The 288,358-nt window shown below is 36.5% G+C and overlaps 1 protein-coding gene across 1 annotated transcript; it reads right to left on the bottom strand.

Moving 5' to 3' along the window:
• Positions 1-130,158: 130,158 nt before the first annotated feature.
• LOC118586239 (zinc finger protein 99-like) lies at positions 130,159-258,156 on the bottom strand. Its single transcript, XM_036191378.1, has 4 exons — positions 257,834-258,156; positions 131,290-131,620; positions 130,580-130,962; positions 130,159-130,504 (listed from the first exon to the last, which is right to left on the bottom strand). Exons 1-4 carry the CDS (start codon positions 258,154-258,156, stop codon positions 130,159-130,161), a joined length of 1,383 nt encoding a protein of 460 aa, XP_036047271.1.
• Positions 258,157-288,358: the final 30,202 nt, after the last annotated feature.

Here is a 288,358-nt window from a genome sequence, read left to right as displayed (position 1 = left end):
ACTTTGCCTTGCAATGTTCCTGATCACCGATAGCCCCTGTCATTCAGCGCCACAGACATTTTCTAACAGAAGTCAGGATCCACTTCGCACCCCACAAACATGTATCTGGATCATGTTTGGTGTGGCTTAAGGATATTTATTCAATGAATCTTCTGGTTCGGGGTGCTTGATAGTGAAGATTGCTTCTTGTATTACAGATGTTTCTTTCAGAGCAATAAGCAATAGTGATGAGGCTCCCCTGAACAGTAAAGAATGTGTTTAAAATGTGCCCATAATTATTCTTTTTTAAAAAAATCTTATATATAAAACATTCAAGTGGGGTGGCTCACTTACAATTTCAGACTAAAGTTCATTATTGTCATGATGGAGAGCATGGCTATGTGCAGGCAGACATGGTGCCAGATACCACCAAGTGTCTGAGTCAACAACTTGCTCTTGCCTATAAGGTGTAGGACTCTCAGATCCATATTTATTCTTAAGAAGCAGTTTTAGATAAAATTATTAAGTAAGTAATTTAACTGTCTTTAAATTAATTTCTTTTTAGTGATTATGTTCATTAGTTTTGTGACAACTTGACACAAACTGGAATCATTTGGAAGGGGGGAAAATTAACTGAGGAAATGTCCCCACAAGACTGGCCTATAAGTAAATCTTGGAAGCAATTTCTTGATTAATGATTGACCTTAGAGGACCCAAGACAATGGGCAGTGCCACCTTTCAGGGGCTGGTCCTCAGTGATATAAGGAAACAGACTGAATAAGCTATGAGAAATCAACACCAGAAAGATGCACTCCTCCATGGCTTCTGCATCAGTTCCCGCTTCCTGGTACCTACCTTAAGTCCTTGTCCTGACTTCCCTTCAAGATGGTCTAGCCCTTTTCTCCCCAAGTTGTTATGGATTTTGATGTTGTACCACTGCATTAGAAACCCTAAGACATTGTTCCAATTTCCAAAATCATAGTGGCCTCAAATTAACCCTTAACCCATAGAATATAATTCCAAGGTGGCAGAGTAACTAGTTATGATCAACCAATTTATTGCTGCATTATAAACCAATCAAATGTAAATACCCTATAATTTTCTCGATCATCTGAGATTTTCTGTAGACTTACTATATCCATATTTGAGTTATCTCCACACCATGGTTAGATCAAAGCTCCTTAGTTCTAGTACTCCTTTAGCCAGTAGGCTGACAGATATAGCTTGATTAATGACAATTTGTTGTAGCTTCAGGAGTATATGGACTGCTACATGTATGCAGGGGAAGAGAAAAGGGAAACAATGCCAGTGAGGGAAACCATTTGCAAAAGAGGTGGCATTGACAATTGAAGGAGCAGAGAGGAAAATGAACCAATCAGAGACTAAGGGGACAACACTATAGTTAGTAACCTAAGATATAATACATTTTCTATCAGCCTAAAATACTATGCTAGCTAAGAGTGCAAACTGGAGTTTTAATAGAAAAAGCACAGAAACTGCAATCTCAACTTACTGAAGTGATTTCTAGAGAACTTTTCAAAAAGAAAGTAAGCCCTGCTAGCACTGAGATGGATTCTGTTAGATGTGTAAAGCACATTAAATTAAAGGACATTCAATGGCAGACTAGCTGCCAGGGGCCTGAATAAATTTAGCCTACGTGTTTGGTTTTCCCTGATTTTTAGCAATGTGAACTAATATACTTTGGTGTAGGCCAATTTCACATGAAAATCCAAGTTTTTAGTAATGCTATACCCTACTTCTATGCACAGAGAGTCTTCTTGTCTGAGTGGCTGTTCTGTTAAAGGAGCTTCAGACTTTTCAGGTGAGTCCAGATCTCACAGTGCCATGTTGCGTTTTTACTCAAAGAAGTCTGTTAGTTCCTATTTCCCATTGAGTTTTTGTGTCCTATGAGAGAAGAAGATCCTGTTTCTTTGCTATGCATATGTAGTTCTAATCTCACCAACATCATTTATTAAAGAATACCTTGTGTACAATGCATATATGTTCTTAAAAAATGGAGAAATGAAAGATACACAAAAGAAAATATGCTTCATGAAAGAAAAGAGAAAAACTATTTGTGAGGACTATTTTTTTGTGCAATATACAAGTGAGAAACGATGGTGCTCTAGAAGACACATAGTAAGAAGGTATCCTCAGGACTTTCAAAAAGCTTTGCAACTTGAGATGCTTTCCTTTGCTGCTGCTTATCTGCATAGTTCTTAGTCTGTAACATTAAAATGTTCCAAAAGTTTGGTCACCCCAAACTGTCACTCTCAATTCCTAGCTGAAAAAAAAATATTATTTTCTTTTTTTTTTTTTTAAAAATTAGTTTAATTTTACATATCAGCCATGGATTCCCCTGTCCTCCCTCCTTCCTACCTTCCCCCCAGCCTACTCCCCTCATTCCCATGTCCTCCAGGACAAAGACTCCCCTGCGGATTCAGCTCAACCTGGTAGATTCAGTACAGGCAGGTCCAGTCCCCCTCTCCCAGGCTGAGCAAAGTGTCCCTGCATAGGCCCCAGATTCCAAACAGCCAGCTCACGCACTAAGGACAGGTCCTGGTCCCACTGCCTGGGTGCCTCCCAAACAGTTCAAGCTAATCAACTGTCTTACTTATCCAGAGGGCTTGGTCCAGTTGGGGGCTCCTCAGCTATTGGTTCATAGTTCATGTGTAGCAGGAATCTTAAAAGGTCTTATTAATTAACTCACACCTGAGGCCAGTTATTGGGGTGAATGCTGGAAGATCAGAGAGACAGAACAAGCCACAGCTTCCTCACCTCGCCAGTTCCTCAGCTGGTCTTGTTTCCTCAGACTGCAAGCTTCTGAGTCTTCATCCAAATCGAGATATCAGCTGAACTGTGCTGCTCCAAAGCCTAAAAGCTTAACCAGCCAAATTCTTAACTAGCTCTGGTACCTAGTTCTCACACCTTACATGTCTTTCTGTTCTCTGCTATCACTCCCTGGGATTAAAGGCTCACTTTCTGGGATTAAATGTGTGAGTCACCAGGCCTGGCTGTTTCCAATGTGGCCTTGAACTCTCAGAGATCTGCCTGGCTCTGCCTCCCCAGTGCTGGGATTAAAAGCGTGTGGTACCACTGCCTATCCTCATGTTTAATATTGTGGCCATCCTGTTCTCTGTACCCAGATAAGTAAGTTTATTTCAGGGAACACACAATATTTCGGCAACATAATACCACCACATTCATGTGTTTCCATTAGTTTGGCTATTTGTCCCTGTGCTTTTTCCAAACTTGGTCTCAACAATTCTCACTCATATAATCCCTCCTCTTTGTTGCCAATTGGAGTCCTGGAGCTCCACCTGGGGCCTGGCCAAGGATCTCTGTATCCTCTTCGCTCAGTCATTGGATGAGATTTCTAGCATGACAGGGTGTTTGGCCATCCGATCACAAGAGTAGGTCAGTTTGGGCTTTCTCTTGACCATTGCCAGTAGTCTACAGTGGAGGTATCATTGTGGATTTCTGGGGGCCTCTCTAGCACTTTGCTTCTTCCTATTCCCATGTGGTCTTCATTTATCATGGTCTCTTTTTCCTGGTTCTCCCTCTCTGTTCTTGGTCCAGCTGAGATTTCTGCTCCCCTAAGCTCTCTTTCCCTCCACCCTTGCCCTTCATTGCCCCCACTCATGTTATGAGTGTCTTCACTATTAGAAATAATCCATGTTAAAACTAGTGTATTCAAACAAGAGAGAAAGTCAGTTGACAGCCATTTTGGTTATGACTCTCCTACAGCATCAACATCAGTCATAGAAAATGTGGGTTTGTAAGGGAGTGTATTACAACTATCAGTGTACCAAGAAATACCTCACATTGGACTAAGTTATTTAAATATATATGAGTCAAACAATGCTAGGAAACAAGAAAGAATATGGTGTCCATTATAATTAAAAAATTATTTAGTCTGTGATAGTCAGTGTATTCATTCATCCATAGATATGATGAATTGTAAAATCAGGATGAACCTATGGGAGATTATGTATATAAACCAGGGTATGTATTTAGGCTTTTAGCGTGTGTGTGTGTGTGTGTGTGTGTGTGTGTGTGTGTGTGTATGGCTAAATATGTATGTGTGTATATGTATGTATATATGTATACATATGTACATATATACAAAGATTATGCATTTATAAAGTAAACCCTAAAACTTTGAGCACTAATATATACTAATTTCCTAGTGGGAAGAAGAGAGAAAGGAAATTCTCAATCCCAGAAATGTCCCCGAACTAAACATGAAATACTGTAAGATGCTCAGTCTCACAGGATTAGTGTTCATCAGTCAGTAAAAAGTAACTAAGCTTGTATGTGAGACCAAGTCACTGAAAATAAATCCGTATGGGGCCAGACATATACTTAGAATAAAGCTTGAACTTAAAAATAGTTATGGACTGTTTTATAATTATAAATTTAATTTGTTGATAATTTTAAAGGATCAAGTAAGTCACTGATTATCCTTTCTGTAAACAAAGCCAACCTTCAGGGGAAAAACCAAGATCAAACACTAAAAATCCCAGAAAATCCCCCTCTATATTAAGAACATAGCTCCTTGCCATTTGTAATAACGCACAGTTTGGGTATCACTATTAAGATGCAGAGGCTTTGGGCGTGTGTTCAGACCTCATAGTTGTGTCTACCAGAGCATTTTAGAATCCAGATATTATAGGAAATATTACTAGCATATGAAAATATGATAAATATTATAATAAACTATTAAGATTATGATTAAAGTTTTCAAAATAGTTTATTGTATAACTGATTGCTTATTTAAAAATGTTTTCTTAAATATTTTTATATACACTATCTTTTATTTACACTATCTTTTCTCTCTCTAACTTCTCCCTCTTTGCCCCCGTTTTCTACCTACCAAACTTGATGTTTTCTCTCTTAGTTTCAAAAATTAAACACAAAAAAAAAAACACCAAAAGAAAAGAACAAAACAAACAAACAAAAATATAATAAGGCAAAAATACCATAACAAACAATGTGTAAAATAGTCATAGAGTCCATTTTCTGTTGGCCAACTATTCTTGGGCATGGGGCCTTCCCTGAAATGTGGGTAATATACCCAGAGGCATCGGAGAAAACCAATTTTCTCTTTGCCAATAGGTATCAGTTGCAGATAGGTTTTTGGATAGAAGTGGGATTACTTCCCCTTCACTAAGCTGATATTTTACCTGATTTGAATTTATACAGATCTTGTGCATGCTATCACAATCTTTGAGTTTATATTGGCTATCAGCCATGTTGTTTAACTGTTTGTTTTCCATGAAATCTCTTAGAATAATTCATAATCTGTGATACAGATGTGATTTATGTATGAATCAGCTATTTTGCTTTTTATGTGTTTATATTATATTAAATAAACAAATCAGTCTGGATTAAATCTGAGAAAAAGATAACATTTATTGGGAAAATTAGTCAAAACCATTATTAACTTTCAATAGTAACTGAAAATTTTTGACATTTCAAGATGGCAGATTTGAATTTCATGGTAATCTAGTACATTAGCAACAAGGTATTGTTGTACTCAGTGTAATGTGTAATGGTGTTCACCATATTTCTATGCATCTTCCAAATTCACTCTGTATCTCTGTCTCTGTCTCTGCTTCTCTCTCTTTCTTTCTCTCTCTCTCTGCAATGAACATAGTAGAATAAAAGCTCATTAAAATATGGTCTTAAGTAGAATGCAGATTTTCCCCCTGGAAACTTCTTCCTATACAAAGTAAAACTGTGACTATATGGTAGATGAAACATTTCATAGGACTTTAATGTTATAGTGAGTAAAATGTATGGAATCATTGAATGAAGAAAGTAGCTTTGCCAAACATACTTTGTCATCTTATATAATTCCACCTAGAAGACTGTAGACTATTTAGATACATCACATATGTCTCCCTATGGTTTCATTTACTTTATATTCATTTTTTTTTAATTCAAAACTTGCTAAACACATTCTTTTGCAGCTTAACTTTTTCTTTGGAAGGAATTGTTTTTAATTAGATGTTTTAAAAGATGAACAAAACTCACCTAACATCAAGTCATAAAAATGTTCAGTGGGTGGTGAGAACCACATGGTGGTCAACTTAATGCAAGGTGACTTGTTCCCAGGACTCTGAGTGCAATCCTACTGAACTCAACTGCAATTCGTGTGTCTGCTCTGTCCTGTAGTGCAAATCAATCAAGTACTCTTTGAGCTCTTGTGCACATTAGCGATTCCAATGCTTCAATCCCACATGCATTTACAGAAGAGGCCGGGAGAGCAGCCACTCTCCAGTCCTGCACTCAGTCCCAGCATGATATGCAATAATGACCTGTCAGGAGAGAAGGCTGTCTACCCTCACACTGTGAAATATCCTGAGATGCTTTCTTTATAAACTAGAAAAAAAAAAAAACAAAAAAAAAAAAACCAGATTCAGCAGGGCTCAAGGCAAGAAATCATGCCTGCCCCCAACTTCAAAAGTGCCTCACAATCTTAAAAAAAAAATTCTTTTTCAGGTGATATCTTCACCTTGGTGTGTTTTCCTGTGTCCTTTTAAAAATGATAAAAATGGAAAAGATGGCCAGAAGCAATCTCCAGGCCACAAAGCTTAGTCATCTCTTTTTCAAGGCTCATGGATTAGCCATTTATCTTTTTACCTTAGAAGGGTGGTTTTCTTGATTCCAAACATTCATTGATTTAGTTTTATTTTTGCACATTCATAATGTAATAGCCTTTGAATGGTTAATACGTGTACATTAATTGTAGTGCTGAACTTGTCAGAATTAATTCAAAGGGTAAAGTTAATATTAATTCATCTTTTACAGTTAACTAGTTGATCTTCACCATGCTGAAGAATGATGTTTAAAATTTTTTTTATGTAAAATCTGACTATGAAAAGAATCTGTCACAGGAAAATTCACATCCACTTTTAAAATAAAACTTGTACATAAATTGGGAGGATCCTGGTATTCTCTGAAACACAGTGTTCCTGGTTGGATTGCAGTGGAGAAAACTGATCCTAAGAGAGATTTACAAGTATTTGTTAGGGAGCTGCACTCATGGAAAGAAGGGCAGGGATAAAATACTGAACAAGGGAAGCTGACATGTAGAATCCACAAAGCCTTCGGCAATTTCATGCACTTGGGACAGACAATCATTCTCAAGATTGGAGTGGTCCCTAGTGGGACTCTTCAGCGTTGATTTGCCATCAAATGTCTTTAGTTCACTGCAGTATACTGGGATTGGAACAGGCTGCTGACTAAAGTCTGTCTACTGATAACTGGACACCAAGCTCTCCTACAAGTAGAGCTGGATGAAACAATAATTTCTACCACACACCGGTCACTAGATCCCCATTCTTGTTCTTGTTAGCCTTTCCTTCTTTCCTTTTCTTTTTCCTTTCCTTTCCTTTCCTTTCCTTTTCCTTCCTTCCTTCCTTCCTTCCTTCCTTCCTTCCTTCCTTCCTTCCTTCCTTCCTCCCTCCCTCCCTCTCTCCTTCCCTCCTTCTCTCTTTTTTTCTTTCATTATTATTATTTTTTACATTTTATCTACAGAAGCAGCTTTCTGGTTTCATGTCTAAAATCTAATTCATATATCAGGTAAGAACATAATTTGATGGACATAGTTTGTGCCTCATTTACACATGAACATATGAATACATTTCAAGTATAGTTTACTAAATCTTTGTCAATTATTTTTTTTCTTGTTGGTGAGACGGGATTTCTTTTTGTAACAGGCCTGGCTGTCCTGGAACTCACTTTATAGACTAGACTGGCCTTGAACTCATAGAGATCCACCTGCCTCTGCCTCCTGAGTGTTGGGATAATTATTTTAAATAATTAATTTAATTTAATTTAAATAATTTAAAAAGTATTTTTAATTTTCTATTTTTTATTAGATAATAGAATTTAATAATTTTGTTTCCACTGAACAAATGGTTTCAAATAGGTATTAAAAAAAAGAAACATGTAAGGTTGGGAGAACTGACCACTATCAAATTCAGTGACTACAATAGGTAATGCCTTTGCCTCATTGGTTAAGTAAGTGACAGACAGGTGTGGGTCAAAAATACGAATGAATGGAAATTTGCTGATGGTATCATTACTTTCCTCATTATAAACAAAATAAACTGATACAAAAACAAGAGGAAGGATAATACCATGCTTTTCCCTTTTCAGAGTAACAGAAACAATAAAAAGCAATCTCATCGTTACTGATGTTCACCTTTTGTGACCTCACATTTTTTGAGACAGGGTTTCTTTGTGTAGCTTTGTGCCTTTCCTGAATCTCGCTCTGTAGACCAGGCTGGCCTTGAATTTACAAAGATCCACCTGGCTCTGCCTCCTGAGTGCTGTGATTAAAGGCATGAGCCACCACCGCCCGACTGAACTCACATTTTTACAGAAATACTTTTTTTTTTTTTTTTAGAAATACTCATATATAATTGCACAAAGTGGAGAGTATTATTTTGAGGATTGCTTATTTAATTCTCTAAAGTGTTTCTGTTCAGGAAGGACTTAAAGGGATGAATGATAGCTTGACAAATTTTCAGTAATAATGACAGTTCTTCAGCAAAGAGATTTTTCAAATGACGAAGAGCTAGAACAGCTTTAATTTCTGAATCTCAAAGACAAAAGAGCATTGATAGAATTTAGAGGGCAAACTAACCTGAGTGAGAGGCAGAAAGCAGTTTGAGTGGGAACAGATCAAAGTTGCATCCCATATTTACACATGATACTTTTAAAATGAGGCAGTGTTTTCAGGTAGAGCTGCAGGAAGCATTCAGACGGAAATATAGGAGCACTCAAGACAAAACAGGCTGCTTCTGATAGGAACACTCCAGACAGATGACCCCTTCATTGTTAGTAGTCCCTGTTGGCCTCGGAGGCAGAGTTTCAGAACGAGAATTTAAGATTGTCAGTCCTAGGTCCTCTACATGAGGGTGACAGTTGTATAGTTTGGCTTGTTTGTGGGGCCCCAGCAGTGTGACCAGGATCTGTCCCTTGCTCATGATCCCATTCCCTATGATGGGATGCCATGCTCAGTCTCCATGCAGCAGGGACGGGCTTGGTCCAGCCTCAGTTGGATATGCCAGACTATTGACTCCCCAGGGGAGGCCTTACCCTTTCTGAGAAGTAGATGGGGGCACAAAAAGGGGACTGAGAATGGCGATGGGAGGGTATGAGGGTGTGGTTGGTGGGTAAAATAAACTCTGAAGGCAGAGCCAGGAGGACCTCTGAGAGTTCGAGGCCAGCCTGATCTCCAAAGCGAGTTCCAGGAAAGGCGCAAAGCTACACAGAGAAACCCTATCTCAAAAAAAACCCAAAAAAACAAAAACAGAAAAACAAAACAAAACAAAAATATTAAAAAAATGAAGAAAAGAAAATCTAGGGTCAATCACTCTCTTAGTGAGCAGAAAATGAGGATTGGTAGGAAATGTATGTAATTTCAGGTCTAAGATTTGTCCGTGGCTCTTCTAGAAGCCAGATCTCTATATAAGGCATTCAGCTTGAGTTAATCTATCTGAACTTCAATTTGCTTGTTATTAAAAGTAGAAATATCAAACTTTAATAACTTTCCCTTCAAAGTGATTTGGATTAAACATGATAAATATGGGGGCATTTTGAGAATTTAAAGATGTTCATTATTGAGAAGGCATGATTATTAATAATATCAGGAGCAACGAGCATAATAATAGCACAGAGTAAAAGTTGTTTAACATATATTATGTATATTAAAGGAAGGAAATTATTTGCCCAATATGTTATGTAAGTCTAGTCCATTAAATTATTTACTAGAGGCCTTTTTTCTTCCTTTAATGGCTTATTTATGTTTTCATGTAAAGCAATAATTAAGTATATATCTGGTAGATGCAGTTAGAAGAAAGTTATTCTAAGTGAATGAATGAATTAGTGATTAACACAGTAGGTATTTATGTACCCAGCCTTGAATTTTCAAGAAAATTGTCTGGGAAGAATTTTTATAACATGAGTTATTCATCTCATAGCAAGGAGCTTACTGCTCTTGCAGAGGAGCCCAGCACCCTCCAGGCAGTTCATAACCATGTTTAACTACAGTTAACTCTGACTTCCATGAGATCCTTTGCAGACATTAGGCACACACTCAGGTCCACACATGGTACATGTACACACACCCATGTGAAATAGTCATATCTGTAATTCAAACATAAATAAATCTTAAAAACGAATTATTTGTGTGAAATTTGGACAGATGTTATTTATGAACAAAAGGAATTTCAAGCTCAGAGCTCCGAGTGTAGAATCTCTTCTGAGAGAACTTTAATGTAGATAGATAGAGCCAGGATCCATGAGCAGATAAGAAGATGACAAATACAGAGAGAGATGACTTAAATAATATTTTCTTAATTATAGCCACATTGTCTAGAGTAGTATCTGGTACTTAGACATATGCAATGAATATTGTTTTTCAATATATAAGAAAATAAAACATGAAAATAGATATGAATATTTAGAGAAAGACACTAAGAACAGAAGTTCCTTGACATAGAGGAATATTAATGTTTAAAGAATGAGCAAAGACTCATTAGAAGATAAAAATAGAAATTCTTTGAAATATATAGATACATGGAAACAAGATGATGCTAAGAAAATGGGAGAGATAAAATTAAGGGAATGAAATAGTCACCAATTTCACCTACTGTCCTTCATATGGCATTGGCTGAGGTGTCCTTTGAGTGATAGAACTAGTTAAACTACATGGGTGTTGTGCTTTCAATATTGTTTGTGAGTGTCTCTCAGAATCCTTTGTACTGAAAGCGTGGAACCTGCTGTGGCCATTCTGAAGAGCAGCAGAAACATTAGAAGCAAAGTAGTTATGCCATGGATACCAGTCTCTGAAGAGTTCATGATACAGATTGGATTATTTCTCAGGAGAACTGAGTGTTATAAAGAAGTTGTCTGACTCAGCCTTTTGCCCACTTCTTGTCAGGTCACAATTCTCTCTCCCTTTTTTTTTTTTTCACTCCCAGTGTGATGCTATCTGCCTACCAAATTGTGATGCTACCAGAAGATGGCACCTTATTCTTGAATCTGTGAGTTTCAACCCATTTATTGATGCCGACCTTTAAGAAGAATATGACTTTAAGAGCTCTATCACTTAATCATGACCAATTCATAGGATTGGCAAAACTCTAGTTAATTACTAACTGTAGGTGTATTTGCAAGTGAGTTTCTATTGGACTATGAGGTCACTAACTTAATCAAAGGTTAATCCATTCAGAGTTGAATCGACTACTGAGAAGTGATGTGACTGTGGAAGGGGAAAGAACTGGGTTGGTGGACCATACCTTTGTATGGTATATTTCAGTTCTGCCTCCTTCCTGTTAAGTCTTTTTGCTTCTTGGTTGACACGAGGCAGGTTTCTTCTACCATGCCCTTCTACCACAGTGATTGTGCCTTGATATGGGCATTAAAGTGATGCATCTTGATATCTTAGACTAATGAACTACAAATTAAAACATATATATATATTTTTTTTTCAATTGTTTCTTTTAGGCATCTACCTGTTGTCTGACTTTCTGGAGAAATGCAGACAAACTCCATTTGCTTAGATATAGTACTTATGACAAACTAAAGAAATGATTTAAATCCAGCTTACTAACTGGTGACCTTATTGTGGTTTCATATGAGAGTGGTAGTGAAGAATTACTTTGTGAAGCATGAATGACCCAAAGGCAAGAATATCACCCAAATGCCAAACCTATTGTGAATGAGAAATGGAAGCTACATCCCTGGAGAGCTATGCTGAATTTACAGGCAGATAAGGTGGTCAGAGAGTCTCGTTTTCTCAGCAATTATTACTGTTCATGTAACTTTATGGAGACTTGGGAATTTTCTTAAATATTAGGAGCATTTTGAGACTTCCAAGTTCTGTTTTTTTTTTCCTTCAAGACTGAAGTGGAAAGTTTTAATTTAGAGGAAATAACATATAGTATTGTCAGAGCAGCCAAAAGTTACAACACTGTCAATCCTGTAATTGTGACTTTATCAAGTTCTAGGAGTAATAAATAATAATTATTGCTTGTCTGATCTCCAAGGAAGTCACTTAAATTTTAGACATAGCTAGAAGATATATGACAAAAAAAAGAAAATCTGCTTTAAAATTTGAAATTTGGCTATGCAATCAAAATGTCTCATTCTTTCTTTTGAATATTTGAATAATTAAATTGTGGGACTGGAAAGGTGGCTCAGTAGTTAGAAGCATTTGTTCCTCTGGCATAGGACAAGATTTGGTTCCCAGCACCTACTTGGTGACTCAAACACATGTAATTCCAATTGCAGAATATCTAACATCCTCTTTTGGCTGCCACAGGCATCAGACATGCATGTGGCACACACACACACATAATAGAGAGCAAAACATTCATATTCAAAAATAAAAATAAGCAAATCTTTAAAAAACAAGAATTAGGTTGTGGGCTGTTTACAAGACTTCTTTTAGAGTTAATTCTATAGTGTATTTGAAGTTCTTTTGTGCTAATGCTAAGTAATTGTTGAAATAAGCTTTAATAATAGAACCAATGAATGTACTGTCTTTTGCAAATTTAAAATTTGTACTAAAAATTTGATTGCATGAAGTAAAATTTGAGAGAAGAAATAAAGCAAGAATAACAAATGCAAGATAAAACCCCAAATAAGGCTCTTTCCAAACAGTTCAAACTGAGATTTAAGTACAATATATACACCCCAGTAATTAATCTGAGTCTCATATTTGACAGCTTTCCATATGGTAAATACAATGCTTGTTAAAAATCAGGATAAAGCATGTATTTATTGATCTCAAGAGCCTAATTTACACAGAAATGTCACTGAGAATCCACAATATGGCATCTATAAACTTGAACGTCTGGAAAGCAAGTGATGGAAACAAGTTTGTTATCTGAAACTGTGAGAAACAGGGATCCTATGATGTAATCCAGTACAAAGCCCAGGAAAAGATGGGATGTCCTGGGTGTAGAAGTGAGGCAGAAGAAAGCAATGCATGTCTCCTTGCTGTGTCTTGCCATATGCTAGGCAGGCTTTAGCAAATAAGACAGTGCCCATCACCAGTGGGGAGGGCAAGCTGCTTTACTGAGCACTAGGCTTCAGACACTAGTCTTATATAGAAACATGTCCCTAGATTAACTCAGAAGAAATGCTTAGTTGGGGCACATGTTGACATACAAAACTCGCAATCACTCTATGCAAACAGAACCCCTCCACCACACTCTTTGAAGACATAAATCTGTTGGAAGCTATAACTTCACAACTTAATAGGTCTTCATTATTTTACATTGGCTTTTTCCTTTCAGCAAGACAACCTCAACCCACTATAATTTATCCTTCTTAATAATCATAGTGATTCTGATCCATTGCATCCTTAATGCACATCTCCTTGAAATGAGCATATGGCAATTGGTGTTGAGAACAGGAAGCAAACTAGAAGTATTGCTTATGTTTAAATAATTTAGCAACATGTTATTTATCAAATAATTTAAAGAAAGGTGAACTATTTAAACGGTCATTTGTATAACACAGGTTAATAGAAGGAAAGTAGGTTGCAGGCTGGACTTTCATATAGACTACTGAGACTGGATAAATCAGGAAACATGGAAGATGAGTGTCATTCTACGAGGAAAGAATATATTGAGGGCTGTAAAAGATATTACTCCTGGAACATAGATGCAGAGTGGGGCTGCTCGCCGTGACAGAGCAGAGATGTGCCTGGTAGCTCTCAAGCAAAATTAAAATAGTGTCCTTGCCTCGGGTTGGAAAACACCACTCTAATGAATAAATGGCGGTAGTCATAGATTTTCTGTTTGAAGAAACGATGGATGTATTACTCAATAAGCAGCCTGTCTATAGAAAAATTCTGGTTTCTTATCACATATCCTCCATATGGGGATGCAGGCATTTGCATAGAAATGAATTGATTTGAGAAAGGGCAGAAAAGGGGAAGCAACTGACGGAGTTGATGGAGCAGGCAAGAAAGTGCAGAGGGAAATATCCTCATGGATTTGTTTAATACGACTCAATTCTACAAATGGTATAGAGCACCCATTATGATTTAACTCATGTGAAGCCTCACATTCATGTGGTTTTCAGCAAGGATGAAGAAATATGACTTTTTGAAGAGGAATAATTACTGTTTTGTATTCATAAATCATTCATTTACACACATTCTAGGAAACAAAGCTTAAAATAAGAAAATTCTCCTATGCAGAATTTGAATGGGATTTTACTTGTATTTTGTTTCTTATTCTTTTAAATATATTTTTAATTTCCCATAAAATTATTTTAATGGTATGTAGCTTTTTATGGTTTTTATGTTAGCCTATTTAATTGGAAGCAAATCTATGTGGATTTACAGAATTATATTTTATTCAAGAAATTGTTCTAGCCCATTTCATTTATCCATTATAAATAACTAGATAGATGATAGATAAATAAGTAAATAAATGATTTTAAATAAAACAAACATACATATATGTATATATAAATATTTAATGTCTTGAAGAAAATAACTGTTTTAATAAGTATTTGAAAATAATAAACAACTACAGACTTATTGTTCTAAAATATGCTAATATGCACTATGTATTATCAGATGTTGAACATTTATCAAAATATTTTTCTCTTTTTTGTCCTCTAATACTTGATATTGAGTACCCAGAACTCTTAATATGTTAGGCAAGTGTTCTCCAACTGAACTATATTTCTTTTCAAACAGATTTAAGCATTAGTTTTGAGAAAAAACACTCTCAGATGCTAAAATTCTACATGATGTGACATTAGTTACACAGAAAAAGGGTGTTTATGCAATCAAATTCTAAATTCAACCTCGTTTCCTCTGTTAACATTTCCTGCACAGTGAGAGCCACTGTTTCAATGCCCACTTCATTTTTCTCCCTGGACTAACAAACATGTTGAGTAGTATTTTCCCCTAACATCATTTTATTCGTAGTCCCTCTTTTTATGATCCCTTATATACCTTTAAACTTTTAAATGGGGTTTATATATCAATGATTAAGAACCAAGCTTTGGAATCAGACACATTTGGACTCCACATTTATCTTATACTGAAGTATAGCATTAAACAGGTTGCTTTGCATCTGTACGTTGATTTCAATACCTCAACTAAGATCAATATCAACTTCTCAGCTATACTAAAATCAAATATCAAATGTTTTTTAGAATTGGACAATGTAACTAAGAAAAACAATATGGTGTTATAATAATATATTTAAGGATGCATATTTTAGTATATATAAACTTAATAATTATGGTGTAGAGACTGTCAGTTAAGACTCAGAACAGTTACCTCATGGAATAGTCTAGATTCGTATGGGCAGCTGAGCAGTATAACTTACCAGGTACTAATTGTGAAAGATTAACTGTGGAAGAAATCTGACATGAAAAACTGTACCTTCAATCTAAAAGAAAAAAACAAAACAAAACAAAAAACCTCTTTTCCTTAATTTCGTTTTGTCAGGCATTAGGCAAAGAAATGGAAAAGGAACTCATCCATAAGGAGATGAAGTCCTAATCTTCACCACACCTCACCACTCCCATAAATCAGCTTTTAAAAGGAGTTTTTCATATCATTAATAGTTCTGAACTCTTCTCCTTTGCTCCTCTATTTCACACTTTTTTTCTGGCTCTCCTTACAATGCTTTTTCTTTTACTTGACATTTGATAGCTTTTTTTATATTATTTTAAAGTGCTTTTATTTCAATCTAGAAAAGATAACAGAATAAGGAAGATTTTTCTCATAATTTTGCTAAATAAAATTCCTAATATTCAGTAATCAAATAAATTTGAGGATAAAAGTCCTGTAAATGTTCAAGTATAACTATAAATGTATTAGCGTATGCTAGCTTGTGTAGCACCAAGTAATTAATTGTCATCTCTCACCAATTCATCTTGTATAAGATGGGTGAGATGGCACCTTGAGCCTTTTCCCATTTTGCTCTTGTACATTCAGGAGTCCAAATGGCGAGAGAGAGGGGGGGATTATATGAGCAAGAAATATCGAGACCATGATTGGAAAAAAGCACAGGGACAAATAGTCATACTAGAGGAAACACATGAACTGGGAACCAATAATGGAGGATCCCCCATGGAACTGGATGAGGCCCTCTGGATAAGTGAGAAAGTTGATGAGCTTGAAGTGTTTAGGAGGCCTCCAGGTAGTGGGACTGGGACCTGTCCTAGGGGCATGAGCTGGCTTTCTGGAGCCTAGGGCTTATGCTGAGATACTTTGCTCAGCCTTGGTGCAGGGAGGAGCGGACTGGACCTGCCTCAACTGAATCTACCAGGATGGGCTAACTCCCCAGGGGAGACATTGCCTTGGAGGAGGTGGGAATGGGGGCTTGATTGTGGGGAAAGGCTGGAGGGTGGGAGGAGGGAGGACAGGGGAATCTGTGGCTGATATGTAAAATTAATTATAAAATAAAAGCTATTTATTAAAAATATACTTCTTACTGCAATATAAGACATTTGATAGCTTAATCCCAGTGCAACATAAATAGAAATTGAAGTTGGCGTATCTTATATCACAGTACTGAGAGATGTTCTGATCACAAGCACTCTACTCTCCTAATGCCTTGATTCCTTTTAAATGGCCTTCTGAAGACAAGTCACCTTCCAAGGTGCTTTTCATATGATGCCACTGTATTCACTTGCTCTGGAGAATGCAACAACAGGGTCTATCTCTGAATTGTTTGGCTAACTATTCACCTTGTGTTCTCTGCAAGTTTTTAGTCCAGGAGCCATTTTCTTTGGAGATACCTGTTTCGCAAATTGGTAGTCTGATAGCTGTTATTTCAAATGCATACTCTTTGCTAAAGCATTTGAGTGACCAGCTTATAATTTCACTATGGTGAGGAGCTAAGTCTTATTACAGCACCTAACACGTAGCTGCAGTATTTTCCTTATTACTTCATATCCAGCTTTTTGTCTTTGTAGCAACCTGGGTGATCTTTCTCTTACCGGCAAAGCTTTCATTTCAGAAGTTGTCCTAACCCACAATTTCATGTCTTGCAACAGTGTCCCATTTGTTCCTGGTGATGGAGTTGGGCAACACCAGAGTGGAAGACTTCCTCTTATCTGGTGGCAGTCTCACACAGAGCTTCACACCCTCATACTTACCTTCCTCAGTATTCCAGTCTCCCATGTTTAATTCTAACATCCCTTTTAGTCCCAATAGTTGCTCTTACTGAATCATAAGGAGGTAATAAAGGTTGAATAAAGTATTTAGTGTGGACTCTTTTATTCATTAAGCTAGTGTCTTTATTATGAACAGGGTCACCAAAAGTATATTATGTCACAAAGGACCCACTGAGAAGATAGTCTTCTGCAGAATTGGAAGAAACCCTTTACCAGAAATCAGCTCTTCTGGAACCTTGATCTGGGACCTGCTGCCTCCAGAATGCAAGATCATAAATTTCTGTTGCTTAAGCCATTCAGCCTCTGCTGCCCCAAGAAGAATAATATTTTGTTGGGTTGTCTGTAGATTTATATTATTTTTCACCATTAATGTGTTTACCTTATCAAAATAGCACATATTAGCCTGACAAGCCACAGAAACCTATCAACTTACTTTATTGACTTGAGGCTAAAACTTCAACATCAATGTATTTGGATGAAGTATTTTTATTTGCCTTTTTTTCTTTTCTTTCTTCCTTCCTTCCTTCCTTCCTTCCTTCCTTCCTTCCTTTCTTTCTTTCTTTCTTTCTTTCTTTTTTTCTTTCTTTCTTTCTTTCATTTTTTTCAGACAGCCACCTCCTCAGTATCCTCAGGAGGGCTTTCTCAGGTTATGGATGGTCTCTGTTGTATCTTGGTTCTAATCTAATTTTACAAAGAGTTCAGTTAGATTATATTAGATCCTACCCTAACAGTCTCATTTTAACTTAATCCCTTCTGTTAGAAAACTAGTTCTACAAAGTCACATTGAAGGTTAAGATTTTAGCATTTTTGTTTCTGTTATTATTTTAACTGATAGTACTATTCATTCTGAGATTCACAAGTGTCTCATATTGTTTCTTAACTAAAGATTCCTCTCTTTTTTTTTGGAATAGAGAGTGTTAAATATGTTTTTCTCCTTTTTTTATTTACTATATTTGTGTTTCAATTTGACATATCAGCCATGGGTTCCCTTGTCCTCTCCCTCCCTCCCCAACCCTACCTTCCCCCCAGCCCCTCTCCTCCATTCCTATCTCCTCCAGGGCCAAGACTCCCCTGGGGATTCAATTCAACTTGGTGGATTCAGTACAGGCAGGTCCAGTCCCCTCCTTCTAAGAAAGTAGTGCTTATTCTATTTCATACACTCAATGTTCCAGAACTAATTTTGGACAGAAATTTGGATTTCTGAGTCTACACATTACTTTGGTATTTTCACAGAATTCCTTGATTGATTTCTAGCCCTGTTCTTTATATTTCTTCTGGGCCCATACGTCTTTGTAGGGTGCTGGTTTCTATTTCAACTGTCAAACCTTTGAGAGAATATGTCTTTATTGGTGTAACTTTTTTACATAAACATTTTTAATGCATCAAATATTTTGTGTTTTAACTCACTGTTTTATCTTGCATCATTGACTTTGCTTCTGTCCCATTGAATCTTAGGTGCAATGTTTTCCAGTAGATTTTACTTATATATTCCTTCAATTCAGATCAGATTCATGTAGTATCCATCTTTCAGTTATTCTTCACACTCAGAAAAGAATTACATTTAAAATTTTCTTTTTGCCTACTATGCATTATTTTCCATTATATTTGGATAGGTAGGTCTAGAATATATAAATATATATATATTTATTTTTATATATAAAACCATACATAAAATATTTTATGTCATGAATTGTTAAATTAAGTGAGCATATTGCAACTTTTATGCACGCTGTGATTGTGATCCTATGTCTATGAGTTTGGAATATTGTTTATGTTTATCTCATGCTTTCTACTTAGTGTTTATTTGTGTTTCATGGTGAGTTATTTTTAGACATGTCTTCATTTATTAAACCTGTCTGTTTTTGTTCTTATTCTATTCTTTTTTGTTTGTTTTAGTTTGGTTTGTTTTTTTGGAGACAGGCTTTCTGTGTCACAGCCTTAGGTGTCCTACAGCTTGCTTTGGAGACCAACCTGGACCTGAACTCACAGAGATCTTCCTGCCTTTCCCTCCTGAATGCTGAGATTAAAGGCGTTCACCACTATACCCAGCTTTTTTTTTTAAGATTCATTTATTTTATGTGCATAAGTGTTTTATTCATATATGTCTGTGCACCGCATTCATGCCAGGTTCCCAGAGAGGTGAAAAGTGGGTGCTGGAGACCAAGTAACTGGAGTTATGGAAGGTTGTGATTTGCATATGGGTGCTGGGATTTGAACCCATATTCTCTGTAAGAGCAGCTGCTGTATGGAATACACACACACACACACACACACACACACACACACACCATCTTTAGGGTCTTTCTGTCATCTATCTTTATCTTTGCTTTACAGCATATATATGTATGTACACATATATATATATATATATATATGTACATATATATGTATATATATATCCATATATTAGCAAAATCTTTCAAGCAACGTAAAAATTACAATATGGTTACTTTCCATTTTTCCAGTGAATGATTATAATGAATTCAGGGGAAAAAGCAAAGTTTCTCATTTCCCTTACATGATTAAACATTTTACTTATTACAGGTGAAAAACAAATTATCCCCCAAGAACACACATGCATTCATGTCCAAGCAGCTTATTATAAAGTAACAAAGTGTAAGCAAGCAAGATATTTTATCTCAAAAGGAAATCTTACAAAAAAATCTTAAAAGAATCACAAATCTAAAGTTTTATATATGAAAAATAACCAGTCATTTCTGTTTAAGTCCTCAGGGTGCAACAGGTTTTTATTAAATCATATTAGGAAACTGAGGGCAGAAATGGGTACAAGGAATTAATCATCACCCTTGATCTCGAACTCATCCTAGCCTAAAATGTATGTCAGCCAGCAATAACCAGGCTGTTGTTGTTTTTGCTCCCTGACCTCAATGAGTACCCGGCTCAACTATTGAAAGTGAGTCTCTCTAAACTTTGAATTGTTCTCCATGGTTTTCTACCTCAAAGCCATTAAGAAAAACATGCTTAGCCTAACCTTAAGTCATTATTAAGGCTTTGTTCTAGCTAAGATGCACACTGAAACCTGTGAACACATCTCCCAAGATTAGAATTAAAAAAACATGAGCTTTCAGCTTTCCTTCAGCACCCTATGATATACCTATGCATGTGTATGTTTTTAATATAAACACTCTATATTTTATATGCATTTAACCCTTCAATAAATATTTAATGTCTGATGCTTTATCTGCTTAGAGACTACTACATCTTTTTCAAGGGTTCATATTGTATATTTAAACAGGAAAATATATTCCTTGAATTAGTAAGTAGAGATTAAAATCTAAAATGTTTATACACCTCTGTTTGTGATGACTCTATCCCCCTTTTTGATTGTTTTTTTTTGTTGTTGTTTTTATGCCTGAAGGACAGGTAACTTTTAAGTGGAATGTATTTAGAATTGATTTGACAACTAAGTTAATTGAAATGTTACAAGACTTGGCTTTCTAATGGAAAATAATTCTTTTGAGAGTTGCATCTTCCTTTTTAAAAGAGAGATCACAGCACAAGTTAGACACACGAGAGTAGCCATTAGAGAGAAGGATGAATGCCAGTTTGTGAAGGGCCGCTTCATCTGTCCCAGGAGACTCACTGCCAAACACGCTCCGGAAGGAAACACAAAATCAGACATCTGTATGTGTGTGGCATCCACCATGTTTGCTCTGAGCAGAGGGAACCATATGAAGCAAGACAGCAGAGGTGAAATCCAACAAGATAGCCTACTTTATTGCCATGGCAACCCAACCCTGATGAAAAGTAGAAAAACAATAAAATATCCATGGAAAAAAGTAAAGCCGTGCCATGAATACATATGATCGGAGGAAAGGTGCACTCATAGACAGAGTCTGGCATTGTCACTTGGAGGTGATTTCTTATAATAAAGTCATGGGTACTGCTTCTGGGAAATGCTGATTTAAAAGTAATGCATTTTCTGAATTATTCTATTCTCCCTGCTACTAAATTCAGATTTATATGTGGAAAAAAATGTAGCTTCAGATTAAAATCTTAAGTGTTACTAAAGAGGTCAAAGCATTAACCCGGCACTTTCTCAATGTCTTCTGACAATACCTTGTCATCATACATACAGTAGATAGTGTGTTCAATCAGTACGAGAAATTCTGTAATATTCTGCCACTTGATTCATTTAATGCTGCAGTTTATTTATCTAGATAGGCTTCTCAAATTCTTCCATTATTACTAAAACATTCTCCCTTCAAAGTATATGTTGACACACAGTTTAGAATAGAGAGGAAAATTTTCCTTTCCACTCGAGATTTGACTGTCATAGCTTCCTCCATCTGCATAGACATAGACAATACTGAGGTCTTCTGATGATTGTTTTTATTCAGATAAAACCTCTAGGTATCAGCAGAAGTCTGAGAAAGCATGTTTTTTTCCTATTCAAAAATCTTCTTCAGTGAAAAAAATCTACCAATAAGAATTGAGACTTGACAAATATATGCAGATATGTAACAGCTACCAAAATCAATTTCTTTGCATTATTATTATACTGTGTAATCTAATAAGTGTGTGAATTGCTTTATAGTGACTTTTGGTAATATATAGAATTGAACATGTTTGTGTGCATGTGTGTGTGTATTCACATGTGTATATATAGATAGTTATTACAAACTCAAAAATAAGATATTATATATCTATATGAACGTTTTTGGTACCGTTTGTTCCTTTGTATGAATTCGAAGTATTAATACAATTGTTTGGTCTTCATTTTAACTTGAATTCATTTCGTATTTGTTGTGATGAACTGTGCTAGGAATGAATTAATTTGATTTTTATTCATTGAAAACATTGTCATTTAAAATCCATTAAAAATTATAATTTCACTGGATATACATTCTTATTTTATAAGGCTTTTTTTAGTAATTAGAGTATGTTGTTTTATAATTTTACTTCCTTTATTCCTGATGAGAATTTAGCCATTAATTGCACCAATATGCAATATAATACAGATAACACTTTTAAAATTTTTCCATTTTTTTCACTTTTAATTGATTTCTCTATACAATTATAAATATCTTTGTGTAAATATTATTCAATTGTTCATTGAAGTCATTGAATCTGTACATTAATGTTTTCATCAAGTCTTGGGGGTTAGGGTCACCATTATACTTTAAATATTTTTTGACCTTTTAACTTCTCCCAGAACTATATATATATTTTTTTATTTAAGATGTTTGGTATTTTTTTAATATAATCTTTAAATGTCTGTTTAATTATCTATTTCTGAATGATTTCACTCTATTTTTTGATTAAATAAAACTATTGTTCTAGCTCTAAACTCACTAATTATTCCTTTTGATATCATAAACTTTTCAAATTATGTATTATAAGCAGAACTTTGATTTAAGCTATTATACTTTTTAATTTATTTATAGTATTTAAATTAAATCATTAAAAGCCAGTTTCTGTTTCTCCACAGACATTCTTATAGGCTTAATACTTTCCTTTGCTCATTTGGTAACAAATTCCTTGGATTCTTTTAATATATAGATTATGATTCTATAACATTTAAAATCAAGATGTAGGTGCACTTCAAATTAATTTTGAATAGCTATGTCCCACCCCAAGTTTTTGCTTAATGTTCTAATTTATTCTTCTACTTAATGAATAATAATTTGTTGATGATCCTGTATGATAGATAACATAGTATAGGTATTCTGGATTCTTTTTGCTCTCTCAAAGCCTTTCTTTGTTTGGGTGGTGAATTATGCTTCTGAACTCATGCTTAAATATTTCTTTGTTGTGTGTGATCACGTCTGTATCAGTTTAGTATTTTCTTATTTATTATTTTTACTCCTTAAAGATATCCCATTTACTTGAATGTTTCAGAGACAAATAATTATTTCTTTTAGAGAATATGCTGATAATTCAAGCTCATAAATTTCCCCATGTCTCCTCTATCTGTGTGGGAAAAAATGTTTATGCACAGAAATGCTGCAAGTTCATATTTTCCTTGGCTTCCATTTCACTGACATCTCTGTGGTTTCCTGGATGTTCTTACTGTAGCTGCCATCCACGGATGTGTGAAGAATTTATTATTGCATTTCTCCTGTATTTTTCTTGTTTCCAAAGTTTTCCTTTGAATTCCCACAAGCTCTTCTGACCATACTGATTTGTGTCTACCTTGTAAGGCTGTGATATTTTGTCAACTAAAATGATAACATGGGAGTGATGCCAGGCAAAGGGGCAATAACATTTTCCCACTGAGCTGACTGTCCTCAAGTTGTTGCCCAGATTTTTTTTCCAGTGTCCTGAAATATTTCATAAGAGGCTGACCCATATTACATTTCTTTTTCTGCTGACATTAATTGTTCATCTTCCTTTTCAGATCAGTTGCTAAAAGAAAAGCTCTCTTTGTCATACAAGAGAAGGACATTTGAGTAGTTAATATCTTCATATAACCCTAAAATAAAACTCTTGTATTTTGATATAATTCCCAGAGGATATACTTATTATAAGTAATCAGAATTGTTAGAATCTTGATTTTGACACCTAAGTGTTTCAAAATTTAAAGCAGGGACATTAAAACAATAACATTTTACATAGTCCATATGATACACTTAACATTCTAGAATATGTTTATACAATGTAAGTATTACAGTTCTAAATACCTGAAAAAGGTCATGCATGAGAATTTCAGTATTATTATTGAACGTATATAAGAGAAAATGTATAAGAGAAAATAAAACTCCAAAAATATTAATATTGGTTTTTGAAGAAAACAGAAATCATTTTTGCTGGAGGATGTCTTTCTGTATGCTGTGAATATGTTTTTCCCATTGGTTAGTAAATAACCTACTTCTCTCTCTGACTGGACTCCTGGAACTCTGCCTAGTGTTTGGCTGTGGATCTCTGGATCTGTGTCCATCAGTCATTGGAGAAAAGCTCTGTGATGACAGGGTATTTACTGATCTGATCACTGGGGCAAGCCAGTTCTCTTCAGGCACCCTCTCCACTATTTCTAGTAGTCTAAACTGGGATCATCCCTGGAAATTCCTGGTTACTTCCTTAGTACCAAATTTCTCTCTATCCCCATGATATCTCCCTCCATCTAGGGATTCTATGAGCAAGTGCATCAGGTTCATGATGGGGAAACCTGCAGAGAAGACCAAACCAAACTAGCGGGAGCTCATGAAATTTGAATCAGTGGCTGTGGAGCCTGCTTGGGACTGGACTAGGCCCTCTGCATGGCGAGACAATTGTGTAGCTTGGTTTGCTTGAGGGGCCCCCTGGTGGTAGAATCAAAATCCATCCCTGGAGCATGAGGGGGCTTTTTGGAGCCAATACCTATGGTGGGACACCTTGTGCAGCCTTGAGGCTTGGACTTGCCTCTATTAGATGTGCCTCACCCTGGGAGGCCTTGCCTTCTTGTGGGGGGGGTGGGGCATGGAAGGAGGGAAGAGGGGGATCTCTTATTGGTGTATAAAATGAAAAAAACATTTCTTAATAAGAAAATGAAAACAAAAATAACCTGCTTTGGCCTATGGCAAGGCAGTTTAGAAGCAGGCAGGAAATCCAAAGAGGGAGATAGGAAAGAGAAAGGCAGAGTCTGGAAAGATGCTAGCCTGCCACCCAAAGGGCAACATACCAGTTGACTGGTAATGCCAAGGCCACATGGCAATGTACAGATTAGTAGAAATGGATTAAGTTACAAGAGCTAGTTAGGAAGAGGCCTGCCATAAGCCATGCAATTCGTAAATAATGTTAAGCCTATGAGTGATTATTTTATAAGCATTTGCAGGACCATAGTGCCAAATGGGACCAGAGAAAACTTTTGACTACACATTTTGTTTTCAAGAAAACAATGCATCATGGTAGGGATAGTTTTAGTCTGCTTCTATGGGGCTTTAATACAAAAATTGCACAATACTTCACACATAGTACTAAGTGGTATGCTAACTCCATGGCATAATTCTTAGGGTCTAATCCTCACAGCAGCTCTGTGCTAAGTGCCTTTGGCAGATATTCTAATTTGGACCTTTAAACACCAGGTTTGCTTTCCTGTCACACATTGTCAAACTTTGAAACAGAAAAATCCTATATGCCTAGCTTTTCATTTTTGTGTACTGGAGATAATTTGAATTACTAACAATATTCTTGACGTCTGTATTAGTTACTAGTTTCACTGCTATAATTTAAGAGAGGAAGTATTTACTTGAGTTTATGGATTGAGGGGGCTTCTTCCATCATGACAGGAAAGATATGGCAGCTGGTCAGGGATCCAGGGTGACAGAAGCAGGGTGACAGGAGGATAGTTGGTCACATTCTATCCTCAGTCATGAAACATTATGAAAAGTAGTACTCAGCCAACTTCCTTGTTTTTATTCAGGTCATCAGTTATAACTCTTCTCAACTCAATTTATCTCATCTAGACTATCCTTCACAGACATGCCCAGAGATATTTCTCCAAAGTGGTTTTATTTTCTGTCAAGCTGGTCATTAACTATATAAAGCATTGCAATTCTATTCCTTGTCAACCTGACACTCAACATATCATTTTTTAAATCATAAATTGGTATGTCTTTTCTCTTATAGACATTTTGGCACAAAATGTGTTCATTTACCTTCCAAAGTTCTCTTAGTCATTAACAGTTCCAAGATCATTCAAGACTGTAAATGCATTTTTTTCCCTGAGATTTAGGCAGTCTTTTACTATGAGCTCCTTTACAATAAAAGTAATGTTCCATAATTTTTGTATGAAATGGTACACAGAATAAACTTCCTCATTTCAAAAGGGAGAAATGAGGGTATAACAAGGAAAGATCTGATGAAAACAAACTTACAACAACAACAAAAATAAAACCAGCAAGCCAATAGGATAAACTCTAAATCCTGAACCTCATGTGTAGCACTTGAGGCTACAAATAAAATCGCCTAGTCTCCAAAGGCCTTGGGTAGCCTCATTATCTATGTCAGCTGCCTGCAACATACATAGTATCTTGTACCATTTTATGACTGTAGCTTCCTCAGCAGTCCCTACATATACCTAATATTGCTAACATCCTGAGTAGCCTATTGCATAACTTGCTTCATCATCACAGGTTTATACAAGAACCCCTCAGAGCCTCCTTGCAGCTGTGATAACACTGTGACACATTGGCCAGGCTCAGTAGCTCTTTGATACTAGAAAGTATGTTTCTCTAACCTCATCAGTATTGTATGCTTCATCTATTCTAAACTAGTGCCATGTGAGCAATGCTGTCATGTTCTACTGTGAGTTCTGGATGCATCCTGCACACATTGGACCACAATTAACAAACTCTGTGTGCCTACCCTAGAGAAACACTCCCTTAGGAAGTTACTTTCCACAAGCAGAGAGCTTCTTTGGCATGGTGAGATTAGACAATCTCATTTCAAATGAATTTGCATTTTTACAAATTATTGTCTTTTGTGGGTAGAGTCACACCTTTAAGGAACTGTTCTTTTGCATTTTTACATGTTTTGTTTGTACATCTCTCTGTCTCTCTCTAACTCTCTCTCTCTCTCTCTCTCTCTCTCTCTCTCTCTCTCTCTCTCTCTGTGTGTGTGTGTGTGTGTATAACATGCATGTGTCATGATAAAAGTGTGGAAGATAAGGACAGCTTATAGGAATCAGTTCTCTCCTTTTACCACGCCAGTTTCTGGACCTCACTGAGATCATCAATTTGAGTGGCAAGTGCCTTTACCTGCAGAGCCTTCTTACCTACCCTAGGGAACTTGACTTATTTCCTCAGTGCAGAGTAGCTTTCTCACTAGCAATAACCTCATCTCTAGCATCTCCCTTAGCTACAAGTAGGCCTAAAAGGCCAAATTAAATAATACTCATAGCATTTGATAACTTTTCTATCTCAAAGTTCTCAGTGCTTCCATATTTCTCCTGCAAATGGGTTATAAATATCACTGACCCAATAGTCAAGATTACCTCATCAATGGCTCCAGTTGTCTGCCAGCTTTTTATATTCCTTCCTTATCTTGTCTGTGTAAAAACAACCTGGCAAAAGCAACTTAGAGAAGGAATGATTTATTTTGTCTTACAATTTTGGGGAATAGTGTATCATGGAGGAGAAGTCATGACAGCAAGAGTTAGAAGCACTTATTCATTTGGTATTTGTAGTCATGAAAGAGAGAGAGAGAGAGAGAGAGAGAGAGAGAGAGAGAGAGAGAGAGAGAGAGAGATATGCTGGTACTAGGCAAACTTTCTTTCTCTACCTGGCTGTTATTATCGGCATTTCTATATCCATTAACCTAATCACAGACATGCCCAGATGCTGTGGATGTCTTTCTGTATGCTGTGAATGTGATGCTTTGATTGGTTGATAAATAAAATGCTGATTGGCCAGTAGCCAGGCAAGAAGTACAGGTGGGATAAACAGACAAGAATTCTGGGAGGGGAAGGCTGAGTCAGGGAGACACCAGCCTGCCTTCCAGGGAGCAGCATGCAATGGCACACAGTTAGAGCCACAGAAAACATGGCAACATACAGATGAACAGAAATGGGCTGAGTTTAAGTATAAGACCTATTCAGTGGTAAGCCTGAGCTAATTGCCAAGCAGTTTTAATTAATATAAGCCTCTGTGTGTTTACTTGGGGGACACAGGTAGGAAAGATTTGTCCCTACTGCTGGCAGGCTGGGTCACAGGAACACTTCAGCTACACCCAGAGATGTGTCTCTAAGGTGATTCTAGATTCTGTTCATTGTCAAGTTAACAATGAACTATGGAAACATGTAATTTCAAAATGTCCTTGAGTTTAGTCCCCTGTCCCGCCCCCAAATTTGTGTGTCTAGAGTACTAATTATTGTGAAGAAGAATAAGAAAGTACAGAAACTTTATGACATAAGGAACAATTGACTTTGTGATGATTCAGATGGGATGCAGCCTAATATTGTGCCCAGTGAGGCTTGGTCCTGGAAACCAGACTGTACTGGTAAGGGAATGAAGAAAAGACAGACACATAGACATACATGCAGAAAAGCTGGGATCAGGAGAGCTGTACTTTCTTTCATCCCAACTGTTATATATATATATATATATATTACAGGAAAAAGGAGTTAGCCAACCTCAGTTTAATGTCTCTGTAGTGGATCAGTCTCAGGCTCTAAACCTTAATGGGGAGAAAGATGTGTTCTATGATTTCCACACATTTTTTTGACACTTGTACATGGATTAGAGAAAAACTGCCAGTTCATTGATTCTGTGCTGGGAAAGGCTTTGCCAATTCCTGTGGATCTGAGTATTGGACCCTTGCCTGGATTTGCCCAGGTCAACAATACACATTCACTCAGGAATTCATTTGTTCCATATACATGCACTCAGGGCTTCCTATGCTCCCCGTGGCCTAAAAGGACATGTACATATCTACTGTTCTCTATCTCTCCTGTATGTGGCTGAGTAGTCTGTCTTTTTCACAGTAACAAAGATTAAAAATACCCACAACTACCTAAATGGCTAGTTCTTTAGTTTATTCATCCCATACATTAAATATGGAAAGCCCTACCTGGGATCAATATGCATTTGCTTCTCTACTCTCTGACCAGGATCTTGAATTCCCCAGGCCCAACTTCTGAATCCTTTCCATATGACCACATATACACTTAAATTTATTTTATTTTTACATTTTTATACAAAATGTGTTTCTTAGTAATTAAATGATTGTCTATAGAAAATAATCTTACTCAAAGAATATAAATTAGGGAATTGAAATAAATATTTTATGATGAAAATCAGAAAATCTTTTGGCTTGTTTGATAGCTAATCTTCTTCCAAGTACTACCTGAGATTGTACCATTTCGGAGACACTCAAAGCAAGGGACCGGTTCTGCTGATCCAAGTCTCGTGCTACTTTTGCATTTCACTACTTGTGCCTATATATTTCTTTACTGTCAAATTATTTCCTTCATGATGTCTCCTATATTTGAATCATTGCCTTCATCTGTCTGCTAGCAGCCAGTCTCTAATGCAAGTCAAACTCCAGTTTCATTTCCTTTAAAATTATTTCTCCAACAGAGGAAGAGATCTGTCTCAGTTTTATGATACTCTTTACAAAATGTCATACAGTCTCTAAAATTTTTCACATGCAGGATCTTATTTAATTTGCTCAGCATTTTTTTGTATAGAGCAGGCACCATCAACTCTCTTTTATACATGGAGAATTCAAGTCATAATTGAGATTCTTTCCTTCATTTTTATGGTACTGGGGATTGAACTAGGGTCTCACATATACTAGGCAAGTGTTCACCATTAAGCTCTATGATTAGCTCTAGTTGAGTTTTCAAATCACGATTTTAGTAACTGACAGAGAAGATTCTTAAAGTTCTCTGTCTTTCACAACCAATACACTTTCCATTATCATATTTCATGCTTGCTTTGGGGTATTCTGAAAGGTGAGATAGATTAATACACCTTAGAAAATTCAGTTCATTTAGACAGAAGTAAGATTCTTCATTTGTAAAATAGACACTGCACTAACACAATTGCTCTGCTCTGGGAAGGAATTTGACTTCAATATTAGTACTTATCTTTCCTAGAGTAACTTCTGAAAATATGTGGGCATTGTTCTTAAAGGAGCTCATTAGTTCCCACAATATGGGAATTGTTCATGGACTTTACTAAAGCCTGGTGCTTTTTTTAAAGGTACAGAATTCCACTCCTTTGAGCACACTCAAGTGTTCTGTAGTTTTACTAGTCCATTCTTACCATCTGTTTTCTTTTGATCCCATCAGGCTCCATCCTGCCTCCAACAAATAGGTTCTTATTAAATTTAAGTGGGTTTAGCTTTCATCAAAGTTATCAGTGAACAGCATGTTGCTAAATTTAATGGTAAGTCTTCAGATTTCTCTTTGGCCCATCAGCAACATTTGACACCTAATTACTCACTTTTCCTTTAAATGCTTCCCAATCTGGACTTCAAACATCACTTGAAGAAGTTTCTGTCCTTCTTTCTGTATGGTTACTGCTTGTCTTTGTTGTACCAACTTTTCCATTGGAAACTTGTAAGGACTAGGGTTTGGTATTTGGAATTCTTTCTTCAATTACACTTTTAGTATAGTTAACTGCCCCCAGACTCACTAATTAACAGCCAAACAAATATGCAAACTTCATCCAAATGCATTTCTCTCACAGAAAACATTCTTTGCCATTGTGGAGTTATGTGGCCTACAATCTGTCATCTTCACATTGACATTATCAAAGTTCTATCAGTGTTGTCCATCTTCAAATCTTGACTTCTATACAAGTCAATAGACCTTATGTAAAAGTCTAAAAGTCATTTCTTCCCATGGTCACCCACATGCCTATTATTTCAGTTGTTTAAACCAAATATTAATTGGCAAATATTTTGGTCAGACAGAGCCAAATACCAATACCAGTAGCTTTAAGGGTTTACAGCTCATGAGCTTCCACTTAGGTAAAGTCAAACCCATGGAAAGAATTTCAGGGTGGGGGTGTCATAAAACAAAATTAGCAAGCTTAGTAGGTAGAGATAAAGGATATTCATGTTTCAGAATTAAGTGCAGAAATGACAGGAGGGCAGAGGGACAGGCAGAGTGTGGGGAAAGTCCTTAAGGAAAGTAAATTAGTGCAGATACCTCTGAATATAATTGTATCTAAGTACTTTTTAACAATAACTATGTAGATCAATATTGTGTGTTTTCACACTACATGTTCAAAGAATATAATTTACAAGCAGGTTCAGAGAAACATTTGAAGTGGTTTACCTGTTTCTCCCCAGTTGTTTTGAATATCTCAGTTTGAGATGTCTTTAGAAAAAGAACATTGTTTAGGTAGATAGGTAGAGTCATGTTGAACTTTTTGATTCCCACCCATACTACATAGTCACACAGATATTTCTCATTCCAAGACCCATAATTTTCCTTATCTTTTAATATTATCTCATAAATGCATTTCATTGTGCTCATGCATCAAATTATGGTTCATATTGTGGCTTAATATAATGTAAATCTTGGCCTTTAATGATATCTAGATCAGAATTCTGAAATTAATCTGGAATGCTGGTGTCAGCAGGACAGGGTTTATGGGAAGCTGTCAGCATAAACTATTTGCTTGTCATTTTCTACTTTTCAGGGTCTATTAACACCCTGGCTCCTCTGTCATATCTTCTACTACTGCTTCTATTAGTACATGCCTTCCTTCCTCTCTGGTTCAAAATTGAGCCTGCCTGATAGTCAAGAATAATTTGACCCTCTCTAGATTAATTTATTTTCATCTGGAAAGTTCAATTTGCCATGTCAGGTAATAATCACAGATTCCAATATTAGTTTGGGAGGGCATTATTTGAGACCATAAAATAGTAAAGCTTAAAGTCATTCTTGAGAGTGCACATTCTCCTACAACCTAGGTCCAAACTTAGCTGCAATTCTTGGTCATTCTAGATTTGAAATGTGTCTATTACTGAACCTTACATCAATACTGTGATACCAAACTTGTTGAATAATTGCCATACAAGAGAAACACTACCTTTAGATACTCCTCTGGATTCTAATCTTGCTACTGCTACAGTTTGTTCTCTCGCCATTGGACACAGAGTCCTTGTTAGAGCAATCTAATCAAATCACATTGTAATAGTTTCAAATCTTAGAAAAACACTGAAAATTCTCATCTTGGATTGTATTCATACCACACCTCTATTTATCCACCAATGCTTGACCCTTCACACATTTTACTGGATCCACTCCTGCCTTTTTGCTGGTAAGAATCTTCTGTACCCTTGTACGTGTAAAGTTTTTTCTCTAGATAGTTCTAGAAGGCTACATCTTTTATTACCCTTAAATGTCTCTCATTGTTAAAGGTGGATTTCCTAATATTTTCTTGGTAGTCCTATGCAGGAAATATAATGTTATCCTCATTTATTTACATTTGCACATTTTAAACCCCTTGGGACATTATATTTTATTTGTTTAATGTTTTCTGGAGGTGTTTCACAATGTTTGTGATACCATCCCTATATCACTATAGCTAGATGATGCTTGGCATACATTTGAGCAAATGGGTATCCTATGAATGAATTCACAACCAATTGAAGTTAGATATTAGGACATCCTTGCTTTTGTTGTGAGAAAATGAAAGCCATACTGAGTTATTTTCAAGGAGAAAAGATAGTATGGCTTGGAAATGAGCTCATTTTTTATTTTTTACTCCAAATCTTACTCACTCTTTATATTCTGACATCACTTTTGTAAATGTTTAAATCATTTGGGAAGAACACACAGATTTCAGTCTTCCTACTGTTACAGCATATAGTGTGAAATTTACCTATGAAGGTAAAATAGCTCAAATGTAAAGATTTGATTTACAGATTGCAAATGAAACCTTGATTGGTGTTTTTCTTCATGCAACTTGTGTTCTGGATTGTCTTCAGGCCACAAGAACAAAGCTTCATGATAGTGAATATAATGACCAACATTATATGATTGTAGCTGGACTTTTTCTCTCCAGGTCCCACCAAGCCCTGGAAGTCTGACAGCCCACTTATAAAATAATCACTCAGATGCTTATATTATTTAAACTGTTTTTGCCTAATGGCTCAGGTTTCTAGCTCTCTAGTTCTTATATCTTAAATTAACCCATGTTTATTCATCTATACCTTGCCACATGGCTTGTGGTCCACTGGCATCTTTACATATTGCTTGTCATGGCCACAGCTGGCAGCATCTCTCTGCCTCAGCCTTTCCCTTCCAGGAATTCTCCTCTCTCCTTGTCCCACCTATACTTCCTGCCTGGCTACTGGCCAATCAGTGTTTATTTTACCAATCAGAGCAACACATTTAACATACAGAACATTCCACAGTAATATGATACTCTGTTTTCATTTCTATGATATTGGATTGGAAAAATAGTGAGAGATTTCATTAAAAAAAGTGTTGTGTATGGAAGATGTGATTAAGTACATAAGCTAGTATGACTTTCAAGACACAGGGAAATAAACATTATTGAGTATATCCCATTAGAAAGTGTCCTTAATAGAATTATAGGCCATTTAAGAATAGTTTGTAATTCTTCTCCCAAGATAGGAACAGTAAACATTTGTTTAGGGCATTCATTTCTCACAATTTTTTTGGATGTTGTAGTGGTATTTGCTCCACCCATGACCTTGGGCTGTACTGCCTGAAGGAGGTGGTGCTTCCTGCCATTCATTGTACACGTCCTCTTAAAAAGAAAGGGGGAAGGGTCAGGAGGCCCCTTCTCCCAGTTTCCTGCTTCTTGGTGTGATTGAACTGTGAGGTGGTTTTACTCCCGGTCAGATCAGAGACTACTTGAGCTGTCTACTTGTCTATATTTGTGAGTGTATTTCCTCAATTTTTCCTAGTAAATTTCCCTAGTACTCTTTAGGCAGACTCCCGTGGTTCTCAATGTCTGGTGCCCAACCATGTGGCTCTGAGTCCCACATGTCCCTGCTGGGGCTACTTGCGTGACAAAACCCTCATGCTCATGGGTGGCTGCTGCTGATTTTCTCCACCTTGGAGAACCTGAGCACAGCCAACCGCCTCCCCCCCCCCCCCCCAGGAACTGCCTGACCCTGCTCAGAAGCCCAGGCATTCTGTGGTTGATAGAGCACCCTGTCAGAGAGAAAGGTGCCCAAGCTTGGTGCCTTTCTGGTTCTGTGCTTGTAGCAGCTGGTCATAGACCCCCTCTCGTCAACCTGGTTAGAGGCTACCAGCACACTGTTCCTTTACTTTAAAAATTGTTTAATGTAGGCGCTGTCAAATCCAGGACCGCCTGGGCCACTGCCCTTGGGAGCGTGCCTGCCTAGCAGCCCAGCATTCCCAGCATGGGCACCATCATTGTTTGGTGTATTGCCTCATCTGTTATCCCAGCAGCTCTGCCCAGTACTTATGGTAAGGGTTGCCTGAGTTAGTATTTGATTCACAGGAGCCCATTCAGGTATCTGAGGTAAATTATTATCTGAGGTAATTATTTATCTGAGGTAAATTATTTGATAACTTTACACCTTAAACTCATTAATTAATTAATTAATTAATTAAAACATAAAAAAATTTCCTTACAAATTTTCAGTCTCTCTCACACCATGGTAGACAATATAAGCATTCAGGACAATATAACCTTCCTGGGACAGATACGATTTTCACCATATTGGTGACTATCATAATAATTCATATCATATCACTGAAAAACTGGCTTACTAATAATACCAAAAATGAGACATTACTAGGACTGATAGAGACTTTACAAAGTAGCAATGAGAACTTAAACAAAAGGATTCTTACTTAGAATCTAATAATTTACCACAAGAACTTCAGGCCTCTAATAATAACTGGGCAACCAGATTTAATTCTACTGATAACAAATGGGAATACCTAACAGATAGAACAGTCAATCTTCAGAGCAATATTAATGCCATACAGATAATTTCTAGGGAAGAACAATCATCATTAATTGATAAAATAAAGTCTTCAGAATCAGCTCTTTCTAATGAACATAAAAAATTGTTTAATTCCATGAAGTCATTGGAATCACTCACAGTACAGGAGGTATATACGGATTGCCCAGAGTCCCAGAAGATGCTGTGTCTAGCATGGGCTATCTGAGGGGAAAAAATTTACATACACTATGCTCTCATGTCTTTTAACTTTATTTCTCTGGGATAAAATCCTGCTCTATAGCTTCAGTTCCGTCCTGACACTCAGTTCCTTTGTCCCCTCATTTACTGCCCTCTCATAGTCCTGCTGACCAACTAAGTTCTTATGCTTCCGGCCTCATCTTCATCCTCTGTTTCTTTGCCCTCCATCTCTACTTGCTCTCTACTCCTGGCTCTCTGATGAACTTACTGCCTTACTGTCTATGAAACCTCTGTGTTCTTCCATTCTTCCTGGTCATGCCATTCAGTCTGCCTCTACTGAAAATGCCCTTTTCTCCTTCCCTTGGCCATGTGGTTCTCTGCCTCCTCAGGAATGTTGCTCCACCCTACCTTCTGCCTTGATATGTAAAAAACCTCCTTTGTTCTCAGTCAATTGCTCTGGAGAGCCACTAGGCCTCAAGGCAAGGGGATGGTCTGAGATTCATTTGCTCAAGAAACAAAGCTATGTGTCCCCAGCCAGCTTGTCTTTGCCTATGTGACCTTAACCAAATACTGGCCTGAGCAGGAAGTTCACACACACGTTATACAGGAATTGTGAGCACAAGAAATTCATAACAAGTCACAGCTGAATATTAAGCTGTGTAACACCAAACAGTCCATGCTAGATGGCTTCCCACTTGACTGATGCTTGGCCTGGTCAAGATATGGCTTTAATACACAGCTGGACACTTATTACATATTCTTGTAGCTCCCCACAGGTAAAGACTCTGAAAAAAAAGCTGTGGTTAATTGATTTCAAGCTTTGGAGGAGTTTGTGAGAATTGATAGTAAGTAGAAGGTCAAAGCTATAGAAGTTACAACATCACTAGTACCTTACTGAGTTAGAGATGACTTACAAAAGGTAACAAGTGGCATTGTGTTTTACGCTATCACCATTTGTGAAAAACCAACAAATGATAAATATCATAAAGGATATGTAGATGATATTTGGGAGCCTATTCATATGAGAAATTTAAGGAAGGCCATACATTCAACATATGTAAAACAGATATTAAATATGTGGTCTTCCAGAAACCAACTGAGCTATATACAAATGTCTTCCAGGGGTGAAAAGAACTATTTTGTGATTTTTTTTTTTTTATGAAGACTGACCAAGACTATTAACAAGACATTATCAGACCAAGAATTAAGACAAGTATTAACTCAACCTTTAGCTTTTGATAATGCTAATATAGAATGCAAAAGGATACTTGCACCTTTAAAGATCAGATCAGCACCCATAGAATAAAGAATCCAATACATAGACAATATTGAGTCTCTTAACTATAGTGATAAGGCTTGGATAGAAGAGGTGATTTCTCAAGGTTGAAGGAGTCATCAAAGTATCAAATGTTTTAACTGTGGTAAATAAGGTCATATAAGAAGAAATTGTACACAGGATGCTCCTAGAAGCAATGCTTCTTCTAGAAATAACCCAAACAGGAGACCTCAACCTTCTGGATTATGCAGAAGATGTGGCAAGGGCTGACATTGGACCAATGAATGCAGATCAACAAGAGACATATGAGGCAACCCTTTACCATTTGAAATACCTCAAAAATCTGCAAATCAAATGTGGTCCAATCATTTTCAGTCACTCTGGAGGAAATTCTTCCCTAGGACAACTAAATAATCCAGTGCCTAATGTAAAGAACAATACTGCATTAGATAATAGAACAGCTTTGCTAGATGAATAAAAAATTCCAAAAAACACCATAAAATGAATATTTGGGCAGACATCCATAAATGAACAAAGACCAAACCTTAGAGTATGAATTAATAATATGATTCTAGAAGGCTTAGTAGACAGAGGCACAGATGTGACTATATTACATCAAAATCATCACATCCAAATTGGCCTCTTCAAGAGGTAGATGTCCAATTTCTAGGGATTGGAACCCTATATCAGGAAAAACAAAATACAAGATGGGTTGAATTCATAGGGACAGAAGGATAGAGAGGAAGTCTCAAGCCATATGTGGATAATGTAGCAGTCACTCTTTGTGGCTGAGATCTGTTAAAGCAATGAAATCCCAGATTAAAATTCCTCCAGTCTCAGAAGTGGAATATAGACCAATTCATGTATTGGGGAATAATATTATAAGACACTAGAATAAACAGCCACCAGGCTGTACATAAGCAGAGCACAATAACCATTGAACTCTCAGAGGTACCAATGTCCTATCTTTAGAATGGCTAACTGATAAACCTGTCTGGGTTGGACAATGGCCTATGACACAAAAGAAACTACATTCCTTAGAACAGCTGCTTCAGGGGCAGTTAAATGCTCAATATATAGAAGAATCTACCAGCCCTTTGAACTCTCCTGTATTTGTTATTAAAAAGAAACCTTGAAATTGGAGAATAATGACAGATCTGAGAGCCATTAACAAAGTAATTCAGTATATGGCCTCCTGACAGAATGGGAAGCCTCCACCCTCTCTTTTATGTAAAGAAGGACCTTTTATGGTTATTTACTTTAAAAACTGCTTTTTCAACCATACCTCTATAAGAAAAGGAAAGGGAAAAATTTGTCTTCACAGTACCTACCTATAATAATTCTCAGACAGTCAAAAGATATCAATGGAAAGGCCTCCCACAGGGAATATTAAAGTGTTCAATAGCCCCACTCTGTGCCAATATTTTGTGCAGAAATCATTGTAAATAATTTGTGCACAATTTCCACAATTCATTATTTACCATAGAAAGTTTCAATCAAACTTGATGTAGGGAGGAGGGGACTGGACCTGCCTCAACAGAATCTACCAGGCTGGGCTGACTCCCCAGGGGAGACCTTGCCTTGGAGGAGGTGGGAATGGGGAGTGGATTAGGGATTAAAGCTGGGGGTTGGGAGGAGGAAGGAGAGGGGAATCTGTGGCTGATATGTAAAATTAAATTAATTATAAAATAAAAATATTAAAAAAAACTTTAAAGAACATGCTAAATAAACAGAAGGAGATTAACAATTAACCATAGAAATATATTGCATAATGCTTTATTAACTTTGAATTTTCTCACTGTTGATAAGAAAGGGACAACAGTTCTGGAGAGAGATTGCACAACACCAAAAACTCCTGAGCTAAACCAACCAGTTTACTTCAAAGATGTGTTGTCCTCAGAATGGAAACCAGGATTCGTCCTAAGTTAGGGAAGGGGTTTTGCTTTTGTTTCTACAAGAAAAGCTATGAATACCAACAAAATTAATAAAAAAAAATTGATTTAAACAGGAGAAACCCCTTGAGGAGAAATAGTAGCTCATCCACTGATGTGACAATTATACAAGTTGTAAGGAAACCTCAAAAAAATAGGTTTGGGTCAGGGTTCTGTTTTTTGTCTTTACAGGATAATAGAAACACTCATCTTGAAGAAATTGAGAGGCCTTGGACACCAAGACATCTACAGAAGTAAGGAAGGACCTATTTATACTAATATACTCTACAGGGTAGTATTACTATATTTAACATCAATATTTCCTTAACTCTAGAATAGTTGTCCCAATTCAGTTATAAATCAAGCTGACTTTGAAGTTGGAATGTGGCTCTCTCCTTCTCTAAACCCAAGTGTACTGCTAAAATTTTGAAAAATTAGGAGGTTCTGTCTCATATCAGAAGATCTGACTGTGTGGGACAGAAGAAAACAATAATCTAGGAACCATTTTGTCAAGATTCTATTTCTTTCAATGCTTATCCTTGATTTCTGGGAATCCTTCCACAAGTCATCCTAAATCCAAGCAATCCATTTTGATATTAATAATGTTCTGACAGTATGCATGTTGTCCTTTCCGGATGAGCAAGACACAAGGAACAGCTACTACTGATCCTTGCCAAGACAGAGTATGATGGTCTCTCAAAATTCCTGCTTCTGAAAATGGCCTGTCAGATATTCTAGGCCTGTAGCCAAAAATGGATGCCCCAACGGTGCTGAGAAGCATTAGGTGCCTGTTCGGGATACTAGCTGTATTTGTCAATTCTTGCAATTTTCAGAAGTTGCTTGCTTGCACTTCTTGTTTATTCAGATAATATTATTTTCTTTCTCAGGTCTTTAATTGGGTTGAAGACTAGATAACTAAAGTTATAATCCTCTCATATCTTAGCCAAGAACACTTTCGATAGGATAGGACAGCTATTGGAGTAATCTAGGTAATTTGGCATTTACTTATGATCTGGATATTTCTGGACATTTAGCATGTGTTTCTTGTTTGATGTTGTTCTTGTTGGTTGTATTTCCATTTTTCTTTACATTATTATGCTTTGTTTTTCTTGGATAATACTTGATAATCATTCTTACTGTATATAGTTTGCATTAGGTTTAGAACCTTCTTATTTATATAAAAAGGGGAAAGTACAATGGGAAGAAGCACTGCCTCCTTCGGGCCATATAGCCCAAGGTCATAGGTAGAGCAAATACCACTTTAGGATGTCAAATATACTATGTGTGAAAACCTAAATAAGAGAATGCTTAGGAAACTGGACTCAAAACAGGAATCCTTATGAAGAACAGAGACTGCATTGAGTAAAGGTAATCTTTCTCTGAGTGATGGTATTGGAATAAACTGAAACTAGTAAAAATGAACAATGAGAGTAATGGAAATTCTTTATAGGCTAAGAGTCCATATTTCCCAATGGGCCATGCATGGTTAAGTCATATGGTATTATAGAATGTGTTTGTTTATAGTATTTTTGGAGAACTGTGACCACAACGTTTCAAACCAGTGCTTTTATCTATACTTTTCACTGAACATAGTAAATTACAAAAACAAAATAAAACAAAAAAAACCCAACCTACTGTAGAGGACCCCTTGTCATTGATTTATTATGTAAAATGTCCATGGGCTCATCTGCCACCAACTGTTGTGACTCAACAATCCTAGTAATCACATGGAAAATTACATCAGTGAAGAGGGTGAGAAAAAACAAAATAATTTATCAATGCACAGCTTTTTGTATGATGAAAGAAATAGATAAAAATGATAGTTTAAACTAATATGAAGAAAAAATTAAAACTGTCAAAACACAGAATTATATTTGCACATGTCAACATATGTGTGTATGTGTAAAAGAGAGAGACAGAGACAGAGAGAGACAGAGAGACAGAGACAGAGAAAAGAAGAGATAGAGTGAAATCAAACTTTTACTCAAATTATAACAACCCTTGTTATCAGATCAAGAAACAGGAGAATGATAAGAATAGTAAATAAGGGAAATCTACTTCTGGGGGAAAGATTCAGAATCTTGAAGAATTATATAATCTGTTTAGTTAATTTACTTGTTATTTTTCCTAAAGCTAGAAGACATTACAGTGACTTCTTGAGTTCAACTAGTGATTGGTATGATCATTCTTCTCCCATAACTGGCTTTATTGAGATGGAAAACAAAGTTTTATCTTTATAACTAGAAGTACTTTTGCAATGTAGGATAAAGTGTTTTCAGTTAAGAACATATTCTCTCAAGAAACTAGCAAATACAAAATACATTCTTTTAATATTTGTGTTTCAGAAGCTGACCTTCAGGGCTTTGGAAGGGTGATCCACAAAAGATGTAACTAGCTATCCAAGAGAGGCTAGCAGTAAATCAAAGGAGTTCCAAATGTTCTACATTCTTGTCAACACTTGTGATTTTCTGTTCTCTTGTCCTTTACATGGAAGCCATCCTAATGTATATAAAGTGGCATCTTATTTGGGATTTTCCTATGTATTTCTCTATCAGCCATGTTATATATCTTTTCAGAAAATGTATTTGTACATTTTTTTTCAGAGAAATGCATTTTCAAGTCTCTTATCCATTTAATTTACTTATTTTTTCTTTGGGGACATTTAAAATTATTAAAATTTTTCATAAAATATGTTTTGATCATAATCTTCTACTTTCCCCAACTCCCTCCAGACCATTCCTATATCCCCACCCATCCAACTTTATGTTTTCAATATTGAGTTTGTATTCTGTAATTTTGATGAATTTGTTAGATTTAATCATTTACATAGGATGTTTTACCCTTTCTTTCTCCATTCATCTTTCATTTTTATTGTTACATACAATATTGAACCAAGATCATCACACATGTGAGGCAAGCACTATACCACTGAGCTACATTCTTAAGCTTTTTATTTCTCATTCTTAGTTTTTGAAATATGCTCTTTTAAGTTTTCAAGGCTTTCTTGAACTCGGTGTGTTATCAAGGCAGTCCTTAGACTTGTAATACTCTAGCTCAGCTTCCTGATTATCTTGGATCATAGTTATACACAATATTGGCTTAGGCTTTTTTTTTTATATAAAAGATCAGGTTGTCTTTGGCAAAAGATGATTTAAATTCTTTGAAATTTAGTTCACATGTGTGGTTGGGAGTAGCTGTGGAGGCCAGCAGTTGATGTCAGAAGGCTTTTTCAATTGTTCTCCATTTTATTTTCAAACCTGGATTTTGTTATTGACTAGACTTTCTGGCCAGGTAAGCTTTGGGCATCTTCGTATCTCTACCTCCTCAGTACTGGGGTTATGGAAGAGCACCTTCACAAAACCTTTACACATGACTTTTTGGACTGTCACTGAAACCTCATGCTTGAGTAAGAAGTACTTTACAAATTGAATAGTCTCTCCAACTCTTCTCTTTTCAACTTTGATACTTATTTAATTTTCACACCTAACTGTTCTTGCTGGAGATTTCAATACTTCATTGAATAGAAATGGAAACAAAAAGTAGCCCTTCTTATTTTGTTATTGATCTTTGTAGAAAACAAATGAGTGATAATTTTTCATGGCTGAATGTTATATTAACAGGGTGTTTATACATGAATTTTACTATAATATAGTTATTTTATTCATACTTTATTTGTTGTTTTCATTATAAAAAGGTACTGATTTTTGTACTTTTGTGAATTGCTTTTTTGCACAGTAATTGAAATAATGTTTCTGAAGCTCATTTTGTTAATGTATGACACTAAAAAATTTTTGAATATTGAGTTAGTCTTGTATTCTACAGGCAAATTTTAATAACCACAAACTGATTTTTGCTCCACTTGTTTAGAAGGGCTTGAGGAGTGATGGTATTAATTTGTTTTTAAATATTTATAAAATATTGTCCCTGAATCCACATGATCCTGAACTTGTCAGTGTTGGTGTTTTTCTGATTACTGATTTGATCTTGTTAGTCACAGTCTGCTTCTAGAAGTCTTTCTCTTTTATCTAGTTTCTTTTAGAAGTGTTTTCCTTTTATCTTGTTCAATAAACTATTGTAGTATAGCTGTTCATTATATTCACCAACAATTCATTTCCCATCTATGGAAATGGTATCAGTACCAAACCTCTGTATCTGATCATAGTTGATTTCTCTGTTTTCACTAAATCCATGATTTCCTAAGTTTATTGAATCATTTAAATACAATATTTATTGATTATCTGTATTGTTTTTCTATCTTGTTTATCTCAGTTTCAGTCTTTACCATTTCTTTCTGATAATTTTCTGTTGTCCTAGAAAATACCTGATATATTTGTAAAGAGAACAGCCTGATAATTGACTCAAGGTTCATTAGTTGGAGGTCTAAGAGTAAGACATCTGAGGTCATCCACTGCTTCAACTCAGAGCAGAAAGAAGGCAGAGAGAAGTAGATATGTGGGAAGGAGAATCACTATTAGGGATTTGTTTCATAAAACATGCAATCAGGATAGTAACTAATGCAGGTTGGAGAAAATGGAAGACATAAAAGTGACCCATTCATCAGAGCACAATCTGTGATCCAAACACATCACTCTAGACCTTACTTCTCAATGCTACACAATAAGAAATTATGTTTGCACCTCCTCTCTGAAAGTACAGTGACATCACTCTCTTAGAAACAGTTTTGTTGCCTACATGTAATACATAAATAATTAGTGATACAGTACTTAACAAAACAAAAAATACATTCTAACTAGTCCTAACAATAAACACCCAGAGTCACATATAAGAGTGAAAGCTGAAAGATCAGAGAAGCAGAGCAGCAGCCACTAGAGAGTTCTTACCTCTATAAAATCTCAGACTGAATGGGGCTGAGATTCTGTCTCTATTGCTTTATATTCCTGTCTCCACTTCACTAGTGCTGAGATTAAAGGCATGCACCACCACCACCACCACCACCACCACCACCACCACCCAGCTCTGTTTCCCTTTTAGACTGGTTCAATCTCCTGTAGCCCAGGGTGACCTTGAACTCCTGGTCTTCCTGCTTCCCCCTCCTAAGTGCTGCGATTAAGGGTGTGTGCCTCCACTGCTTGGCCTCTATTGTTAACTAGTGGTTAGATTCACCCTCTGACCTCCAGGCAAGCTTTATTTGTCAGAACACAAACATAAAGGCATTATTTCATTTACTAATGTTTGAAGAAACAATTAGGAGTGTGAAAGTGGGACAAAGATGATAGCTATCTTTAGATTTTATAAAATAAATTAATGTTGAATTACTGGATGAAAAATTTCCTTCACATAAATAAACCATTCATAACCTTTGACATCAATGTTTCTACCAGACATGAATCCATAGTATAACATATAGCTTTAAAACATCTGAGTTCTACTAAATGGTAAAAGGAATAGTGAAACCCAGGCAAATTTTCTTAAATAAATAGATGATTATCTTATATATCATTAATAGTGTATACTTGATTTTCAAGTTTCACATGGCTTGTTAAAATATTATATATTGTACATTTATGGTATTATTTATTTGTAATTTATTAGGTTCATATGTTGTGGAAAATGGAAAAGAGATAGTTAATGGGTGCAGGGAAGCTACATTCTTCACTATCATGAAATCCACTGTAGTCTGTATTACTATTCACAATGTGTACTAGGTTTTAAGGGACATTCTTAAATATATGCAAACACTGTTATACTTAGAAAACAATAATTACATGATAAATTTTGTGCTTATATTTTCTATATTCTCTGTTTTTTACATTAATGATGGTCAGAAAATTGAGGTATATAGAAATATATGACATCTTGAGACTAACATACAGTATTTTATGCGTTTTTGCAGGTTTCAATAATTGTTCATGAATTCTGAGTGTGAAATAATATATAGTCTTGCTCTTGAAGAGCCGTTTTCAGATTAGAAAGCAGTTTCTTCTCACATCATATATTTAGGTCATTCATAAAAAACAGAAATAATAAATAGGAATATCATTTAAGACCAAAGAAGAATATTAGGTTTATGAATAGTCAACTTATTTTATTAACATAGGCAAAGATAACTAATATTCCTTATTCAGTTTCACAATTGAAGCAAATACACTATTATACTAAAAAAAAACATATCCCTGGTGAGTCTCTCTGAACTGAAATAATTTAACAAATCTGTGGCTAACTAATTATCTTTATCTCTGAGTACACTAGCAACAGCAGAAAGAGAGAGAGAGAGAGAGAGAGAGAGAGAGAGAGAGAGAGAGAGAGAGAAATGGCCCATGAACTGTGTAAGCCTTTCCCTTTACAAGTGGCCCAGTAGGAGTGCTGTTTAGCATACTTACAGCCAATTCTAGACTCTTGGAATCTCCTTGGCATTCTGTCCTTGCTGTCTGGGTTAATGGAGGGCTTACATGTTTAGAGCTGTCAAGTGAGCATCTTTCTACCAGCCTTGCATCAATTGTAGAAGAGGGTAAAAGAACAAAGCATGTAATCTTGTTTCCATGTAATTTCAGAGTACTCAATTATTTGGGCACTCTGAGATCGTTATTTTATCATTTTGAAGAGCATGCAGTTAATTGAAGGATAAAGTGATCTGAGTTAGGCAAACTGCACAATTGTTTTAATTGCTTCCCCATGGTGAATCATACTGTGCTTTCAAGTTTTCAAAGAGCTTGTTTTGTTAAATTCTGTTTCTCTGTCTCCTACTTTTAAATCTTGTTGATATAGTCATTTGCTAGTTTCCTCATTATAAACATATACTTCTTCTGATTTATCATTGCAGCTGCTTGGTTGAATATTTCTTTGAATATTTCAGAATTCCTTTATTATTGTCTCTGTTCCAGGAAGACTGCAGAAATTTCTTTTTCTCAAAGCAATATTGTGTTCGTTACTAATCTGTGACTCACATTTTATTTCCTACAAGTTTCATAAGCTTGTCTACGGTACAATGTTTTCTTCTAAGTGGCATTTTCAACAATGTCTAACACATTAGGAAATTAAACTCATAATAATAATTGGAAAACATTTATGGAATTTATATTTAACAACAATAATACAAAGAGTAAGTTACAATTAAATAGTTTTGGGTACAAGTAAAATGATCTAGACAGAAGGTCACCCTTTCTATAGTTTCTTGTAGTTTTTAGCAGGCACATGGAGGGATATTCCTTAGGGACTGTCTTGTACTATTTTTCTTATTCTGTGGTGCTAGAGATAAAGCCCAGAGCATCTCTGCCACAGAGATACAGAGATACAGCCCAGTTCTACCTGTAGCTCATTTTGTCTTTCTCTTTTGATACAGGATCTCATTTAGGTACTCACATTGGCCTTGGACTGACAATTCTCCTGCTTCAACCTCCAGAGCAGCTGAAGACTATACTATTCCATCTGTCTATATTCTCTCTTTTTCATAAACAAGAGTATCACAAATTCTGAACTCATCAGGCATCCAGCTGCTTCCCAAATGCAGCCATCTTACAGCCATGTCCTTCCACTGAGGTATTTTCTGTGAGTTCTTCATCACTGTGAGCAAGTACATTATTTGCTTTAAATACTCCTGCTATAAATATACATACATACTTATCCTATCCCATAGTATGCTCATTCAAGTCATTGGTCTTTGTATTTCTTTAATTCGGGGTTCATCATTAAATATGGCATGTAAAGCCTTTGAAAGTTGCTAAACCAACATGTTTTGACCAATATGGTGGGACAAGTATATGAAGATATTTCATAATTGGTGTATTTAGAAAAGCTGCAATTTTTTTTGTCATGTGATGAGTATAAATTTAAATTTTATCTAGACTATTCTTACTTAGTCAAAGGCTTGAAAGATGTGAGGGAGTAACTTCATAGATGCCAAGTAGAGCAGTGTTCTAGAAGGATGAGTCAGAAATGGCAACTTCCTTCAGGTGCCACTTTTTCTCTTGTAGCAGAGAGATGGTATAGAGTAAGAAAAGGTAAGCTTAGTGTAGAGTGTTGATGGGTACATATGCCCCATAGGCTTATAAGCTCTATTATATTTCTGTGCCTGTTGTAATGAATCACCTTTAACACAATTTCTTACAAAAGAATTCTGTTCTAATTCTAGGTGCAAGAAATTTTTGTTGGATGTAGCAATATGACTTCTAACAAGGATGTATTATAAAATGTTTCACTGCCTCTTCTTAGCTTCTGAGGTCTACTTGCAATTTTCTGTGTGCCTTAGTTTATAGTTTTCTTTCTTTCGTTTTATTGTTGTTTTTGGTTTTTTGAGCCAGGGTACCACTGTGCAATAATTCTGACTCTCCTGGAAACTCACTTTGGCCTTAAACTCACAGAAATCTATGTGTATTTGCCTCCTAAGTGATGAAATTCAACCACCTGACCTTATGATTGCATTTCTTATCTATGTTCCCGTTATTGTGTGAGACTCACCTGGTCCCGTCTTTGTGTACAAACATTGCTCTTCTATTAAAAATACCAGACATTCAAGGAGACTCAATTTAATTCACAGCTGTATGTCTTGACTTGACTGCATCTGTAGAGTCCTTGAATCAAAATAAGGCTGGATACTGATATAGGCACATATTTACAAAGGGCTACACAATTGAGTATATAAACCTCTGTTGGTCTTTCTGTTTGCTGTGAATATGTTTTGCTACTACTGGTTAGTAAAGAACCTGTTTTGGCCTATGGCAACACAGGATATAGCTAGAGAGGAAATCCAGGCAGAAGAAAGGTAGAGTCAGGGAGACACTATGAGCCTCCAGGGAGCAAGATGTAATAAAACACAGGTAATGCCATGGCCACAGGGCAAAATATAGATTAATGGAAATGAGTTAATTTAAAATTAAGATGTAAGAGCTAGCTAGCAATAAGCCTGAGCCATAGACCAAACAGTTTGTAATTAAAGCCTCTGAGTGATTACTTTAAAAGTAGTTGCAGGACTGTGGGACTGGGGTGGGACAGAAAAATGTGCCCAGTTACAATAAACTAAGGAGATGAATCTGGGTTTTTGGATGAAAGATTAAAGTGCTGGCTTTATTTACAACTTATATTTTTGCTTGTGCATGCCACAAGGCACAATTACCAGTCTAATGGGATACCACAGTAATTACCAGGAATGTTCACAAAGAGTTTAAATTTAAAAGAATAGTATTCCAGGAGGCAGTATAAACATGTCAAAGGAACTTGAATTGATGTAACTAAGAACAAGGTAAATAGGTCATTAAAGGTGCTGTTCTTGTAGAGATAAAGGCAGTTGTCATGGAATATTGGCTCAGTATTGGGAGAGTAAGTTGTTATAAAAGAGGGAGTCTGTTCCTAGGATGACTTTCTAGGAGGATTTGTCTTTCAAGGTCATCCCAAATCATTCATTCTTTCCAGCGTGTCCTCTGCCGTCAAGCTCTCACCATAGGACAAACTAATGGGGTCCATCGGTCTGGAAGTTTCTTTTTAAAAAACTGTTGGAGGAACATATGATAATATATACTTTGTATATGTATGACATTGACAAGATGAAACACAGTACTATGTCTAATTAATATATGCTAATAAAATATAGTATACATATTCATATACATGCCAAATTAGAGGATTTTACTTCAGATATATTCAAATGAGCCTTATGGATACGTTTCTAAATCTAATTTGGTGAAGAAAAGGCTTTTGATAATAGGTTTTTAAAGTAGATGAGCCTAAAATTTAAACATGATTATAATTTTGCAAATTCAGTAGTGCCACTCAAACTAAGGCAGTGATTTTCAAACTTTTGACCTCAGCTCAAAGCAAAAAAGTACATTCTACACTTCGTCTTTGTATCTTAGAATTTCAATCCACCAAAAACTAACCTCTGCCAGTATATATACTTACTAAAGTCAACACCATTTATTCAGCAATATATTTTGATATTTTCTCTTTTCAGTCATCTTTCCTCTTTAATCTCTTTGCTCTTATCTTCTCTGTGTGTCTTAGTTAGGATTTCTATTGCTGTGAAGAGATACCATGACACCAATTAAATGAAAACATTTAATCGGTGGCTTACATTTTTCAGAAGTTTAGTCCATTATTGTCATGATGGGACATGGTGGCACATATGCAGACATGATGCTGGAGAAGGAGCTGAGAATTCTACATTTTAATCGACAGGCAGCAGGAAGTAAACTGTGTCACTGGGTGTAGCTTGAGCATAGGAGATCTCAAAGACAACCTCCCACAGTGACACATTTCCTCCAAAAGACCATACCTACTCCAACACAGCCAGATCTCCTAACAGTGCCACTTACTATGGGGCCATTTTTTTAAACTGCCACACTGTGATTCTCCTCAATTTTATTCTTTCTATGTCACCCCTCCCCAACTTTCCTCCTATGTCTTTTTTCTTTCAGCAAACCAATACCAAAAAAAAAAAAAAAAAAAATGGAGTAAAACCAACACCTGGTATGTTTTGCTAAATGAACTCATTTTTAGGCCTAGAACTGGATCTGTATTTGTTCTTTGTCTCATATATTATGCCTAGAAAATTTGAATACTGTGAGGTGCACACTGTGACTCAAACAGGCTGTGATACTAATCAGCAGAACAACGAATTAAATACTGACAGAAGCTGAGATGATGATGAGCTAACTTTTGGTAGGATCTTGCTTTGAGCATGTTTCATTCATTATGCATACATTGTATCCTCTCTGTAAACCTACACCACATGTCAGTATCCTGAAGACAGACTTCAGGGATCACTGGGACTCCTTATGTCTTCTTCCAAATATGGTCTCACCAAATTAATCTATCTCTGTTTTTTGCTATTAGTTTTCTCTTTAAATGGCGTATTGGGTTGGGTGGTTAAGCCTAGAATGTTTGGGATTGGGTGGGGAGAACTACATTTATTTAATGTGTGTCAGGGTTGGGTGGATGTGAGTATACCTAGGGGAGACAACTTCATAGATTTAGTTCTTACTTTCTACATATGAGTCTGAAGATTGCATTTAGCTATCAGAAGGAAAGCCTTTTTTATTTGTCAACAGGTTCCTTTTGCATGCTAATTGTGTGAAGTTTTGTGTGAGGGCTCTGGACTTCACTCTGCCTTATGCTCCTGTCTCAGTCTTATTCTTGTTGCCCTTGGTTCGGATCCTTCTGCCTGTAGACCACAGGGCTCACTGATGCTTTCCAATTTTGCTCTTATCCTTTCCATATCAACTACAACTATTAGGATGGTCTTTCAACAACTTTTGATGGTGGTGAAATGTCAGAAATGTCCAAATTCTTTGCTTGCTATTACAATATGGGTCCAGACACTTAGACCAGATTGCCAAACCAGACGACTCCCCCCTGCAGCTCTTTGAGACAGAGTTAAGAAGCTGTCTGTATGTGCTCTTAACCAGGGTCTCAGTTTATGGTACCCAGCTCTTCCATGGTCTTTGTTCTCTGTGCTGTAGTACTAGTTCATATGATGCAAACCTTTCTTGCACCCCTAAACATTTATAAAAAATCATATTTTCCTTTGTTCTTGGAAGTGAGAGACTCCTCAAGGGGATTTTGTTCAGGGAAGTTCTTTGAAGACCACTTTTCTAAGAGGCTTCTCTGACCTCCACCAGGAAACTTCTCATGCCAGAGAACTCCCCCCGACCCTCTGCCTCTCATCCTTATTATTAATGAAACACTTCTGTAGCTTTTAATAGAAAGCCCCCCCACTTCTCTTTAAGATACCATCATGTTTAGATCTCCATATATTGTATTGTTTCTTTCCAATGTTCTTTCTACCCCATGGATTAAGCATGACCTTGAGTTACCTTCGTCTAATAAATTTAGTCTTCTGAATGGAATTATGTGTTGTTCCCACACAGACCAACCAAATGTTTTATCATTATTTCTTTTACTGTATTTAAGAGTTGTTCATGATCTACCAATTTTCCAATTCTGTTCTCAGTTGCTGTTGCTCCAAATTTGAACGCAGAATATCTGGTCTATTTGATCCTGGGTGTTCACTTCAACATCTCTCCCTTCTTTGATCAGCAAAAGATAAAACATATTATATCAAATGTCTCCTTCCTTAATGGTGTTTGTCCTTTTGTTATCCTGTTTGGTTTTGAAAGTTGCTTCTATTACATTTGTTTATTTTGTGTTGATTTGTGTGTGTAGGTGGAGGGGGCATGGAAATGCCAAGGCGAATGTGGAGGTCAGAAGACAACCTGAGAGAGTCACTGTGTAAGTTCTGGGTGACTGAATTTAGGTTATCAGACTTGGTGGAAAGCATCCACTTTTACCTGTTGAGTCTTCTTCTGGTCTTCAAGTTCCTCCTTTCTTATCTTGTTTCACCAAGAAACTTCCAACTCAACATATTTGCTCTCTAGTAATACAAATTCTTTGTACCTTTCTGTCTCTCTCTTAAATGCCCCTCTATTGTCCTTAGAACCTCACTTGAAAATTTGAATCTAACTAAATATTCCATAAATATGTATTATTTGACAACTTTGTCTTTAAAACTGAAATATAATAGTTTTTATTTCATCATACCATATTGATGGTTCAGAAGAACAGATTTATATAAAAACTTTAATGTAGCAGTAATTTTATAAGGTACTTATCATAGTAGTTGGTGGCACCTCTCTATAATCTCAGGGGTAGGATGAGTCATGATGGTCACAAATTCAAGTTCAAGGCCAGCCTAAACTATATAAGAAGTCATACCTCAAAAAGAAAAGCAACAACAATAAACAAATAAAGGTTTTTGCCAACTGTTTCTTAGTTTTGTCATGGGTATTTTTTTTTTTTAATATCAGTTGTTTTCCCCTAGGAGATGATAATGGTTCTGGTCACAGCTGTAGTATAAAAATGGGTGCTCTAGCTTTCCATTCTAAAAATCAACAAGCTTTGTATCCATGGATTTAGTCCTTAAACTCCTGCATCATGCTGACTTTGCATCTCCAAACCCCTCAGGCTTGACTTGTTGAATGCACTCCAGGGGTTGACTTCTCAATGTGGAAGTGCAAGTGCCTTTAAATAAAATAAAATGGTGTGTGTGTGAGTATGTGTGTGTGTGAGAGAGAGAGAGGGGGGGGGACTGGCTTTTTCATTTAAAATTATCCTTCACTAATGGCATATGTATATTTGTATTTGAAATAATGGTTTCTGTAGTGTCACATTGTGATTACCAAGACTTATGCTGTGTAGCTATCTAGCTCACAATTGATAATGAAGTGATAATGTAAATTGATAGGGCATAATATCATGTAAACAAGTAGACAGGCAGAGCACTTCTGCTTCAGGATACCTGTTGTTACTATATGGATGAAGACATCATAATCAGCAACACTGAAGCATCTCAGTGAAGAGTGCCATGCACTAAGAGCCATGATTTTACAAGAACATCCATATTTGTTACCAGCAGAGGATCTCAAGATGTTAGATGACTATTATGTAGTTTGTAATATTGACTTAGAGATGACAATAGTCAACATATATGTGTGGGTATATGTATTACTTCCAAGTTTACAGTAAAATATCGTGACTATATGACATAGTAATTAAATGCTGCACCATTTTCATTAAAGCTGGGTGATTTTAAAGTGATCTCTTACATTCTGCATAAGGCAGTAGAAGTCATTTTAGAGTAATGTGTATAGAAGTTTAGAGGCCAAGATATGCAGAATGCCATTAGAATTGATTTGACTGCTTACTTGAACATAAGGTTTGTATTTTACCTAAGAAACTAGCTAACACACCACCATATACAGTTGTTTTTTAAGTTTATTATAGATATTCTATTGGTGAAATTATTAAGGCCACTCCACATAGTTAAAAGGGAGGTTTATTTTGTGGGGTAACTTACAAGTGAAGAGATGGGTAACAGGGTCTGGAAAAGATGTGGCACAGTCCGGCAGTGTTCTCTGGAGAACTCTGCTCGGTCTACCTCCAGTGTCTAGGGTCCAGGCACCAAGAGAGAGCCTGTGCATCCAGATCTTGGGTCTTCAGCGTCCTCTCTCAGCCCCACCTTGTAGGTGTGACTGTTACTGAAGCCTCAATGGGGGTTGGAATTCCAGGTCAAAGCTGGAATAGCTACCCATTACAATATTCTATAAATTATTGCTTTTGCTTTCAATTTGGATTGACCACAACACAAATCCCCAGGGGCAATTTATTAATCCTCAATAAAGTTACAGATTTCTAAGTCCTTAACCCATGTAGGCTTTCAGTTTTCTTCCTTATAGTCCCTGGTGATCACCAGGTTCTAATGCTTAATGAGATATCTTCAGCTGATTTATAGTTTTATAGTACTTACTAGCATATAATGAAATATATAAATTATTTCTTACTCAATAATAGATAAAGGCTATGAGTGACTGATGTAATCATCCAGACAGAAAATTCATAGTAAATATTTGCCAAATTAACAGTTCTCTCTGTGAGAATTACCTGAAGCTTTTATGTGACAGTAGTTGGCTAAATTAAGCAGGGATTTTTGTTTTAGCCTGAGCCATGCCTATTCTCCTACCTGTCTGGTGGATCTACAATGTACATTCAAAAAAGGGCCACTTGAACAAGAAGTTACACCGAAACTTGAGAATTGATTCATTTTAAGAAGACAGCAAATTAATTTAGAATCACTAAAGGCTAGAGGCCAAGGGATATTTGAATGAAAGCCTTCTCCATCATTTTATCCAATGACTCTCTGTTCTAAATATCTAAAAGTGATATAACCAGATGAAGCAGGATCAGCAATGAAATGGAAAGAGCATATTTAAAGTTAAAGGTATAGATCAAATATAGAGACTCTTTGAATTTTCTTCTTGAAATAGCAGGAAAGATGTAGTAAAGATAATAAATTTTTAAACTGATACAGACAAAACTAGAAATAACAAACAGAATAAAAACAAATGAATTAAAAATAGTAGAAACTTGATTATGGGAGAGGCCAAATCTTAGGATGACAATGTAACACTGCAAGAAGTCAAAATCATCTTGATTTACACTGTGTAAATATCAGGAAGCTCAGAGAATGAGTCAGCGAAGGCTTGGGCCTGACAGTGAGGTGGGCATGGGATCTAGCACTTGGATAAAAAGCATTCAAGAACTCAGATCCTTATGTTTTCCCATTTCACACAACCTACAGGAATCTGAAGATGGAATAACTGAAGAAAGTTGAACACATGATCTCTGAATCTCAGGAGCTGGGACAGGATATGAGCTTGGGCACATATCCACAAATAGGTAAACTGTGAATGTAGAGAACTGATTTCTTTTTGAACAGTGTTCCTCATTATAGTCTGCCAGTTGTTGACTCTTAGATATAAGAGGTTGAAGCAGCTAAGGAATCTTTCAGTCTCCAAGAATCTATAAAAAAGATACAAGTGTATGAAAAAAAAAAAGCATGCTTAAGAGAAATCAGATAAGAAGAAAAAAAAAACTGCATCCCCCATTTTACAAACTCAAGCAGGAATCTCAGTGTTTCTGAAACAAACAAGGTATGACCAATGATCTTCCAAACTGATGGTAGAGATTAAAACTCCAAAAACAATTGAAAAGGTTGTTCATCTTAGGATCTAGATTCCTCAGTAAAAGGTGATGCATAACTTCTGTGTCCAGAGCATAACATCCTCATATAAACTGCCTGGGGAGGAAGGGTTTACTTACTCATATATATGTTCAGGGTTCAGCCCATAGCTTCTGAGAAGCCAAAGCAACAGGAACTTAAAGCAACAATGCATAGCATATCTGTATTTAAGGGGACAGAGAAATGAATCAAGTTAAGCATGCTTCATTCAATGCCAATTTTTTTTTTCTACACATCAGGATACCAATTCAGTGGTGGTACTTTTAGGCTGGGTCTTCTTCACATATTAATGAATACAAATAAGAAAACACAGAGAAAAATTCCCACAGACCAGCTGATCTAATGAATTCCTTATTGTGTCTCTCCTCCCAGTAGATTTTAAATTGTATTATGATGATATTTAAGATCATCACAGTCTATCTTATGTTTGTAAGTATCTCATTAAACATTTTTGAGTTTATGTTCATTGGGGATATTGGCCTGTACTTTTTGTTTCTTGACGCTATACCAGGCTTTTGTAATATAGCGATCTGCTGAAACTGGACCTGAGCACAGACAACAAGCACAGGCATGCAAAAGTGGATGGGTAAAGCTCCCAGGGCCTCAACCCTACAGGAAGAACTGCAGGCAGTTGAGAATGCTGAGGAAGAGGGAAATAGTTTTCTCCAGGGAAGAGCACACCAATTTGTTATCTAATAGAAAGTGGTCTCCACTGAAAACATACCCAGATGTAACATCACAAACACTTAGCAGGTTATATTCAGAAATATAATAACAATAGCATAATAACAATCAGTGATGGAAGAAATTATGTATTTGAAAAAGAGCAAGGAGTAGTATAAAGGGGAAGGGTTGGAGGGAAGCAAAAGAAGAAATTGTAACACAAATTGCTAAACAGCCTTATTATTAATAAAAATAAAACAACAACTCAGAGCCAGATACTGGGGTGAAAGCTGAAAGGTCAGAGGAATAGAACAAGCCAGTTACAAGTTATTATTGCTAAGAAATTCTGAGCCCAGGAGAGAGCTACTTCCTGTATGCTCATGCCTATATACCTTCCTGTGCCCTGCCATCTTGCTTCCTCTCTCTGCCCAGCTACATCACTTCCTTTTTCTGCCTAGCTATATCACTTCCTATTTGTCTGTACAGAACTCCAGACCTCTATGGTTAACTACTGCTGGGATTGAAGGAGAGTGCCACTTCACCTGGCTCTGTTCCTAGTGTGGCCTTGAACTCACAGAGACCCAGAAGAATCTCTGCCTCCTGAATGCTAGGGTTAAAGGCATGTGTTACCACTGCCTGACCTCTATGTTTAATATAGTAGCTAGCTTCTTCCTCTGATCCCCAGGCAAGCTTTATTTGTTACAGCACAAATAAAATATCACCACAAGAAATGATGTAGTTTATATTAGAATATCAAAAATAAAAAATATTGAAACATCTTAGAGTATTTAAGGAAGTTTGCATAGTGGAGTGCTTTGAGTTTCCATATTGAAATGTCTGTTCAATGACAGAATTATGGATGCAATTTGAAAAGCTTTCCTGTGAAATTTCAGATCACAGGTAGCATTTTCTTTTGGTCATAGAAATTTGCTTTTATTAGCAAAGCTCTCCACCTGACAACAATCAGAATATATATAGAAAAGTTCACATGCAAACCTAAAATACCTATGGCAGACTGACCATTATGGGATGCACAATTCCCAGATAAGTTGAACTTGTTCCTCTAGCTCTGAGAACTCAACTTGCTTGTAAAGAAAGAAGCCACCATCCAGAATCTGTAGAGCGAGAAAATAAAAACATGTCAAAGGACAGGGTAATGTACACTCACTCACACACACACACACACACACTCACACACATACATACATGTGCATTATTTTTATTTCAAATTGTTTGTGTTGTGAATAATTTTCTATGTATGAAATAATAAAATATACTATCATGATATAAAAATATTGAAAAATCTGTGTTTCAAAGTCCCCAAGACTGTGCAAGAAAGTAAAGTTTTTCAACCTGTAGAACTAGCTTCAGCCATGATCCAGAATTGAGGATGAGTCTCATTTTGTAAGATAACTATGGGACTCTGGTCTGCTGTAGGAATCACAGGATATGGCACCAACAACCTTCAAAGATCATAAGCAAAGTAGTTGCTTTATCCCCAAGGTAACCACAGGGGATGAGAAGAGATGACCTTGCAATCCAAAAATTTTGTTCTTGTTTCCTTGTCAGGAAGAGAGAAGAAAGGCAAGAGGAAGAGGTGTGATCACTCTGCTTGGCTTCTGCCTTGCTGGCATGCATGGAGCATAGACACTGTTCTAAGATGTAGATATGGTTACATATGTTTTATGCAATAGTAACTTTATGAATTTGAACCAGAATTGAGCTATGCAAAGTACATCTTGAAACTTTACAGTCAACCTTTATAGATCTCTGTGGAGTATGATAACATTTTTGTATTTTTTTTATTAAAAATGTAATAATGGGGACTGACATTGTTTTGCTGTGTGTGGCTATCTATATCTTTTTGTTTCTGAGAGGAGGGAGATTTTATTTCTGTTTTCAAATGAACAAAGTGAAGTTTAGGAATTTTAAACTAATACATGCCAGTCTTCAACTAAGACTCAAATTAAATACTTTGATAGCAAACGTAGAAAATGGTTAAAATCTATTTTGAAGGGTTGTTTAAGTTAAGCAATGTGTATGAAATTAAATTAGAAGCAGGTATACAGAACAGTGTCTCTGATTCACAAATGCTTGTAAAGGAGGAACTAGAATCAAGATGGGTTCCTGGTCCCACAGACAGGAGCCTATCTGTAACAAAGTTTGATTACCTCTGTGATGAATTTGGCTAGAAAATTTCAGTGAATTTAAGTGAAGATTAATTCATTTCTTTAATTTCACATAATATTTCTAATCCAAGATTTAGAACTTTCTAATTTTTTGGAATAAACTGGCATTTTTAAAAATAAAAATCACCATTAAAATAACATCTTACTTTAACAAAAAATGAATTTTAAATCACCAGATTCATAAACACACCAGAACAGTAATTTCTAATGTTCAAGTTATGCAATTACTATCCAAAAAGCAAATCTGATTTAATAGACATTGGACTTAAATTCCATTGATTTTATAATTTGCCATATGAACCAGGAGCACAATATCTTTCCTTGGTTTAAATTTTCAGAAGAAAGACGTGATCACACAGAAGGCAAGGCTGCATCAGGAAGAGACAGCCTTCATCCCAGTCCTCTTTGGATGTGATTCTTCAAGAGGAACACTGCTGACCTGTGCAGTTAGACTTTTTAGTGTTCAAAATTGAGTAGAAGCTTAATACACAATTAATTACATTCTAAATAGTACGCCTCGCTGATCTAATAGGAAAGATATGCACTATTATGGTCGAGATGGGTAATTTTCTCTTTTGCTCTGCCAAAATATGCAAAGCACAATTAAACACCTCAGTGTTTTGTTTTTCTTTCAAATTTCAACTTGAATAGCAATTACTTAATAACCTATTTTCTATATTTAATTTAAACTCTCACTTACCAATGGAAGTCCCTTAGAAACATTGCTATCTCAATTTGTTCTGGGAAAAATCCATTTCTAGTAATCATACACATGTTTCTTAAAAATATTGAAGCATGACTTTTTTAACTTTGAGAGCAGAGCAAATGGTGATAGAGAAAAGGTTTATTTTCATATAGATGATATTATCTCTTTATGTCATATATTTTTACTGCATTATATATAAGTATACATGTATATCACATACAACTACTTGGATGACTATATGTGCATATATGTATATATGGTATATCTATGCTGTTACAATACGGTAGTGGAAACTGTACTTCCTCTACTGAGAGAAGGAAGGATGACAGCATCCTGAACTTCGTGTATTTTACTGTGTTAGCAGAGTATTTGAAAAGAGAGAAATTATCAATCAACAACTCAGTACCTAAAACTTTTATTCTCTATAGCCTGAGTTAGGTGAGTGGCATCATAGTTTCCCCTAGGTTTGCTTCAGGCAGGAGAATCTGTTAGAAATATGCCGAAGAATATCAAAGAAAAAGCAAAACAAAACTATTAACATTAATTAGGCATTAGAGAGTAAGTCAGTTTAGTGAATATAATCTTCATTTTTTGCACAAATATCACTTATCATAATTGTTCTATGTTTTAACACTAGTTTCTACTTCTCTGGCTTTTGCTTAGCCTATAGAAGAAAAATTAAAAAACTATCTAAATTCCCTTATTTAAAATTATTCCTCCCAGTCAGTTATCACCTCTGTCCTGACTTCCCTCACTGTTCAGAGTAATTATCATTGGAACATTGAATTTATGCCTTGATTGCCACCTACCTTAGTATGAAAACTTTTAAAAACAAAACTTACAATCAGGTTATCTTTTCCAATACTGTCTCAGCAACAACTAACATTGAACAAGACAGCAACAATTCACAAATATTTCTTTAATAAATACTCTCCATGGACGACCATCTGGTGCATATAGTACTATTGATGCTCCCTTGGTATGCATTTTTGGATGAGGATGTACTTTAAAATCTGATGTTGAGATTCTTTAAAAATTCTAAGTAGTGTAAGTTGTATAAACATTGTAGATTGACTATTAGATATGGAACAAGACTTCTTAATCTTGCCTTTTACACTGGCACTTTAAAATCTGGCCTGAAGGTGGCAACATTGAACAAAGTTCTAAATTTTTTTTGTAGTCAAGGCTTTTACAGATAATTTTAATCAACGTCTTATATCTTAAACCTCATCTACACACTTTTATTTACTATAGTGTACAACAGAGAATTTTACTGACTTTTTATACAGTAACCTTGACTATAAATGTGGAAGGAAAACATTTACAACTTTGAAGAATGAGAGTTAATTTAGGCAATGTTCAATGTAGCTTTGCTCAAATTTTCCAAGTGTAAAAATCACTTTTAAATACAACATATGCTTCTTACTAAGAAAATTTGTGTCAATAGAAGTGTCTGCCATTGCCTATATTTTGAGATACAAAATTATTTTCAGCTAGATTTATTCAAATTGAAAACAAAAATTTAGTGTTAAATATAATTTTAAATAAAATGATATATTTATTGAAGCACCCCACAACAGGTACCATATAATACCATTACAGTAACAAACAGAACATTGCCAATCACTATAATGCACACATTTACTAATAAAGAAAATCTTTTTTGATTATCAAACCTGGATGTGTATTGTCATATTTTCTATTTTGTGAATTTTGGGGGTCTTAGCAACTCAGTAAAGCAAGTTCTACTAATCCATATACACCTGAATCTTCAAAGTCTCACTGAGAAATAGAAAGGTAGCAAGTAATGTGTCACAGAGGTTAATTGACTTCATATGAGACCTGTCAGTGCATAGCTAAACATGGACCCCTGAAATTCTTATAACTGCCCATGGTTATAATTCTATTATTACGTTTGCAGACACTGGGTACTCCAGCCACTCCCTAGTATCTGGGAGATAGACAAATTCATGGTTTGTCCTGTTTAGGATTTTGTCATATATATAATATGTGTTCTGGATGAGGCTTTGATGCTCTGATGCGTATTGTAAAAGAGTTCAAATGCATCACTTCTGCAAGCTAATAATTGGTCCTCTTCTATATCATATTACAATAAAGATATAAGATATTGCCTTATATTCTCTAAGGAGGCACTTTTGAATCAATTAGAATTATTAAAGTTCGACTTAAGATTGACAAATAAAGAAACTGCCTTGTCTGATAAAGATGATGTGAGGGAGGTCAAATTTATATGACTTCTGTGAGAGATTTAAGTGCTGTAAGACAGCAAAAGGAGGTTGGTGTATAGAAAACTAATCAGGAACTAGGCAGATCCAGAAGCAGCATGAAACAGATGGATTCTTGTAGCAGGTGCAGAGAAAATGTACCCAGAGGCTCTATTCACAGGTCTTCAAGACTCTGCACATACCTACACTATTAAGAAGAACTATGTACCTCTGTGATTTGTCAATGTACAGTTGCCAGATGAAGAAATCAGATAGGTGGAATGTTCTATGACAGAAACTGAATCTTCAGGAGGACTGCTGATTTTTGTTCTTGTTGTTTGTTTGTTTTGTTTTTTCCCCTTAGTCTCAGGCTAGGTTTACTGATGTTTGTTAGCATTTTCATTTTGCATAAGAACCACTTCCTCCTCTCTATGAGACTGGAAAAAAATCTCTGTAAGACTAGAACAATACACAGAAGTTCTACATGCTCCAACCTTGGATGCTTTTCTCTCATATCATTAATCAGAACTCTGAACCACATATCCACAAGGAGGAGCTGGATATTGTTCTTTTGTAGATATCAGAGTACTCAACCTGGCCCTTTGCATGTAACACAGCAATCCGCAGCATTGTGTTAATGGGACAATAAAGAGTATTTGATTAAGAAGTCATTCTTAAAATGATCCCTCTAACAAACTTCTACCAAACCCAACACTAATATATTGTTTTTATGAAAGTAAGTATAACTTCTATTTTCAAATAAATAATTATACAAATTAAATTCTATATTTAAATCTGAAATCTTTTTTAGGTTACTTGATGATTGTAAGAAGCTTATTAGGTTCAAGTCTATAAATTGAGCTTAAATAGACAAGGAGGACTCTAGTAAATAAACAGGTTTGTAAGCATATGTTCTTCATTATCTTTGGCCTTCTAGGTCCTTAGAGAATGGTCCATCATTTAGTAATAAAGAGTGAACAAAGTTTCTAGAAGTGTTTTGTATATAAGTACAAATCAACTTGTACAGTGTATGGGAAACTCTCATTATTGAAACATACACATTGACTTAGACAAGATATATATATATGTCTGCAGTTCTTGGAATGGTGAAAAGCTACTGCTTCATGAAAACCTCCAAAGAATATTTATCTCAACTTTTCTTGCTTTAGTTTTCTTTTCTTTTCTTGTGGTAAACGACTCTGACAAAAAACAACTTGGGGGAAGAAAGGATGTATTTCAGCTTACAAGTTGTAGTTCATCATTCATGGAAGTCAGAGTAGCAGTTCAAGTAGCAACAGGGAAACATGGATGAACACTGCTTACTGGCTTTGCTGTCTGGCTCACACTCACCTAACTTTCTTCTACAGTTTTAGGCTAACCTGCCTAGTGATGGTGCCACCCACAGTATGCATGCTACTACCATGTCAATCATTTATCAAGACAATCTTTCACAGGACATATTGAGGCTATTCTTCATTTGAGACTAGGTAACTCTAGGTTTTGTTAATTTAGACAATGAAAAGTATACTTATGTTATACTGAAAGTGTTTATTTGTTTACCTTTCTTATTTTATTGCAATTTCCAAGGGGAAGGGGATATATATTATTCCTATGTGTATCTTCAGAGTCTCAAACAGTATATGATTTAGAATAATACATATTGGGAAAATATTTGTTGACTGATGGGTTGAAGTGAATGAATCTTTATTGAACTTTGGCAAAAGAGTTTACTCTGATGTCTCCAGAATTTCCCTCAAACTATAGTTTTAAGATATGGTAAAGTGATTGATGTTAAATGAATGAAGTCAGCAACTTAAAGGAATTTCTTTGTTTATCTTTTTTTCCAGTTCCTCACACTATTTGCCTTATTCAAAATATGTCTCTTATTCAAGGAAACAATATTATGTTGGGCCTCAGATGGTGTCCTGTGGTTCTTTAGTAGTTTAGGTAGTACATTGATTCTACTTACTATATTTGAGTCATGGACCAGTTCTAAATCTCAGGACATCCTTAAAGTGAAAAGTACTCTCAAGAGAGAGGTGCAGTTTTTCCATTAACTTGACTTGGAGCAGGCCCTTTCACTATAGTAACCAATAGTGCAGGTGCAGTGCACACAATACCCACAACATATGGAGTGGACGATGCACATTTCATAAGATTAAGCAAGTGGGGAGTAGAAGTGGAATTCCTATTGTGATGAGATAAAAATCATGCTCTAGGAATTTCTACAGTGTAAACTAACTTGTCATTCATTTATGGTGTGATTCATTCATTCATTTAAAATGTCTTTCCAGTCTACTTGAGATAAAGTATTGGAATATGCAGGGGATTACCAAGGGAAGATGACAATGGCAGGCCTCTATAATTCATTGCAATTCCTTTATTCTTTTCTCTTCCCTTGTTTAACTAGTCTGTTTGAACTTTTTGGTCTAAAGGGAAGAGCTTAAAATTTAACACGGCTTGATTTTAATACAAAAGAAATGCCTTACTTTCTCAATTTCACAATTTAATGAACAGACTCATTGGCTCAGCACGACACACCAATTCTTGGAGCAATCATTAAGCTTTCCATCTTGACAATATTTTATAAAATGTTTAGTTTGCTACTGTTAACTAGAATTCCCTGAAAACAAGCTGGTGAAGTAAATAGAACACAGTCTTTTCATGAATTGGTAAGCTCATGTCTTTGTAGCATTGAGAAATATGCCACTGATTGAATATTCTAGAGTTTATGTATCCATTCACCTACTAAGGACACCTTGGTTTCACCTAACATACAGCACTTATGAATAAGTTCCCACAAGCATCTATGCTCTGTGCACAAATGTTTTCAATTTTTTGGTAAAGTGCTAAGGAACAAGATTGCTGAATTATTTGCCTAGAGTATGTTCTGCCTTATAGGAAACTGCAACACGAAAGTAGAAGTGTCTTCTTACCAGATATAAACAAAAAACCCTGCAGCTCCAATCTTCTCTAGCATGTGATACTGTTATTTTTCTGAATTATGCTCTTTCTAAAGGAATTTAAAGTATATATCTTCATTTTTATTGATATTTTTTTGATGGTAGAAATGTGCATAGTTTTTGTCTTTTTGCCATTGAAATAGCTTCTTTGGTGAGCTGTTGAAGTTTTTTTCTTTGTTTGCCCATTTTAGAATCAGGCTATTTATTTTCCTATAGAATTTTAAGGGTTCTTTGTAAATTTCAATGCCAGTCCTTTCTGCCTGGGTATTTCCTGCAGTCTATGGGTATTCTTTCTGTCTTTTTTTTTTTTTTTTTTTTTTTTTTTTCCGAGACAGGGTTTTTCTGTAGCTTTGAGCCTTTCCTAGAACTTACTCTGTAGCCCAGGCTTGCCTCGAACTCACTGAGATCCACCTGCCTCTGCCTCCTGGGTGCTGGGATTGAAGGCGTGCGCCCCCACTGCCCGGCAGTCTTTCTATTCACCTAATAACAAAGCATCAATTTTATTGAAATCTCATTCATCAACACCTGTTTTTATGTAGCTTACTGTATCAAGCATTGCTGTTTTTAAAAAGTTATTGCTAGACCTAAGGACTTTGGTTTGGGGATTTGCTAGTTTTTCTGTATGGTTATATCTATGCTTACATTAAGTTGTCTTCTGTGAAATGTGTAGACTGAATAAATGTTTTCATTATTTGAATAAATGGTTTTCACTGTAATGATTAAAGCAATTTATTTTATTGTTTTATTAATAAAAAAATGGTTGGGACTCAGACATTAGGGTAAAATGAGATAGATCCACAGAATGATGGAGAAAATGATCAGCAACATCTACTCTCCCTGCTTCCCCACTTGAAAGGGCCTCACATCTCCTTTAGCCTCTCCTTATTCATTGTCTGTGTGCATCTATCTCCTTTGAGTCCACCAGAAGATTTTATGGCCTACTCTGGCCAGCTGAATGTTGATCCTGCCCTCTGAACCAGTGCCTAACTCTGTTGTCAGTCTTGAAGCAACAACACCAATAAATCTGCAATATTTTCCTTTAAATAAAAAGGGATGATTTTAACTCTAACATCATAGAAATATATACAATAAGAACAATTATCAGGTATGAATTATATTCACAATGTCCAGTAAATTCATACTCAGAGAAAATACTCCATTATCTAACCTTTCTTGGTGAGCCCAAAGTTTTGTACCTGATTTACTTTCTATCATAACTAAAGAAAACAGTAACAATAATTATCTCATCTCCCTGTCCACATGGCACCTTTGAAAGCCACTGTGTGATCTCACCCCAAGTTGTGTATCAGATAAAGTGGCTTCTTTTATAATTTCTTCAATTCATTTTACATACCATCCCCAGTTCCTCTTCCTTCCCCTTCTCCTCCCCCCACTTCTCTCCAATCTCACCCTCATGCACAGAGGGTAAGGCCTCCTTTGGTTAGACAAAAAAATCTGGGATACCAAGTTGAGGCAGGGCTTAGCCCCTCCCCTGTGTATCAGGCTGAGCAATGTATCCTACCATATGGAATGGGCTCCAATAAGGCAGTTCATGCATCAGGGATAAATCCTACTCCCATTTACAGGGGCCCCACAAACAGATCAAGCTACACAACTGTCACCCACATTCAGAGAACCTAGTTGGGTCCCATGCAGGTTCCCCAGCTTTCAGTCTAGTGTCCCTGAGCTCCAATAGTTGGGGTCAGCTGTCCCTATGTTTTCTCTATCATGATCTTGACCTCACCCCCCTTTACATTGGAGTTGGGGGAGGGATGGAGAGGGAGCCACTATGGGCAAGGGAGAAACCTGGTGCAAGGAAAATTCCCAGGATACACAAGGATGGCCCCAGCTAAGACTTCTAGTAACATTGGAGAGGGTGCTTGAACTGGCCTTCCCTTGTAATCAGATTAGTGACTACCCTAATTGTCATCAAAGAACCTATATCCAGTAACTGATAGAATCAGATGCAGTGATCCACAGCCAATCACAGGGCTGAGCTCCTGGAAAACAGTTCTTTTATTGTTTTAACAATAAAATATGGTTGGGAGTCAGATATTAGGGTAAAACTCTAGCAATGGAGAAAATGTTTAGTGAACTCTACTCCCCACGCTTCCTTGCTCATAAGGGCTGTGCATGTCCTTTGGCCCCTCCTTATTTCTCTTGTTTGTCTGTCAGTCTCCTCCAAGTTTGCCAGAAAATTCTGGGGTCCTTCTAGCCAGCTGAATGTGGACTCCACCCTCTGAACCAATGTCCCATTCTATTGGATGTCTCGAAGCAACAACACAAACTAATCTCCCACAAGATTGATTTGTCTCTTTTGCAAAGATCACTGTTGATATTTATGTTGGTCTGTTTCTTGATTTCTATACTCAACTAATGACTGTTCCATTTATCCTTTGAAAACACTAACTTGTTTTGATTTTCCCATTTTGCATATTGGATATGAGTAGTATAAATCCACCTTTGCTCATTTCCATCATTTCTATGTTTGATGTTTATATTAAGTATTTTACCATTCTGTATTATCTCTAGAATCACCTGATAAATACCCACAAGGACAATGTTTTTTAAATTTTAATTTCTAAAACAACTTACAAGCTCATAGATTTCACTGTGACTTTTTAATACAAATATGTGATTTTTCTGTGTTCTTATTCATCACTCTCCCTCACTGCCCTTCTTTGTCCTATTTCTGTTCTCTCCCACTCATCTCCCTGAACATGCATCTATTCTGCAATTCTGGCTTTTTTTTTTTTTTTTACTCTAGTGATTGCCAATTTCATCAACTGTACCTGAAATGTCAGCTAGTTACATTTCCTAGCTGAATGTTATTAATAGTAAAACAATAAACATGTGTGTGCAAGTATTCTATAGTTTCTTGACTTGGGGTCTTTTGAGTATATGCTCAGGACTAGAAAGAGAAGCTGGATCAATGAAGGTTCTATTTTGAGAGGAACACCATCACTGACCTTCACAGTGACTGCACCTATTCATATTCTCAACAGCAAAAAGGTTTTGGCTCCTCTTCTCCACATCTACACTAGCATTTGTGAATGTTTGTCTTCTTTTGTACTCATTTATTTTCTATGTATGTGTGCATGTACATGTGCATATGTGTTCACTACCATGATATATGAAGATTCAGGTCAAGTAATGGAATCAGTTCTGAATTTTTACCATGTGGGTCTCAGGATTACACAGGTCTTCTGGCTTGGTAGCAGGTGCTTTCATCCACTGATCTTTCTTGCAAGCCCTCAGTCTTATTCTTGATGAGAGCCATTCTAACTTAGGTAAGATGGAATCTCAAAACAATTTTAATTAGCATTTTCCTGATGCCTTGTTACTGGAAATATTTCATGTGCTTTGGGATTTATTTTCAGAAAGCCCTTGTCTATGTGCATGCCTTAAAGCATTTTAGCTATGCTTTTCTTTACATTTCACAGTATCAAGTGCAGTTTTCAATTCATTTATGAATGATTTTTCAGCAAAGTGAGCAATATAGATCTAGTTACATTCTTTTAAATCAGGGCAACTCAGTTTCCTAACACGATTTCTTTAAGAGGCTTATTTCCACTGTATGTTTTTGTTTAACATTAAGCAGCTACAGGTGTATGGGCTTACTTTTGTTTCTTCTATTCTACTCCATTGCTCTGTATGTTTGTTTTTGTGTTAAAATATTTTCAGTTTTAGAACTGTTTTTGCTATTTGGGCTCCTGAGTATTTTCATATAAATTTTAGATTTTTTCATAGTTCTGGGAAGAATGTCTCTGATATATTAATGGGTATTTCTTTTAATCTATGTATCACTCTTGATAAATGTCCTCTAGTCTCCTCATCCATCCATCCATTTCCCAAGTACAGTACTGGGATTACAGGCCTGATCTTCATGCCTGATTCAAGTTGCTAACTTTCTGTTAATGACTTTTGATTCTATATTAATAAGAGATTATGGCTTCTTTTAATTTAATTTTCCTTGCCTTTAAGAATACTGTAATCTGTCATCATAGAATGAAAGAATTATTTCTCTTGTTTCATATTCTGAAGATTTCAATAGATGATATAATTTCTTTCTTAAATGTCCAGTGCAATTTGTTGGGTTTTCACATGCATAATATATGTCATTCTGATCAACATTATGTTATTTTCTTTTTTATTTAAGAATTTTTTTATTCATTTTATATAACAACCACAAATCCACTCTCATCTCTTCACCAGCTCCCCTAGACTTGCCCCCCCCCCCCCATCCCCTCCTCCAAAAGGGTAAGGGCTCCCATGGGGAGTCAATAATACCTAGAACATCCAGTTGAGGCAGGACCAAGCCCCTTCCACATGCATTGAGGCATCCCACCATAGGTAAGGGGCTCCAGGAAGCCAGCTCATGCATGGTTGCTGAGTCCTAATGGCTCCTCAGTGGGAGGGGATGAGAAGGCATGGCATCATCAACACAGACACAATAGACTTGCTTATAGGTAATGGGGAAGGTCTCATATACCCTTCTCCCAACACCCAGCTGTGTGATGATCTGGTGATATTGAGTGGTTGTCCCTCCTTGGCTGGGCATGGTCAGGAGATTTAACAATGCTTGTTGCTAGGCCCTCAGCTGACTCCAGGCTGGCCAATAAGGAAGTACGTTATGTGCATGCTTTGGTAACTAGTTTAAGCCAATTTCCTCTACTCTATGGGCCTGTCATACTGCAATGCATCAGGGATAGATTTTGATCTCACAGCCAGGGTCTCCTCAAACAGATCCAGATATACAACTGTCTCCTGTATGCAGAGGGTCTAGTCTGGTCCCATGTAGGTTCCACAGCTGTTGGTCTAAAGTTTGTGCATTCCTATAAGCTTGGTTCAGTTGCCTCTGTAGATTTACCCATCAAGGTCTTGACCCCTTTTACTCATATACTCACTCTTCCCTCTCTTCAAATGGACTCCCAGAGCTGGGCCTGGTGTTTGGCTGTGGATCTCTGCATCTGCTTCCATTAGTTTTTAGATAAAGGCTCTATGATGACAGTTAGGTTATTCGCCCATCTGATTATTAGGGTAGGCCAGGACAGGCACCCACTCCACTATTGCTAGTAGTCTAATCTGAGGTTGCCCTTTGGATTCCTGGGAATTTCCGTATTATGAGGTTTCTTGCTATTCCCATAATAGCTCCCTCTATCAAGATATCTCTTTCATTGCTCTCCCATTCTGTCCCACCCCCAGTTCAACTTTCCAATAACCTCATGTTCTCATCCCCCATCCTCTCCCCTTTACTGTCCCCTTCATCTCTTGTTTATTCATGGAGATCTTCTCTGTTTTCCTTTCCCAGGGTGATCCATGCATCCTTGTTAGGGTCCTCCTTGTTACCTTGCTTCTCTAGAGCTGTGGGTTATACTCTGGTTACCCTTTGCTTTACATCTAGTATCCACTTATAAGTGAGTGCATACCATTCTTGTCTTTCTGAGTCTGGGTTACCTCACTCAGGATGATATTTTCTAGTTCTATCCATTTGTCTGCAAATTTCATGATGCCATTGTTTCTTACAGCTGAGTAATACTCCATTGTGTATATGTACCACATTTTCTTTATCAGTTCTTCAGTTGAGGGGCATCTAGATTGTTTCCATATCTGGCTATTAAAAACAATGAAGCTCTGAACATAGTTGAGCAAGTGTCTTTGTGGAATGATTGAGCATCCTTTGGATATATACTCGAGTGGTATCATTGGGTCTTGAGGTAGATTGATTCCCAATTTTCTGAGAAGTCAACCATGCTGATTTCCAAAATAGCTGTATAAGTTTGTACACCCACCAACAGTAGAAGAGTGTTCCTCATGCTCCACATCCTCCAACATAAGGTGTCTTCAGTGTTTTTGAACTTTGCCATTCTGACAGGTGTAAAATGATATCTCAGTCATTTTGATTTGCATTTCCTTAATGACTAAGGATATAGAACAATTCCTTAAATATCTTTTGGCCATTTGAGATTCTTCTGTGAAGAACTCTCTGTTTATATATGTAGCCCAATTTTTAATTGGATTGTTTGGTATTTTGATGTCTAGTTTCTTGAGTTCTTTATATATTTTGAAGATTAGTTATCAGTCAGATGTGAGGTTGGTGAAGATCTTTTCCCATTCTGTAGGCTGTTGTTTTGTCTTATTTACTGTGTCCTTTGCCTTACAGAAGTTTCTCCTTTTCAGGAGGTCCCATTTGTTAATTGTTGTTCTCAGTGTCTGTGCCACTGGTGTTATATTTAGGAAGTAGTCTCCTGTGCCATTGCATTCAGGCTACATCCTACTTTCTCTTCTATCAAGTTCAGTGTAGCTGGAGCTATGCTGAGCTTTGATCTACTTGGACTTGAGTTTTGTGCATGGAAATGAATATGGATCTACTTCAATCTTATACATGTTGACATCCAGCGATGTTGACACCATTTCTTGAAGATACTTTCTTTTTTTCCATTGTACAGTTTTGACTATTTTGTCAAGAATCAAGTGTTCATAAGTGTGAAGATTAATGTCAGGATCTTCAGTTTGATTCCATTGGAACAAATGTTGGTTTTTTTATGCTAATACCAAGGTGCTTTTATTACTATTGCTCTATAGTGGAGCTTGAAGTCAAGAATGGTGCTGCCTCCAGAAGTTCCTTCATTGTAAAAGATTGTTTTAGCTATCCTGGGTCTTTTGTTTTTCCATATGAAGTTGAATATTGTGCTTTTGAGGTTTGTGAAGAATTGTTATTACTATTTTCTAATGAATATTTTTAATACAACTTGCAAGTGAAACATAATTGAAACTATACAATGTATTTTGTCTAAGAATATCTGTATATGTCTGTTTCATAGATAATATAGAGTAACAAATTCTATTTTTCTTTTTTATTTCTCATCATTTTACGTATCATATACTTTTCCTTATATCTTTCTCTGTAGAATATTTAAAATTTTTAGTCTTCTAAAGGTAAGATTAAAAAAAAAGTTAAAAAAATTAATTTTATTTTATGTATGTGAATATTTTTTACCTACGTGCATGTTTGTTCATCACATGCATACAGTATTGGTGAAATTATTAAGGTCACTCCACATAGTTAAAAGGGTGGTTTATTTTGTGACATAATTTACAAGTGAAGGGAAAGGTAGGTTGCAGGGTCTGGCAAAGGTATGGTGCAATTGGTATTCTCTGGAGAACTCTGCTCAGTCTACCTCCAGTGTCCAGGGTCCAGAAACCAAGAGAGGCCCTGCATTTGGATCCTGGGTCTTCATCATCCTCTCTCAGCCCTGCCTTGTAGGCATGACCATTACTGAAGCCTCAATGGAGGTTGGAACTTCCAAGTCAAAGCTGGAATGGCTACCCCCTACCTCTCCCTCTTTTGTCTAAATAAGAAGGTTATAACCTAATACAAAACTATATACAGGAATGGTTATGAAATATTGCCCAAGAGTAACGAGTGATAATGACCTAGATAAGATGGAACTACAATCAATCCAAACTATATAAAGCAAGAAACACATACTAAAATCTAGGGAAGTCAAGAGCGTGGGTAAATGGTATGTTAAAAAGATCATTCCAAAAGGTGTCCTATCCTAAAGAACCTGAATCTAATAGTTAATATGTTCTATTGGCCATATAGTTTAAAACACTGATTGGTGATAGCCAGAGAGGCAAGTGCCTCTGGGTCCCACTGCTGGATACAGCCCATCCTGGGAGGACCTGCCTAACTTGGCCCCAGTTTCCTGCCAATTGGCTGGCCCTACAGGAAGGCTCCCCTTTTCCAAGACTGCAGGCAGACACTGCAGTCTCCACACCCTTCCCCCACACCCACTTGCCTGAGACCACAGCCACTTCCTGAGACACAGAGACCAGCCCCGAGCTCCTGTCCACCCCAGAACTCCCATCTGGACCAGAGGTGAGTGCCTGGGGTTATAGCCAGAGAGGCAACTGCCCCTGGGTCCCACTGCTGGACACAGCCCATCCCAGGAGGACCTGACCAACTTGGCCCCAGTTTCTGGCCAATTGGCAGGCCCTGCGGGAAGGCTCCCCTTTTCCAAGACTGCAGGCAGACCCTGAAATCCCCAGACCCTGCCCCACAACCATCTGCCAGAGACACCAGCCACTTCCTGAGAAATGGATAATTTTCTGGATAGGTACCACATACCTAAGTTAAATCAAGACCAGATAAACCATTTAAATAGTCCAATAACCCCTAAGGAAATAGAATCAGTCATTAAAAGTCTCCCAACCAAAAAACAAACAAACAAACAAACAAAAACAAACAAACAAACAAAAAAACCCCTGGAGTAGATGGTTTCACTGCAGAATTCTACCAGATCTTCAAAGAAGACTTAACACCAATACTCTTTAAATTGTTCCACACAATAGAAGCAGAAAGTATATTACCAAACTCCCTCTATGAAGCTACAATTACCCTGAGTCCTAAACCAAACAAAGATGCAGCAAAGAAAGAGAACTACAGACCCATCTCCCTCATGAACATTGATGCAAAAATACTCAATAAAATTCTGGCAAACAGGCTCCAAGAACACATCAAAACAATTATCCACCATGATCAAGTAGGCTTCATCCCAGGGATGCAAGAGTGGTTCAACATATGAAAGTCCATCAATGTAATACACCATATAAACAAACTCAAAGAAAAAAAAAACACATGATCATTTCACTAGATGCAGAAAAGGCATTTGACAAAATCCAACACCCCTTCATGATAAAGGAGCGATCAGGAATACAGGGCACATACCTAAACATAATAATGGCAATCTACAGCAAGCAAACTGCCAACATCAAATTAAATGGAGAGAAACTCAAAGCAATACCACTAAAATCAGGAACAAGGCAAGGCTGTCCCCTCTTCCCCTACTTATTAAATATAGTACTTGTAGTTCTAGCCAGAGCTATAAGACAACATAAAGAGATTAAGGGGATAAAAATTAGAAAGGAAGAAGTCAAGCTCTCCCTATTTGCAGATGACATGATAGTATACATGAGTGACCCCAAAAATTCAACCAAGGAACTGATACAGCTAATGAAAACCTTCAGCAACATAGCAGGATACAAGATCAACTCAAAAAAAAAAAATCAGTAGCCCTCCTATATACAATAGACAAACAGGCTGAGAAGGAAATCAGAGATACATCACCCTTACAATAGCCACAAATGATGTAAAATACCTTGGGGTTAGTCTAACTAAGCATGTGAAGGACCTATCTGACAAGAACTTTAAGTCCCTGAAAAAAGAAATTGAAGAAGATGTCAGAAAATGGAAAGTTCTCCCATGCTCATGGATAGGTAGGATTAACATAGTAAAAATGGTGATCTTACCAAAAGCAATCCACAGATTCAACGCAATCCCCATCAAATTACCAACACAATTCTTCACAGACCTGGAAAGAACAATACTCAACTTCATATGGAAAAATAAAAAAACCCAGGATAGCGAAAAGAATCCTGTACAATAAAACAACCTCTGGAGGCATCCCGATCCCTGACCTCAAGCTCTACTATAGAGCTACCTTAATAAAAACAGCTTGGTACTGGCATAAAAACTGACATATGGACCAATGGAATCGAACTGAAGACCCTGACATTAACCCGCACACCTATGAACATATAATTTTTGACAAAGAAACCAAAAATGTACAATGGAAAAAAGAAAGCATCTTCAACAAATGGTGCTGGCATAACTGGATGTCAATGTGTAGAAGGCTGCAAATAGATCCATATCTGTCACCATGAACAAAACTTAAATCCAAGTGGATCAAAGACCTCAACATGAATCCAGTTACTCTGAACCTGATAGAAGAGAAAGTAGGAAGTACTCTTGAACGCATTGGCACTGGAGATCACTTCCTAAATATAACACCAGTAGCACAGACACTGAGAGAAACAATCAATCAATTGGACCTGCTGAAACTGAGAAGCTTTAGTAGAGCAAAGGACATGGTCAACAAGACAAAGCGACATCCTACAGAATGGGAAAAGGTCTTCACCAACCCCATATCTGACAGAGGGCTGATATCCAGAATATATAAAGAACTCAAGAAATGAGACATCAAAATGCCCAACAGTCCAATTAAGAAATGGGCTACAGTACTAAACAGAGAATTCTCCACAGAGGAAGTTCAAATGGCTGAAAGACATGTAAGGAATTACTCAACATCCCTAATTTATCTGGGAAATGCAAATCAAAATGACTCTGAGATACCACCTTACACCTGTCAGAATGGCTAAGATCAAAAACACAGAAGACAGCTTATGCTGGAGAGGATGTGGAGCAAGTGGAACTCTCCTCCACTGCTGGTGGGAAAGCAAGCTTGTACAGCCACTTGGGAAATCAATATGGCGCTTCCTTAGAAAATTGGGAATCCATCTCCCCTAAGACCCAGCTGTAGCACTCTTGGGCATATACCCAAGGAATGCTCAATCATACCACAAGGGCATTTGCTCAGCTATGTTCATATCAGCATTGTTTGTAATAGCCAGAACCTGGAAACAACCTAGATGCCCTTCAACTGAAGAATGGATAAAAAAAAAAAATATGGTACATATACACAATGGAGTACTACTCAGCAGAGAAAAACAATGGCATCATGAGGTTTGCAGGCAAATGGATGGATCTAGAAAAAATCATCCTGAGTGAAGTAACCCAGACTCACAAGGACAAACATGGTATGTACTCACTCATAGGAGGATACTAGATGTAAAACAAAGATGACTAGACTGCTACACAACTCCAGGGAGGCTATCTAGAAAACGAGACCCTAGGAAAGACCCAGGGATCACCCAATGACAGGGAAATGGATGAGATCTACATGAACAACCTGGACGACAGTGGGAGTAATGAAGGGCAATATTTGAGGGAAAGAAAGCTTAGGGGAGCAGGAGATCCCAGCTGGATCAAGAACAGAAAGGGAGAATGAGGAATAGCAGACCATGATAAATGAAGACCACATGAGAACAGGAATAGGCAGAGTGCTGGAGAGGTCCCCAGAAATCCACAATTATGTATCCTTTGTAGACTGCTGGCAATGGTCTAGAGAAAGCCTGATCTGACCTAGTCTGGTGATCAGATGACTAAACACCCTAACAGTCATCTTGGAACTCTCATCCAATAACTGATGGAAGTGGATGCAGAGATCCTCTGTCAGGCCCCAGGTGGAGGTCCACGTGTCCAACAGTCGAGAAGGAGAAGGGACTGTAGGAGCGTGAATTGTTGAATCCAAGATTGCAAAAAGCACAGGGACAAATGGCCAATTGAATGGAAGCACATGAATTATGAACCAATGGCTTTGGAGCCTCCAGCTAAATCAGGCCCTCTGGATAAGTGAGACCATTGAATAGCTTGATCTGTTTGGGAGGCACCCAGGCTGTGGGACCAGGACCTGTCCTTAGTGCATGAGCTGGCTGTTTGGAACCTTGGGCTTACACAGGGACACATGCTCAGCCTGGAAGGAAGGGACAGGACCTGCCTGTACTGAATCCACCAGGTTTAAATGAATCCCCAGGGGTGTCTTGGTCCTGGAGGACATGGGAATGGAAGGGAGGGGCTGGGGGGGGAGGTGGGGGGGGGGGCGGGAGTGGTGAGGACAGGGGAACCCATGGCTGATGTATAAGATTAAAACACATAATAATAATAATAATAATAATAATAATAATAAAGAAAAAAGAAAAAAATAAATAAAACACTGATTGGCCAGTAGCCAGGCAAGAAGCATAGGTGGGACAAAGAGAAGAGAATTGGGGGAAGTGGAAGGCTGAGGCAGAGAGATACTGCCAGCTGCTGCCATGACAAGGAAGATATAAGGTACTATTAAGCCACAAGCCACGTGGCAACTTATAGGTTAATTGAAATGGGTTAATGTAAGATAGAAGAAGTAGATAACAAGAAGCCTGAGCCATTAGGCCAAAGAGTTTCAATAATACAAGCATTGGTGTGTTTATTTTATAAGTGGCCTCTTAGACTGCCAGGGCTTGGTGAGACTCAGAGAAAACTCTCCAGCTACAATGCAGTACCCACTGAAGGTATAAAAGGCACCAGATCCTCTGTAACTGTAGTTAAGGGCAGTTTTCAGTTTCCATGTGTGTTCTGGGATCTGAATCCTGATCCCCTGCTAGAACAAGTACTCTTAACAACTGAACCATCTCTACAGTGTCAAAGGTAAGGTGTCTTATCCTCCACCATTTTTTGAAGACTTTACCCCTCATATTTTATTTCCAGTGCTGTACAATATATAAGACTTTGTGTTTAACTTTATAGTTACTGTTCACTCTATTTACCTGCCTATGTTGCTTGGGGGAGGTGGGAAATCCATGTTTCTTAGAGCACTAAGAAGTGTTGAATTTTCAGGTGTTTGTTTAATTGTTTTATACATGGCTGGTGATCTCCAAGCTCTTTACATCAGAAGTTTATTCTAAATTTTAATGTTTAACATCTGCAAACTCCAAATACCATTGTAGTTTAAGTGGAGCTATGGATAGCATTCACCATTGTTAGAGTTTACAACTAGTCATAGCCCTTAGCTGCCATTTCCAGGGTGCTATATGAATGTAGAGATCCTTTTATATATTGATCAAGTCAGAGGAGGGCTTATAAAAGGGCCATAATGCAGGTTATCTCTGAGAAGTGAACAAGATAAAGGCAAAGATTTTTACATAAACATGCAGAGGAAAAGGACTGTGATTTTCTGGTTATTATAACTTAATAGTAAAATCCTCAATGGCTCCTTTTGGATCCTACAGTAAACCTGTGCTCATTGTACACGTCTGATGAGCAAAGAGTGTCTCTTTGAAAAGCTACAGAATATAGATCCCAAGCTGTTTGCTGTTAAGTCATAGGGTTCAATGACTTCTCTAATTTAGACTTCTTTATTATTTGTCAAGACTAAATTTCACAGCATTGAGCCAATTATCTAGATTTTATCTGCTTGTACTGACTACTATAAATGTTAACCCTACTTCAATTGCAAATACTGTTATTTTTCTCTTGAACAGCAGAATGGCTGTAAAGTGCCATGAAGAATGTTTTAAAAAGAAAAAAATAAAGGAAACAACTTGGATTGCCTAACACTTAAGCTGGAAACATTTCAAAGAATGACAATAAATGCATTTTAAAGCACCTTCACAATTTAAAGTGATATTTCTATGTATGAAGTCAGCATTTTACTGAAGAATCACTTGATAACAATAGACTTTATGAGACTGTAAAGTCTACCGATATGCTACATAAAAACATTAATTTAGATAAAAATATTTTGTGATTTGTTCTAGAAATGCATTGTATTTATGTTAGTTTGTTATAGTTCTCCCAAAAAATTAATACAAAGTATTTAAAAATGATACTACCAAATAATAAAGTAAGATAAAGAAAATTAAATGAGATTGCTTATCTAAAATTGAGAAGTTAACTATATTTGCCTGAGTACTTAAAAGCAAACTTGTGAACAAATACCTGAAATTTCCTTTGTATACACTATAGTATGGCACAAAGTGCATACAATTATAAACCTAGAAGTTAGATAGACATGATCAGCGTAAACTGTTAATATTCAGCCATACTGAGGAAGTATCTTTAGATGATTCTGCCAACAGTTAAGTAAATAACAACAAAGATCATTCTTTCAGGGTTTCAGTGGGTTAAGGAATAAGCTCTAGCTGGGAGGAGATGTGATCTTTAATATTATTTTTGCTTTTGTTAGAAGTGAAATTGAAAGTACATATTGACATTTTGATTTTATTTGGTAATTTCTGTTGTGTCTTATCACTAATATTTTATAGGGGTGTGCTGGATAATTTTATGTCAACTCCACACAAGCTAGAGTCATCAGAGAGGAGGGAGCCTCATTTGAGAAAATGAATCCACAATATTGGGCTGTAGGGAAAGACTATAGGACATTTTCTAATTAGTGATTGATGGATGAGGCCCCAGCCTATCATGAGTGGTGCCATCCCTAGGCTGGTGGTCCTGGATTCTATAAAACAAGAGGCAGAGTAAGTAATGAGGAACCAGCAGCATCATTCCATGGTTTCTGCATCAGTTCCTGCTTCAAGTTCCTGCCCTGTTTGAGTTCCTGTCCTGATTTTCTTCAATGATGGACTATGATATGGAAATGTAAGGCAAACATACCTTTGCCTCATCGATTTGCTTTTTGTCATGATGTTTCATCACAGTAATAGGAACTCAACTAAGACAAGAGGAACGAAAACAGTCAAGCATTGTTTTTGTCAGTGTGGGGGCCTGGAAGATATTTAAGGTTTATCTTTGGCACAGCTATCCACTTTTCTCTGGCAAGAGTCATCTTTTGACTTTTGGATACATCATTATGAACTGATAATATCACTCCAATAATATTTCAGCTTTCCAGGACAAAGTATTATCTTAGAATGCTAGGAAAATTTCCCATTTCTCATTCCTTTGATGTTTATCACATGTTTATAAATGTTCAGGTGGGCATGTACAAATCAAATGCAAATCAAAACGACTCTGAGATACCACCTTATACCTGTCAGAATGGTTCAGATCATTATTTATTAAACATTTATACATGATAGTTCCTGTGCTTCAGCTTTGAAAAATCTTCTCTCTTATGTGTTCCCAAATCTCTGTAGAATGCCCCTGGGGCATACAATATTGTTTCTGACCTGCAGATGAAGAATAAGGAAGTTTCAAGTAAAGCTTGCTCCTGGCTTCACAGGTAATAAGGAGCAGATCTGCTCTCCTTCAATGGACATGCTAATAGCCTATGTAATTTAAGCCTTCTTCAGATCAGCAGTAACAGGGTATGAGTATGTGCCTCCAAAAGAAAAACACTTATATTCAGGTAGCTTCATTATTTTTTCATTTGATCAGTTACAAGCATCGAGTTTGAATCTTGTGCCAAATTATCTTTTATACTATACAATAAGTAACTCATACTTATCAATTTTAAAATAAAAATATTATCTGTATAAAATACATAAATGAAATTACCATTTTTTTGTGTGTTGGGTGCTGAGGATCAAATTTAGGGCCATGTACAAGGTAGGTTATGGCTACTACACTGAGCTTCCCACCAGTTCAAAACTAAAATTCCTTAAATATTAAAAAATCACTTTTCTTTTACTATATTATAAGAAGTATATTTTATAAATGCTATTTATAAGAGAGTATATATGATGTAAAAATATATAATTCACAAAATGTAAAAGATTACATATAGATCAAATGCAGCTGTTATAGTTTAACAATAATGATTGTGCACATTACATTTTAGCAGTGTTAGGATGAATATTTAAAAAAACTAAATTCTCCTCAAATTACATATTTCCATGCTACAGGAAGCGGTCATTTTCACTTCCATTTGAAGTTACTATACTTTTAGTTTCTCAAATGATTCACCTGGTACCGTACCCCAGAGTGGAGCAAAATATTATTTCTTTGAGAATTGCCAATACTTTAGAAAATATCAAGGTCTTATAACCAAAAATTAGATCACCAGCCTTTAAAGTTATTGGACAGAAGTGTCTTGTTGCTAATGTGGAGTCTGTCCCAGGGAAGTCTTTCAAATATCAGAAGTGAATGATAAATTGTAAGAGGAAGAATGGACATGGAAGCAGAAAAAAAATTTGAATAAAGAATGCAATGAACATTTTCCTGAGATAATATTTCATAGGCTCAAAATGTTTTTTAAAGATCCTGACTGCCATTTTATGATTTCACATTTATTCTCTGACAATCATTTTCACACTGTAAAAGCATTTGTCTGAAAAATTAAAACAACTTATTTCATTTGTTAATTTGGAGATTGTTCTTTTAATTTTATTCTAGTCCTTTGTGGCATAGAGGGTTGCTGAAGATTACACCCAGGGCCTTGAAAATTCTATTTAAATATCATGGAGCCAAATACCTGATTTGTCTCTCCTTGGAAGTTGGCTATCTGTGATACCAGGCATGAAGATTTTTATTTTTTATAATCTTCAGTCTATTAATCTTCTTACTTAGAAATGAATAAAACATGTTAATTGAATTACATTGTCTTACATCAGTGATGAAAAGTGAATAAATAAAACCTTCTCAGGATATTTGTGTCTAGATATTTAAAGTTTAACATAAACATTTAAAAGTATGTGTTCTATTTCATTGTTCTTTTATCTGAATTTCAGTTTTTTGTAGGACACTTTACCATTTCTTTGAAATAATTTCTGAACTTCATGTTAATTTAGCTCAAAATGGTTTATTTTTGTCTTTCACCCATGTATTATGGAGAAATGTCCTGCTATGTTTCAAACGCTCGTCTTTTCCTCCCTTGTTATGCCATTATTTTGACTTTCAGTTTTTATCCTTATGGTGTAAGGTATTTTTTTTCTTTATGATCTTGATATTCTGTGATTCAGTGAGATGTAATTCCCACTTTTATAACCCATCTTGCAATATATATACATAATATTAAGGAAGAAGAAACTTCACCTTACAATTTGCCTCCATCAGCTTATGTAGTAGACGAGTTTGTAGGGGCATTTTATGATTAATGATTGATGTGGGATGGCCCAGACAACTATGAGCCGTGCCACCACAGGGAAAAGATCCTGGGAGTTATAGGAAAGCAGCTGAATGTGAGTGAAGAAGCAAGCCAGTAAGCAGAAATTCTCCATGGATCCTGCTTCAGTTCTTGCCTCCAAGTTCCTGTCTTGAGCTCCTCACTGTCTTCCTTTTATGATGGAGTGTAAGGAATAAGTAAACTCTATCTTTCCCAAGTCACTCTTTATCATGGTCTTTACATAACTATACAAAGCAGACTAGGACAATGGGGCTGTAGAAGGTCTCAGCACTTACTCTCCTTCAGAGAACCCGAGCTCCCTTCCCTGTACTCAAGTCAGGTGGCTCACAACCATCTGTAATCCCCAGCCTTTTTTGACTACTGAGAGCTCCTATAAACCATGGAACACACACACAAGCACACACGCACACATGCACACTCACACACACTCACGCATGCACACAGGCAACAAATGCATGCATATGCACTTTCTGACATACATACGTGTAAGTAAAAATAGATATTCTAAAACAGAAAATTACACATTCTGTGTAGAAATTGTCTGAAACAGTCTTTCATAAATGTTATTCTGTACTATAAAGAAGTATTAGAGATTATTTTCAATTACATTTTGTTATTTACTACTCAATTGCAACAAGTAAGATTGTAGAACATGCTATGCTATTTGTGGATATCTTTCCTTCTGTCTTTAATTCTGTTGATTGTTTTATACAATATTATAATATTGAGGCTCTCTAGTTAGGTATAAACATACACAAATAGTATATTTTCCAAAATGAGTTTATGTCTTTATTTTGAAAAATTTTTTACTTTGAAAAGTCAGTTTTGTAAAATGTTAAGCTACGTTATGGAATGTGGTATATGAGTATGTGTGGTGTATGTCTTTGTGTGCATGTGATTGTGCACGATCGATGAAATTCATGTCAGAATGTCCTCCTCATATGGTTCTCCTTATTCTTATTTTAAGAAAAGCACTCACTCTGAGCTCCCAATTCCACAAGACTCACTTGTCAGTGAGCTCCAAGATCCTCCTGCCTCTATCCTCTCAAAACTGGGATTTTACAGATGCATGACATCATGCATGACCTTTATTGGAGCATAGAGGGCTCAACCTTGGGTTCCAATGCTTGCTCAGACAACATTTTACCTACTGAGCCCTTTCCCCACATCCCTGTGGCTGTTGTTCCTTAATTTATACTCATAAAAGTAAATTTTCTTAAAACAAGCAACCAATGCATTGTCTTCTTGAACCATTTCCTTTCTCTGACATAGCTGTGTTGCTTGTATTCAAGTGTCAAGGAGTTTCCTGTTACATCATGTGCACTGTTTTTCTCATATTTTCTGACTCCAGTTGCAGCCAAGCATACACATCGTGATCAACATTCATGCAGTGCATTCATGAAAGCTACATTGGAAGAGTTAAAAGAAATAAAACAACATCAAACAAGTCAATGGTAATAATAACATTACAGAAAGCATTGCCACTGATTCATATGCACATTTCTAGAGAAGCATTTACACTTTTTTTTTTTAGGCCGTTGTCCATTGTCCTGTTTGTCTTTGAGTAAATAGGGTTTCTGTTGTGATTTATTCATTCAAGAATAAGATATACTTTTTAAGAATTTGCATTATGAGAGAGAGAGAGAGAGAGAGAGAGAGAGAGAGAGAGAGAAGAAGAAGAAGAAGAAGGAGGAGGAGGAGGAGGAGGAGGAGGAGGAGTAAGAGGAGGAGGAGGACGAGTAGGAGGATGAGGATGAGGAGGAGGAGGACGAGGAGGACGAGGAGGACGAGGAGGAGGTGGAGGAGGTGGAGGAGGACGAGGAGGACGAGGAGGATGAGGAGGATGAGGAGGATGAGGATGAGGATGAGGAGGAGGAGAAGGAGGAGTAGGAGGTCGAGGAGAAGGAGGAGGAGGAGGACGAGGAGGACGAGGAGGAGGAGGAGGAGGAGGAGGAGGACGAGCAGGAGGAGGAGGAAGAGGAGGATGAGGACGTGTTGTTTGTGTGTATATTCATACCATGGCATGCTTGTGGAGGTCACAGAAAAAAATGGGACATGGTTTCCTTATTTCAGTATGTGGGTTCTGGGAATTAAACTCAGGATTCTGGGCTGGGTGCCGAGCACCATGGCTGCTGAGCTCTCTCATTTATTCAACCTATTATTATTATTTTTACTCTGATCTTCTTGCTTAGCAATGTTCTGTGTCTCCCCATTGCATTGCTAAAATTATTCACTCCAGTGTTCTTTTAACCAATTTAATACTTCTTTTTCGCTATCAGGTTTTTCAAACACAGAAACAAATGGCACCCTTGTTTAAAAATTGGGAGCTCTTTATAAAGCATGTGTAAGAACCCTGTGATGATGTTCTAATGAAACACTTAATTTTAAACATCATTTTAATGTCTATAACATGTTTTCAAAGTTTATAAACTGCTGAACTAAAAAGCATTGGTGTTAAAGTAGATTTTTCTTTTCTCAAATTAGTACCTCTTTATTACCCATTTTATTTTTGAGATTACAAAATTGTGTAATTTCTCTTTTCTTCCCTCTGATCCTTCCCATATGCCCTCTCTTGCTCTCTTTCAGATTCACAAGCTCTTTTTCATTAATCATTTTTACATACATATATTTTAAGTACATACATATAACTGTTAGTCTGTATAAAGCACCAAATGAAGACATCTGTTTTTACAACTCAGCTTCTCTCACAAACAATTGTGTGCTGTTTTTCAAGTCATTTAATTTCTAAAATACAAGTTTATGTATAAATACCTAAACAAGTTGACTTTTGAAATAAGAAGCCCAAAAGTAGGGAGAGAGATGTTGTTTGCATGTCCCTGGGACAGTGCCAGGGAGGTAGAAGGGGGTGGTTATGAAGATAACCAAAGTATATAGGATAGATGTATGAAATACCATTTTATTTAAAGAATCCTAGAAAATATGGTGCTTTTTCTAGCAATCAGTAATCTTCAGTACATACCCTTAGTATGAAGCACTCTACTACAAGTTTATTTAAATTTTGATGTAATTTCATTTTAAAACAAGTAGTATAAATGAACATTGATTTGTGCTTCTCAATAATGTTTCATGGAAACATTTTAGTTATAGTTAGACATGGTTTGGGTGTACTTTACTTTTCTTTGAGAAGTATTACTCATATTTTATTATAGTAATTCTTTAATAAAGTTTCATTATTTCTCTAAGTATATTGACTGCATACTTATTTAAAAAATTAATAGGAATGCTAAATTTGATTTAATTTACTGTTACTGTCATGGCCTACTGTACTCAGCTAGATGGTTTTCCAAAAACCTAAATTATATAGCAATACTTATATACTTAGAATTTACTAATAGCACACCATTACCTTTAGAATAAAGCCAATATTCTTTTCAGTGGTACAGAGCCCAGAGCCTGCCTTTGAAGATAGATGTCTTGGAGGCATTTTAGCCAGTTCCCACTAACTTTATCACAGGCTTCTACAGTTCCACTGGATTTTGCTATCTCAATAAGGAAACTTTTTCTCACATTACAGTTTTCCTTCTAGTTCAATTGTACTTTTCTATTTGATTGTTCCACCTGAATCTTTCACTGTTACTCTAATTGTGCTTATGTTGGCATTCTGTTCATTCTTATGTGTTTATATTCTATATTAGCTACTTTTATTGTGGAATATAAAAATGGAATTGGTTGCCAAAGACTTTGAAATATACTTAAAAATTCTGGCTGGTACTAAAAGAAAAAGAAGTATTATCCCCTTGAACACCAGAATCTCACCTGTAGAGGGACTTACATAATAGTTCTGTCACTTACACTATAGAAAAACTAAGTTTAAATTCCCTCGGTTAAATTATCTCCATTCATGTGTATGCATATACATATATGCATGTAAATGTGTGTATATATGAGAGATAGAAAATTACAACAAACCCACTTAAGAAAATATCATTGGATTTTAACCCAGTTTTCTATTGTATAATGCAATATAAAAATATTTTACTTAGTATATTTTATGTTGCTAGAAATTATCTTATGGCTGATGTTTGATGATCAGGAGCTAAAATGTGGAGTTCAAATATGCCCTCCTTTTTCTTTACAAACACACACACACACACACACACACACACACACACACACACACAGTCAAACTGAATTAATAAAACATAGATATCAGGGACTGAAAAGATGACTTAGCAGTCAAGAGTACTTGTAGCTCTTGCAATGGACCTGGGTTTGAATCCCACCATCTACATAGTGGCTCATAACTATCTGTAAGTTTCTGGGGATCATATTCCTCTTCTGAACTCTGTGAGCACTAGACAGCCATTTAATGCATATTCATATGAACAAATCTAGTCAAACACCCAAATAAAATAAATAAGTCATGAAAATATCAATTCACTATGACAATTTTAGAAATTAATTAAATACAGAATGCTCATGAAAAATATATTTTTAAAAAATCCGTAGATGCTACTATTTAATCAATCTATTTTAAGAGAAGAGATTATGTAAGAGCTTGACAATCTTCAGGTATGGGATAGTGATTCTGAAGACATTGGGATGATTCTTCATTGAAGAATCCTGAATGAAGGACCTATAACAAATGCAAATATTGACAAAAATAACAATGAGAATATATATTATTTTTGTTTGAAGAAGTAAAAATATTTATAGTAACTTACAAACAGTACTTCCAAGATACAAATGGAAAATCTATGTAGGGTGTAATATAAACCTCACATTGAATATACATTAGCCTTCGTTTTCATCCTTTAAAAATAATTTTAAATTGTTCTTTGAGGGTTTCATACATACAAGCAATGTGTTTTAAATCTACCTCCTATTTCCACTCCTTCAAATCCTCTCAATTTTAATAATATTTTGATAACTTTTTCTAAAGCAGAAATTAATGCTAAGTGATAGCATTGACAAAAATGTGATTTTCAGTCAGAAGAACTTATTTATGAACCAGATTATAAGTAGTTAGCAGCATTTATAAAGATATTCAATTAAATAAATTTGTTTGGTAAATACTTTTAGCCAAATGGTTATTTCACCTGTTTAATAATTTTTTCCAGCTTTCAAATACAGAATAAACTTTTTAAGAGTATCATTTCCTTCTCTACATGTATTGATTCTTATTTCATTTGGAATTATCTGAAAATAATTCTGGAGGGAATTAAACATATAATATGAATATGAATTCCAGCACAAAAGAAATCAATTATTGTCTAACAACATTCAGCTTTAGTATTCTTAAAAGCAGCCCTCCTAGTTTCAGAAGTAGCAACATTGTAGAAAAGTTTGTGGTAGTTTGCAAAAGCTAACTGCTTTTAACATCACTGAAACAGTAAGGCTAATGCACTGCATTTCTCAAGAATCATTTGAGTGGTAGCGAATATGACTCTAAGGACTATGTATTCTCAGTGGATGCACAGAGAGTTATGTTTCTTATTCTTTCTTCTGAGCCCTGTACATAAGCACTATTGTGGTGTGAGTGTAGAACCACTCTCAGCTCATGGATTTGAACATGTTGTCTTCAGTTGCTAGGCCTGTCTTGGAGGGCTGTAGAACATTTATGAACTGAAGCTTCACTGGAGGAAGTAAGACTCTGGGGACAGATCTTGAGATTTGAAACCCTGGCCCCACTTCCTGTCCATTTTGCTTCTTGTTTGCAGATCCAGTGTGCCCAGACTATTCTTTTTTTTTTGCCATTATGATTTCCCTGTCAGAAAAATATGTATTACTCCCAAATCATTGTCTTGAATAAGCCCTTCCTCTCTAAATTTACTTATTGTCAAGTACTTATTCATGGCAGGGAGGAAAGTAATGGGCATTGACTTTAAAAAATAGAAAAAAAAAGAAAACAAATGAAGGAAGATTGATAAAACTAAGCAAGGAATCATCAGTGATGATAACTACTATGTAGACAAAATAGGCAGGGTCAAGTGATGAGATATACCTTTAGGACAGTTGTCATTTTATGTATCTTAGTCAATGTTCTATTATTGTGAAGACACACCAAGACCATGGCAACTCTTATAAAGGAAACCATTTAATTGGGACTTGCTTAGAGTATAGAGGTCCAGTCCATTATCATCATGGCAGCATGCAGGCAGACATGATGCTTGAGACCTTGAGAATTCTATACCAGGATCTGGAGTTAGCAGGAAGAAAGAGTAAGACATTAGGTCTGGCTTGAGCTTTTGAAACCCCAAAGCCTACCTCCAGTGAGTCATTTTCTCCAACATGGCCATACCTGCTCCAACAAAGCTGAATCTTCTAATCCCCGTCAAGTGCCACCACTACCTAGTGACCAAGCATTAAAATACCTGAGCCTATGGGGGTCATTCCTATTCAAATGACTGTAATAACACAGATCACTGTCTTTATGATGTATAGCTTCTTTCTCCCTCCTGTGTGTGTGTGTGTGTGTGTGTGTGTGTGTGTGTGTGTGTGTGTGAGTGTTTTTATGACAGAGACTTACTTTGTAGCACAGGATAGCTTGGAACTCACTATATCAAAGTAGAGCTTCAATACACATTATTTTCTGAAATCTGGGCATTCTGGAGTATCAAGAATTTAGGGAGAAAGTAAAATAAGATTATGTAGGCTTTTCATAGTGTTGATGTAATTTTTGTTTACTCTGAATATGAAGGTTAAAGTGTGTATGTATTAATATATTTTATACGGAGAAAGCAATGAGAGGTGATGTGATGGATTTCATTTTATTCATATTTTGTTCTATAAACTTTTGTCCCTGAAAACACAACTTGATGCATACAGGAAACAGTTTCATTACATACTAATAAAATGTTGTATTGAGAAGAAAGGCATGAGATAGTGTTTTTCAAGTGTATAAAAGGAAACATATTAGTAACAAAAGTTTGAATTTTGCAGATGTGAATTGAGAGGAAATCACAGCGAATACTATGTATGTGCATGCCAAAGGCATATGTAGCAAAGTGTGCATAAGTATAGGGATGGGTTTAGGACCATTAGATAGTTTCTCATCTACAGTACTAATAAGACTGTAGACAAATAATATGGATTAAATACATTAGATTTTGAAAGGTTTGATACACGGTTCATGGTTTTCCATATTTTTCCTTATTTTTGCTTTTGTAAAATTAGAGCTTATTTTGAAAGATTACCAGGATGATTAAGACTGACAAACAGATGTTATGAGGACATAAATTGTTAGCTAGACGGGGGGACAGGGGAGTGGAGAGAGCTGGAACAGAAGGATCAAACATGAGGGTCGGGGGAGAGAAGAGCAATGAGGGAGGGAATACAGGGGAGAGCTAAAACACTGGGCTATTTGAGGGGTTGTATAGACACCTAATATAGGAGAAACTTCTTAAAATATATACAGTAGTGAGTGAGATTTAAACGGAATAACTAAATAACAGGGCAGGTTAAGCCAGAGCTAGACATCTCAATAGTAAATGAAATCTCCAGTTCCAGAAATGCCTAACATCTAATCCGTGGAAATCCCTAAGCAACCCAGGCCATTGTCAAGGCTATTTGCTGTTCTCCAGGAGATGATGGTAAGTTTCTTTCGCTGAAGACAACAACTAGAAAAGTCAAGTTTGTCCTAGCTAGAGCCTTTGCCCCTGTTGACTACTGTTCATGGGGCTGGATGGTATTTTGTATTCTACCAGAGGAGAAAAGTAAATACCAACCCAGCTATAAACCCTTTTCCTCACAATGGTGACATGCCTGCCAGATGCAATAGAACAATAGTGGCACAAACCTGTGGGAGTAACAAGAAATATGTGATTTAAGTTAAGACCTACTCTATGACATGGAAGCCATACACAATGCTGCTTGGTAACCAAGAACCTGAGACTAGGTAGGCCAGGGACTTTGGGGGAAAAGTCAAATACCACTTCTGCTAAACTTTAAGAACATGGCAATAAAATGACTCCTAATGATATTCTGCCATCTTCATAGATCACTGACTTTACCAGCCCAGCCGTCATCAGAGAAGTTACCTTCTGCAGTATATGGGAGCAAATACTGAGACCTATAGCCTGACAGACAACATTCAGAGAGTGAGAGACCTTGGAACACTGAGTTCTAAATGGGATGTTTCCATTAAATACTTCTCCTTAGAGCACAGGTAACTCTGCAGAAGAGAAGACAGAAAAATTGTAAGAGCCATAGGGAATGGAAGACACCAAGAAAACACGCTCTTCTAAATATAGGAGGGCAATCCGACACTTGACCTCACAGAGTGTGTGGTAGCAAGCATAGGGACTGCAAAGGTCTAAGGCAGATGGGATCCCCAGCTCTGAGAGGGAAAGCAGACCCAAACGCTCATCCCTAACCCATAAGCTGTCTCCAATTGATAACTACTTGCGCTTTTTTTCCTCCAAAGGAACCTTCCTGGGTATATAAATCTCTCTTAAGGAAAGACCACAAACCCAGAAAAGAACTCAATGACATCTTTAGAGGGTTTTTTTTTATCATAATGATTTTCCTGGACACTGTTTTTTCTCTTTTCCCATATTGATTGTTTGCATACATATTATGCTTTCCAATGTGCTTATGTAGGGTTTCTGTGTGTGCAAATGTGTTTGTCTCTGGGTCTATTTATCTGTGCTTTGTGTTTTATGGGCTCCTTTATTTCTGTTTGTTTTGTGCTATTCTGATTTGTTTTTTTATTTTATCTTATTTTAATATCATTGTTAGGATTCCTGTTTGTATTCTAGTGAGAGAAAAAATAAAAAGGTATGGATTTGGGAGGGTGAGGAGGTCAGAGGGATCTGGGGGCATTGGAGAAGGAGAAACCATTATCATAGCATATTTTATGAAAAAAAAATCTATTTTCATTAAAAAAAAAAGGTTGGTAAGATTTGGTAATGGTCCTAACAGAATACAAGCCAGAAAGGCAAAATTTGAAAGTGAAAGAAAGATTATTTTACTAGGCTAGAAGTAAGACTTAGATCAATAAATAACTTGAATGAAAGTATCATATTATATGATCATTCAAATAACAGAAGATGACCGAGAATAAGGGATTAAAAATTTAGAGATATTTCAGTCCTAAATGGATCAATAAGGGATGGACCAATATGCTACTTAGGGTAGAAAAAGAGGACAGATGTGGGATCAAGACTATGAATGGATTGGGTGAAGTACTCAATTGGATGCTGAAATTACTAAAGTGGGATCAGGAATCTAAGAAGGAAGAGAAATGCTATTATTAGTATATAAGAAAATATATCCAGAGAAATAAAAACAAAGCCAAGACATTTAGTGAATGTTAAGTAGCATTATAAAGTCAAATCTAGAGTTTGAAAATGGTCTACAAACATTTGGAAAATGCCACTGAAGAACAAGGAACACATATAGCAAGTGCCCAAGTGATTTGAACTGTTTTCCTTTGAATGTGCTTTGTCTTAATCACTATTCTATTGGTCATCATGACCAAGGCAGATTTATAAAAGACAGCATTTGACTGGGGCTTGCTTACAATTCTAGAGGTTTAGTCCAATATAATCATGGTGGAGAACATGGCACACAGGGATTGGAGCAGTAGCTGAGAGCTACACCATGATCTGGAGAGAGAGAGAGAGAGAGAGAGAGAGAGAGAGAGAGAGAGAGAGAGAGAGAGAGAGAGAGAGAGGAGAGAACTGGCCTTTTAAAACCTCAAAGCTCACCTCCAATGACATACTTCCTCTAACAAGCCACACCTTCAAACCTTGTAATCTAACTTAAAACAAACAAACAAACAAACAAACAAAAACAAAAACCAGTGCCACTTCCTGGTGACTAAGCATTCAAATACATGACTGGATGAAAGTCATTCTTATTCAAAACATCACATTCTACTCTCTGTGCCTCAGCCTCTGTAGGCTAGTAACAATATCATACTGCAAAAATGCATTCAGTTTAGCTTAACAAGTCCACATAGTCTATCAATACTTTTTAAAAATCCAAAGTTTAAAGTCTCTTCTGAGACTTAACGACTGTCTCTTAACTCTAACCCCTCCCAGAAAACCAAAATCAAAAGTAGACCACACACATCCAACATACAATGACACAAACAAGACCCAAAACCAGCAGGGAAAACTCTAAATTCTGCATCTCTATGTCTGATATCAAAGTGCTTTTCAGATCTCCAACTCCTTTCAATGTTGTTGACTGCAACATACATCTCTCTGCTGGGCTAGATCCACACTTAGTCTGCAGCTCTGCTTGGCAGGTATCCCACAACTCTGATATCTCTAACATCTTTATGTCTCCAACAAAATTCAAGCCTCACTTTCACATCTTCAACAGTGGCTCAATGCAGAGACACCATTGATACACACCTGGGCTCAGCAGTTTTCCTTAGTCCTACAGGGAGGTTTCAGAACCTCTCTCTTGAATTCTTTACTTCAAAAGTCACCAAGTTCTGTTGCTCACTAGGGTTGGAACATGGCCTTCTCATTCAATTTCAACTGTATCAACTTTCTATTATTGATGGTTTCCTCATTGGTTAAGCTTTTCTTTAATTTCTTTTCACAATTTGGAAGCTTAGTTGGGCAGCAGGAAGGTCTTGCCCTGAGGTCATCATTCCCTTTATGCCATTTAGCATCATGCTTTTCTGTGAGCCTTTTATATCCAGGAGCACTGGTCTTAGCTCCATTATACTTTCTGGTACTCCTTTTCTCTTCTAACTATACATTTTGTATTTTTACTTGCTTATCTTGCTCCTTTTCATTACAGATCTGCACAAGAGTGACCACTAGTAGCTGCAAAACAAAATCAGTACTAGACTAATGTGAAATTTCTGCCAATGCCATTAATCCAAAACTCTTCAGGTTAGCCTCAGGCAATGTTTTGTTTGTTTGTTTGTTTGTTTGTTTGTTTTTGTTTTGTTTTGTTTTGTTTTGACAAGGACAAAATGCAGTCACACAGTTCACCAAAACATCACAGGAAATGTCTCTAGGCCACTTATGAATATTCCTCTTCTCTGAAGATGCTTTTTCTGTGTGCTCATAATCTACATTGTTTTCAGCACCACTATCTTTTATGTTTCTACTAGTATGGCCCATTAAGCCCTGCTTAAAGTGTTCAATTTCTTTCCTAACACAAAGTCCACATTCCACCAAGAGCAGCATAGCCAGACCTGTCATAGCAATACCATACTCCCTAATACCAACATCTCTCCTCCCAGATCTTTCTAATAGCAATGGGGTCAGCCAGCCATGGACTGAAAACTGAGAACCCATGAGTTCAGTTATATCTTCTCTTCTTTTAGTTGCCTTTATCAGCTGTTTTGTCATAGATAGCAATACAATTCTGGCTAAAACACGTCAAAAAGCTTGTATCATGGACTATATTTATCACCATTTAGTGTAATTCCTGAATATTACCAGAGTGTTATAAAATTTCAGCTTGTATTTACAGACTATTAGGACAGACAATACCTTCTTTGTAACTGTGATGGATAATTTGAACATGGATTTAGAATGCACAGTTTTCTTCACTTATGAACAAAACATTGTTCATTGATACCTGTTGAATAACTAAAGACATTATTCCAAGGGGAAGCAAGGTGCCATTGTAATAAATACAAGGAATACAACAATGGGATTGTCTCATGTGGGAGACAGGTTGTGCTTAACTCTGAATGCAATATGGGTTTGGTACATTTTGCATATATGGGGTACCTTGAGTGTCTGTGAATAAAATATTATTGAAAGAACATCATGGGTGCTATGATTTGAATGGATAGGATTATAGGGAGAAGCCATAATACCCAACTCACTGCCCATTATTGATTGTCAAAATATGTACCAATCACTTTTAACATAACAACAAATGTTCTTCAAGTTGATGAAGAAATACCTACAGAGAATTTCTACAGGTTGGATCACACTTACCATAAGATACTGTGAACTTTCCAATTATTTGTAGAAAATCTGAAAAACACCAGCAACAAAGAATGTTCAAGTATCAAGGAACATTCATGCATTTTATCAACACGGAAAAATGGTAAATATGAGAAAAGATGAAACTACTAATTACCCTGACTTTAGTATTGCATACATACAATATAGCAATATGTACTATAATATTATATACTAATATATAATATAACAATGATGTTATTGCATATTATATATTACTAATTCATATAAATACATGGAATCATGGCAATTTAAAAAATAAGTAGCTGAAGAGATTTGTTAAATAATGAAATATATATATCATGCTTAAGTTACTGATACATAGTGTCTGATAGCAATAGCTGCAATTAATGCAACATATATTTTAGCAGATTTCTGCTATTATACCACTGTGCTTGTTATTATTGTATTATAGTCACTCAGTAAAATAAATCACAAATAATGAAAATTTCTTAGGTCACCAATGAGATACAGTTATATTTTCTTTACTAAGAATGAAGATACTTTAGTAGAAATCTCTGTCACTATAATTAACATGACAAGTAGCATTTTACAGTAATTTTTATATGTGTCTTGTCATATTGAAATGTTCACTCCTTAGACAGGAACTGAACAGGTGTTCATTTCATTTGTGGATATTTCCACTCATATAATAAGCATGTAATCTTTGTTAGTAATGAATAAATGGTAAAGGTTGCTTGAGACCACTACCCTGCCCGAATGGATATTAAAGTTTCATCAATTTTTTTTTGCATAAAAACTGAATTTTATTATCTGTAAACACAGCACCTGATAAAATCCTACTCTGGATAAGATTCATTTGCTGCAGTAATGTTGAAGGCCAGTCCCAGCCTCTACTAGGATTAGCTATTTGAAAATTAAGTATTTAAAACGCTTCATTTGAATTATTGTACTTCTTGCAGAACAAGAAAAGCAATCCTAAACACTTCTTGAAAATCATCACTTTTATTTAAATTTAAATTAATCTTACATTCTGTGGAACTGTTCAATATTATAATTAACAAGTGAAAGAAGATATAAATGTATGAAATTCAATTCTCTGACATTTGGAAGGTTAATATTGAATGTACATAGGAAAAAGGATCACAGTCATAGAAGGAAGACATAATTTCTTATTTACCAGTTGGAAAAACATAGTAAAAATGGGTATGGGTATTTTATCTAAGATAAAAGAATGATAAATATTTCTAGGTAAGATTAATTTAAATAAAAGTATTCTAAGTTTTCCTTGTTTTCATTTCCCAGTGTATCACTTGACTTTTCAAAGATCTACTGGTTAAAAGCAGTATTGAACTTTCTATTTCTAAAAGACGTCTTCTGTTAAATCATTTATTTCTCTGCTTGTGATACTACTGTCCTATGTCTGAAATGTTAACTATAGTGTTTCAAAATTCAAGTTAAATGTGACTTTCTTCATGGATATGCTTAAGCTCCTAAGGTCAGAATGCATCACACATTTCAGGCATGTGCATTCACATGCCATGCATCTCTAGGCCAGACCTTATTGGATCTGTGAGTATAATGTGGCAACGGCACAGCCTTTGCCTTTAGAATCTTGTATTAGCTAGGATTTTCTTCAGAACTGATAGCCTTCATATTAAGAAGGTTTCGGGTGACCTATTTCTCACTCATCTTGCCTTTTATCAGCCACCAGAAACAATTTCCCTGCCATTCTCTCACTTCATGTAACCAGATAACAAAAAACATACTTAATGTGTTCTCTACCAGTTTCCATTTAAAAGCTCCTTTAAGCCACACCCCAGAAAACTGAAGCCACTCTAGATATTATGTGCACAAAAGGAAGCCTAACATAGGGAATCCAGTGCATACAGAGTCATGGGAGAATAAGGAGGAGTAGATTCTGGTTTAACTGGCCATGATTCCTAGAAAAGTGCAGACCTGGGCTGACAGGAAACTAACCCTGCACAATCAGCAGAGTGGGGAACAGAAACCAGCCACAATGAGTTCAGACACCCTGGCTGCAACTGTGAGTCAGGGATCAAACATTGCAATCACAAAACCATGGCAATTCTGCTGTGACTGTACTTCAAAGGCATGAGGCTGACGCCGTCACACAGGGACATATGCTCTGGCTTCAGCCTCTCATCATACCTCAACACTTGCATAAATGAAAACTCGACACAAATACTGCAGTGTTAATACTCCATGCTGGCATGTAGTAAATACTGAAAGAGACATAAAGGTAATTTTCTATTACAATTGCCCTCACATTTCATAAAAGCTGAATTTTATGCCACAATCTAATCTGTATTTAGAAATGTACCAAAGAGGAATTCTGGCACTGAGTGGAAAAGCAATATAACAATTAATAAATGTATTTACCAGAAATATTTTGTAGTTTTGCCTTAAAATAATTAGTTATATTATGAGAGATGGCACCATGAGACTAATACAGTATGAAACAAAAATGCAAAGAATTGGGAAAGTGCTTAAAAAATAAATTCACTGAATCAAAAGAAATAATAAAATAAAATAAGCTGGAACAAATATTGGAAGACAGTCCAGAAAGAAGAAACAAGTGTGGAAAGCAGTATGTTGCCTATAATATGTCACTGGAAAATATAATAAAATTGAAGTCTGAGAAGATGGGATTTAAGTCAGTAAATCCTATTTCTACTCCTAAGCATATACAACAGCATGCTTGGTGTCATGGGATTCCAGTAACAAAATCAAATGACTTTATAGATCTCTGAGACAGTGGAGGAGAAGGGGACAAAATCTGGGGAGGGAAAGAATTACTGCAGGGGAGGGCAGTTATCATGTTCTAGTCATTTTCCATAAGACTCATAAGTGCATAAAATAGGTGCAAGGCTGGAAAGAAGGTTCAGAAGTTAAGAGCACTTGCTGCTCTTTCAAAGGACTCTAGTGCTCATGTAGTAGCTCACAAATATCTGTAATTCCAGTTCCAGAGGGCTTGATACACTCTTTTGGCATTTTTGGGCAATAGGCATGAACATGGTACACAAACATACATGCAGTAAAACATACACATAAAAACAAATAAATATAAACAAGATAAAACAAATAAGCATTTTTCATATACTCTGGTAATTAAAACATCTGATTATGATAATTTTCATTGTTTTCTCCACAATAAAGGGAAACTTCCCCATGGATTGAATGGAGGTCTATTAAACTCTGTCTTTACGATTTGTTGAAGTGATGTTGATCTCACCAGCATGTCAGCCAGACTTGATTTCTTCCTCAAAAAGGTCTGATACATTATGGACTATGGAATGTAGAGGACAAGAGTTTTGAGTCTCACACTATAGTTCTTTTACTTTGAGAAAATCCTAGTTAAAGAAAAGAAAAGGAAATTATTTAATGGCCTTGAATTTTTCTAATTTTGCTTCAAAGTAGATCATTAGCAAAAAGAATTATAGAAAATTAGAATAATTCAATATAATAATAAATTGTCTCGAGCTGTTCACATTTTCCTGTAGGAGTTAAAATATTTTGTAAGTATACTCACTTTTGTGCTAATTTTTAATGCCATGTTGTAGGTAATACTGTTTCTTTGCCGCCATTTAATCTGAAATTGAAAATAGTCATTTTCATCACAGAGAACCTCTAAAATGAATGAACCACTGATTACTTTCTTAGACTTTCTCTACTGAAATAATAACCTATGGATACATAAATATTCTTATTGTACTATAGTATTAATGCATGTATTCTTACTGATTTATAACATTAGTAAGTATGTGCCACCATGCCTGGCTGCAACTGGAAATTGATCCCCCTCTTTTTTTTTTTTTTTTCAAGAATGATCTAGTCATTTCTAAAAGCAAGTTGTTAGAAAGCAAGTTGTCACCTGTTTTCACATTGAACAAAATAAAATGAATAAGATTGTGCTGCTGGGTTTTAAGAAGCTTTTGTGAAAAGGGACAGATATGAACGAAGATGGATGATTGGAAGTTACGTAGTAATAGCTCCAGATGAAAAATTAAAGGAGCAGGGACATTTGTAGTCAGATGACTCAGTGGGCAAGGGTGCTTAACCACCCACCCCGACATCCTGGCTTCCACCCTTTGAACACTGACCACAGAAGATGCAGAGTCTCTGAGCATATTGTACACAAAACACATGTACTATCTTACTTCATCTTTTATTTATGAGATATAACTTATATAATATAATTACAGTACTTCTCACTTCTCTTTCCTCCATCCAAGCACTGCTATGTACCCACCATTGTTTTCTTTAAGATTCATCGCCTCTTTTTTCATTAATTATTATATATAATTCCCCATTAAGTGTTACCTGTTCAGACTGTATAATATGTTACAACTTTTATACTTCTTTTCTCAATTAAAAAAATGTCATTCTTGTACCTTGCTCTGGATTTAAGGATAATATCTCTGTCTTTTTAGATCATAAATGGTTAATATGTAAAAATTAGCCATCTAGATGTAAAATAAATAAATTAAATTAAAAAGAGAAAATTAGTTGGAGATGGAGTCAGTGTTAGGAATGAAACACATCATGCAGTATTCTGTAGCGTATTAAAATTCTGTTCCTAAAAAATGGCACATTTTGATCAATGGAATCATTGTTTAAAGCTGCAAGTAAAAGGGAAAATAAATACAATATGATCTAATCTCAGTGAAGAAGATATTTTGAGACAAAAACTGATCATGGTGCTTACAATGCATTTTTTTGACAAATACATTACATATCAAGAACTTACTAGAAAATATTTTGATAAAAGAGACTTTACATAGCATAGCTTTTTACATAGCATAGATTCTGAAGTGAAGAAAAGAAAAAAGAAGATGAGAAGACAGCAGTCTATAGAAATTTGGATGGATGAATCTCTCTAGGAAGGGAAAATAGAATAGATAATTATGGATGAATGGGCAGGGGCTCAAATAGGGGATCAAACAGAAAGTGAGAGAAGAGGGGGAAGCGGGAGGGAACATGGAGAGGGGCAGCTAAAACTGAGGATCATATGGAAGCCTAATAAAGTAGATGCTTCCATATATACATCATATACATGCATATATGTATATATACAGATGCTCTATATATGTTTACACACACATATATGATGATCTAAATGAAACTGCCAAACAACAGGGGAGACAGAGGCCCAACTGGACACCTCTTGCCACCAAATGAAGATTCCAAGGCTGAGAATGGGTTGTATCTAATGGAATATTTGGCTGAAAGAGTTCCCATGGGAACCCCAAAGCACCCAGGTGATTGCCAAGGCTATTGCTGGCTCTCTACAAACTGACAGTAGGCACCACTGCTGAAGGCAGCACTTATACAACTCACTCAAGACAGAGAAGCTGAACTTGTGCCTACCTGGAACCATCACCCCTACAAAATGATATCCATGGTCCCGAAAGATACTCTGCAAGTTATCAAAGGAGGACGATAAACACCAACTCATCTACAAACTCTTCAACCCGTGAGAATGACCTATCTGTAAGATCCAGTGATGCAATAGTGGTACACAATTTATGAGAGTAATAAACTCCTTTCTGATTTGAGCTAAGGCCCATTCCATGAGAAGAAGACCATACTTAGTTCTGCTTGCAAGGCCAGGAACCTGAGACTAGGTAGGCCAGGTACCAAGAAGAAAATCAAATACTACTGTTCTGCCGAAGGAAGGTAGCAATAAAATGGCTCCTAACAATACTCTGCTATACCCATAGATCAGGGTCTTACCTAGCTGTTACCAGGGAAGTTTCCTCCTGCAGCAAACAGCAACAAATACAGACACCCACAGCCAGACAAAGTGCAGAAAGTGAGAGTTCTTGGAACACTCAACCCTCAATGGGATGATATATCCATAAAATCCTTCCTTCAGATCTCAAGGAACCCTGCAGAAAAGGATTCTAAAAGAGTGTAATGTAGGGATGTGGCAGCATGCACAGGTCCTGCAGGGTCTGCACCAAATGAGGTACTAGAGCTGAAAGAAGTGGACACACATTCCCATCTCTAACCCAGAACTTGAGAGGCAGAGGCAGGTGGATTTCTGAATTGAACTTTTTTTGAGAAATAAAAAGCTATTGGATAGTTTTCTATATAGAGACTCGCAAATATAAAGATAGTTTTCTCCAAGGGATTTCACTGGGAAAAACACCACTCTTAAGGCTTGGACCCATGTCCATTCATAGGTGGTCAACACAAAACAAAATGAATGGTATCTTTGGGGTTGTTTTGCTTTTGTTAGTTTGTTTTAATTTTTTCTACTTTACATTTTTTTTTGCATGTATAGTATGGCTTTCAGTTTTCCAGTTTGGGTTTTAATGAGATTCATGAGTGTGTGAATGTTTGTGTCTCTGCAGCTATATGCACTTCTTGTGCTTTCTTCTTTAACTTTTTTTGCTTGGTTGTTTGAAATATTCCTATTGTTTTAAATTATCTAGTTATATTTTATTATTATTATTATTAGATGTTTGTTTATTTTCTAATGAGAGATAGAATGGGTGTGGATCTGGTTGGGGGAAATGGTGAGAAACTCGAAGGAGTAGGGGTAGGGGAAACTAATCAGAATATATTATGAGAAATAATTATAATATATGAGAAAAAACCCATTTTCAATTAAACAACTAAGAAGAAAAAGAAATTTGGGAGATGTCCTGGAGAAAGGAACTCTCAAGAAAATCTTTGGCTCAAGGTGACATTTAAGTATAAGTGTAAGTTTTCCCAAAGTTATCTAAACGCTGAGAGAAATAGAAGACCTCTGCATGACTGTGAGGAGGGTGCACACATTTGTTTCATGTAGCACTCAGCAACAGATGAAAATTAATGAGCAGAAACAGTAACAGTTAATGTTCATAAAAACTCTAATGCCCCTGTGTCCTGTTCTAAACCTGAAATAGTCTTCATTCTTATGTTAAACAGCTGAGTGATATTCTTCAATTTCAGTTGAAAGGTGTTCACAATTGTGTATGGCAAGAAGAATGAAAAACTGGGGCATGTTATAAATGTGTGCTTACTATCAACCAGATACTGAGATGAATGAGTCACCATGGAGACTTCATTAAATCCTCACAAGAATCCCTACATTTTTGTAGATGAGAATATAGAGGGCCATGTACAAATATTATATGCTCCAATTAAAAGTGAGTGTTTGGAGTCCCAACCAATTCTCTTACATCAAAGAAATTACTCTTTAAATTTTTGCCTCTATTCAAGCAAAATTTAAAGACTTAGCAATAAATGGAATAACCTAAAATTGTGACCCTGGTGATAACTGTAGGAACAACTGATTTGGAAAGTGAATGAAATATAAATCCAATTTGGAAATTTTCTTCATAAAGTGAATAGTATAAATATCATTTCTTTGAGCAAAAATAATAACTCTATTTTCTCAAATCTGTTAGAGAATAAAGTAGCATTACTTGAAAGTACTTTTATCTCAAAGATAACTTCAGAAAATCTCTAGGTTTAAAGAAAATGGAAAGCTTAAAGCTATAAATTGTAACAAAATAAAGAGAAAAAAATCTTGCTTATAAATAGGTCAGTCTGGAGAGAAATGTGCTTAATCGACTTGAAGTACAACTGTGAAAGGACATTAATAATGCCTAATAAAATGTTTGTGAGGCATTTTTCTGTATCACGAACAATAGAAGGTTAGTGATGATGAGTATATTGCAGTAAGAATTTTTATTTTTATTTATTTTTATTTTTTTATTTTTTGCCAGAGCTGAGGACTGAACCCAGGGCCTTGTGCTTGCTAAGCAAACTCTCTACCACTGAGCTAAAACCCCAACCCTGTGCAGTAAGAATTTTTAAATGCACAGTACTGCTGCTTATGTAGAAGTTGGGAGAATTATTTAGATGCTGTTTGCCACAGACAATAGTAAATATTCAATATTTAAAACAAATAATGTAACAACTGAAATTCATATAAGAAATCAGGAAATAAGAGTTTGCAATTCTGCAATTTTCTTTTCATTTGTTTATAAATATATGCCAAAATACAGTAGAAATTCTTCATAAAATGTTGGTATGAAAGAAATCAAGAGTAGTTTCCTTATCCTTAAGTTTAAACTTTTTTCTGTTTATTACACCAATATTTGAATATAAAAAACACATGGAAGCTTATTAATAAAAGGATATGTCCTGTAGTTCACTTACACACCTAGTTCACTTGCAGACACTTAGTTCACCTCCTACTTAGACAATTTTTAAAATTTTGGTTTGTTTAGATGTATCTATATGTTTAAACCATGTCTACATCACTTGCTAATATATTTTAAACTATTATAAACTTAAATCTTTATACTTTTAAAATTTCAGTAAACCTTTCCAAAAATAAAATTCTCTAACATAACTATACTTTCACAACCATATAACTTCAACAGAGTCTCATTCTGTAGCTCAAGCTGGCATTGAACATGAAGTCTCCCTCCTGCAGCTTCTGATGCCCTGGGTTTGCTCACCTGGATCATATGGTATGCCAATCTTTTAAATTATATCATCTTAAAAAGGAGTATAGCCTAATAGGGCTAGACTGCCCTACATTTTATAAATGGCTTAATATTTCCTTGTGTTATTGTTCAATAATGTTTCCCTTCAAAATCACATCTGAAACTTGCAGAGCCAATAACTTTGCTAAACATATTTCCTGGTTGGTATTATTCACTTCATTACTAAGCTAACCAACATGATCCATATTAAATGGGTTACGTGTATTAAAACACGTCTGAAAATTCTTCCACAAACATTGTTACAAAATGTGAAGTCTCTTACAATCCCTCCTCTTTCTCGAAAACTGGACTCCTGGAGTTCCACCTGGGGCTTGGCTGAGGATCTCTGCATCCACTTCCATCAGTTATTGGATGAGAGTTCCAGCATGACAGTTAGGGTGTTTGGCCATCTGATCACCAGACTAGGTCAGATCAGGCTTTCTTCGACCATTGCCAGTAGTCTACAGAAGATGTATCATTGCAGATTTCTGGGGGACTTCTCCAGGACTCTGCCTATTTCTGTTCTCATGTGGTCATCATTTATCATGGTCTGTTATTCTGTGATCTCCCTTTCTGTTCTTGATTCATCTGGGATCTCCTGCTCCCCTAAGCTTGCTTTACCTCAAACCTTGCCCTTCATTACTCCCATTCTCATCCAGGTTGTTCATGTAGATCTCATCCATTTCTCTGTCCTTGGGCAATCCCTGTGTCTTTCCTAGGGTCCCATTATCTAGGTAGCCTTCCTGGAGTTGCATCTGTAAGAGCGTGAATTGTTGAGAATAAGATTGGAGAGGCACAGGGATAAATAGCCAAACGAATGGAAGCACATGAATTATGAACCAAATGCTGTGGAGCCCCTAGCTGCATCAGGCCCTCTGGATAAGTGACACAATTGAATAGCTTGAACTGTTTGGGAGGCACCCAGGCTGTGGTACCGGGACCTGTCTATAGTGATATTTTATTTGTATTGAAATGTGATTTTATTTGTATGTCAATAAAGTTGCCTTGAGGTCAGAGCAAGCCAGAGCAGAAGCTGAGCAGTAGTGGGGCACGCCTTTAATCCCAGCACTTGGGAGGCAGAGCTAGGCGGATCTCTGTGTGTTCAAGGACACAGCCAGCATGACAGACACACGCCTTTAATCTCAATACCAACCATAGAAGACCTGGAGATCTGTACAAACAGGCAGTGACAAGGAGGTCATGTGGCTGGGTTTACAACCAATGAGAAAACAGGACACAAAGTTTTTAAATAGACAGGATGCACAGAAGTAGGTCTCTGGCGGAGAGGAAGAACGGCAGAAGCAGTGAAGGGTAAGGTTTTCCGCTCTTGCTCTGACCTCGTGGTTTTTAACTCTGCAATCGGTTCTGTGTTTCTTATTTAACTAGCCGGATACATCTACATCTGTCCTTAGTTCATGAGCTGGCTGTTTGGAACCTGGGGCTTACACAGGGACACTTTGCTCAGCCTGGAAGGAGGGGACTGGACCTGCCTGTACTGAATCCACCAGGTTTAAATGAATCCCCAGGGGAGTCTTGGCCCTGGAGGAGATGGGAACAGAGGGGAGGGGAGGGGGGAGGACAGGGGAACCCATAGCTGATGTGTAAAATTAAAACACAAATATAATAAAAAAAGGTGAAGTCTCATTATTGTCTTCTTGAATATGGGATAGGCTTTAAAAGTAGATTGAAAATTGTTGTATAAAGGATGTATATACTTATACATCATATGCTTGCACAATCATGCAATATCAATTAGTGAAAAAAGCAGCCATTAATTTGAAGGAGAATGGTGAGTGGTATATAGAAATATTTGGAATGAGGAAAGGCAAGGGAGAAATATAATTAATTATAATGTCAAGGATAAAATAACTAAAAAAATTACTAGAAAGGGAGAGGATAGAGCATATGATGTCACACATTTATTCTCTTTTCTGTCATGTTCACACAGAAAATTGTGGAATTATACTGAATTATATAAAACTTTGACCTATCCAAAAGTCAGCATCTGAGGCTTATACGTGGAAAAGAATGGGTAAGTTTATATTACTCTTCATGCTCATGGATATTCCATCAGTCTAAAATGTTTTACCCATTTTATGGGTAAATATGAAGATATAGATGCTTTATTCATTTTTCATACTTAGTTTTCAATGACTTTGCTATATTGAATGAAGCAGAGATAATTATGTTGGAAACAGAACCAACTAGAAACTAGGTGCCAGGCATCTCTTAGTGAAGTCTACAATCAACTTATACTCTTGCTTAAGTTCTCCATTCTGAGTGCCTCTATTTTATTTTTAACCATCATCCAGGAAGTAAAAATCCCATCACTGCTTCACAAAATAATAGTAGCACTCTGATTCCCTCTTATGATCAGAGGAATTGTGTAAAATAGCATTAAGAAATTTAAAGTACAGATGCACATAAGATCAGAGAGAGAGAGAGAGAGAGAGAGAGAGAGAGAGAGAGAGAGAGAGAGAGAGACAACATGTAAACAGAATAAAGAAATACTGAACACTGAGACAGAGGAAATACACTGAGATATTGAAGAGGCACATTTAGGACAAACCTCAGAAAGCTGGGTCATGAAGTCACTGGAGCAGTAAGAACTACATGTCCCCTTGACAAATGGAGTGGGTCACAAGATCTGCTGCTGAGCTAGGGAAATTACTGCTGAGGCTCTACAATTGTAGCTAAACCAAAATAGCAATGACCATTACTTTGGTTCCTTATGAGGACTCATTCTCTAGCCCTGGACATACTTTTCTTTCTTTCTTTATGTTTTCATCTTTCTCTGCACATAATCCTTACCACTGAAACTAGCCTGAGTGTATCCTTTTTCTGGTAACCTGAAAAATGATAACTAAAAGAGAATCCTCCATCCAGCATGGTTTACCACTGCTGTGCATACTTTACATTGCCTCTCTAAGAACCAAAGGATGCCATCAATCTACTAAACTCTGACAGCCTCATATATATCATACCATATATCTTAATCATATCCAACCAAAATCTCCCTATCACTCAAACACCTATCAACCCTTCCTTTCCCATCTATCTATTCTCTTTAAAATTTAATGGAGATATTATTGCATTATTATTATTACTATTATTTTGTTATTTTCTCTGTGTAGTCCTGGTTGTCCTGCAATTTGTTCTGTAGACCAGGCTGGCTTTGAACTCACAGAGATCCATCTGCCCCTGCCTCCTGAGATCTGAGATTAAAGATGTGTACCACCACTGCCTGGCACATTATTATTTTTTAACTTAATATTTAAAAAATTTGTACTTCTTTCATGTAGTAAATCCCAACTGCAGCCTCTCCTCACTCCTATCTCCCATCTTCCCTCAGATCCACTGCTATTTCTTTTCCTTCAGGGAAGAGTAAGCCTCCCAAGGATATCAATAAAACTTGGCATAACAAGATGCAATAACACTTGGCACAAACTGTCATATCAAGGCTGGATGAGGCTACCCAATAGGAGGAAAGGTGTCCTAAGAGCAGGCAAATGAGTCAGAGACGGCTTGCCTTCCACCTCCCACTGTATGGAGTCCCACAAAAACACCTTGCTACGCAACCATAACATAAATGTAAAAGTCGTAAGTCAGACCCATACAGACTTCCTGATTATTGCTTCAGTCTGTGTGAGGCCCAGTGAGCTCTGGTTAGTTGATTCTGTAGGCCTTGTTTTCCTGGCATCCTTGACCCTTCTGGGTCCTGCAAGCCTTCTTCCTCCTTTTATGCAGAGTTCCACAAACTCTGCTATGTTTGTCTGTGGGTCCCTCTATCTGCATTATTTGCTGGATGAAGCCTCTTTGATGACAACTGGACTAGGCTTTGGTCTATGAGTTTAGCAGAATATAGTTAGGAATCATTTCATTTTTCCCTTTCTTTTCTTTCTTTCTTTTTTTGTTAGTCATGTTAGGTTCTATCCTTGGTCTCTGAGCCATCCAGCTTCCAGATGCTGGCCATTTAGGGAGTGTTAAGCATAGACTCCTTCTCACTGTATGGGTCTCAGGTTAGATCAGTCATTGATTGGGCACTCCCACAAGCTCTGAACCACTATTGTCTCAGTGCACCTTGCAGGCAGGGCAGGAGTATGCCAGATATTATGGCTGGTTTCGTATCCCAGTCCCATTACTGGAAGCCTAGCCTGTTTACAGAAGATGGCTGGTTCAGGCTCCATAGCTTCCATTACTAGGGGTCCCTTCTAGGCTCAACCTCATATTATTTTATCCTCTCTCCTCTTCCTATCCATCTCATGTATGCCTGCACTCCCTCCCAAATTCACAAACTTACTCTTCAATCATTTTTTTACATATAAATAAAAATTCAGCAATAAATACAACCTGCTGAGACTATTCAGTGTTGCCTGCACATAAATGTTTCTATGGATAAATACTTAGAATTGAATAACCAGGGGCCTTATCCTGGGAGAAGACTAATTCTTCCATCTCTCAGCAGTCATTAATTACTTATCATCTAGGGATGGGGCTCTGTGAGATTTGCCCTATCTACCTTGGAATTTGATTTGTGTTAGAATTGTTTGAGTCTTCATTAGGCAATCATATTGTTGAAATTTCATGGGTATAGTCTTCCTATCAGATACAAGTTTCTCGGCAGACTTCCTGGTCCTCTGGCTCTTACTGTCTTTCCCAGCTTTCTTCCATGATGTTTTCTGAGCCTTAGTTGAAGCAGTTGTATTTTAGAAGTTTCCATTGGAACTGAGCACCCTACGGTCAGTTGTCCTCTGTATTTTGACTAGTTGTAGCTTTCTATAATGGTTCTACTTCTGCTCCAAACAGAAGCTTCCTTGATCAGAGGTGTGTGTGTTGTGTGATACGTGTTTAGTATGAGGTTAGGAAATGACACTGGCTTAGCAAAGTGGCAGTAGTGAGTTCTCCCGTTGAGTTTAGAGCTTCACCAGCTATTGGATGTTGACCAGCTCTCATTTTTGAGAAGAACTATGCAGTAACTGAAAAGAATAGAGGCGGTTGCATTTGAATTCCAAGGATGTTGCTAGGTCCCCCGAAACAGAATGTTCTGCTCCCAAAATAAGTGGTTTCTCTTGTAGAGGTCTCAAAGACCAAATAAACATTTGGTTTTCTAAAACAGGTTTCAGGGAACTGTTTTGTTCCTCTCAAAATTGTTTGCAGAGTTTTACATTGTACTATTTTTATTTTAGCTTTGAAATATCTTCATGCAATCTTGATACTTATTCCTTATCATACATATAAAATATCAAATTGGTATCTGTGTTATCTATGATTTATCTCTTTTGAAAGTCACTTTAGGAGACCTAGAATTCTGAAATTCAACTTATCACAATTTATTCTGTGTATCCTACTCTAGGTGTCATGCTTAAAAATGCTTTTGCCTACCCAAAAGTTACAGATATTTTCTTCAAGAAGTTTGGGTACCATGATTATATCCAATGATTTTTAAACATTATGTTAATCTTGTTTACTTGGAATACATTCCCCTCAAAGATAATGCATTATTATTTTGTATAATACTAAGCTTAATTGCTATGTTTGTGTTGGGAATATTTTGCTTCTGCTAATGGGAAGGACTGGCCTGTAATTTTATTTATGGGACAGGAAGCACTCTTCTTCCTCAATCTCACGGATAAATTAGGTAGATTTTTGTTTAGTAGAATTCTATCATGAAATGATATGGCCCTAGAGTTTCCTATGTGACAAAGTATAAAAACACATGCAACTGCTTTAACATTCACCCAGTCCTTTGGGTGCTTTCTTTTTAAGCAGGCTTTGGATAGTTATATATTTCAAGTAATATGCCATTTTTTTTCTATTTTTAAAAACTATTTCTAAAACCTACTTAAATGATTCTTTTATTATCCATTTTATTTCTGTAGCATCTTTGATGATAACCTATCATTTGTGGCATTGGTTGTCACCTTACATTGTCTGTGGATGGCTATGTTTATGTCATTTCAATTTTACCGATCTTTGTTTTGTTGTTTGTTTAGTGTGCATATGCATTGTGTGTGTGTGTGTGTGTGTGTGTGTGTGTGTGTGTGTGTGTGTATGTGTGTGTGTGTGCATGTGCACATGTTTTATAGTGTCTGTGTAGCAGCAAAAGGACAACTGGCAAAAAGTGATTCTCTCCTCCCATTATATGTGTTGTGTGGATCAAACTCAGGCTGTCTGGCTTTTCATCTGGTGAGTCACCTTGCTTATCCTTGCTGATATTCTTTTATTTTTTATTTCAATGCTTTAAAATGTTTAAAATTCAAATATAATTACATCATTTTCCATTCTATTTCCTCTCTTTAACCCTTCACCCCTTGCCTTGCACTCTTTCAAATTTATGGACTGTCTTTCTTTATTGCTATATATACATACAGGTAAATTCACTTCCCTTATAAGGCCGTTTGGGTTCATTGATTATGCTGTAGTTTTCTTTGATCTCTTCCATTCATTGCAGATGCAGTCTTACTAAGTAACTTAAACCAGCCCGGAATTCTTCCTAACTCAGCCTACTGCACCCAAGGATGTTAGACATGGATTGCTCTTTTAGCTCCATATTGTATACTAAATGTTTTGACTTCATTTGAATGAACTTACTACATTTATAAAAATCTATTTTTTATTCATACAAGCTAGTTTGGGATTCTTGTGTGTTTATGTGTATGTGGTTGATCTGAGTGTGCATAGATGTGCTGATCTGTGCAGAGGTGCATATATACACATGACCTGTATACCTGTGTATATGTGTAGGTGCATGTGCACATATGCTTAAATGAGACACAGACGCAGACGCAGGAAGACTTCTTAGGGAGCTTCTGCAGGAGTTTTCCAGAAGGTGTTTTCAAGGGTCTTTAGTGTTATTTCTTCCTCCCCGTACTGTGTCCTCAACTCTGCCCCCACCTGCTTCATTGTCCCCCTTACCTGCTTCATATCATTGTGTTCTGTTCCTCTTCCCTAAAAATCCTACCCCATGCTTCCTCACTAGTTTTCTGATTCCTAGGATATTTCAGTTCACACACACACACACACACACACACACACATAATCACACACACATACATGAACTCACACAAACACTCACACACCATCAGAAATTCTAAAATTTATATTTATTATATTACATGTGGCATTTCTCTTTCTGATCTCAGTTTGTATTTCCAGCTTCATTTTTTTCCTGTGAATTTTATTTTCTTTCCTGTGGATTTTATGACTTGATTTTTCTTACAGTTGAAAAATTCCCCCTTCTAGATATATTATATATTTTTATCCATTCATCAGTTGGTGGACATCTAGGCTGTTTCATATTTTAGAATAAAGCTGCAATGAACATGAAAAAGGAAGTATCTCTGTAGTAGAATATAGAATCCTTTGAATGACTTCTTGAGACAGGGTCCTACTACATATCCCTGGCTGAACTGGAACTCTCTATGTAGACCAGGCAGGCTTTGAAGTCACAAAGTTGTCTCTGATTCTGCCTCCTCAGTGTTGGGATTAAAAATATGCGCCCCCACACTCGATCCTTTGAGTAATTTTTTAAATTAGGAAAACATGTTTTGCATACAGAATATGGTCTGTCACAGCAAATAATTTATTGTACTTTATAAGAATGTGCATTTTTCTATTTTTAAGTAGCATATTCTACAAAAATCTATTAGTTCAAGCTGCTTGATTTTTTATTCATATTGTAGTTTCATCTAAGATAAGGGGATAAAAGCAGGATATTACAGCCACTTAAAATGTATAATTGTGCTTGACATCTTTCTTTTTCTTTTTTTTTGGGGGGGGAGGGGCTGAGGATCAAACCCAGGACCTTGTGCTTGCTAGGCAAGCACTCTACCACTGAGCTAAATCCCCGACCCCGACATCTTTCATTCATGATAATGTCTCTGTATGAAACCCTCTAGTATTCCTTGTACCATATGTTGATCTACATATCTATATCTTATCATTTATATTTTTACCTTCTTTTATTTTTGATACTCATGTGGATGGAACCCAGCACATACTAGGTAGGGCCTGTGTAACTGAGTCATGGTATCACCTCTTCATCTCCTATCATTTTCCAGCTGCCCAGACCTAAGTATCAATAATTGCTCTAGTAAAGTTGTGTTAATCTGTTGAGCACTTCCTGTGCTGTGAACATCTTTTTTTGGCATCAGGTCTTCTAAATATTGTACTGCATCTAGAATCTGCAGCCTTTTCTCCTGTCACTCCACAGATGTTGATGGATTTTATTCTGGAGGGTGTTCCTGTGAGAACAATTTGGTTTCCAGCCTCATTTTTATTCCTTCCTCATACTTCCAAAACTGTACATAATTATTTTCTTTGTTGACTTCTTTGGCTCTACGCATTCTCATTTTCTTTGAAAATTGTTGGGTCATTGTTCCTTCATTTAAAAAAAATATTAATTGACTAATCAGCCTGTTCATGTATTTATTTAAGACAGGATCTCAAATATCAAAGGCTGACCTCAAATTTGCTATGTAGCCAAGGATTGCCTTGAAGTTTTGTTCATTAGACCTCACTTCCCAAGTACAGGGATTTTGGCATGCAGCACAAGGCCTGGTTTAATGTGATGTTGCAGGCTGTATCTATGCTTTCTGTGTGGTTAAAAAAAGTGCTGTATCAAATGACCTACATCTCCTGCCCCTCAACTCCAAAATTATAGTCTTTGGCTACATATGTATTTGTACTTTGAAGTTTTAACAAACATTACTAAGTTTTATTTTCACACTGTTTTTCTAGATTACATTAGATTATGAACACACACACACACACACACACACACACACACACATGCACAAGCATACACACATTCTTGTATATTTTACACAGTAGATTTTCTAGACTTGTTCTGAGAACAGGAACTCTTGGCTCTTGGTCTGAACTTCATTGTTCATTCCTGCTAATTCCTTTAGGCAGTTCTTTCTTAGGACAGTTTACTAACAGACAGGGACTGAGCAAATCCCAGTTGACCACCTTGAGGAACACTACAATGCTTCACTTTTCTATTTTCACTTATTACTTTTCTGAGATTCTTTTCTGTGCTCTAGTCTTTAGGTCTTTCCTAATTATTATCTCTGTGTCTGGATGCTGTTGGTGTCTTTCCTGCTTCTTCTTCTTCTTCTTGGCATTGGCTGTATCCTAAAACACAAATGCAATATGCAGTTGATGATTATAATATTCACTGCATTGTCCCTGTTGGCACTTGTTTTGCCTTATATGATCTCCAAGATCTTGCCAATTATGACTTCATTCCCTTTTTTCAACACTTTAGGCAAAATTTATGTTCCTTTGATTATGTGTTGTCCCACAGCAGAATAGCAGCTTATTTTTACTAGCTCATAGATACGCATGGTATAATCATTCCGACAGAGGTGATATGTTTTAATGATACATTCATACCTCTCCATTGGGTTACAGGACTATTTAAACAATGTATTCCAAGAAAGTTGAATTTCCCTAGGAATCTCATGATTAGGAAAGGGAAAGTTTGAAACCTTAATGCCAGCCAGAAGAGGTAGTTGGCTCCCAGGCCAAGATTTCATACAGTTCTGGCAATGTGTAAGTCTGTATTTGCAGAGGCACAGGAACTAAGATGCTGTTGAGTCAATGGACATGTGACTACACCTTGATCAAGACTGTGTAGTTATATACATCTCTATCTCTCTATTTAAGTCAAAATGTCATGTTGTGACCCTGAAGATGGACTTGGGTTGAGTGTCACACTGAACTCTCTATTTTTCTTCCCAGTATGGCCACAATGAATAATTCTTCTTTCTCTACCTTTCACTTTTACTTGAATTTGTTTGCTGGAGATGGATGTCCATGCCTAGCTTACCAAGGCCACTCAAGGCCAGGATTTGTCCATATAAACAATTGATAGTTAGGTGACTAACACTTTGGAATTGCCTGCCTCTTTGGAAGCTGATGTATTTGAAATGAAAGTTTGCTTTTTTAATTAACTCAGGTGTTTAAGTATCAGGAATAGCTACTTTTGCCCTGTGAAGGGTCTTATACCAGCACTGTTCTATGAAATTGTCAATTGGGAGAAAAAACAGTCACCTCTAGTGTGGAAGGCTAGATTGCCTTTTATAGCTCAGATTCATCAAGCTCAGTGACTATGTCACTGTGGGTTAAACCCAGAACAGTGCTATTGTCTGTCACTTGTCTCACTGAAGCCTATGCTGTTAACTCCTGATAACAGAGGTTCCTACTTGGACTGACTTTCTTTTCCTTTTATTTGATCTTGACAAATATTCTTATTTGAGAATAAAGTCACGGTTTCACAAATGTAATGTAAAACATTAGCAATTTGTAGACTAATATGGACTTACTTTTATTCAATAAACTGGGCATTTCTACTGTCCCATTCTCTCATCCCTTTATCTCAGACATTAGAAAATAAGTGCAAGGCAACACATAGAAAACGTGCTCTTTTTATAGACTGGTAGTCTTAGGGAATATGGGTTTTGCTCACATAATTTTCCTTCAATTTTAATTGGTCTGTTCTATAAATGTTCATTTTTTTATACTGAAACATGAAAGTCAATTATTTTACAGCTTTTAGAACTAAATTTCTATTCAGTTTCTTTGGATCACCTGAAGATGATCAAAATTGAAAGTTAAGATATTTCAACATTTAAGCCAAACCAGTTGATTCTCTAGAAGTCAGACCACTAAAATGCACATTAATCTTTCAAGCAGAAGGTTCATTTTAAAAAAATAGATGGAGGATGTTTCGGCATAATTATTCATGGAAGTTTTATTTCTCAATTACTTACTTTTAATTTTCCACTTGGAAGATGACCATTCTGAATAAAAATTTATTTTCAAGACTTTGTCCTCTGAATGCTATACTGAAAAATCCAATTAACTTGCATAAATTATAATGTTTCAAGGGCATTCTTCATTTTCACAGGAGACTATAAAAAGAAATTAATACAAATTTAAAAAGGAGTTACATAAGTTGATTTTTTGAAATCACAGATTCACTTCTTGCTACCAGTAAAATCTCCCATAGTGCACTCAGATTTGTCTTCTAGAATTGGTCACTGTACATTAAAGTCTTCTCAGTTCTCTTTTTCAAAGCTCTCCCATCTCAAGGCTTGATAACAGAGTATATACCTAATGTGAAACCAGCCCTGAAGCACTTCAAACACCTTCGTCTCTCAAACTTCTTACCTAAGGTGTGATTTATGATCATTTTTTGTCCTTTTTTTAGAAAAGTCTTCTAAAATATGGATGCATTTTTATTCACTCTCAAAGGCTGTGGTGTTTCAATGGATTTATTTTTTAAATTAGAACAAAATTAATATCTATTATGGTGAATAAAATTTGCATATTTATATAATTTATTTCTTTTAAAACAAGTCTCTTGGAAACATGTTAGACTAAGAATCATCTTATTTTTATAAAAACATTTTATTCTCTGGAAATTTAAAACATGAATAAAATGTATTTTTATAATCTCAAACCCATTTTTCCCCCCACTAACTATCGAAGTTCCTCTGATGCCTGCCACGCTTCTTAATTTCATATTCTGCTTTAAGATTTCAATTACTTACTAAATCCAATTTATGCTACCTATATATTTATGAATATGGGCCATTTACCAGGACATGATTGACCTACCAGTGATCACTCCTATAGAAAAAAACTAATTCCCTCTCTCCTAGCAGCCATCATCTGTCAATAGCCCCTCAACAATGGTTGGGGCTGTATTATTAGTTTAGTTCTGAATAGGTGACCATAGCTGCTCTGAATTTGTGAGCATCTTGGTTCTGTCATAAATAGTAGACATTATTTTCCCAATATTTCCCAACCTTTGGCTCATATAATCTTTTGAAATTAGATGTTTTAGTTGGACTCTTAGTTAAGGGCTAAAGTTATTCTCAGGTATTTTAATAAGAACTAAACAATGAAGTGTGGGGAGAAAAATCAATCCTTAAAGGAACTGAAATCATGAAAGAGGAAGCTTGGAAGGAGGTGACAGGACTTGCCAGTTCTGAATCTACCAGGTTTAAATGAATCCCCAGGGGTGCCTTGATCCTGGAGGACATGAGAATGGAGGGGAGGGGCTGGGGGGAAGGTGGGGGTGGGAGGGGGGAGGACAGGGGAACCCATGGTTGATGTATAAAATTTAAAACACATAATAATAAAGAAAAATTATTTATTAAAAAAAGAAAACTAAGAAGATGACATGACTATAGATATACATATATATGTATATATTAGCAATTACAGTAACCTATATTATTACATTGGATATACAGATTAAGCTGCAAATATTCTCTGAGATTCAACTGATGAAACCATAAAAATACTAAGATACAGTTTGTGACATTGGCACATTGGGGGTAGAAGCTATGTTGAAGTAGGCTTTTATATGACGGAAATTGTCAATTCAGTAACAAGTCTGTGTTTTATCTTTATGAATTTCATAAAACTTTATTAGGTGTCAAGCATTTGCAATGATAACAAATACAATATTGATAGATACAAAAAAAGCTAGGCCTTCAAAGAAAATCACTGAAATGTAAAAGAAGAATGAGTTACACAGAGCTACAGAATATGCTTTCTTATGAGATAGCTTTTGGCAGTGATAGGAGGAGCATGAAACACCTTTCTCACATTTCTGCAAACCAGTAAACAGAGAAAAGAATGCTGTTGCTGGGCTTGATTTCTCTTTTTAAAGATTCAATGATGGGCTCCAGACCATGGGATGGTATTACCCACCTGAAGTGTGGGTCTTAACACTTCCTTTCCCCTTCACTTAGTTCTTCCAATAAAGACCTCCAGAACCACAACCAAGAGCATGTCTCACTGACATCCAAGGTGGCTCTTTTAAATACTTGTAATATATTTGTTTGTATGTGTCTATGTGTGTGTGAGAGTGTGTAATTGTTAGCCACAGTTGGCTTGTAGTGGTCAAGACAATTTGTAGGAGTCAATTTTCTCCTTCCACCTTTAGAGTCCCAAGGTTCTAACCCAAGTTGTCAGGCTGGGCAACAGGCACATTTATTGCTTCCCTAGGTCTTTCTTTTTTCTTTTATCATTCATGTATACACAATATGTATTTTTCATGCATCAGATTCTGATTTTCATTCCCCTCCCCAAAGTTCCACAATGTTCTCTCCACTTCCTGTTCCATTGCATCTGTACTCTTTGTGTCTCTCATTAAAAAAACAGACATATAAAGAATAACAATAAAATAAAATCAAACAAAAAAAAAAAAAACTAGAAGAAGACAAAGCAAGAAAGCAAACAAACTAACAGAAGAAAAGGAGCCAAAGAAAAAGCATGATATGCTAGTGAAGTCACAGAAACATATATATGTATCCCCCAGAAATCCCTTAAAAACACACAGCAATAAACCACAATATACATGCAAAGAATCTGTAAAGTTAAAAATAAGAATAATTCCTTGCTCAGCCATAATCACAGAAACTTCCTCTTGGACCCGATGGTAACAAAGGCAGAGACTCACAGATGAACAATGTGACAATATGAGGAAAGTTTACCAAACTCAGTCTTAAGTGGGATTTTCCCAACAATTCCCTCCCCTAATAGCTCAGGGAACCCTGTGGAAGAGGAGGCAGAAAGAATGTAAGAACCTGACCTGAAGGAATGGAAGACATCAAGGAAACAGGGCCACCTACTGACACACAGAGGAACTCAGGAAGACTGTGGCAGCATTGCACAAGGCTTACATAGGTCTAGGACAGATGGGGTCCTAATGCTGAGATGGGAAGTGGACTCAAGCCTTCATTCCAAACCCAGAATCTATCCCTAATTGATAAACACTCACAGATGAAAAATTAGTTTTCTTCAATTGAGTCTTACTTGGGATATATACTATTCTCAGGTCCAGGACACATGCCAACACAAAATGAATACAATGGCATCTTTAGAGTTTCTTTGTCTCAGATTTTTCTTATTACAATTGCATAATCAATCTTCATCAACCTTATTACATACACTTCTTGTCAACATACCCTAACACATCATTTTAGCCATAGCATCCAGTTTATCTACCCCGTAGCACAAGAATTCATTAAGTCTAATAGTTTCAACACTGTTTGAAAGCCTATTTTGGAATCTTTAAAGATACTCAAAGCAATCTCATATCTATAAATATTCACTTATAAAAACTACAGATTTTCAGTGCTCAGTGTCACAAACATTTCTATTTTAAAATGGAAGAGTGACACATAGCAAGGAATGACCATGTCAAATCAAGATGGAAAAAAGAGCAAAGCCAACACCAAATTCTCCAGGTCTGGGTTCCATATCTGGTAGCTTAGTGATGTTAACTATTTTGTACTTGGTAGGTAGCCCATTCCCTCAAACTCTGTTGCCTATATCACACCTTACCCAGTCTTGAACTGGCTCCACTTGGTGTTTGCAGCTCTTTTTCATTCACTACTCCACATTGTTGGAATTTCTAGCATCCTAGGATCTCCACTAAACCTCAGGGCTTACTTCCACAGCTCTAAGTACAGCCTAATTAATAGGTTCCATACAGGGAATCTGCCTCTTTTATAAGGTGCTGGACCCAAGCAGCTTCTGGAAACTTAGCCTAGGATGCTACTCATATGTTAATGAACTTGGAAACAGAGGGGAAATGGTGAGAGTCCTCCAAAAAGTTAAGAGTCTGTAATTATTCTAAGTGTCTTTCTGGTTAGTGGAAATCAAGATTATTGCAGTCAGTGAAAATCGGTAGGGAGGATTCTTGAAAAAGTAAAACTAAATCTACCATAAGACCAAGTTAAATGATTTTAAAATAACGACAAAATGAGCCATCTATTGGGCAAGCTGGAAGAAATAATTTTTGAAACAATAAAGCCTACACAACTGAATCATAAAGAATCAAACCAGTAGAAGAACCAATAGTTAGTAAAATGATTGATTCAGTAATTAAGAACCTCCTATCAGTGGATTTGGAATTCTAACATACCAAGATGACTAATATTAAAAAGCACACAAAATAACCACAACATAGCAATTTGGAAAAAAAAAATGGGACCTTTGCTTACTGTGATTGGAATTTAGCAAGATGTCATTATTGTCACGACAGTTCTTTGCAATTACTCCCAAATTAAAATAAAAAAATCACTGCCGGGTGGTGGTGGTGCATACCTTTAATCCCAGCACTTGGCAGAGCCAGGTTAATCTTTGTGAGTTTGAGGCCAGCCTGGTCTACACAGTGAGTTCCAGCACAGCCGGAAATGTTTCACAGAGAAACCCTGTGTCAAAAAAGAAAAAAAAGAAAAACAAAAAACAAAAAACAAAAAAAACCAACCAAACAAACAAACAAACAAAATAAACCACCAAAATAAAAAATCATCCTGTGAGCCAGTATTTGTACTTCTGCATCTACCCAGAATAACAGAAAATGAACATCTTAAAGGGTTATATTTATATCTGTGTTGATAGTAGCATGATTCTATAATAGATAATGTACCTAATAACATATGTCAATTATGAATAAATTAGTGTATATAAATAACATGATATATATGAAAATGGAGAATTTTTAGATTTTAATAGGGAGGAAATATTTTCATATGTGGAAATATAGATGAATCTTGAGGATAACAGACCCTGTCATAAAGGGCAAGGACTGTAGACTTCCACTTGTAAATATTAACAATTTTCAAATTCAAAAAAGTAGGGACTAAAGATAGCAATTAGCAGAGAGTGGGAAAAGTGGGGAAAATACTGGTTTGATTGTTTCAGTTTAGCAGTATTAACAGGTTCTAGAGATATATAGATCATGTGGGTACTAAAATATTCTTTACTGAATACATATAAGTGGGTGTAGAGGTCAATTGTATGTTGTATGCTATTGTACTTTGAAAATGTCCACTTCAACTTCAGGTGTTGAAGGCTTTACAACTGGTGGCAATATTTTGAGATGTTGTGGGAAGATGAGGAAGTTAGATCTCTGACTGAAGAAACTAAGTCACTGGATGGGGAGGAATCCTCCACAAAGAATTATGTACAACCTCTTTCTGTGTTTTCTCGACTTTCTGTTCTCTGTGGCATAGACAACTGTCTTCTCTCACACTTTCTGCTGCTAATGGCTTTCTGTCCAAACATTAAAGTCAGTTTTAGGGTTTCTATTGCTGAGAAGAGACACCATGACCACAGCAACTCTTATAAAGGGGAACATTTAACTGTGGTGGCTTACAGTTCAAAGGTTTAGTCCATTACCATGGAGACAAGTGCAGACAAACATAGTGCTAGAGAAGGAGCTGGTAGTTCTGTATCTTGATCTGCAGGCAACAGGAAGTGAACTGTGTTAATGATTCATGAACACAGGAGACCTCAAAGCCCATCCCCACAGAGACACACTTACTTCAAGGAGACCATGCCAAATCCAACAAAGCCACACCTCCAAATAGTGCCACTCCTGATGTGGACCATTTTCTTTCAAACCATCACAAAGTCCAACCAAACATAAAGTGAAAACTCTGACATTGTGAGCTAAAATAAATTATGCCTTAAATTATTTCTGATAGGCGTTTGGGAATGGGAAAAATAACTAACATAGACTGTAGCTAGAAGATTTCCTGTGTCCTACCCAGCTGTGTGGTCCCTCAGCTACTTATGAAATAACCATTCAGAGGCTTATTTAATTAAAACTGCTCAGCTATTAGCTCAGACTTATTACTGACTAACTCTTACACTTAAAGTAACCTATAATTCTTATTTATGTTTAGCCGTGTGGCTTGGTACCTTTTCTCAGTTCTGCCTTCATATCTTGCTTCCTCTGTGTCTGGCTGGCAACTCTTGACTCAGCCTTCCTCTTCCCAGAATTCTCCTTGTCTGCTTATCCCACCTCTGCTTTCTGTGTGGCTAGTTGTCAATCAGCATTTTATTAAACCAGTGCACAAGGGCATTATCCCACAGAATTTCCCCTTTTCTGTCTAATCAAAAAGGAAGGTTTTAACCTTAACATAGTAAAATTACATATAACGAAACAGTTATCCTCTCAGCTTGTGTGTGTTGAATCTTCTTTATTTCTAATAGATATGTTTAATGCTTTGCATTTTTTCTGTATGTTTTTATCTTCAGTTTATATGCCATGGTATTTAATATGTTAATTGTAATTCATAACAGATTTCTAAATTTTAATCTTATTCAAAATATTGCCTTGATATTCAGTAAAATATTAAAATTTATTTCTAACAGTTTGGTTACTGAAGATGATTTTCAATTATTATTTTAGCAACATCTTCAACCTTATTTTATGAAAATTGGTAATGACCTGTTTCTTTGTATTATTTTGCCAAAATTCTATGTATTCTAATTAAAGCAAGTTTTTTTTTTGTTTAAATTGTATACATCTGCATGGGATTATTTAGCATTTGTTTTACATATCAATTTGTGAAAAAGTAGTTTTCACGTCCCCTAAATTACCTTGAATTATTTATCTTATTTATTAGTGTACCCCTTATTAAAACTGACTTATAAAATCCACAAACATTGGCACTGTTGTGCAAAAATTAGAACTTTGCACGGAGGTGGGGAGATGCTACGAGGGTTATTTGAAAAAGCAGAAAATTGTGCATAATATTTTAACTGCCTTTGTTTTTATTCTGTCTTAGAACTAGTCATAAGAAAGGAGGAAGCTAAATATTCTGTGTCTGCCATCTTTATAAAAAGTTCCCCAAAATTGTTATTTTAAATACTTTAAGTGAGAATAATTTGAAAGGAAACAAATAATTTTACAGATTTTTTGACAATGGAGACTTTATTAAATTCAAAGCATTTATGTACCAAAGTGAACAACATCAAGTGAAGAGTACGCTACAGAACAGAAGACAGTCTGTGTTAGCTATATGCCTGATAGTGGATCAGTAGTTAGATCCTATGAAGAAGAAGAAGAAGAAGAAGAAGAAGGAGGAGGAGGAGGAGGAGGAGGAGAAGAAGAAGAAGAAGAAGAACAACAACAACAACAAAAACAATAGATCAGATGACCCAATTAATACATGAGCTAATGAAATGAATAAAGTCCTCAAACAGGGAACTACAAAAGGTTAGTACACATATGAAAAAAAAAAAATGACCAAGCCCCTAATCATCAGAGTATTGCAAATTAAAACAGTGTTGAAATTCCTTCTCATCCCATTCAGAATGATAGCCATCAAGAAAACAAGTAACAAATGCAAAAAAAAAATTTTTTTACAGATTTTATCTTGAGAAGAAGGATGTAAACTGGAGTTGGGAAAAAGCACTAACAAAAGATAGGAGGAAGGGATTGTATTACATTGATGAAAAAAACATGGTTGAGAAAAAAATCTTTCTATAGCACATTGTCATTTGTGGTACCAATAAAGGGGGAGTGCAATGGACGGAAGCTCTTGATGGTATTAAAATATTTTAGAATATTTGTGCAATAGCATTTGATCTCTTTCACAAAACCTTCAGCAATGCTATACTTTATAAGCAGTTTAAAATTCTGCACACACTCGGAAGGCAAAAGCATGTGTATCTCTGTGAGTCTGGGGACAGCCTGGTCTACAGAGTGAGTTCCATAGTGAGGGATCTTACACAGAGAAGCCCTGTCTTGAAAGACAAACAGCAACAAAAGTCTGTACACATGCAGGTATGTGTGTGTGTGTGTGTGTGTGTGTGTGTGTGTGTGTGTGTGTGTGTATGTATGTATTTTCAACAAAGCAGTAAGCTGACATTTGCTTTAATATCTGACTAGATATTGAGCCTACCAATTTATATAAATACATTTACTAAAATAATAAAATAAATTTGTTTATACACACATGCAAGCAAACACACACATACACATATACATTTTTAGATGAAGTGATTACTGTCAAGATATTAAATAGTTTCTCTTACATTGATAGAGAGAGACATCATGGGGAGAGGAAGAGCCTGGTGCTAGAAAAGCTCCCAAGAATCTACTAGGATGACACTAGCTTAGACTATATAGTGGAGGGGGTGCATGAACAGGCCTACACCAGTAATCAGATGGGTGAATACCCTAACTGTCATCATAGAGCCTTTCTCCAGTAACTGATGGAAGCAGATACAGAGATCCACAGACAAACACCAGGCCATCTACAGGAGTCCAGTAGAGAAGAGAGAACAGAGATACTATGAGCAAGGGGCACCAAGATCATGATGGGGAGACCTACAGAGACGAGTAAACCAAACTAGAGGGAAGTAATGAAATTTAGAACAATATCTGTGCATAAGTGAGACAATTGTGTAGCTTGATTTGCTTAAGGAGCCCCCTGGCAGTAGGATCAGCATCCATCCCTTGTGCATGAGCTGGCTTTTTGGAGCCCACTCCCTATGTTGGAACACCTTGCACAGCCTTGAGGCAGGAGGAGGAGCTTGGACCTGCCTCTACTGAATGTAACAGATTCTGCTCACTCCCCATGGGAGATCTTACTTTCTTGTAGGAGAAAATGGGGGGTGAGTTGGGGAGCAAAGGTTGGAGAGGCTGGAGGAGGAAAGAGGGGTATCTGTGATTGCTGTGCAAAATGAATTTAAAAATTCTTAATAAAAAAGTTATTGAGTAGTTCCTTTCATTAAAGCTACCATTCTCAGCCACTCTTTCTAAAAGCATTCAGAATTTTTTCTACAACATCATATTGCCATGGCTGACATTTCATGAAACATCAGGGGGTTTTAGCACTTGAAAAGCAAAAAGGCGCCAAGATAAAGTCTATGGGGAACCAACAATATCACATATAAATACAGTTATAGTACTGTAGATTAAAGAAGTTTTTTATTTCTTTGGTTCTAACATATGTAAATTTACTTATAGTAATGATGCTGGTTAGTAACTAAATGGATTTTCATGGCCATGAAATGACATTGGCTTTCATAATCTCATGGCTTTTTTTTTTTTTTTTTTTTTTTTTTTTTGTAGTATACTAGAAGAGGATGTTCCTAAAGCAAAGTCTCATCAGTCAGACATGTCTACAAAAGTGATAATGGCTATCACTAATTAGCTGATCATTGAACTATAATTACTGTGGGATAAATAAAGTTATGGGTATTAAAGATAAGCACGTATTAAAGGCAAGCAAATTATTGAAGTATTAGTGTCAGAGAGATTTGTATATAAGCATCTCATCCAACTTGGAAGTACAGCATAAGTCTGATATGATCTTCTGCTTCTATTAAGGAAGCTGACAATAATTTCCAAAACTAAACCTAGGAAATTTAGCTGAGAGTAAATGTTTTACCTCAAAGTAGATTTATTGATAATAACATGCTATGATCATTGTCAGTTTTGACCCAAACGGTTTTGGTCATGTTCATTTCAAAAAGAATTTCATGCCTAACCCTGAAAAAAAATACAGATCTATTATTAAAGAAGTAAACAAGAGGACATTTAAGATTTAACTTTTGGAAAATACCAAATAAAATTTATTAACAACATTGTTATATTTAAAAGATTGACAGCTTGTTGCTTGTAATTTATTCATGAATAATATTATGTGCAATTATATAGATTTGTCTAATAAAACTCTAAGAGCACCATCAAGATATGACATTAAAAATACTCTTGTACATTCCCTGCATTTGCATGCATAATTGGATAGAAAACTTGGATGACACTGTATTGTGACATCTGCTAGCTAATATAAAAGCTAATATAAAATGAATCAGTTTAAACACATGAAGATTAATTTAACTTTCAATGTCTTAAAATTAATTCAAAGAATGCATGTTAAACTGTAGTAGGCAACATAAATCATGTAATTTTATAATTTTTTTGACTTTGTACTAAAGATGAAGTCTTTTTGGTATGGGTTCTCTTGGATTTTATTATCTATTTATACATGTTCCTTGGCAACTTTAATTTAGAATTTAGTCTTGCTTAAGATTTTAACTCTCAAGTAATTATGCTTTATAACACATTTGGGTCTTTAAATTTGAATGGGTTTAGCATGGTAGATTAGTGTGTGCAAGTTTCATCTCACCAACATATTGGAATCCTTCCATTCTTGTATCAAGTGAAAAAAAAACAAATTATGATGAACTTAGAATTTTAATGGACTGAAATTAATCTTCTGTAGCTCTTTTGGTAACTGTGAACCTAATGTATCTGCTTTCTATCCTAATTACAATTAGTTACAACAGTGTAATTTGTCATGCAAAATAGCTTTTCTGTTACTTCAAAGTCCAAGCAGTACAACTGATAGAAATTTCTGGCTATGGATGCCTATACATAATGAATACTCTAGGAAGTTTTCATGAAGACTTCTGTTCTCAGAAATCTGAAAAGCTCCTTTGAAACTCAGCAAAAACCTCTAAATTCTTATCCCTTTGTAATCTCAAGTATCCCGGTTCCCAGTGATAGAAAGAGGATAAAATGGAGGGCAAAGGGATGTGACACCATTCCCTCTGGTTTCATTGTCCATGTCCATTCTGGACTAAGGGCACGCACATTCTATTTTGTCTTGAAGTAGAATGAAGTTAGCCTAAGGAAAATTCTGGTCACATTCTCACACTGGGAGTGATACTTTGTTTCCCACAAAGAGACAGACACCTCATTTAATGTTAGAACTCTTCTACAAATTCAAGAGCTAACGTGCTTTATTGAAGTCTGCCCTTACATCTCAATTTTGCTTTTAGCCTCTGCTCTAAAGCAGCAAGAAACTCCCTCTCCAGACATAGGATAGCTCTTTGGTGCATTTGTTTGTCCTACATATTTATTGTCCTTTTAGAATGTGTATTGACCTTGCTAGAATAGGAAGGAACTACAATGGACTTGAAGTTATTACTCTTCTAGGAGACTGGGACAATGACTCAGTGTTAACACTGGCTACTCTTGCAAAGGACCCATGGTTGACTCCCAGTACTCACATGGCTGCTCACAGCCATTTGTAACTCCAGTTCCAGGGAATCTGGAAACATCTACTGTTCTCAGTTGACAACAGCCAGCCACATGATATACAATCAGCATGTAGGTGAAATACTGATAAACATAACAATAATAAAAATAGAAACTAAAACATAAGTGATATTATGAATTAAAACAGATATTTCTAACAATATTAAGTACCTTAGAAGGGGCTCACAGGAAGGGTGAAGGTTTTCTGAGGAAGACACATTTAATTTTACCGTTAAATTATTAGCAAAATCAACAAGAAATATGGGTATCAGCTGACCCCAGGGAGCAGACCCAACTTGAATTTCACTTATTTTGTATCTCAGCCTCTGCTAGGGTGAACATTTGTCAGTGGGTCTCACATTTTGTCTTGAATGTGTGGCAATGCCATGCTTCCAGTATTTGATGATCTTAAACAGAAATCATGTCAGTGTTTTTGTCTATATAGGCTTTTGTACATTGAACAAATTACAGACAGGTGAAATATTTGACATTTCATACAAATCAAGAAAATTTTTAGTGGAAAAATGTTTTCTTTACTTGGAAGATCACTATCATAGTCCTTCTACAAGTGGCTTCTGATAAGTTTTAGCATACTGATTCACATTGGAAATGTATCCTGACATGTTTTTGGACAAAATGACATGGATACTGAAAATTTATTTTTGTTCTTTAAAGTAGAAGAGTAATGATGAGATCAAACACTTTGTCTCCTAAATTAAACTGGTCGTTGACAACTCAGTTGTGAGTAACTTTGAAAGAACATTGGTAGTAACTTAGTCCCTGGCTGTGCTAGAAAAATGCATGTAAATAAAAGGTATATGATGAAACAAGATATTAATGAAGCTAGAGAACCAGTGAAAAATAATTTCTATACTTATATAAGTTTAAATGTTTAAGATGATTTGTAGCTGCTTATTGTGTGTGTTGGCTCTGGTGGTGGTGGTGGTGGTGGTGGTGGTGGTGGGGTGTGTGTGTGTGTGTGTGTGTGTGTGTGTGTGTGTGTGTGTGTGTGTATTGGGGGAAGAGGTTGCAGTGATACATGTGTGTGTTGGCATTTGGAATATGGGTGTATGTGCTGAGGACAGAAATTTATGTTAGGAGTTTTTTTCACCTATTTATCTTTTTATTTATTTATTTTTTTTGAGACAAAGACTTGAGGTAGAACTTTCTTGTTGGACTTCTCTTGTGGACCACTAGCTCCCAAATAATAACACAACTTATTTTTAATTATGAAAGTTTGGCCTTGAGCTTAAAATTATTCCCAACTATAGCTTATAACTTAATTAACCTGTTTCTATTAATCTTCATTTTGCCACATAGTTTGTTGCCTCTTCTCCATTTTGTATGTTCAATTCCTTCTGTGTCTTGTTGGTGTCTTCCTGCACCTAGATACATCCTGAGTTCTTGTCTTTGCTGGGAATTACCCCCTAACCTCTCCTGCCTAACCATTTGCCATTTCTCTCTTTATTAAATCAATCAGGTGTCTTAGGCAGTCAAGGTAAAACATGATACATCTTTTACACAATTTGCTCAAATATCCTACAACAAAGACTCCTGTTGAACCTGGAGGTCATCAACTCAGGCTGCCAGGCCAGTGATCTCCAGGGCTCTGCCCATCTCTCTTTCTATTATGGGATTAGGATATACCATGACAAGCTTTTTAGGGGAAGGCTGTGGATAAGAACTCGGATCCCAAGCTTGTGATGCAAGCATTTTACTGACCTAGCTAACTCTAAAATCCTATAGCTATTGATTTCTAATGAAAAAAGATGTATTTAAGTATCATTATTAATGGTACAATGAGTAGCTTTTATTGCCAAGAAAACAAAAATGATGCTACAGAAATCCTACTGATTACCCCATGAACTGAATTGTAGGTGTTTGTGAGTCCTAGTGGAATTCCCTGCCATTCTGTTTGTGCCTCAATATTTTTGTATGTTCATACATATCATGGTGGAATAGCCAAAGCTTCTGGAATATGCCATAATCATCAGCCAGAAGTGAAATTACTGTTACTGGTTTTAAGACCACTAACAATAGTAAAGAGGGTGCCTTAATTGCCCTTCCCCTGTAATCAGATTGGTGAATACCCTGTCATCATAGAGCCTTCATCCAGTACCTGATGAAAGCAGGTGCAGAGAGCCACAACCAAGTTCCAGGCCGAGCTCAAGGGGTCCAGTGAAAGAGAGGGAGGAGGGATTATATGAGCAAGAGGGGTCAAAATCATGATGGGGAAATCTACAGAGACAACTGGACCAAGCTCATGGGAACTCATGAGCTGTAGAGTGGCAGCTGTGGAGCCTGCTTGGGATCGAACTAGGCTCTCTGAGTGTATTAGACAGTTGTGTAGTTTGGTCTATTTGAAGGGACCCTGGGAGTGGGATCAAGATCTATCCCTGGTGCATGAGCTGGGTTTTTGGAGCCAATTCTCTATGGTGGGATGCCTTGCTCAGCCTTGATGCATGGGAGAGGGGCTTAGTACTGCCTCAATTGAATGTACTAGGTTTTGTTGACTCCCTGTGGGAGGCCTTACCCTATTGGAGGTGTGGATGGGGGGGTGAGTCTGGGGGGAGGTGAAAAGTGGAAGCAGGAGGAAGTATAAGAGGGGGATCTGTATAAATAAATAAAAAAATCTTTTATTATATTATGCTGTTGTGGTCTGGATGGTTTCCACCCTGACCACTGATTGTGTACAAGAAGATAGATGAGCACATACTCTGTTACCTATCTACCCAATATCTGGCCTACTTCAATACTGATGGATGACATAATAGGGCACAGAGGACTATAAGATTCTTTGACTGCTCTAACCATATGACAGCTACAAACCTACCATGAAAGAATCAGCTGTGAGTTCCTGAGATCTTGTGATTTGCTTGTAACAATAAAGCATCACAACATGAGGTATTTTTTGGGAATTACCTCTTCTGGAAGCAACAGTAGGCTATTAGTTCATGTTGGCACCAGAGATTTCCAATACCAACTTCCTTTCTCTAGCCCAAGAATTTGCAGCATTTGGTAGCAAATTCTTTACTATCACAGAATAAAAGTAAATTGTGATAATTGAATTCCACTTATTTATTGCTTCATGTAATACTTTAGATTACTACCATAGAATTTTTACATAAATTGATGTGTTTCCAGATCAATATAAAATCAGAAATGTACATTTTTATTATATTACATAAGGTCTAACATTTAATGTTACAGTTTTAAGAATAAGTTATTCTATATGTTCCATCTACTGATTTTCTAGTCCATTTTGAAGCACATCTTCCTTTTTTTTCTAAATAACAGTGAAATAATAAGGAAAAAAATCAGTGTTTATTTGATGTTCCAAGATAATTTGCAAAGAATGTTTAATTCAGTAAATTTATGTTTTTTCTTATGTTCTAGTTAGAGTAAAATGAAGTGTTCAGTATTCTGTGGCAAGAAAACAGCTGATATAGTTCAGATTAAATATATTTAATCATAACATGAACTAATTCTTTTAAGATTATAAATTATTCAGAGTTAAATATTTCTTCACAAAGAACATCTGGTTGTTTCAAACAAACCCTCCAACCATTGCTGTGTAAATCTATAAAAACATTTTAAATTTCTTTTTTTGATTGTTTTGTTTTGTTTTTTGTTTTTGTTTGTTTGTTTGTTTTTTTGTTTTTTTGAGCTGAGGATCGAACCCAGGGCCTTGCGCTTGCTAGACAAGCACTCTACCACTGAGCTAAATCTATAACCCTTAGATTTCTAATTTTAAATATGTATTTCTATTTATCAAAAGATAGCATTACTTTTATGAGGCAAGTACTCATGCACTTAAAAGTATAACTCCAAAATCTCAACTTTATCTTGAAATTGAAATAATAAATTTCTTTTAAATAATAAGCAGATCGTGGGGCTGAGTAGACAGAAAAGTGAAGAAAGTACTTGCTGCAGAAGCCCGAGTGCCTTGAGGTGTGAGATTCTAACTCCACTGCTGGAGGATGAAGGAAAATGATGCCTGGAAATTACTGGCCAGTTAGTCTCCATGCAATACTAAGTTTTCAGGGAGAGGTTGTATCCTTCACTGAAGTGGACATGTGTTTGGAGAAAGACATCTGAAGATCAGCCTTTGCCCTCCATTTGGACCCAATGGGTGAGTGTACCAATACAGATAAAATAACAGATACATGTGCATGCATACACATACAGACACACACACACACACACACACACACACACACACACACACATACACTCATTCCACATGTTTACACACATGAAATTTGTCAGAAAGCGTCATCACACTGAAATTATCTCCTTCGTTCCACATTTATTACCCAATCTACAGAGACATTTTGTAGCCTGAAGATGTTCATCTAACTTGGTTGTCATGCCACTGTTTTTTTTTTAATTTACTTTAGACTTTTTTTGTGTAAGAAAACAGTAAAGCTGATTTATCAAGAGCATTAGTAACAACAGAGACTAAGTCTTAGGAGCTATGTCTTCATGCTTTAAAATGTGACAGTGTAGGTTTCCTCCTCAGATTTTTTTCTTGCCTCTGGAAGAACTGGGTCAGGAATCATAATCACGTTTTTTGCAGATGCCTGAATTTAACTCTAGGGAGGTTAGAGGTTTGCTTGTGACTCACACTTATTAAAGAACTAATTTGGGATTTGCAACCAAATTTTCCAGATAAAGCCTTTACTTTTCACTCCATGTAATACATACAAGCTAAAATTTGAGGTGTATGCAAATAATAATATTTTTATTGCTTTATAAAATTATGTCTTCTGTTCTATAACAAATTTTCATACATATAATTTTATTAGCAATCCTGCATTTACAGAGTAGTACTAGATTATTCAAACTCATGGATACCTGGACAAATGTTTAGTTTTAGGAAATAGAAGACTAAAATGTTATTCTAGACTGTACAAGTTTTTCCACCATGAGAATAAAAAAGCGTAAATTAAATCAATCACTAAAACTTCATAATATGGAAAGCAATTTATGCTTTAATTGGTCATGCTAGTTTCTGGCTAGTATTATGTTGGCAATATGATCATAAGTTTTAAATGTATTATGTTTAATTACTGAGCCAATGGATAATAGATTAAAACACAAAAACCTCCGTTGGGGTATATGGATGAGCAGAACAGTGAATGCAGAATGTTGTGAGAGGAAAAGCTTTATGTCCTTCAGAAAGTGAGAAGTCAGTTTGCACCCATCATGTGACAGGTAGTATACAACATAGCTCAAAGCTTTGAATATATTTAGGTTTTATGGTCAGACTTCAGTAGAGAAGGAAACTGGAAATTAATCTGAGAATTGATTACCAATGTTCTTCTACCCTAACTGATTCTTCTCTCCTCCTCTCTTTCTCTTCCTCCATCCCACTCTTCTTCCCTCCCTCCTTGCCTTCCTCTCTTGCCCTCTCTCTCTCTCTCTCTGAATTAAATAAAAGGTAATTATTACAGAAGCCTAATACTTGTGGCACTTAATAAAGCATTGAGAAACACACATGCTACACACACACACACACACACACACACACACACACACACACACACACACAATGGCTATTTTATTGGCCTTCTTATCTGGAGTAACATCCATTAGGTCTGTGGGTCAATATATCAATTGTAGAAGAGACTATATGTGAGCAGACTAACTCAAGAACACCAAAGGTAAGTGGTACATATGCCATTTGTCTCATCTTTATTTTGTCTAATTTTTATTTAGCCAAAACTACCAGGTTAGAGAGGCAATATTTTTCAAGTTGCTCTTGATTATCTTATTTCTTCATTTTTTTTTCTGTATGTTGAAAACTTTCTCATGATCCACATTCTACCCTATTTATTGTTAATGTGGCCATTATAATGAAATATTAATCATACCTTTCCACGGTAGCTTCAGGGATAAACTTGTGTTTGTGCTTAGTCTTAAATGAAAATAAGTCATTTTCCCTAAGTTTGGTTCAATACTGAAAACCTGAACATGAAAAAATAAATAGTAGCTGAACCACCATTATCATAAGCATTATACACATGCATACACATATGCATGTAAACATATACTTACATGCATGGAGACAGAGGAGAGGACAATGGAGACAGACAATATTATTATGGTTTAACATTGAAATAACCTTTACTTATACATTCGGTAATTCCAAATGATTTGGAAAGCAGCTATTTTAGCATTCATGTTTTTTCCCCATTTATAAAATTTTGACTGGCTGAACATTGTGGTATATGCCTTAAATCTAAGCTCTTGGGAGGAAGAGGCAGGCAGTTGTCTGTGAGTCTGAGGCTAGACAGATCTCTGTTGTGAGTTTCAAGATAGCCAGAGGTACACAAGAGTCCCTAGTCAAAGTCTGAAACAAAACCCATATAAAGAAAATTTTACCTGTAAAAATTCCTTCTTTTCCTCTTAAGCTATTTAAAATGTAAAAGCTAATTTATCAGTTGCCAAAGCTACTGAAAATAAGTACTCAGAAGTTCAAGTTACAGTTATTTTCCAAAAAAAAAATCTTGTATGTTACTACTTTACTGACCCAATGTGGTATTTTAAATCCTTAATATACCATATAAAATTAAATTCTGGAATTTGATAAAAGATTGAGGGTTGATACCATTATACCACTTTAAAATCTAAAATTTCTCTTTTGGGGCAGCAGCATGGAGGTTAGTTAGAACACTTTAAGTCTTTTTATTTTTTTAACTTGACCATAATTACTCTTCTTTGCTCTATTATGAGAGACATTTCTAAAATTATGCTCAACAAAGATTCTTTCTCTTTTTTTAAATAAATATTTTTATTTTATAATTAATTTAATTTTACATATCAGCCATGGATTTCCCTGTCCTCTCTCCTCCCACACCCCAGCCTTTCCCCACAATCAACCCCCTATTCCCACCTCCTCCAAGGCAAGGTCTCCCCTGGGGAGTCAGCCCAGCCTGGTAGGTTCACCTCCCTGCACCAATGCTGAGCAAAGTGCCTTCAGCATAGGCCCTAGGTTCCAAAAAGCCAGCTCATGCACCAAGTACAGGTCACAGTCCCACTGCCTGGGTGCTCCTAAACAGTTCAAGCTCATCAACTGTCCCACTTATCCAGAGGGCCTGGTCCAGTTCCATGGGGGATCCTCAGCGATTGGTTCACAGCTCATGTGTTTCTGCTAGTTTGGGAACAAGAGATATGGAGACTATGATTAGAAAAAGCACAGATTCTTTCTCTGTTAATTCAAGAGCACTGGATCTGTGGTTAGAAGACTGCAGAAAAGCTGAAGGAGCAGGTGAGATAGTCCTAGAATAGTGGGGTATTTTACTGAATCGACTGAAACCCTCGGACCAGTACAATGTGAACCTACCTTGTAGGAAACAGTTCAGTCACCTTCTTAGATCACCAAAGGAAAAAGCAACTGCTCTCAATGACTCTTGGTTTTGATTTTGTGGTAATGTAAAGGCCTGAACTCAGGATGGATGTTTCGGATAAGAGACAGCTAACTACATGTCTTACACAAATTTGCCTCCCCTTTATTTCCTGAATCTGAGCCTAGATAGCCAGTTGCATTCAGTATTACCCTTCTTCACTCTTCAGATCTGTGGTTGAGTAAAGCCTTGCTATTGGTTCCTCCTTATTCTCATAATCCAAAAGCACACCCATAACCTCTGTGGGTTTGCTTTTAAGTAGCAGCCACAGGCCGTTCTTGAAATGATTGACAAGTTTATTGTTGGTGTAAATTTTATTTATCATTAGGATGCATGTACATAATATGTGATGGTTGAGGGAAAGGAAACAAGCTTACCACAGTGCACCTATGGAAATCAGAACAACTTGGTGGATTCAGTTTTCTCCTTTCTTATTGACATGGGTTCCAGGGATTTCATCACCCAGAAAGAAGGTGATCTAAAGCCAGGTACAAATTCAGATCAGGCACACTAGAAAAGTTTCTTCTATATAAGAGTTCAAAGACAGGTAAGAACCCCAAATTTGGATTGAACTTGACTTAGGGAAAGTTCAGGTGTTAAAAAATGAAAATTGCTGGTTGGTGCCCTTTACATTGAGTCTTTAATGATTCATTTTACTGGAGGTAAAAACAAAGGAATCTCGGCAAAGATTTATGCTAAATCAAACATGCCCAACCTTGGTGGTGTGGATTGGACAAAATTGCAAAACCAACAGGTCAGGGCAACTGTTTTATAGGGATCATACCAAGACAGGTCCATTATTGTTGAAATACTCCTAGAAACATCTCTACCTTATTTTTCCTAGGATTCTTGATTTGTTAAGTCAGATGCATTATTATGTTGACAGCTAGACCTCTGTAATACCTGCAGCTTTTTTGCATGTTAATCAGAACAAGTCACATTGTCCTCTCATGTTCTCATTAGACAGTGTGGCTGACTTGGTACACACAATGGAGATCAATGAAGTGTCCTGTGAATAATAGAATTTCTGAGCAACTTCTAAAACTTTGGAGAAAGGTCATTGCAACTTCAATAACAAAGATGTCTATGCTAGTGAAATGATACTGTCTATTTAAAATTTAAGACAAACCAAATTAATTTTGTTTGTATAAGATTTCTAATTTATTTTATTTTTTTGGCTCCAGGTTTTTATTAAGACCAATTAGGATTTGTACTACAACACAGCTTCTTACACACTGAGGGGAGATATTAGAAAAGCTTGTATGACTTCACTGGAAAAAAACAATAACTATGCCGCAGCCCTTATCTCAAGATTCCAGGCACCAAATGGACAAAGTTATGGTGTGGTAAAGGTTTCATAGAATACTTATAGTTACAGAAGAAAGAGACTCAGTAATCAAGGCAAGTTTCAATCACATTGAACAAACTCTTGGTAATAAGAGCAAAGAGAAGTCTCTATGGTTATCTGATGACATTCTAAGCACTTGTGCCCTTGGAAGTTAGATGGTCATGTTGACATTCCAAAATAATTAACAACATTCTCCACTGCTGATTCACTTGAGTTGGATGAGATGCAAATTGTTTGCAAAGATTTTACCACCCTTCACACACTCATGGAGTTTATAGTCAGAATGAATCATTTGAAGTGTTCTAATGGTTAAAGAAGAAAATTTTTTAGGACATTTCTAGAATTTCTCTCCAGTATGGAGTATATCATATGTTGAGTAAGGATATAAAGCTTAAAAAGTATGTGCCACATTCCCCATGCTTTTAGGGATTGTCTTCAGAATGAATTTTCTTTTCTTTTCTTTCTTTCTTTTTTTTTATGTCGCTTAAGTGCTGAAGATGAGGAAAAACATCTGTCACACTCTTCACACTGGTAGTGTTTTTCTCCATTATGAACTCTCCTGTGTTTCCTAAGGGATGAGTGATAATGAAAGGCTTTGTGACATTTTTCACACTTGTAGGGTTTCTCTCCAGTATGAATTATTTGATGTTCCTGAAGACTCTTAGAATAGGAAAACTGTTTCCCACATTCTACACACCTATAGGGATTGACTTCAGAATGGATTGTCTGATGTCCTCTAAGGGATGAAGATGAGTCAAAACACTTTCTACACTTTTCACACCTGTAAGGATTGTCTTCAGAGTGAATTGATTGACATTGACTAAGGGATGAAGATGAGGAAAAACATTTGCCATACTCCTTATATTTGTATGGTTTCTTTCCAGTATGGACTGTCTGATGTACTTGAAGTTTAGCAAAGTAGGAAAACCTTTTGCCACACTCTGCACACTTGTAGGGATTGTCTTCAGAATGGATTGTTTGATGTTGTCTAAGGGTGGAAGATGAGGAAAAACATGTGTCACACTCATTACACTTGTAGGGATTGTCTTTGGTGTGAATTGCTTGATGTTCTCTAAGGTATGAAGATGAGGAAAAACATTTTTGACACTCTTCACACTGGTAGGGTTTCTGTAAAGTATGAACTTTCTTGTGTTTCTTAAGGGATAAGTGATGATGAAAGGCTTTGTGACATTCTTCACACTTGTAGGGTTTCTCTCCTGTATGAACTGTTTGATGATCCTGAAGATTCCTAGAAGAGGAAAACCATTTGCCACATTGTGCACTCGTATAAGGATTGTCTTTAGAATGGATTGTTTGATGTCCTCTAAAGGACAAAGATACGTAAAAACATCCGCCACGCTTTTCATAGTTGTAAGGATTATCTTCACAGTGAATTGTTTGGTGTCGCCAAAGGGATGATGATAAGTAAAAACATTTGCCACACTCTTCACACTTGAATGATTTCTCTCCAGTATGAATTGTCTGATGTTCTTGAAGGTTTGTAAAACAGGACAACATTTTGCCACACTCAGCACACTTGTAGGGATTGTCTTCAGAATGAATTACTTGATGTCTAATGAATAAAGCTGAGCCAAAACACTTGCCACACTCCTCACACTTGTGTGGTTTCTCTCCAGTATGAACTGTCTGGTGTTTTTGAAGGAATGAAAAGGAAGAAAACCTTTTGCCACCTTCTTCACACTTGTAGGGATTGTCTTCACAATGGATTGTTTGATGTTGTCTAAGGGATGATGATCTGGAAAAACACTTTCCATGCTCTTCACACTTGTAGGGATTGTCTTCAGAGTGAATTGTTTGATGTCGACTAAGAGATGAAGATGAGGAAAAATATTGACCACACTCTTCACACTTGTATGATTTCTCTCCAGTATGAATTCTTTGATGTTATGAAGGTTTGTAAAGCAGGACAATATTTTGCCATACTGCACACTGGTAGGGATTGTCTTCAGAATTGATTGTTTGATGTCTTCTAAGGGAATAAGCTGAGCAAAACATTTGCTACACTCCTCACACTTATGTGATTTCTCTCCAATATGGACTGTCTGATGTTGTTGAAGGAAGAAATCCTTTTGCCACATTGTGCACACTTGTAGGGATTGTCTTCACAATGGATTGTTTGATGTCATCTAAGGAATGAATATCCTTGGTGAACAGTGGCTGCTGCTTGTCCCGTCACATCTGAAGGTTCTTGTTTTTGCTCCAGAAATGTCACCAGGTGTGGCTTAGACACAGAAAGACCAAGGAGCACAAGGTTGCTGTAATTCTCCAACATCACATCCCTGTACAAATTCCACTGAGCAGGCTTCAGACATTCCCTCTCTTCTGCAGAGAACTCAATGGCCACATCCCCAAAGGACAGCATTTCCTGGAATGCATAATAGTACAGGACTATCACCCAGCGTTTGGGAAGCTGCACACGTGTCTTCCAAAAACCAGAATCAAGATTCCTATTTTAAAATGGTATTTACCCTTGTTGTACTCAGAATTTAATTAAAAATTGGATGTTTTGCAATTGGGGAGTTGGCTCATTGCATAAAAGTGTTTCTTTGCAAGCTTGAGGACCCGAGTTTGAATCCTTAGCATATATATATATAAACAGTTATGACTAGAAATGTCTATGAAAAGTGTTTCTTTTTACATTTGCACATTTATTATAGCAATAGCTAAAATTCTCCTTTGGTTGAATAGACATACTTAATTGGAATAATATGTAACTCTGTCTTGAACAATGTAATTTTGATTTCTTACCTGATTTTCCAGCAATTTAGTGGTGTGTGTGTGTGTGTGTGTGTGTGTGTGTGTGTGTGTGTTCACGTGCATGTGTATATGGATACCCTCACTCATGAATGCCCATGTGGAGACCAGAGGCCAGAGCTAAGCAATGTTTATCTATCATATTCCATCTTATTTTTTGAAATAGTCTTTTACTGAAACTAGAGGTAACTTTTTTCAGCTACATTGGCTGGCTATTTGAAGCCCCTGCACATGCTTAGGATCGCTCTACCCTATCCTAGCTCAATGGTTACTGGCCCATGCTGCCCAATTCTGATTCTCCTTGTCTTCTGGGCATCAGAACTTGGGGCCTCAGGCTTGGTAAGCAAGCACTTTACTCACTGAGCCATCTTGTTAGCCCTTGAGTAACTTTAATGTCAGTTTCAGAAACCTACTTTAAAATTTTTTATTTAGTAGCTTTACTCAGAAGAAATGCATTTTTAAGTTAGGCGACTTTTCTATTTATGGAATTAAAAAAAAAAAAGAAAAGACAGAGAATTTTAAAAGCATGTATTTTGTAGCATTAGACCTCTACCAGGGATAAAATCCCTAAAGAGCAGAACCTCGTTGAAGTTTTTTAGAACTTCTTCCTTACTTTTACTATTCAGGCTCTTGCTGTACCGTTGAGAGGCTGGGAAATTGGGTAGAAAATAGCTATTGAGGGCTCGGAACCTGATCAGAGCTATGTCAGCCTCATGAGGCTAATAAGAGAAAACTATAAATCAGACATTAATAAACTAGGGACTTGCAGGCCCCATATCCTGGATGGGAACACAGATCAGAGAGCCCCAGTTGAGGACTGTAGCTTCTTTTCACTTGGAGCTATCCACTGAGTCGTGAGTTTGAAATGACAGGACAGATAACTAAGCAGAACTCTAGGAACATGTAATCCACTAACAGTCTATTCATGCCAAGCAGATACACACAAGAGTCATGTCAGCCAAGTGGATGGGCCCTGGTAAAAATGTCAGAGTTTCACCTGTCACCCTATGTCACAAGACAATGGCTTGCTTTTCTGTCTTTTAAAAATTCACTCAGATTTCCTGAGCACTGAAGCCTTCCCTCTATCTCTCTCTACTCCCTGAACATGAGTAAGTTCATTAACTCTTAATTACCAACTAGATATTAAAGAAAAACTCTGAAAAAGCACTTGGAATGTGTTCATGAAAATAGGGACACTATATTGTTTCAATGTTAAAAATTAACATTGTGGAATTTTTAAATGTATTTATAAATAACTACAAAAATAATTGTTGTAAGATAATTAAAACATAAATACATTATTAGGAAACTTTAGAAAAGAAATAAAATAACCATGATTTCATATTCTATAGTTCATAAAATCAAATTCAAACCCAAACAGTGAAAATATGAGAAATCAGTATTATTTGGGACTATAACTGAGAAATCTTAAACTATGTATTTGTGAGCAAAAGCTAGTACTTACCTAAAAAATTATCACACACTAAAGCCAAATTATTCCTGGAATATGATATTAGCATATATAATTTAGCTAATGTAATACATAAGTTACCTAAGATTTATTTATACTTCTCTCATATATTACTGTATATATATTTATCATCTATTAGTGAAGTTTCCTCTTCCTCCACTCCACCTCTATGCTCCCCCAGATCCATTCCACCTCAGTTTCCCTTCAGAAAGAACAAGCCTCCAGGGATATCAACTGAGTATGACATGACAAAATGCAGTAAGAATAGGTACAAAACTTCACATCAAGACTCAAGTAGGGGAAAACAGGTTCCAAAAGCAGGGAAAAAGTCAGAGACAGACCTCACTCCTACTTTTTGGACTTCTACAAGAACACCCAGCTATACAACCATAACATATTTGCAGAAGACCTAGGTCAGACCCAAGCAGGCTCCCTAATTGTCAGTTTAATCTTTGTGAGCCCCTATGAACCGTGGTTAATTGTTTCTGTGAGCTGTGTTCTTGTGGTGACCTTGACCCCTCTTATTCCTACAATCCTTCCTCCCTATCTTCTGCAAGATTCCCTGAGCTCTGCATAATGTTTAGCTGTGAGTTTGCATCTGTTCCTATAAGTTGCTGATGAAGACTCTTTGATGAAAATTATGCTAGGTTCCAGTCTATGAATAGATAAATAAAATGTGGTACATTTACACAATGTAATATTACTCAGCTGTTAAAAAAAAAAGTGACACCATGAAATTGCAGATAAATGGATGGAAAGAGATAAAATCATCCTGAGCAAGGTAATCCAGATCTAGGAAGACAAACATGATATACCCTCACTTATAAGTAGATATTAGCTATAAAGTAAATGACAATAATGATACAATTCACAGAAACAGAGAGGCGAAATTAAAGGTGGGCTCAAGGGGAGAAAGCCTGGCTCCCCCTGGGAAGGGGATATAAAATAGATTTTGCAGGTAGATTGGGGTCAGATTGGGATGGGAAGAAGAGAGATCAGGTGAGAGTAGAGGGATGGAGGAAGAAAGTACTTGAAGAGAGGACTGGAATTGAGGGTGTGGAGGACATTCTGGGGATGAGTAGAAACACAGTAAAATGGAAACTCCTTGGAATCTGAGATGGTGACTCTAGAGAAGACTGCTAGTAAAGAGGGATATGGAACCTGAACCGGCCATCTTCTGTAACCAGGTAAGGACTTCAGTTGAGGGAAGCCAACACAGCCACAAAAAGTTTGATCTACAATTTGTCCTGCAAGATGAACAGGGACAAAGGTGGTGTAGAATTTGTAGGAATGGCCAACCAATAACTGATTCAACTTGAGATCAATGCCACAAGAGGGACCCAACTCCTAGCATGCCTAGAGATCTAGGAACCAGAGTATAGATAGACCAGAATTAAGATTTTTAAAATAGATTATTCCAATGGAAACAAAAGGCAGATATGACAAAAAATCAGACACCCTATAATAAGATTTAAAACGTTTAGCAGAATAGGAACAGGAAAACATTTCCTCAAACTCTGTTACTGGAAAACATTACAGCATTATAATTAATGGAGAAAAACTGAATCCTCATTACTAAAGTATCATGTAGGAGATAAGAAATCCACTCTCACTATAGGTAATGGACTCCAGAAAGACAGCTCATGTATCAGGGATAGATCCTGATCCCACATTCAGGACCCCTCAAACAGATCCAGCTACACAACTATCTCCCGTATGCAGAGGGACTAGTCCAGTCTCATGCAGGTTCTACAGCTGTCGGTCTAAAGTTTGAGAGTATGTACAAGCTTGGTTCAGTTGTCTCTGTAGGTTTCCCCATCATGATCTTGACCCCTTTGCTCATAAAATCACTCCTCCCTTCTTCAACCATTGCATTTCATATTGAAGATATGTGCTGTATCAGTTCATAGCATTTTATGAAATTCTAGAATGAAGACACTTAAGTTGAAAATAATTTCTTCACAGAAGTTGCACTTAAAACCTCATTTTTAAAAAATCCAAGCCAAATGTTGGCATTTTAACCCCATTGAGCCATTTTCAATTTCAAGGTTTCACTGCCTTGGGGACAAAATAAAAAAAAAAATCAAGCCACAAAGAAAACAGATGGAAAAGGAAGTAGATGTCTTCTAAATACATTCTTTGCAAACCTTGGCAACAGAAAAAAGAATATTTAAGGAAAAAATGAAAGACTTGGGAAACTTTGGGATTTAAATGCATGGTAAAGAATGTATCTATCTCCAGGGTATGGTTTTACATCATCTCTCTATAATTTCAGATGAACTGACCAAGGAAGCAGCATGGAAACCTAGATATGAATACTGAGAAAATATGAAAAGCAAAGTATAGAAGAACAATGTAAAAAAAAAAATAAGAGAAACTTTGTCTTGGCAAAGACAGAGTAAGGCCTGAATTGAATGTTTTTTGAGGATAATCAAGATGAGAACAGATTTAGGGACATTATAACTACAGAAATATACAGAATTAATGATGAAAACCTCAAAGAAATTGTGCGGGATCCATTCTTTCCTCTAGGCTTACTGTACATCAGTCCTTGAGGGCAAAGGGGCAGAAGTAGCTACAGAAAGCTTTGTAGGCATCCTGTGAGCATGGATGGAGATAGCTGTCTGGGAGACTGCCTTCAGTAAAACAGTTCAACTTCATTCCGGAGTATAAGGAATATGTAGGATTGAGAAACCTGGAGACAAAACCTAGTTTGTATTAAGTGGCACACTCCTATCATACAGCTGGATTAGTGGAAGCATAGCCCTATCAAAATGACTGGGGCATTTGTCTAATTACCATGTAGGTCATCAGGGGAAGAGCCTTTGTAGGGAACTGTGTCAAAGGTCAGCCTAAAGATAAATCTGGCATCTGGCTTAGAGACATCCTCCAGATAAGGCTAAGTAGAGAACAGGAAGCTTTTTCTGGGGGAGGGAGTCCTCCATGTTGCCTAGTTTAGAGACAGCTGCTAAGCTATAGTAGACTGCAACCTCTGATTAGCCAGCAATGCCTTCCAAGTAAAATGACCAAGGTGGAAGCTGAGCTGAGATCTGCAAGTGAATGGAGCAGGAAAGCAAAGACAGAAAGCTTTTTCTCTGGAAGAAGAAATGCAGTGGTAACTGGAAATACAGTGCCACAGTAGGACTACCAAAAAGAGTTCTTCAAAGCAGTTATCTACAGATAATAAGGCTGTGATGGAGAATATACATTGAGATGCAATAAAATTCTTGAAAATATAAAAGAATATAGGATACAGAAAGCAAAGGAAGATTGGCCCATGAGAGAATCGTCACTTTCAAGACTTTAATAACGAAATGAATGGTAAATGCATGCAAAGATAGATAATTTTTTATCTGAGTATCTGGAAAGTGAAAAAAATTACATAGATTTTATTATACTTTATAACAAAATCATAACTTAATAACTTAGAGTAAGGCATGGAGGTTTTGTTTGTGTTTTGAGACAGGGTCTCACCTTTCAGCTCTGACTAATTAAGAATTAGTAGTTAAGGTCCACTTAACTAGCAGAGAAAATATTTCTTGACATCCAATGTTCAACAACTAAAACAGAAAACCAAGAATATAAGGTATTGCAATCTGGTAAAAGTTATCTCGAAATCTACATCTATATAGCCTGAGAAACTTATTCTTGAACCACTGAAAAATTCAGACAATGGCATTTTAGGGGTAGGGTGTTCTCTGACTAATAATGCGTTGTTGGGGATTCTCTGTCTCTGTCTCTGTCTCTGTCTGTCTCTCTGTCTCTCTGTCTCTCTGTCTCTCTCTTTCTCTCTCTCTCGCTCTCTCTCTCTCTCTCCCTCAGGATCAGCACTAATATTTGGAGTGAAAACTGCTGGCGCTGCTGCATTGTTTAAAGGTGATGTTCTCAGAATACTCTGGTTCTAGCAGGCTCCACCTGGCACAGCAGCCGTTGGTGTCTGCAGCCCCTTTCCCTCTGGAGATGTGTTCTGGAGAGACTGAAAGTGACTGTCATGGTTCCTCCTACATTCTTGCACTCCTACTTGTCTCCAACATTTATTTGGGTTGTGAAAAGCAACCATGTTAAAATAGAGGTAGTTACTCTTTTTTTGTTTGTTTGTTTTTGTTTTTGTTTTTTTGAGACAGGGTTTCTCTGTGTAGCTTTGTGCCTTTCCTGGAGCTCACTTGGTAGGCCAGGCTGGCCTCGAACTCACAGAGATCCGCCTGGCTCTGCCTCCCGAGTGCTGGGTTTAAAGGCGTGTGCCACCACCGCCCAGCGAGGTAGTTACTCTTGATTGAAAACATATTACATGGCCATAATAATCAACACTGATTTACTGTCTTAACATTATCTAAATAGATTAAAAGAGAAGAATAAAATGTCTAAAAGCAGGCATATTTATATATAGAAAAGCATCTTTTTGAAACAGTCCAAAATCAGTTCAGCAAAGGGAAAATCTTTTCTATGAATAATGAGATGGGAAAACTGCATACATACATGCTATAATCTAAAAAAAAAAATCCACATCTAGAACGTACAAGGTTTAACTTATAATGGAGCATAAACCTAATTGTAATGTCTGAAACTAAACATAAAACATAGAGGCTCGTCTTTGAGAGAAAAATAGTACACTATACAAAAAATATATATATAAGGACAAGTAACAAAACCTACAAAAGATTTGAACAGAGTTCAATAGAGAAGACAGTTAGCAAATGCTTTCTTTTATCTGCTTTCACATGTCCTTTGGTGTCCTTGAGGTAAGTTGGTATTTAGGGGAAGTGGTCTTCCCCACGGAAGAGCTTGACAAGTGCTTGTGCAGTGGCAACTCTGAAAACATACATGAAAGCAATCTTATATGTACTGAACAGATTATATTTAGAAAGATATGTGAATACACATACATTAATGTATGCAGTAACAATTAATGAAGAAAGGGGCCATAAATTTGATGACAAGTGTAGAGGATTATATGAGAGAGTTTGGAGAGATGAAAAGGGAGAAATGTAACTATATTATAATCTCAAAAATATAATTATAAAATGAAAAAAAAAATATATATATATAATGTGATACTGCCAATTCACTCACACATTTTAGTTTGAGTGATCTGAGAATACTCCAAAGAAGATAGTATAATAATACAAAATCTCCACTTTCAGCAACCCCAAACTGCAAAAAGCCTAACTGACTTTCACTAGGTAAATGGATGAACTATGATATAGCCGAACAAAGTAATACAGCTCAGCAATAAACACAGTAAACTATTTATATCAACATGTATGTGGATAACACTTACAAAGATGTATAGACACACATAATCCATACAAAACATATGAGCATTCTTTTTTATTACATTCCTATACTGTTTTAAAAAACACAAGCTGCCCTAGTGTGATAACAAGCACAGTGGATGAGGCATAGAGCCAAGAGACGTGATGATGAAAGGTTAGAAAGAGAACTTTGAGGGTAATGTGCAGCTGGAGACCTTCTCTCCAGCCCCGCCAAGCCCTGGCAGTCCCACAGCCCACTTATAAAATAATCACTCAGACGTTTATATTAGTTAAACTGCTTGGCCATTAGCTCAGGCCTACCATCGTCTAGCTCTTACTCTTATATTAACCCATTTCTGTTAATCTATACTGGCTCGTGGCTTACCTGTACCTTACATCTCACTTGTCATGGTGGTGGCTGGCTGGTCTCTCTGCCTCCGCCTTCCTGTTCCCAGAATTCTCTTCTCTGCTTGCCCCACCTATACTTCCTGCCTGGCTACTGGCCAATCAGCATTTTATTTACACAGAGCAATATCCACAGCAGTAATGGATATGTAAACATGTGGGTGGTGACATGTGAATTAAGTAAGCCAAAATTAGTCAAATTACAAACTTTATTTGCAGTTAATTTTATGGCAGTTATACCTTAAACAAGTTAATAAAAATCGAACAATATAATCATAATCATAATCATAATCATAATAATCTGAGATCAAGTTTGTCAAAATAGACAGTTCTGGAAGCATGAACTTCTTTATGATATCATTAAAATTTCTCCATTACTCTGAACTCTTGAGTTCTTGTTCTCTTTTTAATTGCCTTAAAATGTTCCTTACAATCCCTATGCATATAAACTTGAAGCACACTTAAAAATAATGTGCAAACAAATTACAGCAAGAATTTTATCATTTTGTCAATATCACACTATAAAACACAATGTGCAAGCAGGTGGAAAGGTGTTAATGGTTCTTCAGAAAGTACATGTACAAAAATAAGCTCTGTCTTATTATTATACAATTTTAAAAGTACATGCATTTATACAGCTATATCATAATGCAATATGCTACTCATTTACATTGAACAGTGATAAAGCTTTTCTTTCCTTAGGTTAGCCAGCCTGAGAGAATTTTCTGGCTGTTTCTTTTTCTTTTTTTCCTTCACATTAAAGTAATGTATGGAAATGTAAATTTACAATTTTATGCTAAAAAAAATCTGTAAACATAGCACATAAAAACAACTACAGTAGCAATTTCTTCAACAAAGCATCAAGCATGTGAGTCATGTTCTTTTTTGAAATAGCTGATGGGAGAGCTAATAGCCACCAGAATGTTCAATATTCTTTCTGGCAATATGCCACAAATATACCTAAATTTTAATTAATTAATTAATTAATTAATTAATTAATTATAGTGGGTGGTATATTGTGTGTGTGTGTGTGTGTGTGTGTGTGTGTGTGTGTGTGTGTTGTATCTGTTCAGTGAACAGAGTATGTTTGGGTGAATGTGTACGTGATATGTGTGTGTGTGTTATATTCCTGTGTCCCTGCTTGTATGTGTGGTGTACAAGTGTGTGTATGGTGTGTGAGGTGTGTGTGTGTGTGTGTGTGTGTGTGTGTGTGTGTGTGTGTGTATGTATGTATGTTAGAGGACAACCTGAAGGAGTGGTCATCTTTCTACCACAATACTGTGGATATTGCTCTCTATAAATAAAAGGCTGATTGGCCAGTAGCCAGACAAAGTATAGATAAAACAAACAGAAAAGAAAATTCTGGGAACAGAAAGGCTGAGTCAAGAGACGCTGCCAGCCGCCACCATGAGTACCAATATGTAAGATACTTGTAAGCCATGAGCCATGTGACAAAATATAAATTTATAAAAAAAAGAGTTAATTTTTATAATTTTATAAAATTTTGTAATGAGTTAATTTTATAAATTTTTAATTTAAAATAAAAAAAAAAACCTATATAACAAAAAGCCTGCCACGACTATACAGTTTGTGAACAATATAAGTCTCTGTGTGTTTACTCAGTTGGGTCTGAATGGCTGAGGAATTGGTGGGTAAGAAAAATTTGTCTTAACTGTGAACAAGACAGGACTGTAAAAGACTTCAACTATACCACATTGGTCTTAGAGATTCAACTCAGATCAGTAGACTTATTAGCTCATACCTTTACCTACTAGGGCCTCTTGTCAGCTCTCTGAATCCATCTGTCTACTTGATTTTCTTTTCTTTTTTTAATTTTATAATTAATTTAATTTTACATATCAGCTATGAATTCCCCTCTCCTCCCTCCTCCCACCCTCTCCCCTTCCTCCAATCCATCCCCCATTCCCACCTTCTCCAGGGCAGGGACTCCCCTGGGGATTCAGCTCAGCCTGGTAGATTCAGTCGATGCAGGTCCAGTCCCCTCCTCCTTTCACCCAGGCTGAGCAAAGTGGCCCAGCATAGGCACTGGGCTCCAAAAAGCCAGCTCATACACTAAGGACAGGTCCCAGAAGTGACAGAGGACTGTCATATATCATCATAACAAGTACTAGCAAATGCCATGTAGGTTCCAGCAAATACCATGATCCCTCAATTACTTTACCTAAAAAGCAACAAAAAAAAGACACCCAAAATCTCATAGTTGAAAATAAACACAAAGGAATTTTGGCATATATATTTCAATTAAACAGTCACCTTGGATAGATTAATGCATTCATTAAAATGTATAACTATCCAAAGTTAGTTATTTGGTAAGAGTAGTGATAGTATTTCCAAGGCATCATCTAAGTTTTTCCTAGGTATCAATCTCCTGGCAGTAGGTACAGGATCCATCCCTGGTTTATAAACTGGTTTTTTGGAGCCCACTGTCTATGGTGGGACACCTCATACAGCCTTGAGTCAGGAGGAGGGGCTTGGAACTCTCTCAGCTGAATGTACCAGGCTAGGGAATGAGTGGTGGGTTACGGGAGGGAGGTTGGAGGGGTAGGAGGAGGGAAGAAGGATATCTGTGATTGGTATGTAAAATGAAAAAAAATTCTTACAAACAAACAAACAAAAAATACAACACTCCCCCCCCCAAAGTTTACTGGAATAAAAAACGATTTTTAGGAATAATTTAGCTATAGCAAAAGTAATGGCTGACATGAGGATATGCCTGTAGGAACCAAAGTAGAATAAAAATATGGTGGTCACTTTAATCCCAGCACTCGGGAGGCAGAGGCAGGCAGAGCTCTATGAGTTCGAGGCCAGCCTGGTCTACAGAGTGAGTTCCAGGAAAGGCACAAAGCTACATAGAGAAACCTGTCAAGAACAAAAAATATGAGCATCAACTCCAAAAATCATACTATAGTGAGTAGTAATGTTATTCCAATCTCAGCAGATGCAAAGTTTGTTCAGGAAATTCAGTGTAAGGGGATGTAAGAAGTAGAATCAAGTTCTCCCCCTAATCATTTCTAATACTAGTAGTAGTGAACTTATTTATTAATTGTCATTATTTGGGCCTCGTTATTGAGTAGGGAATGTGATCCAAAGATCAATATAAAAGTGCGGTTTCCAGACAGATGCACAAATGGGAAAAGATATGCAAAGAAGAGGCAGAGGCTATGGTAACAGAACAGAGGCCAAGCATCACCAAAGCCACAAGAAAAATGTCCCTCTCTGGGGCAGAGGCAAAAACAATTTACCTGTCTTGCTGACTCAGAGGTAATTCTTCCTGCCAATGCCTTGACTTACACTTCTGACCCAACAACTACATCAATAGATTTCTGTTGCTAAACATCCTCGTTTACAAATTTGCTCTGACCCCTGGTACAGTGAAGTACCGGAATGCTGTCCAGACATGCAGCCCTGCAATGTAATTTACCATGTATTTCCTTTACATATGCATTCCAGTTATGTGTCACAAGGGCAAACATCTATGGTCTAAAACAAAGACATAGAAGTAAACCAGCAGGAAGAAATTCTGGAAACAGGCATACAGATGGATACTCAATATAAGAGGTACCTCAAATGAAGAAATAGCTCAGTAGACCCCAAGGCAGAGAAAAAAAAGAAAGGGAAAAATAAAGCTTGATACAAAAAAAATAAAGTTAAATTACTTAAAATAACTTCATTTACTTTTAAAAAGCACATAATATTTTAGCTCTGTATAAATCCTGAAATAATAGGAAGTCAAATAAACAAATGAGAAAGGAATGTTATTTAAAAAATAAAAAGAACAGGGCTAAATTGTTACAGTAAATTGCTTGTCATAAAATAGCCACCATAAATAACCTCACACATGGTTGATTTCAGTCCAATTGCCCTGAAAAAGTCAATAGCCTCCTCAAATATCTTACATCTGAAAAAATAACTTTCTCTGAGAAATCTGATGTGTCAAAAAAATCAAATCACCATTAACATTTACTGGTGTCAAAAACAAAATCTAAAACAAATGTAATGTTTTATTGTTGTTTTGGATTTCTTTTACTTTGCGTTGGGAGAGAAATCCTTATATTCTTACTGAAAGCGTTGAGGTGCTTTCTCTATAAGATAGGCCAATTGTTTTAAAAAATGGTTAGCGTATTTCTGCTAGTAATTTGGATAATGAACCTACCCTGGTACCAGAATGGAGTTCAGAAATATGATAAGGAAGGTACTGGTGCAGACTCTTAGAGATAGTGGTGAAGGTCACTGTTCCTGTGCAATAATGCTGTTCAAAATCCAGCTCAAGGACTCGCCAGAACTCACCTTGATTCAGACATATGATAGCAGTCTCCAGCCTAACATTGAGCTACATCCACAGGCTCCATTCACTCCAGGCATTCCTAATGGCTATGCTGATCTCAATCAACCAAGAAACTTTCTTGGTTTGTAAAGTCATGCCTACAGCTTACTCAAGTATTTGTCATGCTGGTGGTCCCAGAGACAGCTGGCATCCCACAAATCTTCTTACTATAACTCTAATCAGGACTTTCATTGTGACTTGGTTTCTGGTGTCTGCCTTGCCTCCAAGACTATTGGTTACATAGTTGACATCTACTTGGGTCTGTCATTATCTCAAAACTCTGACATTCTGTCCAACTGGGAATTAGCATCATTAGGTATTATATACATTGGCATGTGCCATCCCCAAGCATCAGGTAGAGACGTCCTATGCCTACTTAAAATATAGTTAGGGACCCTATGTGGTACTTATCCTAAGGATTTTGTGGAACAACACTCTAGCATTGAAAGTTACCAGATGCTGAGGTCCTGCTGGCACCTCTTTGCTAATGTTGTTCTCAAGATTCAATGCCCTTCCAAGGATACTCCTCTGAGTTCACAAGTTATTATACCAATGGATTAGCCAATAGACCCTGAAACGTCTGGTCATTTCCTCAGGATGTTGCTGTGACATAACATAGCCAGACACTTTCCAAGAATGACTGGGAGAATTGACCCTACATGTTTCTTATGGTGACAAGTGTCCTTTTCTGCCTAATAACCTGGAAGTCACTTTTTCTGTTTCCAGATTTGAAAAGAGGATTATGATGAGAAATAAATCAGGATATTATGACATTGATTTAAGAAAGATCACCTCAGTTTTCTGCTCATCAATTTTTGGTCAATTTTAATTATATATTAATCAGCACCATTACCGACCATGATAGTTTCCCAGGATTTTGAAACACATATAAACCACCAGTAAAGCACACCACTGCATTTGTGTATGAGGATATTTTCAGAGAAGATTAACTAAGTGGGAAGAGTGAAAATATCTTGAATTTGGTGGCACTTCATATTTCCTTAGGGTTTGGGTAAAATTGAAGGTAAAAGGGAAAAAAAAAGAATAAGTACCTCCAGCTAATGAACTAAACATTATTCATTTTGCTTCTGGAGTACCATGATGTGAACTGGTGTATGCCACCATTACCGTTCTCAGCATAATGAACTGGACCCTCGGAAACCATGCATATAAGTCTTTCTTCCTATACCTTGAGACATGTGAAGCACAAGCCTTAATAATGCATAGAGTTCCAGACCTATTGCAACTTTAAAATTACTTGCATCTTTTCCAATCTGTTGATCTGGCCGTGTTGCCTATCTTGCTACTAAAAGGCACTTCTCTTAGAATTTGATCTTGTATAAGATATTGGCTTTTTCACTGTTACACTATTTCTCACTGATCCCAGTTGTGTAGCAACCTCTTCTACTATCAGCCCACCCTACAGAGAAAAGCCATTGTTAAACGTCTCAACAAGCTGCTGTGTGCATCATTCTCTAGCACATTCCTCACTGCACAGGCAAACTGAATGTACCTTAGCCTAACCAAAGAACAAAGAAGTAAATGTATTTTATATCATGTAGTAAACCTTATTAACACTGCTACATTTTCAGGTACTTCCTTATTAATTTCTCCAGTCATCCAAGGCCATTCTAGAATCTCTGCTAAACTTGACGTGTGCCACAAAATTTTCTAGGATCAATGGATCTATAACAGGAGCATGCTAGAAAAAAATATCTCTAGACTTTGTCCAGTAATAAATTTATACACATATGAAAATTTTCCATGTCAAAATTTTCTTTTTTCTTAAGTTTTTAGCCTCTTCATGTATCACTGATACATATTGTCCTGTACACCTGTTTTGAATATGGGTTACCCACTCTTGCAGTTTTTAATAGATAATTCTTTTCTTTGATATACATACTAAGAGTTACAAATTATACAGAACAGATACGGATAGCCTTAAGTTTTGTTTGCTTGCTAAGAAGCAAAGGGATACTATATTCTGAGAACAGTAAGAGAAAAAAAAAGTTACCTTCTAGTATCTATATTGCCAGCCTTCCCAGGATGCTTAAAGGGGGAGATACCATCACCATTATCAAACTGGGAACGTTTTAGATGAGTTTCAACCTTTGAGAGAAAGGTTGTATTTTAGTGAGCAATTTCGCTGATAAGAGAGTTTAGGGCAAATTTAAAAGTTAGTGTCTTTACTTCCCTTTTGTTACTGATAAGGATTCTGTTAGTGTGGGAACTCAAGGCAGCAGAAACTGAAGCAGCTAGTCATATTACATGTTCAGTCAAGGGTAGACAAAAATTAAAGCATGCTTGCCTGTGATCACAACACGGTTTCCATTCTGCCTAGGCAATGTTCCCAGCCACATTTGGCCACAGGGATTCTGTGAAATCCAAAGAACATTATCTTGATTTGGAATGTTTACTTCCTGAGGAAGGGAGGCCACTGTTTCTACTAAAACACTTTAAAAAAAAATTCTGAATTTAATATGAGAACATTGGTGGGATTTGCAGAACAGCTTAACAGCTTAATGGGCTGTTGTGACAAACTAAATTAACCAAATAAATAGTTGGGTATGTGGGTTGTTTAGTGGTGGGGGGTTTGGAAGGTCATTTTGGGGATTGATAATATTTTTAATATATTAGGGGAGACGTTGGTTGTTTTGGGGTATACGACTATTTTATCTGTGAAGGAGTACCCTGAAACTTGAGTATCAAGTTGATTGGTATTAGGGATTTTAGTGATAAGCATTTTTATGGAGCTTGGGTTGTTTGTGATGAATTATTATGATGGGGTAGAAATATTACTGGAATTTAATAGTATGGATGGTAGAGTGGTTTATGATGATGATGAACTGGGGTTAATGGGAGAGGGGGATGCAGGGGTAGAGATATTATATAGTTGCTCTGCAAGCTTATAGTAGTGTCTGGGTGAACTTTATTTACAAGTATCTTTATTATTACTAAGATTACTTAAGGTAATTAAGTAGTTAGTACGATGGGGATGGAGAGGAGTGTAATTAGGAAGAAAAAAGCACAGCTTAATTTGGAGTTTTTGATTGCTTATATTTTTGGAAGGGTAGATGTGCATAGTTGAAGTGATTTAGGGCATAGTTTTTTGAGTCCAGTAAGGTCTAAGAGGTTTAAGACTGTGTTGAAGCTTATTGTTGGGTTGTTGGGGTTTGAGTAGGTAAGGTTCAATGGATGATTAGGGGGAAACAGCCTAGTGATGTTGAGAAAAGTGAGGTTGAGGAAGGGCTTTTAATGTTAAGTTGGAGGTTAAATTATTAAGTTCTAGTGAAATGGTGAAAGCCTGTTATGGTAACTAGAATGACTGTGGTTTTTAGATGTCATTGTGTAGTTATAATGTGAAAAGTGGTGGTTGGGATATTGTGAGAAATAAAGAAGCCTACTAGGATGCTTCCAATTGCTAGGCATTTAATTGGGTTTACCAGTTTGGGGTTTTTTTCATTGATAATAAGAGGGGGAATTGAGATTTGGTTATGGAGGCAAAGTAAATAATTCTCATACTGTATACAGTTGTTAGAGAGGTGGCAACTAGTATAATTAACAGGGTACAGGCTTTGGTATAGCACGTGGTTGCGGCTTTGATGATTAGGTGCTATGGATATCGTTCTGTGTAAATAAAATTCTGATTGGCCAGTGGCCAGGCAGGAAGTATAGGCATAGGCGGGACAAGAGAGAAGAGAATTCTGGGAGGTGAAAGGCTGGAGAGAGAGGCTGCCAGCCACCGCTATGACAATGAAGATGTAAGGTACAGGTAAGCCACGAGCCACGTGGCAACTTATAGATTAATAGAAATGGGTTAATTTAAGATAGAAGAAGTAGATAACAAGAAGCCTGCCACGGCCATACAGTTTGTAAACAATATAAGTTTCTGTGTGTTTACTTGATTGGGTCTGAGCATCTGTGGGCCTTGCGGGTGAGAGAGATTTGTCCTGACTGTGGGCCAGGCAGGAAAACTCCAACTACAATTAGGTCTTTTGAGTAGAAGCCTCTTAGAAATGGTATTCTGGTGACGGCTTAATAGACTGCCAATAGTGAGGCATGATGATGTAAATGGAAGAAGTTTGTTAGGTTGTCTTTTTTTTTAAAATGTCTTCTTCATCAGTAATTGTAGGTAGGTGGAATGGGACGTTTTTTGTTGTTAAAATCCAAATAAAGAACAAGATGCATCTAGGTTATTGTCAGACTTTTAGTCCCCCCCCTTATTTTCCTTCTCTCTCTCTCTCTCTCTCTCTCTCTCTCTCTCTCTCTCACTCTCTCTCTCTCTCTGTCCCTTCCTCCCTCTTTGTTTAATGTTTTATTTCTATTTGAAATTTATGTCTCTAACTTTCCCTTTCAACATGAAGTGAAATCCACATGTGCCCCTTCAACTTGATTCTTTGGAAGTTTCTAAGTTCTCTTAATTTCAATACTTTATTGACTAGTACTCAAATTTATCATTATCTAACCTGTCTTCCTCTAGACTTTTAAAAATAGCCTAGCTGGATTTATTACCAGGTCAAGCTTCAGCACTGATTAATGCTGTATCCTATGTGTTTAATGTAAAACACAATGAATACATTACTTCAGTATAGCTATAATTTATCTTTGAATTTGTAAAACCTTACAGGAACATTCAGTAATTCGCTTGTAATTTGTTATTTATTCCATATTTATTGATTTTCATTTGTCATTTTGGTTCACTAAGCATGTGCTGAATGATTCTTTGATTATTGTATGCTGGGTAGGAAAATTACATGCTAGGTACACAAAGGTAGAAAAGTAAAGCACAGTAGTAGAGATAGGTTCAAACATCAGTGTTGTAGCAATGCTTACACAGTACCATTCAAATGTTGGAATGTCCAGAGTAAGGAAAGCTCATAAAGATTATATTGATAATTTTTTGTTAATTATCACCTTCTACTTCATCTTTGTTAGTTTTTAAATAAAATATTTTAAAATATTTTTAAATACAAGCAGGAAGAATGCAGAGTGTGGCTTAATAGATTTTTTTTTATCAGTACTTAATTGCTCCTTATATTATTTTGCTGTTGTTCTTTTTACTGTTGATTTGTTTTTATTTTTTCAAGTTAGTTCATGAAAAGCCATTATAATTTTATAGGGGAGAGAGAGAGAGAGAGAGAGAGAGAGAGAGAGAGAGAGAGAGAGAGAGAAGACTGTTAACAAGTTTAAGAATGACCTAGCTGATGACATGACTACCGCAGAACTTTTATGTGAAACAAGACTGGAAAATGTAATGAGACTAGAAAGCTAGTTGTCACTGAGTGATTTATATGTTCATTCCTTGTCACCCCTGTAAAGTGTGTCCACTTTTCTCTTGTGAACTCAGTTAATGCGTCAGAAGTGTTCATTGATGTGCATGTATAGTAGTCACCCTAACCCAAGGACCCAGGTAGAATCCTGAAACCGTGGGTAATAGTGGACCCTGTCAGTTCTGTTTTCTCTTTACATGCATATCTAATGTGATGGTCTGGATCCTAACTGCCACCTCCTCCCAACGGATTAGAGGATACAGGCTTAGCTGCCATGCAGTGGCCCTGTGTGGAGATGTGGGATATTTAGAAGGTAGAATGTGTTGCCAAGTAGTCAGGCCACAGGGCAGGGACACTTGAGCATGTTATTAAGACTTCAGTTCTTTCTCTTTATTCCAAAATAAAACTGATAATTTAAGTCTTGAAACATAAAAACAAAATGGTGTTTTTGGAATGCCCTACAATATAGCTTTTGAATGAGATAATAAGAACTTGTAACTCCATTTGTTTTCCACTAATTTTATTTTTAACCATAGAATATATCATTCTTTTCAGAAACCACTATTGAACATTCTACACCAGGTATCCTGGTAGCTCCCATAGAGCACTGTATCACTTAAAGTCAGCTTTAGCAGATTGGTAGCTTTAGAAAATGTTAGGTTGATTGATATGAATGTCAGAGACAGAATTTCTTACACAATATTCACTTTTCCTTGACTGTAAATCAACAGTCACAGCTTAATTCCAGGATTCAGTGTTCTTTGTAGTGATTTTGAATGTTGTTTTAACTTGATTGCTTTTTGCTTATCTTGAAGTTAATATGGGCCTCTGAATAAAGACTTACAGATCTAAATACAAAAATGAAGTCTTACATAGTTTGAATTCATTTTTTAACAAATGAACTTTCTTAATTTATAAATATTTAAAACATTAAAATTCTAAAAGAATGCAGTTGTAAAATACAACCCACAACCACATCCTGTCAATACATAGAACAAATGTTTTTCCAATAGTATTTGAAAAAATTGAAGGAAATTCTTACTAGAGTTCTGTGTAATCCCTATGTAGTTGTTATTTATAGGCTCACAGGACTTGATAATGATACATTATTGAAGAATATATCTATGAAAGTCAATTAAATTGTTTTTAAAACTTTCAATACAATGACTTCCTAAAATTTGCTTTAAATTTAAGACCGGAGAAGCATCTCAAAATATTAAAGAAAAAATGGCTTCACAAACATTTGTATGTATATTCTTGGTCACTTCAAAATACAATATTCAAATAGGTAAATCTGCATTTAGTAAATAAATCAAAGATGACTTATACATTTCAAATGAAAATTAAAGTTTAAAAATATCTGTGGGGATTTCCTTCTACTGACTCATATCACCTTCACACATCTGCTTAAATTTCATTAATTCCCTGTAAAAGCTAGGTTATGTATTACCTTTTATATACAAATAAAAACTAAGACTAGTTTAAGAGGTTATTTCCTAAATAACACAGAAGCTGGAAAGTGGCTCTGATGAAACCCTAGCATAAATGTTTAAGGTTAGATGGTTTTATTCTATCATTCTTATATCGTGAAACATCTTGAAGTAAATTGATTTTTATGTAAAATATTTTTATATGAAAAGAATTGAAATAAAATAGCACTCTATTGGGTTACCCCCAAGTCTTTGTCTTTTATAACCTGAAATGTGGCTCGCTCTAGAATGAAGGATTTTGTGAATTAACAAAGTAGGGATTCAGATGTGTCAAGCCAGAAAAGGTAGAAATGTCCATTAATAGATGTCTAATAAGAAATAGAAAAGGAGAATTACAAAGACACCTGAATGCACAAATGGAAAGTACATATTGTACCCTGTAAAGGGATGTCAAGTATTGACAGTGTCACCAGAAGCAAGGAAAGGGGGAAGGATTGAAATCTCCTTGCAGCCTCTAGAAAGAAATAGCATGGTTGACAATGTAGAAACCTCTAGACTTCCAAAACTTGGAAGGTTCAAATTTGTTTTGTGCTACTAATTTTGTGGTAACTACCTTCAGCGGCTTTAAGAGATGATCACAGTTCTTATGTATAGTAATATTTTATTTGTATTGAAATGTGATTTTATTTGTATGTCAATAAAGTTGCCTTGAGGTCAGAGCAAGCCAGAGCAGAAGCTGAGCAGTAGTGGGGCATGCCTTTAATCCCAGCACTTGGGAGGCAGAGCTAGGCGGATCTCTGTGTGTTCAAGGACACAGCCAGCATGGCAGACACATGCCTTTAATCTCAATACCAACCATAGACGACCTGGAGGTCTGTACAAACAGGCAGTGACAGGAGGTCATGTGGCTGGGTTTACAACCAATGAGAAAACAGAACAGAAAGTCTTTAAATAGACAGGACGCACAGAAGTAGGTCTCTTGCAGAGAGGAGGAACCGCAGAAGCAGTGAAGGGTAAGGTTTTCTGCTTTTGCTCTGACCTTGTGGTTTTTAACTCTGCAATTGGTTCTGTGTTTCTTATTTAACAAGCTGGATACATCTACAATTGGCGACCAACGTGGCAAGAATTCATTAAAAAACCGCTTGCCTTGGCAGTGGGTCCAGCTTCCCTCCTGGGCGGGCCTGGCTCCCTAGCTCCGGTTTAGCCCCGGTCTAACCCAGGCCTAGATCAGCTTAGGACTCAGGCCCAACCTACCTTAGCTACGGGCGGTTACAGCCGCAGCTGGAGTTACTTGCTTAAAAAGCCGGTGCTACAAACAACTCAGGCCTACAGGAGCTACCGCTAATTGCAGGAGCTACACGCAACTGCAGATAGGCTGCTTTTGGCTGAAACGCGGTTGGTCGGAGCTTAAGGAAACCAGAGCCCAGGGTCGACTCGGCTCAGACCGGAACATTGAAGCGGTTGGATTCAAGCTTTTAGCCAGAACGTGGCTACGCTTTCTTGCTCTCTCTCTCTCTCTCTCTCTCTCTCTCTCTCTCTCTCTCTCTCTCTCTCTCTCTTTCTCTCTCTCTCTCCCTGGATTCCCACCTCGGACGCTAGGTAGCTGTTTGGAAATTCCCTCGGATTTCTACTGTTCTACGCAGAATTGGTAAGTCATTTGTATCAGATATTTTAAAGGAAACTATTTAAAAGAGATTTTTTCCACATTTAAAAAAAATGGGTTTTATGTGTACATTGGAAGAAAATTGGGCTTTGTTTGAAATTTTAGGCAGTATGGTAATGGAACAACTATATGAGATTAATGTTGATCGAATTATGTACATTGTTATTCTTCTTATCCATATTTTACACTTTAAAAAGACAGTCAATTTAAGTGCCAGGATAAAAATTTTAGAAAAACCTGTTAAACCTGTTAAAATGAATTATAGAGAAATTCAGATTCAGACAGAAGAAATTAACAGTGAAGTTGTTTCAGGATTGGATTATAAGGTTACAGAAAGAAAGCCTGTTTTCACACAATCACTCTTAATTTATCTGGTAACCATACAACAACAACCTGGTCAAGTGACTACACAAAATATTTGGACTCCAGTTGAAATGTTAGACTTATGAAGGTTTAAGGAGGCAATAGTATCTTATGGCATGCATTCTCCATATGTAAAACAAATGTTAAACTCCTGGTCAACTTATTATAGAATTATACCACAGGACTGGCGGGAGCTGGCACAGGCGGTTCTGGAACCCGGACAGCAGCTCCAGTGGCAAATGTGGTTCAAACAGGAAGCTAAAAACATAGCAAATCAATGTAGGGATAGAGGTATACAAATCTTCCAGGATCAGCTTGTTGGAGAAGGCCAATATGCTGCAGTACAAACACAATGTTTATATGATATGCAAACTCTAATTCTATGTCGAATGGCAGCCTTGAATGCATGGGACAGAGTTGAGGAACCAGGGAAGAAAACTGAGTCATTTACAAAGGTTATACAGGGCCCAAAAGAATCTTTCACATATTTCTTACAAAGACTGACTTCAGCAGTAAAGAGAATGGTCCCAAATTCAGAAGCTAGCCAGATAATAATTGAATCTTTGGCTTTTGAGAATGCAAATGAAGCATGCAAGAGAATAATCAGGCCATTAAAGGCGAGATCTGCACCCTTGGAAGATTGGATTAGAGACACGGTTAATGTTGAAGCTCATGATCATGATAATATGTGGGTAGGAGAAGCAATTTCAAGAGGTTTGAGGAATGTTAGATGTTTTGGATGTGGAAAGCAAGGACATTTAAAAAGGGACTGTAAACAGGGCACTTCTAGAAACAATGTTTCTTCAAGGAACAATGGCAACAGAATGCCCCTTCCTTCAGGAGTATGTAGAAGGTGTGGTAAGGGAAGACATTGGACCAATGAATGTAGATCAACAATGGACATACAAGGTAATACTTTGCCTCAGTCTTTGGGAAACTCCCAGAGGGGCCTCAGGCAGGCCCCTACAGTGAATCCAGTTCAGACTTTTCCTGCAATCATAGAGGAGACCCCTACTCAGAGCAGTTAAATGACCAAATGCCTATTGGAATAAACCAGGCTACTCAGAGTAATGGAACAACTGAGACAGAGAGAACAGAAAATTCAGGAGAGACCATAAAGAAAATTTTTTGGCAAACTTCTATAAATGAACAAAGACCAAAATTAACAATAAAAATAAATGGTGTTTTGTTGTCTGGTCTGGTAGACACAGGTGCTGATGTGACCATAATAGCACCAGAATTTTGGCATCCATCTTGGCCTCTTCAGGAGGTAAATGTTCAACTGTTAGGAATTGGAACATTATCTCAAGTTAAACAGAGTGCAAGATGGCTCGAATGTATAGGCCCAGAAGGACAGAGAGGCAGATTAAAACCATATGTGGCTAACATAGCCATGAACCTGTAGGGTCGAGACCTGTTACAACAATGGAATACTCAGATTAACATCCCTCCAACCTCAGAAATAAATAATAAACTAGCACATGTTTCTGAGAGAAATATTAGAAGGTATTATTCTAATGAGTGGTCACCAGCCATCCATATTATACAAGAACAGGGCAGAAAAACTGATGATCTTCCAAAGGCACCAACAGCTCTACCTTTAAAATGGTTAACAGACAAGCCTGTATGGGTTCATCAATGGCCTTTAACAACAGAGAAACTCCAGGCTTTAGAAGAGCTGGTAGAAGAACAGTTAAATGCTCAGCATATTGAAGAATCTACTAGCCCATGGAATTCTCCTATATTTGTTATTAAAAAGAAATCTGGTAAATGGAGAATGGTAACAGACCTTAGAGCAATTAACAAAGTAATTCAGCCAATGGGCTCTCTACAATCTGGAATTCCTTTGCCCACTCTGTTACCTAAAGGATGGCCTCTCATAGTTATCGATTTAAAAGACTGTTTCTTTTCAATACCCCTACAAGAAAAAGACAGAGAAAGATTTGCTTTCACATTGCCTACTTACAATAATTCTCAACCTGTTAGAAGATTTCAATGGAGAGTCCTCCCACAGGGAATGTTGAATAGTCCAACCCTGTGCCAATATTTTGTACAACAGCCCTTGGAAGTGATACGTAAAAAATTTCCTAAATCTATAATTTATCATTATATGGATGATATTTTACTAGCTGACTCAAGTGCAGATACTTTAGAAAGAATGTTTGAAGAAGTAAAGAAAATATTGCCTTGCTGGGGATTACAAATTGCTCCTGAAAAGATACAAAGAGGAGATTCTATTAATTATTTAGGATATAAAATAGAGCTACAAAAAATTAGACCTCAAAAGGTACAAATTAGGAGAGATCGCCTACAGACTCTTAATGACTTTCAAAGATTATTTGGGGACATTTCTCATCTACAAACAATTGTTGGGGTAAAAAATGATGAACTGAATAATTTGTTCAAAACCTTAGAAGGTGACAAGGACTTAAATAGTCCAAGAGAATTATCACCTGAGGCTGAGAAAGAATTGGCCTTGGTAGAAAAAAAAGTACATGAAGGACATGTAGATCATATTGATCCAAAGCTGGATTGCATTTTGGTTATTTTACCTTCTAGGCATTCTCCTACAGGAATATTAATGCAGAGAGAAGATATTATATTGGAATGGATATTTTTACCAAATAAACCAAATAAAAAATTAAAAACTTATGTGGAAAAAATCTCTGACTTAATTTTGAAAGGAAAATTGAGACTTCGTCAATTAGCAGGAGTAGATCCAGCAGAAATTGTTGTACCTTTAACTAAAGAGGACATTGAAAAATTATGGACAGAAAGTGAACCTTGGCAAAGAGCTTGCAGTAATTTTTTGGGAGAAATTAACAGCAAATATCCTAAAAGCAACAGAATTGATCTTATAAAGAGAGCTGATTGGATCTTGCCTTGAATTGTACGTGAAAAACCCATATCTGGAGTTTGGACATTTTATACAGATGCCAACAAACAAGGAAAGGCAGGTTACAAATCAGAAAATTTAAGTAAAGTGGTTCAAAGTCCTTATAATTCAGTTCAAAAATCAGAATTGTATGCTATTCTGTTGGTATTAATGGATTTTTCAGAACCTCTCAATATAGTTACTGACTCTCAGTATGCTGAAAGAGTGGTATTACATATTGAGACTGCAGAATTTATCCCTGATGCTTCAGAATTAACTTCACTATTTATTCAATTACAAGATACAATCAGGGAAAGGAGTCATCCTTTATATATAACTCACATCTGATCCCATACTGGTCTGCCAGGCCCTCTAGCACAAGGTAATGATGAGATTGATAAATTATTGATAGGAAATGTGCTGGAGGCCTCAGAATTTCATAAGAAACATCATGTCAATAGTAAAGGTTTAAAAAAGGATTTTTCCATAACCTGGCAACAAGCCAAGGAAATTGTAAAGAAATGTCTTACTTGTTCCTTTTATAATCAGACACCATTACCAGCAGGATGTAACCCAAAGGGTACTCAGATGAATGAAATCTGGCAGATGGATGTGTTTCACTTTGCAGAATTTGGAAAATTGAAATATGTACACCATACTATCGATACTTATTCAGGATTTCAATGGGCAACTGCTTTGAGTTCTGAAAAAGCTGATTCTGTAATCACTCATTTGTTAGAAGTTATGGCCATCATGGGTATACCTGCACAAATTAAAACTGACAATGCTCCAGCATATGTCTCTATTAAAATGAAACAGTTTTTTGCTTATTATAATATAAAGCATATTACAGGTATACCACATAATCCTACAGGCCAAGCAGTTATAGAAAGATCCAACAGAACTCTAAAGGACATGATAAATAAACAGAAAGGGGTAACAAAAACCCCCAGAAATAGACTGCACAATGCTCTATTAACTTTGAATTTTCTCAATGCTAATGAGAAAGGAACAACAGCTGCAGAGAGACATTGGTTAATAGAAAAAACAACAGAATTGAATCAGCCTATATACTTCAAGGATGTGCTGACCTCAGAATGGAAACCAGGGTATGTGTTACGTTGGGGACGAGGTTTTGCTTTTGTTTCTGCAGGAGAAGATAAGCTGTGGATACCATCAAAATTGATAAAGGTTCGATTTGAACAAGAGAGACCTCTTAATTAGAGGAGGTGATAGTTCATCAACCAACATGACCATCCAGTTTAAACTCACTTATAACATTAATACATGGCTTTTCATTTAATCAGATGTAACTTGCCAAAAGGGAACCTCCCCAAAATTAGTCTTGGGGAAGGGTTTTTGTTTTTGTCTTTTAGGAGAATGAAGGCTAAGGAATCTGAAGAACACTGGACAAATGAGACAACTGAAGAAAAAGGACAAATCATCTGTCCCAGGAAAAAGAGTAAAATGGCCTATTGGTATATCATCTACAAAATTTCATAAATCTTTCTAAATGTTTGTTTCTGCTCTTCTCTAAAAAATTCATACTCTTAGTCTTCTTGTAGTCCCAGTTCAATTAAAGCTTCAAGCTGATTTTAGAGTTGAAGAATGGCTCTCTACTCCTTTAAACTCAAGCATATTGTTAAAAGGAAAATGAAAACTCCCTGTATCATACCAGAAGAAAGAGCCATCTTCTGACATAGGACAGGAGAAAAACCAAATTAATTAAGGGACTATTCTATTACTAATCTCAATTCTTTGACTCTATTCTGATTCTTTAAACTTTTCTTAAAGTATGAATTTTATATCAAAATTCACTATATATATATATATATATATATATATATATATATATATATATATATATTTTAAACTTTGTTAAGATAATAATGGTCATATGAGTACTAATTAATTTAGAGAAAAGGCTTTGATTAGCTGCCTATACATATCTTTGTGTTCGAGTCTCTTTTCAGTTTTCTGCAGGAAATCACGGCCAGGCCTAACATCAAATGAAATCTTCAGGAAGAAGATGGGGCCCCACAACAATAATTCCACGTGGAAAATAATATCACTAAGCTGACAAACATCATCTACAGATCAGCTTTGGAATACAAAGTGCTTAGAGCAATTCTGAGATGGCTAGCTGAGATGATCCAGTTTCAAAGACTGCTTAAATAAGGACTTGAGATAAACCCTGAACTTTGGCATTATGGATAACAAAGAATATAGTTATCTTTCCTAGAATTTGTCAATTAACCCCAAATTTTTCTTTTCAGAATAAAGATAACTTCGCCCATACCCAGCAGGAAGCAATTTTAAGAATTCGACGCCCACATTCCCAAAGGGGTGGTGTGGGGTGGGTGGTTTTTTGGTCTTTTTATGGGTATTGGGTCTGGGGTAGTTTTCATTGTTTAGGAGGGTTGGTTACAAGTTGTTGTTAAGGGTTAGGAAAAGGGCTAGGCAAAAGGTGCTTGTTAAAAAAAAAAAGAAAAGAAAAGAAAAGAAAAGAAAAAGACAATTACTAGTTATAAATACTTTACATTCAATTGGATTGTTTTATATTGTATACAAATTATTATTGAGATTGAGATTGTTAGAATATACCATACACATATTTCTAATCTTGTTCGAGATATTGTATTTATACCATTCATTTAACAATGTAATGCAATTTGCTGATCCTTGAATGTTAGTATTACCTACTATTAGGATATATAGAAATGAAAATTAGTGGTTAGACATTACAATTGAACTTGTAGTCATATTATGTGTGTTTTCAAGATCAAACAGATATATTTTAGATAGACAGGTCATCTTCAAACCCTTCAGAGATCTACAGAATATGGCATTTAAAATGTTTTAATAACTTAAGAATTTTTCTTTTTTGCTATGACTATGAGACATGACGGCTCCTGGCAATACCAATCTACTTCAGAGAAAATATGGGCATTGAAGAAACTGCATATGAAGCTAACTTTCATTGTGGCAAAAGTTAGCCACTGGACGCCAAAGTATCCTCGAATCAACTGCTGACAAACAGGACAGACAGGACATGAAACCAAGGACTACCAATTCTTGCCAAAACAAGTGTGGTTGTGGCTTTAACAAAAGGCATCTTCTGAAGCCATGACAATATGGCACCATCCCTGAAGTGAGTGACCTTTGCAATCTGTAAAAGGTACCGTGCCCTTTTCTTCGAAGGCAGCTGAACAGGGAGTGGGCCAATGGCTTCTGATGTGCAATGGAACAGCAGATGAAACAGTTATTCTTGAAGAATAACTAAGCTCACCCCTCTCAATAGTAGACTGGCGTTTAATAGAGAGATGTGGAGAAGAACAGGATGTCAAGATGAAGCCACATATACACAGCCAAGAAAAATGGACAGCTGAATTGAAAAAAAAAACATCAATAATTTCCAGAATTTAAAATCCTGAATCATGACATGACACTAATGGAATTCAGGTGTTTCTGGTACATGGACTGCTCTCACCAAATGTGAGGTCAAACTGTTGACCTTGTAAACATCCTAGTTCACAAAAGAGTCTGTCAGATACGCTAAGCCTGTAGGCTGAAGATGATGCCCCAACAATGTGGAGAAACCTCAGGTGACTGTCCAGGCAGCTGATTGTTTCTGTCAACTCACATTTTTTTTTTTTTTTTGGAAGCTGCTTACATACACTTCTTGTTTTTATTTTTATTAGGTAGTATTATTTCCTTCTTGGGTCTCTGAGGGAGTTGAAGATCAGTTAGTTATAGTTATAATTATCTTTGTTAAGGATTTCAGAAAAACTCACTAAGAGCTGTAAGTGTATAAATTTGAAAGACGTTATAAGACAGTTCTGTTAGCTATATAAGTTAGGATAAAAAGTGAATCAGGTACATTCTGGACTTACCAAAATAGGATAGATAATGGAATTATTTTCTCTGAATTTGTCAAATACAAATGGACTAGACATTGTTGAGGTATTTATTGTTTGTATATATGGTATATATAGTTATTGTACTTTTGTATATAGTTTTTCTTATATTAGTTATAACTTTTTCCTTTTTTCTTTTTATTAAAATAGAAAAGGGGAAATATAGTGATATTTTATTTGTATTGAAATGTGATTTTATTTGTATGTCAATAAAGTTGCCTTGAGGTCAGAGCAAGCCAGAGCAGAAGCCGAGCAGTAGTGGGGCACGCCTTTATTCCCAGCACTTGGGAGGCAGAGCTAGGTGGATCTCTGTGTGTTCAAGGACACAGCCAGCATGGCAGACACATGCCTTTAATCTCAATACCAACCATAGACACCTGGAGGTCTGTACAAACAGGCAGTGACAGGAGGTCATGTGGCTGGGTTTACAACCAATGAGAAAACAGAACAGAAAGTCTTTAAATAGACAGGACGCACAGAAGTAGGTCTCTTGCAGAGAGGAGGAACCACAGAAGCAGTGAAGGGTAAGGTTTTCTGCTTTTGCTCTGACCTCGTGGTTTTTAACTCTGCAATCGGTTCTGTGTTTCTTATTTAACAAGCCGGATACATCTACACTTACGTAACTGAGAAAGAATTTGTATACTTTTGTCTGTGTTCTCTTATTTTTGGTATCCAGTTATTAATTAATTATCTGACATTTTAAAACTTTGGAAATAGAAAGATTTATTCTCTCCGCCAAGAAGCAGTATTTGCTGGGCAGTCATGGCACACACCTTTAATCCCAGCATTTGGGAAGCAGAGGCAGGTGGATCTCTGTGAGTTTGAGGCCAGCCTGGTCAACAAAGGGAGTTCCAAGATAGCCAGGACTGACTGCACAGAGAAACTCTGTCTGGAAAAAATGAAAAATAAGAAGAAAGAAAGAAAAAAGAAACAGTGTTTATTATGTATTCTGTTTAACTTCCTAAGTTAAAGGAACAGTTTTTTTGTTTTTGGTTTTTTTCCTATGTAAGTTGGCATTGTACAATAAGAAAAAAAAAAAGTCCATCTACTTATGTTGATTGCAAGTGGCCCTACAGAAATATTTAATCATAAAATCTTGAATTGCATAAGGCTGTAAATGAAATCAGATTCTTCTTCGCTAGATCAGACACTACAAAAGAAAAAAGTATGTGTGTGTGTGTGTGGGGGGGAGAATTGATTGCCCTTGTGAAAAACACTGAGTTAGTTGAAAGCTGTGTTTATACTAAGTCAATGATAGATAATGAAAGGAAGGTCAAAGGCTGTCTTTTCTTTGTCCCTCTTACAGTTGGGTCTGATCACTGCCAATGAATTTGAAAAGAAAACAGTGCTGCCCTACCCCCCCCCCCCCCCCCCCCCCCCAGTGAAAACTAGAGACTTAAGCCCACCCTGCATTGATAGGGAACAGAAAACAGGTCCCACTCTGAACTGATTAGGAATAGCTCCTCCCTGAGACAGAGCCCACTGGTGCCCATTGAAAGTAGATTTGCTTCCTGAGGCACAGAACCCATCAGCACCAATTGGACCAAGAGCCCAGATTAGACCAAGAGCTCCCGTTAGACCGAGAGTATCAATCGGACCAAAAGAGGCTCTCTCAGACACAGACAGCACTTGTACACTTGTACGGAGTGGAGGAAGAGATACCAGTGCCAATGGCTTTGAAAAGAATGGTTCTCTCGGAGAGCTTGGAGCTGCATCAGTATAATCTAGGAGACTGGAACTGCTGTATCTCATCTTATTTGATCAACCTAAGAAATTGATGAGGAATGGAGTTCTTAAAGTTACACAGGTGGATTTAATGTCCCCAAAGAAAATGTTCTGATTTATTGTTAGTGTATTTATAATTACAGATATTCCACAAAACAGGAGACATTTCTTGGGATCAATCCATTTTATGACTTACTTCATTTAATTTGGAGCATATATGGGCCTCTTCTTAGCTTTTTCTTTTTTTTGTGTGTTTTTTTTTAAAGATTTATTTATTTATTATGTATATAGAAGAGGGCATCAGATATCATTACAGATGGTTGTGAGCCACCATGTGGTTGCTGGGAATTGAACTCAGGACCTCTGGAAGAGCAGTCAGTGCTCTTAACCTCTAAGCCATCTCTTCAGCCCTAATTTGTGATTTTGATGCCATGGACAAATACATAGCAAGTTGTCTCAGCTTTTTTTTTTTTTATTATGTTTGTGTTTTAATTTTACACATTAGTCATGGGTTCCCCTGTCCTCCCCACTCCTGCCTCCGTCCCTGCCTTCCGCTCAGCCCCTCCCCACATTCCCATCTCCAAATGGCTTTTTAGTTTTTATAAAAAATATTATATGGCACTCCATATTTGAATGAAATGCTGTATTAATAGGTCTGGAATTTAGTAATGCTATGTTATTGTGTACATCTGAGATGGAACAGAACATGGTGAAAATGTTTACTGGTTTCTTATTAACAAAAAAGAAGGAATAATTGAATGAATAAATAAATAAAATCTGAGTACACCCCCAGAATTACTGAATGAGCATTTTGAACATGGAGCATGGAATCTGTTCTTTTTTAAAGCTTTCCAGATGGCTTTAGTGTATATTAAAGTTTAATATTCTGATTACAAAAGGAAACTAATCATTCTAAGCATTGAAGATGCTCCTCTAAATTTATATTTTTATTATATGTTTAAAATTAAACCATGAAGTAATCCAAAGTGGAGGACCAGAGAATACGCAACACATAGCTTAAGTATTTGAAATATTATAAAATGGTTTCCCCTGAGGGGATTCAGACTAACCCTATGATAGACAAATCTTCATTAGTTTAGCATTTATAGAAAAATACACATTTCATTAATCTGATTACTGGGGTAAGCCAGCTCAGGCACCTTCTCCCCTTTTGCTAGTAGTCTAAGCTCAGATCATCCTTGTGAATTCCTGGGAACTTCCCTAGGAAGTTTTCCCCAACTTCCTAATCTCTTTCATTGCTCTCCTATTCCATCCTTGTCCTTGATCCAGCTCGACGATTCCATTCCCTTATGTTCTCATATTCAATCCTTTACACTCTATTGTGCCCCTCACCTGCAGTTTACTCATGGAGATCTCATCTATTTCCCCTTCCCAGGGCAGTCCATACATCCCTCATAGGGTCTTCCTTGTTAGCCAGCTTCTCTGGAGCTGAGCCTACATCCAGATACTGATGTAAACAGATGCAGAGATCCATGGCCGAGCTAGAGGGGTCTAGGTGAAGAGAGGGAAGAGGGATTCTATGAGCAAGGGACTTTAAGATTATGATGGGGAAACCTACAGAGACAACCAAACCAAGCTAGTAGGAACTCATGAACCAACAACTGAGAAGCCTTCATGGAACTGGACTAGGCCCTCTGTAGATGTATCCGGCTTGTTAAATAAGAAACACAGAACCGATTGCAGAGTTAAAAACCACGAGGTCAGAGCAAGAGCGGAAAACCTTACCCTTCACTGCTTCTACTGTTCTTCCTCTCCGCAAGAGATCTACTTCTCTGCGTCCTGTCTATTTAAAAACTTTCTGTTCTGTTTTCTCATTGGTTGTAAACCCAGCCACATGACCTCCTTGTCACTGCCTGTTTGTACAGACCTCCAGGTCTTCTATGGTTGGTATTGAGATTAAAGACGTGTGTTTGCCATGCTGGCTGTGTCCTTGAACACACAGAGATCTGCCTAGCTCTGCCTCCCAAGTGCTGGGATTAAAGGCATGCCCCACTACTGCTCGGCTTCTGCTCTGGCTCGCTCTGACCTCAAGGCAACTTTATTGACATACAAATAAAATCACATTTCAATACAAATAAAATATCACTATAGCCCTCTGCATAAATAAGACAGTTGTGTAGCTTGATCTGCTTAAGGGGCCCCCTGGCAGTAGGAACAGGATCCATCCCTGGTGCATGAGTTGGCCTTTTGAAGCCCATTACCTATGGTGGGACACCTTGCACAGCCTTGATTCAGGGAGAGGGGCTTGGATCTGCCTCAACTGATGTACCAGGCTCTGCTGACTCTCTATGGAGGCCTTATCTTTTTGGAGGAGGGAATAGCAGGTAGGTTGCAGGGCAGGCTGAGGAAGGGGCGGGAGGAGAGAAGAGAGGGGGAACAGTGGTTGATATGTAAAATGAATAAAATATTTCATAGTAAAAAAAGAAAAATGAACATTTAAAATCTAACTAAGCATGGTCTGTTATTCCTTGTTCTCACTTTCTGTTCTTGATCCAGTTGGGATCTCCTGCTCCCCTTAGCTTTCTTTCCCTCAAACCTTGCACTTCATTACTCCCACTGTCGTCCAGGTTGTTCATGTAGATCTCATCCATTTTTCTGTCATTGGGTGATCCCTGTGTCTTTGCTAGGGTCCCATTTTCTAGGTAGCCTCCCTGAAGTTGTATAGTAGTCTAGTGATCTTTGTTTTACATCTAGTATCCTCCTATGAGTGAGTACATAGGCAGAGTGCTAGAGAGGTCCCCAGAAATCCACAATGATACATCCTCTATAGACTGCTCGCAATGGTTGAGAGAAAGCCTGATCTGACCTAGTCTGGTGATCAGATGGCCAAACAGCCTAACGGGCATGCTTCAACTCTCATCCAATAACTGATGGAAGTGGATGCAGAGATCCTCAGTGAGGCCCCAGGTGGAGCTCCAGGTGTCCAACTGTCAAGAAAGAGGAGGGACTGTAAGAGCATGTATTGTTGAGACCAAGATTGGAAAAAGCACAGGGACAAATAGCCAAACGAATGGAAGCACATGAATTATGAACCAAAGGCTGTGGATCCCCCAGCTGGATCAGGCCCTCTGGATAAGTGAGACAATTGAATAGCTTGAACTGTTTGGGAGGCACCCAGGAAGTGGGACCCGGACCTGTCCTTAGTTCATGAGCTGGCTGTTTGGAACCTTGGGCTTACGTGGGGACACTTTGCTCAGCCTGGAAGGAGGGAACTGGACCTGCCTGTACTGAATCCACCAGGTTTAAATGAATCCCCAGGGGAATCTTGGCCCTGGAGGAGATGGGAATGGAGGGGAGGCGATGGGGGGAAGGTGGGAGTGGGGGCGGGAGGGGGGAGGACAGGGGAACCCATGGCTGATGTGTAAAATTAAAACACAAATATAATAATAATAATGAAAAATCTAACTAAGCATTGTTAGAATTTTGTATGGTAAATTTGTAAAGCAAATGTTCTGTGCATTATGATTTTGTATTCAAAATTTTTTCTCTTTTTCTAGTATTGAGTAAGTTGTCCTCAAGGTAAATGAGTCAATGATCCCACACAATATTCTTTAAAGTGAATGTGTCTTAAAAGATAATGGGTTAAAATCCAGAAAAAGAGACATGGAAAGTAAATTCCAAACCAAATCCTTTCTAAACATTTTTATGCTGGTAGATAAGTCCTTGAATAATTATTCTCCTTGACTGTAATATTAGTAACAATTTGATAATTTCTTAGGAATAAAATTGAAAAGTACCTTGTTATAAAGCATTCTGGTGAACACTAACCTATTTTTCACATGAACTATTTAATTTATTACACTAGTAGTTTGTAAGAAAGTGCCCCCCCAAAGGAGTGGTACTATTAATAGGTGTGGTCTTGTGGGAGTAAGTTTGTCACTGTGGGGGCTGGCTTTGAGATCTCTTTTGGTCAAGTTTCCCTCAGTGTGACTGACAGTAGACTCTCTGCTGCCTTCTGGTCAAGATGTAGCACTGTCAGCTCCAGCACCATGTCTGTCTGTACTCCTCCATGCTCCTTGTCATGATGATAATGGACTGAATCTTTCTGAAACTGTAATCAAGCCACCCAATTAAATATTTTCTTTGTAAGAGTTGCCATGGTCATGGTGTCTCTTCACTGGAATAAAAACCTTAATTAAGATGATGATTTATTTTCAAATCTAGAATGGCAAATCCATGAATGTATCAAGGTTACTTGGAGCAGTGTAGGTGACTTACACAGTTGTATTATCATAAATCCCACTTGTGAGTAGAAACCTACAAAAACTGCATTCTAGAGCTCTGTTTCTAAATTGCAGTCAGTTTGGCTGACTGAAGTAGAGCCCTCTGAGCATTTGTTATTGCTTATTCAGTCTTGAAGAGCAAGTTTGTGACTCTTGGATCACTGTGAATTTCTTCAGTCTACTGGGTTTTATTAACACCCTAAGTCTTATAATTTTTTTCTTTAGTTTTCTTGCTGTTACTTATTTATCTTTTCCTTCAGGAACGGAATGTTCAATTTTGGAGAAAATAGGTACACAATGCCATTGTTCATTCAACTTCTTTGAATGAGAACACCTTTTTTAGATGCAACATGTGATTGAGACCATGACAAGGTTGTGTTTCTGTACTTGGTTAATATTATTACTTTTTGAATTATACTGTTTCAATTGTTTCCTGTATAGAAACTTCAAGTTCTTCCTATATGTATTATACCATCTCCATGTTCCAGACAACCCCCAAACCATTCCCAGTCTTTCAGTTAGAGTTTTGTGTAGAGATATGCAAAGGAATATGCAAATCTGTGCTATTACTCTGTCATAAAAATTGTTGTGAAGTCAGGACTATTGTTTGTGGTGATATATTGTGACTCCCAATGTATTGTGCACTCTAGTGAATCTTATCTGAGGATCAGAGGAAAAGCCTTCCAGTATAGTAAACATAAAAGTCAGGCAATGGTAGCATATGCTTTAATCCTAGTATTCTGGAGGCAGAGATCCATCCAAATCTTTGTGAGTTCAAGGCCACACGGGGAACAGAGCCAGCCATGGTGACAAACACTTTGAATTCCAACACTAGTTAGCCACAAAGGTCTGGAGGTCTGTACAGACAGACAGGAAATGACAGAGCTGGGCAGAAAGAGGAAGTGATGTAGCTGGACAGAGAGAGAAAGTGATGGAAGGGACAGAAAGTCATATAGACAAGGGTGTACAGAAAGTGTATCTCTTTGGAGACTGAGGAGTTGGTAAGGTGAGGTTAGCTGTGGCATTTCCCATTCCTCTGATCTCTCAGGTTTTAACCCCAATATATGGCTCCCAGTTTTCTATTAACAAGACCCTTTAGCAATTTGCCTTACAGTTGTTTACTAGAGAAGAAATGGGATATTGTATATTCTTCACTGCATAATTGTTATACAATGAAAAAATCATCATTGCTCTTACATTATGACTAGATTGCTATAGATGAAAAACCTATTTGGATTATTTGAATGCAGGATATAGATCAATTTTACATGTGAAATAAATTATTTCTGACATGGTATTGAGATTTGCCAGTTTTTCCTTCACATAATTTCTGTGTAAATAAAAAACAAAGTAGACATCATTATTAACTTTACCAATAATTTAGGTTTTTATTACTTTGTGAAATCACAATACTTAAGCTATGGGGCTTTGCAAACTAACCTAACAGCCAACACAGGAAGAATATCTGATAAAGGATAAGTCACTAATGTAGAAACAACTGGAAAGATTTAGTTTGGAATTCTATTTCATGTGTTTCAGTCTTGTTATTAATGAAGACATATCACTAGTTTTATCTAGAATCCAGGGTACTGGTCATGAAAATTAAATTTTTATGTTTATCTCAAATACCATTCTACTTTCAAGTTAGGGAAATGTTTAGGCTGAAATTCCATGAAACTTCATGAACCAAAATTTTTTCTTAGGTATAATATATACTACACATGTAACAATATATGTACACCAGAAGTATTTAAAGATCATCTACCTATTAGTCAGGAATCCTATGAAAAGCAATCAACTCTAGAATTCAATATGATCAACTAAGATTAACATTGTATAGAATTATACATAAACCAAAAAAATCACCCTTTGAATAATGTCATGAGCTATCACATTGGATAATGCCATTGGTAATTAATTTAAGTCTTTTCTTGTAGGTGATGCTGGTGGTCTACACCACTGTGCAAAATAAAAATGTTTTCCTGATTTTTTTTAATGACATATCTGTTAATGCCTTCCTTCTCAGTTTTCAGTGGAAAACTGCCATTTGTTCACTTCTAAAGCATTTTATCATGGGTATATTTAATAATTTACTTCATGGTTTAATCATTTAAAACTTTAAAATTGATTTAAAATGAGAGTCAAGAAGAGGAAAATTACTTCTTAACCCATAGAATATTAATATATTTGACAGAATGCATGGAAAATTGCAGGGACTTACAGTTGCCTTTACAGAGAAAGATAATGAAGTATTTCTGGGCTCAGATGTGCTTCAAACTCAGTATCATCACATTAGAAATTTTCATTAGTTCACATAGATATGTTCCTGTCCTATTGTGATGCATTTAGAGAAGTTCAAGGATAAAATTAAGAATTGCCAAGAAGTTCAGGAAAGTAAAAATGAACATGAGATTATAATTGCAAGACTCATATCTGCTTGTTTTTCAGGACAAAAACTACGTTCAAGAGAAAGCCTGTCCCTTCCAGTTATAGGCTTGCTCTCTGTGGAGCCATTTATGGCTCAGAATTGCAGATGCATAGCTATTTTTAAAGCCCCTTAGAGAAAGCACTACAGCTTAAATTCACAGCCCTCTAAAATATGCAACTTGTTAGAACTGAGGCTTATTGATAAGGTCAACCTAAATTCCATGAATAGACTGATGGTAAACTCTAATCAAGTTTACAAGATTAAAATAGTACTAAGATTCCTGCTTTAAATCTGTTGTTCAACTAAATGTAAATTGTTGCTGGTTACTTTCTAAACAAATCCTATTGCTTATGAACTTGGGAAATCATTATGAATTAAGCTTACAACAACATTTTTCTGTTAAGTATTGGCAATCTCGATGAGACAAATTACACTAAATATATTCTTAAATACAAAGTTTTACTTGGTATTTATATAGTTATAAATTTAATGTAAATCCTTTCTCTTCCCAAGCCATAGGAATGTTTTTATTTTGCCCATAAATTGGCCCATTACAATTATTTGCCCTTCCTTCCATCTTCTTTAATAAAACACAGGAGGCAAGGTCACCTTGGTTCATCAATAGATTGTTTTATTTTGCAAAAATCATTCTTTTAGATGGCTGTCTAGAGTCATGCCCCACAATTTTTTAATTCCATGAGTTTAACACAACATGACAGGCCATGGCTGGTGGAACAGGTGAATGTCATGTAAAAGCAGAGAGTGCAAAAAACAGAGAGAATGTCATGTAAAAGTAGTCAAAGTCCAAGTAGATCATAGACAGAAAGGCCTTTACAAAAAAGAAAAAGACAAATAACAAACAAAAACCAGATCTCTAATACCTGATGTTTGACCATGGTCTCTCCTGACAGCAAAGGGAAAATCCCATTTTGTAAGGCCATAAGCAAAAGAAGGAAAGAGCATTTCCAAGAGCTCCCCAGGAGCAAAATCTGGAATTCTATAGACTACGGTTTACTGTGAGCCCTCTGCTATCTGCACAGCCACTGAACATTCCAGAAGAGATGCCTTGGACTCCCTGGCCTGCCCACTAGTTTTACAGTGAGCAACTATCTTCAGAGAAGGTTTTTCCATTATTCATGACTGGAGGATTCAGAATATACTATGTTTTTATTTTGCCAAGTGTCAACACCCCTTTCTTATTTCTGGTTAAACAATGACCACCCCAGAAATCAGTGTGGTTCCAGAAAATTAGCTATAATTTGGGCACAGGTTCACAAATACCTGTTGAAAAAGATGAGTTACACTGTAGTTGGAAGCAGAAGAAGCATCTCTTTGAGAACCATTTAACCTTTGAAAAGAGAAGAAAGAACAACTGTACAGATAAAATCAAGGACTGAGACAGAAATCTGTATCACTAGCAGGGCAAGACTGCCCAAAGTCTATACAGCCTTACCACAATACCATGACATTTCTTTGTTTGTGTAATATTTCCCCTAACTCAAAAGAAATTTGTTGGAAATAAGGTCTCTTCCAAGACATTTCTTCCATTCTTATGTGCACCAAGAGAGGTCCTGTGGTATAAGGCAACATTAATTTGAGTGGTCCACAGTCTTGGCCAAATAGCAGCAGCTTGAGGCTTAGTCATTTTGTAGTCACTGAGTTTCAAGCCTTCATGTGGAGATAACTGATTTTTGCCCAGAAAGGTAATTCAGAAAAGGCTTGATAAGACAAGGCCCCATACAGTCTCTTGGCAGAAGATATTTAAAGGAATTTTATATATAAAAGACAAAAATGTAATTACCAGACCTAACATAAAACAAATATCAACAGAAGAGTACAGAACTTAACAATAAGCAAAACATTATCAGTCTACTAAACCAATAAACCTTAATGACAAAAGATGAGAAAAAGAATCAAACATTATTGAAATTAACCAGGAAAATACAAAATGACATTACAGTAATTACCATACACTTTTCAAAAATAATGGTAAGTGTAAGTAGTCTTTACTACCTAATTAAAGGATACAGAAGGATTTATTTGATCATAAAACTTCAGCATCTTGTTTCTTGTCTCTAATAAACATACTCCATTGGCATAAACAGTAAGTGAAAAGACAGAAAATTCCAAATAAATAGAACTTGACAGTAAACTGAAGTAGCTATCATATTTGGCAATGCAGTCACACAGTCAAATTTATCCAAAGGAGATAAGATGTTACTACACACTTTTAGTAATTATTGGAGGTATATTAGAGCAGAAGACTGGATCCACAATTTAATTAGAAAATTCGTGCTTCTGAAAATAGAGTTAAATATATTCAGATATAAAAACATGAGCAATTTCAATGATCAATTCTTAGCAGAAGATTAATCATTTACTCAAAAGTTCAATAAAAAACTTCACAATAAAACCATACCATAAATCAAATGGATTTAACAGCCAACTCTAGAATATGCACTCCAACAATTATATAATATCTCTTCTTGTCAGAAGTCTATGAACCTTTGTCCAAGAAAGATTGATTATGTATTAGGTCATAAGATAATATTAACAATATAAAAATTGAACTAATTTCTTATATCTTATAATAGCATTATAAAATTAAAACTCAATAACATTAGGAAGAACAGAAAAACCACAAAACATGCATATTGAAAATACATTTTTGAAAAATGAATGAATCAATGAAGAAATAAGGAAATTTTAAAAAGTGCTAGAATTAAATAAAAATAAAAATAGTATATCCAAATATCTGGGCCCAGCTAAATTATTTCAAAGAAGGAAGTATATATATAACAATACCTATGTTAACAAGTCAAAATGAACTCAAGTAAGCTAATTATGTACATAGATATGTGCATAATTATATATATAGGGTTTATACAGCTTTATGTTTTATCAAAAGATGTAGTAAATGTTTACATTTTTAATAATCACATATTTTGTTATCATAATAAACACCAAAAAGCAAAAATGTATTTTTCAAAACCAGGAAACATAGAAGAATTCGAGCAAACAAAACCAGCTTTCCTGAAGGGAAACAATACAAATGTGAACTGAAGTTAAAAATGTTTAAATTTTTTAATTTACAATGTGGAAAAATATAAATAGATCTGAGGCAAGTATTTTGATGGAAGTGGTTATAATGAACATCCCAATAAGAGAACCGAGGACAGGATGGATTTGCCACTAGTTTCTGGTGGGTTTTACACCTTAATGCACCTTCAACAGTATCATTGAAAAGTAATGGGGAGGGTTCCTCCAAATGTAATCCAAAAATTATCATTTCCATGATTTCAAAATCAAAGTCAGACAAAGAGATGAGGACACACACACACACACACACACACACACACACACACACACACAGAGAGAGAGAGAGAGAGAGACAGAGACAGAGACAGAGAGAGACAGAAACAGAAAGACAGAGAGAGACAGAAACAGAGACAGAGACACAGACAGAGAGCAATAAAAACAGATATATTTCCTTGAAAAACATAGCCAAAAAATCCTCAATAAAATACTTGCAAACTAAATTTAACAACAAATTAAAAAGACCATAGTACCATGATCTAATTGGCTTCATTTAGGAATTCCAGGATGTTTCATCATACACAGATCATAAATGTAATATAACATATAAATCAGTAACAAAATTCACATGGTCATTTATCTAGACAAAATTAATCCTTAACCCAAACCAATATTCTTCCCTGTTAAAATCCCCAAAGAAACTAATAATACAATGGCAATACTTTAGTGTAACAAAGACTATATGTGACAGATTGAAAACCAATTTTATGCTGTGGAGAAATCCAGAAATTATTCTTTAAATTGGAAATGATGGAAGTGTCCCTCTATTACTATTTTTACTATAGTAATATATATATACTATAGTAATGGGGAATGAAGTCTTATCCAGAACAGTAAGACAATAGGGAGGAATAAAAGATTTAAAAATATAAAAGATGAAATCTACCCATGCTTTTTCATAGATGATATAAAGGACCTAAAGAGTACACGGTCAGAAAAAATATCAGTTCTGATAGTCACTTTCAGCAAAGCATTAAGATGCAAAGTCGCATAAAAAACAGCAGGTGTTTTATAAATCAACAGTGGAACTCACTTTAAAAGTTGATTCCAATAAGAACATTAATTACAAATTTTTATTTTAAATTTTAATTTCTTATTTTATTTTTATTATTTTTTATGTTTTTCTTTGGGCTGTCACTACAAGGGTGAGGGGTAGATAGAGAGGGACTGAAAAATGGTGTGACTAGGGCGCATGATGTGAAATTCCCAAAGAATCAATAAAAAAATATGTTTCTCTTTTTTCAATAAAAGAATAATTTCAATCCACTCAAAATAGCCTCAAGAAAAGACATACGAACAACAGCAAAACTTAGGCAAAAAAACTGACAAAAGAGAGAACATACTGGGAACACATAAGAACATGCAGAACTATCAGGTAAATAAAATGGTAAAATTAATTACTAAATGGTCATACTATTGCTAGTAATTCACATATTCAATGTACTTTCAATGAAAAATTAAAATTTATTCTTTACAATAATAAATTCATGAGAATAATGCATATATTCAGTTCAGTATGGCACCTGATATGCAAATGATATAGGTTGAAAGAAATTGCTGTTGATGATCATAGATGCACATAGTTAATATAGTTTCAATGGATATAGTTATATTTCCTGTTTACATTTTCATGTATTGTAATTATATACATGTATACAAGCTTTTTATCACATAGCTGTATTTAATTTCTCATATGTTCTTTTAATAATTTTATACCACTACCAAGTATCTTCTATTAAACATATATTTTATTGTACTCCTATTTTTTACAACTCTTCATGAAAAATAAAGGTTATATGTATTTAAAGTGTGTATGTATTTATATAGAAGATATGCAAATCAATACTTCCTTTGTTTTTAAATACTCACATGAATACAGAAATAAACTCAGAAGTATAGTCTAATGTTATAACGTAGTATTTTGAAATGCAAATCTATGGTACAGAGCAACAACTAATTTGTTTCTGTAGGTCTCTCATTATTTTTGTTATTATATCACCACAAATGAATAATGTGAATCACAAGTCTGTTTCTGCACAAACAATTTGACTCTTAGTATTTATTTTGAGCAACAAATATATTATTATTAGAAACTACTGTGCATTTACCACCTCTTTTAATATGAATTATTTTTTAGATCCACCACTATAAATACAACATATTACATATATAACATATTATACTGCACATAGCATTTACATAGACCCACCACTACAAATACAACATATTACATATATAACATATTATACTGCACATAGCATTTACATATATGACTTATTATAAAGATATAGGTATAACATGTGGTGGTTTGAATAATGATGGCCCCCATAGATGCATAGATTTCAGTGCTTGGTCACGAGCAAGTGACACTATTAACGTGTGTGGCTTTGTTTGAGGAAGTGTGTCACCAGGGGCGGGCTTTGAGGTTTCAGATGCTCAGATGCTCAAGCCAGGACCAGTGTCTTTCTCATCCTGCTGCCTGTCACTCCAGATGTAGAACCAAGTCTACACCTCCAGAACTATGTCTGCCTGTGAGTCACCATACTTCCTGCCATGAGGATAATGGACTAAAACTCTAAGCCTTCAAGATACCTCCAATAAAATATTTTCCTTTGTAAGAGTTGCCATGGGGCTGGGTGGTGGTGGTGCACGCCTTTAATCCCAGCACTGGGGTGGCAAAGGCAGGCAGATCTCTGTGAGTTCGAGGTCAACCTGGACTACCAAGTGAGTTCCAGGAAAGGCGCAAAGCTACACAGAGAAAACCTGTCTCGAAAAACCAAAAACCAAACAACAACAAGAACAACAACAAAGAGTTGCCCTGATCATATTGTCTCTTCACAGCAATAGAAACCCTATCTAAGACAGGAAGGAACCTCAACTGGAAAAGTGCCTTCATAAGATCTGGCTATATTTGGTGTGCTCAGATGAATAGTTTTTCACAACCACACTTCAGAATTTTCAGCAGCTTCAGACCCCCGACTTTAAATCAGAAACTTCCAATCTAGAAAAATAGAAACAATATTCATTTATATCATGTTGGGCCTTAGAGTTTTTAAATATTTACCTGTACCAGTAGAATGTTTAAAATTTTAATTCTTTAAAATAAGTCAAACAGAGAGTCAATTACAGGATCTAAAAATACTTTATTGTGGATAAGTAGCACATTTATAATATAAAAATTATATATGTATTTATATACATATAAATAATTTTGTGATTATTAGAAACTACTATGCATTTGCTAATTCATTTAATATAAATTATTATTCTAGTGCTAAAATTAGAAAGTGCAATGAATTATATATATATACCTTACACACATATTTATATTATACATATTGTATATAAAACAGGCACACATACACACATATGTGTATGAGAAAAAGAGAAAGAAGTAGCAATGAAAATAAGGGGGAGACACAGAACATGGACAGATTTTCAGAAATCTTGGCATTAAAATTGCACAAAGAAAAATTCACACTCAAGTTTTGGTGACCATACCTAAATACTCTGAAAAAGAAGCCAAATATATTTAATTTTTTGTATCAGTTTTGATTTACCTGATGAAAATCTTGTGTATCTGAGGACTTCGATATTCTGCAGTGTTAAGTACTTGTATGCAGGAAGACCTTATCTAGTCATAGAAAAGGTGACAGAGAGTGCCTTCACAGCTTTAAGAATATAGATGCTGACTATCTGAAGGAAGCAAACATTTTAAAATGTATTTGCAAAGAAACTGGCCAGTGGTGTTGAGGACAAGAGATCAACTCACCACTGATTTAACATCACAGTCATATCTCCATGGTTGCTGTGTAACCCTGTAGACACTGTTCTGAATACAAATCTCGCTGAAACAAAAGCAAGCATAAACCTGTACACAGCTGAAAACAGATTGGTGGCTGATTTACCCTTGACCTGAATTATGTTACATTTTAACTTCTAGTTTAAAGAAGGATTAGGAATCAGTTTTATTCTGTCACTATAAGCAAAGAACACTGAATATTCTTAAATCTTAGCTTTTAAAGATTTTTCTTAGGTATTAAAATTTTTATGAATTTGTCATTTATTTATTTATTTTTTATTATATGTTTTAATTTTATATATCAGCCATGGGTTCCCCTGTCCTCCCCCCTTCTGCCCCATTCCCACCTTCGCCCCAGCCCCTCCCCTCTATTCCCATGTCCCCCAGGACCAAGACACCCCTGGGGATTCATTTAAACCTGGTGGATTCAGTACAGGCAGGTCCTGTCCCCTCCTTCCAGGCTGAGCATGTGTCCCTGTGTAAGCGCAAGGTTCCAAACAGCCAGCTCATGCACTAAGGACAGATCCTGGTCCCACAGCCTGGGTGCCTCCCAAACAGATCAAGCTATTCAATTGTCTCACTTATCCAGAGAGCCTGATCTAGCTAGGGGCTCCACAGCCGTTAGTTCATAATTCAAGTGCTTTCTTTCCATTGGCTATTTGTCCCTGTGCTTTTTGCAATCTTGGATTCAACAATTCACTCTCTTGCAGTCCCTCCTCTTTCTTGATACCTGGAGCTCCACCTGGGGCCTGGCTGAGGATCTTGCATCCACTTCCATCAGTTATTGGATGAGAGTTCCAAGACGACTGTTAGGGTGTTTAGTCATCTGATCACCAGACTAGGTCAGATCAGGCTATCTCTCAACCACTGCCAGCAGTCTACAGAGGATATATCATTGTGGATTTCTGGGGACCTATAGAGCACTCTGCCTATTCCTGATCTCATATGGTCATCATTTATCATGGTCTGTTATTCCTCGTTCTCCCTTTCTGTTCTTGATCCAGCTGGGATCTCCTGCTCCCCTAAGCTTTCTTTCCCTCAAATCTTGCCCTTCATTACTCCCACTGTCATCCAGGTTGTTCATGTAGATCTCATCCATTTCTCTGTCATTGGGTGATCCCTGGGTCTTTCCTAGGGTCCTGTTTTCTAGGTAGCCTCCCTGGAGTTGTGTGGCAGTCTAGTCATCTTTGTTTTATATCTAATATCCTCCTATGATTGAGTACATACCATGTTCATCCTTCTGAGTCTGGGTTACCCCACTCAGGATGATTTTTTTCTAGATCCATCCATTTGCCTGCAAACCTCATGATGTCATTGTTTTTCTCTGCTGAGTAGTACTCCATTGAGTAAATGTACAACATTTTCTTTATCCATTCTTCAGTTGAGGGGCATCTAGGTTGTTTCCAGGTTCTGGATATTACAAACAGTGCTGATATGAACATAGCTGAGCAAATGGCCTTGTGGTATGATTGAGCATTACTTGGGTATATGCTCAAGAGTGCTACAGCTGGGTCTTGGGGGAGATGGATTCGCAATTTTCTAAGGACAATCCATATTGATTTCCAAAGTGGCTCTATAAGCTTGCATTCCCACCAGCAGTGGAGGAGAGTTCCCCTTGCTCCACATCCTCTCCAGCATAAGCTGTCTTTTGTGTTTTTGATCTTAGCCATTCTCACAGATGTAAGGTGGTACCTCAGGGTTGTTTTGATTAGCATTTCCCGGGTAATTAGGGATGTTGAGCAATTCCTTAAATGTCTTTCAGCCATGTGAGCTTCATTGGTTGAGAATTCTCTGTTTAGTACTATAGCCCATTTCTTAATTGGACTTTGGACATTTTGATGTCTAATTTCTTGAGTTCTTTATATATTCTGGATATCAGCCCTCTGTCAGATGTGGGGTTGGTGAAGACCTTTTCCCATTTTGTAGGCTGTTGCTTTGTCTCATTTACTGTGTCCTTTGCCTTACAGAGCTTCTCAGTTTCAAGAAGCCCCATTTATTAACTGTTGTTTCCAGTGTCTGTGCTACTGGTGTTATATTGAGGAAGTGATCTCCTATGCCAATTCATTGAAGACTACTTCCTATTCTCTTCTATCAGGTTTAGAGTAACTGGATTTATGTTGAGGTCTTTGATCCACTTGGACTTAAGTTTTGTTAAAGGTGACAGATATGGATCTATTTGCAGCCTTCTATACATTGACATCCAGTTATGCCAGCACCATTTGTTGAAGATGTTTATTTTCCATCGTACATTTTTGACTTCTTTGTAAAAAATTATATGTTCATAGGTGTGTGGGTTAATGTCAGGGTCTTCAATTTGATTCCACTGGTCCACATGTTGGTTTTTATGCCATTACCAAGCTGTTTTTATTACTGTAGCTGTATAGTAGAGCTTGAGGTCAGGGATTGTGATGCCTCAAGAGGTTGTTTTATTGTACAGGATTCTTTTGGCTATCCTGGGTTTTTGTTTTTCCATATGAAGTTGAGTACTATTCTTTCTAGGTCTTTGAAGAATTGTGTTGGTATTTTGATGGGGATTGTATATAAACTGTAGATTGCTTTTGGTAAGATAATCATTTTTGCTATGTTAATCCTGCCTATCCATGAGCATGGGAGAAAGAGTGGTTCTTTGAGAAAATCAACAAGATAGACAAGCCCATATCCAAACTAACCAAAAGACAGGGAGACAACATCCAAATTAACAAAACAAATGAAAAGGGGGACATAAAATCAGACAATGAGGAAATCCAGAGAATCATCAGGTCATACTTTAAAAACCTCTACTCCACAAAACTGGAAAATCTAAAAGAAATGGATACTTTTCTAAATAGATACCACATACCTATAAGTTAAATCAAGACCAGATAAGCCATTTAAATAGTTCAATAACCCCTAAGGAAATAGAATCTGTCATTAAAATCTCCCAACCAAAAAAAGCCCATGACCAGATGTTTTCATTGCAGAATTCTACCAGATCTTCAAAGAAGACTTAATACCAATACTCTTTAAATTCTTCCACACAAAAGAAACAGAACGTATATTACCAAACTCCTTTTTGAGGCTACAATTACCCTGATTCCTAAACCAAACAAAGATGCAACAAAGAAAGAGAACTACAGACCAATCTCCCTCATGAACATTGATGCAAAAATACTCAATGAAATATTGGCGAACAGACTCCAAGAACACATCAAAACAATTATCCACCGTGATCAAGTAGGCTTCATCCCAGGAATGCAAGGGTGGTTCAACATATGAAAGTCCGTAAATGTAATACATCATATAAACAAACTCAAAGAAAAAAACCACATGATCATCTCACTAGATGCAGAAAAGGCATTTGACAAAATTCAACACCCCTTCATGATAAAGGTCTTGCAGCGATCAGGAATACAGGGAACATACCTAAACATAATAAAGGCAATCTACAGCAAGCCAACAGCCAACATCAAATTAAATAGAGAGAAACTCAAAGCAATACCACTAAAATAAGGAACAAGGCAAGGCTGTCCACTCTCCCCATACTTATTCAATATAGTACTTGAAGTTCTAGCCAGAGGTATAAGACAACATAAGGAGATTAAGGGGATACAATTTGGAAAGAAAGAAGTCAAGCTTTCCCTATTTGCAGTTGACATGATAGTATACATGAGTGACCCCAAAAATTAAACCAAGGAACCGATACAGCTTATAAACACCTTCAGCAACATAGCAGGATACAAGATCAACTCAAAAAAATCAGTAACCCTCCTCTATACAATAGACAAACAGGCTGAGAAGGAAATTAGTGATACACCACTCTTTACAATAGCCACAAATGACATAATATTCCTTGGGGTTACTCTAACTAAGCAAGTGAAGGACCTATATGACAAGAACTTTAAGTCCTTTTATTCCTTTTGATTTTTAGGTTGGCCTGGAAATAACAAGGTACTCCAGTGTAGAATCAAACTTGTAATCTTCCTTCCTCACCTTCCCAAGGGCTAGAGTTACAAGAATGTGTTACCATGGCCGGATATTCTCCTAAGCTTTATACATCATAATAATACCTCTAGTCATCTCCTGTAGCAGTACCAGCAAAGTAGATAATTGCTATGGCTCTGAAAAAGTTTAAAACACACAAACAAACAAACAAAAAGCAATGTTTTTGTTTTTTACAGTGAAATGTTTTATGTTATATATTTATTTTGCTCGTTTACTTTCTCCCTTTTATTCAATTTATTTATTTAATTAATTTTTTCACGCAATATATATTTTGATCATGTTTTCCCCTCTCTCAACTCCTCCCAGATCATCTCCACCCAACACCCATAGACTCTGACAACAACAAAAAATCTGTACAGGTTCAAGCCTGATTGGATTTTAGCACTGCAAATGGGAAGTGAGCATGAAGTCTCATGCTTAACTTAGATGTTTGTATTGATATATGTTGTAAAAGGGAAATGCAGTTTTCTCCACTGAAATGTCACTGGGTATTTCAACCATATTCCAGGGCAGACCATGACCAAGAATATTTGTCCAACTGAAAACAAACTCCATGATTTTTTAAATTATTTTTCCAACCGTTGCTTTGATTTAATTTCCTGTGGCTTTTTTTCGTCTTAATTTTTTCTTTGTTTAATTTTCATGTGTGTGCCTTCAATGAGAGTGAAAATCACATTAAAAAAATTAAATTATGTGTATGCATATGTGTTTGTCTGTGTGTGGATATCACACATTAGTGTTATTGCTATGGAGACCAGAAAAAGGTTATGGAGACTCAGGAGGAGAAGTATAATAGGTTGTGAATCTCTGTGCTATTGAGTTTTGGCCAGTTTGATACAAACCTAGGCAATTTTTTTGGAAGATGGAATTATAATCGATAAAATGTCTCCAAAACCAGGTTTTCTTCTAGGCAAGTTTTTGGGGTATTCTCTTGATTAATGGAAGATGTGGGAGGTCCCAGCTCATGGTGTGGAGTGCCAAGCCTGAACATGTGGTCCTGGATCATATAAGAAGACAAACAGAGCAAGTCATAGAGAGCAAGCCACTAAGCATTGCTTCTGCTTCAAATCCTACTTACAGTTTTCACCTTGGCTTGCTTCAGTGGACCATAACCTGGAAACTAAATAAAACCTTTTCTTTCCAACTTGCTTTTGTTTATGGTGCTTTTTTGATTTTTTGTTTTTGTTTTTTGTTTTCAATTTCTTAAAGAACTGTTTTTGAAATTTTGATGGAGATACCATTAAATCTGTAGGTTACCTTTCCTAGGTAGCATACCAATTTTCATATTATTAATCCTGTCTGTTCATAGGCATGGGGAATCTGCATCTTCTGATAACTTCTTCAGAATGTTAGTTTTAAATAGCACTATGATTTTAAAGAGTTTTCTTTAGATCAGAAGAGCTCAGAACTTCATGATTTCTGTTAAACATTTCTGATCTCAGAGAGCACATAGACAGAGCCTTTCCCCACCTTCTCCTCTGTCTCACTTGAGGATTTGACCCTTCACTTCATACTTTTTTCTGGCCCTTCATTTTACTTTCTGATACTCTCCTGGAAAGATAGTCACTCATAAATCAATTATTTAATTCTAGAGACTCTGAGAGCTAACATCAACCCTTTTTCTATTAGTGATGTTATCTGACTTTGGTATTTTTGACAGTTATCCTATTACAGACATGTGATGTGCTGACTTTTTAGTTTTTATTATGAACAAAATAGGCTCTGAAATTACTATTTTGAACTGATGAAGTAAACATACTTATTTTTCAAAAAACTAAATGTAGTAAACGTGATAACGTTTCATTAAATAAAGAAACACTGTAGTTTCACTGTTTTTAATTTTCTTGCTATTGACAATGTGGCACTTGTCTCAGTTTTGCAGATATAGAATTGTCATTAAATTTAAACTTGTTAACTTAGTATGATATTGAGAGAAAGGGCTCTTTTAAAAATTTTTTTTAGACAGAATCAATTTCTGTTCATTGCATGGCTTTTATTCTCTATTTAATGTGCATTTGAACTGAGAATAAAAATCTCTCGAGTTCACATCACTTAAAGGATGTATACTATGTTAAAGTATTTCATATATATTCACATTCAAATAGTAAATTCAGTGCTAGCATTTGTTTCCATCATAAATGGATTAAATTCATTTCTACCCATAACTTGTATAGGCCCATTATTTAGCTAGTACATACCCTTCATCTTTCTTTTATTTTAATTAAAATATAACTTATATATTATATATATATATGATTTAGCTCTGACTACATGGCATTAGCTAACAGATTAAGGGGCTCAAACATGGGGAAAACTATTTCTCTGGCTCACATCATTAATTAGTTACCTGTAGTTGTCTGTGGTTGGAACACCATGAGTTTTCCTCTTTCCTTTGTTTATCTCTTGGTATTATATTTGGTCAGATCTTATTTAGGCAACAATATTGTTGAGGTGTAATTGATAAAGCTCCCCTGTAATTGTAGAAGACACACTCTCAAAGCAGATTTCCAGGTCCTGCAGCTCAGTCTTTCTGCCTACTTTTCCATGATTTTCCCTTATCTTTAGGTTCAAGAGCTCTGTTATGGATATGTAAGTTGGGAATGCTAACCCCATACTTTGACTGTTATTCTACAATAATGTTAGTTACAAAGGGAAGTTTTGCCAATAATGGATGAAAGCTGCACTTACCTGTGAGTATTAGGATTCAGAATGAATTTAGGAATCATGCTGGTCTAGTAAAGGGACGATAGACATTTCTCCTCTAAGACCTATAACTTCAGTGGCCATGGGTAGATGGCTAGATTTCAAGTTTCAGGCATGATTTTCCTCCTGTTTAGTGCCATTTAACATACAGTCTGCATAATTTTATCTCTGTTTAGCAAATGTAAGACCTAATATACCAAATGGCAGGCATTGTTTTCATAATCATGTCTCTAACTGATGATTCTCAGGAATCCTTTGGAAAATTCCAAAGGTTAATATGAAACAAATCAAAATTTGTTATATGGTAAAGGTAATGTTTCTGTAACTATTTGTCATAGAATATAAGTCACTCTTTGCTAAAAGCACCAAAACTTTCTAATTTGATATGGATATTTATCATTTATCTTAATTTATACTCTTTTATTTCTGGTATTTAGTTATTTTTTTAACATTCTTTTTGGGTGTTCTCTCTGAAAAAGTTGAAAAGTAGAATTTATTTCTCATGCTGACTTAGATTTAACATTTTTACATTTTCTAACTGTTTCAAACACACAAAAGCAACATTTTACTGTGACTCTTTGATGGGTTTGCTAACTCTAAATCAGTTATATACTCTCAGCATGACAAAAATCACAATGTAGTACTCTTTCTGAACTTTGGATTTAGTTCATACCTTGGAATATAGAGTTATAATAAAATAACCTCACCATCTGTAGGTCTGCACATCGTAATATCTTTTTATCTTTATTATCTCAACAGTTCTTCACAAATACATAAGTTCATGAGAATAAACACACACTATTACCCTTTGAATCTGTCAGTAAAATAGACATTCATGATAAGCAAATTGCCCAGAAAACATTTACGCTGAACATGATTTTAATGATATGTGGTACCTATAAAAGAGATATAAAAATTTCTACTTTTTATATTGTAGACCTGGGATGAAAAAGTCATTTGAAGAATTAAACATGTTGACACTCACAGAACAACAACAAGAACATTAAACCTTGCTAGGTGCAATGTGCTATTGTTAGGAATTAACTTAAGTGAAAAAGAACATTTCCTTCTACAGGAGCTGAACAGTTAACACCATTCCATGATGAGACATCTTTATAGAATTTTGGACAATTGTGTGTTTTGTTTTGTTTTTGATGCTAGACATGTTAGAATAGTAAGAAAGTGAGATGAAAGATCTTTGAAATAAAATCAATGGCACTTATTCAAAAGTAATTCAGGAACCTGTAAACATGAGACAAAGCATATATTTTAATTTTTTAATTGACTCAAAGTCATTTTACATTTATAGGCAGTTAACATAGCTGGGTGTGGGGATACACAGAAAGCTACACAACTAGCTAAGTACCTTTAGGAATTTGACGACTTCTAGAAGGGTAGGAAATATCTGAACTCTAAATTGCATAGAGAATCTATCAGAATATCCTTTGTTAATTTACTTATCCCGCATGTGTGTTCACTCAGAAACACTTGTTTTACCTTGTCTTATGTGTTCTTGTATTGTGAAAGATGATGGTAAAAGCTGTTCTATCAGAAAGAACATTTCTTCACAAAGAGATCACTATATCCTACAGATTTATGTTCGCATGCTGCATTTGTAAGATGAGGTGATAGGAACTATAATGAAGATAATGCAGGAAGAATTAACACAATGAGTATCCAGTCAGTCTCATTTGACAGTGAGTGACAGGAATGATATATCTCACTAAGACTACTTTTGGAGCTTAATTGGAAATTTTGAATGGTATAATAAAAATTGCAGTTGGATGAGTATTTTATTAAACTTTTTATCTGAAAATAACTTTTTCATACAATGTATTCTGATCACAGCTTCCCTTCTCTCATTTTCCCTTAGATTCTCCTCACATTTCCATCCACCCAACTCTATCCTTCCTTTCCCCCTCTCTTTCTAGAAACCAGAAAAAACAACCACAAACAAAATAAAGCAACATAAAGAACAAAGAAAAATCATGACTCTGTTCTCACTCTCTCTCTCTCTCTCTCTCTCTCTCTCTCTCTCTCTCTCTCTCTTCCTCTCTCTTTCACACACACACACACACACACACACACACACACACACACACACACACATCTCAGAAAATTTAAATAAATACTTCCATGATAAAAATGGAAACTAAATTGTTGATGTGTTCTTTTGATACAAGATTTCTATATGGAACATTCATATGCCATTGGATTGAAATGAATAGCACCTAAATTAAATCAAGTAATTTTAAAAGATTTTCTAATGCCTTAACTCAGAGCTTATTTTGTATTAAGTAAATAAAGGACACTAATATAGTGTGAAACATTTGGTTGGAGATAAGTGTTAATAGTCTGATAATATATTTTAATGATGAAATATTACATTCTTAACACTCTATTTAAAGCAGTTATAAAGTATGTTCACACTGTAATCTTCTGAAATGCTGCACAATTTCCTTGTGTTGATGTACACAATTGAACTAATACAATTTCTTACTAGAATCTCACAGATCAAATTCAAACAGTAGAGTATATTTTTCCCCATGGATTCAGTAATTAAATAATTTGTTTCCATTGGAACACATATGTATAACTGTGCTATTTGAATATTTGGAGGTTGGGTAGTAGAGAACATTGCGTCTCCTGATAAGGTACTCCTCAACTGACATACACACTTAACTGGAGACTTTGTCTTCTTTGTCTAATCTGCAGACTTACTCTTCTTTGTATGTTGAAGTTTCTGAAAAGAATATGGCAATACATACATATTCAAAGACACTTTGAGGACAGTGGACAACAAAACTTGCTGTTTCAGCCCTAATAATCAGTTGTTTGTAGATAGCACATGGTCAAAATACTGAAATTTGAGGCCACTTGAGATATGAATGCATAAATTGATTTCCAATTATTTTCATTGATAAAATTCTCTTTTTGAATAAATGTACTTACTTATTTGTTTTACATCTTGGCCGCAGTTTTCCCTCCCTTCACTCCTACCAGTCCTTCCCCTGATCCTAATTCTGTTCCCAATCCCCAATCCAGTCCTCCTCCATTTCTATTTAGGAAAGAACAGATCTCCCATGAACATCAACAAACATGACATATCCAATTGCCATCTGCACCCACCCTTAGTTCACTCACAAAATTTCTTCTATTTCCCCTTCCCAAGGACATCTGGGCATCCCCCCCATGAACCCTCATTGTTACCTATTCCCCCTGGGTCTGTGCAGCTCATACTCACCTATGAGTGAGTACATAACATGTTTGTCTTTCTCAGTATGGATTACCTCACTCAGGATAAACTTTTCTAGTTTCACCCATTTGCCTTCCATTTTCCTGGTGTTCTTGTTTTTTATAGCTGAGTAATACTCCATTGCGTAAATGTACTAGATTTTCTTTATATATAATCTTAGTCACTGTAACAGATGTAAGGAGGAATTTCAGAGTTATTATTTTTTTTTTGCATTTGCCTGATAGCTAAGGATGTGAACATCTCCTTAAGTGCTTCTTGTCCAGTTGACAGTCTTCTGCTGAGAATTCTCCATTTAGGTCTATACCCACTTTTTTTCTTTTCTTTTAGTTTTGTTTTGTTTGGTTTGGTTTTTTGAGACAAGGTCTCTCTGTGAAACAGTCTTGGCTGTCCTGGAACTCACTCTGTAGACTGGGCTGGCCTCAAACTAATGGAGATCTACCTGCCTCTGCCTCTCAAGTGCTGGGATGAAACGTGTGCATGCCCCAACACCCCTACCACTATACCCATTTTTTAATTGGATTGTTTAATTTGTTGATACTTAGTTTCCTGAGTTCTTTATATTTGTTAGAAATCAGACCTCTGTCAGATGTAGGGTTAGTGAAGAATTTTTTCCCATTCTTTAGGCTGCCAATTTGTCCTATTGAAATAGGACAACTCCTTTTTCCTTTGTCTTATAGAAACTTTTCAGTTTCATGAGGTCCAATTTATGAAGGGTTGATCTTCATGTCTGTACTCTTGGTGTCCTGTTCAGGAAGTTATCTTCTGTACCAATGTGCTCAAGGCTATTCCCCACTTTCTTTTCTATCGGTTTCAGTGTATCTGAATTTATGTTGAGGTCTTTGATCCACTTAGACTTGAGTTTTGTGCAGGATGGATCTTTTTGCATTCTTCTACATGCTGACATCCAGTTAGAACAGCATCATTTGTTGAAGATGCCTTCTTTTTCTCCATTGTATAATTTTGGATTCTTTGTTGAAAATTGGGTGTCCATTGGTACGTGGATATATATATGGGTCTTTCATTTGATTCTATTGATACATCTGTCTATTTTTATGTCAACATCATGCTGTTTTTTTAATCATTATAATTTTGTAATAGAGCCTAAAATCAGGAATGGTGATACCTCTGGAACAGGATTGCTTTATTTTTCCTGTTTTTTGTTTGTTTGTTTGTTTTGCCATATGAAGTTCTTTCAAGTCTGTAAGAGTTGTGTTGGGATTTTAATTGGGATTGCATTGAATCTGTAGACTAATTTTAGTAGGATGGTCATTTATACTATGTTTATATTACTGATTCATGAGCATGGAAAAGCTTTCCATCTTCTTATATTCTAGTCAATTCCTTTCTTCAAAGATTTGACGTTCTTGTCATATAGATATTTTACTCCTATGATTAAAATTACACCAAGATATTTTATATTATTTGAAGCTATTGTAAAAGGTGTTAATTACCTGATTTCTTTCTCAGCCCATTTATCATTTGTCTGTAGGAGGGCTACTGATTTTTTTCACATAATCTTGTATCTAGCCACCTTACTAAAGATGTTTATGAGCTGTAGGAGTTCCCTGGTAGATGTTGTATGGTCACTTATGTATACTGTCATCATCTGAGAAGAATGATACAGTGACGTGTTCCTTTCTGATTTGTATTCCTTGCTTTCCTTTAGTTGTCTTATTGCTCTAGCTAGAACTGAAGTACTATGCTGAAAAGGTATGGAGCTATAGTTCTTACTGCCTTACAAATCCCTGTCTTTAGTAATACATCTCAGTAGATGCCCTTGTCTGGGACTTTCACCACAGTGTAATAGACCTTTGCCTTTTCATATGGGATCCCTGCTTGCCCTGTGGCTTTGCTCAAATCTTGGATGTAAATATGTGTATATGAAAGAGGGACTAAATTAATGAGCATTTACAATCAAGCAATAAATTCTTTGGATGTTTGTTGGACTTCAACATAAGGATAAAAGAAATTACTGAGAACTCCTTACTTGGTGGCAGAGTGCAATATATGGAAGGTTTTATCATTGATGCTGTCAGGGTAAAACAAGAATTTGAACCCAGCTGTGAAACAAACAAGACAGAAAAGAGAATTTTTTAGTTGTTAGTATTGAAACCTAGAAGAAATAAGACTATTCATAAAATATTTTATAATAATTTTAAAAATGAATGTGAACAACAGACATAGTAACATGCAATAAAGGCATAGTGAGAGTAAGGCAGAAGAAACAATGATTCATAGATTCTAGCAAGCATGCAAAAGTCCCCAAAACAGAGCTGAAAATATGAGAGTTGAATGCTGTCTATGGGCTTCCAAGATCCCCTTTCCCAGGCCAAGGCACTTTCCTGCGGGCTATTGGCTGGCAATTCTACTCAGCCAGAGCATTGCTTTCATCTGAATGAAAATTATCTCTGAGTTAACAGCATAACTAATCCTGGGATATAATACAGCCACCATCCTGCCCTTCTGGTTTCAAAGTGGAAGCCTCACTTTGCCTGTGAGAACAGTTCTGCCATGCATCACTTTTAAAGGATGATAATCTCCAGCTGGAGGATAACTCAGTGGGTAAGACCAGTTACTGCTGTGATATGTAACATCACACAAGCCTAAGGTGAATAAGAGCTTAGGACAGGAATGATGATAGCTACAAACATCTGTGGGCTTCCAGGATCCAAAAAGCTTCTAATAAAAAGAAATTCCTGGAGCTCCACATGGGGCTTGGCCGAGGATCTCTGCATCCACTTCCATCAGTTATTGGATGAGAGTTCCAGCATGACTGTTAGGGTGTTTGGCCATCTGATCACCAGACTAGCTCAGATCAGGCTTTCTCTCGACCATTGCCAGCATTCTACAAAGGATGTATCATTGTGGATTTCTGGGGACCTCTCCAGCACTCTGCCTATTCCTGTCCTTTGCTCAGCCTGGAAGGAGGGGACTGGACCTACCTGTACTGAATCCACCAGGTTTAAATGAATCCCCAGGGGATTCTTGGCCCTGGAGGAGATGGAAATGGAGGGAAGCGGCTGGAGGGAAGGTGGGGGCAGGGGCAGGAGGGGTAGGACAGGGGAACCCATGGCTGATGTGTAAGATTAAAACACAAATATAACAAATTGTAAAAAAGGGAAAAAAAAGGAATTCCCCCCTACTCCCAGAAGAACATCTGTTCCTCCTGGTAAAGCCACACCAACCTCTGTTGATAATTACAACTTTGAGACTACAGGAGAATAGATCTTCAGATATAATTCAACCTAAGAACTGCCTCTGCTCATTTAACCCCCAAGTTTCCAATGCTACTTCGGCACATTTCCTGTTTTTGCACAGAGACTCTCACTTTTCACTGATATAATTATAAGATAATCCATTCCCATTGGAAAGTTTGATTTATCTTTTATTTCATTTCCACATGTCCTAGAACAATCTCAGTCTAACAATAAGGAACTTCAAATACCCAGAATATACGTTTTAAAAGAGAAAAAAAAGCTAAGTGTGGTCAAACCTTACTTAAGCCTAGTATTGAGAAAGGCTGGAGATAGGAAGAGTTCTGAGGCTTGCTGGACCTCCTGCATAGCTCCAGGTTCAGTGAAAGACCCTGACTCCAGGGACTAAGGTGAAGGACACCCTTGCTGTGTACACTGGTTTAATAAAATGCTGATTGGCCAGTAGCCAGGCAGGAAGTATAGACAAAGTGATTAGATGAGGAGAATTCCGGGAAGAGGAAGGGCTGATTCAGGAGTTGCCAGCCAGAGCACAGAGGAAGCAAGATGTGAAGGCAGAACTGAAAAAAAGTTAACAAGCCAGCCACACGGCTAAACATAGATGAGAATTATGGGTTAATTTAAGTGGAAGAGCTAGTCAGTAACAAGCCTGAGCTAATGGCTGAGCAGTTATAATTAATTATAATTTTACTTGGGGAACATAAGTAGGAGAGATTTATCCCTACCACTGGCCGGCAGGAACACAGGAAAACTTCCAACTACATTTGGCTGCCCAATGAGGAGTGAGAGTTTTCACCTAAAACCTGAGAAAGTTTTTTTTTTTTTTAAAGGTTCTGAAATGGAGTTAAAAACAGCTTCCTAGTTGTGTTTCTCAGGCAAGCTGTGAGCTACAGTATGGCAGGTTCACAGCAGCATGTGGGCTTGATCTGCAGCATGACAGATTCTCACCACAGTACACAGAGGTTTCTCCAAGGTGGGTAGTGCACTGTGTGGCAGATTAGGTTTTGCTAGTATAGGAAAAAATGGTTTCTGGGCTACATGCTTCTGGATGGAGGCGTGGACCCACTGCCTCTCAGAGTCAGCAGACAGCTTGCCTCCCAGAGCTGGAGGTAAATTACCTCTACCATATTGGGAAGCTGAAGTAGGTGGAGTCAGCAGCCAGGGCTGCTGCTTAAAGCAATGATCACAAAAAGATCATAGATTCACAATAAGACAGATTCAGACAAAATAAACCTCGTTGTAAACCTTAACAGTTTACAATGTGTGTAAAATGTACCTTAGGCTTGGAAGAAAAAGAAAAAGAAATATAGATAGTTACATAAAGAGAGTTTTAAAAAATAAAGTCTTTAAAGAGACAGTAAAAATAACATAAAAGTTAAGCCATAAAGATGGAAATCACACAGAGAGTCTGGATTATATTGTCTTTGGGATTTTTAACTAAAGAAAGACATTTGATTATAAAGGCTGCTCAATTAAACCAATATTTATATTTTAAAGGTATCCTGACTTCAAAATCTGTGTCTAAGGATATGTTGCTTTGGAAAAGAGGTTCTACTTTTGTTTCCACAGAATATGAGAACCTATGGATTAATTCCAAGCTAATATGGTTGGATCAAGGAAGATCCCTCTGAGAGATCTCCAGATGATCCAACATGCAAAATCAGCTTCCAGGCAACTGTCTCAGATAATGCAACATCACAGACTGCTCCAGTCAGGACTTAACCATAATTTTTAGTTTTCTCAGGATCCCTATAAGATTACCAGCACCCACAACCAATAGGAAGTAGTATGAGAAGCTATGCCCAAATTTCCAAAATATTGTTTATAAATGTTTATTTTATTAAAAGGAGAGTTGATTATAAATGCAATCTCTTTCTTAAAGAAAAACATGGATATGATATAGATATGACAGAATGAAAGGGTAGACTATGGAACCTACTTTTAAAGATCAAGTTGTTTAAAATATTTTACATTGCTATAGATTTTAGTTTATTACAGGTTTAAAGTTAATTTTGTTATACTGTGTGTATATTTCTAATCCTTTTTAAAGTATTTTGTTTGTGCAGCTCACTTGAAATTGTAGTATATAGTTGAGAAATACAGATTAGTAATTAGTCGACTAATCTATGATAATAAAACTTATAGTCAGTTAAGTTTTCTAGGTATACATAAATATATTTCAATTAGGTAAGTAATCTTCAAGCACTTCAAAAACCTACAGAACATGGCATTTAAAATGTCTTAAAAACTTAGACTTTTCTGGACGGTGAGACATGTCTGCTCCTGGCAGCACTGATAACTTCAAAGGGGAAGATGGGCATCAAAAACACTCCATATGGAATTTATCTTCTTCTTGGCAAAACTGGCCATGTGAGCAGGAAACTGCTTTGGGCAAATCGTGCCAGGACTGCTTGATAAAATGTTGTATTGACTGGACATGCAGGATCCATGGAAAAATGACCCCTGAATTTTGCCAAAACAAGGTGAGATGGTCTTTCGTGGAGGAGACTGCCAGACATTCTATGGTACACAGGGAGAAGCAACTGTGAAACTCTAGACCTATAGGCTGAATATAGATGTCCCAATGTTACAGGGGAACTTCAGATGACTGTTTAGGCAGGCAGCTGTCTGTCATTTTCAGAATTGTTGGAAGTTGCTTACAATGCATTTACTGTTTACTTAGGCAATATTATATACTTCTGGTGTCTTTGACATAGTTGAAGACCAGATAAGTATAATTTTCATTAGTTACAATAAAAGATAAATTAGATATGAAACCTTAGACTCACAAATATAGGATAAATAGAACATTTTATTTGAATTTGCCAAATATATATAGACTAGATATTGTAACTGTAATTCTTGTTTGATAACTGTTCTATTATACGTAATTTTACTGTGTTAAAGTTAAAAATCTTTCTTTTTGATTAGAAAGAAAAGGGGACATACTGTAGGATAATACCCTTGTATGCTGGTTTAATAAAATGCTGATTGGCCAGTAGCCAGGCAGGAAGTATAGGCAGAGAGAGCAGATGAGGAGAATTCTGGGAAGAGGAAGGGCTGAGCCAGGAGTCACCATACAGATACACAGGAAGCAAGATGTGAAGGCAGAACTGAGAAAATGTACCAAGTCACGTGGCTAAACATAGACATGAATTATGGGTTACTTTAAGTGTAAGAGCTAGTCAGTAATAAGCCTGAGTTAATGACCAAGTAGTTATAATTAATATAAACCTCTGTGTGTTTACTTGGGGGATGCATGTGGGAGAGATTTGTCCTTACCACCAGTCAGATGAGACACAGGACCACTTCCAATTACACGCTCTAAATCTTCCTTTCATAACTGCATCTGCCCAGGCATGTATATATACACACAGTATGTGAATATACCACATACACACACACACACACACACACACACACACACACACACACACACACACAGAGACAGAGAGAGACAGAGAGAGACAGAGACAGAGAGAGACAGAGAGACAGAGACAGAGACAGAGAGACAGAGATATTGAGAAAGATGGGGGGGAGAAGACAGAATGAAAATCTAAACCTCTGCTTTTCTGTATTTCTGACGAAAGATGACAACAAAAATGATCCTTAGAAAGGAAGGATAACAATTGATCCTTAGGAACATAGGGCTCTACAGGTAGTCCACAGGTTGATACTCAGCAATTCAGACCTCAATATGGCAGGTGCCTGGAGCCCTGTAGCAGTGACTACTAAGACCTACCACTGACTGACTGGAGCAGACTATTATGGAAGGAGGTTCCCCAAAGAGTAATTGTCTCTAAAGTGCAGGTACGAGATCTGAATAATAATTATTTGGACTATGAAATTAAATCATTTTTGCTCTGTGCCACTCTAAGTTCACATCTATTAATTGGCTTTATGGGAAGGAAAGAAAACCTTTATAGTTGCTCATTTGGAAATTGTGTACAGCCACAGGGAGAAAAGAGATGAAGAGCAGGATCTATTTATAAGAGTTAAGCAAGTACAAAGAAGGCCAAAAGTTAGGATAGGCAACTCTTCTATGGCAAAAGCAGAGCCACAGTATGGAAGAAGAGGCTCTTGAGACTTTATATTCTGCCATATAGGTGGAAACCCCTGAGGACATGGATCACTGGGGTCTTTGATTTGGGTATACCATAATTTCTCACTATGGAGATGCTTTGCTAGAAACAGATTCATCACAAACCAGTGCTTACTTGCCAAGAAATGTTTCACCTATCTTCCCAAAGATCCATCATTACAGGAAAAATTTTTCAAGTGAAATATTTTGTCTAATTAGAGATGTTTAGTTTAAAAACAAATGTTTGAAAGAGTATTTGTGTCTCATATATAAAAATCATTATGTCAAAGCTGATCTTTACTTACTATACTTAGAAAAAGCTTTGCTAATCAGTCTAATATTAAGCAAAACATGATTGTGAAGGTGTTTGACTTTCTAACAGGGGACATAGATCACATGCAAAGGTCCTGCAAGACCTGACTAGAATGTATTCGTAAGAACAAAGATGGTATTCTTAGAAGCTTATTCTGAAGTTCTTGAATCAAAGACTTGGTTGAATCAAAGAAGATTTCATCTTCTAAATAAAACAAAACAAAACAAACAAACAAACAAACAAACAAACAGAAAACAGTATAATTTCCTGATGGTATAATCTCCTTGTGACATGGGATTTAATATTTTGATAAGGAATTGGGAAAGAGTTGTCTTTTATATTTATTTATTTATTTTATTTTATATGAATGATAATTTACCTGTATGCCTGTACATGCACCACATGCACATGCACATCTTGTGTCCTGGGCCAGAAGAGGATATGCATGCTCTGGATTCAGAGTTATGGATGTCTGAGCTGTACTTTATGATCAAAGAGGACTCTTACTCACTGTTCCATCTACTTATCACATTTTCCTTGAAAATACTTTTAGTATACCATTTAATTGATTCTTCTGATCTTGAAAAAGAAAATAACCCCCATCAAATAGAACAGAAAATCTAGTAGTCTGCAATACAACAAAGGATAAAAATGTTCAAAGCATTGAACATAGGTTAAGGTATTTGTTACCAACATAACGATTTCCTAAGATGATGAGGGGGGATACAGAGATCTGAAACACTGATGTCAATAGCTGTTCATTTTGCTGTCCTCTCTACTATGACAGTGGTGACAGGAGGAGGTTCTATTACAAGCACATGATATTTGTATCTGTGAGCCAAGAGCAAAGAGCATCCCAAATTAAATTACCCATGGGTAGTAGGTTAGAATGGTAATCGGGAAACTTGGCTCAGTGTAGTCAATGAAGCTTCTACTAGAACATGACAGAATCAAGTCAAGATGGATGGAAATCCAACATACATTATTTGTGTGTGTGTGTGTGTGTGTGTGTGTGTGTGTGTGCGCGCGCGCGTGCACATTTAAATGGAGTGCCTGGAGAGGACAGAAGAGAGAATCATATTTCCTAGAACTTGGAGTCTCAGTTGTGGTTGTGAGCCATCCCAGAAGGGTGCTGGGAAATAAACCTGGGTCATCTGCAAAACCAGTATATACCTTTAACTCTTGAGCCAGCCTTTCCTCTCTTTATGGTACTACATTTTATGACAATGTATAAATAGTCTTGTTTTCTTTAATTCTATAACTTATCATTATTGTCTTTTCCACAATTTTTGAGAGTATTCAATCATTTGTCCCAACTGTATATAGAGAGGTCAAGCAGAGTAATATCTTTTACTTTTACTGTTTTGTTCCTATTGTAATGCAGAATATTCTGGAGGGGGAATTTTCAGGGATTATTCTTTATCAAAGGAAACTTAGAAACAGCTTGGCACAAAAATATCTGCTTATGTAGCTAGTCTTATTTTTTCTTTATAAAAATTGAGTTTTTACAGATTCATTCTCATTGTGAGCATCAACTTTTCATAATTAATTTGTGGTTTGGCTCAGAGATTATTGCATAACATAAGAAAAAATGTATTCTTTGATTTTGGTGCCTCTTTGGAAATTCATTTTGATTATAGGGATTCCAGAGTCATGATTTCATTAATGATCAATAATATTATAATTCACAGTAATTTGAGTCCATTTTGTATAAACTATACATTTTCCTTAGGAAGGACTGCAATCACTGGAGTAGAAAAGATAAAAATATTTTCACATGTTACCATTGCCCTGGACAGCTTAACTCCAGCTGTGGCCTCTATTTCATAAATAAAGAGACTTGAGCCCTAGAGATGCCAGGATCCTGCCACCTTCACACAGCTACTATGGGCCACCACTAAAGAGTGAGCATGGGAATTTAAACATACCCAAGCAATACACACCTATTTCCTGATAAGGCAAGTCAGAACCATTTGATTTTTTTTTTTTTTTTGAGAACAACAACAACAAAAATGTATGAAGCAGATATGTGGAGCAATTGCATGCAGAAGGCAATACATATGTGCTCTGGCATTACATCTTTCTAAAGAACCAAAGGTTCAGTTAAATAATTGTCACGTCTGGATAGACACTTTTCCATTGACTAGTTAAAGAATACAAGTATAAGTATCCTGGTATCTAATCAGTTCAGATAAAAGAACCCACATTAAAAAATATTCTATATACCTATAAAAAGAGCTATAGGTAGTATACAGTGATTGGGTAGCTTTACTTTGTACCTTGGGGAAATCCATCTTTTCCCTGTCATAAAGTAGGGGCAGTATTGCTCCTGTCTATGGTTATAGAGGAAATTAAATACTGTGCACCAGAAATATGATAAGTATCATTACCATTATCATAGCCAAATTTTATGTCACCTAACTACAAGTCTCCAATGTCTTTCACAATACTTATAAAACATGCAACACAAAATAGGATCAATTATATCTTTGAAGTAAAGTAAGTAGCCACTCAAAATGTATCAGTTTATCTTTTTGTTTAGTGTGCAATGTGTTGCTTATAATATTTTCTTAGGAATACTGTACAGATACCACAAACAAAATAGCTAACTGTAGAATTATTCTCTTCTACTTCTATAGGACAAGATTTTGAAATCAAAGCAGTGGCAGGATCATGCTCCTTCTAAGGACTCTAGAGGTAACTCCTTTCTTGTCCATTCTATTATCTTATAATTACAGATACAGCTTGGCTTATAGATATATCATTATAATCTTTTTTCTACTGATGACATTGGTGTCTTTTCTTGTATCTGTATAAAATTCTCATTTTGTAAGATCATATTGTATTATGGCCTCACCATATTTAATCACATCTTCAGTAAAACTATTTCGAGATAAGTACACATTAATGGTGTTGACATGATTCCCCATACTTTTTTTGAGAGAACACAATTCAAGTTCTAAAAGTGTTGAACTTGATTTTTTAAAATGTTATCAAAAGTATGGATCTATTTCAGTGCATCTAGTTTTGTTTATGATAATAATATTCTTAGGACTTATCAAACATGAGATTAGTCTCTCTATCTGCACATCCATTTCTCTCTCACGGCTCCTTCTTTATTGACAGTTTAGTTGTTGACATTCCATTGGGTTTATATTTCATAAATTGTGTTCCAGCACACATTCTGTGGACAATTCTTTCATCCACCATGAACTAGAAGAATTTTACTGAAAGTGCTCAATTGTGGCTAACACAGTACCATTTTCTAGTGTCTAGAGAAAGATTGTGTGTGGAGAGATCTTTATTAATCATCAAACTAGTAGTTTATAGACACTTAAGTGATTAAAAAAACAACCAATTCTCTGAAATATATACAATGCCTCATTATGCTCATATTTATTAGATTGGAAATGTATTACATACCCACATGGACATCACAAAAGAGCATAGGAATACTGAGCACAGTAAATCCCAGTGATGCTATAAAGTATTGTCTGAGTTCTTAACTTCCTGCTGCCCATTGGTCTTCCATAAATCCCTCTTATTTACCACTGCTATATTTGTGTCATATGTATATCTGTTTATAGTCTCTATAAATTTTCCACATTGATAAAATGTTAATACAGACTGCTGAGTAGTGGTTTGGATCCTTTCCATAGTATGAATAATAATTTTACAACTAATTCTGAGGCAAATGAACATTATTTCTCATGAAAGTAGATAGCAGTAAATAATTTATCTTTACTTATATTTAAAGGATATTTTGGTCATACATTCTTTTTTTTTTAAGATTTATTTATTTATTTATTTTGTCTGCATATTTTGCCTGCAGGCCAGTTGAGGGCACCAGATCTCATTACAGATGTTTGTGAGCCACCATGTGGTTGCTGGGAATTGAACTCAGGACCCCTAGAAGCACAAGCAGTCAGTGCTCTTAACCTCTGAGCCATCTCTCCAGCGCCGGTTGGTCAAACATTCTTAGTTCTGATGTGCCAAATGAAATAATTTTCACATGTCCATCGAACAGACATTACCTCAAGCACCATGGCCTGCATTTGGAAGGTAGACAGAAACCTCTCAGTGTGTTTTTGTGTGGGAATGGGGTTATACTCCAGGAGAAGAAAGATACAAAATCCAAATACCAAGACCTGGACATTATAAGCAGGATGGGGACAATGTGCCATAGAGATGAACTGTGCTGTGACTGAAATGGGATGAAGGTATATCCTTTAGAGGAAAGCACCCAAGAAGAAGGAACCACGATAAGAATCAGTATTCAATGAATCAATCAATTATCATGAAATATATTCTATGGGCAATCTTCTTTGTATAATGGTAAGGTAGACATATATTTTTGTCTATAGTGTTTCTAATCAATGAGTCCAAACTCTTTTCATCTGTATGAATATGTAGTTTCATGAGTATACAAGGCCCAGTGATATTTTCTCCTTAATTTCTTTGGTTTGTTTATTCTAGATTTTTCTTTTTAGAAATAAATGTACCATTGCATAATTGATTAATATTACAGAATTAAATCTATTATGGTAGCACATAATCATAATCTTCACCCCTCCCCCATGTAAACATCCTTTCTTAAGAAGTTTCCCTCCAAGATGGAAGATTTTAATCTTGGAGAAAACTGCTATACAATGCTCGATCTTAATCTATTATTTTATGCTCGATCCTTAGATTTCATGGAGATTTTTTAAAAAGATATATAATTTGTTTTTAATAAAAGTGTTCTTCAAAGTCTATAATGATGACTTATACAAATAAAAACAAATCAAATATTTTTGCAAAACTTATTAATTGATAAGAAAACCAGTAGCTCTGTTAAAAGTTTAAAGGAAGCTACATACAATGGGCATACAGAAGAGCCACTGAGAAAATGAAAACAAAGCTAATTATAGATAATCAACTTCATATCCAGAGTGTAAGTTAATTTAATCCTTATGGGTAAAATCCTGTTGCCATGAACAGGAATCATTTGCATCACTATTTAGGGATAACTTACAGAGTCCTAACAGATTATCCAAGAGAAAGTTCATATCCATACTGACTTAAATAATTCTAGAATGAACTGCCAGTAAGTTCTCTGTTTTACTTTACCGACATTTTTTGTGTTTGATTTCAAACTTTTTAAAAGTTCTTGCAATGGCACACATGTGTTTATGACCTTTGCTTAGTAACCAATTGAAAACTTCATTTTTGAAGAGCTGCATTAGACTTCTTTAGAACCTTTCCTGCTAAGAGATGGAGAGATGGAGAGAATGCTGGGTAATGCTGCTGTTTTGTAGCAATAACAGCCTTGAAATTGGCACAAAAAGAACTAAAAACCTGTGTGGGAGCCTCAGGTCTGTCATTAAGTAGTTGTGTAGGATTGGGTAAGTTTGAGCTTCTCTGAGCTTTATTTACTTTTGTCTGTAATGTCAGGATGTTAATATGTGCTTTGAGAACTTGCTTTGAAAATGCAAGATTAAAAACAGGAAAATGCTTTGTAAATGGGAAAGTGCTATCTAGGAGTAAATTGCTGTTTTTATGGTATTTTTCCACCAGGGTTTTGGTGTAGATACATTCCACCTCAATTGCTTTTTGTGCACTGATGTACCATTACGTAGATTGCTATAGGAATGATACCTCCCTTGAAAGGAGGAAACTGTGTCTACATTTAACCCTGCTTTTAAATCTATAATCTGAGCAAAGGTAGTACTTTTTTGGAAATTTAGTCAACCTAAATACTTGAACGCACATTTTAGAGATTTATATTTTTCTTGACCAAGAGTTCAGGCCCTGAGCAATACTTCCAAAGAACCCTGGGCTTCTAACTCACATATGCTTGAGATAAAGAACATGAGATGTGATTCTCATTTTGATGTGCTTTTGCCAATATTTTAGGAAGGAGAATAATTTGTAAAATAGTATACTGCTTTTCCTCCATCATCTTTCCTTGAGGTCTGTAGACCTCAGTTGTTTCACTGAAAGAAATACTGATGTCATTATTTATTATATTATTGTAAATGCTTATGAAAGGTTAATTTTTCTAGCATGTGGCATGTCCATAGTGAGTTAGTATTGTGAGAGGTGTGTAATTAATGATATTTCAATTAAAAAAAATACATGCTTCTCAAACATGCAATCCATGTGGTACATAAATGAGAGTGTTCTGGAGGCATTGATTTACCATGAGACTAGTAACAAGTTGGAAAGGGGAATTTAATGTAAGATTGAATCAAAATAATATGAAAAAAAGAAATTGATTAAAATAAACTTGAAATCGCCACTTATTGGAAAAACTTGATTTTATGCCAATGCTTTTAATTAATTATTATTGTATGCATCTATGTATGTATGTGTGTGTGTATGTGTTTGTGTGTATACACAATGCATGTGTGTGTGTGTGTGTGTGTGTGTGTGTGTGTGTGTGTGTGTGCGCAAGACAGTGGAGATCAGAGAACAAACCTTAGGACTCTCAGTTCTCTCCTTCCACTTTATGTTGCCATTTCTTCTACACTGTATGTTTCAGGGTGGCAGGGATGGAAGCTTCCATGTGATGGTCTTATCTCAGCATTCCATCTCTTTAGGAGTGCTAAAAACACAGATGCACACCTCCATATCTGGGTCTTTCCTCGTACCCCAGGGATTGAACTCTGATCATCTGCCTACTCAGCAGCTACTGTTCTTTGACCCTCTGGGACAACTTATTGTCCCAATGTCATAATATTTTAATGTTAAGAATTACAGCCTTTGTTTTATTTTTAGTTTGTTTACATGCCAACATCTATAATTTGTCTCTAATAGTTAATAAAATTAAATAAGCAGTCAAACAGACAAATAAATGAATGGGACACTGGAAGTAGAAATTAAATTTTACCACCTCAAGAATGACACTTTGACTACTACTAAGTGACTTACAATAGAAAAGTGAACAGGAAGGATTTAGTGAGACATTTTGCCAATCACTGTTTTCTCAATGGATTTCTAAGTGCATGTGCTATAAGGGAAAAGCTCAAATTTACCTCATGTTAGTTGAGTCCTTTCCAAAAACTTCCTAAAATGAATAATAATAATATGGTAGCATAAGAATGAAAATGGCTTTAATAGCATGTATCTCACAATTTTTCACTTTTATTGCACATTTTCAGCAGGCGCTCCCAAAGCCCATTTGGTAGGTGCAATGCATCCCTACATTTTGAAGCAAATGCCAGGTTTCCTAATGAGGATGTTCAATTTTGAAAGCAGTTCTGCAGGTTGAGATTCATCACTAACCACCTGCATTAGAAGAGATGATATTGAATGTGTCAGATGCCTGATGAGGCTCGTGACACAATGTATTTAGAATGTATAATCAGTGTTCTCTCTAGTACCTTGTTCCTTGAAAAAGACCAAGGTGCTGTGAGTGAGGGTTTTCAGAGACACTTTAATATCAGCTACATACAGAAAGTGTCAAAACTCACATGCATAGACTATAAGTAAATTAAATATTAGAGAAAGTCATACTTTATCTTAATGTCAAAGTAATTGTGGAAAGTCCTGAAGAGATGACTCAGTGATTAAAAGCACTTGCTTGCTCCTACAGAGGACCAGAGTTTTGTTTATAGCATCCATATTGGATAACTAACAACCAACTATATTCTGGCTTGAAGGGATCTAATATCATTTTCTGCCCTACACAGTATTCCTGCATACACACACACACACACACACACACACACACACACGCACACACGCACACACGCACACATGCACACACACACAAAGGAAACTAAATCTCATAGATTCTAATCTGCATCACTGTTGTAGAAGTAATTTTTCAGCAAACAAAAATTAATGTACAATTTATTATGAGTAAACACTTGAGATGTCTTTCCCATGATAAAGATTGATAAATATTTCTTTCATGCATGCACTGATTAGATCTTAGATAGAAGTCACAAATTGGCAGTATGGTCCAAGTAATCATATTTAAGGACTCAAGGTAATTCTCATGAGGAAACTTAAAGGAGCCAGGGATGAAGGCTTCAAACTTATAAGAAATTCATGTCCTCAGAAAAGGATCTTGAGACGATTCCTGACAGCTAATAGATTACATGTTTGCAGAGCTGGATCTGAAGCATAGTTTCTTTAAGAGAAGAGACTATTAGTTAAAACAGAGAGAAAAATATGTACTTAGTTCTGAAATAGTATCATACAAATAGAGGTCTGTTCATCATCCTTAACCATTCCCACTTCTGTTGACCTGGAAAAATGAAAGGCAATGTGAAGCCTTGGCATCTGAAGCATTAAAGACACTTCAAAGGAAAACTGCAGTATTATTAAATAGTAATAATGACAACCAAAAAAAATGAGTCATTCTGGGAACTGTGCAACCAGGACAAGACAGAAGAGCTCCTGGTAACTGAATGAAATCTCCACCATGAACGTGGATTTGAAGAATTGTTGTGGCATGGCAGATGACTGAAGTCAGCAGACTGGTGGCCCTCTATGCTGTTATAGGAATGTCTTTTGAGGCCAGAGAAGAGGACCCCTCCAGTATGTTCAAATTTGTTCTCTGTGTGCTCCTTCTTTAATAACACAAGAACGGTAATTATCTTCACTATTCCTCCTTAGTGTGCATACACCATGAAAAGGTGGAAATATCAGGACTTTTTGGAGGTCCATTAAAGGAAAACTACTTCCTCCTGGTCAAAATAAGGGAATATTCCTCTGATACTGAATGGAGACACAGCATTTTGTTCTGCTTCCAAGGCTAGAATATTGCATATTGTGTTTCCTACCTTAAGACTTTATCCAGCTGAGCCTGTCAACCAACTGGTCAAGAGACGACCCCACAGGAATCTGATTCACTTGAAGACTAAGGCCATGGGAAATGTAACTATGCCTTTAACAAGATAATGCACTTATTCTTTCTACAGGATTATTCTACCAGGCAGCCAGTTAACGAGCTTCCCTCATATAACTAAGCTTGCCTGCATTTCTGAGTTCTGAAAAAGCACTTTTAATTATTGCCATCTCCTGAAGATGCTGACCCAAATCCCAAGGCTGCTTTTCCTGAAACTGTGGGCTTCCTCACTCTTTCCCTGAGGAACTCTCCCCTCTTCCCTGTAGTTGAGTTGCTTGCTTACCTGACTTCTACAGCTGAACACCAGCTTTCTTGAACCATAAGTCAGAGAGGTATGACTTCTCTCTTCCTCTTCTCCGTTGCTCTCATCACAGAAGCTGCCAAGATTTACAGCTAGCCCAACATACTGTTTTTCTGTCAAACTCTAATAAAATTGCCCTTGAATGTTTTTCTGAGTCCATTTAACAGTCTTCTAATAATGAGAGTAAGAACCCAAAAGGCATCCAGATTTTGTTGGTAACATTCACATAGATATCCAGTTAACACAGACTTCAAGCAACCTAAAGAAGGATGAGAAATGCAGACATGCTATACACAAGAGTCAACTTATTTATTCGGGATTAGTTGAAAGCATGAGGGAAATCACTGCAGCTGAGGTGACCATTTGAGGCTTACAGCAGCATCACAGAAGTGAATGAATTCATCATTTTATAAATGCTATCCATCTACAATATTAGCATGGCCAGAAACCCATTCAGTTGCAATTTCTAGCTACATGAAGGAGGATTTATAAGGCAATGAAGCCATGAAAATACAGCCATCTAAGCCTAATCTTCCACCATTAGGTAGTTAAAAAAAGAAGAAGAAAAATAAAGAGAAAGAGAAAACTAAAACAAGCACTGTGGCACTTTGCCTAGTCATTTTATTTCCTCAAATAAAGCGGTTGGAGATCAACACCTGCACATTTTCCAACATGGTCTCATTGTATAATGGAACTTTGGTGAGTGCACTGTGGTTCCAGGTGTCATTGTCTTTTCAGTTTTTGGCATCCAGACATGTAGCATTTGCATGACAAATGATGGCAAGGGTTTTGACTGTGATGGCACATTGTGCTCTGGGAAGATATGCAGAAGGGACCAACAGCTGAGTCCAGTTTGACATAACTTTTATCTGCTTGGTTAGTTTCTTTTGGACTTCTCTGTGTATCTGTGGGGCAGAGGCCTTGGATGCCTCTGTTCATACTGCAGCTGTGGCAATAAATGACAAGCAAAGTAGTTGCTGCTGCTCTGAGTTAAATCCACTTTCATGTTAGTCATCCAGAAGATACTTCTATGTTAATGGAACAGGTTATTTAAAGAATATTAAAATGGGTCAGTGATGACACATCTTAATATTTCCCTAGTTCCTTTGAAGTATTTATAAAAATTGAAATATAAAGCCCTTATGGAGCAGGTCAAGTTTCACACATACATAATCCATTCTTAATGCTTTTCTTTCCAGAAGTTTTTCCTGGAGTCTGAGGAATGAAGTCATTTAAAAAGGCTGTTCTTTACCAACCCAGTATACTGGCACCCTCTTCCCCGGTCCCCATTTCTGAATGACTAGCTTGTCTCAAAATAACCACAAAGAACAAAAAACTTCTGCAGAAGATGTTTATATAAATATATGTTTTGTTAAGTATAGAAAACAGTGAGGTAGTGGTTGCTTGGAAATATTCATTTTATGTAAGTAGATTAAAAGACAAAATAAAGCAAGTGGCATACAGATACATTTGGGTCAGAGTTGGAATAAAGTCATTGAAAGCTACATTTCAAATCACAGGAAAAGAATTCTCAAGTTGACGCTGGCTTGGATGATACTTCTTACAATATGCATTAACTCATGAAATAAGTTTTACTAATCCTTTACCAGGTGCGAGCTACTATTCCGCATACTAAAATTAATTTCCCCTTTCAGTTCTTTAGAGGATTACAAAGTTGTTGGCCACAGAGTTGTTCTCCATGTTTGAAATAGTTGTCAGGTATTATAACATATTACCAAAAGGCAAGAGATTTCTAAAAAGAACACTGAGCAAGTCATGTGTTTAAAAATTATCCACATCCAAGAATAAGGTAAAGACCCCCATAGTTCCCTAATCAACAAGACATTTTCTAACATTAGATACCAGCTTGTACTGTTCTCCAAACTACAGGTAAAGTGGCATTCTTTTTTTATATATAAAATTCAGAACTCTCAGTTTCATCTCTGATGTTAGGATATATTTATACTCCTTAATAAATCTCAGCATCTTCAATCTCTTAGAAGTAAGAGACAGAAAACTCTGTGCAAGCTCCTGAAGCCATCAAAGCCCTTCTCCCTGCTTTGGTCTAGGCTGGAGGTCTAGGGAGTGGCACTTCTAAGGCACAGCAAGTAGAGCCCATTCTCCTTACTTCTATGTCAGCCTTGGTCTCCTAGCAACACCCAGGTGATCTTACAAAGACATAATTGCTTATCATTTTAAGCTACATATTCCCGAGGCTTTCCTCATTAGAGCTTAATTTAGAGAAAACTTAATGGAAAATTTCCTAAGTATAAATAGGGTGGTGTCATCAACATAAAGCTAATGGCTTCATGAGATATTAACTAAAGGGACAGAAGATTACACTAAGAACTGCAATATCCTGGAAAAAAAAAAACACAGGATGGTAAAAACATTTTATAAGCTGATCATTCGGAGGTAAGAGTGTATACTTCTTAAACATTGAGCTACAGATAAAAACCTTTTGAGCTAAATGTTGATAGAGTATGTTTTATATTATGTAATTAATTTGAGAAGCCATTTTAAGTAAGGACAAGGTATGGGTAACTAGTTTCTCAGTAGAGAATAAAAGGGAAAAGCACTGTACCTAGAGACTTGTAGAATATACAGAGCTTTTAAATTTGGGAGTTTTCTTTGTTTGTTTGGTTTTTTTATATTTAAAGAAAAGATCCTCAAATCAATAGAAAACCCAGTGGTAAAAAGTCAAGGATATGCATTACCAAGTTGGAGATAAAGAGTAAATAAAAATGTTAGTCTCAAAGCAATTCTGTGATGTGGCTTCAAAGTCTCTAATTTATGATCCTACCCAGTAGCTGCCTCTTCTTCCTCTGCCCTACTACAATGTTCATGAAGGTTTTCTCTCTTGTTTTACTTTAACCTGTCTCTCTCAAAGGCAATCCCTTCTGAGTTTTAAAGGAAAGCTCTTCCCTCCTTTTATAGCCCCATTCATTTTGTGTCTGATATAATGTGTTATTCCCTTTTAATGCTGTTCCTTTGCAAGGCCTGTTCATGGTGCCATTGTCTCCAAGCCCTTTCTATGGATAAATTAAGGGCAATTTTATGTCAGCTTCTTTGCTGAACCAATCTACCTGGTGCAATCTTTTGTCTCTATTTAAGACCCAGCATTGTCAGATTCTGAAAAAAAGATTGTTTCTTCCTCTTAGATGACTGGCTCATTGTTGTATGGAAAGCCATTTGGAATAGTACTTGGAAGATTCATCTTCTGTAGGCTCTGATGCAACACAGGGGTCATGCCTTGTTGACCTATTAACCAGTTACCTCCACACCCAAATCCCATCTAAGTATGTCTAAGTATAAAATGCCACTCCTCCTACCAACTTTCTACAGGTAAATAAACAATTGTAAAACTTGTTCAGTGCCAAGTTTCGACCATCCTCATAGCTGTGGACAAAGGGAATGTTTTCTAGGAAACCAAATACCTGCATAGTAATAGATATTTTTTTATTAATACATAATGGAGATGAACAATTGGCATTCTGTATATTCAGGCAGCCTAGCATTTCCAGCATATTTTTATGACAATTTAAATGTATTTATATATAAGTATTCCTAGCTATTGAATTTTGCTATCCTTGTTTCATCAATGTAATTTATATACTTACAGGAGGAAGTAGTTTTGTCTTTTTTAAATAGGAAATTTTTCAGTCCAAGAGTATTTCTAACAACACCTGATTTGGACCAGAGATCATGTCACACTATTTGGACATAGCTTTTAAATAAGGCCTTCAAGGGGAGTAGAGGGAGCAAATGTCGACATTCCCTGTAACAAAGGGATAAATATGGTTGTGGTTTATTATTGGTCACAATGATTCAGTTTCTCTACACATTTTCCATGCTCCTGTCACCACTGGCTTTGGTTGGTTTCTGCCAATTTGTTATGAATGTGTGTGACTTTTGACATGAATGAAAACAAAGTTTAATTGCAACTAGACGTGTTAGTTTTCAGTGCATCCCTCATCCCACTTCATCCATACCAGAGTCTGAAATGAGAAGACAAATGAGGCTGAATGTAGCTTATCCAAGTCCAAGAGTAACAGAGCCACTGGTGATAAGATGATAATATGTATATATTAATATATATGTAGCTGAATTTCTATGCGGTATTATTAAATAAATAACATGAAGCCAAATATAGAGGTGAAAGCTGCAGAGATCAAGGAAATGGTAAGAGCCACCAACCACCTTACCTCACTAGCTCTGTAGCCTCACAAGGGGCAACATGTAATGGGATGCAGGTAAAGCCATGGAACATGTGGCGATACATAGATGAATAGTTATGGGCTAATTTAAGATATAGAGCTAACTAGCTAAAAGCTTGAGCCATGACCATTCAGTTATAATTAATATAAGCCTCTGTGTGTTTACTTGGGGGATGCAAATGGGAGAGATTTGTCCTGATTGCCGGCACGCTGGGACACAGGAAACTATTCAGCTACATATATATGATAAAGGCAGCTATTAAATATTATGACTTCTTTCAAAATTATTACTAATGCCTTAGAAACCAATAAATAAGACATTCAAAGTATTTAAAAACTCTGAAAAAATAAAAGTTGTTACAATGTTAACTGATAATAATAAAGCTTAACTTTTTTTTTTAACTATAGATTCACTCCAATTATATATACGTTTTGGAGCTCTACATAATATAGAAAAAGAACACACACAAAAAGAAAGCCATGGTTATTTTTAGACTGGATTTGAAAGAGGATTTATAGTTTCTACTCAGAATATATAGATTCAATTTCCTGGTCAGCCAATGACTAGTCACATGTTTTGAAGGAAGAAACTTCAATTGTTTCCCTCAGTTTTATTACTTTAATCACATGGTTTTACCTCCCTGGGAAATAGTTATGGGTGTGTAGTTATTGATATGTAAATGAATCGATGTGATACTTCCTAAAAGTTGTAAATAAATCTAGGCAACTATGACAGTTGTTTTGATATTTACATTTTGGCAATGTCTATATTTTCCAGTGATTTGTAAGGTTATGTATTTGTGCATGTGTGGTATATAAATGTGTGTCTAGTGTGTGAGTGCAGATGCCTAAGCCTGTATATGCATGTGAAGGTAAGGAACCTTCTACCATCACTTTTCATCTATTTTCGACAGATCTCTCATTTGTTTTGCTGTTTATGTAAGCTGGGCAGGTAGCTTCTGGAATCTGCCTGTCTCCAGTTCCCAGTGATGGGATTATAGGTGCACTTTCCCACACCTGGCTTGCATGTAGGTGCTTGGGATACAAACCCAGATCTTCTTACTTATACAGCAAGCAGTTTACTCATCTGATCCTCAACCCATTCCCCATAAAAACAAAACAAAATAAAACAAAAACAAACAAAGAACACAAACTGGATAAGTTACCTTAAGACATACATACAAAAAACAAAATCACAAAGCTAGAAAGTTAACCTGCCATGTTTTAATATAAAGTCATAAAATGTTAGTCTGTTGATGAAAAGGAATGGTCAAAAGGAATGATGAACAGCTAGCAGACAATCACAGAGCAACGTACATCAGGCCTCTTCTGATGAACAGCCTATGGTCTTCAGAAAAGCTGGCTGATTGTCTCTAGGCATTATAAAGAATAGCTTGGAAGTGACCTAGGGAAAAAAATGTAATCATTACAAAAAGATTCATGTCTCTAGATCTTAGTAACATTCTTTGTGCCCTGTGGGATACAGTTTGATGACATCCTAGTTTATTCACTAAGGTAAAAAAGTAATAATAAAGCTAAACAGGCTTGGTGCCTACCAAGAGAGAACATACTGAATTCTCATCTTTTACAGATGTTTAATAGAAATAGCTAGGAGAATGATGATTGAGCAAAGAGAGGAACTCCTCCATTTCTATAGGCACGGATTCTTGGATCAGGATGGTCTTTGGGAGATAAAGCAAACAGAAACATGCTAAGTCAATATTAAATGTAAAGGGTTTATTTGGGAGCATGCATGTAACTTACAAGCATACATCTATCCCAAATATTGAGATAGAGAAGAATTGATCATTATAGATTATTTTCTTGATGTATTTTATTCAAGAACAATAGGCATGTATTTTGTGGTATTAAGCACTGAATCTGAGCCATTGTTCAGAAAGCTTATGCTGTTTCACCAATGAGTTATATCCCCAGCTCAAGGAATGAATTTTATTGATCATATACATTGAAATATCATAAAAACAGCTAAGTTGCATAATAAAATATGCTGTGACTTTGTGTATAATACTTAATATATTTAGGTGGCAGGTTGTTCATTTATCTAAAATTATGATTAACTTGAATAAATTTATATGCTTTAACCTTTCTCTTTTAATTTTTATTTTTGTGTATGGATGTTTTGCCTGCATGTGTGTCTGTGTAGCACATGAATGAGTGAGTGCCAACCTAGCTCAGAAGAAGGGATTTGATTCCTTGGAACAGGAGTGACAGGTTGTAATTCACCATGTGGTTACTAGTAATCAAACCCAGGTCCTGTGGAAGAACAGTCAGTGCTTTTAACCTCTGAGTAAACCCTACAGCTCTATTGTATTCTTTGTTGTTGAATTGAAAACTTTCTTTTGACATGAATGTAGCAGAACAAATATGTAGCTGAACGTTTTCCCACATCCTACAGCCACATGGTCCCAAATAAGCACACAGAAGCTTATATTAATTACAAACGGTTTGGCTTATTGCTAACTAGCTCTTTTATCCTAAATTAACTCATTTTTATTAATCTATGTACCACCATGTGTCTTGATCTCTGTTGCATTACATCTTGCTCCCACAGCAGCCCATAGCACCTCCCCTAATTTCTCCTTTCTTCTCCCTGTACCTTTGCTTGGATTTCTGGCTTAGCTATAACCTATCTTGCCATTGGCTAAGACATTTGGTGCCCTCCTTAGGGCACTGATCCATATAGATCTAAGAAACTGCACTGGGTTTCCTAATCTCACAGTCTCATGCCAGCAGTGAAAAGATGTATCTCCTGACAGCTGTCTATGAGATGGAGCTGGATGCCAGCTACCATGAGCTAAGTGGTGTGTTGAGATCCCACAGTCCTTCACATGGGCAGCACTACAGAGAAGCTTCTCCCAGCCCCTGCCTGCATGCTTACACTATCAACAAAAGCTCTGGCAGCACACCACATGGCAGATTTAAGGCTGTTGCTCAGACAGATAAAAGAGGCTAAATGGTATACAATAAAACAGATTCAGATGGAAAAAAAACCTCCAAATGGATAAATAGGTCACAGTCTGTGTAAAAAAAATACGCATAGGCTTGAGAGAGTAAGGAGAAGGTATAGACAGTCATAAAAGGAGATACATAGTTTTAAAATAATAAAGTAAATTTCTTAAAAAGGGATAAAAGTAATATAAAAAAGTCATGAAAAGATGGGAAGTACACAGAGAGTCTGGACAATTATATTATTGTGTTGTATTTGGGAATTTTTAATGGCAGAGAGACATTTGATTGTAGGGACTGGTAAGCTAAACCAATGTATATATTTTAAAGGTATCTTGACTTCAGAATTTGGCTCTGAGGATATGTTGCTTTGGAAAAGAAGTTCTGCTTTTATTTCCACCAAAGATGAGAACCTGGGGATTCCTTCAAGGTTAATATGGTTTCATCAAGGAAGAGACACTTTGAGAGGTCTCCAATGGGAGTGATGGCCCAGATGATTTAACATCCAGAACAACTTCAAGACAGCTGGCTGAGACAATGCAGCCTCACAGACTACTCCATTCAGGAATTTACCATAATCTTAAATTTTCTCAGGATCTCCATAAAATTGCCATGTCCCTCAATCAGAAGGAAGTAGTATATAAAGCTATGTTCAGATTCCCAAAATATTGTTTATGAATGTTTTTATTTAAAGGAATATAACATAGAAATGATGAAAAAAGATAGATTATTGAATCTACTTTAATCCCAAAACAGAACTGTTAATATCAAAATATTTTACATTGGTATGGATTTTGGTTTATGAATACAAATTTAAGATCAATTTTGTTATGCTGTATGTATATTTCCACTTTTGTTTAGGGCGTTATGTTTATGGAGCTCATTTAAAAATGCAATATATAATTAAAAATACAACTCTTTGGGGATTTAACTCAGTGGTAGAGTGCTCGCCTAGCAAGCACAAGGCCCTGGGTTCGATCCTCAGCTCTGAAAAAAAAAATACAGCTTAATAGTTATCAATCTTAAAGTCATGTTATTTAGGTTCTCTAGGTATACAGAGGTATATTTCAGAGAGGTAATCTTAAAACACTTCAAAGACCTACAGAATATGATATTTAAAATGTTTTAAGAACTTAGACTTTTTTGGACAGTGAGACACATCTGCTTCTGATAGCACCAATTACTTCAGAGAGGATGATGGGCATCAAAGAAACGTTGCTTACAATGTGGAGAAGGCTAGCTATTTGTGCAAGGAACTGCTGTTGCCTGGACTGCTTGATGAACCGAACATGCAGCACACATAGGGAAGTAACCACTGAACTTTGCCAAAGCAAGCCAAGATGGGTTTTCAGGTTCCTACTTCACAGAAGAAATTGCCAGACATTTTACAGAACATAGAGTCCTGTAAAATGACTGATGAACTTTGCCAATAGGCAGAACAGTTCTTCAAACTTCCTGCTTCACTGAAAGTTATTCCAGAAATTCTATGTCTGTAGGGTAAAGATAGATGCCCCAACTTACAAAGGAATTTTGGGTGACTGTCCAGGCAGCCAGATGTCTCTGTCATTTCTAGAATTTTGGAATGCACTTCTTGTTTACTCAAATAAAATCCTTCTGGTGTCTTTGATGGAGTTGAAGACCAGATATTTATAATTATAGTTTTCCTTGTTTATGATAAAAGGTAAAATAGATATGAAACTTTAGACTCACAAATACAGGATGGATGATAGAGTATTTTCTTTTATTTTTCCAAATACAAATAGACTAGATATTATAAGTAAGTCTTGCTTGATAACTGTTTTGTTATATGTAATTTTACTATATTAAAATGAAATTCTTCCATTTTGATTACACAGAAAAGAGGAAGTGCTGTGGGATGGTAGTTCTGTATGCTGTAAATATGTATTGCTACCATTGGTAAATAAAGAAGCTGACTTGGGCTATGGCAAGAGAGGTTATGGCTAGGCCAGAAACCCAAACAAAGATACAGGGAGAAGAATGGCAAAGTCAGGGAAGATGTGGGCCACTGGGAGAGCAAGATGTAATGGAACACAGGTAAAGCCGTGAGACACATGGTGGTACATAGATTAATAAAATGGGTTAATTTAAAATAAAAGAGCTAGTTAGCAATAAGCCTGAGGCATAGCTCAAACAGTTTATAATTAATGTAAGCCTCTGTGTATTTATTTGGGACCAAGTGACTGTGGGACACAGGAAAGCTTCTGGCTACATAAATAAATAGTTCTTAAATAGCAGACTATTCCAAATGATTAATGATATCTGTAGTTGGAATCTTAACAGGTCTTATTAATAAAATCAAATCCAAGGCCAGTTATTGGGGTGAATGCTGGAAGATCACAGAAGCAGAACAAGCCACAGCTACCTCACTTCACCAGTTCCTCAGCTGGTCTTGTTTCCCCAGACTGGAAGCTTCTAAGTCCTCATTCAGATGGGTCTCAGCTGAACTGTGCTGCTCAAAAGCCCTAAAAACTTAACCAGCCAAATGCTGAACCAGCCAAATTCTTCTAATTTCTGGTTTTCACTCCTTATATATCTTTCTACTTTCTGCCCTCACTCCCTGGGATTAAAGGCTGGATTTCTGGGATTAAAGGCATGTGTCACTATGCCTGACTGTTTCTAATGTGGTCTTGAACTCAGAGATCCAGAGGTATTTCTGTCTCTGGAATGCTAAGATTAAAGGCATGTGCTACCACTGCCTATCCTCATGTTTAATATTGTGGCTGTCCTGTTCTCTGACCCCAGATAAGTTTATTAGCCTGAACAATATTTTTGGGACAACCATACCACAGCCAGGGAACTCCCAGGAATCCACAAGGATGACTGCCAACTAATACTCCTAGCAATAGTGTAGAGGGTGCCTGAACTGGTCATCTACTGTAATCAGATTCATGACTACCCTAATTGTCATCATAGAGCCTTCATCCAGTAACTAATGGAAGCAGATTCAGAGATCCATACCCAAGTGCTAGGCCAAGCACAGAGAATCCTACTGACATGAGGGAGAAGGGATTGTACCAGCCAGGGGTGTCAGGGTCATGATGAGCCTGGGAGCTCATGAGACTCTGGATGATCAGCTAGGGAGCCTACATAGGGCAGACTTAAGCCCTCTGCATGTGTGTGACAGTTGTGTGGCTTCATCTGTTTGTGGGGCTGTAAGTGGTATAATATGGACATGTCTCTGGCACTGGAGCTGGCTTTTTCCCTGGGAACCTAGTCCTCATGCTGGGTTGCCTTGACCAGCCTTGATGCAAGGGGAGGAACTTGGTCCTGCTTCACCTTGATGTGCCAAGCTTTGTTGATGTCCATGGGAGGCCTGCCCCTTTCTGAATCAGAGGAGGAGGAGAGAATGGGGGGATATGGAGGGAAGGGAAATGGAGGAGAGGAGGGAGGGGAAACTGCAATAAGGATGTAAAACAAATGAACAACATTTAATTAATAAAAACAGAGAAATGGTAGTGAAGAGTTTAATAATAACAACATGAAGCACTTTAAAGAATGCAGAAAATAACAAGATGTGAATTAAAACAGAAGGCAGAGCCAATTATTTTGAAGATAATTGTATAATTAGGTTAGATGCAAAAGGAATAAAAAATAGGCTTAGGACTTGAGGAAATAAATTAGATGAATATACAAAGTTGGTGTCATTACAATAACAACACTCTGTAAGAAGATAAAAATACATATCCAATTGTAAAGAATTTCCAAGGTACTTAAAAATGAATATATCTAAATTATTATAAGTGCACAACTAGAAGGAATATATGGAATGAAAAAGAAAAAGGAAATATCAAACTCTGGGGAACTAACAATTTAAAATACACTAATTCAAGAAAAGGAACAATTGAGAAATGCAGAAGAACTGGGAAAGGGCATATGAAATAGAAATTAAAACAGAGCCTTAAGAAAAATAGGAGCAAATTTAACAGATTTTGCTACTTTCTTAAAATAGTACCCTGTGCATACTTCACTGGTGGATATCTATTTATTTTATATTTGTGGCTGTGTTACCATAAAACCTCTTGTAGTTATTTGAAATGTTCCTTGCTGGATATCTGAAAATAGTTCATATTTATGCAATCAAATTGAATATTGCACAACTGCTTATTTATTATTAATTCTTTATGATTATTCCACAGAGGTTTATGTCATATCAATGGCAATATTGATTTATTTGATAGTAAAAATTTGATATTGATAATTTGATAGTGATTTCTTCCAAATCTCTGTGCTTTTATTTGCCTTTCTTATATCATATGACTTAGAACTTTCCGGTGTGGTGACATATAGGAATATTAATAGGACAATTGCTGTGTATCTGCACAGGCTTTCTCACCAAGACATGTGCTATAGATTTTGTGCAGTGCTTTTTTGTGTAATTTTGTGCAATTTTGAGTAACTCACTGTTGTGTTTACTTAGCTAATATATTTTGTCATGAGTGGATATTGGATTTCACCAAATGCTTTTCCCTGTTTGTCCATGTGATGACACCACTTGTTTCCTTTAATCTACTTCTTTGATAAATTGTACTTTGGTTTTTAAAACACTGAAAAGACCTTGTACATCAAGTATTCACATCTTTGCTTATAGAGCACTATTTATTTTATTCATATTTAATTCAATTTGCTAGTTCAAATTTTATTTTTTATTTTAGGATTTGTGTATGTGGTGTAGGTGTGTGATATGTACTCTGGGGTGTAGTAAGTGGATGATGTAGGTTTCCAAGAAAAGCACGTGAAGTTGATAGGTAAAAGTGGTGACAAAAATAAGAACATATTTAGACAGAAGACATTGAGTGGTAGGTTGAGCAGAACATACACTATATATGTGTGAAATTCTAATACAATAAAATAATAGTTTTTGACATTTTGTTTTGAGTTTTCATGATTCTCTCAAAATAGAATTTTTAGCAAAATATAAATAAATAATTAAATAAACAATTTTCTTAATAGCATCTGCAAAAATATTAAAAGAAATACAGCTTTTATTTTTCCAAGAAAGCAGTTATTAATGTGCATTTGTTTAACAATTTAGCATAAACTATCTGAGGCAAGAAAATGGAACAACTAAAAATAGTTGAATCTACTATTTCACTTGCAGATTGAAAATATATGTGTTTATATCTGACAGGTCTAGACTCAGACATGTGAAAGGAGACACCTGAACTTAAGAATACCATCAATTAATTTGAAATAATTAGTACTGAGCCAATTTGTAGAACAATGACAAAATATTCATTATTTTGATGGTCACATTCAGCATTCACTAATACTGTTTTCTCAGACATTACTCAGACTTAAATAAACTAAAAATAAGAGAAATGATGTAAAATATGCTTTTATGGTACAGTACGATAAAACTAGAAATAAGTAGCAGCAAAGATATCTTTAAAAGTTTCAAAGAGTTGAATATTAGGCTGAGTAGTATTACTCTATTTGTTTTAAATACTGATATTCTTAGATTCCCACTAATGATAAGTAGATGATTTTTTTTCTAGTAGACAATTTGAATGCCATGCATTCACTGTTGTATACAATGAAATGTTAGTAAGATATTTTGTTACAAGAGAATGTTAGATGAGGCCATTTTTATTTGTTGAAATGCTTTTGCAATTGAAAACAAATGGAAAAAAGAGGCGAACAGATAAAATAAGCAAATAAATAAATAAGTCAACTAAAAATGTGTTTCTTAATTTATAAGCTGCTTCAGCTATATATCTGAAGTAAGGCCATTAAATAGAAATATTATATGTATGATGGTTTGATTCATCTTTCTCAATTCGATGCTGTAGCTGCTTTTGTACTGTTACAAGTAGTTTACAATTGTCTTTATTTGGTGAACTTGGGTCTTAGAATCGAACATTTGTGCAGCTGACTTCAATCATCACAAGAGATCTGGGTGTCTTTTTTGAACTACATTAATGCACTGGTGAAGATAATTCCTATTCATGGCTTGAATTTCCCACCCTCCTGAGCAAACTGAAAATGACCAGAGAGTGAATTCTACAGTTATCACTTTTTATCAAAACAGAAAGCAGGAGAGTATAATAAATAATACCCCAAAGGTAGAAGGTGTCCTTAGAGGAGGAAAGTATAGAAACCAAAGATAGTCACATGCTTGTGAAGTAAAGTCATTAAGAAAACGTTATGTGACTTCATGAAATTGTTCAGGAATATGTGTCAAAATTGGGAATAGTCTGTGATAATAAAACTAGAAACTGTCATCATAATGTGCTGGGTATGGTAGTGCACAGGTGTAAGTACAACTACAGCTCAGGAACTTAGGAGCAGAGTGAGGAGGATCAGAAATTCAAGGTCATGCACGGCCAAACAGCACATGGTAAGCCAGGCTACTCAGTCTCAGAATAACAAAACAAAGATCAACCAATAAACTAATGCAAGCAAACAAACAAGAACATTGCAAGTCTGAGAGAAGAATCAGTGTCGATTTTTCATGTCAAACATATATATTCACCCAATTCACGCCCCATTCCCACCTCCACCAAGTCAAGATCTCCCCTGGAGAGTCAGCCCAACCTGGTAGACTCAGCCAAGGCAGATCCAGTCCCCTCCTCCCTACACCAAGGCTGAGCAAAGTGTCCCAGCCTAGGCCCCAGGCTCCAAAAAGCCAACCCAGGCACCAAGAACAGGTCCCAGCTCCACTGCCTGGGGGCCTCCCAAACAGTTCAAGCTAATCAACTGTCCCACTTATCCAGAGGGCTCGGTCCAGTTCTATGGGAGCTCCTCAGCCATTGGTTCACAGTTCATGTGTTTCCACTATTTTGGCTATTTGTCCCTGTGCTTTCTCTAATCATGGCCTCTCAATATCCCTAGCTCATATAATCCCTCCTTTCTCACCTATTGGCCTCCTGGAGTTCCACCTGGGGCTTGGCCATGGATCTCTGCATCTGCTTTCATCAGACACTGGATGAGAGTTCTATCCTGACAGGGTGTTCGGCCATCCAATCATCAGAGCAGGTGCCAGTAGTCTACAGTGGAGGTATCTTTGTGGATTCCTGGGGATTTCTATCAGCTTCTTCCTATTCCCCTGGGGTCTTCATTCATCATGGTATTTCCCTCCCTATTTTCCCACTCTGCTCCTGATCCAGCTGGTCCCTTCCGCTTCCCTTAGCTCTCTTTCCCCCAACCCTTGCTATCCATTACCCACCACCCCCAGTTTGCTCATGTAGAACTCATCCATTTCTGTGTCATTGGGTGATCCCTTTGTCTTTCACAGGGTCCTCTTTACTAGGTAGCCTCCCCGGGGTTCTGAGTTGCAGTTTAGTTATCCTTTGCTTTACATCAAGTATCCACTTATGTGTGAGTACATACCATGTTTGTCTTCCTGAGTCTGGGTTACTTCACTCAGAAAGATTTTTCTAGTTCCATCCATTTGTCTACAAACCTCATGATGCCATTGATTTTCTCTGCTGAGTAGTACTCCATTGTGTATATGTACCATATTTTCTTTATCCATTCTTCAGTTAAAGGGCATGTAGGTTGTTTCCAGGTTCTGGCTATTACAAACAATGCTGACATGAACATGACTGAGCAAATGCCATTGTGGTATGATTGAGCATTCCTTGGGTATATGCCCAAGAGTGCTATAGCTGGGTCTTGAGGGAGGTTGATTCCCAACTTTCTAAGGAAGCACCATATTGATTTCCAAAGTGGCTGTACAAGCTTGTATTTCCACATTTCTGTGAAAGGACTATCTGATTGCCCCTGAGATTAGAAAATCTCCCTAGGTAAAGCTTTGTATCACTGCTGAGTTGAAATACCGATTTGTCTAATGATTTGCATGGTTCCATTTTTTACTAGATCATAACCCCTTAAGCACAGGACTCATTTATTTTTGCATTTTTAGTATTTAACAGTTTATATGGTAAGAAATACCTGGCAAATTCATGTTGAATTAAAGAACATACAAAAATAATCTGTGAATATGAGCTACATGAAAAATATCTTTTGCAAGAACCAGACACCCTAAGAAGTTGTGTGAAAGTATTTGGCATCAGAAAGAAAAGCATGAAGCTGAGTAAATGTCTCAGCATTCAAGAGTGCACACTCCTTTTGCAGAGGATATGAGTCCCATTCCCTTTATATGTCAGTAAGCTCACATCTATACATCCTGTTCAAGGTTTCTGATACCTCTGGCTTCAGGGAGCACTTGTGCCTACATGCGCAGCACAGCTTCTCTCACATACACATAGGTAAAAAGAAAAAGAACCTTCAATAACCTTTCAAAATGTAACTGAATAGAAAAGCTGCTTAATTTGCCCGGCAGTGGTGGCGCACGCCTTTAATCCCAGCACTCGGGAGGTAAGATTCAGGAAAGGCGCAAAGCTACACAGAGAAACCCTGTCTCCAAAAAAAAAAAAAAGAAAAGCTGCTTAATTCTTAGGAGAGGGAGCTATACTGCAGGAAATATATAATACAGTATAATCGAATATATATACATGTGAATCACAGCTATTTATCTTTGTGTCTCAGGGCCTACAAGTTTAAAATTGTAATTAATAATTTTGAATTAGTCAATAAATGACAAGTAAAAGACAACTAATATGTTCATTATTATCTAAATAAAACACCTGCAGCATTGACAGTTAATGAGTTCAAAATAATTCTAAAATTGCTGAAAACCTATTACATTTCTCATATAAAACATGCATTCTATTCATTGAACTATCAAGTCTGTGATAAGGTAATAATTTAATTTACCTCAATGTAGTTTGATTTTCATATTTCATCATTTTATATCCAGTGAAAGAAAAAACAAATGCACAAACCTATATAATGATTTCCCTTCCTATGGCAGCTCCCTTTCTTTACCAAGAATGAAAGGAACAGCAATGTCACTACTAAATGCATAGTAGAACAGCTTGTTCAAAATGCTTCTTAGCCTCTATTCACAAGTGGACCTGCTTGGCAGATGAATGTCCATGTGTTCCCTAAGTATGCTATTACTGGTTTTTTTTTTTTGTTTTTTTTTTTGTTTTGTTTTTTGTTTTTTGTTTTTTTTACACAAAATACTAGAGGATAGTTTTTCCAGAGGAAGACTGTTCTTAACTAAAAAAATCAGAAAATTCATTTTTAAAAGAAATAAAACTTTGCAAACCATACTTACGTGCTAAGATTGTGCTAAGACATCCAAGATGGTCTCCTTCCATATCTGGTTAGAGTTATACTGACACTGGGAAGGGTGTTTTCAGAGTTCTCATGTGTGTGCCTTCTCTCTGCATCTTTAACTTTTAGAACATAAGGGTTTCCAAAATGGAGTGTCTCAAGGTACAAATGACAAACTTCTTTAGACTACTCTGTCCAGTAATATAGACTAAAGCAAATATTTTGCATCCACAAAGGGGGAATCAGGAAATACATGCTAACTCAGAGGATGAGTAACAAAGAATCTCCTGTCATTTTAATTAAAGGCATCATCAGTTTAACTTTCCACTGTGGATACTTCTAAGTGAGCCTGGGAAACTTTTAAAAGTAGCTGATTTGAATATTACCATTGTTTGATCGGGCTGCCTTAAATGCTTAAACATTTTTACAGTGGGGACTTTTCATGATTTATACTATTTGTATAAAGAAAATACAATTGTTCCCCTCATTCATGGAAATAAAATATTTAAAATGATTGTATGTCCATGTGACTTCAGCTTTTTTCATCTTCTCTCAGAAGTTGAAAGTGATAAATCTCCCGCGGTGTTCATCTGTGTACCTTTAATGCTGTTCTCAAAAACATGGCAATCATTAACCTATTTCATTCAAAGACTGAATACATATAGTTCATTTTTTATGTTTTAAAGTCCAGTTAGACAGATCTACTCTATTAACTTTATCTAGAACTTACAATAGGAGCTTACACTGTTAATTTAATGTTATTAACTCAAAGATTCTGAAATTTTAGAATGTACTTATTTGAAAACTTCAAAAAGATACAAGCCACATTCTGAAGCTTTCAGAGCTGGAGTAAGAATTTAACATATTTTGATGAGTTAATAATCCCAGAAAAAAATGGAAGTTGTGATTCTATGGAAAAATTAAAAAAAAAAAAACAACACAAAAATCTACCATAAAGGCTGAACTCAAATAATAGTGTTTTCCATCAGAACTGAAAAACAAAAACTATATAAAAGAAATGTCACAATTTTGTTCACAGCCCCATGCATAACCAAAGTGTTAAAAAATACAGTTTAAAGGGAAATATGTGAATAAGTGGACATTTGTAGAGTTACAGCATATATTATCAGGAAAACAAAAGTAATTATTATACCAGTTTGTCAGTTGAATTATATTTTTGCCATGTGAGTTTAAAAAATTATTTAATTTGAAATGAATTCAAAATTATGAACTATAGAATCTTGCAACATTCACTAGAGTTTTAACATGTCTAATATTTACCTTTACAAGACAATTTCTAAAACAAAACAATAAAATCTAGAGCATAAAATTGATACAACGATATTAAAAATCACAGGTATCATGTAAACATCATGAATTGTCCCTGGGTATGTTTTAACCCACTGCATTTCATTTCCATGTCCTTCTAACCTCCTTGAATTCAGGACAATTCTTTAAGATGAACATATTTTCTAAGTGTGATGAAAAAAATAAAATAACAGATTCTGGAAATACATTAATATTCCTTTGTGTTCTAGGATCTGAAAGTATGTGAAAATGTACTCAAATTTTTTCCTTTCTCTCTCAAATAATTTTTTTCATATTATGATATTTACAGTGATTGTCTCATAGACACAAGTTTGACATCAGATGACAATGAAATCAGTTTCTCTTTAGCAGGAAGAGTCACAATCTTGTATAGGTTTCTGTTGCCAGGACCTCCATCTGTGAGGTCTTTAAACAAAGTTGTATAACATACTGATATTAACTGAGGATACATGAGAAGATCATAGAAGGAATAGTTTCCTAGAACATTAATATTTGGCAGAGAACACTGTATTCTATACAAGTCTATATACAGTTCAGTCTTCTCCATTGTCCTATGAGGTATTCATAGGATTGAATGCCAGTATATGTCAAAGACATGTATTGTGTAGATTTGTGTTTACATATGGTACATATATTTTTGAAAAGCTATTATATTTTTAAAATCACTTTCTTTTTACTTTCATATAATATAGTCTGATCAGTTTCCCCTCCTTCATCTACTCCAAGATTCTCTATTCCTTCCAATACAATGAACTGTGCTTTCTTTCTCTCTATCTTTAGCAAATAAACTTGAAAAAGAAAAAAAGAAAAAGCATGTGAAATACACACACACACACACACACACACACACACACACACACACACATACACACGACATAAAAACACAAAATTGAAACTATAACATACAAGCAAAAGGCCAGTAATACTAAAACAAAACAAACAACAAAACAAACAAAGCAATACTGTAGAATTTGTTTTGTGTTGTCCATTCCCTGCTGGGCCAGAGGCCTGCCAGTTAGTGTGGTTTCTATACTCAGTGAGACTCCACTTAAGAAAATGAAATCTTTCTTTGCAAGCTGCTTGTTCAGTCATCATCAGAGAGTCGACTATAGGTATACCTGAATGTCATTAAACGTCATTTTATTGCTATTTTTCTTTAGCAGAACAACAGTTAATCACTTCAAACAATATTAATATCAATATTTCTCAGTTTTTTACTAATGAATGATGTTTTCTATAATAAATTTTATTGAGAATTTATGCATACATATAATTTGTGGAATCTAATTCAGCCCTCTCCATTCCTTTTAATAGAATTTTTCCCTATCCCATTCATCTCTTTTCTTTTTCCTCCCAACTTCATGCCATGTTTCTTCCCAACGCCTGCCACTCTCTCTCTCCATTCTCCTCCATTCAGTCCATTAGTAGTGATGGTGTGCAATGAGCATAGAACCATCTAGGATCATCTGCTGGAGCATGGGTAGCCATATCTCTGAAGAAAACTTACTCATTCTCTCCCAGTGTCCATTGTTTCCAGTACTTTCTCAGTTATGGGTAGAATTTTATGAAACTCTCCTGGGATGATGTTGGAATTTTAGCTTCCTTGACCTTATGAATATGACAGAAATTGTTCTTTTTGACAGACCCGAGAACTATATCCAAATGTGCTACTTAAAGATTGTTTTAAAGGTTTTTGGGAGTCAAGTGACTGTAAAACACCACCTAATATTTACCTTGTTTTTATTTTACTCACATAATTCTTCTTAGATATCTTTCAGTTTAATAGTCACAATGAAGCTAGTTTAGGACAAGTCAATGAAAATAGAAATAGGCTTTCTATTTCCCCTAAATTTTAGCTCTTTTTTTTATTTTTAGAGACAGGGTTTCTCTGTTGTAGCTTTGTGCCTTTCCTGGATCTCACTGTGTAGACCAGGCTGGCCTTGAACTCACAAAGATCCACCTGCTTCTGCCTCCCAAGTGCTTGGATTAAAGGCATGAGCCACAACCGCCCGGCCAGCTTTTGCTCTCTGTAGTTAGAAATTCTCCTCTTTGCTTCCTTAGGATTCTGTTGGAGTGAATACATGTTGGAGTTAACCAGTTTTTTAATAAAAATCCTGGAACCTAATATTGGGGTGAATGCTCAAAGATCAGAGAGACAAAAGAACAAGCCACCTGTTACCTCTAGGATTCCTCAGCCTGAAAAGCTTTCCTCAGCCGAAAGACTTAGGTCCTGTCTCCTCAAACCTTATATACTTTTCTCTGCCCACCCATATAATTACATATAATTACCTATCTCAGGTTTTCTAGTGCTGGGACTGAAGACATCTGACTCCCAAGTATTGGGATTAAAGGTGTGTACCACCACTACCTGGCTGTTTCTCTGCTAGACTGAGTCAATCTAATGCAGCCCATGGAGGCTTTGAACTCACAGAGATCCAGACAGGTCTCTGATCTCAAGTGCTAGGATTAAGGGTGTGTGCCACCACTGCCTGGCTTCTATGTTTAATCTAGTAGCTTTTTCTGTTGTCTGATCTTCAGGCAAATTTATTAGGGTACATAATATATCACCATATTTCCCTATTTTTGGTTAAAATAATAAAAGAAGGTTATAAGTAGTATAATACAAACTATATACAATAAGTACAATATATACAGTCAAGAATTACATTAACAATATCCAGTCCACTAACATTTGATAGATTCAGAGAAAATATTCCATTGTCTATCCTATTTTGGTGAGTCCAAAATGTTGTATCTAATTTGCTTTCTATCCTAACTTGTATTACCAACAGACTACTATCTTTTGATGTCTTTCAAACTTATGCACTTTATAAGTCTTTAATGAGTTTATTTTATGAATTTGTTAACAAGGAAAACTACAACTATAATTAACTATATAGTCTTCAACTCCCTTCAGAGACCCAAGAAGGAAATAATATTACCTAAATGAGTAGGAAGTGCAAGCAAGCAACTTCCAAAAAATGTGAAAAATGACAGAAATAGCTGGCTGTCTGGACAGTCACCCAAGTTTCCTTCTACAACATTGGGGCTTCCATCCTCAGCCTACTGGCTTAGCATATCTAATAGATATCAGGGACTACAGGGGTCCAGCCCCTCAATAGTTCCCTCCCAGGGTCTGGGAAGAATCTACAACCAGCTGATAATTAATCTTTGATGAAAAGAAATGAATCTACATACATGAAATTCCTCAGTCCATATACTTTATTATTCTGTGTCAGTTACAAGCTTATATTCTGCTCTCTTATTTAGCCCCTTTCTTGCCCAATTACTTGCCCCCTCCAGGTTCTATCTTAATTCCTTCATCTAGTTCTGTCCCTTCTAGATTCTCATCCATCTCATTCTTTCCCATATCAGCTCCTCTCTCATCTCCTTTCTCTATCATCTTGTTCTTCCCCATTTGGCTCTTCCTTATTTTCCATCTTGCTCCTCTACTCCTCCCTTCTAGCCCTTCAATCTAGTTCTTCCCCATCTCAGTTTGTTCCTCTAAAGCTCTTACCCATCATGTTCTTCCATTCTCTTTTCTCCTCTCCATCCTCCAGTGTCCTGGAAGTCCTGGTATATATACACTCACAAGCAGTATTCCCTTGGCAGTATAAAGCCAGGCTTCCAGGGTCAAACAGAGGGGTGATAAGAATCACATAGACAGACAATAACCATTAATTATCACTTGAAACCCCAAAGGGAAGTGATCAATAGGGAAATGAATTAACTAAAGGCTAAATTTAGGTAATATCTAAGAAGAGGGATCTTATGTGCTCAATTATAGTCTTAAATGTGATTAGTAGAAAATGTTAAGAATCTATAAGTTGCTAGGTCAATAGGAGAAAATAAAACTGTCTTCTTTTTTCCTGTGGCTCCTATGTGTCCAAGCTATCTGCCATTTTTCTACAGGGTGGGGGAAAATGTGCTCAGTCGGTAGGCAACCTGTGTACAGCTAGATGCCTCTGGTGATAGTTAAAGGGAGATCTGAAACTGGAAGTAAGGTTTGGGAAAGGAGGAAGTAAAGCTTAATTGGCACATCTGCCAGGCCTTCTCAAACAAGTAATCTGGATGCTTAAGTCTATTCTTAGAGAGTACAGAGTACTCCCCAATAAGGTACTTTCCTCCATCTGGGGATGGACTGGGCCAGATGCTGCCAATGATGATAATCACAGGGAGGCTTGAACTGGGGTTCTAGTTGAGCATAGCTGTAAGCACAGAAAGTTATCTAAATGTTCCAGGTTAGGTAAGGAATTAAAGGTCTATAAAGTTAGTAAGGTTGTAAGAAAGGAGGATCTGAGCTAAATTGTGTAAAGCTATTACTTAAGGTCCACCTGACCTAGGCAGTGTCTCCTTGTAGAATTTATCTTAAAGTAGGAGACTTGCTTGTGGACTGTTATTACTGCTAGTCCTTGAATGTGGCCAAGGGGGATATCTGATTCCAGAGAAAGCCTTCCCTGAGGCTGTTCTCCAAATACCTGGAATGTGTATGTCCAGAGAGTGAACAGTCCATACTGCTAGCCCTTCTTAGGGAAAAATACTGGGAAAACTATGAAGGCACACATGATTTTCATAACAGAAGAAAGCTGATACATAACAAACCAAATAATACCAAAAACTCCTTGGAATTTGGCTTTCTCTGGAGGAAATCCTTGATCCCTCCAGGTAATGACTTTGCCATAACCAGCTGAGTTCTTATGATATATTCATGTGGCTGGCAGCAAATGGACTCATCTGTGAAGCAGAATTTTCTGAAGGACTGTCCTACTTTGTCTTGGCAATGTTTGGCAGTCCTTTCTTTTGTGTCCCGCTTGTCCATTTGGACAACATACTGTCAGCAGTTGAGGCAAGGATACTTTTTGCCTAGGGGCTAACTTATGCCACAAAGAAAATAAACTCCATATGGAGTTTCTTTGATATCCATCATCTTCTGTGAAGCAGATTGGTGCTGCCAGGAGCAGATATGTCTCATAGTCATAAAAAACAGAATCTATGTTATTAAAACATCTTAAATGCCATATTTTGTAAATCTCTGAAGTGTCTGAAGAATAACTATCTAAAATATATCTGTTTGACCTTGAAAACATATGTAACCTGACAAGTTTGATTATAATAGGTGACTAACTACTAGCCTGCATTTCTTTATATTCTAATTAATTGGTAATAATAACTTTCAAGGACTAGAAATTTTCATTATATTATTAAGTGAACTGTATAGGTACAATACTTTGAAAAAGATCAGAAATATATGTACAGTATATTTTAACAAAATTGGTCTCAAATTTGTATCAGAATGCAAAATTTATATACAATATACAATAATCTAATCCAATGTAAAACATTTAAAAGTAGTAGTTGCTTTTTAAGTGTAGATTAAATAATCTACCTGTTTATCTTGTCGTATCTCCCTTTATTCTTTTCAGAGTAAATTCAATAATCTACCTTGTCATATCTACATCCTCCTTTTTTTCTTTTTTCTTTTTCAAACAAGAACCCTGAATCTATTCTCCTTTGTTTAATTTTTTTCCTGACCATTATCAATTAACAACTTGTAACCAATCATTGTAAACATGACAATTATCCATAATCCATTGAAAGACCAAAAACCACCCACCTCACCTCTTGGGAATATGAGCATCTTGTTCCTAAAATTACTTCCTGCTGTCTGGGAGCGACAGTATCTCTAAGGGATACTAAAAAGACAAATTTTGGGTTAATTGTCAAGTCCTGGGAAAGGTAGCTATAACATTTGTTGTCCATTCTATGCATAATTCAAAAGTACAGGGCTTGTCTTAAGTCTTGGCTTGAATAGGCTGTGATTATGGATCATCTCAGCTAGCCATCTTGAAATTGTCCTGAGCAGTTTGTAGTCCAGAGCTGATCTTTGGGAAGTGTTTGTCAGCTTGGTGGCATTACCATGTTGTAGGATCCCAACATTTTTTGCAGACCTCAAAGCTGCTGTTAGGCATGGTTATGGTTCACTGGAAAAAATCTTTTTTCTTGGGACAAGTTTACTGGATTGTACTTTTTCTTTAGATGTTTCATTTGTCCAGTGGTTTTCAGATTCCTTAGCTGGATGCCTTCATTTTCCTGAAGGACAAAAACAAAACCCTTCCCCAACCCCAACTTTGGGAAGTTTCTTAATCTAATCTGTATCAATTTTGATTTATAATTTCTCCTTAAATTTTTGTTTTATTTTCTAAAGCTGTTCTATCATCCAGAGCAGTGTGGTATTTTTACAATAGGCATTAGGTTCTTTAATTGCTCTGAAAGGAGTTTCTTCCAAGATGACAGGAAAGGACTGAATGGAATTTGACATGGGGTCCTGTGAGAGGTCCCTCAGGATGTTTCTGTATGGCAAAGACAAGGGATTACCTTGTCCCATGTTGATCTACATTTGCTAGTCCAATGTCTGCCTTTACAACATATTCTGCTTAATCAAGAAGGGAGGGGCATTCTGTTGGGATTATTCCTTATTTCTAGGAACATCCTGTTTTCATTCACTTTTTTAGGTGGCCTTGTTTATCACAATAGAAAGATTTGAAGTTTTAATTTTTCTTCAGTCCTTTAGAAATCACCTCTCCTATCCAAGCATCATCATGATCATGAGATTCAATATTCATTCACTCCAAAGTTGCTGATCTTGCCTTTAATGGCCTAATTATCTTTTTGCATTGTGTCATTGTGTATTACCACTTTATATGCATTCATAATATGTTCCTCTGAAAGACATCTTACAATGACTCATCAAGGACAAATGAAGAAAACAGCAAATTCACAGAATTCCTTCTATTATAAAGAAAAAAATGGAAAGAATACTTTTAACTGGGGTATATTTATATTAGGTAGTAATTTATATATGTTCATTTGACTATGCCTGGTTCATATTACATACATTTTCATCTATTCATAATGGATACAATTAATCTTTCAGTGATCTGAAAAATGATGTAGTCACACTGTAAACAAGATATGTAATTTTACAGTGACAGGACCATGTTTACCTTTGACATTTACTGGCTTTGTATTACCTACTAGAAGAAAGCATACATGTGATTGACCTGCTGTGATGTGAGTTTGAACTATTTCCCATAAAGTCACATGTATTTACATGTGATCACTAATAGTTAGCCTCGTTTCAAAAGTCATGAAACTTTTAAAAGTGGCAAAGTCACTGGGGGTGGATCTTGATGATCCATAGCCCTATCCCCCACTTCCTGCTTGGTCCTATTTTCCTGCCAGATGAAAGGAAAATCCATGATAGATTTTATCTCTCTGAGCTATAAGCCAAAGCCAGTGCTTTCACTCTTATATTGTTTCTTCTCAGTTATTTGGTCACAAGAAAAGTAAATAACACAGGGACTGAGAAATATTTTCTAATAAGTAATTGGAGTTCTAACACCTCTAGAACAGCTTGATTTAGATTGAAATTTTGTATTTTTTATGGTAATCCATCTAAAACATTGCAATGGTTGTTGATGCAAATTAAAGGGACATATCTCTTGCTGGGGCATTGATAGAGAGCATTTAGCAATTTTTATTTAGTAATTAATTATTGAGTAACGTTTAATGACAATGACAATATATTATAAATGCATTATGCTTTTTTAGCCTTTATTATTTTTAATTGTGTTTATATGTCCCCGTGTATGGGTGAGTGCAGGTGTCTGTGGAGACCAAGGGACTGGATTCCCTGGAACTGAAGTTACAAATGGCTGTGGGCTGTTAGCAATCAAACTTCAGTACTCTGGAAGAATGGTAAGTGTTTTTAGCAACTGGGTGATAGCTTCCATCTGGTTTAATGTCTCTTTTAATGTTCATTGTTCTATTTTAAGTATTTGTCTAGGTGTTAAGCAAAGTTTGATAAAGATATAGGAACACTAGAAATTGAGCCAAATATATGAACCAGGTAGTAAACACTTGTATGTGAACACAGGAACCAAGTTAATTTAGTTTGGTTTTATGAGTCAGTTGTGGATAAGAATAGACAGTATTTGCACTGCTGGATGGAGCTTTTGATCTCCATTTCTGATTTGTATCAGATTTTTAAACCATCTAGTCACATTTGGATTAAACATTACAGCTTTCCTTTTATCCAACCATCTGAATTTTGACCACGTTTTCCTTCCATGACTTCCTTTAATCCCATCATTTTCTCTGTTACTTTGCTTCTCCCTTCTGTGTCATAAGAATATATAAGTGAGCTTATAGATCTATATTACATGATAGAAAACATGGTATTTGTATTTTTGAGTCTCTTTTACTTGCTATAACATGGTACCTAGGTACAACTAGTTTATTGCTAATGACGTAATTGCATCTTTCTTTTTGACTGAATGAAGTTCATTGTGCACTAGTGTCTGAATTAATTTACATTTCAACCAACAGATTGTAAGAATTCCTTATCCCTTTCTCATGCTCATCATTCCCGTAATAAAATGCTGCATAATTGACAATTTGTTTATATTATAAAATACTGTATATGAATAAAAAAATATTGGCCAATGGAAATTTAGTAGTATAAGTTGGCCTAGGACATAAGTGACTACATTTAAGCTACTCAATTGCACATTTAGTCATTTTGAAACCACACACAGTAGTAGTTTGAATAATTTCATAGTTGACTTTGCAGATGAGACTAGATTATTGATAAACATTTTTACCATTCAAAAATAAAAATAAATATGTTATTTCATTTAACATCCACAGAATGAAATAAATAATGTAGACACACTTAACTCTACTTTATTTGCACTAACTGTCCAAATTATAGATAGATTCTGATCAAGAATACAGGAAACAAAAGTCTCAGATTCAAGGCATCTAACCATGATAAACTCATTTAGAGTCATAGCTCAAGGTAACAGAGATGAACACATATTGAAAATATTTTGTAATCCTGTTCTATTGGATACATTTTTTTGCTGATAAACTGCTATGATTTACAGTCTATATCTTTTTTCATTCATGAATCCATGTGAGTCAAGATTCTGAGTCTCATTAAGAAATGGCAGTATGAATTATATGTGTCAATTTAAAACCTTTTCAAAGTGATGTGACTTCTCTATTCATTTTTTTTTTTTAAATTTACTTTAGCTGCAGGTGCTGATATATCCTCAAGTCTAGTGTAGATTTAAGATAGAAAGCAGCCTGAAACATATACTGTCTCTGAATGACACCTCCTGTGAGGTCATTGAGTTGATTAGAAATAAAAAGGAAGTTTTCCCACAGCCAAAGTCACCCTAACAGACATATGTACAGAATTTCTGTGGTTCTGTTTATAGACTGAAAAAATGGCAGGAAAAATGCAAAAGCAAAGACCAAATCGAGAGCAAAGTATCACCAATGAATTAGTCACATGATCACACTCCTGTTTTCACAGGTAAACACTTAAACTGTGATGTGGTTCTTCATCCACATTAGTACTGGGGATGAAGCTGGCTCTGTTGCTCCTGGAAAATCAGGATGTCTGGAATTGCTGAAGTTCTTGCAGCATTCTATGGTACAAGTTGTTGAAACATGTGTATCTACTATTTTTTGGCATTAACAGGAAGCAATAATCTGGCATTTGGTGAAGATTTATCCATGAAGGTCATCAGAGGAGCACAAGAAAAGCATGTAACACATTTATTTAGAGAAGCCAATTCTTACTCAATGATTTAATCCCAAGTATGTATAACCACATTAATAAGTGTTGAATTTCCTGGGTCAGAAATTCATCCACAGCCAGCTGAGTGATTTCAGTGAAATGTCATTTATAAGGGACTTCACAGGGCTTTTGATGTGTGCTCTATTCTTAGCAGCTGGAGAACCTGCTTTCAAAATGTTCTACTCATATGACTGTTGCTGGGATCATTAGTCACTGCCTGTGAGCCTCTTCATGGAACTTACTATGGTCATGATACAGCACATGGATGCTGAAGAATGAGTAGTCATCAAACAAAAAAAAGACAGAAACTACAATGTCTACTATAAGTTAGCCTCATAAATAATATTCTTTCACTTCTGTCGTATTTTATTGGTCTCTCAAACCAGCAATAATGTATTGTGTGAGGGGTATGCACAATGATGCAGCTATCATGAGGCAAACTATCACTGAGAGTCATTCCAGAAGCAAACCACCACCAGAAGACTGGCATTCATACTGTTACTTTCCATTTCTGATTGACTATGTGATTTTCTATAAACCTCACATAAGAGAAGAAGATCATTTTGCAAATCCAGCAAGTACCACACATTGCTTAGAATTTGACTACATAGTTGATTTCTCTATCAATTATATGGTTCTTGTCTACTTTGGCATGCGTTGAGCATGGTTTTAGTAATTAAATATGAGTACCATCATGATTTTGAATAGCTTATACAATCATATAGTCCAAAGCAGCAGGGAATTTTTTGTTATATTTATGGTTGATGGTTGACTTGCATGCTGAGGAATTTACTTACCAAATTTCTCTCTCTCTCTCTCTCTGTCTCTCTCTCTGTCTCTTTCTCTCTGTCTCTGTCTCTCTCTCTCTTTTTCTCTCTCCCTCTCTCTCTCATGCACACAAGTGTGTGGGGTATGTGCATGCCATTGTGCACATGTGGAGGTCCAGAGGGCATCCTATGGTGTACATCTTTATCATCCATTAGAGACAGGATGACAACTGATTACATTAGAGTAGTTGGACCATAAGCTCCCAACAATTCTACTGCTCCTGTTTCTAGCTGCCATGGGAATGGCAGGGTGACAGACATAAATTACATTTTGTTTCTTTCGTGGCTTCTATTGATATTGATTTAGGTGTTTATACTTGTGCAGCAAACATGTTAAACACTGAGACATCTCTCAGGTCTCCCTTACTTTTAGAAACTTTGAGTTAAAGGCAGATCCTAGAATTTTGTGCAGGAAAGAGTTCCAGTACTACCCAGTCTGATGTTGAGCTGGGTTTTGTTAAATTACAAATATTTACAAGAAAGATAGTTGCTCAGAAAGAAATATGCACGTGATACAACAAGTGCTAGCTTTCCAAAGAAACCTGGATGCCACCAAACAGGAATGCAATTGAAAAACAGACCACAGTAATGCAAAAATTGATAGTACTGAAAGTAATTAATTGTGTTTGTGATTCCAGGTAAATGTGTAGGAAAGGTAATGAGGCCCTACCTGAGGACATATCTATTCAGGATAAAATGTCTATATAGAGAGTATAACTTCCATATGTTGGCAACCTTCACATCAAATGTTCTTAGTAGCTCTGGACCTCTTGCTCCTCTACAAGTAAGAGGCTTTAATCAGATTCCAGAGTAAGGGGTTTCTTTCTCTTCCTCTTAATTTTATGAATCTTTCTACCCTGCCTCATTATTACCAAAGATATATCAACAAATGGGATACGAAAATGGGATAAGGTGGAGGAGACGAAAAGAGGATATTCTTCAGGTTATGGCAGAGAGGCTACATGTATTACTTAGATGCTAGTGCCTGTGGGAAGGAAAAGCTGGAAATACACTTGCTGACAGTGGAAAGGAACTGATGGACATTTAAGGTCATGTGCTTGCCTGGTGTATGCTCACCTACATGAGAGTGTATATTGGTAAAATTAAGATGCAGGGAAGAGTGTGTTGAAGTTGTATGAATAAGAAAGTATAGAAGGATCTAAGGCACACAGAGAATGGGTATGAATCAATTAGCATTTCATCAAGAATTATAAAGAATTTAGAAGGTAATATATATAAAAATGTTTTAAAATGGTTTTTATGCATGTGGAACATTTTTAAGTGGATGACTGAATACAGATATAATAAGGAAACAATGCAAGAAGACATGCCATGGAATAGAAATATTTTAGAATTTGTATTGTCAGATCAGATACAGGATTCATTTTGAATAAAGGCAGCATTATAGTCTACTGAATTGGTTGTCAAGCGTGGAAGAAAAGCAAGTGATAAATCAACTCAAACTATTGGGGATCTGGAGGTAGTGGGGAGAGGTTAGCAACACTGCTTTTTTTTTCTTTCCATCTGTGGTAGTGAGAATGATGATGTTGATTTTGAACAAAAAGAAAGTTCAACAACTTAGCCCAAAGAAGATGATAATAGCTATTTTCACACAAAATGTGGATGTTATGATGCTTAGAAATCTGAAAGACAAGGATTCATTAGAAATGCAGGTAAAATGCTTTCTTTTTTCCATTGTACATTTTTGGGTTCTTTGTCAAAAATTGTATGTTCATAGGTGTGTGGGTTAATGTCAGGGTCTTCAATTCGATTCCATTGGTCCACATGTCGGTTTTTATGCCAGTACCAAGCTGTTTTTATTATGGTAGCTCTATAGGAGAGCTTGAGGTCTGGGATCGTGATGCCTCCAGAGGTTGTTTTATTGTACAGGATTCTTTTGGCTATCCTGGGTTTTTTGTTTTTCCATATGAAGTTGAGTATTATTCTTTCCAGATCTGTAAAGAATTGTGTTGGTAATTTGTTGGGGATTGCATTGAATGTGTAGATTGCTTTTGGTAAGATCGCCATTTTTACTATGTTAATCCTGCCTATCCATGAGCATGGGAGATCTTTCTATTTTCTGACATCTTCAATTTCTTTTTTCAGGGACTTAAAGTTCTTGTCATATAGGTCCTTCACATGCTTAGTTAGTGTTACCAAAGGTATTTTCTATCATTTGTGGCTATTGTAAAGGGTGATGTATCTCTGATTTCCTTCTCAGCCTGTTTGTCTATTGTATATAGGAGGGTTACTGATTTTTTTGAGTTGATCTTGTATCCATATCTGTCACCATGCACAAAACTTAAGTCCAAGTGGATCAAAGACCTCAACATAAATCCAGTTACTCTGAACCTGATAGAAGAGAAAGTAGGAAGTACTCTTGAACTCATTGGCATAGGAAAACACTTTCTAAATATAACACCAGTAGCACAGACACTGAGAGAAACAATCAATCAATGGGACCTGTTGAAACTGAGAAGCTTTAGTAGAGCAAAGGACACGGTCAACAAGACAAAGCATCAGCCTATAGAATGGGAAAAGCTCTTCACCAACCCCACATCTGACAGAGGGCTGATATCCAGAATATATAAAGAACTCAAGAAGTTAGACATCAAAATGCCCAACAGTCCAGTTAAGAAATGGGCTATAGAACTAAACAGAGAATTCTCCACAGAGGAAGTTCAAATGGTTGAAAGACATTTAAGAATTGCTCAACATCCCTAAATATCCAGGAAATGCTAATCAAAACGACTCTGAGATATCACCTTACACCTGTCAGAATGGCTAAGATCAAAAACACAGAAGACAGATTATGCTGGAGAGGATGTGGAGCAAGGGGAACTCTCCTCCACTACAGGTGGGAATGCAAGTTTGTACAGCCACTTTGGAAATCAATATGGTGCTTCCTTAGAAAATTGGGAATACATCTCCCCCAAGACAAAGCTGTGGCACTCTTGGGCATATACCCAAGGAATGCTCAATCATACCACAAGGGCATTTGCTCAGCTATGTTCATATCAGCATTGTTTGTAATAGCCAGAACCCAGAAACAACCTAGATGCCCTTCAACTGAACAATAGATAAAGAAAATATGGTACATATACACAATGGAGTACTACTCAGCAGAGAAAAACAATGACATCATGAGGTTTGCAGGCAAATGGATGGATCTAGAAAAAATCATCCTGAGTGAGATAACCCAGACTCAGAAGCACAAACATGGTATGTACTCACTCATAGGAGGATACTAGATGTAAAACAAAGATGACTAGACTGCTACACAAATCCAGGGAGGCTACCTAGAAAATGGGACCCTAGGAAAGACCCAGGGATCACCCAATGACAGAGAAATGGATGAGATCTACATGAACAATCTAGACCACAGTGGGAGTAATGAAGGGCAAGATTTGAGGGAAAGAAAGCTTAGGGGAGCAGGAGATCCTAGCTGGATCAAGAACAGAAAGGGAGAACAAGGAATAACAGACCATGATAAATGATGACCACATGAGAACAGGAATAGGCAGAGTGCTTGAGAGGTCCCCAGAAATCCACAATGATATATCCTCTGTAGACTGCTGGCAGTGGTCGAGGGAGGGCCTGATCTGACCTAGTCTGGTGATCAGATGACTAAACACCCTAACTGTTGTCTTGGAACTCTCATCCAATAACTGATGGAAGTGGATGCAGAGATCCTCAGCCAGGCCCCAGGTGGAGCTCCAGGTGTCCAACTGTTGAGAAGGAGGAGGCACTGAAAGAGCGTGAATTGTTGAATCCAAGATTGGAAAAACACAGGGACAAATAGCCAATTGAATGGAAGCATATGAATTATGAACCAAAGGCTGTGGAGACCCCAGCTGGATCAGGTTCTCTGGATAAGTGAGACAATTGAATAGCTTGAACTGTTTGGGAGGCATCCAGGCTGTGGGACCGGGACCTGTCCTTAGTGCACGAGCTGGCTGTTTGGAACCTTGGGCTTACACAGGGACACATGCTCAGCCTGGAAATAGGGGACTGGACCTGCCTGTACTGAATCCACCAGGTTGAAATGAGTCCCCAGGAGTGTCTTGGTCCTGGAGGAGATGGGAATGGAGGGGAGGGAATGGGGGGAAGGTGGTGGTGGGTGAGGGATGGGGGAGGACAGGGGAACCCATGGCTGATGTGTAAAATTAAAACACATTAAAAAAAAAGAAATTCAGGTAAAAATAATAGAGTAAAAATCCAAGGTGAGAGTGGAGACTTAGAAAGCAGTTTCAGGAGCTGAGTCAGGAGAATGGATTGACCAGTTCCATTAACAGGTAGAGTGTCATGGGGACTGAACAGTGAACATGGGTAAGTCACACTGTCGCCAATCATCTTGAAATCCTTCATTTTGAACCTACATACAGAAATATCCCATGTAATGAAATAAAAAAAAAAATAGAGTGTTGGGAAGGAAGTAGCAAGGATCTCTACTCCAAAAGAGAGTAAGGAAAGTGTGGCATGTGCAGAGGGTAAAAGACAGATGCTTGGCCTGTAAGCTGCTAAGATGTGTGTGTGTGTGTGTGTGTGTGTGTGTGTGTGTGTGTGTGTGTGTGTGTGTGTGTGTGTTGGTGGTGATGATGTGAAGACTTAAACAGAGGCTCAAGGAGGACTTCAGGTGCCCTGCTCTAACATTCTCCAATTCATTCTTTAGAGGCCTCTCACTGAACCCTGGAGCTCATCTTTCTCGCTAAGCTGAGTGAGATCCAGTTCTCTACTTGTCCCCATCCTCTGCTCCCAGTGATGATTTTATAGGCATATGACCATATACGGCTTTTCTAAAAATTATTTTTCATATTTTACTATTTAAAAATGTTTAGATTTATATATATGTAATCATATTCTGCCCCTCCCTCAAGTCTTTCTTAATCCTCTCCCCCACTTTATCTAACTTTAAATTGTTTCCCCAAAAAAGTAAAAACTCAATATAACAGTAAAACCTCCTAAAACCAAGAAAAAAATAAACAAAACAACACCCCAAAGGAAAAAAAATACTACCTAACTGTAACCAAATGAAAACACACACAAAAAAATGTGGAGTCCATTATATATTGGTTAAATACTCCTGAAATGACACCTACCCTTGAGTAGTTGATATACCCAGTGTCACTCCATTGGAAAATACAGATTTCTACTTTCCTAGGAGGTATAAATGACAGTTCAGATGTCATCCTTTCTCCAGTGGCTAGATTTTCATTCATTTTTTTTCACTGAAAAATGTAACAAAATAATATATGAAAAATCCCCTATGAATTCAAAGTCATAATACAGAGAAAGAGAAGGAAAAGTGCTCAAGAGAAGTCACTGGTGTCAGAGACCCCCATTTTTACACACTCAGGGATCCCATAAAAACACTAAACTAGAAGCTGTAATATATATGTGGAGGAATTGATGCAGACCCTACACATGCTGCATCATTATCTGTGAAGTTTTGTTTGTTTGTTTGTTTGTTGAGACACAGTTTATCTGTACAGCTTTGGAGTCTGTCCTGGAACTTCCTCTGTAGACCAGGCTGGCCTCAAAACTAACAGAAATACACCTGCCTCTGTCTCAAGAGTGCTGGGATAAAAGGTGTGCACCACCATTGCCCCACTCTCTGTGAGTTTTTGTGAGGTTTTCTCATGTTGATTTAGAGGGCCATTGTTTTTTCTTGGTATGATTTTATGCCATTGGTAGAGATCCAAACTCAGGTCCTCATGCTTCATTAGCAAGTGTTCTTCATGGGCCATCTCCCCACACTTGCTCCTGGAGTATCTATACTATAAAGCAATGTGCATACATATATTTATATCCATAATATATATATATATATATATATATATATATATATATATATATATGATTAGACTTTGCATATTACAGCTTAAAATTTGTTCCTAAGGTTACTTAGATGAAGGTTTATTTGGGATCTGGTAGTAGTTATTTGTTAGTGGAGACATTATCCCAGGGAAAATATAGGCTTATTTAGTAATTATTTTTATGTTACGAGAAATTGACAATTTATCACATTTTCTGATCTGCATTATTAGAGCTTAAGAGTCATTCATAGCAGCAGGATAGTCTGATGAAGAAAATCCTGGTATTTAGCATTTAGGTAGTGACAAAATAACGTATCAAACATTTTTTATCCAATGAAAGTGCATGTAAATTATCCTGTTTATCCCAACAGTATAATAAGAGATGGAATCATGATTTTCTCTGTTATGCTTCATATACCCATTTATATCCACAGAGGATAAAAATCAGATTATTTTCTGTTTACATACAGAGTTATTCATGTTATTTTGGGTGTTATAATCTAGTTTTTAGGATTATATCATTGCATTACATACATGTAATGCAAATTTATATCATGCTCTTAAGAAAAAGATCGAGGACTACTTTTTAAAGAAAGAAAACAAACTTTAAATTCCTCAGCAATACATTGTAACTAGTAGTTCTAATGGTTTAAAAGAAAATGGGAGCCTCTAGATTTAATCTGTTCTTTGTTTTCTCGGTCCTTTGCTTGGTAGTCCACTCCTTCAGTAGCTATTATTAGGTTTCTAATGATCCCAAAACACATCTCTCTATCACTGTCTCTCTGTCTGTCAGTTGTCTGTCTCTCTCTTTTGCTCCTTCCTTTCCTTTCCATTTCTCCCTTCTTCCAGCTCCATCCTTTCCTGTTTACTTCCTTCCTTCATTTCCTTTCCTCTCCTTTTCCTTCTCACCTTTTCTTGTTGTATTTGTTTGTCTGCTGTTTTTATTTTGAGTCTGGGTATTTTATTATAATTTTTATTTGATTACACCAATCTTAATTCTGAAGTCACTCCACAGTGTCCACTGAGCATTTATCAAACAAGACCACCTGGACGGTCTTGCAAAGATTTGATTTGAAATTTCTGGCTTAGTTAATGTGCATTGTGTCCTTAAATGCTCTTAATAGTAAAGTGTCACTCAACTTGAAGACCATAACTGTGTATGTAAACTCTCCCTGTGAGCCATTCACAAAATTCAGCTACTTACTCTACACAGATTCTTGACTATGTGTCAGTAGCTCCAGCAACTCTCCTGGGACAATGATTTATGATAGATAATTGTATGGTTTTAATGCCTTCCTTCAATGAAGCTTTTAAGCAATGTCACCACAGGCTAAGTACTATGCTCTGTAGATGTAACCATGTTGTTAAATAAGAAACACAGAGCCAGTTGCAGAGTTAAAAATCATGAGGTCAGAGCAAGAGCAGAAAACCTTACCCTTCACTGCTTCTGCTATCCTTCCTCTACCCCAGAGACCTACTGCTGTGTGTCCTATCTTCTTTATAGACTTTCTGTTCTGTTTTCTCATTGGTTGTAAACCCAGCCACATGACCTCCTCATCACTGCCTGTTTGTACAGACCTCCAGGTCTTCTATGGTTGGTATTGAGATTAAAGGTGTGTGTCTGCCATGCTGGCTGTGTCCTTGAACACACAGAGATCTACCTAGCTCTGCCTCCCAAGTGCTGGGATTAAAGGCATGCACCACTACTGCCCAGCTTCTGCTCTGGCTTGCTCTGACCTCAAGGCAACTTTATTAACATACAAATAAAATCACATTTCAATACAAATAAAATATGACTATAATGCTCTCCATGGGTTTTCATAGATTAGCTACACTGATCTGCTGCACTTAGGGGATTTTAACAATATGTGAAATAACGTAAATGGCTGAATACTGTGATATCCTGTATAAAATAGAATTAAGTAAAGAACATAAAGCACAAATTAGGGCATGTATTTATATTTTCTAAGGTTGGCTTTTCACATATATTCGAAAGTTCACCTGTGTCTTGATAAATGGGAGAATAAACATATGATGGGGGAGATAGGGAAAATTATATTAACTGGGTTCTATAGAGGAAAAATAAGCAGGGCTTATTATACAAATGGCTTATACTATAAAGTCTGGCTAATCTGGAAGTGGATATTTTCATAATGGGGGGCCTCGTGCTGAGAATGGTAGATGATTAGTTTATGACTATTTAAGGACTAGAGGATTCCTGGAAAGCCACTAGTCTTAGGTGCACAATGAAAGCGGAGAAGCTAGATTCTGATATTAGCAGAAGAACTTAGCAGCAGCAGCAGCAGCAACAACAACAACAAGATATTAACACACTTACTAGTGAGACACTAAAACTAAACATTTTCCTTTCAATGTCCTGCTATCATCTACCCAGAAAGTATTGCCTACATTTAGAGTATGTCTTCCAACTTCAAATACCAAGAAAATCCTAAACAACTGTGTCCCACAGCTTACATCTTAGTTGATTTCAGATTAAAGTTGAAAAACAATATTTTTATCACAATGTCATTCAAAGGACTAAAGACAAACAAACAACAACAAAACCAAAAATCAAAAACCACAAAAATACAAAACCAGAATTGGTTTAGGATGGATCATTCTCTTCTACAAAACTCCTTCTTATAAATGAACTTCCAGCAAAATACCTCTGTAATCAAACTTCTTAGAATAGTAATCCATTATTTAGTGTTATTTGTATGAGTGAATATATTTATGCACTTACATATGAAACTTTATATAGGAAGTCAAACAGTATATATTCAAATACTACATAGGAAGCTTAAAACAATTGCTAGAATCTTGGGACCATGTGTAAATGTTAAAAAACCAAACAACCAAACAAAAACATACAGAATACTAGAAACATGGAAACATGTCTTCATTCTTAAGGATGCCTCATAGAAGGATAGCTGGTGTTTGATGAGTAATGATCAAAATCAAACACCAGAGCAGCATACTTACAGGTATGTTGGTCAAGTTGCTCGTGCCATATCTTGAAGCTGAAGTATTGACCACCTGCACTGTCCTTTCAGATGTACACATTCAGTGAGACACAGTTAATCTGACTGTGGCCATTTGTTTACAATTCTTCCTTCATCAGCCAACTGGTGAATGTCAACCCCCTTAATTAACATGGACTCATGAGCCTGCTGTAAAGATATTTTTTTTGCATCACTAATTTCCCCAATCATTAATTCTACTTATTGACAAGAAAGTTTATCTTTATGGAATCACCTTGCTTCTTAATTGAACATCTTTAATTTACTTTAGTCTAACCAAAATGATTTATTCATTTGTTTTTTCCCTGCTGTTACTGGAATGTCACCATGTATGGCTAACTGTACAAACAACTCATGCTTCTGAATAATCAGTTTTTGTTTCTTTTGGCAAGCTTTTAAATTGTTTAATGACATGAAGAAGATACTTTACACATTGCATGCTGACACTATCAATGTCACAAATCTAAGTATAAGGTTCACTTATGTTTATTTTCCAGAAATCAATGAGGAATTTTAGCTTACTAAGAAGCACAATATTTATTCATCTTTTGCCAATAGGAAAGGGGGTCCAAGTTGGCACAATCAATCAGTTTCTAATTTGCAAGGATGTATTGCTATTACTACTTGGGAAAAGTAAAGTCAGACTTTTAAAGCAATAAAAAGCTCTGAGGGTATGAATTTATTAGAACTTGGTGCATTCCACTGTAAATGTTAAAATGGGATCTAAGGGGCTATTCTGGAGGCTATTGGGCTAGTTAGAAGGCTAGAGTGATCATCTAAGACATAATGAATGATGTCAAAGAAACAAAGGAAATGAGAATAAATAAAGTGTTTGATTTTAGAATTCATTTTTCCCTGTTATTGAAAATAAATGTTCATTTCTCACATAATGGATTTTGATTATGTTTTCCCTTCCCTCTGTTCCTTCCAACTCCTCCCTACTTTCCATCACAACAAAATCCACCCACTTTCTGTTTTTCATTAGAAAACAAGAGTCTCCCTGGAGCTGTGGGTTGCAGACTGGTTATCCTTTGCTTTACATCTAGTATCCATTTATTAGTGAGTACATACCGTGTTTGTCCTTTTGAGTCTGTGTTACCTCACTCAGGATGATATTTTCTAGTTCCATCCATTTGCCTGCAAATTTCATGTGGTTTTTTTTTTTTTTTTTTTTTTTTACTGCTGAGTAGTACTCCATTGTGTATACATGGAATACTTCCATGTGTCCTTGTGGTATGGGGGTTGAAAACATAGGGGAATGGGAAATTCATTGGAACAGGGACAGAGTGGGAGAGCAAGAAAAGAGATACCACGATAAATGAAGAAATCATGGGAATTGTGAGAAGCAGAGTGCTAGGGAGGTTCCCAGGGTCCACAAGAATGACCCCACCTTAGACTACTGGCAATAGTCCAGAGGGTGCCTGAACTGGCCTACGCCAGTGATCAGATGACTGAATACTCAACTGCCATCATAGAGCCCTCATCCAGTGACTGATGGAAGCAGATGCAGAGATCCACGACGGGATGCCAGGCTGAGCTCCAGGAGTCCAATTGATGAGACAGAGTGGTGATTCTATGAGCCAGGAACATCCAGATCATGATGGTAAAAATGTACGGAGATGGCCCGACAATCTATTGGAAATAAATGAACTGTGGACCAACTGTGGAGCCCCCACGGCACTGGACTAGGCCCTCTGGATAGGTGAGACAGTGGTTTAGTTTGAACTGTTTAGGGGGCTCCCAGACAGTGGGATCGGGATCTGTCCCTGGTGCATGAGTTGTCTTTTTGGAGCCCAGTGTCTATGGTAGGACACAGTGCACATCCCTGGTGCAGGGAGGAGGGGCTTAGACCTGCCTCAACTGAATGTACCAGGCTCTGTTTTCTCCCCATGGGAGACCTTATCTTGGAGGAGGTGGGAATGGGGGTGGTTTGGGGGGAAAGGCTGGGGGCCGGGAGGAGGGATGAGAGGGACATCTGTGGTTGGTATGTAAAATGAATAGAAATTTTCCTAATTAAATAAAAGAAATTCAGAGTCTGTGGTATAATATTAAAATAAAATATAATAATATAAAACAAAAAATTAACTTGCCAGAGAAATAGAACAAACAGAAGGAAAAACCCAAAGAGAAGGCAGAAGTAGCAGAAACTCACATCTGCATGCTTGTCTCCAGTTAGTCTCCCCTCTTCCCTGGACAGAGTGGCCTCCAGGTTCCCAGAGAGTCCCTAAGGGAGTGGAGGATTGGGATAAAGTGATGAAAGGCTGAAGAAAGGCTGAAAAGGCAGATTTGTGCATTCCACTGGAGAGGGGGAAGGGAGCCTCTAGCAGGTAGTTTGCTACCTAGCAGGGGATGCAAAAGGAGAATTAGATTTGGAGTAGAGGGAAAGGTGAATATTTTCAGTTTGCTTTCAGTCAACAATTTGGAGTGAAAAATCAATAATGAGTTAAAGGCTATTTTCTACAGAAAACACAGTATTTCAAATGCAGGTGCTAGGTGGTTTTGAAAAGTTTTGGCTTCCACTGCGTGTCCACTGGGCATGGTAAGAATAGGCAGGATAAACAGACAAGGAGAATTCTGGGAAGAGGAAGGCTGAGTCAGGAGATGCCAGCCCACCATCCAGGGAGCAGCATGTAATGGCACACAGGTGAAGCCACAGAACGTGATTATTTTATAAGCGACTGTGGGGTCCATGGGGCTAGGCAGGACCAGAGAAAACTTCAGCTACATTCGAGTTAACATCCTCAAGCAGTCTGAATACAATTAGTAACAGTACTAACATTCTGATGGGTTCAACTTACTTTCTTAATTGGCTGGAGGTCACATTCTGGTTAAGGTGAAATATGCTTGGCAAGTGAATCACCCAAATGAATACTCACCATCAGATCCACAAGCAGTTTATTCCCTGTGCCTTCCACTAAATTCCTGTCAGCTCATCTTAGCTTCCTGCTCAACTTCCTGGCCATCTGACTGCATAAACACCAGTCCCTTATTGCAGAATCCAGTGTCTTAGTACCGGCTTCCATTGATGTTAGATAATTAGCCTTGCTTGGGATCTCTGTTTTATTTCGCTTGTTAATCTTTGTCCTGAGTTTGTTTACCATTTATGAAATATATCTTTAATTGTAATCTCAAAGGAGAAATGCTTTTAAAATTACAGCTATGATTGAATTTATTAAAAATCATAGATATGTGGTTTATATAGAATGCATTTTAAAAATTTTTGAAGGTGTTATAACATAGATATGTGCTTTTACAAACACAAATTATTGCATGTAAGTTGTGTTTTATTTTATGAAATGAAAGTGGAGTCGTTACTAATTAACACTACTCAATTTTCCCATGTTTTAGGAAAATATGAGATGAAATGCTAGACATAATTGATGAACTAAGTGATTTCTCCAAGGAGAAAAGTTATTTATTCATGAGCTGTAAAAATACAAATTATTTCTGCACATTAGAATGGAGCTCAGTATTAAATTTCAGGTAGATACTAATAAATTTTTCCTATGAATCTAATTATGGGTGTCATTTCAAAGCTATTTTTATTTCTCCTTTGGCTGAGAGGTACTTTTAATTTCTAATGACTGAAGTGTATTTAAAGACAACAGGTAAACACACTTAGGCCTTTCCTTCCTTATTTTAAAAATTAAAGACATGTTCCTATTTTTTTTTTCTTTCATGTTCATGAAAGAGGAAAAGAAATACCAAACATTAATGAGAAAAATCAACTTGTGCCATATTTGGTGGAATATATTTTAAAAATGGGTCAGGATGTGTCTTAGAAAGAATTATTATTGTTGTGATGAAACACTATGGCCAAAAGTAACTTGGAGAGGTAAGGATGTATTTGGCTTATATTTCCACACCACAGTTCATCATGGAAAGAAGGCAGGACAGGAACTCAAGCAGGGTAGGACCTGGGAGGCAGGAACTGATGCAGAGGCCATTGAGGTGGGGCTATGTGTGTGCTGTTAATGCCTTGGTCCTCTTGGCTTATTCAGCCTATTTTTCTTTTTAAAGAAGCCAGGACCATCTGGCCAGGGACTGCACCTTCCACAATGGGCTGGGCCCTTCCACATCCACATCAATCCTAATTAAGAAAATGACCTACAGATTGCTTACAGTAGGATCTATGGGCACATTTTTCTTTTAGTTTCCTTTTCTCTTTTCTTAAATTTTATTTATTCTTATTTCTTAAATTTACTTGCATTTCATGTTCATTGGTGTTTGACCTACATGTCTGTGTAGGGTTTCAGATACCCTGGAATTGGATTTCAAGAAAGTTGTGAGCTGCCATGTGGGTACTGGGAATTGAACTCATTTCCTCTGGAAGAGCAGCCAGTGCTCTTAACCACTGAGCAGTCACTGCAGCTTCTACGGTGGCCTTTTCTTAATTGAGGTTACCACTTCTCAGATGACTTTAGCTTGTGTCAAGTTTGCATAAACCTAGCCAGCACAGCTAGTTATTTTTTAAAACTTATTTAGACTAGTTATTTCTTATTTTATTATTGTGACTTTGTCTACTTTTGAAGCAAATCTCTCTTTGGTCTATATCTGTGGTCGATATTAACATTGATTAATATTTTCCATTTTCATGTATATTTGTGTGTGCCTATGTGAGTATTGGAAGTTGCATGAGTATGTGCAAGTGCATATATGTACATGTACACACAGCAGCCTAAAGACAAACATTCTTTCTGGTGTGAGCAGCACCAACTGATGTCTTCCATAGCTGTGTACAACTGTTAAATTATTTTCCAGCTATGTAAGTGTATCAGATTTACTCCACATCTTTTCCTTTTTCTTCAGGGTTAATTCTCAAAGATCTTGTGAATACTTACCTTGTTTCCCATTCAGGGGTCCAGTATCTTGTTTAATAAATTCTTTTCTATTTATATCCTTTTTTGTTCTTCAGTTCATCTGTACAATGATTGGGCATGACGAGGTTGGGGTTAGGGTAGTCTGTGTATGACATAAATGTGGAAAAATATGTTTTTAGAATTAATATTTTAAAAATCTTAAAAACATTTTAAATCATGAGTAACTTTCAAAGAATGAGATATCATTTTGTAAAATTCTGTAACCAGTTTTTGCCTTTTGTATTTATATACTTGAACTGAAATATGAAAAGCAACACATGAACTGTATACATCTTCCCATATTCTCCCACTTAATATTGTTTTGTTTTTAATTTCTTTTTTCTACTGAAATGTCTATTTTTAAGATTTATTACTTTTATTCCATGTGTAGATGTGAGTGATTGCACATATATGTATGTAAGATACATCTGTCTGAGAGATGCAGAAGAGGGAGATGAGTGGAGTAACAATAACTTGGTTGTGAGCCACCAAGTAGATGCTGGGAAACAAACCTTGTACCTGTGTAGGAACAGCCAGTGGTCTTAACCACTAAACCATCTCCACAGCTATTTGAAGTTTATATTTTTAAGTTTAACAGGGATTTCAAAGTTAAATCAACCTCATTTTTTTCTTGTTGAATACTTAGCATTGTTCCAATATTTTTAAGTAACAAAAGATCTGGAAGCATTATTCACGCTATCATATAATATTTATGACATACTACTCTGCCAAGGTCAAGGGAAGTTATCAAACTATTAGAATATCAAGTATTAAAATAATTTTATTTTCTGTAGATATAGTTTAAAATTTTAAATTATGTATTAGAAATGTACCAAATACATATATTATATTACACATTGCATAGTGTTAATATGATTATGGTTGAAGCTAATTCCAAGCTATTCAAATTTTAGAATAGTTTGTTATAATACACTTTTACTTGTATTTGCAAAAATACAAATTTTGCCATTAAATTCTGCTAAATATAATTCAAGTATTTTAGCATTGAATTAGGAGAAACTGTGGTTGGGTTCCTTTTAATGTGACACTAAATTCAATAATTTAGTATTTTATCAAATTGTTTCCTCTGGTACTCAAAATGAGATTAGTAATTTTATTCTCTTGACTTGGTATCAGAAATAAACTGGCCTAATAAAAAAAATAAAATTTGTATTTGATAATGTAAACATCTGTGTGCTTTGAAATGTTTTTAAAATGTCAATGAAAGAAGAGTTGGCTTACAGTTCAGTACAACCTAATTATTAGTGAGAACCTGGATTTAGTCACCAAGAACTAAATAAACCAACTATGGAAATTCCAGAAAAAAATATTAAAAAAAATAAAATAATTACAAATTTTCACAAATCTCAGATCCTAAAGCACATGATTTTACCTTAACAAATCAATAAAGTTGAATGCACGTAAATTTGAAAGTACCCAAATTTGTAAACATTTGTCAAGAATGCCAAGTACATATATATTTCCTCGTTCAAAAGATTGATCACATGTTGCTGAGGGCTAACTATATTGTAATTACAGATGTAACAATCCTGATGATTATCTGGAAGTAAACTAGGTGAAATGACTCTTTTTATCTGACAGTCATATGGTTGCCCAAGGATAGATTTACCTGCAAGAAAAAGAAACATGAAAAGGATCTCGGGACCTGCAAAGATGTTTCAGTGGTAAGCAACATTTACAGTACTTACAGAGGATCTGTGTTCATTTCTCAGCACCCACATCTTGCAGCTCACAACACATTTAACTCCAGGTTAGTAGATCTGACATTCTCTTATGGCCTCGGTAGATACTGCATTCATATTCATTATATATATATATATATATATATATATATATATATATATATATATATTCATATTCTATACTGCATTAATATTATAAAACTCATACAGACACACAGAATACACACATACATAAATAATCAGTGCTGAAAGGGGAGCTCAAGATTTTCATCCTGACCAAAGATGGGCATTCCCAATGTAATTGGATACTTAAAAACTGTACCTCCAAAATAAATAATTTATTTAGAGTTTATTGATAATCTTTGCATCATTATACTTGTTGTTCCAGTAAAACAGTAAATAAGAAAAAATAAGAGAATAATTAGACTGGAAATTAATTTTAGAGAGCTTACTGAGGAAAACAGTGATCCGAGCAGCACATTTATTAAAAGTGTTTCAGAGCTGGGTGGTGGTGGCACACCCCTTTAATGCCAGCACTCGGGAGGCAGAGGCAGGTGGATCTTTGTGAGTTCCAGGAAAGGTGCAAAGCTACCCAGGAAAACCCTGTCTTGAAAAAAACCAAAAAAAGAAAAAGAAACAGTATTTCAGTGCTAAAATGACAATGACATGCTTACCAGGTCTTTTCATTAATTAAGACAATGTTCTTCCTGGGGTTCAGACATTTTCATACATGAACCACTTGAGGTGATGTCTTTGTTCTGCATGAGAGAGTCCTCTGGTGTTACTTTTCCTTCTTTGCTGGTGATGGACAGCTGATCATGCAGCTGCCTTTGAATTCACTCTGGAAAAAAGACACCAGGCAATGTGTCATGCTTTCAATTGCTGCTATTTCTTTCAGAATGTCTCTGACCAGTGAACTGATGCCACATATTGGTTGTGTAAACACTTGGCCAATGTCTGCATGGAAATTTTGAGAGCCCAGGCTTTTCTGGCTGTTCCCAATACAGCACACACTCACTCAGCCTTCACTCTAAATGGGCCTCCAGGACAACTCTGGAGTCTCAGGCTACTAGACTTTACAGCCTACACAGAGCCCCCCTGGCAAAGAGAGGACAGCCTGATTCCTTCTCAACTTTGTATCTTGCCTGGGGTAATGAAAAGCCTCTTTCCTCTTAGGGAGAATGATACTGCTCAAAGTTTCCTTTTGACTAGAATCTTTTCCTTTCCTAACAAGGTCTCCTGGGGCTTACTTCTGCGAGTAATTTTAATTTGCACTTTCAATTATTAATATATTTGATAGAATTTTTTCTGATCTGTCTGTTTCCTCATCATGTAATTGTGTGTGTGTGTGTGTGTGTGTGTGTGTGTGTGTGTGTGTGTGTGTTTAAAGATCTTTGGAGCTTTAGCATTTCAATTAAAATGGAATATATTTCTAATGTTACTGAAGCTTATTTTTCATATCTCAATGTGTGTATAATCAATGATTTTTAAGTGAATTTATAAATTGGACAAATACCATCAAAAATTGGTTTTAGAACATTTTCCTCATCCCATTAAAGTTTCTAAATATTACCTACTGTTTAACCTTCATTGTATTGCCCATTAAGACTTCCCTAGAAAATTTGCCTGTTCAATAATTTCCTACAAATTGAGTCATGAAGCAGGTGATGTGCTTTATGGCTTCCTTTCACTCTGCGTGTGTCAATAGTTCCTTATTTTTTCCACTGAATAATATTTCACTGTAAAGGCAGTTGTGAATAATGCCTTTCAACTCATCAACTGATAGACAGTAAGTTGTTTCAGACTAGGGGTTTATGAATAATTCTACTGAGACTTTTTCTGTATAAAAACTCTTATATGGAAGAGAATTTCCTTGTTCAAGGCTATTTTTTTAAATGGGATAATATGAAGTTATATAACATTTAGTCAATCAAACATTTACCTTTTCGTCAATTAACATTTAACTAAGTGTGATTTTCAATGTAAAGAGTTCATTATATTTAAATCTTTTACTATAAATGTCTATGCAATTACTATCTTTAACTTTAGTAAATATCAGAAGAAATTCACAATAGAATGTCACAGCTAAATGTTACTTTCCAATGACAGTGCAATAACTGACTTTATCAATTTTAATATGATGTGTCTATATTTCTGTACTAAGTTTAGATTTTTTTCCATTATAAACATTTGCGGGATTGTGTGTGCTTTTTTAATATTAGAAATCCCTTTTGTGTTATATCTCATCCATTCAAACAGGTCAAAAACATAATTTGATTCCAGGAGTCAGAATTAAACACTTAATTTTGTCTTTATATATGTCAAGTGGGAGTCATTTTGATCATCTTGAGACTGTTAGGAACATAGAAATTAGTAGTCGGCTGCCAACTTAGAACCTGAATAAACCAGCCCTGCACGTTTTCCTATTTGTTCTCAGAAGCGTTTCATTTCTAAAGAAGCACCCTCCCGTGGTGGTTATCTTTTTCTGGGCTTGCTGAAATTCCAGGAGGACTTCTGTTAGATCGCTTTCCACAAAGATTACATTCTCTTTGGAGTTCAGATACCATACATCAAAACACGGGAGCTTTTGCAAGTTTTCTCTCAACGGGGGGAATATTTCCCCTACAAACTAAAGGCAAAGTCAAAAGAGAGTAAACAACTTTCTAACTCTCTTCTCTGGGTTTCCTTCTTTGAAGAATGTGACTCCACTGAACAGTGCTTATGCTCTGCTTCATTCACAGTGAACCAGTGACAGGAAAATTGTATATATGCAATTGTAATGGAGAGAGTTTTAGGGTTTAGTTGCTTTTTTCTTGTTTCAAGACTTGCTAAGCATTTAAGTAGCAAACAAGATTATTTCTAAAACAAATATGTTCTAAATTTGATTTTTTGCATGTATTTTTCTAATGAGAGTGATCGGTTTTTATTCTATATCTTTGAGCTGCATATCATGTTTGGGGTGAGTTGCATATCATACCTGGGGTTAGTCACTCCTCACTTGCTTAGTTTTCCTGGGAGGGTCATAACAGTTTTCCCAGCTCCTCAGTAGCAGTGATTTCAGCTGCTTTGTGCTTAGCAGTCACAGAAGGTGGATGGTAACTTTGGGTGCAAAGCAGAGTGAAGACTTGGCATTTGCTCTTCCTTGCCTTGTTGATGCTCTCATGATCCCTTTTGGAACACACAGCTATTTTATGACAGCAGTGGAAATCTGTGAAAATACGGTGACTGCATCATTTGAGGTGATAAGTAACAACAAGAGGAAATTGTGTGTGTGTGTGTGTGTGTGTGTGTGTGTGTGTGTGTGTGTGTGTGTGATCTATTTTGGCCATTATTTAATTTAATTTTAATTTTTTATTCAGTTTACACCCAATCACAGTTCCTCTTATCCCCTTTCCCTCTTCCCCCCAATCCCCACTCTCCCACACCAGCATCCCCTCCAACTCACTCCCATCCACTCCTCCAAAAGTGTAAAGCCTCCCATGGGGAGTCAACAAAGCCTGGTTCATTTAGTTGAGGCAGTACTAAGCCCCTCTCCTTGCATCAAGGCTGAACAAGGCATTTCACCATAGGGAATAGGCTCAAAGAAGCCAATGTGTGCATCAGAGATAAATCCTGGTTCCATTGCTAGGGGCCCCTCAAACAAAACTAGCTACAGAAAGTGTCTCCCACATGCAGAGGGCCTAGTTCAGTTCCATGCAGACTCCGCAACTGTTGGTCTAGAGTAGTGAGTTCCCAAGAACTTGTTGCAGTTGTCTGTAGATTTCCAGTCCAATCTGATTACAAGGGATGGCCAGTTCAGGCACTCTCCCCACTATTGCTAGGAGTCTAATCTAGGGTAGTCTTTGTGTATGCCTGGGCATTTCCCTAACACTAGGTTTCTTTGTAACTCCATAATGGTTTCTTCTATCAAGATATCTCTTTCATTGCTCTCCCACTCCATCCCTCCCCTAGCTGGACAATCCTTTCCCCTCATTTTCTCATCTCACATTTTCTCCTCTCTACCCTCCTCCCTGCTCCCTGTTTACCCAGGAGATTGTATCTGTTTTCCCTTCTCAGGGTGATCCATGCATCTTTCTTAGGACTCTCTTATTAACTAGCTTCTCTGGAACTGTGGTTTTAGTCTGGTTATCCTTTGCTTTACATCTAGTATCCACTTATGAGTGAGTACATACCGTGTTTGTCTTTCTGAGTCTGTGTTACCTCACTCAGGCTGATTTTTCTAGTTCCACTCATTTGCCTGCAAATTTTATGATGTCATTTTGTAGCACAAATTGTTAGAAGATCTTGTTAATTAAAACAAACCTGGAGCTGGGTATTGAGGTGAACGCTGGAAGATCAGAGAAGCAGAACAAGCCACAGCTTCCTCACCTCACCAATTCCTTAGCTGACCCTGTTTCCTCAGACTGGAAGCCTCTGAGTCCTCATCCAGAATGAGTCTCAGCTGAATTCCTGCTAAAAGCCTAAAATCTCAACCAGCCTAGTTCCTGGTTTTCACATCTTATATACCTTTCTACTTCCTGCCATCACTTCCTGGGATTAAAGGCTCTGGTTAACATGGTGGCTTTGAACTCACAGAGATCCAGACAGTTCTCTGCCTCTGGAATGCTAGGATTAAAGGCATGTGTGTGCCACCATTTTCTGGCTTCTATATCTAGTGGCTGTTCTTCTCCCTGACCCCAGATAAGTTTATTAGGGTACACAATAGTTTGGGGAACATAATATCACCACATCATTTTTTTTTTTACAGCTGAGTAATACTCCATTGTGTATATGTTCTACAGTGTCTTTATACATTCTTCAGTTGAGGGGAGTCTAGGTTGTTTCCATGTTCTGGCTACTACTAACAATGCTACTCTGAACATTATTGAGGAGTGTCCTTGTGATATAATTTGAGCATCCTTTGGTATATGTCCAAGAGTGACTTCATTGACTCTCAAAGGTAGATTCCCAATTTTCTGAGAAGTCCCGATCCTGATTTCCAAAGTGGTTATACAAGTTTATACTCCCATCATCTGTGAAGCAATGTTCCCCTTGCTCCATACCCTCTCCAATATAAACTATTCTAGGTGTTTTTGATCTTAGACATTCTGACAGGTGTAAGATGGTATCTCAGAGTTATTTTAATTTGCATTTCTCTGACGCCATTAGTCCTCTCTTTATAGGCCAAGAATTCAAGGTTCAAAGTAAAGTCTAGTCTTTTGCAGTGACACCTCTAGTCAGTGGCACAGCTGGTGATTCAAAGTAGATTAAGATTAATATTCCTACTAAAATAACAAAAAGATATAAATAAAAGCAAATCACATTTTCTTTAAATGATTATGCTTGATGCTTGAGACTTGGATTTTATATTCTCTTAAAATGAGAAAGAACTAGCTGGGCGGTGGTGGCACACTCCTTTAATCCCAGCACTTGGGAGGCAGAGTCAAGTGGATCTCTGTGAGTTTGAGGCCAGCCTGGGCTACAGAGTGAGTTCCAGGAAAGGCACAAAGCTACACAGAGAAACCCTGTCTCAAAACACCAAAAAAAAAAAAAAAAAAAAAAAGATGAGAAGAACTAAACTCTGGGACTCATTTAGAACTATCAGTCATTTATCTATAATGTATTTGCCCAATTTTGAGAGTCACAGTATTTGCAAATATTGTATTTGTATTAATATTTTCATTTCTAGCTGTGAATTTTGAATTGTCTTTCATGTATTTTTTTTGGTATGTATATTTTTGTGGCTCATATATCTTCCCTAAACTTGCCTTTTTATTACCCAGTGTCTTCTTTTATCCTGTTTATTGCTTTTAATCTTAAATTCTGCCTCCTCGGATATTAATTTTATGTCTTTTGCTTGTCTTCCATTAGCATATCTATTTTATCTATCAGTTCATCTATTAATTTTAACCTTTAATTTTCACTATTCTTGTAAACATCATCCAGGCCTGTTTTTTAACCTCTATCTGATACTTTGATGGAAGGATTTAGTTAGCAAACATTGTGTTTAATACACAGTAGACGAGATTCATTTCTTTTGCTTCCTGGGGCTTGCTTCCTGATTTCCTCAATGTCAGATCATTTGCTTTTGCTCCTTTTAGCAAGATGTTCTCCCTTCCACTTCCTTCCCCTTGGTGCTAAGAAGTGTCTGCTTAAGTCTCAGTCTTTTGGATATTGTTGCTTTCATTTGCCCTGCAATAAAGTATTGTGTTCTAAATATTTTCCTGTGAAGTTTATTCCAATGACTTGAATTTCCTAAAATGGAACTAGATGGTTCATTCTTTCATTTCTATTAATCTTAGCCTTTTTCCTTCTTCTCTTTTGCTTTATTGTTCTTATTATTCATTTTGTCACCATTCATTATTTTATTTTAAAGAGAACACTACAAATGAGAATTTCATTTTAAAAATATTTATAATATTTATTAGCATTCTTATCATTATTTGTGTGTGCATGGTATGTCAGTGCACATGTGTGTGGGGACACAGATAGAGTGTTGTGCTTGCTCTGGGGGATCTGTGTGGAATTTAGCAGGCAACCTTGTTCTCCTTCCCTTTGCAATGAGTCTCGGGGACAAAATGCACCCTCACTGCGCACTTGCCAGCCTGTGATTCATACTTGTCTCTCCTTCTCTTGACTTTCTTACTTTCATCACCTTGCTTTGATGGTAATAATAGCACTGATTTCTACGAACTCAAGGACAGCTTTCCAGACCACAACACTTTTCAGAAAACATATCCAAAGGGGAAAATTAATTTCAATAACCTTAAAATGAGAAAATAATACCTTCCTGGGTGTTTTGTTTGAATTATCTAATTAATTGGCTTGTTGGGAAAGGAACTGAAATGCTCGACATTATGACAGTGTCAGTTTGCAGGTTCTTGGGACTGTGCTCACTGCCTCACAGAGCAAAACTTTGCAGCATACTTGCTTTGTTCACGGTTTCTCATAAGATGTAGAAATTCAAAGAAGTTAAGGGCTGACCTAAGGCAATAATTAGCGAGTAATATACTTTGGTTTTGTCCATCCAGTAGTTTAGAAAGTGAAAACGGTAACTAGGAGACCACTATTGCATTATTTAATTTCAAAAAGAAAAATCTGGTATATGAGAACAGGAATAGGCAGAGTGCTGGAGAGGTCCCCAAAAAATCCACATCCTCTGTAGACTGCTGGCAATGGTCGAGAGAAAGCCTGATCTGACCTAGTCCGGTGGTCAGATGGCTAAACACCCTAACTGTCATGCTGGAACTCTCGTCCAATAACTGATGGAAGTGGATGCAGAGATCCTCAGCCAGGCCCCAGGTGGAGCTCCAGGTGTCCAACTGTCAAGAAAATGGAGGGTCTGCAAGAGTCTGAATTGTTGAATCCAAGATTGCAAAAAGCACAGGGACAAATAGCCAAACAAATGGAAGCACATGAATTATGAACCAAAGGCTGTGGAGCCCCCAGCTGGATCAGGCCCTCTGGATAAGTGAGACAATTGAATAGCTTGATCTGCTTGGGAGGCTCCCAGGCTGTGGGACCAGGACCTGTCCTTAGTGCATGAGCTGGCTGTTTGGAACCTTGGGCTTACACAGGGACACTTTGCTCAGTCTGGAAGGAGGTGACAGGACCTGTCTGTACTGAATCCACCAGGTTTAAATGAATCCCCAGGGGTGCCTTGATCCTGGAGGACATGGGAATGGAGGGGAGGGGTTCGGGGGAAGGTGGGGGTGGGGGCGGGATGGGGGAGGACAGGAGAACCCATGGCTGATGTATAAAATTTAAAACACATAATAATAAAGAAAAAAAGACATATATATGTATATATACACATGTATATATATACGAATGTACATACACACACACACACACACACACACACACACACACACACACATATATATATATATATATACAAGTTTTTCCAAACTTACCTAAATGCCATTAATATTACATCAAATGCTAGGCTTGCTTTTGGAAATACAAGGTTTTTGGAAACAAGATAGCTTAATAAGGTCTATGGCTACTCAATTCATGACAAGTGCATGAGAGAGTGTTGCAAAATAGCTTTAGGTTACAGACCTCATCACATGCACAGCTATTAATGCAATGAGACATGACAGAGCATGAAATGTTCAACAGCCATTTACGATGAGAGCTCAGCACTCCTGCACTCATGTGTGAATTAATGCTTATAGCAGTCTCCTGAACCTAGATTGTCACACAAGTGATGTGGATTTTTATTGGAAAAATGCCTTCATCAAATTTTATTTGGAATGTTTAGTCTATATTGTCACACACTGATGATGAGGTTTCAATTTTTCAGCTAGATAAATTGCACAGTGCAATAATGAACAGCATGCCAATTCCATCAGTTTCCTGATTATATTAAATTATTTTATTTGAACTTTGCTTGAATTCTGAAGACACATATGAACCATGGGAAATTAGAAAATTAAAATATAGTCAATACTATGGTCTTTATTTACATTTCCACAAGTTTAAATATACATATGGATATAAATCTGTTCACTTTTATGTATTTAGGGACCCTATCACCTTCTGTTACTAAATCTTAGTAAATCAGTATTGCTCTCTGTATTTCTCCTCTCTCTCTCTCTCTCTCTCTCTCTCTCTCTCTTCTTCATTGTTTCTACTACTGTGTTGCTTAGCCTCAGGTGTCCTTTGTGTCCTCTCAGATAGTCTGTTTCTGTCTCTTATATCTTTCTGACTTTCTTGCTAATACTTATTTTCTTGTATGTAAATGCACAGATGCATACTAATACATGTTTTCCTGAATTCTGAATGCCTCTTTCCCCACCCTTTTGCAGAAATAATCTAAATCTAATTCCCATGTACTATTATCACATCCTACTAGCACTTCATCATTAACTGAGAAGAATCAATGCTTTTCCTGCTACACCTATTCCTATCACATGCCTCATCACCAAACTGACTGTTTCAAGTCAAGTTAGGAGTTATGCTTTGGTTAGTAATGATGAAGCTATGGCTAGCGTCATTATTATGAGTGTTTTGTTGTTATTGGTGGTGGTGGTTTGTCATTATTGGTGTTTTTTCATGAGTCTTTCCAGAGCCGTCTTATCTCTGACACTTTAGATAATTCCTTAGTGGTCTCCCCTCTCTTGCTGGACATTATATCACTTTATTGCATCACTTCAGGTGTCTTTCCTTATATCTTCTCAGCCATTTCCACTTTATATTCTTTTAAAGAACTTATTTCCTAAGATTCTATCCATACCCTCTGTTAATTCTCCATGCACAGGATCAAGTGATTAACATACTCTAAATATTCAGTGCTTGTTATGTCAAAGCAAATGTAGCTCCCATCTCTTTGGAGCAGTAGTCACAAATATATACTCCTACTACATGTCACCATCCAAAGGCTGGTGGCTTTATTATTAGCTCTTTTGTCAAATCGTAATTTCTAAGAGTCATCCAGGCTTTGCCATGTTCTTTGCCTTTACCAATGTACAGGATCTGTGTGTAATGAGATCACTGTTGTTGAATTTTTATCTGTACTCAGTCTGTTTTTTTTTTAAATGTTTCTGTATACAAGGATATGACTTTTTATTTCAATACATAAATTTGAAATTTTTATTGAATATTTTAATATATTGTAACTTTTGTTAAGCTCAGTATGTTAAGTAAACTTACTGCTCTAAAGTGGTCTTTCACATGTTATTTTCATTACACTTTTTCTTTAGTTCTTAGTTTAATTTCTCTATTGACTATATTTTATCTAGTACATATTTTCAAGATTGAAACATTGTTTCCTGATTGTACATATTGATACTTGACAATTATTGTATGTGTGTGTCTTCCTCATTTGGTGCAATTTTATTGCATGTCTAAATTTTTATACTCATGATTGGGTTCAAAAATGCCAATTTCAAACACTAGAATTCTTACCATTTCTCTCAATATCATGTGAATGTCATGCCTACATTTGGTGAGTGCACTATTTAAGAACCATAGATGGTCATGGTGTGTCTTTACACAATGCCAGAATTTATTGTGTAATAATAAATTCATAGGGTATGAACATTTTAATGGAAAAATGCCATATATTCATGTTTTCCTGGGTAAATTGGCCTAAACCAACACAGATGCTTTCATTCCAGTCTTAATTACAAATGCTAGCATCACACAAATGTATCTGTATGCATGTGTGTTTTACAAAGCATCTCAAAGGGGTTAAAGCAGGAGGTTTTAAAAGAAGGCTGACAGAAATGTAAGTCCTCTCTATTGAGAAGGCAAGGAACACAGCCAAGCTAAAGAGAACAAATGTAGGAAGCAGCAGCAGCCATCAGTTTCACTGGTGTGAGAACTGAGCTGTAGAGTGTGCCTAGCTTCAGAGGTAAAAGGGAAAGAATGCATCCAGATGAAGGAACAAGTGGATAAGTGGTAAGTAGATGAAAAGTTCAGGTCCAGAAGACTGATAGACAGCATGTAAACAGGTCATGACAACAACATGGATGGAACAATGCTGAATCCAGGGGACCATTTGAAGCTCTCCATCTGGTTTTGCTTGATGTACCCCAGCTAGCCAGATAACAGGTTATCAGAAGGGGGCCTATCACCATCACAGTTCTGAATGACCTTTATGTGACCTAGGTTAGGGATTTTTCACTTTTCTAGTTTATCTCATAAGTTCTTGAGCCTGTTTTCCCATGTTTGATTTTAGTACATCCATCCATGTACTCCTACAGGCTTGATTAGCCCTGATAAATTTATACCGTGTCACCCATTCTACTCCCAAGAATAAGACTGTGATGCATGGAAAGCATCACCAGAGAGATGGCGATTATATGTACCCATCATGTCCACTGTCATCCTTCTTCTTCTAAGTGAAGTCTCCCAGAGAAAAGCATGGTCTGAACAGACTCAGTTTTACACATGGGAACTGTAACTGAAAGCAGACATAGCCTGTTCTCAACACTTTTCTACTCTCTTTCCTTGTGCTTAGTTCCTGCAACTTACTAAACATTTTCTTCCCTTATATAATTGTATTTCAAGAGACTTATGTAATTGAATTTACATGTTTTATATGTTTTGCCACTCATTTTTATTCCCACAAGATTCAAGAGTTGTTGTCCTTATAGTTTATTCCTTTCATTGTTAGTGCTCTACTCATTGTTTGAAGAACTCTGAAGCCTAGGATGGAAAGAAATAACAGTCACACGAGTAATTTCTCAAGTTGATGACAATGTGTTCAAGGAAGATATAACTACTGCAGTTGAAATAGTAATTTTCCAAAATTTATGATTTATTAACCCCAAATTTAACTTCAGCCAGATGTAAACACTTAGGAAAATATCTCCTTTCTTATTTCTTTTATAACAATGAATCTTGAACTGGGTAGAAAAATATAAATATTAAATTGTTAAATACTTAACTAAAATATTCATATTCATATTACTAAAACTTAAAAGCTTAAAACTATACTAATTTAGTACCACTCAGATCTCTTGGCCAGAAATATATGTGGACTTGTAAGGATGCTCCACTTTGAGTGTCAGGAGAGAAAACACAACTGTTCATTGGTTCTGATACAGGAATTAACTTCTTACCTCCTTTAGACTACAGGCAAATTAACTCCTGTGTGATCATAGAACTGAAGTTCTCCTCTCTTGCTTCACCACCAGTTCTGTTAAATGCTCCTGTCTCTCCTAAAAGCAGCATCGATGTCCCACTTCATGCCATGTAGCCTCCTTCGTTCTCAAAGCAGCATGGTGTCATTGAGCCTTCTGCATGCTTTGATACTCCCTCAGATTTTCTTGCTACTAAGCTAAGAAACTGAGTTTTACCTAGGACCTAAACTCTACTTCATTATAGTTCTGTCAGCAATAAAATCAAGACAGATCACTTGTAGTGGAATTTAACTAATGTATTCCTTTTGTAAGTTGGCGACTCTAACAACATTTGTTATGCTACAAAGAATGGCTCCATCTTCTGGCTGTATTGAACTATATCTTAACTTTTGGATGATCAGCTTTATTAAGTACAGTAGTGAAATAGGGCAACACAGAAGGAACACTGTGAGAGACAATCATGCCAGCCACTAGCCTTAAGAAAATAGTCTTGTGGCCAGGTGGTGGTAGCACATGCCTTTAACCCCAGTGCATAGGAGTCAGAGCCAGGTGGATCTCTGTGAGTTTGAGGACAGCCTAGGCTATAGAGTGAGATCCAGGACAGGCACCAAAACTACACAAAGAAACCCTGTCTTGAAAAAAAAAGGAAAGAAAAGACAAGAAAAAAATGTAGCCTTATGAATGTATGTAGGGGTATGTCATGAACAACAAAGCTATGCCTATAGCTTCTCTATGCCTTTTCCTTAAATCTCTCATTGATTTAATTTCTTTCCTTGTAATTTTTGTAGCTATCCCTTTACGAGATAGCCAGAACTTTTTAAAAACTACATCTGTTGTGAGTCACCAATGAAGCTGACCAAGTCTTTGTCAAGTGTGACTCTTATCAGAACACTTGTCCCTGAGAGTTTACTTCGTAGACTTACCTAACAAGTTGTTCATGAATGGAAAAGAAAAGAATTGATGGAGAATTGATTGTGAAGAACAAAGATGAGGACAGAGATGGAAGAACTAGATAGAGATGAGAGAACAGCAGAAGAGACTGAGAGGAGCTAAGTATGAGAACAGAAAAGAAGCTGTGTAGATAGAATTGACTGAGAAATAAAGTGAATGGATTAACAAACTCAGTGTGTTTCGAATATCCCTCAGATCAGTATCCTTAGCTGCTTGTAGCATCTGTTCTGGACCCTGATAGAAATCTCCTCAGGCAGGCACTGGGGGACAATTAGTTACTGATTGATATGAATGGCATACACTGATACCTGGGGCAAGTAATGCCCAGGCCTGTGCTTCTGACCACGGCCATGTCTGGATCCATGGTTTTACCACAGCTGGGGTTTGTATAGACATCTGTGGCCCATTTTACCATGGAAGGACTGTGGTGTGGGCCCCCACCTGAAGCCATGTTGATTTCCAGGGTACATATTGCTTCAGGGGCAATACTAATCTGAGTGACCTGTGCTGTCATGGTAACTGGGTCTATTTCAGGGTCCAAGGGGATCTCTATTGATGTCCATGCATGTGTTGCCACCACAAAACATGCAGATGCCTGAAGTCTGAGGTAATGTTGGTGTCCAAGGCCCATGTTGCTGCCAAGGCCATACCAATCTGACTCTCCTGTATGGCCATCCAAGGTTATGGTGAAGTCCAGGCCTGAGGTGCAGCCAAGGACCACATCTGGGTCTGTGGTCCTACTGCAGCAGGGATCTGTGATGATGTATGTAGCCTATGTTACCTTTGAGCCTATGGGAGAGCTGGTCTGTGCAGCTGGAAGCTTTTTCCTGCCCTTTGATGCCACCTCAGTGGTAGAGTTTCTCCCCCTCCAGGTAGAACTGGCCCTGGTATTGTGGGCATGGGAGAGCTGGGTCTGAGATCCTTGAAGGCCCTTGGAAAATTGTCCTCCACCTCACCAGCCACTGAAACTGCAGAGCTGGCCCTGCCCACAGAAGGGCTGGTCCCATCCCTTACCATCTGTGCAGGAGCGCTGGCTCTGATGCTTGCCTGAGGAATGGTGCCAGTGGAGGCTCAAACTGATCAACTCATCTACCACCCACACCCACATCCAGGGCCTTAAGTTGACCCACCCCAGTATCTAGGCTATCTGTGACTTGCTATAGTATGTGAATGGGATGGTCCTGCAGGACCACAGCCACAGCATCTCCATGATGTGGGGTAACAACAGGATATCTGAGAAAAAATTCAGGTAGGGTCCAGTATTTATGGCATACTAGAAGACAGAGGCCTTGAACCAGACCAACAGCTCATTGCAATATTTGCAAGTAAAGCTATTTGGGTGAAAGGTTACACTGCGTGACACACTGAAGCTGCTAAGGTCATTGTGGCAAATGAATATATGATAAAGAGGTGGGAAAGATCAAGGACCAAAGTTTTTTCTTTCTTTTTACTATTTTTGTTTTTAAATTTTTGTTTGGAAGGGGGAGGCTACAAGTGTGTAGGAAAGACATGAAAGGACTGGGAAATGAGTAGGATTGGGGTACATGTTATGAAATTCCCAAAGATCTGTTAAAATTTATTTATAAATAAATAGGCAAAACTAAGTAAATCTCAAATATGGGGAGCTGAGGACTTGGCTCTTGATTAAGATGTTTAAGCACACTTACTTCTTTTCCAGAGGGATCAAATTCAGTTTCCAGATCTCAGATGGCAGCTCACAAGCATCTGTAGCTTCAGTTTCAGAGGATTCAACACCATCTTCTGGCCTTATAGGCCCTGACACATATATACATGCAGGCAAAAACACTAATTGACATAAAAACAAAAACAAAAAAAATATTTTAAACAGAGAATGACAACTATGGATTGTGTACCTACCACGGTCTGAAAACAGTGATGGACACTGGAACCTAGTAAATGTACAAGAAGAAAATTTTCAACTGAGAAATCCCACATTGAGATATAATAATATACATTTATCTTATAATGATGTAGTGTGACTGAATCTCCTTGAAAATATGATAAATACTCATTCAATTTTGAGAAAGTGTGTAAACAGATTTAAAAATCTCAGGGATTAAACAGTATATAAAGATAGGCTTAGTCCACTTACCTTGTAAGAATAATACTAATCTAAAACAAAGATACATGATATTTTGGCAATATAAAATGAGAATTTAAGGTTTAGTATATAGAGACATCATTTAAGATTGGTGGAACTATATTGTTTTATTTTCATTTTTCAAGAATTTGCTGTGAGTTGAGGCTGGCCTGGAGCTCACAATCATCCATTCTCAGCACCCCTCCCCACTACATTCTGGAATTACCAGGATGCACCACCACACCAAGTTTCTGGATAAAAGTGTTAAACCATTGCTAGGAGGAAGACAATGAGATAAAAAGACACAGTGGTTCCAGTTTATAAAATATAGTTTTCAGAAACTTTTTATGCTCAAGTAAACCATAAACAGACAGTGCTGTAGTGCACACAGACATCCTGACTTAAAACATAGCTAATTGAGCTTTTAAAGTCATTCTAGTATGATCCCTATGTAAATGAACTAATTCTAAGATAGGAGACAAAGATTAACAGGTACTCTGTCCTCAACCATTCTCAACAGAGATCAGTAAGACGAGTCATAATTTGCTTCATACTCTTAGCTAATCACCAATTCATGTCCATGGCAGGGGCTATCACACAGAAGGAGAACATACTAATGTGTTGAGTAATGGGAATTTAATATGAATAATTACAGATAAAAGTGGCTAATGGGGTATGGTAGTTTGAATATAATACGCCCCGATAAGGTCTTAGGGAGTGGCATTATTAGGAGGTATGGCCGTGGTGTTGAAGGAGGTGTGGCCTTGTTGAGGAAGTATGACACTGCAGGAGTGGGTTTTGAGGTCCCCTATGTTCAAGCTATGCCTAATTCAGTTCACTTTTTGTTCCAGCTGTCAGCTCCTTTTCCATCAACATGTCTATCTGCATGCTACCATGCCTGCCTTAATGATAATGGACTAAATTTCTGAACTGTAAGCCACCCCAATTAAATGTTTACCTTTATAAGAGTTATTGTATTCACAGTGTTTCTTCAATGCAATAGAAACTCTAACTAAGATGGGGTGAATGAAAAAAAATAAATGGAAAGATAGTAACTATTGTAGTCTTCATCAATTTGAAATCAAGAGAATGAAGTGAAAGGTAGAAATTGCTCTTTGTAATTTGAATCAAACTGTTCATTTTAACAACTGATCTAAATTTTGTTTACTATCTATGGAATAATAGTCTCTACAATCAATGTACTAACATTTGGTGATTTAACAAATCATATATAACTAACTCCCATCTGGCAAGAAAAAAAATTGGGTTTTACATTTTGTTCCAAACCAAAACTCTGAGTCTGCTGAAGACTCAAATGATCTTTCAGCCATAAGGAGATGCTTTGCAGCCACGGTGTTGTCCACTATGTAGTGATTTAGCAATCTCAGTTTTCTCATCAGTAACAGGCTCATTTTTGACCTAGCAATGCTCATTTGTATGAAATCAGAAAATCAGGGTACATGAAGAATTCATACAAGGAGGGCACTATAGCTTTTTAAAAATCAAATAGTCAAGAAAAGTCTGGATATTTAGGTATAATGAGAAATCCAAGGGAGTCTGCTTAAGGGGTATTAGGAAGTTTATTATTATATAAATTGGGGAGAATAACTCACTAAAAAGGATAGGCAAAATCATTGCAGAGTCCTGGAAGGCTGATGGCTGGTCCCACACTGCTTCTGTTACCTATGTCAGTCCACACCATCCAAACCCACAAGGGAGAGAAGAGAACCAGGCATACATGCCTCTCTGGTCTTAAGCTAGCCCTGAGGCCATGACCCAGGGACTGGAACCCCAATGTCATAGGTGGAACAGGTACCTCTACCCTTTTTGTCTGAATAAGAAAGTTCTAAAACTAATATAAAACTATATACAATATGGACAATTTTCAAATATTGTCCAGGAGAGGGGACCAGTAATAACATAAACAAAAATAGAAATACAACCAAGAACAACATCAAATAGGAAACACATACTAAAAACAGTGTCTCTTCCAAACACAATTGGAGTGAAAGAAGGGAGGAAGGAAATTTTAGCTTAGCTATATTCCTAGCAGGAAAAGAAATATGCTTAATGGCAAATTGTCTCTACTATACCACTTCTGCTTAAAAATTTTAGAACCACAAATTCTTTAAGTAAATAGCTTCATTTGCTCTAGTATGTTTGTTTTTCTGAAAGCATTCATTATTTTAATGGATATATTTTCTTTTAATAGTTTTCTTTATGTCTTTATGTTGATATATTTTTGAAACTAAAGTGTTATACATGAGTTATTTTGCATTTTATTTCTATTTTTGAAGGAACTTAAGCCACTGTGGCAACCTACCACACTGAAATATTCAATTTATTCATTCATCACTCTCAGTGAACTTTAAGCCATCCTGAGCTGGAGCTGTTCTGTTTTCTTTTTGAGACTTACTTCTTTTTAGGTCTCTGTAATGACATCTGTATGGTGGGGGGGGGGAGCTTGTCATAAGAGTAGTGAGAATTGCACATTGCTGTGGGAAGAGGATAAGCATTTAACACAATTGTGAATTATATTTGTTTACAAAGATGGCAGCAGTAGCTTTTCCTCTATGGTCTATGGACTCTCCAGGCATGAGTAGTTGGCTAAGTTTATAGTAACAGGCAGAAGTACCCTCTTTTGAGCTGCCCTTACCTTCAATAAGACACCTGTTGGTTACCCTCGAGATAAAAATTGCTCCATTTAGTTTATCATCTTAGGCCAGTCATTGTTATTCATGGTCTTTAACTAATGTGGAGGACTATTGGTAGATCTTCTTCTTCAGTAATTTGCATAATACCTTCTAATACTATGAGAAGTAGTCCTCAGAAAGGAGTGTATCTAATGAGGCACTCCCACAGAGTTTATCTGATAATCAAAGGTGTTTATTTTGGGTTAACTTAGAACCAGAAAAGGGGAGTTGGTTGCAGATCCAGGGGAGGTGAGGCACGTCCAAAGTGGTTCTCTGGAGAACTCTGCCTAGGTCTGCAGTACCAGCATCCAGCATCCAAGACCAAGAGGTAGCCAAGAGAGTGAGCACATTTGCATTCTGGGTCTTAAGGTGTCCCCTGTTGGCCACGCTCCCCCCGGGTTGGGGGCAGGTACCTAGCAGTTACCTTGTGCCTATTAGGGGTGGTACTTCAGGGGTAAAGCACAAACAACCACTCCTACATCTATCAGCTAATAAGTTCCAGTTTTATTCCTTGAAAATCTGTTTCCAAAGCATCTGATGTCATATACTCAAGTTCTATGAGGCAAACAAGGACAATGTTAATAGCTTACGTGTTTTTGAGAGTCTGCTGCACTCCCCTAACCAAGAACTTGAAGGGAGATTTTCTGTGTCTAGCACTGGAGATTGTGTTAGGTAGTGTATTAAACTATGTATGTATGTATTATGTTTGTCTGTCTGTTGTATGTATGTATCTATTATCTCTGTGTATTAGATATGTATTTTGAAGTAAACATAATGTTTTTATGGCTTTACAAGCTTTTTGGTTTTCTTTTGTTTATTCTTCAAAAAATGTGAATGATATAGATAATTTATTCTGTTAAGATTGGATGACCTTCTAAACTGAAATAAATGTTCAAATCTTCTCTGCTTTAAAATTTGTTGAGCAGATTCAAGAGTGCTTATATTATTTTCACAGTTAGCAATAATTTATTTTGCACAGTTGTCATGGATGTGTCTGTCTGTGGGGTTTGTCTTTATTGTTCATTATGGTAGGAGGTTCCAGTCCAGTGTGGGAAATACCATTCCCTAGGCACTTGTTCCTGAGTTATGTATGAAAGGCAGCTAAACAAGAAACTATGAGTGAAACAGCAAGCATTGTTCTTCTGTGGTTTCTTTTGAAGTTCCTTCTCTGATTTTCCTAAATGATGGACTATAAGCCATAAGCTGGAGCAAACCCTCTTCTTCTCTAAGATGCGTTTGTGATAGTGTTTTACCATAAAACAGGTAGGAAGTCAAAATAACTATCAAAGTTACTTTCTTAGTGAATTGTAGAACATCAGTAATGGTCTCAAAGCAGCCCTGGAAGACAAAATGCCATACCCATATTGAATTTGTTCTTTCCCCATAAAAGTCTGGAGCCAACACTAGAAACAAGAGAATGTACTGAATATCTCATAACCATGTGTGGTGTTAGGAAAAGTTATCTTAGAAGAATCACAAATTATTTGACTGTACTTTTTAAGATTTATTTTATTGCTAATTCTGTGTGTGTGAAAGGGGAGGAGGAGAGACACAGACAGAGAGAGAGAGGAAGAAGACAGAGAGACAGAGATAGGGAGACAAAGAGTCAGAGATAGAGAGAGATGAGGGGGGGCACAGATGCCCACAAGTACCCCACATAACATCTGGCCTGAAGTTGAGTTGCCTGACTTCGGTGCTGGAAGCCAAATGCCAGTCCTTTGCAGTGGCAGAATGTGCTCTTATCTGCTGCAGAATCTCTCCAGCCCTTTGGCAGAAAATATTAAACTTCATTAACAATGGTGAATGTTGAACAGACTAAATATATTTGTATTCCAACAACGGAGATCAGAAGAAATGCAACTCATTGTATTTAAAATTCACATTTTCCTTATTTTCCTAAGTTCAAAATGTGGTATGGAACTCAACTCCCAATAAAAATTATTTTCAGCTGGCAGAAATGCTTGCTAAGTGTGATTTTACCCTTAAAGAAAGGTGAAGGATAAGGTCAGGTGAATGGATTAGAGATGAGCACCACCTCTCCCAGACTGAGGGGCAAGTGTGGAGTGTAGAGGCTTATGGGATATTTGTTTCTGGAGCTGTGTGCTTTTGAGCAGAAAACCATGTTTGCCACAGTTTCCTTGTCTACAGGACAAAAGCCTGGAAACAATGGTTTTTAGGGTGCTTTGGTTCTACCTGTTATGGGATATTTGTACACTGTGTGAAAATATTTTGCTGTGATTGGTTTAATAAACAACATAATGCCCAATAGCTAGGCTGGAGGTATAGAAGGGACTTCCAGGTAGAGAGAGGAAGTAGGAGGAGATGAGACACAAGGCAAACAGCATGTGCAAGAGGAGAGGTAACAGTCACCAGACAGAGGACAGGATGTAGATTAATAGAAATGGTTTAATTTAAAGTGTAAGAGCTAGTTAGAAACAAGTTTAAGCTATAGGCCAAGCTTTCATAATTATTAAGTCCTTGTCAAATTTTTTTTTTGTTTTTTTGTTTTTTGTGAGCGGGCAGCCCAAAGAAAAATTCATTTATATTTTCCTTCTAACTAGTGAAGATCTTGAATTTTGATATGAATCTGAGTGAACATAGGACAACAATTTATCATTCTAAAAGTTAATGTTCTAATGAACAATTCCTTTACAGGTTGGGGCACTATCATATCCATAAAATTAGGTAGAAATACAGTGTCATATTTAAATCTTCAGTTATTGGATATCAATCCATTGAATGTCTTCAAAATAATGCGTTTTAAAAGGTTTACATTTGAAAATTAGTAATAATTTTTGGAGAGATAAAAGATGTAATACATGTGAAGTGATGTAGTAAGTCAGAAAATCTATGAGTTGTTATGAATTGGAGAAGATTAAGCCTATCAAACAATAGGCTTTACACAATTGTTTTAAGTTTAGTCTTATCCTTTCCTGGTTACCCTGAACATGTGTTATATTTCACAGGAGAGATTTCCTTGATAACCCAGTGTAACAATTTGACTTAAAACAAGTATTTTTTATCTATTCATTCAGTGACAGATTGATTTGATAACTTCTTATGAATTGTAATTATGTACATTACAGTAATAAGACGTATTGTCTGAGAAACAACAAGAGACACTGCAAAGAGATGGAGAATTAATAAGGCCTCACAGTAAAAATAAAAATACCATGCCTATAAATAAAAGTTATCCAGGCAATGGTGGCATACGACTTTAATCCCAGGCAGAACCAGGCAGATCCCTGTGAGTTCGAGGCCACCCTGGCCTACAGAGTGAGATCCAAGACAAGCACCAAAAGTACACAGAGAAACTCTATCTCTAGAAAAGAAAAGTTAATCCACTAGGCTTGGATAAAGAAGCAGAGTAGGGATTGGTGAGAATGCTGTGGCCATAAGCAGAGGGCTAGGCACATCAGTGCAAATTCTGAAAGTCAATTTCAGTCCTGATGTAAGTGTGAAACTAATGGACTCAATGTGAAATAAACCCAACATTAAATGAAATCACACTCCCACGCACATGATCATGAAAAATCAGTGGAGTATTAGAAGAAAAAAACTTCTGTGAAGAAAGTAGAAATGAATTAGATATGAACAGTGCTGCAGAGATGCCAAATTAATGTCAATTTTGTTTCTTCTCTAAATTAAATAAGTGCTCCATCACAACTTCCTTTCCAAGATACTCTGTTTCCAACATGTCGTTTCTGTATTATCATATCACAGTATTCAACAAACAGCAAATTAAAAAGAAACAATCTGTCTGAGTTGAATTGTACTTTCAAATCCCCATTTTTGATGGCCAAATGTGTGTAATTCTGTTGAAGGTCCCAGAGATTCTGAATCTAGATTTCATTGGAACTTTGTATTCCTCATTCTTTCTTGAACTCGGGGAAAATCTTCAGCAGTGGAAATCTCTTTGAAGTCAGATTGATATGCCAATGTCGAATCAAATTTTATGAACTTCAAAGCCTGCTCTGTTGTACAGGATATCCTGGTGAGGCTAGATATTACAAAAAGAAATGAGAATACTACATGAACATTTTAACTAACTTGGTCCTAAAACACTATGTAAACTTTCTCCCTTTGTGAATAAAGGCAGTATTTTTTATACTTACAATATTTTGTATTTTGTTATTATTTTCATATTTCAAAATTTTGATGTATGAACATGTTATGCTATAGAATCTGCCAAGCTTATTTTATCTGGGATTTTACTTTGTTTTTTTCCTGGAGGAAGAATTTGTAAAAACTCTGAATTCTCTCAAATGTTTCATCTATGTGTTCTTGGATAAATTACTTTCAAAAATGGAATTCACAAGAAAAATCTACATTACAAAACTTGTAAGAAGGAAGAGCACAGTGTGTGTCCTTAAAATTCATTTGAAGTTAATTCGGAACATTTGAATAAGGTTAATTTCTTTCTTGTTTCTTTATAAATTGTTGGAAACTACTAGCACAGTTAATGCTCAGGTTAAGTTATTTTGATTGGTTACCTGTGGTGATGAGGATATAAATAATTGTGTTTAGAATGAGGTGACATCCTATTAGAATGCTATTTTATAATCCTCTTCAAATAAACCAAAAGCTTTATAAAAGGACAATTCTTGTAATTTTGTTTTGCATTTACATGGTTGTAAAAAAGATTAATTAAACTGAGGTGTTCAATTTTTATCAAATTGGTATTGAGAGTAAACTGTATACTGGGTATTATAATTCAGGCAAAATAAATAAAACAAATATGCCTGTCCTTATGAAACTCTCTTTTACAGTAATGGAGAGAGTCATTAAGGGCATAACAGACAAGCAAATTAAATAACAATAAGGGACATCTATTGTATAAAAGTATTCAAAAAAAGACTAGTTGCAGAGCAAGATTAGCAGAATCAACTATGAAGACTGTTGATTAACTGTATGCAAATTTTGTAAGAATCAGAAGAGTTAAGCCTTGATGATATAACTCATGAGCCAAGACCTGAAGGGAAGGGAGTGATTGCTGTGGGAAGCCAGGATGATGAATACAGGCCTATCCTATGATGTGAACTATGCGAGGGACCTAACTGCTGGGAGAATAGTAAGGGTTAGAAGAGAGTAGAGGAATCATATTATAGAGGTAACTAGTGCTACTTTAAAGACAAAATTATATGTAGTTGATCTTATAGGAGCAAACTGAATTATTTTAAAATGCTGTATTATAGTTGATTTGTTGAGACGAGGCTATTATTGTACTTGTCAGTGGAAGGGATAGCAGGGAACCAGGAGACCACTATTCACACAGTGACAGGAAAACCATTAGACCCAGATTTCATTATCAGAATGGAACCAACAAGATTTCCTCCTGGATGATGTGGAAGATAAGAGATGAACTGAGGGATTACAGATAACTCAAAAGTTTTTTGTTTATATTTAAAACGAAATCAAACAACAAAAACAATGGTACTGTCTGTCATTAAGATCGAAGGGGAACAAATCCAAGAGGAACAAGTTGTTTGTTGCTGTTGCTTTATTAGTGCAGTAAACAGAGATTCAGTTTTGACGAAATAGCCTTATCTTTGTGACACAATTTCTTCCTCTTACATATTTCAATAATGACACTGTTTAATTATAGTCACAGCACTTGGGGGACTACTCTAGTGTAGTGGCATTTTGTTTGTGATCTAATAAAGCTTGCCTGAAGATCAGAGTATGGGGCTAAGCTACTAGTTAGCCATAGAGCCAGTGTTGACACACACCTCTAATCCCAGCACTTGGGAGGTAGAGGCAGATGGATACTCTGCGAGTTCAAGGTCACCCTGGGCTACACAAGATTGATCCAGTCTAAAATAGAAACCGAACCAGGCAGGGGTGGCATACACCTTCAATCCCAGTCCTCGAAATCTAACCCCTTTATTCCCAGCACTAGGTAAAGACAGGAAGTGATACGGCTAAGTCTAGAGAGGTGGGAGGAGATAGGAGCTCAGTCTCTTTTAGATTGAGGCTAGGTCAAGGTAAGAACTAGTAGCTGCTGCTCTGCTTCTCTAATCTTCTAACTTTCACCCTGATATCTGACTCTGGGTTTTTATTATTAAGACCAATTAGGATTCGTGCTACACTCTAGGGAGACAAAAATTTCACAATTTATGTTATATCTATACAGTTTTGGACCTTTTAATTTTAGCAAACCCTCCATAAAAATTAGGGGACCAATCCTTGTTGCTGCAATTAAGTACAAATTATGGTTTCTGTTATCACCTATTGAGTAAAAGCCTGGATCACAGATACAAAGAAAATGTTACCCTTTTCTTTTTTAATATTGACATCTTTTTGGAGTGAGTGGATAAACTTTAGAGTAGGGAGTAAATATATATTGAAGAAGTAATTAATTTTCCTGACAGAAGCATTTTAACCAAATAATTTTTATATGAGAAGTGTCTTTTGGAAGGGATTGGGTATGAGTGAAGCAGACGATCAAAACTAATTACTTTTAAGGTCAATAAAAACAGAAATGCAAATGTTAAATTTTTCCAAATGTAATTCGCACCATAGTAAGTATAGTAGTGATTAAATTTATTTTTAGAGCTAAAGTATTTTTGATATGACTCAAATAGTCAATGTATTTAAATATCCTTAGCTTTCTTTAACTTATTTAAAAAAGATGATAGACTTCCTCTTCCATACTTGTTAAATAGTCTCATCCAAAATATCACCCAAAGACTTATGTGTTAGTGACCTAGCAGCCAGCCTATGATAGCGCCGAGAGACAGTTGAACTTCTAGGAGGTGGGGCTTGGTGAAAGAGGTTAGGTCATTAGAGATGCATCCTGAGAATGAGCATCACCTGCAGACAGCGTGCCTGAGCTCTGCAACTATGTTCTGGCCAGCCCTCTCCCAACTCTTGTTTTGCTTTCCAGACATGATGAGGGGAGCAGCTTTGCCCTCACATTCACTTAATACCTGAAAGTTCTGCCCTGTCACTGGTCCCAAAGTGTTAGAACCAAGTCACCATTGAATGAGGCCTCCCAAGCTGAGAGCCCTAAATAGCCTTATACCTTTTTATGCTTGCTGTCCTGGGAATTTTCGCAGCAATAAAAAGCTGAATTATATTATTTGATGTGATACACAAAGAATGTTATTAAAATTGTACACAATTATGTGGAAGATACACACACACACACAGACAAATGAATATGACATACAACATTCAATTTCTTTTTGCCACCTATCACAATAACGGTATCTGAGAGTTAAGAAATCTATACGGAACTTACTGTTGAATCAATATGACTTTAAGATTCATAGCTAATTTCCAATTAGGCAAAAAAAAAAACACACGATGTTCTGACAATTCTCAAATGTGAACTACAGTTGTTATTTTAATTATGTTTAATATATCTATTTCATTATAGAAAGCACAATCGGCCTCAGCCTACACTGAGGACTATATGTCCAGATGAAGATGAGCTGTCAGGAAATGACCGATAAAGGTCACTTTATTCAAATAGCATGAATGTTAATATAGTAAAGAACCTGCACCATATGAAGAAAATAACTTGATGTTTCTATGTCTTATGTTCATTATAACTGTTCACATTAAATTACATAGACTATTATGAATCTCCCCTCAGAATATTCATCATCCACAATGCCAGACAGAATCAGTGTACAAATGACTGGCAGCCAACCAGCTAGGATGCTGTGGTGCACTTCATAGACTGCTAACAACTGTCATTATTCAATATTACAAAACATGTATTGTTATTTGTGTGCTTTGGAAAATTCACAAAGGCAATCTTGGCTCTTAAAACAGCCCATGCTGAGTAAACTAATTGGAGGATGATTCATGCTGTTGCTCCAGTGACATATACATAACTCTCCATGTAAACATTGCAGAAAAGAACATAGATTGTCTTTGAGCTGTTTTAGGCAGCCATTGACATTGCCATTTTGCCAGAAGAAATTACTGCAGGGTACAAGAGAGACACACAGTCTATCTACTCTCACCATGTACACAAAAAAGCCCTTGTAGGCAATGGTTTCAGTTCAGCACATTCATTACCCTTTAATTGCTTCTAAATTGCATTGTGACCTCTCACATAGGAAGCTAAATCTACCTGACTAAAACTAGCAAAGTGTTGGCATGAGTACTGTGTAAGACCTTTTTGTCAGCTGGTATGTATAAATATGCGTGTGTTTGGTCATATGAATACATTACTGTGAAAATACCTCAATACTACAAATAAGTATATTCCACTCAGCTATCTATCATAATATATAACATTAAATACAGCTCATATTAAATTTTAAATGCCAAGCTATTCAATGAAAGTACTTACAGAGTCAGATGTTGTAAACATCTAAGAGAAAATGTGGAAACAATTTCAAAATTAAGCATTTTATTTAAGTGTCTTTGCTGTGGAGAATAATTCTAGGATGAAAGAAAAGTGTATTTTAGGTTGGTGCACAGTAAGCACACTGCCATAAAAAATAAACTACCATGCCAAGCACTGTGAGAACTGAGGTATAAAACTGGGGCTTCCTTGGAAGATTTACTCAAAGCTATTTCTCCATCACTCATAGAAGGCACACTCATCATCCAACTTTCAAAAAAGTGCAGTCGGGAAGCTCATGTTTCTGGGCCTCTAAAAGAAAATGCCATAATTCAGAACCTTAAGTAGAGTTTTCAATTTGCCTCACCTGTCTACATTTCTTTCCTATACCTATTTTCATAGTTCAGTAAAACAAAGTAAAAATGTCAACAGGGAGGAAATTAACTGATTTTCTTCTTTCACTTCTTCAGTCAGTTCTTTATTAGCAATTAAAGTTGTTTTCAGAAAAGGAATTAGAAACAGTAAGAAATACAGCACCTTTCCAAGCAAGAAAAGTATCAGTCATGTCTCAGCATAAAAGCCAGCAGGTAGTCAGCAGTACTGAGCTGGGCCAGATAGAATATCATCAGTATCAAGATTTGCCTTTGATGTCATCGGCAGGTATTTAAATATGATGCTTATGCTCCTTCAGCTTTAATGGATTCAGTCTTTAAGAATTATAGGAGACCAGTATGAACAGAAAGCTAGTGTATTTGGAGAGAAATGAAGGAGAAACCAGCAAAAGGAATTATAATTTCTCTATTTCTTGCTGATAATGTGGCTCATTAGACAACCTTTAAGATGAAGAATTTGCTATTTGAATGTTGACGTGAATAAGCAAGTGGGGTAAAGAAATTCTAATGATACAGACTTATTGTGGTGACAGAATTCTACAGTAATATTTTTAAATAAACAAGGCATGTTGGAATTCAATATATACACATATAATACACACACACACAAATGATTTTTGATACATCAGAACATGGACATCATCAGGTGGAAAATGGTAATAGGTAACATGATAAAACCCTTGGTAGCAGAGTGAGGAAATACACTGATTCTGAAGAGAAATGCAGGGAGGTAGGAAATGGCCTCGGAATGAAACACACAGGGATTAGAGGTGTAAAAATAATTTGCAGCTAACCTCTTCAATGCCAATAGATTGTGGAAGTTGATATTGTAAGAGTATGAGAAGGAAAATGATGGGAAGTTGTCAGAGGCTGGAAAGTATGAAAATAAGAGTGGTAAGTGGAGAGTAATCATTCATGCAATATCTAGATGATGACCATGGAAAAGACTGACTCAAATTGTTCTTGTCTAAAAATAATTGTATAAAACAAAGTATGTAAAGGAAGACCTGTAGGCAGAGTTTTTCTGTCCTCACTGAATATTCCCAAATAACTGAATAGCTACCTCCCAAATAACTGACTCAGAGACTTAATATAAATTATAAATGATTGGCCAATAACTCAGGCTTGTTACTAACTAACTCTTACATTTAAATTAACCAATATTTCTTATCTATGCTTTGCCATGCAGCTCATGGCTTGTTACTTCATCTTCTACTTGTCCTGCTTCCACAGTGACTGGTTGTTATCTTCTCTGACTCTGCCCTTCTTCTTTTCAGAATTCTCAGTTTGGCTGTCCCATCTATACTTCCTGCCTGGCTACCTGCCAATCAGTACTTTACTAACCAATGAGAGTAATCCCTATTCACAGTGTACAGAGGATTGTTTCACAGCAAAGACTAGGCCCTGTTAAAGTGGCCAAGGGAATAACCCAGGACTTTACCAGTGATAAATGTCAACAAACATGACAGTGAGCCCAAAGTGAATAGGATAATCATAATGATGAGCTCTGAAAGCCGGTGAAGTTTTCAAATGGATAGTTCCAACCTCATAGCCTACAGACAACCCAGGCTGTTAATCCTAGTGGGATAAAAAAGGAAACCAAAGGTCATAAATATGAGAGAGGAATTTGTAGGGAAGAAAAGGACACCTGTAGGGGTGGGAGGGAAATAAAAGGTGTTGTATAGAGAATAATCAGAATGTTCTGCATAGATATATAATTACCAAATAACAACATGTAATATGAAAAGTAGTTTATAAAATTCACAGAACTTGGAATACTACATAACCCTTATATTCTCATATAATCATAATAACAACATAAGATAGCCCTATAAATAAATAATAATGTTTCATTTGGGTAAATGGCCCCATAAAACTATTATATATATATACACACACAGTTAACCTCCTATTGCCTGCTGATAAAGATGTAGAACTCTCAGCTCCTTCTCCAGCACCATAGCTACCTTCATGCAGCCATGTCTCCACATGATGATAATGGACTAAACCTCCAAACTGTAAGCCACCCCAAGTAAATGTTTTTCTTTATGAGTTACCAGAAATCCTAAATAAGATAGAAGCTGCCACCAGGGACTGGAAAATTGTTGTGATAGGCTGGATAATATTTTTATTTGAAGGAATATGGACCTTGGTACTGTGGATTAAAAAGGACATTGAATGCTTTAAGTATTGCTTAATGAGCCATATTAGGAGGAACATGAAAGACAGTGGTGCTGTGATGAACTATGGGGACCTAGATCAAGATGTTTCAGAAGAGAAGAACTTTATATGTTGCCTAGAAATCATTCCTGTGATACTTTTTGGGGAAAACATGGCTGCTTTTTGCTCTTGTCTGCAAAATTTGCCTGTGGCCAAAATTGAGAGTTTTGGAATAATACCTTTGGCAAAGGAAATCTCAAAACAGTCTAGTATAGACTCTGTCTTGTGGTTGTTCATGTCCACTGCAATGAAGATTTATAACGAAAAGGAAAAAGCTGAGAAATTAAACCTATGCAATTCAGGGAGAGTATGAATAGCAGGAAGTAGAATGGAGCTAAGTTCTATGTTCCAGAAGAGAAAGATGATTAAGAAATTGAATAATGGGAATGGTGAACTCAGGGTAAGATTCCACCTAGATAAGTTTCCAACTTGTAAAAAGGGATTAAAGAAAAGCATATAGCCAGGTGTAGTGGTAACACTTTTAATCCCACTTCTCAGAAGGCAGAGGCTGATGCATCTCCAAGTTTGAGGCCAGCCTGATGTACAGAGTAAGTTCCAAAACAGCCAAACTTAGGCAGTGAAGAAAACCATTGAAAACAGAAAGCTGATGAAGATGTAATTGAACAAGAAGGCCATGTTCCAGCACCAGCAAGCAGGAGAACTTGGTAGCTTCCAGCTCATGTTTCTAGCTTTAGGGTGAAAGAAAGAATAACGGGGCTATATAATCTTTCTTCTCACAGAAAGAAAGCCACTGAGGCCAGGCATTTGTCAAGAGTGTCCCTGAATGGAGACCCACAAAGGCCATTGTGTGAAAATACGAAGTTGAAACCTGGATGCCTTGGAGACCCCAAGATGTTGGAGATACCAGAGCCCTTGGGATACCTGTTGATAAAAGTTGCTAAGAGGAAGTGGAATCAGCCCAAGAGAAAAAAAAAAGTATTATAGTCAACAAAGCTGAAAGGAGTTGGAGATCTGAAGAGCATTTTGACATCATACATGGAGATGCAGAGTTTGGAGTGTGCCTACTGGTTTTTGGTCTTGCTTTGATCCAGTATTTCCTCACTATGCTCTCTTTCCTACTTTTTGAAATGGTAATGTACTGTGTAACATTTTGCTTGTGTTCTGACAAATAAAGCTTGCTTGGAGTCAGAGGGTAAACTTAGTCACTAGCTGACCATAGAGCTTTGGAGGACTGTAGAGAGAGGAGACAGAAAGTGGTAAGGTGGGCTGAGAGAGGACCTTGGCCTTTTTAGACAGAGGAAGGGAAGAGGTAGGAAGCAACTGGGAGCTACTCCCTGTTCTCTGATCTTTTAGGTTCTTACCCCAATATTTGACTCCCTATTTTTTATTGATAATGATTAATTTGAATAGTGCTTCAACTGAAGCTCAACATTTGGGGCATGAATTCACAAAGTAGCCCCTTGTCCATGGCTTTGCAGCCACTGGCAACTACTGGAGCTACAAGTGGGAGCTGTAGGTGCTGGAGTCACTACACCGCTGTCTTTACTTTTTCCCCCCAAGCCCTCTGAGCGAGTCTGAGATTTTTCCTACTGCAGCCTATCTACAACAATCTCCACGAGCCTCGAAATCCACAGGCAGCTGGGCTTCAAATGATGCTGGGGTTAGTCTCTCACCACCTGTCAACTCTGCCTTCAGGTAGCTCTGTGCTTGCACTTCCTGCTGGTCACACATTCCTCCATGTCCACAGTTCATAAGGCTGGCTCTTTGGATCCTTTTCCCTGTGGGTTGTGGGCTTCCCAGGAACCTCCCTCCTGAGACTGCTGACATGCCAGCAGCAGCAGCAGCAGCAGCAGCAGCAGCAGCAGCAACTGTCCTCAGCCAGGCTGTGTTTTCCGCCCAGATGTGCCACTCAGGGAGAGCCTGCCTTATACTTCACTGTCATCATCAGAAGATTTGATGAGACAACTTGGAAATCTTAAAGGGGGGCATTAGTTAATTAGTTGAGAGAGAGAGAGAGAGAGAGAGAGAGAGAGAGAGAGAGAGAGAGAGAGACAGAGACAGAGAGAGAGACAGAGAGAGAGAGAGACTTCCCACAATAAAATATGGGGAACACCATTACAATGGAGGGAGTTAGGACTTTGTATGATTCCACAATGGATGGTTTAAAAATGAAACAATTAGCTGGGCGGTGGTGGCGCATGCCTTTAATCCCAGCACTTGGGAGGCAGAGGCAGGTGGATCTCTAGTTCGAGGCTAGCCTGGTCTACCAAATGAGTTCCAGGAAAGGCACACAGAGAAATGCTGTCTTGAAAAACAAACAAACAAACAAACAAAAAAACAAAAAAAAACCCAAAAACAAACAAACAAAAACAAACAAGCAACCAAAAATCAAAAACAATTAAATGAAGTGATAATTAACTTAGCCGGGATTTATGCAATGGCAATTATAAAGGTTATTGGTTTTGTAATTCTTGTTTTATCCATTAAAAAATGGTTGATATGAGGGCAGAATGTGTTATTTTATGGGAGGGTCTTCTATGCTGAAGCTATGCCCAGTGTTACAGTTCACCTTCTGTTGCCTATGGATCATGATTTAGAACTCTCAGCTCCTTCTCTAGTACCATGTCTGCCTGTGTACTGTCATGTCCAACCACATGTTAATGCACTGAACCTCAGAACTGTAAATCAAACCAAGTAAATATTTTCCTTTATAAGAGTTGCCATGGTCATGGTGTCTCTTCACAGCAATAGAAACCCTAAAATAACCAACTATATGAAGATCATAGAGGTCCTCAAAGAAGAAATGCATAAGTCACTTAGCAAAATTCAGGTTAAAAAAAACAAACAAAAAATTGATTGGAGTAAATGAATAAATCTCTTTTTAAAAATCCAAGAAAATATAAGCAAACAATTGAAGGAAATAAATAAAATGCTTCAAAACCTAAACATGGAAATGAAGTCATTAAAGAAAACACAAACTGAGGGAATTCTGAAAATTAAAACTTAGGAATTCAGACAGGAACGACTGAGAAAGCTTCATCAACTGAATACAAAAGATGGAAGAGAGGATATGAGGCATTGAAAATACCACAGTAGAAATGGATATATCTGTCAAAGAAAGTGTTAAATCTAAAAATCTCCTGACACAAAGGATTCAGGAAGTCTGGACACTCTAACAAGACCAAATCTAAGAATAATAGGAAGAAGAAGGAAAAGAATCTCAGCTCAAATGATCAGAAAAAATCGTTTTGACAAAAACTCACAAGACATATTCCTAATCTAAAGAAGGAGAAACCTATTAAGGTACAAAAATCATACAGAACACCAAGTAGACTGTACCAGAAAGGTCCCCTTGACATATATTAAAAAATAAAATAAAAAACTAAATAGAGTCAAAAAGAAAGATGTTAAAAGCTACAAGGGAAAATGACCAAGTACCATATAAAGGCAAACCTATTAAGAGTTACACATGACTTCTCAACATAGAATCTAAAAGCCAGAATGGACTGACTAGATTTGCTGCAGACTCAGAGACCACAGATGCCAGTCTAGACCACTAGCAAAACTTTCAATTGCCATATATAGAGAAAATAAGATATTCCATGATGAACTCAAATTTAAACATATACCCACATTCAATTTACTAAATAATTAATTCTGCAGTGAAATATGAATGTCACTTTAGGACTGAAAATTATAAAAAACACAATAAACAATTAAATGTGTATACACACACACACACACACACACACACACACACACACACTCACACACATTGGTCATAAAATACAGATGCTCTAAACTGGCCTTATGGATACTACAACCATACACTATATGAAGCTCAAGAAGAAAAGAAAACACAAAAATAAATAGGTTGTAGATTAAAATATAATGTGTAACTGAAGAAATCTTGACACAAAATCCAAAATGAAATGGAAAATTGTTGTAACTGGCATAAAAATGTAAATAAATGAGTAAATTATGGATTGAGGAATGTCTGGCAAATGAAGAGCAACATGCTGATATACCACAGCAAAACTTGAAAACTAGAAGAAAAGCAAACAAAACCAATGAAAAAAAATCAAAGAACTTTCAAATAGGAACAAATAAAGAAAAATAAAAGCAGATTATAATAAAATAATAATAAACATGAAGTCCAAATTCTGAGCATAAAATCTGATAAACAGGCTGGGAGATGACTTTGTCATTAAGAGTATTTGTGGCTCTTGCAGAGCAACCACGTTGTTTTTAGGCATGCAAATTATGTGGCTGATGAGTACCTGAATCTGAAGATTGGAGGAGGAATCTTGAAATCCTCTTCTGGTTCCTGATGGGACCTGCATTCACATCCACATAGACACAGTAGACACACAAATGCACATAATTTAAAAAACCAGAAACAATGAATTGTCAAAATAAGTACCTGATAACTTCTAAATCTTGAATTGTTTTCAGCAATTGCTATGTAGGCATGTCTATAATAAACAAAAACTTAGGGAAATACCTGAGGAATTCTTAAATAGAATACTAGTGCAGATGAATGTATAGCAATATAAGAAGATAGAAACAGTACTGGAAATATAAATCCAAAGAAATATATAAATGAGAAATAACATTGAAACAGCAATGATGAAGTTTAAAATGCAAATTAAGACATAAAATACAACAAACTGAATAAAAGTATGTAAGGTATACAATTAAAATTTTCTGTGTTCTTGTTATAAATTTTGAAAATGGTGAAAGTATTAATTTATGGTAGAATTTTTTCAAAAATCAAAGATGAATATTTTAACTTCATAAAAAGTAACATTAAAAGTTGTCAGTTAAAAATGAAAGGAATTTTCCTATGCATATTTAAATAATCAGTATTTATCAAAAACTCATTCCTTTAATATAGTGATTTGATCCAATCAATCAATCCAACCTGCATGCTGTACATTTCAACATACTTGTGGACAGTGTTCACCACACAGTGCATTCAAAACACACACTAGTATTTCTTAAGATGTGGATGACAGTAATGCTCTGCTTAAACTTTCCATGACCATCCCCTTCCCAAGGTCACATCCAAGGCCTAAGCAGTTTACTGCTGCTTTTCAAGTGTTACTCAATGGCCTCTGCTACCTTTCCTGGAGCTCCTGTGTTCTCTCACAGTCTTGACACATGCTTCTCAGACAAAAATGAGCTTTAAACTCTTGGTACAGGCTTGGCTTACTTCCACTGTGTCTATGAATTGTCAGTTCCATGACTCCTTCAAGCATGTATTCAAATGCTTCTCATCAAGATTGTCCTAAGCATTCTATTTAAAATCATATCCCTAACTGAATACCATAAGTTTTTGTTTTGTTTTATATTTGTTTTACTTTATTTTAATTTTTTTCACCTTACATACCAACCACAGTTCCCACTCCCTCCCCTCCTCTCCATCCCTCCACTCCCTCCTAACCCCACCCTGCATCCTCTCCTCAGAGAGAGTAAGGCCTCCCATGGGGAGCCAGCAAAGCCTGAAATATCAAGCTGAGGCAGGACCAAGCCCCTCTCCCCCTACATGAAAGCTGAGCAAGGTATCCCACCATTCCCAGGAATCCACAAGGATGGCCCCAGCTAAGACTTCTAGCAATAGTGGAGAGGGTGCCTGAACTGGCCTTCTCTTGTAATCAGATTGGTGACAACTTAATTGTCATCTTAGAACCTTCATCAGTAACTGATGGAAGCAGATGCAGAGATCCACAGGCAAATACTAAGCTGAGCTCCTGGAGTCCAGCTGAAGACCAGGAGGAGGGATTATATGAGCTAGGGGAGTCAAGATCTTAATGGAGAAACCCAGAGAGACAGCTGACCAGAGGTTAATGAGAGCTCAGGAATACTGGACTGACAGCTGGGAAGCCTGTATGGGATTGAACTAGGCCCTCTGAATATGGGTGACATTTGTTTTTTTGAATAGATCTTTTTATACCACAGAGATCTTCAACATGAGTATTGTGTTCTCCAAATTCTTATTTGAGATAAGAGAGTTGAGGACTTGCTGTTCACCACCCAGAAAGATAGAAACGGAGAGATGTATGAATCAACTGAGCTGAGAATAGACTGCTCAGGCCCTCAGTTTTGTGCATATAGACACACAAAGGAGCCAAATCTGAGGTCAGGGTCAGGACACTATGCAGCAGTAAGGCTCTTGCAGCTCTCAAGTTTATAGTGTCTCTAGAGGGAAGTGAAAGCAGGATACATTGAGGTCAGAAAATAAGACAAATCCTTTAAAGTGTACAATGTTAGATTTAGAGACTTGTAATGGTAGAGAACATATAACAATGACTAGAGGTAGAACATCACCTTCTTTTTAATATGTGTTTATGTATGTATGTATGTATTTATGTATTTATATCTTTCTGTAATTCTATGAAATTTTTATACACCTATACAATGTATGTTGGTTATTCCTATTCCCATTCTCTCCTTCCAGTTTCTCTGGGACCTTCTTCAATATATCTCCTTCCCAATTTAATATTATATGTTTATTTTATGTTTTTATTTTTATCATTTTTAATTATGTATAGGTATGCATGGCTATGTGCACATGAGTGCAAGTGCTTTCAAAATTTGGAGGCATCAGATGCACTAGAGCTGGAGTTAATATGGTTGTGGCCACTGGATCTGGATGCTAGGAACTAAACTCAGGTCCTTTGTGAAAACAGCAAGTGCTCTTAAACACTGAACCAAATATTGCCCCCCATGACAATGTTTAGTACAATCCACTGAGTCCACAATACCACCCATATGAACATGTGTATGGGGTCATCAACTGGGGCCTGGGTAATCTGTGAATGGCTACCACCTTAAAGAAAAGTCATGTCTTCTGTCAGCCACCATCAGTAACAATCAATCCTCAGCTTGAAATGAGGCAAAGGGAGTCTTTTCTCTCTCTTGGCACTGGAATGTTTAATTAGCTTGATCTTGTGCAGTTAATCATAGTCCCTGGACTCTTCTCAGTCTACTAATCAATAGATTTTCCTGATCTTGATAGAGGTTTTCCACACATGGTAGAACAGTCATTGTTGCTTTTTCTCTGTACTTTTAACTTTTACAAGTCTCTGCATTAACCAGATCCTCTGCAGTAAGAAACTGTACTAACCAAGGTTGAGAACAGCAAAAATTTATGGATATAAATATAAATATTTAGAAAGTAGTTTGATAATATGACCATCAATAGATTATCCCCTAAGGCCTTTGACTGCCCTGGTCATGGTTTTTTGACCAGGTTGAAATACCATGTCTGAATTCCCTTCTTTCCATCAAGCTTCAAACCCAACCAGGAGAGATATTGGCTACTGAGAGAAAATTCACCCTGTATATTTATTTCTGGGTCTGGGTGGTATTACTCAGTATAATTTTTTGCATCTTCACCATTTTTTCTCCAAATTTTGTGCATCTGTTTTATTTATATCTGAATAATATATAATTGTGTATAAGCACCATATTTTATTATCCATTTATCAGATGATGGACATCTGTGGTGATTCTGTTTTGTCACTATTGTGAATATGGGAATAATGGTCCTTACTGTTTATGATGATAATTCTAATAAAGTCCTGTAGTGTTTTATAAATTTTCCTAATTTTACTGCATGTACTAAATTCTTTCGGTTTCCAACATGAGTTCCATGTTTTTCTTCATTTTTTCTTTCTCTCATTCTTTTCTCCCTCCGTCCTTCTTGTATCTTCCTTTATATTAATTAATTCACTTTTTTCTATCCCCTTTTTACTCATTAATAGAGGCTTGAAAAATCGATTTTCTCATGTGTAGTTACTCTTTATTAACTCATTTAATTATCAGTTCATTAATTTTTTTCATCAAATTGTGGCTAAAAAGTTTACACTTAAACAACGGCTATCAGCTAACACAACAATGTCTCTCGGGAAATAGGACATATTTTCAAACATTTATGTGTCATAACCCAAAGGAGGGTCTCTTAAAATTTAGTGGGAAAAGGCAAAACGTTCTGGTAAATGCCTATGAAAATATAAAAATTTCAAAATGTTAAGTAAGCTGTATAATCAATGGTGTCAGCCTCAAATGAGGAACCACAAAGACAGTTTTTATTTTAAAAGAATCTAGAATTTTTTATATGGACATTATAACAAAATTATTTTTATGGTGCTTTGACAGTTATAAATGATTTTACCTGAATATTGTCCCATGGCCATTGTTTTGAAGCATCTTCACTTTAGTTCCCTTCCACAATCTGTTTTTCTGTCCTACATCCTAGATGCATTCGCTTTGAATGTCTACTTTACCTCCATGTTCTCTATCTGTACAATACCAATTTAGAAACAAGGTTGGCGGTGCAAATAGCCACACCTTTAATCTGTATCTCAAAAATAAATGAACAGCAAGGGCACAATTGTACCCTAGAAATTATGAGCAAAAGTTAAATCATGCATGTTCATGTATACTATGGTTAAATAGATAAGAGAAAATTGATTTGAAGACAAAATATATTACTGGCAGATATATTTGCATTTGTTGTAAGTTCTCTGAAGAGCAAGAAAACATTGGAGGAGAAGTCCAAGAAATGACAGTAGACAGCTCAATCAGCTAATGGAATACTGGTAGAGTGAGGATTGGACAATGTACTGACAATATTCTCACTTTAATCCTTGGGGAGGCATCAATATAAATTCACTTTATTATTATGTTGATGAACTCAGCTTGGACTTTACCTCTAATATTTAGAATAACACAAAAAATGTAGATTTCATGCAATTCTAAACTTAAAGATTCTAATGGGTCTAGTGACAGAGTGCTGTCAACTAAGAGCTTTTGGAAAGAGAAAGGGAAAGAGAGAATTTGTACGTGTGTGTATGTGTGTGTGTGTGTGTGTGTGTGTGTGTGTGTGTGTGTGTGTGTATGTTTATGCCTGTTCACATGTGCATGTGTGCACACTGAAGCAGCAGAATCAAGCTAAAGGCCAGTCTTGGGTGTATGGTAGAGATTTGGTTCAAAATAAATACAGTATTAAACAAATAAATATAAAATTTCAAATTCTAGAAATAACCTAAAGTCAAAAGTTGAATTTATGCTTTCTTTTTCCCCTTTTCTTAAAAGATCATTTTCCTATGCATTATATCATGGAGTTTATACTCTAAGTTATAAGGAGACTTTAAAGACTGATGACATAGTTTGGAATTAAAATATTTGCCATCATACCATTTGCAAGTACATGTGCACAAACTCTGAGTAAGTAAATAAATAAACAGATAAATATACAAATTTAATTTTAAACAAATATTTCAAAATTTATATTAATTTGAGTTTTCAGAAACAAATACCTATATAATTTATAAGAAAGTGTACTTGAATAAACTCAGAAGCTTACTAGATCTAATTTTTGAGTGACTATTTAATATAGCACCCTGTTAAAAATTCTCAACATTGCCAAGTATAACATTAAACATTTAACCCAGCACTCAGTAGAGTTGATTTGAATTAAGTACCTAGATTGGTTTGAAAAAAAAAAACTATATAGTACATGTTTTTTCAATTTATCTAATTCAATATTAGTCTTTGTGTGTATATATGTGTGTGTGAAAACTATATATGTGTGCTTGCATATATGGGCCTCATGTGTGTGGCACTGTGTATGCATGTGTGTGCATGTGTACAGTAGTTAGAGTCTGACAACAGGTGTCTTCCTCAAATGCTATTGGCTTTATATATTGAGGCAGACTCTCTTACTTTAATTCATAGTTTACCAGTTGAGCTATTCTAGCTAACCAGCTTGCCCTAGGGATCCCTACTCTTCATTTCCTTCTGGGTTTACAGGTGAACTGCCATGTCTACTCAGCATTTATGTAGATTCTGTGGATGCACACTGTCATTCTCATACTCTTATGACAAGTGTTTTGCCTGGCGATCCAGCTCCCCAGCCACTAGTGTAAAATTCTTTTTCAGATTTATTTGATCACAGCATTACCTCCCTTCATTTCCTATCACTGAAAGTAGTATTTAATAGAATTTACTGTAGGGAACTCTTGGAAATTTTGTCAAGGCTGCTGCAAATCTTCAGACAGCAATGGTATCTGCAAGGGGGCAAGTCTCAGAAATTTGAATGCTGTTACAATAATCTTTCAGACATATTCTCTATGTCATTGTTCAGGAGGCTCTGTCTCCATTCTATGCCACTTAGAAGAGATATGTATTTTGTATATTATATATATTTATATGATGTTAATATGTTAATATCATGTGGTGCTACAGTCTTTCTTAATTTTCACTCAATATACATGTGGGTTACATCACATTTATATTAGATGGCAAGATCAGACATTTGGAAATTCTTTCTTTTGCCTACCATCCCATAAAGATACAAAAACAATTCTAAGACACAAACTATGACAGTTTGAAAAGAAAAAGGTGTAATTTGTTTATATTTTAAACCTACATAATGACATGTATTCTCTTCTGCTATCCATTTTTGTACTACGTGATTCTTTTGAATATGATTAAACCATTTACATAGATTTTTTGTTCCAATCTGTAGAACTTTAACACTCATTTAATTTAGTAATTGTATTATAAATAAGTATCATTCAGTGTACCAAAAATGTATTTTTATTTGCAGATAAGCTTCTATTAAATTATCATGTGTTCAGGAAGGAAATTGAATATGTTTTAAGTTTTTAATTAGCACTTCAGAAACTAGGTATTTTTAAATTATAGGATTTTATCTATTATTTCTACTATGCTTTCTTACCCTATTTGCTCTGTCTTTCCTCTTCCTCAAACCTGCAAAAGCCCTACCTCCCTTAGTAGTCCATTTATAGATTCAGGTTGTCATTTATTTCTTATGTTTTTAATTATAGGTAATGTAGAAATATCACAGTACACCTCACTAGTAGAAAAAGCTAATGAAGTTCAATAATTAAAAAGGGGGACTAAAAAATGAAGCAAAAGATTTTTTTCAAAAGGCTTCTTAATATCATTTACATAATAGTATAATACAGGAAATTTAACCCATTTTTTATATTTTTGAACGATGACAACAATGTATACTCCCTAAAATAAGGCAAATCCACTTACTTTGTAAAATTTTTACAATATGACAATATAAAAATTCATTGCTTGTATCAAACCACTAGACTTGTTTAATTAAGTATAGATATTACTATTATTCTAAAATATTGTAACTTTAATATATTCAGTAAGTTTCTTAAAATTTTTCTCCTGAAAAACCCTATAAGTTCAGAAAAAAAATTTTCTTTTTCTTGAATTGTTCTATAATTTGTTTTCCTGCAGATGCATGGGGGAAGTGCTCAGGAGTCATTAATGCTGGTATTAATGTACATTTGTCATTGGACTAGACAATTTCTCAACTGGGCAATGCCACATTTCCAATGGCCTCCCAATTAATGACTGTCTAATTGACTCATCTGCAAATCTTGCAAAGCAGTATTTTTACTAAGTAAATTGAACCTGCCAGTGCAAAAACTCTGCAGAGCTCTGGCATAATTAACTAGACTTGGAATACTTGATCTCAGAAGCCCTGAGGATAATCAATGTTAGTTTCATTTGGAAATGGTTTTGTTGCTATAACCATGACACAGTGTTTCTGAATTACTGATGTTTTGATGACTGTTGCTTATTTGGTTTAGAACAGAAAAGGTGTAGCTCACTCAAACTTTATAGCACAATAAATTTTCCAAAGTATCTTGAATTTAAAATCAGTCAAATTAAATGAAGTTTTAAATACTATTTGTTTTCTAAAATATTAATGTTTATCAAAACCAAAGAGGCCAGCTAACATTCCCTCTGTAGCCATCACATGGGAAGTTTCAGAGTGGCCCTATTTCTTTTTGAAAATTAGAATGGAAGTTATGGAGTCTGTCTGCTTGATGATCATTTTAAACAGTGGCCTTCTACACAATTCATGGTTGAAAATTTATGGGGCTCACCACTTAATTAAGAGTGAGAATTCTGAGCACAGAGACAATAATCACTATAATTTACATAGTTCAATAATTATGGGGTCCATTAGTTAGCAAAGTGAGCAGACAGAATTGAGCATTTTGATGATGTAATAAGAATTGTAAAATCAGGAATTGTAAATGGAAAAAATTCATAGATCTCAAAATGCATTGCTGTGTAGATGAATTTAAAATTATTGTGATTATTATTTGTGTGTGTGTGTGTGTGTGTGTGTGTGTGTGTGTGTTGGTGCACATGTGCCACAGCTCATGAATACAACACTGTGGGTTTAGTTTTCTTCTTTTACCTTTCCATGGGTTTTGGCAGATCAAACCCACATCATCAGGCTTTGCAACAAGTGTTTTTACATGCTAAGCCATGTAACTGGCCATAGATTTTTAAATCTAAAGTTTTGCCATTGTAAGCCTGTTTTATTTAAAAGTTAGGAGCAGAAGTTAAATTTTACAACTTATGTCTCTTAATTTCTGAGTTCATATTGAATCAATTTGGCCTTCCTCAATAATATGAGAGAGTTCTTTGTGCTTTGAGATTAAATACTTTTTCACAGGAATAGTAAAAGTTTATCCACAGGGTGGTGTTGTCATACGCCTTTAATCCTAGCACTCAGGAGGCAGAGCCATTCGGATCTTTGTGAGTTTGAGGCCAGCCTGGTCTATAGAGTGAGATCCAGGAAAGGCACAAAGCTACACAGAGAAACCCTGTCTTGAAAAACAAAAAACAAAAAAACAAAAAAGCTTATCCTAGAAATGATATACCCTCAAAAGACACACACACACACATACACACACAACATTGTCTTCATCATATTCACTTTCCCACTGTTGTGATCACAGGCAACCCAGTAAAGAAAAATGAAAGTCAATTTTACAGATACATATTAGTTCTCATAACTTAAGCATTTCCCATGAACATGCTAATACAGAGGTATCACATATTTGGCATGTAATTTTTTTTTTAAATTAGTCAAATGTTAATGTTACTGTATGACTCTCAAAATATCCATGAAATCTCAGTTGCCTTTAGCCTACTGGCTATGGGTGGGTTAAGACTTCTGTTGGTCTTTTCTGTGTCAAACCCACAGAATGCAAGCCCAGCACCACTTAGAGATCTTTGGCAGCAGTTAACTCTGCAGTTCTCACATGATTGAGCCTGTATGATAATGAGTATTAAGAGACAGATAATTCTTTGGGGGTGGTCACCAACCTAAGACAGAGCACCTGTGTAGCCTGGACAGGTGTCTCCATGATGGGTAAGGTGACCTGCTGATGTCCCATGCAACTTAAGTCAGAAGCTCATTTTTTTAGTAATAGGAGGGGACCTATAGGGTCCTGGTTCCTGTTTTGGGTAACTATTGCATTGCTTGCTGATCTTGACCATGATATCATCCCTATGCTAATTTCCTGCAAGATTCTACCCTCCTGAATGCTTAAGGGAAGCTCCTTGTCTGTATATCCAGCATATTGGGCATTAACAGCTTAGATGCAAGATTGTAAAACATCAGAAGCAGGGTTGGGGATTTAGTTCAGTGGTAGAGCGCTGGCTTAGCAAGCATAAGGCTCAGGGTTCAATCCTCAGCTCAAAAAAAAAAAAAAAAATCACAAGCGATCTTCTGCCCACCAGGGTTCTCCCATTGTGCTGTAAGCCTGTATTTAAGACCTCCTTCCTTCAATAAATGGCATTCGGCATTCAAAAGAAGAAGAAGAAGAAGAAGAAGAAGAAGAAGAAGAAGAAGAAGAAGAAGAAGAAGAAGAAGAAGAAGAAGAAGAAGAAGAAGAAGAAGGGGGTCAAGATCATGATGGGGAAACCCACAGAGACAGCTGACCAGTACTAGTTGGAGCTCACTGACTCTGCACTGACAGCCCGGGAAACTGCATGGGACCAAACTAGACCCGCTGAATATGGGTGACAGTTGTGTGGCTTGATCTGTTAGTGGGGTCCCTGGCAACAGGACCAGGACTTATCCCAGGTGCATGAACTGCCTTATTGGAGCCCATTCCCTGTGGTGGAATACCTTGCTCAGCCTTGATACAATGGAGAGGGGCTAGGCTCTCCTTCAACTTGGTATGCCAGACTTTGTTGACTACCATGGGAGGCCTTACCCACTCTGAGGAGTGGATGGGGGTAGAGTGGGAGGGAGGTGAGGAGGCGGGAGAAGGGGAGGGAGGGGAAACTGTGGTTGGTATGAAAAATGAAAAAAATTTAATAAATAAATTTATTTTAAAAAAAGATATCCACAAAATAAGCAAGAAATATACTAAAGTGTGGTGCAATTTTCTATGTCTCAGAAGACAGATAGACAGACTAGAACAAGTCTAAGTCATTATTGTCACAGATCATTTTTGGGAACTGAATGCATTAATGAGGTTTCCAAATAGTGAATATCCAAATGGAAGGAACTTTACTAAAGTGTGTTCTTATACCACTCTGGCTTAGACACTGGAATAGACAGTACTCATTTAGTATCAGAGAGTCACAGTCTGACTTAGTTTTCCCAGTCTGACTTAGTTTTATTGGTATGCTTGTCCACAAATTAGAGAATGAATACAAGAGAATCAGGGAGATTGTCATTTACATTTACAACCTCAAAATAGCCTTTTATTTTCTCACTGAGTGTGAGAGAAATAAGTCAAGAGTTATGGAGAGACCCTGTTGTGAAATGCACATACTCTATCTATAGAGGGTCATAGCTATGTTCTCAGAATCATTGATGTTCTATCAAAATTTCCATCATTTATTAACTGTGTAATCTCTGACAGTTTGTAGAAGCCACTCACATTCTTTGGGTTAGAAATCAGTACTTACCCCACATGAATGTTTTGAGGTCACATAGCAAAATATATAAAGTTTTTTGAGTACAGCATGATAACTAAGTTTATTATTCTAAATCATTATTATTTAAAATTTCAAAGCTAATTATAACTAATAATACTTATTGAGCATTTACTATGTTGAAAATTTAATATATATTTATTCATTTAATTATTCCAACTCTTCACACATAAATAAAATTTACAGATAGGAAATGAAGACACGGAGAAGTAAAATATAACTACTAGTCTATAGTTCAGGGTTCTACATATAACGAGTCAAACACCAGTGCATGAAGAATATTGGGGAAAAGCAGCATATGTATTAAACTTGGGAAACTATTTTTCTCATCATTATTCCTTAAACACCACCAT

This window comes from Onychomys torridus, chromosome 6 (assembly GCF_903995425.1).
Source record: "Onychomys torridus chromosome 6, mOncTor1.1, whole genome shotgun sequence".
Classification (NCBI taxonomy): domain Eukaryota; kingdom Metazoa; phylum Chordata; class Mammalia; order Rodentia; family Cricetidae; genus Onychomys; species Onychomys torridus.
This window is presented reverse-complemented; position numbering and strand designations above follow the sequence as displayed.

Bases quoted from the DNA above. Each gene is read 5' to 3' on its own strand.
- LOC118586239 (XM_036191378.1), bottom strand. From the start codon at position 258,156: ATGGGCCTTGGACACCAACATTACCTCAGACTTCAGGCATCTGCATGT. The intron at 131,621-257,833 runs GTATCAGTGTAT...ATAACATCAAAG, and splicing joins CTGGGCATTACTTGCCCCAG to AATTCATACTGGAGAGAAAT. The intron at 130,963-131,289 runs GTAATTCATTCT...AGGAATCTTCAG, and splicing joins CTTTATTCATTAGACATCAA to GATCATCAAACAGTTCATAC.